The sequence below is a fragment of the Lucilia sericata genome, unplaced genomic scaffold (genome assembly GCF_015586225.1).
Source record: "Lucilia sericata isolate MDLA Ls3-8-SP2 unplaced genomic scaffold, ASM1558622v1 Contig000840F_arrow, whole genome shotgun sequence".
NCBI lineage: Eukaryota > Metazoa > Arthropoda > Insecta > Diptera > Calliphoridae > Lucilia > Lucilia sericata.
The window spans coordinates 1-212,687 of record NW_023994832.1 but is presented as its reverse complement, the minus strand read 5'-3'; the positions used below and the strand labels follow the sequence as shown (position 1 = coordinate 212,687).

Sequence of the window (212,687 nt, the reverse complement as noted above, 5' to 3'; positions counted from 1 at the left end):
TGGAGCTTTCAGGGTTCGTTTTTAGGTTTGCTGTTGTATTTTTCTGAGATCACCATGTAACTGTTTTAAAAGTGATCGAGAACAAAACAAAGCTGTTGGTCTTAACATTGATTCTACTCACTGGGCAACATTCCAGAACCCTGAAAACTACAGCATCAAAGTTATAGGTGAATGTATCTATCTTCGCACCCCAAATCTAAGTTAGTCTGGATAAATGAGTTTTGCGAACTAAGCGTTCGATTTTGTCTCTCGACGAACTAAACCAAATAGTAGTATAACCTGTACTATTATATGAAATATAATCCTTGGGCGTGAATGAATCGGATCTGACATTTTTGCGAGAAAATATACTCAGCAAGATATATGGACCTAAAGTCGGAGAGTATAGTCGTCATATGAACCATGTTCTATATGAGCTTTATGTGGTTGAACATATTGATATACAGCGATTGCGTTGGCCAGACCATATTTTGCACGAAATGTGGTCCAAAAGGAACTCTGTGAAGGGCGCAAAAGATAGCGATCTAAACTTCGTTGGAAGAACCAGGTAAAAGGATTTAACTCGTTAGGAAACATTCCATAACGCTGATAACTACAATATTACAGTTATGAAGTGAATGTTTCGCACGAAAGATGGTCAAAAATGAAGTGTGTGGACAGCGTAAAAGAGAGCGATTTAAAATCCTTTGGAAGAACCAGGTCTCTCGACGAACTAAACCAAATATTAGTTTAACCTCTACTGTTTATGAAATAGAATCATTGGGGTGTATGAATCGGATCTGACATTTTTCGAGAAAAAAACTCAGCAAAATATATGGACCTAAAATCGTTAACGCAGAGTATAGTCGTCATATGAACCATGTTCTATATGAGCTGTATATCGATATTGACGTGGTTGAGCGTATTGAAATACAGCGATTGCGTTGGCCAGACCATGTTTTGCACGAAATGTGGTCCAAAAAGGAACTCTGTGAAGGGCGCAAAAGATAGCGATCTAAACTTCGATGGAAGAACCAGATAAAACGATTTAACTCGTTGGGAAACATTCCATAACGCTGATAACTACAATATTACAGTTATTAAGTGAATGGTTCGCACGAAAGATGGTCAAAAATGAAGTCTATGGATACCGCAAAAGAGAGCGATCTAAACTTTGTTGGAGGGACCAGGTTATATTTGATTGTTATAGCCATCTTAGTAGGTAACAATGATATTGGAATGATCCCATTCACACAAACCAATGACTGTCAAGTTAGTGAAAACTCCTTTAGCATTTCTTTAACTTTCTTTTAACGTCGCACTCCAAACTACTTATGTACGGTCTTCTAGTACTTTTAAATGCAACTCATTTCAACACTTAACAAAAGTAGCGTATTTTAAGTTTCCAACTTAACCTTAGTTTAACCTGTACACATATTTAGTTTAGTTTTGCTTAAAGCATTTATAAATCTAGAGTATGTGGTGTTGTGTCAAACAAAATATACTGTTACTTTCAACAGCAGCGTCATTTTTTGTTTGTTTCTATTTTATTTATCCATTTTGTTTTGTTTACCGTTTGCGTGTAAGAGTCCTTTTATTTGTTCATTTGTGGTTTAATTGAGGTTATTTTTACTTTATTAAAATGGGGCTTTGAGAATATTTCACTAAAATAACAACAAGAGGAAAAAAACGTAGTACAAAGAATTACAACAAACTAACCAAACATTTCCATTTAAATCATTTTTAAATAACACAACTATGGCACAATACTCTCATTTTTTAACATTCTTTTTTTTTTTTTTTTTTTGTTTAGAGATGAACTTTAGTGCAAAACTGACACGGTTATTTTTTTAATATGTGAAAAAATACATGGAGTGCAGAAGATTTAGGTATTATTTTTGGCAACATAACGGAAATGTTTAAAAGATTTTATAATTGTACTTTAGGAATTTTTTATTTAGGTAGAAAAACAAACAGTTGGAGGATATTTTAACTAACTTTTATATGGTTATTTTCAGAAAGTATGTTATCTGAGAGAGGCTTAAAGCAAAATACAAGACTCTAGTAAAGTCAGTACACTTTAGAACTTTTAGAAGCCACTACTGAATTGTCAATTTGTTCAAGATTTAAATCTCATTTACTAAAGCGTTAAAGACTCTTGGTTTTTTATTTGTTAAGCTCTCAACATTCCAAAAATATTCACTCATTAGTTAAAAAAAAAACTGTTCCTTTAAACTCCAGCACACCTGCAAAAGCCAACTATGCAAGCATGTACTATTTCCCATAAAAATAATTTTTCCGTCATAAAACATCCTAGTATTTCCCTGTTGTATGAATAAATTTTATATACAGAGACAGAATAATGCCAAAATGCTGCTGATGCTGGTGAACATGTTAATTTTTTGAGTGCTTGCCAAAATGTAAACAATAGAATGAATGTGACCCAGCCAGTGGGTTCCAAATAGTTTTCATTTCGTTTTATTTTCTCTGACAAAACTGAATGTTATTCCATTGTCAAGATATTTTAGAATGCAAGGAAAGGACAATATATATTCTGTAATTAATTTAGAGGAGGGAAAAATAGGTGATATAAAATAATAACAAGGATTACTTCCATGTGTTTTAAGGCATTTTTAGAAAGAAAATTCAAAAACATATGTATGTCCCATACGTTTAAGCAAATATAAATATATACAAGTTTATTAGCTTCATTAAGAATATGTATCCCATGATCGTCATGTGATATGGATATGATCGTGAAATTGACATTATAGAACAAAAAACAATATGAACGCATCTTCTTTTCGTTTCTTTGTATCCAAAACACCAGCAACGCTTTACACGTCTAAGCAAATATACTGAAGTTTATTAGCTTCATCCAGAAGTTTGGATTTTGTATTCCACAGGAAGTAAATCACAGATTCATGGTACCCAACTCATATTGTCAATTCTAATTCTAATGGATTAGTCTATAGTTTAGTGTACAGTCTGGTCTATAGGATATAGCCTATATAGATAGCCTATAGAACTATATACTATAGTATATAGTTTAGCTATAGGTTAGTCTACAGTCTATAGTCTAGTCTATAGTCTAGTCTATAGTCTAATCTATAGTTCTAGTCTATAGTCCTAGTCTATAGCCTAGTCTAATAGTCCTAGTCTAGTCTATAGTCTAGTCTATAGTCTAGTCTATAGTCTAGTCTATAGTCTAGTCTATAGTCTAGTCTATAGTCTAGTCTATAGTCTAGTCTATAGTCTAGTCCTATAGTCTAGTCTATAGTCTAGTCTATAGTCTCTAGTCTATAGTCTAGTCTATAGTCTAGTCTATAGTCTAGTCTATAGTCTAGTCTATAGTCTAGTCCTATAGTCTAGTCTATAGCCTAGTCTAGCCTAGTAGTCTAGTCTATAGCCTAGTCTATAGCCTAGTCTATGTCTAGTCTATAGCCTAGTCTATAGCCTAGTTATAGTCTAGTCTATAGTCTAGTCTAGTAGCCTAGTCATAGTCTAGTCTAGTCATAGTCTAGTAGGTCTAGTCTATAGTCCTAGTCTATAGTCTGGTCTATAGTCTAGTCTATAGTCTAGTCTATAGTCTAGTCTATAGTCTAGTCTACAGTCTAGTCTATAGTCTAGTCTATAGTCTAGTCTATAGTCTAGTCTATAGTCAATATTAAGAACTAATTTTGACCCTATCTAGTGCAACATTTAACTGAAATTAGATCATGTTTTAGTCTATAGTCTAGTCTATAGTCTAGTCTATAGTCTAGTCTATAGTCTAGTCTATAGCCTAGTCTATAGCCTAGACTATAGACTAGACTATAGCCTAGTCTATAGTCTAGTCTATAGTCTAGTCTATAGTCTAGTCTATAGTCTAGTCTATAGTCTAGTCTATAGTCTAGTCTATAGTCTAGTCTATAGTCTATAGTCTAGTCTATAGTCTAGTCTATAGTCTAGTCTATAGTCTAGTCTATAGTCTAGTCTATAGTCTAGTCTATAGTCTAGTCTATAGTCTAGTCTATAGTCTAGTCTATAGTCTAGTCTATAGTCTAGTCTATAGTCTAGTCTATAGTCTAGTCTATAGTCTAGTCTATAGTCTAGTCTATAGTCTAGTCTATAGTCTAGTCTATAGTCTAGTCTATAGTCTAGTCTATAGTCTAGTCTATAGTCTAGTCTATAGTCTAGTCTATAGTCTAGTCTATAGTCTAGTCTATAGTCAATATTAAGAACTAATTTTGACCCTATCTAGTGCAGCATTTAACTGAAATTAGATCATGTTTTAACCCAATAAACACTGTGCCACAAACTATTGGGTCATCATCGTTGTCCTCCACATATGCCAATCAAAACTTAAGCCATTAAAGCAACCACTAATGTAGGACACCTAACAATTCTACGCGTGCAAAACGGAATAGTAAAACACTTTTACTTTTAAATATTTCCAATAACACTTTAAAGCATAATGTAATAATATTGCTGATATTATTATGCACTCTGTAGTATGAATATTGAACGAGGAAAAAAATGAATTTTTGCATTAAAACGCAATTTAGATAATCAACCCAATTTTACTATGAAAACAAAACACTTGTGCATGACGTTTCATGCAACGACTAGTACAATGTATTTTTCACAGCTCTATTGTTATGAATTTTTTTACACATTTTTAAAAGTTTTGCTTTCTTTTACAGAAATTTACAAATAACAATTGATTGGCACAATTTAAAAAAACAACAAGAGCCTCTCCTTGTTACAGCAGAACAAAAAAAAATAATGATAAAAAATCAACAATATTCCAAGAAAATTACGAGTATTTGTTCTAAATAACGGAAAAAAAAACGACACACTTAGGGATTGATAATGAAAAGCAATAGTGTTTGATATGGTGTTTGGTTGGCGCTGATGGTTTGAAGTGGTTTATGGGTTATTATGATTATTATGTTGCTTAAAATAACAGGCCACATATTTATACTGGAGGGAGGCCACCAGTGACTGTTAGTAGGTTCGATAAACAGACATTGTATGTAGTATTTGTTGTAATTTATTTATTTATTTTTGGACTTACCTTTATTTTCATTACGTAATTGGAGGGTACAAAACCAATATTACCCTTCATGCTGACCACTTGCCACCAGTTACGTTGACGTGCTGAGGTCTGATATAAAATAAAATATTCACCCTCATCAAAACTGATGGTTTTTGGATAGACGGCTTGAAAATCATATAAAGCTTTAAGCATTTCGATGTTATCTAGAAAATATTAAAAAAAATACAAAAAAACACACACACTCTTAGTAGATCCTTTAGAAAATTGATTTGTTAAAGTAGTTCATTTAATTAGTATTTGTATTAATTTGTTAAATGTTTAAAAGTTAACACAAATTTCAAGGATATATTTCTTCCACTTTTCCAATATTATATTTAAGCACAATTTTAAAATGTAAAACAATTATTTAAATTGAAAAATCCAACTTTACTGTGTGATAGAAAAACTGCAACTACTAAAGGATTTTAGAGAAACAGATGAACAAACGAACTAAAAAAAAAAACCCAGGGAGAGGTGGTGACAATTGTCAAAAACAAAAATCACTTGACTAGTGGTGGGGAGGGAGATACAACAACAACATGAATAAATAATTGTTGGTTGGCAAGGCAACGAGGATAATCATGTGTAAAAAAATAAGGAAATAAAACAAAAACAAACATGAAAACGACGACGCATACACTCACATCACGCTCCTAAACAAATAGTCCAACACATTCACATGATGAAAATAAATAGTAGTGAAAAAACATAACAACAAAAGGAAAATATGCAAATTAAACATAGTCTCAAAAAACCGCTACATTTAGCTAAAATTCTAGTTCTCTTTCTCACTCTCTTTTGACTTTTTTTCATAAATACTCTCGCACAGGTACGGCTATGTTCCGTTATTCGTGTAAGAAATGCTGCCAGATTTGAAAGTTTAGCGATAATTTGTAGATTATTTTTAGATAATTTTGCAGATTATATTTAAAAATCTCGTTGTTGAGTAAATTAAACCCTTTTATGCGTTTTAGTTATTTTCTAGATTCTAAAATCGAGTGCATTTTGACACTCACCATATTAAATAATAATTGTACATATATCATATAAAAGGGATGGTCTATGTACTATCCTATTGCTTAGTCCATTATCCATGGACTAATGTATTGAGTAATCTATTATCTAATAGTTTAGTTTATTGACTACTCTATAAACTGAACTATTGGCTTATACAGTGGCGGCCATGAGGTTAGCACATTTGGTATCTGTTAAATATAAAATCAAATATTTCCTATAGTTCTTAACTTTTTTAACAAATTCTTTTTTATGCGTAACACATGTCCTTCGAGGATCACGACACATTACATTTTGTTCCACTACTTTGTTGCATATAGATTTTTTTCTTTCCAAAGTACATCTACCCCCAAAAAAATCTGGACATAAGTTTAGCACAAAATAAAAAAATCATTAAAAAATTAAAAATAAAGCAAAGAAACCGGATAAATTTATGTAATTTCACTTAAAATTTTATATTTTGTAGAATAGTTGCACATTTTGATAATATAATTTCTTCTCCTGGACATAATCTTCATCAGAACTCATTAGAAATTTCATGACATAAATTTTAACTTTCAGCCCATAATTAGGCAAAATTCTTAGGAATTTGTGTTTTATTTGTTGCACCATTTCGTTTAATATGTTCCTTATTGGATTGGGATCTAGAAATTATTCTGGGCGCTGCAAACATGTCAATCTCGCTCGCTTCCAAGAAGCTCCTCTCTATACTTTTAACATATTTTGGGTCATTGTCGACCAAAAAACGCCATTTAACTGAACTTTTGTCCACTAATTTTTTTACTAAAATATTTAAGAGTCTATTTTGATAGTCATACTGATCCATTTGTGCATCCACCTTGCGTATAGAACCTCCACTACGTCCGGAAAACGCCTCCGAATTCGTCATATTTCACCCATTGTGTTTTATGGTTTTAAATGTACACTTTGGTTGTTGCTGCATGTTTGGAGTACAGCATAATTACATTTTTCCATCAAATTTGATCCTATTAATCTTCAACTAGTATCCTCCAATCATGCAGATAAAGCTAAAGTGTTCCAGAGAAATCATATATCACAATGGGGGGAAATTTCATGGTATTCATTGCATTTTCTTGGCGTGCTGTTGGTCCTATATTGATGTTGGATGCAGAAATGGATCCGTATGACTATCAAAATAGGATTTTAATTACTTTATTAAAAATATCGGAGGACAAAGATGGCGTTTTTTGGTCGACATCGACCGTAAATATGCTAAAAGTGTTGATATGAGCTGCTTGGAAGCGAGCGGGATTGTCATGTTTGCAGTGCCCAGTATATTTTCTCGATTCCAATTCAATAGAGAACATATAACATGATATGGACCAACAAATAAAAGCAGAAATCACCAAGAATTTTTCCAATTTATGGGCTGAAAGTTAATATTTATGTCATGAAATTTCTAGAGGGTTCTGGTGAAGATTATGTCCAGGAGGAAGAATGATATTATCAAAATCTGCAACTATTCCACAAAATATAAAATTTTAAATGCAATAAGATAAATATAGCCGGTTGTTTTGTTTTATTTTTAATTTTTTAATGATTTTTTAATTTTGTGCTAAACTTATGTCCAGATTTTTTTGGGGGTAGATGTACTTTGGAAAGAAAAAAATCTATATGCAACAAAGTAGTGGAACAAAATGTAATGTGTCGTGATCCTCGAAGGACATGTTTTACGCATAAAAAAGAATTTGTTAAAAAAGTTAAGAACTATAGGAAATATTTCATGTTATAGGCAACATATACCAAGTGTGCTAAAATCGTAGCCACCACTGTATATGGACTAATTTAATTTATTATCAATATACTAGTTTACTGACTAGTTGGTTGTCTATTCATTGACTATTCAATGAACTAGTCGATTGGCTATTCAATGGACTAGTCTATTGACTATTTATTCAATGGAATATTCAATGGGCTAGTCGATTCACTTGAATATGGACTAGACTATTGGCTAGTGTATAGAACAGTATATAAACGGATCTATTGAGCAGTTCAGGTCTATATTTTGAACAAGTTTAGTTTATTGACTACTCTATAAACTGAACTATTGGCTTATATATGGACTAATTTACTGTATTATCAATATACTAGTTTACTGACTAGTTGGTTGTCTATTCATTGACTATTCAATGAACTAGTCGATTGGCTATTCAATGGACTAGTCTATTGACTATTTATTCAATGGAATATTCAATGGGCTAGTCGATTCACTAGAATATGGACTAGACTATTGGCTAGTGTATAGAACAGTATATAAACGGACCTATGGAGCAGTTCAGGTCTATACTTTGAACAACTCTATTGACTACTTTATTGACTACTCCATGTACTAGTCCATTGACTAGCATCTGGACTATTCTATAGAGAAGTTTATTCGCTACTCAATGGACTAATCTACTGACTACCCTATTAGTCGACTATGCGATGGATTAGTAAATGGACTATTCAATGGACAAGTCTATGGATTAGTCAATAAACTAATCGACTGAAATGTCCAAAAAGTTCTTGACGAAAGATTATACTCCAAAATCTCATTCCTTTCTTAATTATTTCTTTTTCTTTAAATGTCATAGTCCACTTGTAAGAATTGGTAGCAGCGAAGAGAACCTGAATGGCTAACTAGGAGATTACTTATTATCAGCTTCCCTACAGTGTTACGACATGGATCGGGACCTAAATATAGAAACCAATACAAAAGATTGCTAAGAATGCTGCCAATGGTACCCTCGCGAGCGTGACGAAGAAGATCTAGTCAAACGTATTTTATAATCTTACTATGTAAGAAATAGGCAGAAACCTATGATCAAGAAAGTCCCGGAAGGAAAAAAAGCCGCTCAAGAAGTACGACTAACGATATGGTGAAAAATCAGCTACTCATGGCAATCTAGAAAGAAGTTGTCATTAGCTCTGTAATAACAGAATGAGTTGCCAAGAGTTCATTTGGAATTTGTGCTTTCCTGGAAATAAGGACAGTAGCATCTAATTTTGACTCCAATGTGTTTCATCGATGATACAGAATATCTTAGCAAATTCTCAAAGGAATCAAGAACCTTCGAGTTAGAGAAGACGGTTGTTAGGTTGTTCTTCAGAGTGAGGGACGCCAAAGTAAAAGTGTTCCGGCAGACGAAAAACTCAAAGTGATGAGGTAGATAAGGTTAGAGCGGAAAGTTCACTAGTATAAAAGTAAAAAAAACCGCTGGAAAACTCAGACTGCGAATTAATTTTAACGGGGCCACAGGTTTCAGCATGAATTCTGGAATAACTGAAACCCTAACATAGGTATAGGGGGGTGTGATGTACTTCGCATGAAATCAAAACACGCGAAGTTGTCATGTGGTTGTTGTTTTTTATAACAACAATGCTGTGGTAAAATCGCGAGGGGTTCGGTTTTTGGCGAAGTACATCACACCCCCCATAATATATCGAGGGACTATATTCAATAGTCTCTATCTAAAATAATACAAGTTTTCAGGAGAGCAAAAAAACTGTTTATTTGTGAAGATTTTTAATTTTTTTCTTTCACAATATATTTCTACGACTATATTCTAAACCATTATATAAAAAGAATTTTAATTTTTGCATTATTTACAAAATTATTCACAAATTTATATCAGATAGAGCTTATTTTTCTACGAAAATGTTCATTCAACCAACAGAAAGAGAGTTTTTCATGGAAATTTTTATTTGAACTAAAATCAATAAATATTATATTTTATACAATTTAATGGAGGAAAAGAAACCAAATTGTTGAAAAAGCAACAAATTATAATGTTTTGGTCCAAAATCAATGTTATATGGTTAAACACGACAATAAAATTGATTTAATTAGTATCATAATGAGCGACATATCAAAAACTATTAGACCGATTTTAAATATTTTGACGGATTTGTGTTCAGCATGTCCAAATTATTAAGAAGTCTTGTTTTGCAACCGAAAATTATCCAAAGGGATAGAGTTTGAAGCAATTTTTGGATAAGATAGAGAGTTTTGCATTCAGAATTTTTCTTTTTTAAGATAGAGAAATTTAAAAAAAGCTATAAAATTGCCAAAAAATATTTTTTTTTCTTTGAAATTTATATCACTGATGCGGGATAGTTTGCTGAATATTTTGGCATCAAAATCTCATTTTCATGAAAATGACAGATAGCGACTATTGAATATAGTCCCTCGATATGTACTATATTGCCGAAGCTAGAGTATTAAAATTTCAACAAAATTTCGATGCTCAAATAACGAAAAGTTCCTAAACGATAGAACAATGAAATTTTCAAACCTTTATAGTACTAAAATCAGCAAAATCAGTCGAAACTTAAAAGCAAAACTTCGACCGAAATTAAAAATTTGTTTGTGTTGAAAAAATAAACAAAACATTTTTACATAATCTGGCAGCTCTGCTTAATAGCTACTAAAAACTGTCAACGAATTGTATTAATTTAGTTTCCTTCTATTACAAATTTTATTATTGTTGTTATATGCATTTAACGTTGAATTAAAATTTACATTTCCGTTTCTTTTATTTTTCTTTTTTTTTGTTAATAAGAATGCACTTGTTAAGGTGGAAATAGTATGCATGTGTGTACTTACCCATTTTGTATGTCAACGTGCAATAAACTACAACAACAAAAAATTTATGTTTATGTGATGAGTATTTTTTATGTACAAAAAGAGAAGAGGTGTACGAACGAACAACAATAGTTGGCAAAAAAAAAAAGAATGAATGAATTTTTTAACACTAGACAAGGACGTGTTAATTAAGCTTTTATTTCAGTTTAGTTGTTGTTGTTTTCCGTTTTGTTAGCAATTTTATTTTGTTGTTTGTTTTTATTGGCAAATTCGCGTTGCTTATGTTTTTCACTTGTTTATTTTTTATTTTTTTGTGTAGGAAGTTCTTTTTTGGTTAATTTTATTCCCCAAAAACAACAACAAGAAATGTTACATTCCCTCCTTTTTTACACAACAACAAACAAACACACAAATTTCTATATATACACGATTTTTATTTTCTTCTTATTTAGGGCGGAGGCTGTTTTCTTGGCTGGGGACACTTTTTTTGTAGTTAGTTTTGCATGTGCGTTTTTTAGCTTTTATTTTGGATTTCTTCTAACTATTGCATCAAATTCTATTTATAACTTTTTAATTTTTATCTTACTTGTTGCTACTTTTTCCAAAAAAAACTTCAATTTTAAATTAACAAATACACTTGTAATTTTGGCATTAAATGCTTAACTTTTTGTTTGCAATTTTTTTTTTCTTCTATCTCTTTTAGCTCTTCAACACACTTCCTTTCTCTGGAGTTGGCACTATATAAATACAGGATATTATTTGTATAACGGTATTATATTCGTTTCTTAAGCTGATTTCCTCGTTTGCGTTGCTTTTTTATTTATTTTATTATTTTACTGAAGGAATTTGTCAAATTGGACGACAATCAACTTGTCATTTTTTGCAGATTTGAGCAGCTGTTTAGGAACAGTGTGGCCAAGGGTGCGAGTTTTTATAAAATAAAAATGTAACGGTAAATTTTGTATTATGCTAAAACACATTTTTGGTGTTTAAAAAACAGCAAGTAATTAATGATATAAATAAAAATTATTAACTTACAAAAGAGTGTTAAATATAAATAAAAAAAGCAAACAAAATAAATATTATGGTTTTTCTCTTACTACTTTTTTGTTTACATTCTTGGCGTTTTTTAGAGCAGTTTTTTGAGCTTACTCAACACAGCCGATGAAAAGCAACCCTGCACAATGTTTACATTTTATTTTTCGTGACAATTACAAAGAATTTCACAAGAAGCCGGCTTTTTACAAACGTTTATTCAGAAAAAATGCCTAAAATCGTGGAATTAAGACAAGATCGTAGTTTAATACGTTCCAATTTTGATGGCTATAAGCTGTCCTTGGATGCTGTGCCCTTATTAAGGCAAGAATTAACTTCCGCTCCCCTAAAAGCAGAAGTCAATGATGACCAATATTCTTTACTGCATGCTGAATTGTTTTCCATGCAAAATCTGCTTACAGTAGATCCCTGGACAAGAACACATTCCTATTTCATAAATCGCCAGGGTGAAATTGTCCGCTGTGCTTATGATGAAAACAAAGGACGTCCGGACCAACAGCAAGTGGTTTATCGTTTATTTCAAGATATATACGCCGATGGTCGTAAGCAGAAGGGAGATTATAACTACAGTTTGAGGTTTTTATCGGAGAAATTTTGCTTAATCTGTGATGGTGTTAAAACTATATTACTATTGGAAACTGGAGATCGTTTAAAGGGTGGAGAATGGAAATTGGTGGCCTCAGCACGAGTGGAAGGAGAAGGCCTTGCACCGGAAGAGAAAAATTATCTTATTTATGATGCCCGTTTGGATATCATACAAGAACAAAAACAAATTTCTATTATTTTGGGTCATGTGCAGCGTGTAGAGTCCTTAAGGCCTGAGGAAGCAACTAGCCACTTTCTCTATTTGCATTGGAGCAAATGGTTACTGGAAGATCAATTATGGAAATTTCAAATTTTGGATACATTAGAAGGTAAAGGCTCAGTGTATTATTGCGCCTTTGAACCGCGAGCAGAATCTGTTGTAATAAGTTCCAATCATGAGTTTAAATGGAGATCTCAAAATTCGCAAGAAAATGGTGTAGACGTACCAAAAGAAGAGCAAGAGAAACCTCAGCTGCATGGAGAACCCGTTGATGATGATGCTAATCAAGTTTCAGGGTTTTCTTGGACTCAGACAGATGAAGATATAGTAATAAAATTTAAGGTAAAAGAAGGAAAAGGCAAAAACGATTACAACGTTAAGTGTGAACTTAACAAGATTACAGTGAAATGTAATGATGAAGTGTTATTGGACCAAGAGCTATTGGATAAAATTGATTTAGATTTAACCACATGGACAATAGTAAGTTAAAGGAAATCTATTTATTTAATCACAAATCTATTAAATTTTTCTCTCACAGGAAAATAACTACCTACAAATAACTTTAATAAAACAAACTTCAGGATTACTCTGGACCTCCCTATTGGCAAATAGTCTGGGACCCAAAGAAGATAACGATAAAAATAAAGAAAACTCTTTGCCCATGGAACAGCAGCCCATAGCAAACCTAGAAGCACCCATAGAAGATTGTGATTTTCCCATGGGCTCAGCTGAAGATGAGATAAATATTTGTAAGTAAAATAATATAAATAAAAAGAAAAGAATAAGGTCTAAGCAAGAACTATAAAAAAAAAACTTTTTTCCAGCTCGCTTTAATCTACCCACCAAAACCATCACTCACAACATTATAATGGGCTCCTCACCACCTCTCTTCGCCACCTCACTCAGGCCCGGTTTTCCCTTAGCTATAGCCACCCGACAAGATGTCGATTGCTGCCTATGGCTACAACAATACAATCCCTCAAAGCCCGACGAATGGTCCGTACGTCATGAGGGCAATCTACATGCATTTGGTTATGTACAGGCCTCGAAGCAACAAAATAAATTTATGGATTGTTCTCCTGATTTAGGTTATGCTATAATTGCTGAATCTTATCGTCATGTATTTTTATATAAAACTAAATACGATACTGCCAGTGGTCTAAGAAATCGTAATGGACCTCAAGTTAGTATAGGTAAACAGCATTTAATTACACTGGAAGATGCTGGTGAGGTTTTGGGCTTGACCACAGCGAATAGTGTGGCTACGTTGTTGACGGAAAAATGTGTGTTATTTTTACAAATGGAAAGTTAATAATAAATGTTATTTTAAATTAAAGAAATCTTAAATATGCAATTGTTTTTCTTTTTTGCTTTAAAGAAAGGACTGATCCCAAAAAATTTTCTTAGAATGATTTGTATATATAATTTCGTGAAGAATTTTATTCCGATTAAATAATTAAGTAAAGAGTTATTAATGATTCAGTGATTTTAAGAAGAAGACCGATCGGATAAAACTTTCACAGAATAATTTGCATATGGGTAACTTCTTGCCAAGTGACCCAACTTTTAAAATCGATGTCTTGCGATTTGGATGAAATTTGCGCCAATGTACTGTTGGATGGTAGGATAGACACAATTTTTCAGCTATATCGGTCAAGAACTGCCGGAGATACGGGGGTCATAGTTGGACATTTTGGTCATACAGGGTTTTATTGAAATGAGTGTAACGCTAGTTAGTTAGTTAGTTAGTTAGTTAGTTAGTTAGTTAGTTAGTTAGTTAGTTAGTTAGTTAGTTAGTTAGTTAGTTAGTTAGTTAGTTAGTTAGTTAGTTAGTTAGTTAGTTAGTAGTTAGTTAGTTAGTTAGTTAGTTAGTTAGTTAGTTAGTTAGTTAGTTAGTTAGTTAGTTAGTTAGTTAGTTAGTTAGTTAGTTAGTTAGTTAGTTAGTTAGTTAGTTAGTTAGTTAGTTAGTTAGTTAGTTAGTTTAGTTAGTTAGTAGTTAGTGTTAGTTAGTTAGTAGTTAGAGTTAGTTAGTTAGTTAGTTAGTAGTTAGTTAGTTAGTAGTTAGTAGTTAGTTAGTTAGTTAGTTAGTTAGTTAGTTAGAGTAGTAGTTAGTAGTTAGTTAGTTAGTTAGTTAGTTAGTAGTTAGTTAGTTAGTAGTTAGTTAGTTAGTAGTTAGTTAGTTAGTTAGTTAGTTAGTTAGTAGTTAGTTAGTTAGTTAGTTAGTTAGTTAGTTAGTTAGTTAGAGTTAGTTAGTTAGTTAGTTAGTTAGTTAGTTAGTTAGTAGTTAGTTAGTTAGTTAGTTAGTTAGTTAGTTAGTTAGTTAGTAGTAGTTAGTAGTTAGTTAGTAGTAGTTAGTAGTTAGTTAGTTAGTTAGTAGTTAGTTAGTTAGTTAGTTAGTTAGAGTTAGTTAGTTAGTTAGTTAGTTAGTTAGTTAGTAGTTAGTTAGTAGTTAGTTAGTTAGTTAGTTAGTAGTTAGTTAGTTAGTTAGTTAGTTAGTTAGTTAGTTAGTTAGTTAGTTAGTTAGTTAGTTAGTTAGTTAGTTAGTTAGTTAGTTAGTTAGTAGTTAGTTAGTTAGTTAGTTAGTTAGTTAGTTAGTAGTTAGTTAGTTAGTTAGTTAGTTAGTTAGTTAGTTAGTTAGTTAGTTAGTTAGTTAGTTAGTTAGTTAGTTAGTTAGTTAGTTAGTTAGTTAGTTAGTTAGTTAGTTAGTTAGTTAGTTAGTTAGTTAGTTAGTTAGTTAGTTAGTTAGTTAGTTAGTTAGTTAGTAGTAGTTAGTTAGTTATATGTATGAGTTCATTATTCATTACTTTCATGTAGAGTTTTGTAAGCAATGGCAACTCTTTAAAAATCGCTAGAATTTCCTTATTACGATGAAATTCATAATTTAATAACTCCATTACCAACACTTGTCCGCACACATGTTTTCTAAAAAAAACACATAAATACCGCAGAGAAGCAAGCAAAATGTTTCAGAATTTTTGGAGTGCGGTAACGTTTTAGAAGCACAATAAATCCGATTAGAAAAAAGTACACAAGACCAATATATAGAAAAATTATTAAACCGGTGGCTACTGAAAGTGAATTTAATTGTAAAAAGAATACAAATTATAACAAATACTCATACATTTGAAACGAAAAACGCAAAAAACACGCGGTGTGAGACAAATTAAGCAAGAAGTTTTGCATTAAAAGCGGAAAAAGGTGCTTAAAAACGAAATTTTATTAAAAAAAAATCAAATAAGAATAAATAAAACGAACTTATTGCAAGTGGAATTTGTTAGTAGAAAGAAAAAAGTTCACGTAATTAATGATTTAATTTACATTTTGTGTTGTGGTCATTTTTCTGACTAGAAAATATAATAGAGAATTTTTTTTCATTTACATATACAAAAGTGTAACGAACAACAAGAACATTTTAGAAAAAAAGTACCTTGTAAAAATAAGGAAAAAAAGAACGAACAAAACCATAAAGAGTACCTAACAAATATAAACATAAGCATTCCTCTAGAGAAAAGAACCTTTTAAAGGAGATTTTAAACTTACCCGAAAGAATTTTGTTTTTTACCAGTTAACACTAGGGTGAGGTCATCATTAGACCATTTAAGTTTTTACTTAAGAATTAGTTTAAAATTCTATTTTACTTTCAACACTATTCGCACATTTTTTTGTTTTAGTTAATTAGAGTGTGTTTGTTTTTTTATTTTTTTAATTTGATTTGAAGTGAAGAAAAAAAACTTGAATAGATAAAATTTGTTTGTCAATTTTTTACTTAATCACGATGACAATTAAAAAAATAGCAATTTATTTGATTTAATATATTTAACAAAATATTGTGAAATTCTTTTTTTAGTGTTTTTGTAACAAATTCCAATACAATAACTCTTAATTGTTTTAACTACAACTACTCGATTGCACGTTTATTGTTTTGGTACAATTTTTCCTTTTGTTGTTGTCGTTGCCAAAATAAAGTAAAAAAAAAAACAAAACAAACCAGCAGGCAATTACAATAACAACAAACAATTTGTTCCCTTTTTTCTTCTTTGCAGACGAAAAATTTGTCAAAGAAAAGTTTAAAAACAAAAAAGAAAATAGTGCAATTTAACAGGGTGCCTAAAGGAAATCAATAGTGAAACGAATTTCACAAGTTTTTTTTTTGGAAATTTTCAACGTTTGTTTTTTTAATAGAAAAAAGGTAAGTGAAATAAAGATGAAAAAGAATATTTCTCTTTTTTTGCAGAACCGATTACTAGTCTGTAAGTTTTGAAAGAACTTCCGGTTGCCCGGATTGGAATCTGGGGTATACTCAGCCACTCTAGGTCCGACAGATTTAGTTCCATTGGCAACTTTTCATAATTAGTTTTAGTTACATTAAACTTCCATAGAATAGTCTATATAATAGTCAAACGATAAGTTCATAGAACAATCAAAAGTAAACTTGTCAATAGACTTGTCTAGCACTATTATAGTGCTATACTAGTCCGCAAATTGGTCAATAGACATATTCATAGACCAGGTAATAGACTTGTTACTAGCCTAGTGCTAGACTAGAGAGTAGTCTATAGGCTTGTTAATAGATTAAACCATGGACAAGTTCACAGACTTGTCTACTCTATAGATTGGTCAGTAAAGTAATCAAAATAAAAGAAACAAAATAGTAATTTAGTATTTTAATGTATAAAAGTTATATTTTCAAGTCCATTTAGCTTCGATTTTTAATTAGTGAATCCTATGCTATACAGTTCTCCCCCCCCCTTAATAATTGGCTTAAATCCAATTTATTTCATTATTTATATCTTTCATTCTACATTTTAAGTTTTTATTCTTTAAAATGTATATTAGTAGAGAAAAATCTCAACGTAAACTTAAAGCTCATTGTATATTAACTTAACCTAGGTCGGTATTATTATGCTTTCTTGATCAAACAAACGTTTATAAAACTTAAATAAAAAAATTAAATTATGATCCGGTCCCTCTAAATGTCAATGAACATGTTCTTTAATATTTTATAATGAAAACAACAAACAAATTCTATAATTCTGTTTGTTTGTAACAACAAACAAATTCTATAATTCTGTTGTTGTTTTCAAGATAAAATAAGAATGAAATGTTCGTTCACATTTAGAGGAACAGGTCCTATAAAATTTTTTCAAAAACTTGTTGAAAAGTAATGAAAAAAACACCATATAATAATTATTTCCTTAAAATTGCTTAATTTTTTATCTGAGGGTTTTTAGAAATTCTGAAAGAAATGCAATAACAACAACTTTTTAATATAATATTCTTGTTCTCGAGAAATTTGTTCTATAAATTTAAACAAAATTTTGCTGACTAATCGACCTATTTGTTTATATTGCATGATTTGCAATAATGTATTTTCTACAACTAGTGTATGCTTAGTCATTTAACTGAATCCTGTGTATGGTGAAATAAAATAAGAGATTCTAGTTAAGTATTTACTTAACATTTTAAAGATCTTTTTATGAATATTATACCCTTCTTTAAGTGCAAATGATCATTACAATGATTCATTAGTTTCTACATACATATGTACATGATTAGCTTATCAACAAATGATTTATTGATTGAAGATAAAATTTGTTTAGCACGGAAAGCACGTAATCAAATGACTTCAATAAAAGTAAAGATTATAATAAAAAAAGTAATAAATTTGAACAGATTCCAAACCCCTAAACATAGTTCTATTTTACCCTTATTAAAGTTTTGAAAAGAAAGTTTTTTGTCTTTACTTTAACTTTAGATTCGTGATCATATGGAAGGATCATTTTCAAAATAATCTGAGTTTTTTAAGTTTGTTAAGAATATGATTCATTAAAGCGGGGGAATTACAAATTACTTCTTTTATTTCTTAAAAGTTTATGAATAAATGAAAATAACAGCTGTTGGGAAAAAACATTACCCTCTATTCTTTAAATACAAATTTTATTCAATCTTTATGATTCTATAATATTATTTTACAATAAAATTATTAATTAAAAAACATCAGGAAACAAAAGAAACTTGTGTTATGGTTTTTTGTCATTAAAATAATGATTTTTTTTATTTAAATCAGTTATAATAAATCATTTGCTATGACTAAATAAGTATTATATTTTGTAGAAAGTATCATTTCCTTCGTTTATATGGAGACTACTCTTCTTAGTTGAATTTTAGTAGGAACCATAGATTACTATTGCAACAATTATACCAAAATATTAGTTATATAGTTTAGGACTTAGACCTGTCTGCTATGCAGACGATGACGTAATGCTTTTAAAGGGAAAGGAGCCAAATTACTTGTGTAGAAGAGCTGAGGAGGCTCAGAATAGGGCCTTGAGCAATGCTCTGGCCAAAAGCGGTTATAGGATACGTCATCAATGTATACTGGACATATTGGTAGGTTATACAAAATCATCGGACTTGCCTAATCGCGTACCAGACACAGAATATGTCGTAAACTTTGAAACGATGATCCCAGATAGAATGTCGTGGAACATTAGAGCAAATACCAGTAGAAATCTGTTGTTATAAGGATGGAACTAAATTGGGTGACAAAGTGGGCCAGGGGTTGTATGTTGAAGACCCTGAAACAGAGAAATACCACCGTTTACCTAATCATAACACAAGCTTCCAGGCGGAAGTCCGAGCAATAACGGAATGTGTAAATACCGACAGCCAGATAGTCTATAGTCTAGTCTATAGTCTAGTCTATAGTCTAGTCTATAGTCTAGTCTATAGTCTAGTCTATAGTCTAGTCTATAGTCTAGTCTATAGTCTAGTCTAGTCTAGTCTATAGTCTAGTCTATAGTCTAGTCTATAGTCTAGTCTATAGTCTAGTCTATAGTCTAGTCTATAGTCTAGTCTATAGTCTAGTCTATAGTCTAGTCTATAGTCTAGTCTATAGTCTAGTCTATAGTCTAGTCTATAGTCTAGTCTATAGTCTAGTCTATAGTCTAGTCTATAGTCTAGTCTATAGTCTAGTCTATAGTCTAGTCTATAGTCTAGTATCGTCTATAGTCTAGTCTATAGTCTAGTCTATAGTCTAGTCTATAGTCTAGTCTATAGTCTAGTCTATAGTCTAGTCTATAGTCTAGTCTATAGTCTAGTCTATAGTCTAGTCTATAGTCTAGTCTATAGTCTAGTCTATAGTCTAGTCTATAGTCTAGTCTATAGTCTAGTCTATAGTCTAGTCTATAGTCTAGTCTATAGTCTAGTCTATAGTCTAGTCTATAGTCTAGTCTATAGTCTAGTCTATAGTCTAGTCTATAGTCTAGTCTATAGTCTAGTCTAGTCTATAGTCTAGTCTATAGTCTAGTCTATAGTCTAGTCTATAGTCTAGTCTATAGTCTAGTCTATAGTCTAGTCTATAGTCTAGTCTATAGTCTAGTCTATAGTCTAGTCTATAGTCTAGTCTAGTCTATAGTCTAGTCTATAGTCTAGTCTATAGTCTAGTCTATAGTCTAGTCTATAGTCTAGTCTATAGTCTAGTCTATAGTCTAGTCTATAGTCTAGTCTATAGTCTAGTCTATAGTCTAGTCTATAGTCTATAGTCTAGTCTATAGTCTAGTCTATAGTCTAGTCTATAGTCTAGTCTATAGTCTAGTCTATAGTCTAGTCTATAGTCTAGTCTATAGTCTAGTCTATAGTCTAGTCTATAGTCTAGTCTAGTCTATAGTCTAGTCTATAGTCTAGTCTATAGTCTAGTCTATAGTCTAGTCTATAGTCTAGTCTATAGTCTAGTCTATAGTCTAGTCTATAGTCTAGTCTATAGTCTAGTCTAGTCTATAGTCTAGTATATAGTCTAGTCTATAGTCTAGTCTATAGTCTAGTCTTTAGTCTAGTCTTTAGTCTAGTCTATAGTCTAGTCTATAGTCTAGTCTATAGTCTAGTCTATAGTCTAGTCTATAGTCTAGTCTATAGTCTAGTCTATAGTCTAGTCTATAGTCTAGTCTATAGTCTAGTCTATAGTCTAGTCAATAGTCTAGTCAATAGTCTAGTCAATAGTCTAGTCTATAGTCTAGTCTATAGTCTAGTCTATAGTCTACATCTTATGGGTACCAGGACACTCGGGAATAGTCGGCAACGAAAGGGCGAATGTAGTAGCTTGAAGGTAAAGGAGCTCGAGGTATTTAACCTGAAATCTACTCAAAATGTGCAAGTTTGAAGTTAGTATGAGTGGACACATAGGATTACGAGCACATCTATACCAAGTTGGACGTGCGGATACAAACGAATGTAGAGCATGTGGAGAGGACAGTGAAACTCTGTAGCACTTTCTTTGTCACTGTCATTCATTCGTCGAGATTAGATCCAAGTATCTTGAAAGTGATGTTATTCCGGAAATAACATTCCTGACTAACACTGGACAGCTTTTCCAGATATCTTAGAGAAACGGTTACAACAATATCTGCTATACTTAAAGCAGCGATGGCCAAAGCTAAAATTAGAATTTGTATTGGTGAGCGAGAGTAAATTGTACTGACAGAAATGTCTAAAAAAAATGTTTATCTCTTTATATATATTTAATATTTATATATCAGACACCAGAATTGGTTCATAACTGACAGGCATGTCTTGTTGAGATTTCTACTCAGACCCGACAATATTTTATGAAGATATATATGTTCTATTAAAGGATCACTTTTTAATAATCCGAAGCTGTTCTGAAAAGTATCTGGATCTCTCTATATGGTGTCTAAACGATCTGTTTTGTTTGGGAATAGCGATCAATTCTTAATAGGAAGACTAATAGTTCAAACCTTGAAATGCATCGGTGATTCAAACATGCCCCCTCAACAATTATGTATAACAATTTTCCCAACATTAAGGTTTATATGGTTACTATTTAATTCCTGTAGTTTGCTAGGCAATGGACTTTTATCAGAGAGAATAACGAATAAGACATTTTTGATTTCGATTGTAATAACTGAATACCCTGATGAATTTCTACAGCTATTTTAGAAATTTAACAAGTATACATTAAATTGAAATCTTAGCAAACCCCCTTAACATTACTTAAAGTATATGAAATTACCGTTAAAAGTAAAACGCATTAACCACAAAACTAACAATGACTAAATTTCCAGTTTAGAATATATATCTATTAAATAATACTTCAATTTAGAAAAAAACTTGATTTATTAATAATACAATAAAAAAATAGCTAATATCTTGTGGTTTTGAATAAACCAACAAAAAAAAACAACAACTAGAACAAAGTCTAATAATTAAATTTTATGTCAAACGTTTTAATACAAATCGATGTTAATGAACTCTATACACGTTTATATAAAAAATTTATATTTATAAAAAAATATACATACATAAATGTATGTATGTATGTGTTATGCGTTAAGAAGAATAGATAATTGAGTTCAAATTTTAAATATAAAAAATGAGTTAAATGCATTTATGAACCTGAAAAGTGAGTTTGATAATATTTTCGGAAAAATAAAGGAGAAAATTTAGAAGAAAAGTCATGACATGTTTTTAAAAAGAAAAAAAAAATGTACAATTATTTTGTTTTTTTAATAACCAGAAAAATTTTCTCTACATGTTCAAATATACTTGACTTTTCCTTAATTACAAAGTTATTTGTAACTTAAAAAAACAACAAAGCAATTAATCATATTTTATTTTTCTAATATATTTTTATTAATAAAAATATTTCATAATGACAATTATTAACTTTAATTAAGTTTTTTAATATTTTTTTGAAGTCACGTATTTGTTATTTAATAGATAATGTTTTTTAATACTTTCCAAATTGCTATTACATTTGCCTTTTTAACAAAATGATAACATTATATTTATTTATTTTAATTTTAATTGTTATCTAATTTTACAGAAAAACAATAATTTGACACTATCTCTAAAATTTATATAATATATATTAAACAATTTGTTTAGGTGCCACTTAACACTTGAATTATTTTTTCCTTATTTAAATGTTAATGACTTTGTTGCTTTGATTTTACACCTGATCACTTTATCATCGTTGTCGTAGAGCGGTAATTTAAAAAAAAGTGTCATTTTACATTTTAATACGACGTATATTAAAATTTGATATGCTTGTTCTCAATAGTAATTACAATACAAATATTTAAAGGAAATTTAGATATAAATATTTTTTTTTTGTTTGCCAATTCAAGTGTAATGCACCTGAAGGTGATGATGGAATCAAAGAGATTGAGGGTTTGTTTTAATAGGGAAATTTGAGAGGATCTAGAAATAGCTATATTGATCAAAATTACAAGGATACTTTTAGTTGTATCGAATATTTGTGAATTTAACTACATTTTGTATTGCTGGATGGACGTATGAACAGACGGACATAGCTTAGATCTTCTGTTGTCTCTTCGGCTACCTGACAACTGTGCGGTCTTTCAGGCAGAGACATAGTATGCCATCGATACAGCCAGGAGAAGAAAATCGGAACTGAACCTCGAAATATCTACTTGGACAGCCTTGCATCAATAATGGCTCTAAACTCCAACGTTATTCGAAGTCAAAATGTCTTCTCAATTGTATCCGCAACTGACAAAACATCACGTTGATATGGGTCATAGGACATGAGGCCATCCGGGAAAATTAAATATCTGTTGAATGCGTGAGACGGAACTCAGGACTGCTGTTTTTCCGTTCTGACTAAGGACGGGACTAGGACTTCCTTTGTCTTTTAGTAAGAACTCCATTAAGGCACTGAATGATTGGACATTGTATCCACAACTGACACAACATCCGGTTGAGTTTTTATGGGTCCAAGGACATGAGGGCATCCGAGGAAATGAAATATCTGATGAATACGCAACCAAAGACTCATCTCTAGACTTAACTCTTGTTCAAAGGTATATCCCTAGCGAACTTATCGACATTGATAGATTGCTGAGCATTGAGTGAGACGGAACACAGGGCTGCTCGGGAGCGCTCTGACTAAGGATAGGACTAGAACTCTCTTGTCTTTTAGTAAGAAGGGCACTGAATGATTGGACATTGTATTCACAACTGACACTACATCGCGTTGCGGTGATATGGGTGCCAGGACAGGAGGGCATCCGGGAAAATTAAATATCTAATGAATTCACACTTCCCTAGTGACCTTATCGAAACTGATAGATGACTGAGCATTGAGTGAGACGGAACACAGGGCCGTTCCGGCCCACTCTGACTAAGGATAGGACTCTCTTGTCTTTTAGTAAGAACTCGATTAGGCTTCTCACGAATATAATTACTGGTCACTGAATGATTTGACTTATGGGCTACCCATGTTATAGCTATTGTAGAAGTTGTTTGGATGAGGAAGAAAAGGAATCGGTACAACACCTTCTATGTGACTACCCAGCCTTACAGGAGCACCTACTACTTTATCTTTGTATAGCTCTTTTCCATGATCTGCATTGTCTAAAAGATACGTCACTAGTAAATATGAATTTATTTCACGGGGGCATCAGGAACCACATACATAGAGGTGGAAAGCCGGTATAAAAGTACCTAAATTGATACAATCCGTTGTCAAAAGTGAGCTTATCACGTTTGTTAATATTTACACAACGGATGTGTATACAATTTAAATAACACCCAGTTATCATTTTGAAAACCACCGTTTTTATTTTGAAAACGCATCGTTGTCATTGCAACGACGCGTTGTTGTTATTTCGATTATGCATTGTGTCATTTCGGTAGTACATTGCTGTGATTTCGACAACAAATCGTTGTCATTTCGACAACGCAACGTTCTTTTTGCAAACATAACGTTGTCACTTTGGTAGCACATTATTATTTTTGTTGATTTGTTAACGTCAAGTATTTTTAAATTTTTTTTTGTTGGTTTGACAACTATCCGTACATACTTTGACAACGGACGTTATTGAAAAATTATAAACACTTTGGTGTCAATTTGGATGTTATTGAAAAATAATAAACACTTAGAGAGTGAAACCATTTTTCTTTATGTATAAACTCTCAATATAAGGGAATGGTAATACTTAGGGTACCACAACTCACTTAACCTAACCTAACTTAATTGACTTAGAAAGTGATTCTGAGCCGATTAGTAAGTACACTTTATTTTTGAGTGTTCCAAACATCAACACGCTCACGACTATAGTCTTACAGGTTAAAAATATTAATAAACAGAAACAACTGATTCTCTAATCTGAAAAATATTTAAAAAGAAAACTTTTAAATTTTATGATTAAAATACTCAAGGTTATTTCTGTTCTCATATTTTAATAAGTGAATAATCATATTTTGCACCTTCCACAGAAATTCCGTTTAAATACATTTGAACGTGTCATTTTTCTAACATTTATTAATTTTTGATTTTAGGAATAATTGACGTTTAATTAATTGAGATTTTTTATTTGTTAGTAACCTTAGAAATGAAATCATTCCATTGTTACATTAGAAAACAATTTCACAACTTCAAAACTTTTGTTTAGAAAACTTCAATACTTTTTCGTAGTTTGGGAAGTTTCGTTCTATCCTTATTTCGCACCAATTTGGACTTTTAAAGGTGACATACATATAAAGGTAGTTTAGTCACTATTTTTGATTATGGCTTTACTAACTTATAGTCTACATTTTTATAGTCTTTTACTTTCCACCAATTATTTTAATTTATAACCAACGGAAACTCCACAGTTGCCCTAAACCTAAATCAAAATTGGAACAAAATTTAAAACGCAATATTAAACTTAAACAAAAATTAAAGGGGGAAAGGAACACCATACTTTAATTAGGAGAGGTGGACATTTAGGTTTCGACAGGAAATGGAGTGCTATAGAAGGTTCCAAGGGAACGTGTACTTACCTCCTCTTGTATATACAGTATTGTTCGAAACCTAAGCAACTTTTTTTGGCATTGTATACAAAGTGCTATATTTTCTATTTTAATTGATTTATTCAAAATTATATAATTGATAATAATAATATTATGTGTCTACATTATAATAACAACAACAAAATTTTAATTCCATTTCGATGTGAGTTACAAGAAAATAATAACTGAATTAACTCCATAAATAGCTGTTCGAAACTGAAGCAACTTTTTGATCTTCATATGAAAATCTTTGATCCTTTTGAGTTCCAAACTCATTTATGGAATAGATTAGTTACTAGTGTAGTTCGTAATGAATCCCAATCGGATTTTATGCCACTCGCCAGCTGTAATGTTTTCTAAAACCGCGAGTTTCGACCCAGCGCTTCAGAATGCCGAACAGCATCTCTAAGGGGCTTGAGTCAGGAGATTTTGATGGACAATCAAAGAATTTGGGTCCCATTATACGATAACTACTCTTAGATCAACTTTGCTAAAGGATTTGGTTCGTTATCATGCTGAAAATCGCAACAAAGTAATTTGTTCTGTTCAATGTACTTAATCCTTTGGTTTATTTTGTTGGCCAAAAATGTCCCAGAAAGTAAAACAATCCAATTTTATTTGTATTTCAACATCAGGACTTACTCTACTCACTAAAAATCTTGCCCATAACCTTAATTGTGTGACCTCCATGCTTTTTTAAGTCTTTAATGTACGATGATGTAACCGCATATGAATCCCGCAGTGACATGGCACAGAGTTTACTTAAAGAAATTCGATTTTTTCAAAAATTTTGTACAATTTTGGGTAGAATATTGAAATAGATTACGCAAGACTAATAAAAACAGTTTTATTTACAAACGGGTCCACATTTTCCGTCTTAAATTCAAACAGAGTATGCGAGGCTCAGAGGCTGAAGGAAATATTACAATATACCCTTTTAGTAAAGGCCCAATAATGAATAGAGAGCAAAATTTTAGGGTGTGGCTATGTTTTTTAAAGAGAAGAGTTAGTCCTGATGTTGAAACACAAACAAAGTTGGATTGTTTTTCCTTTTGGGAAGTTTTTCGCCAACAAAATGAATCATATGATTGAGTACATCGAACAGATCAACTTACTTTATTGCGATTTTCAGCATGATAATGAACCAAAACCTTTGGCAAAGTTGATCTAAGAGTTGTTATCGGGTAATAGGACCCAAACTCTTTGATTGCTCATCAAAATTTCCTGACTCAAATCCCTTAGAGATGCTGTTCGGCGTTTTGAAGTGCTGTTTCGGAACTCGCGGTTTTAGAAAACATTACAGCTGGCGAGTGGCATAAAATCCGATTGGGATTCATTACGAACTACACTAGTAACTAATCTATTCCATAAATGAGTTTGGAACTCAAAAGGATCAAAGATTTTCATATGAAGATCAAAAAGTTGCTTCAGTTTCGAACAGCTATTTATGGAGTTAATTCAGTTATTATTTTCTTGTAACTCACATCGAAATGGAATTAAAATTTTGTTGTTGTTATTATAATGTAGACACATAATATTATTATTATCAATTATATAATTTTGAATAAATCAATTAAAATAGAAAATATAGCACTTTGTATACAATGCCAAAAAAAGTTGCTTAGGATTCGAACAATACTGTAATTATCAATCATTCATTTTTAAGGGGTGTGTTGTTTTTTTTGTTAGAAAAAACAAAGCACGTTCATAAACAAATACTTGGAAATAAGTGCTTAGAAATGTCATAGACTATATTATTATTATTATTGTATAATGTTTGTTGTAATCAGTTGCAGAGATGGGAATTGCATGAAGTTAACAAATGTGGTAAGCTCAAAATGCGTTGCCAATAGTGAGCTAACCACGTTTGTTAACATTTAGACAACGGATGTGCATAAAGTTTAGATTGCGACAACGAATTGTTGCAATGTTGATAAAGTTGCGTGGTTAACATTACATGTTGTTGTATATGTGTACGTATATACTTGGATGTTATTGAAAAATTTGGTGTTAATTTGGTACCAGGCATGTATATTTATTTTTACCTCTGTGTACTCTCTTAAAACCCCATCCCTGTTTGTTCAACTAATCGTAACTTGATTCAACAAATATTTTTTTATTTAACCGTTTCTTCTAACAATGCACATTAAAATGCACTAAAAATAACGACGTAATTTTATTTTATTTTTTGTTCTACAAACAACGTAAGTAATGTTGATATTAATAATACACTATCTTAAGTAATTAAAAAATATTTTTATTGCTCTTAACTTTATAAAGATTAGTTAACAATTATTTAATTGGCGCCATTAAAAACAAAATGATTTTACTGTTTTATTTTTTACGTAGTGAAATCATTTACATACAAACTTCAAGTTGTAGGAAATGTTATGAGAAGGTCTTGGAAAAAGGGAGAGATATATTATTAAATTAAACTAGATTCTTATTTAAAAACACGTGACCAAATAAAAATTTTTAAATAAATAATTTGTTTTTATTTAATTTATAGAATTTATTAAAATTGAGTAAAATAAAAATTCAGTTTAAATTTATTGTTAAGTTTGTCACAGGTTTAACTTTTTATTTGGATTTGATTTCAATGATCCCTCTATAAGAGAGGTTTAGTCTTCTTTTTTACTCTCCTATTGATCACCTATAATCTTGCAATACCCTTTGGGCCGTTCTTCATTAAAGTCCGATTAATTCGATGCAAAAAATCCTTTGATATAAAAGATCATGTGAGAACATTTTCTAGCCGCCATAACTAAGTAGCGGGAGAGACAAAATCCAAACAAGATCGTGTAAATTCACTTTTTATCAGTAAGGACTAGGCAGTGGTAGAGACGATCTCTCCTCTCCCTCTTCTTTCTCTTTATGATGACAGATTTTTTCAAAAGTCCGATGCAAAAATCTTTTAATATAAAAGATCAGGTGAGATCATTTTCTAGTCGTCAAAACCACCCACACAGACAAAATCCAAAAGATCATGTAAATTCACTTTTTATTAGTCAGGACTAGGCAATGGTGAGACGCTCTCTCCTCTCCCTATACTTCCTCTATATTATGACAGATTTTTCAGAAGTCATTTTAACAATATTAAGTGCAACTTCTACTTCAATATCGGGTTCTATTCCAATATCGGGAAATAATTAATTAGTTCGTCATAAACAGAGTCATCCATATGTCTCAGAAGATCTTTTAATTACATAAAAGATCTTGCAATCGTCCTCAATATTCTATCAGTCAATAAGGGACAGTTGTGGAAAATCACCGACCTCTAATTACTTGTTATGATAATTTTTCAAAAGATATTCCGATCAAACAATGATCAGAAATCTTTTTTGATATTCGAATTGTACAAATCGTCCCACGGGAATTGATGACTTAATGAATCTTCCTGATCTTGGTGTGATTGTAATCCGGTGGAAAAGAGGTGCTACCAGTAGCTCTAGTCTGTCCAGACTATAAACTGGTATGATTGGACCTGGTTCTAACCAGAGAAACTATCATATCTAGTACTACGGGAACTGGTAGCCCATAAGGCAAGGTGGACTTTGTTCCTTTTTTGGGGAGCTACCTTTGGGAGCTACGTTTTCGAGGGTTTTAATGTAGATCTTATTATGCTATTATATCTCCCAGTTTAGTGTCATCTGTATAACAACAGATTCGCGCAGACGTTCGTTTTTAATGTTCCACTGTACCACGATTTTATATCGACGACCAATGTCTTAAAGTTCTCGAGAGTTTCTGAGTCCGGTATGCGATCAGCCTCGTTTGGTTTTTGATATCTCTTTCGAAATCATTTGTTGTTTTTAAGGAGATGTCTAGTGTTTAAGAAAACGGTAGTTTGTTTGGTTTTTCCGGAATTTCAATGTAGATCCCCATACCTGTTATGTCGATCAGTTTAACAACAGATTCCCGCAAGAAGTTTGTTTTGATCCCATCCTTTAAGACCCCCTTAAGAGCCTTTATTGCTTCTATCCTTTATGTGGTATATCCATTTTAGTTTCCGATCAAGCATTATCCTATGGGTCACCGATATCCTCTTGTCCATGAACCGAGATTTAGTATAGGCATAATTTTTCGGCTTTCTTTGTGAACAGGCAGATTTTCTTCATAGATGGATTGACATTCAGCCCTTTTGGTTGAGCCTAGCAGAAATACTTTGGATCTTGACCTTAGAAATATTAACACTTCAATGCAGCAGTAGACTCTTCTAAATTCTTTATCGCTTTAGAGCCTTGGACTCAATTGAGCTCTGGCAGCTTATCCACCTATTCCTTAGTAAGTGGTTGATGCAGTAATGAGCGCTTGATCAACCTAGAAATGGTCTAAAGATTGAAAACAACTTCGATGTTAATGCAGTTTCCACAAATATAAGCTTTCCGGATTCAGGTTTTGTTCGATATTTTGCATTTAACCATGCTAATGACTAGTCGTTCTAAGGTTTAAAGAAAAGTTAAGACTTGAGTGTCGCTTTTGCGAATACTACAGGGTATTTTGTATTCGTTTTAACCTTATCATACATCCATTTTACCACACTCATGTTTTGTGTGTTTTGCGAAACCGCCAACATTTGTCATGTCCGTCTTCTTTATCAATTCTTATCTAATGATTGATATATCAAATATGTAGATATAATGTTTGAATACTTAATCATTTAGTTGCGTATATAAAGCGACATTTTCACTATTTGAATGCATAAATTATAAATGCTCTTCGATCATACAATAATTCTCTACTATAAACAAATAAAACTTTAGTGCTGACTCACGATTATTGGTTCAATTCTTTTCGTTAAGTGTTATTTTTGTGTGCGCATACCCATTAACAAACAAATAAATTCAAATGAAAAATTATATATTTGTTTAATTTTAGCAATGCATAAATACAATACTGAAAAAAAAAATATATTAGCAAATTTAAATAAATAAACATAATTCTGAAGGCAAAATATACAATTTGTTTTTCTTCAATAGCGGCTAGTTTGCGCATGTTTTTTCGGAAACTAAAATAATAATATTACAAATTAAACAAATGAAGGCCTTGAATTTAAACTTTGAATTTGAAATTTTAATTGTTATTAATAATAGGGGCTTTTTTTAATCACTGGATTTATTTTGGATTTATTTTATTTCAAGAAAAAAACTATCTTTGGAGGCTGAAATTTAGTTTTGGTCATCATAATCTGAAAATACACTGTATATGCTAATAGAAGGTCAAAGAAAAATTAATTTTAGTGCAACAATGGCGGTTCTGCAGCTAAAAGAAGTAAATCCAACTTGGATTTATTAAATCCAAAAAAATAGTTGGATTTAGCTAATTTCAATATGGCAATGCTTTGTATTCATAGAATAAAACCAAAATAATTTAAAAATGATTTAATTTGTTTTATTTTGCTATTCACCAATAGATGGCAAATATTTTTTAAAATGTATAAAAATAGGAAAATAAACAAAATTCATGTAACTTAAATATTTCAAACATGATATTTCAGTGCAAATACCAATTTTTGCAACAAATTGTTACAAATTTTATGGAAAATTTACAAATTTAATATTAAATTTTGAAATAACTCCATCTGTCGGCCGCTGCTGACATTGTGATTTGAAATTTGTTTAGCCTCGATTAAAACCTTTTGCTTTATCCACCTGGCGTACAGAGGGAGAACTAAATTTTGGATTTAATAAATCCAATTGTTTAAAAAATGCTGCTAATATTACTTATTACCATTTAAAATTAATTAGTTTTAAAATGTTTAGAATAGCTTTCCAACAAAATTTTGGATCTAATTATAACTATTTTAAAAAAATTAATTCAAACATTGTTGCTATTTAGTTCAGATATTTAAATAAAAATAGAACTTATTAATTTATGTATATTTTTAATATTAAAAAAATCTGGCGCGACATTTTCTATTTTCAAATATTTTTTTCTTTACTCGCTCACGTTTAAATAAAACAAATATTAAACCCACACATTTGATTTCTAGGGCAGTGGGTATACATACTATATATTCATATTTAATTAATTAAAGTGGGAAAATATTCAAATTGTACAAAATGTTAATGGAAATTTTTGTTTTATAATTTTTATTTTCTTTTGAAATTTAAGTAATTTCTAGTTATTTAACTAATATTAGTTACATATGCATATTATTTCAAACCTCCACCTCCTTCCCTACTAACCACTAACTATTTAAATATGCCTATCAACAATACACGTGTCCTTATAAAAACAGGTTACATTTGTCTATAAAATATACAAAAAAGTACTATTTATTACATACATGTTTTTCTAATTTTTTTATAACAAAAGTCCACTTTTTTTATCTTCTTCTTTTTTGTGAAACACTTTTTAAGTAGGACACCCGGCAATAGGCGTCACTCTAGCAAGAATAAACAACCACATTTTCAAACTGTTTTTTTTTATTAGACAAAGTTGTTTCATATACATTTTATTTGGCTATTTTATTAATATATTATTTTCTAACAAAAAAATGCTTTAGTATCGCGTGCTACACATGCTTGGTGCCAAAACAACAACTAAAACAAATATTTTTTTTTAAAAATAATATAGAAAATTAATTGTTTTTTTACTTCTAATTACTTTTAAACGTTTTAATGTTCTAAAACGACTTGTTAATAACCCTAATGGATTTGTTTCAATGTTAGTTTACAAGGGGTTTCCGGAAATAACATTCCTGACTAACACTGATTGGAAGATTCTTAGGAATTACGTTCAGGAAACTGAGTTTCTGAACACTGAAAAATAATTCTTTCAGTTTTTTTTTCATGATAAGGAGCGCACGACAGGCCCGATAGTGGCCTAGGTGTATTTCTTCGGATTTGATATAGTATACATCCTCCTATCGACCTACCTACCTACCCTACCTACAAAGGGTTTGTTTTACATGGGCTATAGCCTATAGTCTGCTCTGCACTTCAGTCTATATTGTACTACAGTCTAGTCTATAGTGTGGAGTACTGTCTATCCTATGGCCTAGCCAACAGTATAGACTACAGTCTAATCAATATTCTTTACTAGTTAAGCATGGACTTCAGACTAGTGTATAGCCTTGTCTATAGTCTACACTGTAGACTAGTCTACAGTCTAGTCTAATCTATGGTCCAGTCTATAGTCTATTCTATGGTCCAGTCTATAGACTAGTCTATTCTATGGTCTAGTCTAGTCTAGTCTAGTCTAGTCTAGTCTAGTCTAGTCTAGTCTATAGTCTAGTCTATAGTCTAGTCTATAGTCTAGTCTATAGTCTAGTCTATAGTCTAGTCTATAGTCTAGTCTATAGTCTATCTAGTCTAGTCTATAGTCTAGTCTATAGTCTAGTCTATAGTCTAGTCTATAGTCTAGTCATATCTAGTCTATAGTCTATAGTCTAATCTATAGTCTAGTCTATAGTCTAGTCTATAGTCTAGTCTATAGTCCAGTCTATAGTCTAGTCTATAGTCTAGTCTATAGTCTAGTCTATAGTCTAGTCTATAGTCTAGTCTATAGTCCAGTCTATAGTCTAGTCTATAGTCTAGTCTATAGTCTAGTCTATAGTCCAGTCTATAGTCTAGTCTATAGTCTAGTCTATCTAGTCTGTAGTCTAGTCTATAGTCTAGTCTATAGTCTAGTCTAGTCTATAGTCTAGTCTATAGTCTAGTCTATAGTCTAGTCTAGTCTATAGTCTAGTCTATAGTCTAGTCTATAGTCTAGTCTATAGTCTATAGTCTAGTCTATAGTCTAGTCTATAGTCTAGTCTTATAGTCTAGTCCTATAGTCTAGTCTATAGTCTAGTCTATAGTCTAGTCTATAGTCTAGTCTATAGTCTAGTCTATAGTCTTAGTCCTATAGTCTAGTCTATAGTCTAGTCTATAGTCTAGTCTATAGTCTAGTCTATAGTCTAGTCTATAGTCTAGTCTAGTCTATAGTCTAGTCTATAGTCTAGTCTATAGTCTAGTCTATAGTCTAGTCTATAGTCTAGTCTATAGTCTAGTCTATAGTCTAGTCTATAGTCTAGTCTATAGTCTAGTCTATAGTCTAGTCTATAGTCTAGTCTATAGTCCTAGTCTATAGTCTAGTCTATAGTCTAGTCTATAGTCTAGTCTATAGTCTAGTCTATAGTCTAGTCTATAGTCTAGTCTATAGTCTAGTCTATAGTCTAGTCTATAGTCTAGTCTATAGTCTAGTCTATAGTCTAGTCTATAGTCTAGTCTATAGTCTAGTCTATAGTCTAGTCTATAGTCTAGTCTATAGTCTAGTCTATAGTCTAGTCTATAGTCTAGTCTATAGTCTAGTCTATAGTCTAGTCTATAGTCTAGTCTATAGTCTAGTCTATAGTCTAGTCTATAGTCTAGTCTATAGTCTAGTCTATAGTCTAGTCTACAGTCTAGTCTATAGTCAAGTCTATAGTCTAGTCTATTGTCTAGTCTATAGTCTAGTCTATAGTCTAGTCTATAGTCCAGTCCAGCGGTTCCCACCGTTTTTTACTTCGCGGACCCCTTGAGGAATTTATTTAATTTCACGGACCCCCATACATATTTTGATATCTTATTGTTATAAATAATTGTTCATCCGAAAATTGTTTTAGTCCTGGTCCATAAACCCTATAAAATATTCCCGTTCATTGAGAATATTTAGTATTTCGGAAATGTTTTCAATTGCATGGTTTTAAATATAGAATGACTCTAACACGATGTTTAATTTTATGATCGTGAGAGCTTTCATGTTCATTTCTCGTCAAGGTAGCGAAAAGGTTTCTTTATCAAGTATTGCCGACATGTGCTTAAAGAGTCATGTTTCAAAATTTTTTTGCGATTGCATAGGAGTGAGTTGAGTATGTAAGCTAAGTTTTCGGGAAAATATGTGAAAGTTAGACTTCTTCGATGTTGTTGCGGAATGCGTAAAATATGACCTGAACTCTTTGCGAATGTACTGTGAATTTGGATCTTAAATTTGAATTTTAAAATACCTACGAATTATTTCACTGCGTGGTTTTGACTATTTACGCAAAACGCAATGAATTTTCTGATGTTGATTTAATAATATTGGACAACAAAATGAAGTTAAAATCTGTGTATCACGTCGGAATGGAATATTTATATTTAAAATTAACTAGATTAACACTTTTGCTTACAATTTAAAAAAAAAATATTATGAAAAGGTCACATTTCTTCATATTCCGGGATACCAGTATCAGTATTTAATTCTAAGGCAAATCATTATCCGTCTGATATAAAAACCAGAGACAGTAATTGTTATTATTTTTATTTAAAAAAATTAAAATTACAAATTTTATTTGGTTTGTATTTCATTTCTCAGAAAATACAAATTGCTTTTGATTTGAATTTCTTATATTTTCCGTAAAAATTACTGAGAACTTTTTCAAATAAAAATCAATAATAAAAAACACAAATAATTTTTAAACCATAAGGCACAAATAAAAATCAGGCAATGATTTTTATTTTTTGAAATTAATTATAAAACTCATTATGCGATATTTACCTTTAAAACACATTAAAAATGATCGGGTTTAAACAGAGATTAATAGAAAATTGGTAAAATTTCTTTACCACTGATATCATCAACCAAATTTGCAGAAATTAGATTCGAAAATTGGAAAATTAATATTTTTTAGGTGATTTTTATTCTTTGCTTTGAAAATTAAAAATCATTGATTGATTTCTATTTTTTGTTTGAATAAATAAAAATTACTGAATGAGTATTATTAAAAACAACATAAATATTTTTTTATTGAAACAAATAGAATAAAAATTAAAAATAATATTTATTTTCAATTTTTATTATAAAAATCAAGAAAAAAAGTTTATTGAAGAAATCGATTAAAAAAGGTCTGGGAAATATTTTGGTACATTCAAAACATTTCTAGGACGATTCTTTCATACTGATTTTTTTAAGCAAAAATTTCATAGATAATAATTATTTTCTGTCTCTGATAAAAACATTTATTTCGATACATATACATTTATAAAAATAACAAATTACGTAATACTTTACTTTATAAAAGTAAAACAATAAATTTTTAGGGCCTAGCTTCATCCTGATAAACGACCGAAACAATAAAATTCAAAAAGTCACCAACAAATCTGGGATTATTGAATAAAAATTGTGTATTTTAGTATTTACGAAAAAATTGGAGATATTTTTAATATTTTCTAACATATAGAGAATATTTTTTATTCATGATTTTTTTCGTTCGTCTTCGCGGACCCCCTAGGATTTTGCTACGGACCACTAGGGGTCCGCGGACCCCCTTTTGGGAACCGTTGGTCTAGTCTATAGTCTAGTCTATAGTCTAGTCTATAGTCTAGTCTATAGTCTAGTCTATAGTCTAGTCTATAGTCTAGTCTATAGTCTAGTCTATAGTCTAGTCTATAGTGAAGTCTATAGTCTAGTCTATAGTCTAGTCTATAGTCTAGTCTATAGTCTAGTCTATAGTCTAGTCTATAGTCTAGTCTATAGTCTAGTCTATAGTGTAGTCTATAGTCTAGTCTATAGTCTAGTCTAGTCTATAGTCTAGTCTAGTCTATAGTCTAGTCTAGTCTAGTCTAGTCTAGTCTAGTCTAGTCTAGTCTAGTCTAGTCTAGTCTAGTCTAGTCTAGTCTATAGTCTAGTCTAGTCTAGTCTAGTGGCCCCTTTCTTTAGTATGCTTTGCTTATATCATAGGCCCTTCATTTTCAAGGAATGCATTTCTTAGTTTCATTAAAAACGTTCATCGCATAAATTTATAAATTCATACATGTTTTTCTTAAAAAAAGAAATGTGAACTAAATATTTTTTGATTGAAGTCTTTCATCAGACAAATTTTCATAAATTTATGCATTCATGTTCTTTCTAAGAAAAAGAAATGTGAATAAAATAATTGAAAAAAAAATTCAATTACCGCTAACATGCAAAATAGCATGCAGAGAATATAGTTGACCGTTTGTTAGCCTGTTCTAAGATTTTTCGGTAATGATAGAATATTTTATAATGTGCTGAAACTATTTCAGTTTTTTTTTTTCATTTAATGGTCTAATGCAATTTGAAAATATAATATAATAACATCAGTAAAATTCCTAAATGAATTTAGAACTAAAAATATTATTTTTTAAATTATACGAATAAAAAAAGAAAATCTATAAAAAGTTTTAAATTTTAGCATCAAAGGATCGAAAAATGGTTAGAACATATAAAGACAATTGAAAGAGAGTTTAAATAATTTGACCTAGATTTTATCCTAAAGTATATAAAGAACGTTTAAACTTAAATTGAACCGGTTCGTAACTTGTAGAACATATCATTTAATACTTCGTAAATTAAATTTGAAAAAAATACTATGAGTTATAATGATTCCCTTTATAACGTTTCGAAAATGACCCACACGAGACATCATTATAAGTTATAAATAACAAAAAAAAGTGCAATGACTGACCATGAGTATTTAGTTTAATAATAGAAAAAACTGTTAAAAACAAACCCTCTGCAAATAAGTAATTTAATAACCAAATATAAGAACTAGTTAATCATTAGTTTTATAATAGAAAATATAGACATTAAAATTTATAACTTTATACGAAATCAACACATTTTAATAGCCCTGGAAAACTACAAAAAAAACTAGATTTGAATCAGTCAAGTTGTTGTTATATTTTCTAGACATTTTTGCTATTGTTGTTGTTTATATAAAATTAAACATTTGTTTTATTTTTTAGTTTTTCATATAATACGGAATACATCAATATTTCATTTTAGTATTTGCTTTTGTTTATAATCTTTTAACACTTTGTTTATTATTTTTGTTGTTACTATTATATGTATATTATATAGACATTTTTCTATAATTGTATGGATTTTTGTAAAAACATATGAACATCGCAAAATAATAACCACTTGATTATTTTTGCTGGATTATAGGAATACATGTTTAAATGTGTTGTCATTACTTTATACATATACAACTACAAGTTGTTGCTTGTATTATCGTTTTATTTTTTTGTTGAAATAAAATATTATCATGATTTCCTGTAATCGCATTTCTCTTCTTTTCCTACTTCCCCAATACAATTCGTAATAATTATGCACGCAAGAGTATTTCTCTTCAATCGATTTGACATTTAAAACATATGCATTTCAAAATGTTCGACCGAAATGCTGTATTTTTCATACAACATTTTAAGGGAGAGGGGATGAAAAGTTTAAGGAATAATTTAAAGGAATTGATTCAATAAAAGTTATAGAAAGTACAGACGGTAAACTATAGCCAAGACTAAATACTATAATATAGTTCGATCTATAGTCTAGGTTTTAAAGTAGACCATAGTCCAGACTGTGGATAAGATTATAGAACGAAATATAGAATAGACAAGAGACCATACTATAGACAAGGCTATAACCCAGACTATAGATTAGCCTACAGTCCAGACTAGACTATACAACAGACCATAGACCAAACCTACGACTAGACTATACACAAGACTATAGACCAGACCATGGACTAGACTATAGTCAAGACTATTGACCACACTATAGATAAGACTGTTGACTAGACAATAGACCAGACTATAAACTAGACTAAAGAATATAGACTAGACTGTAGTCAAAGTATATACCAGACTATAGTCAAGAGTATATACTAGACTATAGTCAAGACTATATATTAGACTATAGTCAAGACTATATCCTAGACTAAAGTCAAGACTATATACTAGACTATAGTCAAGACTATATACTAGACTATAGTCCAAACGATAGATTGGACTATAGTCCAAACTTAAGACTACACTATAGTCCAGACTATAGACTAGACTATAGTACAGACTATACACTAGACTATAGTCCAGACTATATACTAGACTATAGTCCAGACTATAAACTAGACTATAGTCCAGACTAGAAACTAGACTATAGTCCAGACTATATACTAGACTATAGTGCAGACTACAGACTAGACTATAGTACAGACCATAGACTAGACTATAGTCCAAACTATAGGCTAGACTATAGTTCAGACTATAGGCTAGACAATAGTCCAGACTATAGACTAGACTATAGTCCAGACTATTGACCACACTATAGATAAGACTGTTGACTAGACAATAGACCAGACTATAAACTAGACTAAAGACTATAGACTAGACTGTAGTCAAGAGTATCTACGAGACTATAGTCAAGAGTATATACTACACTATAGTCAAGACTATATATTAGACTATATCCTAGACTAAAGTCAAGACTATATACTAGACTATAGTCAAGACTATAGTCAAGACTACAGTCAAGACTATAGACTAGACTATAGTCAAGACTATAGACTAGACTATAGTCAAGACTATATACTAGACTATAGTCCAAACTATAGACTGCACTATAGTCCAAACTAAAGACTAGTCTATAGTCCAGACTATAGACTAGACTATAGTCCAGACTATAGACTAGACTATAGTCCAGACTAGAAACTAGACTATAGTCCAGACTATATACTAGACTATAGTCCAGACTATAAACTGGACTATAGTCCAGACAAGAAACTAGACTATAGTCCAGACTATATACTAGACTTTAGTGCAGACTACAGACTAGACTATAGTACAGACCATAAACTAGACTATAGTCAAAACTATAGGCTAGACTATAGTTCAGACTATAGGCTACTATAGACTAGACTAAAGTCCAAACTATAGATTAGACTATAGTCCAGACTATAGAGTAGACTATATTCCAGACTATAGTTCACACTATAGATTAGACTATAGTTCATACTATAGATTAGACTATAGCCCAGACTATAGACTAGACTATTGTCCAGACTATAGACTAGACTATTGTCCAGACTATAGACTAGACTATATTCCAGACTATAGACTAGATTATAGTCCAGACTATAAACTAGATTATAGTCCAGACTATAAACTAGACTATAGTCCAGACTATAGACTAGACTATAGTCCAGACTATAGACTAGACTATAGTCCAGACTATAGACTAGACTATAGTCCAGACAATAGACTAGACTATAGTCCAGACAATAGACTAGACTATAGTCCAGACAATAGACTAGACTATAGTCCAGACTATAGACTAGACTATAGTCCAGACTATAGACTAGACTATAGTCCAGACTATAGACTAGACTATAGTCCAGACTATAGACTAGACTATAGTCCAGACTATAGACTAGACTATAGTCCAGACTATAGACTAGACTATAGTCCAGACTATAGACTAGACTATAGTCCAGACTATAGACTAGACTATAGTCCAGACTATATACTAGACTATAGTCCAGACTATAGACTAGACTATAGTCCAGACTATAGACTAGACTATAGTCCAGACTATAGACTAGACTATAGTCCAGACTTTAGACTAGACTATAGTCCAGACTTTAGTCTAGTCGATAGTCCAGAATAGACTTAGTTTAGTCTATAGTCTGGACCTATAGTCCCATACCTGAAGTCCATTCAAAGTCTAAATAATTTATAATTGAATCAATACGTTCACATAACTGTGTGAAAGTTTACATGTGTAAAAAGAGAGCATGGGAGAGAAAAACCAACTGAAACTAATGAGAATGAGATCTGTTAAAGTACAAGTAGTTATATACAATTTACTTTATGACCATTTATTATATGTTTGTTGTTTTTATTACTGTTCCGTAACCTTGACATTCGTTTCAGTTTTCTACTTGTATATTTTGTTGTTGCTACCAAAACCCGGCAGTTTTGGGGGACACGGAGAATAAAAGAAATCTGTAGCTCCTCAGATTACTGAGAATGTAATCACGTTGACAAAGCTGGAAGAATTTTGTGAAAAGAATAACGACTTCCGGAAATGAAATATGAAACAAATATTCAAGTAACTACTCTTTTGATTACATAGGAAGACTAAGGAGATAAATGACTACATGTTGGATTACTTGTAATGTATAAAGTAAACAAATTAGTTACATAAATGTGAATTAAAGGAAGTAATTGTCTGAAATGAATACTCTTGTCACTGGGAAACTGTGGGGCATATACCTCTACACTTCTTAAAGAACTGGGTGTGAATGAGTGTCTAGGCAAATAAGTATTTATATACAATTCGATTTTTTATGAAAACGATTGGATTTTTTTTATAATTTTTTCAAGTTTTCTTGTTTTTTGCTTTTCCATTTTATTTGTTAAAATCTTGTGTGTGTGTGTGTGTGTGTTTGCAATAAACTCGAAAAAAGAAATCAGCGAAAAATATAAGACTTACACAGGGTATTAAACGAAACCAACCGCAAATAAGCTTATAATTATTGGCGAGGGTAAAATGTAATTTCTGTTAACATAATTTTTAAAATTTTTATTATTTTACTTTTAACTAATATTTACTTTTTATTATTATTTTTTTAGGTATTTAACACGTCCCTGAATTTAAGATTATTTTATATATAGTGAGTATGTGTTATTTGTAATTACTTCTTATGACTTGGCTTGTTGTCTAGATATTGATTGATATGTTTCAGTGATTTCTTGTGTTTCAAATGTTTAAGTATTTATTTATGTTTGCTGGGGATTATATGTCTCTTATAATTGGTTTCAGTTCCTTTATTTAATATTTAGAATGTCATTGTTAATGTCTTGTTGCTCTTGAAAATTATATTGAATAGAAATGTAAAATATAAATATTAATACCATGACCTTTAAATAATACAATTTTTTTTTTTATTATTTATTTAAAAAATGATTGGCAATTGACAGAATAAATACAATTTAATTTTATTCTAAAACAACAGAGGATACTTCAAATCCTCTGGAATCCAAAATATATCAGAAAACCTGTAATAGAGGAAATTGAAATGCTTGATTCGTGAAATTCCTCAGTTCCCGATCAATATCTTGCCGGAAATAAACATATGTGTAAAAAAACGCAGTACTTTATTGCTTATAATTCTAATTTACAACAAAAATACTGAAACACCTGTTAATTTTATAATTAAAACTCTAATTATAACTTTACACTAATTTCCTTGGAAAAAAGAAATACTACTAACGGTTTCTCTTTATGGATATTATTTTCGTTGGCTATTTTAAAACACTCATGTTAATATAATTACAATGAATTTTATAAATCGCAGTTGAAATTAATAGTGCACTTATCAAACTTAAAAATAGTTAAAACTTTGAAAATGTGTTGATGGATTTAATTGTTCTTGTTATTATATTCTTCCTTGCACCTAGTGATTCCTTGTTTAATCGTTCACTTATCCACTTCAATTGCTGATTTTGAGGAGATATTAGTTTTAGTATAACTTTATTATCTAAAATTGGAGAAGAAACAACGACTTTCGAAAACATACCTAACTGAGTGTGACAAGAACTGTGTTTGCTTAGACTATAAATAGGGGTCTTTGTCAACTATAGTCCGCAACATATTTTTCTTTAAAAACTTCTATTTGCATTAATTTTAACTTCATCTTTCCCTTTTAATTGTCCAGTTCTAAGTATTGAAATGAGAGAAAGCTGTTTGAACGATATTTAGTACAGAACATTTAGTTTTGATGTTGAACTAAATGCTCGGATATGGATTGACGTCTGTTCTCGTTCCAGCGTTCAATCTTCTAAACCAATTCTCATATTTTGACATTTTATACGTGTCTGAATAAGGAACTCTCCGTCGCCCGAACTGAAACTTATTAAATTCTCTGATCAAAGTTTTTTAGAATAGTCTAGCACCTTTTCGTTTAATTAGCCTATAATTCTGAACATCTTTTACCATTTGAAACTATCGATAGCTTTTTAAGGAATTATTCTCCTTATTTAGGGCCTTATCTATCTAAAAATTCTAGGACCAATTTCAAAACTAAAGCTCCGTCTAGGTTGGTTAATTATATTAAACCCTTACCCACTGAAATCTTTGCGTCAATTGATCTTTACTGTTTTATACTAGAACCTGTTGCAGAACTTTACCTCCGGTAAGGCTAGTTTCAAAACTTTAAGTATCTGTCCAGTTAATGAAATAGTTTTCACTTTAGTATGTTTTTTTAAGACCTGATCATCTATCTATCTATCCATCTATCTATCTATCTATCTATCTATCTATCTATCTATCTATCTATCTATCTATCTATCTATCTATCTATCTATCTATCTATCTATCTATCTATCTATCTATCTATCTATCTATCTATCTATCTATCTATCTATCTATCTATCTATCTATCTATCTATCTATCTATCTATCTATCTATCTATCTATCTATCTATCTATCTATCTATCTATCTATCTATCTATCTATCTATCTATCTATCTATCTATCTATCTATCTATCTATCTATCTATCTATCTATCTATCTATCTATCTATCTATCTATCTATCTATCTATCTATCTATCTATCTATCTATCTATCTATCTATCTATCTATCTATCTATCTATCTATCTATCTATCTATCTATCTATCTATCTATCTATCTATCTATCTATCTATCTATCTATCTACTATCTATCTATCTATCTATCTATCTATCTATCTATCTATCTATCTATCTATCTATCTATCTATCTATCTATCTATCTATCTATCTATCTATCTATCTATCTATCTATCTCTATCTATCTATCTATCTATCTATCTATCTATCTATCTATCTATCTATCTATCTATCTATCTATCTATCTATCTATCTATCTATCTATCTATCTATCTATCTATCTATCTAATCTATCTATCTATCTATCTATCTATCTATCTATCTATCTATCTATCTATCTATCTCTATCTATCTATCTATCTATCTATCTATCTATCTATCTATCTATCTATCTATCTATCTATCTATCTATCTATCTATCTATCTATCTATCTATCTATCTATCTATCTATCTATCTATCTATCTATCTATCTATCTATCTATCTCTCTATCTATCTATCTATCTATCTATCTATCTATCTATCTATCTATCTACTATCTATCTATCTATCTATCTATCTACTATCTATCTATCTATCTATCTATAACCTTATTATTCTTCCAGTATATGTATCCATTCTTATCATTCTGGTAAAGATCTTTGTCTGAATATAAGTTTAGTTGGAAATAAAGCCTGGATAGTCCTAGACTTAGTATAACAATTTTAACCAACAGATTCTTACGTCGTCGTCCTTAATACAAGGAACAGACTAGGGTACGACATTTCGATGGTTACCGATTTGGGACATATATTTTAAGAATTATACCTGCTGGTCCAAGTCTCTAACTAGAGGTAACAACTTCTCCTAGGGATTTAATTTAAAACAAAAAAATGTTGACTTTGATAACCTAATGTTACGAGTAATTAGTTTATTTTAGATTAACGTTTTTTTATTTATTTTGTTTTTTGTTACGTTTTACCCACCTTGAACTATTTTTAAAATTTCCACTAGAGTTGTTTGTTTTAATTGCAAAATTATATATAGATCAAGAAAATGAAATTATTTGCTTAGCACACAAAGAGGGAAGAAAGTTTATGGGTTTTCTGGGATCCTAATACTAAAGAAAGCAACAAGTATTAACAACAATTAAAGAAAGCTCATTTGATTAAATAAAAAAAACAGTTGTTTATAAATTGCAAAGAAATTTCATAAAAAACAACTCTTATCTAAATAATAAACTAGATGTTATTTAATTGAAAATAATAAATAAAAACTGAAACGTGCTTATCAAATGCTGCTGATGATGTCTTATAATTTTTTTATGACAAATTCAATTGTATATAAAGATTACTAAGAAACGGAGGGAACAAACAGAAGGAGTAGTAGGAGTAGGGGGAAAAGAAGTAGAATAGTAGGTCTATCTGACTGGCTGACTGGTGTTTATGATTATTTTTTTAAAACATGTAGTTTTCCATGCTCTATATAGTTAAAACAAGATTGATTCCTTATGTTTTTCTTACAAACAAAAGTTACAACGTTTTTATATATTTGAATAAAATTACAAATTTTTCTTTTTTTTCCCTTATGATTACATTGGAATAAAGAAAAATAATAAAGTTAAATTTATTTAATGATAATATTTTACAAGTTTATTTGCATGATTATAAACTAATGTGATTTGTTATTATTATTTTTTTTTTTCATTATAAAGCTGATGAAATATTCTTTAAATTGCAAAATAGTATTACGAAGTTTTTCATAATTCATTAAATGTGGAAAACTTATACAAACTTTGTAAAGAATATTAATTAAATTTTGGACCATATGGTCCACATTTACTGAAAAATTTAGCTGTATTGACAAAAAACAATGTCTTATGAAATATATGGCTTCCTAATGAAATAGACTTCAGGGGGATTTCTGACAATTTGGCAAAAAATTGTAAAACAGGTCGACACAATTCAGACCTATAAACAGATTTCTAACTACGTACAAACTTACATCTAGGTAGTACAGAGGCATTTCAGGGACTAATGTATACTAGGAAATGTTTTCTTTTCGCTATAATTCAAATATAAAGAACCAAGATGAGTTTAAACTTTTTACCAGAGTGCTTCTTTAAACTTTTATTAATTATGTTCATAAATTATTAAGACTTTATTTTATCTTTATTTTTTTTCTTAAATCACATTCAAATAAATAAATTTTATTTCAAAAAAAGTAAATAAACGTCAAGTGTTTTTTTTTTAACTCTTGGTCTTTTTTATGATTTATAAGACCCATTCATCTATCTAGCGCCAAAGGTGGTTTTTGTAGACATTGTTATCAGCACGTTTATTTTTTAATAATACAACTTTATTCAATTTTGGGGGGTATTTAGAAAAAAAAAAAACTAAATTACATATTTGTATAATTCGCTAAGTTTATTTGTTCAAATGTGAGAAATAATTGTTGGACTAAAGTTCTTTATATAATTAAACTTTTGTATAGAAATTTGTCTAAATGAAAAGTTGCAAAAACCATATTGTTATCAGTTTTTTTTTTTTTTTAATTTTTATATATTTTTTTATAAATTATATTTAAAATGTGTATGTGTGTATATTATTCTATACAGACACATATAATTGAAAGACATTTGGGGTAGTCACAGATAGATAGATAGATAGATAGATAGATAGATAGATAGATAGATAGATAGATAGATAGATAGATAGATAGATAGATAGATAGATAGATAGATAGATAGATAGATAGATAGATAGATAGATAGATAGATAGATAGATAGATAGATAGATAGATAGATAGGTAGATAGATAGATAGATAGATAGATAGATCGCTCGATCGCTCGCTCGCTCTCTCGATGCTCGCTCGCTCGCTGCTCCTCGCTCGCTCGCTCGCTCGCTCGCTAGCGCTCTCGCTCTCTCGCTCGCTCGTGCTCGCTCGCTCGCTCGCTCGCTCGCTCGCTCGCTGCTCTCTCGCTCGCTCGCTCGCTCGCTCGCTCGCTCGCTCGCTCTCTCGCTCGCTCGCTCGCTCGCTCGCTCGCTCGCTCGCTCCTCGCTCGCTCGCTCGCTCGCTCGCTCGCTGCTGCTCGCTCGCTCGCTCTCGCTCGCTCGCTCGCTCGCTCGCTCGCTCGCTCGCTCGCTCTCGCTCGATCGCTCGTGCTCTCTGGCTCTCGCTCGCTGCCTCGCTCGCTCGCTGCTCGCTCGTCGCTCGCTCTCTCGCTCCTCGCTCGCTCTGCTCGCTCGCTCGCTCGCTCGCTCGCTCGCTCGCTCGTTTCGTTCCGTTCTCGTTCGCTTCTCGTTCCGTTCTCGTTCCGTTCTCGTTCCGTTCTCGTTCTAGTTCAGTTCTAGTTCAGTTCTAGTTCAGTTCTAGTTCAGTTCTAGTTCAGTTTCTAGTTCAGTTCTAGTTCAGTTCTCGTTCAGTTCTAGTTCATTTCTACATCATTTCTAGTTCATTCTAGTTGACTTCTAGTTTCAGTTCTAGTTCAGTTCTAGTTCAGTTCTAGTTCAGTTTCTAGTTCAGTTCTAGTTCAGTTCTAGTTCAGTTCTAGTTCAGTTCTAGTTCAGTTCTAGTTCAGTTCTAGTTCAGTTCTAGTTCAGTTCTATTTCAGTTCTAGTTCAGTTTCTAGTTCAGTTCTATTTCAGTTCTAGTTCAGTTCTACTTCAGTTCTAGTTCAGTTCTAGTTCAGTTCTAGTTCAGTTCTAGTTCAGTTCTATTTCAGTTCTAGTTCAGTTCTAGTTCAGTTCTAGTTCAGTTCTAGTTCAGTTCTAGTTCTAGTTCAGTTCTAGTTCAGTTCTAGTCAGTTCTAGTTCAGTTCTAGTTCAGTTCTAGTTCAGTTCTAGTTTAGTTCTAGTTCAGTTCTAGTTCAGTTCTAGTTCAGTTCTAGTTCAGTTCTAGTTCAGTTCTAGTTCAGTTCTAGTTCAGTTCTAGTTCAGTTCTAATTCAGTTCTAGTTCAGTTCTAGTTCAGTTCTAGTTCTAGTTCAGTTCTGTTCTGGTTCAGTTCTAGTTCAGGTCAATTCATATATGTAGATATGTATATAGTTATGGAAAGTTTAAATATCATTTTTTGAATCCTTTTAAACTTCTGTTGTTAGCACTAAAATTGTATAAAATGTGCTTAAATACACATTTATATTTTTTTTATTTATATTATAAAATAAATAAATATTTAATTATTATTTTTTTACGTTGCACACGTTTTTTAATTTACACATTTTTTCGGCATATTTCGACTTTGTATTATCATAAATTGTTGTGTTTTAAAAAGCTTTATTTTTGATTAATCATATTGTCAATTTAATTTAAAATAATATTTAATAAAATAATTGACAATGCTTATGCAATTAAATGATGCCGAACGATATTTAGCATAATTGAATGATAAGAAAATATTAACCACAGATGTGGAATTTTGGCCCCAAACTTAGAATTGTCGGCCTGTTATAGATCGTTTTTGGGGAAATAATCTCAGAAATATTTTAATACATTTCTTTGAGTTTTATACATTTAAATAATAAATGCATTTCATTAATAAGAAAAATTATTTACTGCATATATTTGTATTATTTAATTCATTTTCTTTTAATTTATTATAAAAATTATCAAATTGTTTGTTATGATTCATATTTTTTTTGTCGTCTGTATCTGATTATGACGTTTAAGTTCAAGGTTAATTGCGTTTTATTTTTACACAAAAATTTAAGTCTTTGTATAACCAAATCTGTAAATGGTCTACTTAAAGATGAAAAAAATATAAATAAATTAAAGCCATGCAATGCAATTCATTGGCAAATGTTCAAATTTAAGTAAAAAAAATCGAAAAAATCACAGATAAATAACAATTGTGTCAAAAAAATTTATAAAATTTAAACAAAAATACAAATTGGCAGTCAGTGAAAAAAAATGAGACAACTAACAGCAAATGTTTGTCTGAGGGATTAAGAATATAGAGAAAAAATTAAAAAAAAAAAAATAAGTCGATAATTATTTTTTATTATTAATAATTTGTTAATGATTTCGCTTTAAATTTAACACTTTTGATTTTTATTAACATGCATATTTAATATGTATTTATATTAAAAATCAAAAGTATTTTGAAAAGCTACTATCGGCAATGAGCTCTCACTCTCATTCTCAGTTACTTTTACGCGTACCCAAGCTCTGTTCTCTTTCTCTGCGGATACCTGTTTTAACTGAAACGAATTCTTATTAGAAAGACTATTTCCGTTTAATAAAAACGAATTCAATAGAAAGTTTTTAATTCTTAAAATTTTTATTTTAAGAATTCTTCAAAGATACACTCAATTTTTACCATAAATTGTAGTTTTAAAAAATAAGTTCAAAATTCTAATTTACAATAACTTTCGCTGTCAATCTCGTAATATCTAAATTATACGAAATGAAGTCAACTGAAAATTAAATTGATACAATAAAATGATTATTGTATTGTAGTAATTTATCTAAATATTGCTTAATTAAAATTCTTCATGAATTTGTAATCGTACAATATAAAATTCTTTGGGGTATTCACAGTTTGTAGTATTAGAAGAGAATTTTTCTTTCAACAATCATCGGTAATCAATTCAAGTTCAGTTCTGGTTCAGTTCTAGTTCAGCTCTAGTTTAGTTCTAGTTCAGTTCTAGGTCAGTTCTACTTCAGTTCTAGTTCAGTTCTAGTTCAGTTCTAGTTCAGTTCTAGTTCAGTTCTAGTTCAGTTCCAGTTCAGTTCTAGTTCAGTTCTAGTTCAGTTCTAGTTCAGTTCTAGTTGAGTTCTAGTTAAGTTCTAGTTCAGTTCTAGTTCAGTTCTAGTTCAGTTCTAGTTCAGTTCTAGTTCAGTTCTAGTTTAGTTCTAGTTCAGTTCTAGTTCAGTTCTAGTTCAGTTCTAGTTCAGTTCTAGTAGTCTAGTTCAGTTCTCTAGTTCAGTTCTAGTTCAGTTCTAGTTCAGTTCTAGTTCAGTTCTAGTTCAGTTCTAGTTCAGTTCTAGTTCAGTTCTAGTTCAGTTCAGTTCTAGTTCAGTTCAGTTCTAGTTCAGTTCAGTTCTAGTCTAGTTCAGTTCTAGTTCAGTTCTAGTTCAGCTCTAGTTCAGTTCTAGTTCAGTTCTAGTTCAGTTCTAGTTCAGTTCTAGTTCAGTTCTAGTTCAGTTCTAGTTCAGTTCTAGTTCAGTTCTAGTTCAATTCTAGTTCAGTTCTAGTTCAGTTCTAGTTCAGTTCTAGTTCAGTTCTAGTTCAGTTCTAGCTCAGTTCTAGTTCAGTTCTAGTTCAGTTCTAGTTCAGTTCTAGCTCAGTTCTAGCTCAGTTCTAGCTCAGTTCTAGCTCAGTTCTAGTTCAGTTCTAATTCAGTTCTAATTCAGTTCTAGTTCAGTTCTAGTTCAGTTCTATTTCAGTTCTGGTTCAGTCCTAGTTCAGTTCTAGTTCAGTTCTAGTTCAGTTCTAGTTTAGTTCTAGTTCAGTTCTAGTTCAGTTCTAGTTCAGTTCTAGTTCAGTTCTGGTTCAGTTCTAGTTCAGTTCTAGTTCAGTTCTAGTTCAGTTCTGGTTCAGATCTAGTTCAGTTCTAGTTCTAGTTCAGTTCTAGTTCAGTTCTAGTTCAGTTCTAGTTCAGTTCTAGTTCTAGTTCAGTTCGAGTTCAGTTCTAGTTCAGTTCTAGTTCAGTTCTAGTTCAGTTCTAGTTCAGTTCTAGTTCAGTTCTAGTTCAGTTCTAGTTCAGTTCTAGTTCAGTTCTAGTTCAGTTCTAGTTCAGTTCTAGTTCGGTTAAAGTTAAATTCTACTTCAGTTCTAGTTCGGTTGTAGTTCAATTCTACTTCAGCTCTAGTTCAGTTCTCGTTCATCTTTAGTTCAGCTCTAGTTCAGTTATAGTTGTGTTATAGATCAATTCTTGTTCAGTTCTAGTTCTAATTTACTGTGATTATCGCTATTTTTTCATTCTAAACTAAGTTCAAATATAATTTATCTCCATTTCCCATCTTTACTCAAGCATGTATAAATTTCTAAATTTATTTTTTCAAACTACAATAAATAATTTTAAAATAATTACATTTGTAACTATTTAAATGTTACATGTAAATTGCATTTTCTATATATGTACGTATATATGTATATTTTTTTGTATTTAGACTTTATTGAATCAATTAGTTTTATTTACCAGCATTCCAACAAATTGTACATTAGAAAACAATAGTTTTTAAAAATGTTAGAATTTAGTTGCATTTTGTTCATTAGTTGGCGAGGAAGTTTTTATTTTAACATTTAATTCAATTGTCTTTATTTGTAAAAAAATAAAAAGATAAAAATCACGAATTGTTGGCAAACATATAGAAATTTAAATGAACTAAGTTGAGTGAGTAGTGAGTACGTAAATATAAAACGCAATTCCGTAAAAATTTAATTATACAAATACAGCAAACAATACAATACAAACATATAAAAAAAAACATGATAACTTTTAGTTTTCATTACAAAGTGTAAACTGTCTGTGTTTTTTATTGTCGGGGGAAGAGCAAAGGAATTGATTGTTTTTCAGTTTCTAACTGAACTTTATTGTTTGTAAATTTTCAAACATATTCTGAGAAATTTACTTAAAAGGTTCGATAAACTGTTTTTTATTTTAATTGTTTGTCTTTTTATTTATCTCTAGTGCAGTTCTTGTTTAGTTCAAGTTTGCCTCCAGTACAGTTCTACTTCAGTTCTAGTTTAGTTCTAAGTTTTTTAATATATCTGTAAAAAAATCTAACTTAATTTTTCTTTAAATCTTTATTTTTAGTCATGGGTCTCTTAAGTGAAGGCAGCCCCTTGTCGTGGGAAGAAACAAAAGCACATGCTGAGCATGTGCGAGAACATGGCGTAACACAGTTTATAAATCTCTATCACAGACTAAAAGATCGTCAGGGTGATGTCCTCAAATGGGGTGATGAGGTGGAATATATTATTGTTAAATTCGATGATAATAAAAAACAGGCCAAAGTCTCGCTCAAGGCTCAAGAGTTGTTGGCTAAATTGAATGAAAAAGAAATGGCTGATCCACAGGGTGTTAAATCTCTGTGGCGTCCAGAATATGGTGCCTATATGATTGAGGGTACCCCCGGCAAACCATTTGGTGGTCTAATGGCACATTTCAATGTGGTAGAGGCTAATATGCGCTACAGGCGTGAAGAAGTCACGGAGCTATTGGAAAAGGACGAATGTGTAATGTCCATTACAAATTTCCCCCGTTTAGGTTGTAAGGAATTCACACATCCCATTTATAATCCCCAGCCAGAGGATCCAACCAGTTCGGCAAAATCTCTATATTTCCCCGATGAGGCCATATATCCAGGTCACCCACGTTTCAAGACCCTGACACGCAATATACGCATGCGCCGCGGCGAAAAGGTGGCCATAAAGCTAAAAGTATTTAAGGATGAAAATACCAAACTACCAGTAGAAGGTAGTCCTCCTATGGAACCAGATGTAGTATTACTCGATGCCATGGGTTTTGGCATGGGCTGCTGTTGTCTACAATTAACATTCCAAGCCTGTAATATAACAGAGGCTCGTACCTTGTACGATCAATTGGCCCCGTTGTGTCCCATAATGTTGGCCCTCACAGCAGCTTCACCCATTTACCGAGGCTATTTAACAGAATCTGATTGTCGTTGGAATGTCATTAGTTCCTCGGTAGATTGTCGTACTCAGGAAGAAAGAGGCCTTAAACCCTTAAAGGAAAATAAATTCCGTATAGCTAAATCTCGTTATGATTCTATAGATTCTTATCTCTCACCAGAGGGTGAGGAATACAATGATGTTCCTCTAACCTATGACGAGAAGGTCTATAAACGTTTGCGTGAGGGAGGCATTGACCATTTGTTGGCTCAACATGTGGCTCATTTATTTATACGTGATACAGTTTCTCTATTCAGTGAGAAAGTTCATCAAAACGATGAGGAGGATACCGATCATTTTGAGAACATACAATCCACCAATTGGCAAACCATGCGCTTTAAACCACCACCACCCAACTCGCCCATAGGTTGGCGTGTTGAATTCCGACCTTGTGAGGCTCAAATAAGTGATTTTGAAAATGCTGCTCTAGTATGTTTTGTGGTTCTTCTTACTAGGGTGATACTATCGTATCAATTGAATTTCCTAACACCCATTTCAAAGGTCGATGAAAATATGCAAACAGCTCAAAAGCGTGATGCTTGCCGCAAGGAAAAGTTTTGGTTCCGCAAAAATGTACGCAAAACTCATCGTTTATCGAATGGTTATGCTAATGGTACTCTACACAATGGCAACATTAATGGAAGTGCAAATGGTACTGCTGCTACCAATGGCTCTACGAATGGTACCGCAACTAATGGTTTGAATGGTAGTGACACCACTAATGGTTATCATCATCAAACGCAGAGCGATTATGATGATGATTTTGAATTAATGTCGATTGGTGAAATTTTCAATGGAAAGGTGAGACATGAAGATAGAAAATGTTCAATATTGGTTTTCTAGTTCAGTTCTAAGTACTAGTTCAGTTTTAGCTCAGTTCTAAGTTCTAGTTCAGTTTTAGTTCAGTTCTAGTTCAGTTCTAGTTCTAGTTCAGTTCTAGTTCAGTTCTAGTTCAGTTCTAGTTCAGTTCTAGTTCAGTTCTAGTTCAGTTCTAGTTCAGTTCTAGTTCAGTTCTAGTTCAGCTCTAATTCAGATCTAGTTCAGTTCTAGTTCAGTTCTAGTTCAGTTCTAGTTCAGTTCTAGTTCAGTTCTAGTTCAGTTCTAGTTCAGTTCTAGTTCAGTTCTAGTTCAGTTCTAGTTCAGTTCTAGTTCAGTTCTAGTTCATTTCTAGTTCAGTTCTAGTTCAGTTCTAGTTCAGTTCTAGTTCAGTTCTAGTTCAGTTCTAGTTCAGTTCTAGTTCAGTTCTAGTTCAGTTCTAGTTCAGTTCTAGTTCAGTTCAGTTCAGTTCTAGTTCAGTTCTAGTTCAGTTCTAGTTCAGTTCTAGTTCAGTTCTAGTTCAGTTCAGTTCTAGTTCAGTTCAGTTCTAGTTCAGTTCTAGTTCAGTTCTAGTTCAGTTCTAGTTCAGTTCTAGTTCAGTTCTAGTTCAGTTCTAGTTCAGTTCTAGTTCAGTTCTAGTTCAGTTCTAGCTCAGTTCTAGTTCAGTTCTAGTTCAGTTCTAGTTCAGTTCTAGTTCAGTTCTAGTTCAGTTCTAGTTCAGTTCTAGTTCAGTTCTAGCTCAGTTCTAGTTCAGTTCTAGTTCAGTTCTAGTTCAGTTCTAGTTCAGTTCTAGTTCAGTTCTAGTTCAGTTCTAGTACAGTTCTAGTTCAGTTCTAGTTCAGTTCTAGTTCAGTTCTAGTTCAGTTCTAGTTCAGTTCTAGTTCAGTTCGAGTTCAGTTCTAGTTCAGTTTTAGTTCAGTTCAGTTCTAGTTCAGTTCTATTTCAGTTCTTGTTCTGCTCTAGTTTAGTTGTAGTTCAGTTCTAGTTCAGTTTTATTTCAGTTCTTCTTTATAGATTGCTTTGTAGAAAAAGTAGATGTAATTTTATTTTTCTTATTTTCCAGCCTGATTCATTTCCTGGCTTAGTACCACTCATACGCAGCTACTTGCAGTCAATGGAAGTTGATACCGATACTCATTGCACCATCGAACAATACTTGAGATTTATACAAAAGAGAGCTTCAGGAGAATTAATTACAACAGCTACCTGGATGAGAGAGCAGGTCTTAAATCATCCAGATTACAAGTAAGTTTTTTTTTTATAAACAAGTTCATGGCCAAAGATCTTATTTAATTCACATTTTTTTTCTTGTTATTTCTTATAGGAAAGATTCCGTTGTTAGTGATCGTATTAACTATGATATGTTAAAGAAAATACAAGATATACAAAATGGTAAATTAATCGAACCTGCTCTGCTGGGACAGGGTAATCATACAAAAACGAAAGATTTCATACCACCAGCTATACAAAAACATTTGAATGGTTGTTGTGAAAGTAAATGACCATTTCAATGGGATGAACAAAATAATGGTGACGACAATAGTGATAATGAACAGCAACAACAGCAACCAGTAGAAGATATAGACAAAAAGTAACATTGCCAAAATTGAAACAAACTAGACCACAACAACAAAAATGAAAAAAACATTAACCAAAAGTAACAACAATATTGACTACATATACAAAAAAGGAGAAGACATGCCTAGACCGCTAGCAAATAAACGGCATTCAGTGTGTTTTAACTTGTTAAGGAAGTAAACCACTTTATTGTGAATTTTTTTTTCTTTATGAAAAAAAAATTAACGTTTGTTTTAAAGAATGTTTTTGATATTTTTATTTAGTTACTTTTTTAAAATTCCAAAATAAACTATAAACAAACGCTAAATAAAAAGCAATTTAACAAAAAGTTGGCAAAGCTTTTGATAAACGAAATTCCTTAAAACCAAATATATGAACAAAATAAAAACAGAGTGTAGAAGCAACAACAACATTTAAAATGCTGTTTTCTAAACTTGAATGAATTTTCTCAAATTTACTTAAACACATCAACCTAAAATAAAGAGAAATATATTTTAACGTTTAACGAATTTTTTCTCTTTAAGGGATTTTTTTTTACAATTATTTTCAAAGAAATGTTTTTAAGAAATTTTTGGAAAATAAAATTAAAAATGGAAGCAAGGACTATGTTATTTATACTATATACATTATTATATAAATATATTTTTTATTATTTGTTAAATTATTTACTTAAAATGCATACAAATAGTTAATAATAACAATTTAAAACAAAACAAAAAAACATATAAACCATAAGTGTTTATTTATTTACTTAAAGAAAATATAATAAAAATATAAAAAACATTTTAATAATAAATAAAAAAAAATCGATATAAATATAATACTTAAGAAAATTTGTTTGGTTTAATTAAAAACAAAATTTCAAAAAAAAATCTACTTCATAAAGAGATTTTTTATCTTATGATCAAAATTGTTTAAGATTTAAAATTTTAGACATGATTTTTAAAAATGTCTAAAACTGTTTTCTATATCCAAAAAGTCTGTTATTAAAACTGAAAATATTAAAAAAAATAATAATAAAATTTTCTTTATTTTTCTTTTAAACAAAAAATTAAGTTACCAACAAGATCAGATTTCTGTTAGTTCGGAAAATTAAATAGAGCACTAATTGTTGGTTTTATAGAAAAGAGCATTTTCAGTTATCTGCTTTATATTGCCCGATTTTACATATTAATTTCAAAATAATTTTTATTTTTCTAATTCTTCGCTTTGTACTATATAATAAACTATTTGTATTAGCATTTATTCTATATATTATTTTGTTTTAGAAAGTCTCTGTTATATTTTTTTTTAGTTTTATCTAAGCATTAAATACAAATTATTAATTAACTATTTTTATTTTTTAAATATAAAAAAACCAAGCATATTTAAGCATAAGTTTTTAAGTTTTAAACAAAATAAAATAATAATATTTACAAGTTATCCTTCTTAATTAAAAAAGGAACCTATTTATACTTGTGTTTAATTTAAAGTAAAAAATAAGAAAAATCTAAAATATAAACAAATTTTCTTTAATGAGAAAACTGATTTTTTCTATACAAATTATTATTTTACTTTAAATAAAGATAATTTTGTGAATTTAATACAAAATTGACTGACTTTATATAGACACTTTTGTTCTCAAAATCACGCATTTTCTCTCGAAAATTTCTATTCACCCCAATAAGACCAAATTTTCTAAAGAAAATGGTTTTAATCTCTGCATAAATAGGAAAATTTGATAATGATAAAACAGTGTATGCACGTTTATAACAATGTCGATGAAACAGTAAAACCATTTAATGATAAAACAGTACCTATTTAATTTCATTAAGTCGATAAAACCGTGTATAACCGTTTAAATTTAAATAATATTACTATATACAGTTCTATAAAGTATAATATTATCCCAATAAGCAAAAACCTTTGAAATGATGTAAATGTGTATTTGAAAACCTATTCAAATTTCATACATAGCCTTTGAGAACAAATTTGAAAATTTTTGTTTTCAAATGGAAAATTATAGCCTTCTCAAACAAAAAGGCAGTTAGAAATCAAACGTATTTTTCAAATGTATTTCAAATTTAAAAAAAGGCTAGAGGTAAGCTTGAAACTAAAAAAATTTTCAAACGTATTTCAAGTATTCTCTATTATTATTTTCATACATATTTCAAACCCTAATTATAATGCTAACTATTGCAAAATTCATATATTTTTTTACATCACCTGAAAATAAAACATTCATACATTTATTTTAGCATATTTTTCTTTTATATCTCCGATTATTTCTCCTATATTTAACGTTTTTTCGCTCCCTTGCTGTAGAAAAAATGTTCTGTTTTTATTTTTCTAAAATAATTTATTTTTTGAAAGAAACTTTTCTAAGTTCAATTAAAACAAAACTTTGAAAATTTTATAAATATCACACATTATATTTTTTTAAGCGTTTTTTGAAATTATCATGTTTATTTCAAAGGCTAAACTTTAAAATTTGAAAACAATTTGGAAAATACATTATTTAGTTAAGAAAATTTTCAAAAATATTCACAGGTTTGAATCGATGTTTATTGGGATAGCTCTATAGTACACATAAAGAATATAATATAAAACATAAAAAAATAAAATTTTCGAAAAAGTTTATAATAATGGGAAGATATAACAGTTAATACTCTCAAAACTGTCATAACTGAAAGTTTAATAACTGTAAATAAAAGCTTTCTAACAGATATGACTAGCAACTATGTAAATTGCAGAAATGTTATTTTAAAAGAGAACTAAACTGAACAAATCCCTAAACTAGAACTCATCTAAAACTGAATTATAACGACGAGTAGAGTGGTCCGGTCAAAACGGAGTCCCTTGGTCTTACTTGACTGTTCGCTGATGAGGAAATGAAATGGAACTGAAATACAACTTAACAGGACTAGAACTGAAATAAAATTTAACTGAATTAGAATTGAACTAGAACTGAAATATAACTTAACTAAAGCTGAACTAGAAATGCATTAGAACTGAAATAGAACTGAACTATAACTGAACTAGAACTGAACTAGAACTGAACTAGAACTGAACTAGAACTGAACTAGAACTGAACTAGAACACAACTAGAACTGAACTAGAACTGAACTAGAATTGAACTAGAAATAAACTAGAACTGAACTAAAACTGAACTTGAACTGAAGTAGAATTGAACTGGAACTGGACTAGAACTGAACTAGAAATAGAACTGAACTAGAAATAGATCTGAACAAGAACTAGAACAGATCAAAAATTGGACTAGAACTGACCTAGAACTGAACCGGAACTTCATTAGTACTAAACTAGAGAAGTACTAGAGCTGAACTAAAACTGAAGTAGAACTGAACTAGATCTGAACAAGATGTGAACTAGAACTGAACTAGAACTGAATTAGAACTAAACTCGAACTGAACTAGTACTGAACTAGAAGTGAACTAGAACTGAACTAAACTAGAACTAAACTCGAACTGAACTAGAACTGAACTAGAACTGAACTAGAACTGAACTAGAACTGAACTAGAACTGAACTAGAACTGAACTAGAACTGAACTAGAACTAAACTAGAACTCAACTAGAACTGAACTAGAACTGAACTAGAACTGAACTAGAACTGAACTAGAACTGAACTAGAACTGAACTAGAACTGAACTAGAACTGAACTAGAACTGAATTAGAACTGAACTAGAACTGAACTAGAACTGAACTAGACCTGAACTAGAACTGAACTGGAACAGAATAAGAATTGGACAAGAACTGAACCGGACCTTCATTAGAGCTGAATTAGGACTAGAATTGAACTAGAATTGACTTAAAAATGAACTTGAACTGAACTATAACTGAACTAGAACTAATCTAGAACTTAACTAGAACTGAACCGGAACTTCATTAGAACTGAGCTAGAGAAGAACTAGATCTTAACTAGAATTGAACTAGGACTTAACTTGAATTGAACTAGAACTGAACTAAAAATGAACTAGAATTGAACTAGAACTAAACTAGAACTGAACTAGAACTGAACTAGAACTGAACTAGAACTGAACTAGAACTGAACTAGAACTGAACTAGAACTGAACTAGAACTGAACTAGAACTGAACTAGAACTGAACTAGAACTGAACTAGAACTGAACTAGAACTGAACTAGAACTGAACTAGAACTGAACTAGAACTGAACTAGAACTGAACTAGAACTAGAACTGAACTAGAACTGAACTAGAACTGAACTAGAACTGAACTAGAACTGAACTAGAACTGAACTGAACTAGAACTGAACTAGAACTGAACTAGAACTGAACTAGAACTAGAACTGAACTAGAACTGAACTAGAAATGAACTGGAACTGAACTAGAACTGAACTAGAACTGAACTAGAACTGAACTAGAACTGAACTAGAACTGAACTAGAACTGAACTAGAACTGAACAAGAACTGAACTAGAACTTAACTAGAATTTAACTAAAACTGAACTAGAATTGAACTAGAACTGAACTAAAAATTAACTAGAACTGAATTAGAACTCAACTAGAACTGAACTAGACTGATGTAGAACTGAACTAAAATAGAACTGAACCAGAACGCAACCGGAACTGCACTAGAACTCGAACTAAACTGGAACTAAAGTGTAGTTGAATTGAACCAGAACTGAACAAAAACTGTACTGTAACTGAATTCTAAATGAACTATAACTAACTAGAAGTAAACTCGAACCGAACAAGAACTTAATAAGAAATGAACTAGATCTTTTTGATTAGATTTTAAAAAATCTAAAAAGTTCAATTAGTCCATAACCAAATAAAACACTTGTTTAACAATAAAATTACTTTTGAATTATTTATATTTTTATTAAAATGAATTTGAAATTTTCTGTTTTTTTTTCTTAATAAATTTATTTTAATATTAACATACAATATCTGCAATATTCATTTTTCAATCTCTCTTTAATATTAATGTCTAAATTTAAATATTTAGTTAACCATTCATATTTTGAAATTTTATGTTCGGTAATTTTTTTTTAATTTTTCTGTTAATTTTACTAAAATATTTTTATCTGTTTGTATAAGTATGTATATCTTAGGGATTTTGTTTTTCTGAAAAAAATTACATCGAATACATAAATTTGTTTTTCTCCTTTAATATTGCTATAATTTTATTTTTGTTTTTTTTTACTTTGACTATTTTAATAAAATTTTACACAATTTCGGTTGGTCTACATGCTAAGTTTTTAATTCAATATTTTTAAATATGTTTTTTTTTTTAATAATTTATCAATTAATACCTTTTATGAAGTTATTGCAAAAAGTTTTCTTTTTCATATTTTTCTTTTAGAGGGGAAAATTTCATACTAATAGTATAAATTATAACAAAATGTTTTATTTTAATTTATTTTTTTTTCTTTTATGACTAATTTGCTTAATTTTAATAATATTCGGTTTGTAATTTTTATGTCTAGAAAAAACATTTAAGGCTAATAAGAACAACACTTACTAAAAAAAATTTTATTAGTTTTTATGTCTGTCTTTGTATTACGTTTTATCTGGGGGCTTTGATTGTTCATACGTTTATTTATTTAGTTTGTTTATGTAGTTTAATTAAAACACAATATTTAAAACAGTTTTCGATAAATTCCTTGAGTTGAACAATCAGTTTGGGCTTAAACCATTGTCCTTTTAATTTAGTTCGAAAAGTCTGCCTTAAGAGAGAAATAAGATCATTTATGGAGGAACATGGAACTAAACTAGAACTGAACAAGAACTGAACTAGAAGTGATCTACAACTGAACTAGAACTGAACTAGAACTGAACTAGAACTGAACTAGAACTGAACTAGAACTGAACTAGAACTGAACTAGAACTGAACTAGAACTGAACTAGAACTGAACTAGAACTGAACTAGAACTGAACTAGAACTGAACTAGTACTGAACTAGATCTGAACTAGAATTGAACTAGAACTTAACTAGAATTTAACTAGAACTAAACTAGAGTTGAACTAAAAATGAACTAGAACTGAATTAGAACTCAACTAGAACTGAACTAGAACATAATTAGAGCTGAATTAAAACTGAATTAAAACTGAACTAGAACTGGACTAGAAGTAAACTAGAACTAAACTAGAACTGAACTAGAACTGAACTAGAACTAGAACTGAACTAGAACTGAACTAGAACTGAACTAGAACTGAATTAGAACTGAACTAGAACTGAACTAGAACTGAACTAGAACTGAACTAGAACTGAACTAGAGCTGAAGTAGAACTGATCTACAACTGAACTAGAACTGAAGTAGAACTGATCTACAACTGAACTATAACTGAACTATAACTGAACTATAACTGAACTATAACTGAACTAGAACATAACTAGAACTGAAATAGAACTGAACTAGAACTGAACTAGAACTGAAGTAGAACTGAACTAGAACTGAACTAAACTGAACTGAACTAGAACTGAACTAGAACTGAACTAGAACTGAACTAGAACTGAACTAGAACTGAACTAGAACTGAACTAGAACTGAACTAGAACTGAACTAGAACTGAACTAGAACTGAACTAGAACTGAGCTAGAACTGAACTAGAACTGAGCTAGAACTGAACTAGAACTGAACTAGAACTGAACTAGAACTGAACTAGAACTGAACTAGAACTGAACTAGAACTGAACTAGAACTGAACTAGAACTGAACTAGAACTGAACTAGAACTGAACTAGAACTGAACTAGAACTGAACTAGAACTGAACTAGAACTGAACTAGAACTGAACTAGAACTGAACTAGAACTGAACTAGAACTGAACTGGAACTGAACTAGAACTGAACTAGAACTGAACTAGAACTGAACTAGAACTGAACTAGAACTGAACTAGAACTGAACTAGAACTGAACTAGAACTGAACTAGAACTGAACTAGAACTGAACTAGAACTGAACTAGAACTGAACTAGAATTGAACTGAACTGAACTAGAACTAAACTAGAACTGAACTAGAACTGAATTAGAACTGAACTAGAACTGAATTAGAACTGAACTAGTACTGAACTAGAACTAAACTAGGACTAAACTAGAACTAGAACTGAACTAGAACTGAACTAGAACTGAACTAGAACTGAACTAGAACTAGAACTGAACTAGAAATGAACTAGAATTGAACTAGAACTGAATTAGAATTGAACTTGAACTGAACTAGAACTAAACTAGAATTGAACTAAAACTGAACTAGACCTGAAATAGAACTGAACTAGAACTGAGCTCTAGAACTAGAACTGAACTCTAGAACTAGAACTGAACTAGAATTGAACTAGAGCTGTACTAGAACTGAGCTAAAACTGAACTAGAATTGAACTAGAACTGAACGAAAACAGAACTAGAATTGAACTAGTACTGAAGTAGAACAGAATTAGAACTAAATTAGAACTGAACTGGAACTTAACTAAATTTATACTAGAACTGAACTTGGATTTAATAAAGTAAGAGTACCCCATTTTGTTATAGTCGTAAAATGTTGAGCTTCAAAACCTATTTAATAGTTAAAATGAAACCAAAACGGTATTTTTTTCCAAAACACCTACTTTTTAAATGTAAACCTGTAAAATAAGCTCTCGTTTAAATAATATTCACCTGTTTTAAATATTTGTTTTGAATTTACTAACAATTTTCAGTTATACATAGTTTTATTTATTATTTAATCGATTAAAGTTTAATAATATTTTATGACGAATAATTTTCAATAATAAATAAAAATACACAAAAGAAACGCTATAATTATTAAACATTTTACTACGATATTAAATTAATAATAAATAAAACTATGCCTGTATTATTTGTTTAAATTATAATTGTTAGTTTATTTCTGCTATCTTTTATATCGGTTTAACAATTATAATTCAATTGTCATTTTTATTGGAAATGTTTAAAAACTTATATTGTTTTTTTTGTTTCTATTTATATTATTATATAATATATTTAATTTTTTTTTGCAAATTTATTAAATTGTCGTCCAGCGACTGTTTCATATTTTTTTAAGATTAAAATTTCTAAAATATAATGTTTTATTTTTATAGTTTGTATAAATATGTTTGTGGTTATAATATAAATTTTACAAACGATATTGTAATGTAATTAAATATTGATGTAATTAACCTGATAGTAATGTTTTACTCTTGCTAATAATAATAATGCAATTTAATACCGTATTTAAATAATAATAATGAAATTAGGAATATGTAATTGAGCTAAAACAAGACATGGAAAAATATAAATAAATTAAATTATACTTATTAGTGGCATGTGGTCTATAATTTAAAATTAAAAATATTAATAAAGGATTGGCAGAAATGTTAATTTGTAATATTAATGGGTTATTACACTTTTAAGAGGTTAATGGTAAAAAAATTACGTATGAATACTAGAACTAAACTTGAACTGAACTAGAACTGAACTAGAACTGAACTAGAACTAGAATTGAACTAGAACTGAACTAGAACTGAACTAGAACTGAACTAACTGAACTAGAACTGAACTAGAACTGAACTAGAACTGAACTACAACTGAACTAGAACTGAACTAGAACTGAACTAGAACTGAACTAGAACTGAACTAGAACTGAACTAGAACTGAAATAGAACTGAACTAGAACTGGACTAGAACTGAACTAGAATTGAACTAGAACTGAACTAGAACTGAAATAGAACTGATCTAGAACTGAACTAGAACTGAACTAGAACTGAACTAGAACTGAACTAGAACTGATCTAGAACTGATCTAGCAACTGAACTAGAACTGAACTAGAACTGAACTAGAACTGATTGGAACTGAATTAGAACTGAATTAGAACTGAACTAGAACTGAACTAGAACTGAACTAGAACTGAACTAGAACTGAACTAGAACTGAACTAGAACTGAACTAGAACTGAACTAGAAACTGAACTAGAACTGACTAGAACTGAACTAGAACTGAACTAGAACTGAACTAGAACTGAACTAGAACTGAACTAGAACTGAACTAGAACTGAACTAGAACTGAACTAGAACTGAACTAGAACTGAACTAGAACTGAACTAGAACTGAACTAGAACTGAACTAGAACTGAACTAGAACTGAACTAGAACTGAACTAGAACTGAACTAGAACTGAACTAGAACTGAAGTAGAACTGAACTAGAACTGAACTAGAACTGAACTAGAACTAAACTAGAACTAAACTAGAACTGAACTAGAACTGAACTAGAACTGAACTAGAACTGAACTAGAACTGAACTAGAACTGAACTAGAACTGAACTAGAACTGAACTAGAACTGAACTAGAACTGAAGTAGAACTGAACTAGAACTGAACTAGAACTGAACTGAACTAAACTAGAACTAAACTAAAACTGAACTAGAACTGAACTAGAACTGAACTAGAACTGAACTAGAACTGAACTAGAACTGAGCTAGAACTGAACTAGAACTGAACTAGAACTGAACTAGAACTGAACTAGAACTGAACTAGAACTGAACTAGAACTGAACTAGAACTGAACTAGAACTGAACTAGAACTGAACTAGAACTGAACTAGAACTGAACTAGAACTGAACTAGAACTGAACTAGAACTGAACTAGAACTGAACTGAACTGAACTAGAACTGAACTAGAACTAAACAGAACTGAATAGAACTGAACTAGAACTGAACTAGAACTGAACTAGAACTGAACTAGAACTGAACTAGAACTGAACTAGAACTGAACTAGAACTGAACTAGAACTGAACTAGAACTGAACTAGAACTGAACTAGAATGAACTAGAACTGAACTAGAACTGAACTAGAACTGAACTAGAACTGAACTAGAACTGAACTAGAACTGAACTAGAACTGAACTAGAACTGAACTAGAACTGAACTAGAACTGAACTAGAACTGAACTAGAACTGAACTAGAACTGAACTAGAACTGAACTAGAACTGAACTAGAACTGAACTAGAACTGAACTAGAACTGAACTAGAACTGAACTAGAACTGAACTAGAACTGAACTAGAACTAACTAGAAACTGAACTAGAACTAGAACTGAACTAGACTAACTAGAACTGACTAGAACTGAACTAGAACTGAACTAGAACTGAACTAGAACTGAACTAAACTGAAACTAGAACTGAACTAGAACTGAACTAGAACTGACTAGAACTGAACTAGAACTGAACTAGAACTGAACTAGAAACTGAACTAGAACTGAACTAGAACTGAACTAGAACTGAACTGAACTAGAACTGAAACTAAAACCAGAACATACTGAACTAGAACTAAACTGGACTGGAAATGAACTAAAACTGAACTGAGTTTGAACTAGAACGGAGGAAAACTGTAAAGTTGACAGAAATAGTAGATTATATAGCGGTCGAGCAGAAAATTTTGCGGATTAACATACATAAAAATACAATTATATAGCTGAACTTTTTACTCCCAGATAACATAAATTCAATATTGATTCTTGGGTATATTATCTGATGATCTTGGGCTCTTTATATCACTCAGATTACCCAACAGTTAGGTACTTTTTTTTTTATGTAGAATTAGGTGATCTCTTTACGAGGGGCGCTTTATAAAATTATAGTTTAAAATATTGTAGGATTTAAGGGATATAAAAAAATGATGGATTTAGTACTTAATTGTAATGATGCTGAAGCATCATTAGCAGATTACTACTGGCCAAAGAAATCAGATCTATGTTAATGTTGAGGATCGAACGATGTTTATAGACCTTCTCGTAGTTGCATGAATAATCAGTAGAGAGTATCGAAAATAGATCACTAAAGAGTCGATTATAATTCTCCTGGAGTGAAGGAGAGTTTCACTGTAGATCTCTTAAGAAGAACGATAAATTTCGTGTGTAAAAGTTTCACTTTCTAAGTGTTATATTCTGTTATACGAACAGTTGCTTATGATTTTAGAGTAGTCAATAGACTAGTCATTCTATTAGACTAGGTAACATACTAGATAATTGACTAGCCAGCAGACGATGGAATAAACTATTAAATAAACTAGTCCATAAACAAGTCCATATATATAGTAGTATATACACAGGTTACTAGATAGGTGAATGAACTAGACTATTGCCAAGTTCATTGACCTATCAAGTAGTCCATTTTTAAATCAATAGGCTAGTTCCTAGATGAGTCTATAAGCTAGTTTATAGTCTAGTCAGTACGCTAATTTGTAGAATAGTCAATAAACTAACACATAGACTAGCACATAGACAAGTCATTGTCTCAGACGAGTCAATAGGCTAGTTCAAAGACTAGTCATTAGACAGCTTCAGAAAAAAACGCAGCTGTTGGTAGCATGCAACAAAATTATTTGCTGGGAAACAAAAAGCCTCTCTTTACTCTCTCTATTTACACTTCATTTATCCTTTAAGTACCATAAACCACTTAAATGTGTAATTTTTGTTTATTTTCCTCAATTTTTTTTTTTTTTGTAAAATAAAATTTAATTAAAACTTTATTAAAAACTCCATTTAACTTAAAATATACAAATTTTTTTTCCCATAGCATATTCAATTATCAAAATTTTGCTTGACTTGACTTAAGAATTAATTTTAGACTGTAACGCCATAATTTAAGTACTTTCTCGCCTTAAATGAACTTAAAACGCTCAAAGTACTGCTAACGTTAAACATACAATAATTAATTAAATTTAATAAAAATTTAATTAAAAGAAAAAGTTATTTGCTTTTTAATTTTAATAATAGTTGTTATCTGTTTTTAGGTGGTGTGTGATGTACATATGTGTGAGGATGTGTGTGTTTGTTTATGTATGTATATAATTTAATTTATTTTATATCAAGTGCATTTTTTTTTGTTGAGTTTGAAAATAGTTTGTATTTTCTTTATATGAATTTTATTTTTATTTTTCAATTATATTTTATTGCATTAAGCTTGTTGTTGTTGTTTTTATTTTTTAATTACAATTATAGATTGGAAAAAGGTACGTGGTACATCTCAAGGGCCAAGAATTTATTTATAAAACCCATTTAAGTAAACATGTCAAAGGCTTATTCTTTTAATTTATCTTTTTTTTCTTTGCTTTACAATACAGTTTAGTTTATTTTCTATTTCTATAGTTTATTTTAATATAATTTACAATTATTTATGTTTTTAGTGTAATAAAATAAAAAAATATTGCAGAAGTTTATGGCAGCAAAATATATTGATGAAATGGAAGCAGTTTTGTAAGGAAGCAACAATACTTTAGAAACCTTTTCGAGACAATCACTTCTTAATAAAGCTTATTTCACTGCTTCTTTATAAGCTTGCTGCTGACTTGCCAGCAGTGCTTCCAACTGCTTCCAATTCCTTAACATTTGTTTGCTCGCTTCACTTCTGCTTTAAACTTTATTCTCAATAAAAATACATTCACTGTTTTGTGCTTATTTTCTTTAAATTTCAATTTTATAAATTTTTTTTTTCGTGTGCGTGTGTATATTTCTGTATCACACATTTACAATACTTTGATTTAGTTTATATTATTCTGCTCTGGGTTATTAGTGGGAGTTGCTACATTACACATCATTATATTTTTCACATTTATTGATTCTATGTTATTTTGTTTTTGTTTTTTTTTTCGTTTCATTATTTTGTATTGGAAAATATACAATCATTTGCAATCATTTTAACCTGAGGGATTCGAAGTCAGAGTGAAATGTGAAGGCGAATGATTGTCACGGGGGGGATTTTTTTTCTTGAGCTTAATAAGGTGATGATGTGTGGATCAAGTGAAACTAAAGAGATGAAATGAGAGGTACGATAGCATATGTATTTGTCTATGTTCAAAGTTCTTTTACTCCAATTAAAGTGAAGCAGAAGTTTAGATTAAGATCAGCGATACACAAAGAACTTTCTAACTACCGCAAGCTCACAACAAACACCAGTCAAAGAGCTAATATCTTACTCTCTGCCTATCGCTGGTCTTAATGAAGCAGCTTAATAAAATGATGTTTACATCCTCTCACTGCCATAATCGTACATGAGTGAGTAGTACTATAAAAGAGAGACAAGCAATAGATACAAGATCACACAATTTTAAACGGGTATTGGCACAAATAATCTCTTATTGATTGTATTGGTTTGTCATATATGTAAAAGCTTCTTTATATGTAAAACGGGAGAAGAGTGGAAGCTCTATGCCGTTAACTACCAAAAACTCTATAGTACCTTTCATGAGTTATGTACGAGAGCAATTGCTTTTGAAATAGCTCAATAAACCAATTTTAACACTCTCTCGCTCAAAGTACTCAGATAACAAGAAATAGTTGTAAGACAAGTAAAGAAAGCAAGAGTAAGTAAGCTCATAGAAAGCTCTTTGTCATAAACTAAGTTGGAAATCAACTAAAAATCTTAATTCTTCTGGTACTACATACTTAAATCCCTGAATTCTAATGATTATAATACTCTCTCGCTCTATTCATCGCTATAATGTTTCTCTTTAAGATCTTAGTAATAATATGTGAATTTTGTTAAATACTCTTTACATTGACTTTCCTATTTCAGTACACATCATACTAAAACGCACGTGTTTATGTTTTCAAATTGTTTATTACTCTCGGCGTTACATATTAATTTGTGTTTATGGTTCTTTGAACATAAAAACAGAACGCCATCAGCCATAGATGTATGGATGTTGTACTAGCTTGTGTCACGATTCCCGACAATGCGGGAAAGAAGGAAACATGTTGTACATGCATGTCCTATACATGTATGGAAGAATACGTAGATAAAAGTAATGTTGAAGGAAACCAATGACTTAAGAAGAAATATTATGAAAACTGAAAAAGAGATATTTTCGAAAAAATTTTATATAATAAAGAGAAAAATTTGGAATTTTTGTACAAAAAGAGAAAAGTTTGGAAAATTTCTATAAACATGATAACATTCCAAAAAATTCTATTAAAAAAGAAAATGTTCGAAATTTTTTTTATTAAAAAAAAAAAATAAATTTTAGAAATTTTTTTATTAAAAAAGAAATAAGAAATTTTCTATAAAAAAGAAAAATTTTTATAAAAAAAGAGAAATTTTCAAAACGTTTTCTATAAAAAAAGAGACATTTTTCAAAATTTTCTATAAAAAGAAAAAATTTTCGAAAATTTTCTATAAAAAGAAGAAATTTTCGAATATTTTCTACAAAAAGAAGTAATTTTCGAATAATTTCTACAAAAAGGAGAAATTTTCAAATATTTTGTATAAAAAGAAGAAATTTTCGGAAATTTTGTATAAAAAGAAGAAATTTTCGAATATTTTCTACAAAAAGGAGAAATTTTCGGAAATTTTCTATAAAAAGAAGAAATTTTTGAAACTTTTCTATAATAAAGATACATTTTTGAAAATTTTTTATAAGAAAGAGAAAATTTTGAAATTTTTCTATAAGAAAGAGAAATTAATGGAAATTTTCTAAAAGAGAAATTTTTTGTAAGAAAGAGAAATTTTTGTAAATTTTCTATAAGAAAGAGAAATTTTCAAATATTTTTTGGAAATTTTCTATTAGAGAAATTTTTAGAAATTTTCTGTAAGAAACATTTTTGGAAATTTTCTAAAAGAAAATTTTTTGCAAATTTTTTATAAGAAAGATAAATTTTTTAAAATAAAAAAGAGGGACATTCGTAAATTTTCTAAAAAAATAGAAATTTTTAATAAATGTCTATAAAAGAGAAAAACTTTCGAAAATTCTCTACAAGAAAGAACAATTTTTAGAAATTTTCTATAAGAAAGAGAGAAATTTTTGGAAAATTTCTATTTCTTATCCAAAATTTTCTATAAGAAAGAGAAATTTTTAGAAATTTTCTATAAGAAAGAGAAATTTTTGGAAGTTTTCTATAAGAAAATTTTTTGGAAATTTTTTATAAAAAAGAGAAATTTTTGTAAATTTTCTATTAGAGACATTTTCGAGAATTTTCTATAACAAAGAAAAATGTTTGAACATTTTCTATAAGAAAGAGATTTTTAAAATTTTCTATGAGAAAAATAAATTTCTATTATTTCTTCTATAAGAAAGATAAATTTTTCAAAATTTTCTATAAGAAAAAGAAATTATTAGAAATTTTCTATAAGAAAGAGAAACTTTTGAAAATTTTCTATAAAAAAATTTTTGAAGAATTTTTATTTCTTATCCAAAATTTTCTATAAGAAGGAGACATTTTTGTAATTTTCTATTAGAGAAATTTTCGAAAATGTTCTATAAGAAATTTTTGAAAATTTTCTATATATTTTATTTTAAAAAAAGAGAAATTTTGGATGATTGTTTATAAAAGAGAAAAACTTTCGAAAATTTTTTGGAAATTTTCTATAAGAAAGAGAAATTTTTGGAAATTTTCTATAAAAGAAATTTTTGAAAATTTTCGAAAATTTTCTATAGGAAAGTTAAACTTTCTATAAAAAAGAGAAATTTTGAAAATTTTCTATAGAAGAAATTTTTGGAAATTTTTTATAAGAGGAATTTTCGAAATTTTTCTTTAAAAAAGAGGAATTTTCGCAAATTTTTTATAAAAAAGAGAAATTTTGAATAATAAATTTTCGAAAATTTTCTATAAAATAAATCTTTGGAAATTTTATATAAGAAAGAGACATTTTCGAAAATTTTCTAAGATTGAGAACTTCTTAAAACATTTTCTTTAAGAAAGTGAAATTTTCGAATAATAAAGAGAAAGTTCGAAACATTTTCAATAAGAAATGGACATTTTCGAAAAATTTTCTATAAGAAAGGAATATTTTCGAAACATTTTCTTTTTTTCTTTTCTTTTTGCAGTTTTGTATATGAAGGGAAATTTACGAAAGTAATTTTCGGCAACAAAGAGAAATTTTAGAAGATTTTATGAAAATTTCGAATGTATCTATAAAAAATTCCCACAAATGGAAATTTTCGAAAATTTTTTATAAGAAAGCGAAATTTTCGAAAAATTTCTATAAGAAATAGAAATTTTTGAAAAAATTCAATAAGAAAGAGGAATTTTCGAAAAATTTCTATAAGATTTTTCTATAAAAAAAAAAAATTTTTTATAAATTTTAAACAATTTTCTTTAAATACATTTTATATACGAAGGAGACATCTTTGAACATTTTCTACAAAATTGAGATGTTTTTTTTAGAATTTATATAAAATGAGAAATTGTAAAATAAATTCTTTTCGAAAGTTATCTTAAATGGAATTGTTATGTTGGCTTTAACTCAAATTGTATTTGTATATTTGTGAAGTGACATAACACCCTGTATTTATTAAATGTTCTATATATTTACTTAAAACAGTTTCCAAGTTTATTATTTACGTATTTATTTGAAATTGTTATTATTTCATTCATTTTCTCCCATCGCCATAAGAATGATTGCTGCCATTTGGGATTTATAGTTATTATTGTTGTATTTGTGATAAATATAAATATGTTTTGTAATGTTTGTTTGTAGTATTGTAAGTTGTTGTTGTTGTTGTATTAAACATAAGTACTATGTTCTTCTACATACAATTTATTAAACATTTATTAGTATATGTATATTGAATTTATTCGATATATTTCGATTTAATTTAATTTATTTTGAAATCTAAGTTTTATTTATAACAATTAAATACTATTTTTTTTTTGCTTTTGGTTTTAAATTTAGTTTTTAAGTACTAACATAAGATTTTAATTTATTTCATAATTGTTTTATAAAGGTTACGCAAAATGTTCTTAAATTTAAATTTCAAAATGGGAAAAAACTTTTTGTTTTTAGTTTGCTTAAGTTTTATTGCTCTACTTAAATAATTTAATTTGTATTTTAATTTTATATTTTTTATTATATTTAATACCTTTTACCTTTTTTTCTTTATTTTGAATAAAAATTATTTTTTTTAATAAAAATATAACGATTTTTTGGTTTTGTTTTGTGTTATTAAGTAAAATAAATAAATAATTAATTACATATAAATATATTTATATAAAATATAATTTTTAGCAAATATTATATCAATTCCTGAAAAATTTTATGAAATTTTTTTTTTATAAAAAACAAATTTTAAATTTAATAAATAAAAATATTTGGTGGTTTTGAGCTGTAAAGATATAGAAATATAAATAGATTTTATGAAATGTTTAAGTAATTTATATAGATAGAGAATTTTTTATAAAAAACTAAATTAAAAAAAAAAAATTTTCCAAACAATTATATAAAAACAAATTTCATATAAAACTAGCTATACCCAGTATGCTTTGCTACCCTAAGAGCAATATAAATAAAAACCCACTTAACGATTTTGAAGATTCTAACTACAATACTATTCCAGATTTACAATATGTTACATATGAAGGATGCCAAGAAAATTATTGCACGTCCGCCAATTTCTATCTATCTATGAAAAATTTGAATAATCTGACAGTTTTCAAGATATACGAAATTTTGTATTTAATTCATATGTATATGTGGTGCCAAGCCCTTCTTCAAGTAAAATTTGAAGATTTTAGCTCTAATAGTTTCTCAGATATACGAATTTTTCTACTTTATTCATATGGGGGATCCAAGCCCCCCAAATGAAAGTCCGCTCTTGTTCCTCCAAAATGTTCAGATGAACATTAAAGTTCTTCGTGCAAAATTTTAAGAATTTAGTTCCATTAGCTTCCCAGATAAACGAATTTTTGTATTTAATTCATATGAGAGGTGCCAAGACCCCCCATCGAAAGTCCGCCCGTTATACTCTAAATGTTCGCATCAATGTCAAAGTTCTTCAAGTAAAATTTGAAGATTCTAGCTCTAATAGTTTCTCAAATATACGCATTTTTCTACTTTATTCATATGGGGGCTCTAAGCCCCCCAGATGAAAGTCCGCTCTTATTCCTCCAAAATGTTCAGATGAATATTAAAGTTCTTCGTGCAAAATTTTAAGAATTTAGTTCCATTAGTTTCCCAGATAAACGAAATTTTGTGTTTAATTCATATGGGAGGTACCAAGTCTCCCATTGAAAGTCCGCCCGTTATTTCATAATTTTTTTAGACCGATTTTGGTTTATATAAAACATATTTACAACGAATATCAGTTCCCGACACTTTCCGTATTAAATTCGTTCCTATAATAGTTTCTTATTAGGTTTTGGCTCGTAAGAAACTTACTTATGTCAAATTTCATCTCTACACTCGTACTTTTAAGCCAGTAATGGACGTTATAGTAATTATCTGGAGGGGACCTTATATGGGGGTAGGGTCAATTATGGACCGATCCACATAAAATTTGCTACAGAGAATTTTGCTCGTAAGCAAATTTCATTGCTTTACTCGTATTTTTAAGCCGGTAATGAGCGTTAAAGACGTTTTTTGAACTAGATTTTATATGGGGGGTAGGGTCAATTATGGACCGATCAACATAAAATTTGATAGAGACACTTTCTGTAACTCACATGGAACTTATGGGTGTCCAATTTTATCGCTATACTCGTATTTATTAGCGTTAAAGTCATTTTCTGAAGGGGATCTTAAATGGGGAGTGGGGTCAATTATTGACCGGTATTGGTATAGAGATTTTGGCTCATCAGGGACTAACTTATGCCAAATTTCATTGCTATACTCGTATTTTTAAGCCAGTAATGAGCGTTATAATGATTTTCCGAAGGGAACCTTATATGGGGGGTAGGGTCAATTATGGACCGATTCTCATAAAATTTCGTAGGGAGATTTTGGCTTGTATGAAACTTATTTATGTCGAATTTGCTACACTTGTACTTTTAAAACAGATATGCCCGTTAAAGCTGTTTTTCGGGGGTCCACTTGTATGGGAGCTATCCGAAAACGTGGACCGATATTGTCTATTTTCAATAACAAACAAACCTTATCTGTAGAGAATATTTGTGGAAAGTTTCAATCCCATAGCTCATTCTGTTCGGACTCTATCGTGCTTTCAACAGACAGACGGACGGACATGGCTATATTGTCTTAGAATTTAATAAGGACCCAGAATATATACTTTTGTGGGTCTTTGACCAATATTTCGATGTGTTAAAAACGGAATGACAAAATCAATCATTTTGTTTCATAAAGAAATTTTTAAAAATTTCTCTTTATTATAGAGAAATTTCTTTTTATTATATAACATTTTCTAAAATTTATCTTAATTATAGAAAATCTTCGAATTTTTTTTATTATAGACATTTTTTCTTTATTCATAAAAACTTTCAAAAAATTTTCTTTATTATAGAACATATTTTAAAATTTCTCTTTATTATAGAAATTTTTTTAAAATCTCTCTTTATTAAGAACATTTTTTTAAAATTCCCTTTATTAAGAATATTTTCGAAAAATTTCTCTTTATTATAGAAAATGTTCTCTTTATTATAGAAAAATTTCGAAAATTTCTTTTTATTATAGAAAATATTCGAAAATTTCTTTTTATTATAGAAAATATTCGAAATTTTTTCTTTATTATAGAAAATTTTCTCTCTGTTATAGAAAATTTTCGAAAAGTTTTCTTTATTATAGAAAATTTTGAAAATTTTCTCTTTATTATAAAAAATTTTCGAAGAATTTCTCTTTATTATAAAAAAAAATTCGAAGAATTTCTCTTTACTATAGAAAAATTTTGAAAAATTTCTCTTTGTTATAGAACACTTTTATTATAAAACATTATAGAACATTTTCGTATATTTTACAGAAAGTTTTCTATATTTTTTTGATAAAAAATTTTTTAAATTTCTCTTTTTTCATAGAATATTTTCATAAATTTCACTTTTTATAGAATATTTTCGAACATATCTTTAAAGAGAACATTTTCAAAAATTTCTTTTTTTTATTGAAAATTTTCGAAAATTTCAAAAATTACTTTTTCAATAAAACACTTTTTAGAATTCTTCTTTTTATAAAAAAAAAAAAATCGAAGTTCTCTCTTTTTTATAGAAATTTTTATTTACTGAAATAGAAAATTTCTAATGTTTCCATTTAAATGATTTTTTTTCGGAAGTAATTTATAAATCAGATACGTAGTAAGAAAGAGAGAGACAACGCATACATCTTGATCTACCATTTTCCCTTGCGACTTCACACCCTCTTATTTCTATTAAAATCCCATTGACTACATCTGTTGATTTCTAGGGGAATAATTAAATACGTGTTAAAAGTATTCGTATCGAAAACTTTAGTTTATCCTCTAAACAAATTTTACAAACTAATATTTTCAGTATAAAAATATAATTTTCCATTTTTATTTACTACTTTTTGACACTCTGCTCAACTAATTTTGAGTGAACATATTTCACAGCCAGCTGTGACAGTTTGATTGACAGCTCACATAACGTGTTGGCTGTCAATGTCGCACATTTTTGCATAATTTACTGGAATAAAGTTAAAAGAGAGAGAGTGAAAAAAAAAAATGAATTTACCAATTAAAATGACAGTAGTTAGATTGGCAAACGTTTTATAATATGATGAGTATCAGTCAATTGACAATTAGAAAGAAGTTAATTGAATTTTTCAGTAAGTTTGGGGGAAATGCATAAATGTGTAAAAAGTAAAAAAAGTATTTATTTAGATTTTTAATTAAGGAAATGTTAGAGATAAAATTTGTCCATGAGTTTTTTTAGTAAAAAAATAATAAAACTAAAAGTTAGATTGACAGTTTTAACCTAGAAAGCAGTTTAATAGCAAATATTTTTTAATTGATTTAAATTTTTAAGCTGAAATTAACAACAGGATATTTAACGACATGTCTATCATACAAATTTAACAAATTGCTATAAAATATTCTTGTTTTCTGGGCTCCACCTGTAGTCTTAATGCTTTCGAATAAAAAAAAAAAATGTTTTTTCAAACATTATTGCACCCATAGTGTGTTTCAATGTAATGTACACATACATTACTTTTGACATTCCTGTTTATGTATTAGAGATAAAAGACAACATAAGTGTATATATAATAAAATAATGACAAGGTCAAGGACATTACAAATTACAAGCTTAAACATCAAATACATTAGTACAAGGATAACGAACATGTGAGGACAATGAATGTCATATGACAGTGTTGTAACAGGAAAATCTTTCTAGAGGATAAACATTAAACATAAAGATTGTTTTTCAACTATAGAGTAGACTATTGACTAGACTATAGACTAGACTATAGACAGGACTATAGCCTAGACTATAGACTGGACTATAGCCTAGACTAGACTAGACTATAGACTAGACTATAGACTAAACTATAGACTAGCTATAGACTAGACTATAGACTAGACTATAGACTAGACTATAGACTAGACTATAGACTAGACTATAGACTAGACTATAGACTAGACTATAGACTAGACTATAGACTAGACTATAGACTAGACTATAGACTAGACTATAGACTAGACTATAGACTAGACTATAGACTAGACTATAGACTAGACTATAGACTAGACTATAGACTAGACTATAGACTATAGACTATACTATAGACTAGACTATAGACTAGACTATAGACTAGACTATAGACTAGACTATAGACTATAGGGGGACTAAGACTATAGACTAGACTATAGACTAGAACTATAGACATAGACTATAGACTAGACTATAGACTAGACTATAGACTAGACTATAGACTAGACTATAGACTAGACTATAGACTAGACTATAGACTAGACTATAGACTAGACTATAGACTAGACTATAGACTAGACTATAGACTAGACTTAGACTAGACTATAGGACTAGACTAGATAGACTAGACTATAGACTAGACTATAGACTAGACTATAGAGACTAGACTATAGACTAGACTATAGACTAGACTATAGAACTAGACTATAGACTAGACTATAGACTAGACTATAGACGAGACTATAGACTAGACTATAGACTAGACTATAGACTAGACTATAGACTAGACTATAGACTAGACTATAGACTAGACTATAGAACTAACTATAGACTAGACTATAGACTAGACTATAGACTAGACTATAGACTAGACTATAGACTAGACTATAGACTAGACTATAGACTAGACTATAGACTAGACTATAGACTAGACTATAGACTAGACTATAGACTAGACTATAGACTAGACTATAGACTAGACTATAGACTAGACTATAGACTAGACTATAGACTAGACTATAGACTAGACTATAGACTAGACTATAGACTAGACTATAGACTAGACTATAGACTAGACTATAGACTAGACTATAGACTAGACTATAGACTAGACTATAGACTAGACTATAGACTAGACTATAGACTAGACTATAGACTAGACTATAGACTAGACTATAGACTAGACTATAGACTAGACTATAGACTAGACTATAGACTAGACTATAGACTAGACTATAGACTAGACTATAGACTAGACTATAGACTAGACATAGACTAGACTAAACTAGACTATAGATTATAGCATTGTACATTAATGCGAGAAAACCTTGACTTTTTGTAAAATCCTTGACTTTTTGTAAAAATCCTTTCAAATACATTTCCTAAACTAAGCGCCCACAGGCTTTTAAACTACACACTGATGCTACACAAATCAGAGAACCTGCCATGTATTTTGATATGAACAAAAATTAAACTAAATGCATTTTAAAAGAGAAACTAACTAAAATACAAAAAAAAATTGAATTAAAAAACTAAATTGTTAAAAGGTAAATGAAAATTTACTTACCACTTCCGTTTCGAAAAATATTAAAATGTCCATAATTAATGTTGAACATCAGAGAGAGAAAGAGAGACTTCTGAGCATAATACACGTACACACAGCAGGCGACAAAGATACAGAGGATAGTAAGCTTGATAAAGACAATTATTTTCCGCTTCCGTTTGAATAAATTAAATGTTTAAGTAAAAATGGAAATGGATTTAAAATGCATAATAATGTTTTAAATATTCGTTAAAATTTTCGTGTGGTTTTTCAATTTTTATTTTTTTTTGGCACAAACTTATCGAAGCACTACATAAAACTTAGTTTTAAATTAAAAAATTGTTGTTTATTTTTTCTTTTAGTTTTTGCAATAAAAATATTATGAAAGTATTTTTAAACACATTAAAGTTTCATATTGATTTGTTGGTTTATTTTTGCACAAACTGTTGATTCATTTACGAGCTCAGAGCCACAGTTGCTTTGTTATTCAGCCGTTTGGTTTTTACACATTTCTATTTTTTCTCTTTATTGTTCTAAATTAAATTGTAAAAAAAATGTATAAAATAAAATCGAAAGTAGTATATTTAACTATACAAATAAACGAACAAAAAAAAAAATCCAACAAAAATTACAAAAAATCCATGTTACATAAAAGTAATTTATGTTTGAACGGGTACATTGCTTTCGGTTTCTTTCAGTATGGGTGCCTGCCAAACGCCACTGCCAGAACGTGTTTTACGAGCTTGTGCAATGCCATCCATTATGTCCAGTTGTAAATTATGTATGCTACCTCGATGCTCAGTTAGTGGTGGTCCTTGTATGCCACTACCACGACGACTGCCACTGCAAAATGGTGCAGCATGATAGAAAAAGAGTACAAGATAAACAACAATAAAACTCAGTTAAAAAACTACTATTTAAGATGTAACAATTTAAAAAGTAGAGAAAAATTTATTTATCATTACTATCGATGGTAAAAGTTTAAAACCATGTAACTAACATGTTTCTACAATTCAGGCCACAATTGGCATTGGCAAAACATGCCAATCTAGATTGAGATCTAGGTCAGTTCCAGTTGGGTGCTAGTTAGGTGCTAGTTGAGTTCAAATTGAGTTCTAGATGAGTTCTAGTTTAGTTCTATTTGAGTTCTAGTTCAGTTCCAGAACAGTTCTAGTTTAGTTCTAGTTTATTTCTATTTCAGTTCCATTTCAGTACTAGTTCAGTTCTAGTTCAGTTCTAGTTCAGTTCTAGTTCAGTTCTAGTTCAGTTCTAGTTCAGTTCTAGTTCAGTTCTAGTTCAGTTCTAGTTCAGTTCTAGTTCTGTTCTAGTTCAGTTCTAGTTCAGTTCTAGTTCAGTTCTAGTTCAGTTCTAGTTCAGTTCTAGTTCAGTTCTAGTTCAGTTCTATTTCAGTACTAGTTCAGTTCTAGTTCAGTTCTAGTTCAGTTCTAGTTCAGTTTAAGTTCAGTTCTAGTTCAGTTCTAGTTCAGTTCTAGTTCAGTTCTAGTTCAGTTCTAGTTCTGTTCTAGTTCAGTTCTAGTTCAGTTCTAGTTCAGTTTTAGTTCAGTTCTAGTTCAGTTCTAGTTCAGTTCTAGTTCAGTTCTATTTCAGTACTAGTTCAGTTCTAGTTCAGTTCTAGTTCAGTTCTAGTTCAGTTCTAGTTCAGTTCTAGTTCAGTTTTAGTTCAGTTTTAGTTCAGTTCTAGTTCAGTTCTAGTTCAGTTCTAGTTCAGTTTTAGTTCAGTTCTAGTTCAGTTCTAGGTCAGTTCTAGTTCAGTTCTAGTTCAGTTCTAGTACAGTTCTAGTTCAGTTCTAGTTCAGTTCTAGTTCAGTTCTAGTTCAGTTCTAGTTCAGTTCTAGTTCAGTTCTAGTTCAGTTCTAGTTCAGTTCTAGTTCAGTTCTAGTTCAGTTCTAGTTCAGTTCTAGTTCAGTTCTAGTTCAGTTCTAGTTCAGTTCTAGTTCAGTTCTAGTTCAGTTCTAGTTCAGTTCTAGTTCAGTTCTAGTTCAGTTCTAGTTCAGTTCTAGTTCAGTTCTAGTTCAGTTCTAGTTCAGTTCTAGTTCAGTTCTAGTTCAGTTCTAGTTCAGTTCTAGTTCAGTTCTAGTTCAGTTCTAGTTCAGTTCTAGTTCAGTTCTAGTTCAGTTCTAGTTCAGTTCTAGTTCAGTTCTAGTTCAGTTCTAGTTTAGTTCTAGTTCAGTTCTAGTTCAGTTCTAGTTCAGTTCTAGTTCAGTTCTAGTTCAGTTCTAGTTCAGTTCTAGTTCAGTTCTAGTTCAGTTCTAGTTCAGTTCTAGTTCAGTTCTAGTTCAGTTCTAGTTCAGTTCTAGTTCAGTTCTAGTTCAGTTCTAGTTCAGTTCTAGTTCAGTTCTAGTTCAGTTCTAGTTCAGTTCTAGTTTAGTTCTAGTTCAGTTCTAGTTCAGTTCTAGTTCAGTTCTAGTTCAGTTCTAGTTCAGTTCTAGTTCAGTTCTAGTTCAGTTCTAGTTCAGTTCTAGTTCAGTTCTAGTTCAGTTCTAGTTCAGTTCTAGTTCAGTTCTAGTTCAGTTCTAGTTCAGTTCTAGTTCAGTTCTAGTTCAGTTCTAGTTCAGTTCTAGTTCAGTTCTAGTTCAGTTCTAGTTCAGTTCTAGTTCAGTTCTAGTTCAGTTCTAGTTCAGTTCTAGTTCAGTTCTAGTTCAGTTCTAGTTTACTTCCCGATATATGTATCATTAACATCACGATTGGTCTAAACTCTATATCTTTATTATACCTGCTGCCCTATGATTTCCAGCTATGGTATGTCTTCCAGTAGTCGAAAAGTTGTGCTAAGTATTTATATAATAAGAAAAACCTATTACTCTTTCTCTTTTGCTACAAATATAAATGACCAATTAGAGTATCACTAAGTGACACTTTTCCCTTTTTAACAACACTTACATTCACTGCAATTATCTAAGCAGTTGCGCATCAAAGAACAAACACTGAAGAGGCAATAAGTACTTCATAAAGTGTTGCAACATTTTAAATTAAATTATCTTTTGTTTCAATTTTTGCCAGGTGACACTGCCAGCGCAAATACGAAGAACAATAAAATAAATGAAGTAAACTACTTAACTTCATTTAAAATTTGAAAAAAAAGGAAAATTTCAAATTCCATTATATATTGACCAAGAAATGTACAAACGAAGTGCATTTCAACTGTGTTTCTGTCATGTTAATTGCGAATAGATTCAGTCATTAAATTACTTCCGTTGCAATTCTAACTACAACCTTTTTTTTCGAGCAAACAGCAGAAAGGTGGGATATTTAACACATGGACAATAATAAAAAATAAAAAAATGTGTACTCACCTATACATTGCCCCCGATATAGATTCACGACGATTACGACCAAATAGTGTGGGTGGTACTGCCGATATTGTTACCACTGAATGCCTTCGGCCACCACCACCTGGATTGGTTTTCTGTGATAGTGTGGCCAAGAATTCCACTTCATGTGGACTCAAGCCTCCCGTTTCACCGCCCACTTCGGATAAGCGACGCACTTGACTGGCCGTTATACCCTCCGTTATTTGCAATGATGGCAATGAATGTTTGCGACGTTGTTGCATATCTGGTAGTGGACACAGAAGATATGGATTTTTTGGTGATTCTGGATCTGAGTCATCACTGTTTGTTCGTGCATAACCACCCTCGGCACCACCGCTGCCGACACCGCCAACCGCTCCCTGTACATCGTCACTATCATCTGTTGTTTGAGATTCTTCAACCACAATAAGTGGCTCTTGTGTGCTGATATTGAAAACTGGTGTAAATGATGAACGACGCATTGTGCTGCTGCTGTTGTTGTGTGGTTGTTATTTGGTTGGGTTTTCTGGTTGTTGCAATATATGTGTTAAACTGTTTCCAGTTCTTTTCGGAAAAGTGTTTTGCAAATATTTTTCTGTTTTTCTCTTATGGATGTTTTTGTTCTTCTTTTTTTTTTTTTTTTTTTTTTGATGGGAAATTGATACGATGTGGTAGGTTTGTGGTTTATTGTGCGTAGTTTTCTTCTCTTTTAGTAGTTAAATGATGAGTTTTGTTCCTTTTTTTGTATTTATAGAGAAATCTGTTGAATCTGAAATAAAATATATTGTGAATGTTTATTAAGGCATTGTTTTTTGAGGAAAATCTTGTAGACGAATAATTTAATGATTTAAAATATTTAAATTTTCGTTAGAATGAATTTTGGGTTTATAAATCTTCATGTGTGGTTGGAGGATAAATATTTAAAATCTTTGGAGTAGCATCAGCCTCCAAGGATTTTGAGGCGATAGAGTCGATCATCAAATGTGTCTAAAGACCTTAAATGCTGAGTCTAGTCTATAGTCTAGACTATAGTCTAGTCTATAGTCTAGTCTATAGTCTAGTCTATAGTCTAATCTATAGTCTAGTCTATAGTCTAGTCTATAGTCTAGTCTATAGTCTAGTCTATAGTCTAGTCTATGTCTAGTCTATAGTCTAGTCTATGTCTAGTCTATAGTCTAGTCTATAGTCTAGTCTATAGTCTAGTCTAGTCTAGTCTATAGTCTAGTCTATAGTCTAGTCTATAGTCTAGTCTATAGTCTAGTCTATAGTCTAGTCTATAGTCTAGTCTATAGTCTAGTCTATAGTCTAGTCTATAGTCTAGTCTATAGTCTAGTCTATAGTCTAGTCTATAGTCTAGTCTATAGTCTAGTCTATAGTCTAGTCTATAGTCTAGTCTATAGTCTAGTCTATAGTCTAGTCTATAGTCTAGTCTATAGTCTAGTCTATAGTCTAGTCTATAGTCTATCTATAGTCTAGTCTATAGTCTATCTATAGTCTAGTCTATAGTCTAGTCTATAGTCTAGTCTATAGTCTAGTCTATAGTCTAGTCTATAGTCTAGTCTATAGTCTAGTCTATAGTCTAGTCTATAGTCTAGTCTATAGTCTAGTCTATAGTCTAGTCTATAGTCTAGTCTATAGTCTAGTCTATAGTCTAGTCTATAGTCTAGTCTATAGTCTAGTCTATAGTCTAGTCTATAGTCTAGTCTATAGTCTAGTCTATAGTCTAGTCTATAGTCTAGTCTATAGTCTAGTCTATAGTCTAGTCTATAGTCTAGTCTATAGTCTAGTCTTATCTAGTCTAGTCTAGTCTATAGTCTAGTCTATAGTCTAGTCTATAGTCTAGTCTATAGTCTAGTCTATAGTCTAGTCTATAGTCTAGTCTATAGTCTAGTCTATAGTCTAGTCTATAGTCTAGTCTATAGTCTATAGACTACTAGTCTATAGTCTAGTCTATAGTCTATAGACTATAGACTAGTCTATAGTCTAGTCTATAGTCTAGTCTATAGTCTAGTCTATAGTCTAGTCTATAGTCTAGTCTATAGTCTAGTCTATAGTCTAGTCTATAGTCTAGTCTATAGTCTAGTCTATAGTCTAGTCTATAGTCTAGTCTAGTCTAGTCTATAGTCTAGTCTATAGTCTAGTCCAACGGTTCCCAAAAGGGGGTCCGCGGACCCCTAGTGGTCCGTAGCAAAATCCTAGGGGGTCCGCGAAGACGAACGAAAAAAATCATGAATAAAAAATATTCTCTATATGTTACAAAATATTAAAAATATCTCCAAATTTTTCATAAATACTAAAATACACAATTTTTATTCAATAATCCCAGATTTGTTGGTGACTCTTTGAATTTTATTGTTTTGGTCGTTTATCAGGATGAAGCTAGGCCCTACAAATTTATTGTTTCACTTTTATAAAGTAAAGTATTACGTGATTTGTAATTTTTATAAATATATATGTATCGAAATAAATGTTTTTATGCTATAGCAGACGGATAATGATTTGCCTTAGAATTAAATACTGATACTGGTATCCCGGAATATGAAGTTAGGTCACATTTCATAATATTTTTTTAAATTGTAAGCAAAAGTGTTAATCTAGTTAATTTTAAATATAAATATTCCATTCCAACGTGATACACAGATTTTAACTTCATTTTGTTGTCCAATATTATTAAATCAACATCAGAAAATTCATAGCGTTTTGCGTAAATAGTCAAAACCACGCAGTAAAATAATTCGTAGGTATTTTAAAATTCAAATTTAAGATCCAAATTCACAGTACATTCGCAAAGAGTCCAGGTCATATTTTATGTGGGTAACGCATTCCGCAACAACATCGAAGAAGTCTAACTTTCACATATTTTCCCGAAAACTTAGCTTACATACTCAGCTTACTCCTATGCAATCGCAAAAAAATTTAGAAACATGACTCTTTAAGCACATGTCGACAATACTTGTTAAAGAAACATTTTCTCTACCTTGACGAGAAATGAACATGAAAGCTCTCACGATCATAAAATTAAACATCATGGTAGAAGTCATTCTATATTTAAAACCATGAAATTGAAAACATCTCCGAAATACTAAATGTTCTCAATGTACGGGAATATTTTATAGGGTTTATGGACCAGGACTTAGACAATTTTCGGACGAACAATTACACAGTGATACAGCAAAAAAATGCAGGGGTTCTCATATACCAATTCCATTTCGTTATAGTCCATAGAGTAGGAATTTATTTTTAATTTTTCCCGATCACTTCGTTTAGTTCCTTTTTAAGAGCAAAAGTTGTGAAAAAGAGCTATTTTTGAAGTTTTAACTTAAAAAAAAATATATGTTTGGTAGTTTGCAACCGATTTTCAAATTGGATATTTAAAGATACGAGTGTTGTCTTTCAACCCAAAAAAATAAATCCAAAATTTATGATTAATGTCTTGGTTACGGCCATTTAAGTAAAAAAACTCACACTTTTTTCACAATTTTTAATTTTCATACTGCTCTACACAGAAAAAAAAATGCACAATTTTTTTCTTAACAATCGGTTGCTTAAATTTAATTTCTATTTTTATTAATATTTTTATTTGGGTTTATAACGAATTTGTTTGATGTTCACACAGAAGGAAAATATTTTCTAACAAACACTTTATTGAAATAAATTTAACTTTCAGTAAATATTTTTACTGATTCAATAAATGTTTTTGTTTGAGTTTTATTTTTATGTCAGCATATGGAATACAACAATAAAACCAGTTTTGGAATGTACTAAAACGAATTGATATAATTCTTATTTGGTTTATAACATTTAATGTATAAGTGTTTCAGTTTTCACAGTACAAAATAATAGTTTCTAGAATTAGAAACGTTTTCTTAAAAATGTTGTAAATATATATGTAATTTTTTTACTACTTTTAGTTTTAAATATTTTTTGTAAAATTTTTGTTAAAAATTAGTATATATTTTTTAACAAAATTTTTATAGATTCAATGAAAAATTTTCTTATTATTATTGCCAAAATACAATAAATAATTTAAATGTTTCAGATAACATATTTGCTTGAATTTCAGTACAAATACTAATAACTTGTGTTATTGTTTCAGTAAAATAATTGTTTGGAAATGTTGCGATTATTTATTAATGTTTTTCGTAAATAGTATATTATTTAAATAAGAAAAATCCTGAAATTTTTTCAATAAAGAATTTACGAATTTGAGTACTTGATTTTACGAATTTTGTGATAGGTCCTATTTTAGTAAAAAAAATACTTGGCTTTATGAATTTTTTGTTTGATTTTGAATTCCATTTTTTTCTGTGTACGTTGGCCATGAAGCAGTAACTTTAGCTTTTATTACATTTAAAAAAAGGCACATTAAGTTGGGTTTCCAATGATGGTCAATTTATGATAATCGATGAAAAAGGTTATGAGTTGTGCTAAGTTTTATAAAAATATAGCATATTTCTTCCATACAAAAACGTTCATGTTTCTGGTTTTCTTTGTAACAAGTTTAAAAAATGTTTATAAACATTTTTATACAAAAATTAATTTGTATGGAGAAAACCAAAAATTCGAGAAACATGCTATTAGAAAAATTGGCATAAATCATCCAGTTTTTCATAGATTTTTATGAAATAACAAGTTTTAGAAACCTTCCTTTATGTGATTCTTCAGGAAAGTAATAAAAGATGAACTCACTGCCTCATGGTCAAAGTAGAGCATGATGAAAATGAAAATTTTTTAAAAAAGTGTGAGTTTTTTTACTTAAACGACCGTAACTCAGACATTTTTTTTTTTGATTAAAAGACACTTGTATCATTAAAAAAAAATATCGGATTTGAAAATCGGATGAAAACTACTAAACTTATGATTTTTCAAATTTAAAACTTCAAAAATGGCTCTTTTTCGCATCTTTTGCTCTTAAAAAGTAAGTTAACGAAGTGATAGGGGAAAACTAAAAATATATTCGTACTCTATGGACTATAACGAAATAGATTTGGTATATGAGAACGCCTGCATTTTATTTTTCTTCACTTTTGTATCACAGTGTTATTTATAACAATAAGATATCAAAATATGTATGGGGGTCCGTGAAATTAAATAAATTCCTCAAGGGGTCCGCGAAGTAAAAAACGGTGGGAACCGCTGGTCTAGTCTATAGTCTAGTCTATAGTCTAGTCTATAGTCTAGTCTATAGTCTAGTCTAGTCTAGTCTATAGTCTAGTCTATAGTCTAGTCTATAGTCTAGTCTATAGTCTAGTCTATAGTCTAGTCTATAGTCTAGTCTATTCTAGTCTATAGTCTAGTCTATAGTCTAGTCTATAGTCTAGTCTATAGTCTAGTCTATAGTCTAGTCTATAGTCTAGTCTATAGTCTAGTCTATAGTCTAGTCTATAGTCTAGTCTATAGTTAGTCTATAGTCTAGTCTATAGTCTAGTCTATAGTCTAGTCTATAGTCTAGTCTATAGTCTAGTCTATAGTCTAGTCTATAGTCTAGTCTATAGTCTAGTCTATAGTCTAGTCTATAGTCTAGTCTATAGTCTAGTCTATAGTCTAGTCTATAGTCTAGTCTATAGTCTAGTCTATAGTCTAGTCTATAGTCTATAGTCTAGTCTATAGTCTAGTCTATAGTCTAGTCTATAGTCTAGTCTATAGTCTAGTCTATAGTCTAGTCTATAGTCTAGTCTATAGTCTAGTCTATAGTCTAGTCTATAGTCTAGTCTATAGTCTAGTCTATAGTCTAGTCTATAGTCTAGTCTATAGTCTAGTCTATAGTCTAGTCTATAGTCTAGTCTATAGTCTAGTCTATAGTCTAGTCTATAGTCTAGTCTATAGTCTAGTCTATAGTCTAGTCTATAGTCTAGTCTATAGTCTATAGTATAGCCTATAGTCTAGTCTAAAGTCTAGTCGATAGTCCGGTCTATAGTCTAGTCCATCATAGATCACATTGAATGCAGTTTCATTACTATTGATAGTGTATTCAAATATTAAATATATAGAAATTTCCGAAAAAACTTTAAATTTGAAACGTGTTTAACTGAAATTTTTAAAAAATATTATCTAAAAATTTAAATAATTTTTGACAAGATTAACAAATTAAATAGTTGTCATAAAGGCTACATTGTTTTTAACACAGAAATTGCATGATTTCCTCAGATCACAAAAATGTATAAGTGGTAAAAAAGTTAAAATAATTTATAAAAATCGATATATATTGTGCAGTTTTTACAAAACAATGTTAGAGGCTTTCAAAAACTTATTCGTTAACATCAGGCTATGAATATTTTAATTTTATTTGCTATATTAAGTGTTTTATTATTGATCACTGATCATGTGATAGCAACGGATAAGGTAATTTAATAAGAATTAAGAGGTTTTAAAAAGTTATGGACTTTTTTTAATTTTTCTTTTTAGAAAAATTGGATGTATGAATTGACCGAAGTTAATACCAAAAGTTCAAATCCCGATTTAATAAATGTAAGTCTAAATATTGAACGTATTCAACGTGGTGTGTATGCTTTGTCCGGAGAGTTCTATGTCAACATCGATATGACAGAAGGTGATGGAAATGATGTGAGTATCCATTTAAATTTAATTTAAACAATTTATGCATATAAATTTTATGACATATTTTATTTAGGTGGAACTTAAATCATTTCGCAGTCCCAATGGTGATGGTGTTTATAAAAGTATACCCTTGGAAATGTCACGACGTCATTTCTATGAAGCTCTTAATAGTCATTATAAAGATGTCGTTATGGATACATTTAAAGAATGTTCAGATTTGCCATATTTTGAAGATGAATTTTCACCACCTTTAGAGAAGAAAACCTATATCCTAAATAGATGTCAATTTTCTCAGGAGGGTATGCCAAATCATTTGGAGACGGGTGTTTATAAGATTATTTTAACAGGTTACGGTCAAGTGGATTGGGAAGTTGAGGTGATTTTTGAGGTTGAATCAAATGATGAATAAAATTTAATTAAAAAAAAAATATAAGTTCAAAGAGAATGATATTAAAATAAGGAATATACACCTTGTTGCTAAATGTAATTTGCAATATTACCCGAGTAAAGAAACTGATGGTTTTTGTTACAAAAAGTTTCTTAATATAAAGTTTTGCTTATAAAAAGTTTCTTTAGAGAAAGTTTAATTTAGAAATATTTTTTTCAAATAAGAGTTTTCTTTAGAAATTATTATAAAAAGTAATTTTATTTAGAAACGTTGTTTTTTTGAGATTTTTTTTTCCAGAAAATAGATTTCTTTTCACAAAAGTTTCTCTAAATTTAGTTTTCTTTAAAAAGAGGGTTTATTAAGAAAATATTCTATAAAAAGAGTTTTTTAGAAAATGTTCTTCAGAAAAAGTTTTCATCGGGGTGAGCTTTTACAGAAAAGTATTTCTAGAGAAAGTTTTCTTTAGATAAGTTTCTCTGGATAGAGTTTTCTTTAAAAAAGTTTATCTAGAAAGAGTTTTCTTTAGAAAAGTTTCTGTGGAGAGAGTTTTCTTCAGAAAAGTTTCTCTAGAGTGTTTTTTTTTTTTTTTAGAAAAGTTTCACTAGACAGAGTTTTCTGTAGAAAAGTTTCTCTGGAGAAAGATTTCTTTAGAAAAGTTCCTCTGGAGAGTTGCTCTAGAGAGAGTTTTGTTTAGAAAAGTTTCTCTAGACAGAGTTTTCTTTAAAAATGTTTCTCTAGACAGAGTTTTCAGTAGAAAAGTTTCTCTGGAGAGCTTTCTTTAAAAAAGTTTCTCTAGATAGAGTTTTTTTTCGAAACGTTTTTCTAGACAGCGTTTTCTTTAGAAAAGTTTCTCTAGACAGAATTTTCTTTAGAAAAGTTTCTCTAGACAGAATTTTTTTTTAGAAACGTTTTTCTAGACAGAGTTTTCTTTAGAAAAGTTTCTCCAGGCAGAATTTTCTTTAGAAAATTTTCTCTAGGCAGAATTTTCTTTAGAAAATTTTCTCTAGGCAGAATTTTCTTTAGGAAAGTTTCTCTAGAGAGAGTTTTCTTTAGAAAAGTTTCACTAGGCAGAGTTTTCTTTAGAAAACTTTCTCTAGATAAACCTTTCTAAAGAAATTTCTGACTAAACAGTGTTTTCTTTAGAAAAGTTTTTTCTAGGCAGAATTTTCTTTAGAAAAGTTTCTCTAGACTGAGTTTCCTTAGCAAAGTTTCTCTAGAGAGAGTTTTCTTTAGAAAAGATTCTCTAGAGAGAGTTTTCATAGAAAAGTTTCTCTAGTGAGAGTTTTACTTAAAAAAGTTTCTCTAGTGAGAGTTTTACTTATAAAAGTTTCTCTACAATATTCTTTCGATATTTCTTTAGAAATGTTCCATTATAAAAGTTTCTCTAGAGAGAGTTTTATTTAGAAAAGTTTCTCTAGAGAGAGTTTTCTTTAGAAAAGTTCTTTAGAAAAGTTTCTCCAGAGAGAGTTATCTAGAAATATTTTACTGTAAAACAATTCTACAGAAAGAGTTTTTCAACATTTTTCTTTAGGAAGAGATTTTTTAGAAAAGTTTATCTAGAAAGCTTTTTAGAAAAGATTCTCTACAATAAGAGTTCTTTATAAAAAAGTTTCTCTCGATAATGTTTTTAAAAAAGTTTTCTCGTGAAATTTCTCTTGAGAAGAAGAAAGCAGGACTCAAATATATTTTAATTTCTAAAAAAATACATTTGCAATAAAACGTGTTTAGCAGATGTTTATAGCAAATATAATATTTTTTATCTAAAAAATCAAAAAAAATTTTGTCAAGATAAACTTATTTAACAACCTCATTAATTAGTTATAATCAATTAGTTTAATAATCCATGTTTGATTATAAAAAAACGTATGTATATAAATCTATAAAAACTAAGGGATATTGAAAACTTTTCTCAATACAATTTTAGAGTTTCTGTAAAGTTAACGGCAGTAGTAGTCAGTGAGTTATGAATATTTCCATTTTATTTGAAATTTTAAGTTTTTTATTTATTGTCGATCTTGTGTCAGCTATTGTAAATAAGGTAAATCTATATATATATATATATTAGACTGCAAAATTTGTAAATTTAATGAAATTTTTTCTTAATCCTATTTTATGTTTTAAAAATATTTCAATTTTTCTTTAACTTTTCAGAATAGCTGGATTTATGAATTGAACGAAGTTAATGCCAAAAGTTCAAATCCAGATTTATTAAATTTCAACGTAAGTATAGAACGTATTAAACGTGGTGTTTTTGCTTTGTCTGGAGAATTTTATTTGAATATTGATATAACCGAGGGTGATGGAAATGATGTAAGTTTTCAAAGAAAACCTAATAGTTTGGAAAAATTTTAAACAATTTTTTTTGTTCAGGTGGAACTTAAATCATTTCGCAGTGCTAATGGTGATGGTAATTATAAAAGCATACCCTTCGACATGTCACGACGTCATTTCTATGAAGCTCTTAATAGTCATTATAAAAATGTGGTTATGGATACATTTAAGGATTGTTCAGATTTACCATATTTTGAGGATAAATTTTCACCACCTTTGGAAAAGAAAACCTATATTTTAGATAAATGTCAATTTTCTCAGGACGGTTTGCCGAATCATATGGAAAGGGGTTTATATAAGATTGTATTGACGGGTTATGGTCAAGTCGATTGGGAACTTGAGGTGATTTTTGAAATTGAATTAAATTTCGGTTAATATTTAATTTTAATGCAAATTCAGTTTTATCTTTAAGATGTTGAGTATTTTGTTCTTCACTTTACGTATACTTTATATTATATGTACATATTTCAATAAATGAATATTGTTCATACGCAAAGGTGTGCTAAAATATATAATTTCCATGAAGAGAGAATTTTTAGAAAAGTTTTTCTATATAAAATATTCTTCAGAAAATTCTCTCTTGAGAGATTTTTCTTTAAAAAAGTATCTCTAGTGAGAAATTTAGAAAAGTTTTTCTAGAGAGAAATTTCTTTAGAAATGTTTCTCTACAGAAAATTGTCTTTAGTTAAGTTTTTTTGGAGAAAGTTTTCTTTAGAAAAGTAGTTCTAGGGAGATTTTTTTTTTTTAAAAGGTTTTGTAGAGAGTGCTTTCTATAGAAATGTTTTTTCTTTAAAAAAGCTTCTCTAAAGAGTGTTTTCCTTAGAAAAGTTTCTCTAAAGATAGTATTCTTGAGCAAAGGTTTTCTAGAAGGAGCTTTCGTTAGAAGATTATTTTCGTTAGAAAAGTTTCTTTAGACAGATTTTTCTTTAGAAATTAAATCCTTAGCAAAGGTTTTCTAGAGAGAGAAAACTTTCTCCAGAGAGTGTTTTAGAAACGTTTCTCAATATAGAGCTTTTTAAAAATGTTCTTATAAAAATGTTTCTCTGGAGAGAATACTCTTTAGAAATGTTTTTCTAGAGATATTTTTTAGGAAAAATTTCTTTAGAGAGAGTTTTCTTTAATATAGAGAGTGTAAGATCTTTAACAAAATCTACCTATATAGATTTTTCTTTAGTGAAGTTTCTTTAGATAGAGTTTTTTGGGAATTTTTTTTGAGAAATTTGCTACAGAGAATTTTTTTAAGAAAAGTTTCCTAAAAAAGAGGGTTTTCCTAGAGTCAGTTAATTAGTTAGGTAGTTAGTTAGTTAATTAGTTAGTTAGTTAGTTAGGTAGTTAGTTAGTTAGTTAGTTAGTTAGTTAGTTAGTTAGTTAGTTAGTTAGTTAGTTAGTTAGTTAGTTAGTTAGTAAGTTAGTAAGTTAGTAAGTTAGTTAGTTAGTTAGTTAGTTAGTTAGTTAGTTAGTAGTTAGTTAGTTAGTTAGTTAGTTAGTTAGTTAGTTAGTTAGTTAGTTAGTTAGTTAGTTAGTTAGTTAGTTAGTAGTTAGTTAGTTAGTAGTAGTTAGTTAGTTAGTTAGTAGTTAGTAGTTAGTTAGTAGTTAGTAGTTAGTTAGTTAGTTAGTTAGTTAGTTAGTTAGTAGTTAGTTAGTTAGTTAGTTAGTTAGTTTGTTTGTTTGTTTGGTTGTTAGTTGTTAGTTTGTTAGTTTGTTAGTTTGTTAGTTAGTTAGTTAGTAGTTAGTTAGTTAGTTAGTTAGTTAGTGTTAGTAGTAGTTAGTTAGTAGTTAGTAGTTAGTTAGTTAGTTAGTTAGTTAGTTAGTTAGTTACTAGTTAGTTAGTTAGTTAGTTAGTAGTTAGTTAGTTAGTTAGTTAGTTAGTTAGTTAGTTAGTTAGTTAGTTAGTTAGTTAGTTAGTTGTTAGTTAGTTAGTAGTTAGTTAGTTAGTTAGTTAGTTAGTTAGTTAGTTAGTTAGTTAGTTAGTTAGTTAGTTAGTTAGTTAGTTAGTTAGTTAGTTAGTTAGTTAGTTAGTTAGTTAGTAGTTAGTTAGTTAGTAGTTAGTTAGTTAGTTAGTTAGTTAGTTAGTTAGTTAGTTAGTTAGTTAGTTAGTTAGTTAGTTAGTTAGTTAGTTAGTTAGTTAGTTAGTTAGTTAGTTAGTAGTTAGTTAGTTAGTTAGTTAGTTAGTTAGTTAGTTAGTAGTTTAGTTAGTTAGTTAGTTAGTTAGTAGTTAGTTAGTTAGTTAGTTAGTTAGTTAGTAGTTAGTTAGTTAGTTAGTTAGTTAGTTAGTTAGTTAGTTAGTTAGTTAGTTAGTAGTTAGTTAGTTAGTTAGTTAGTTAGTTAGTTAGTTAGTTAGTTAGTTAGTTAGTTAGTTAGTTAGTTAGTTAGTTAGTTAGTTAGTTAGTTAGTTAGTTAGTTAGTTAGTTAGTTAGTTAGTTAGGTAGTAGTTAGTTAGTTAGTTAGTTAGTTAGTTAGTTAGTTAGTAGTTAGTTAGTTAGTTAGTTAGTAGTTAGTTAGTTAGTTAGTTAGTTAGTAGTTAGTTAGTTAGTTAGTTAGTTAGTTAGTTAGTTAGTTAGTTAGTTAGTTAGTTAGTTAGTTAGTTAGTTAGTTAGTTAGTTAGTTAGTAGTTAGTTAGTTAGTAGTTAGTTAGTTAGTTAGTTAGTTAGTTAGTAGTTAGTTAGTTAGTTAGTTAGTTAGTAGTTAGTTAGTTAGTTAGTTAGTTAGGTAGTTAGTTAGTTAGTTAGTTAGTTAGTTAGTTAGTTAGTTAGTTAGTTAGTTAGTAGTTAGTTAGTTAGTTAGTTAGTTAGTTAGTTAGTTAGTTAGTTAGTTAGTTAGTAGTTAGTTAGTTAGTTAGTTAGTTAGTTAGTTAGTTAGTTAGTAGTTAGTTAGTTAGTTAGTTAGTTAGTTAGTTAGTTAGTTAGTTAGTTAGTTAGTTAGTTAGTTAGTTAGTTAGTTAGTTAGTTAGTTAGTTAGTTAGTAGTTAGTTAGTTAGTAGTAGTTAGTTAGTTAGTTAGTTAGTTAGTTAGTTAGTTAGTAGTTAGTTAGTTAGTTAGTTAGTAGTTAGTTAGTTAGTTAGTTAGTTAGTTAGTTAGTTAGTTAGTTAGTTAGTTAGTAGTTAGTTAGTTAGTTAGTTAGTTAGTTAGTTAGTTAGTTAGTTAGTTAGTTAGTTAGTTAGTTAGTTAGTTAGTTAGTTAGTTAGTTAGTTAGTTAGTTAGTAGTTAGTTAGTTAGTTAGTTAGTAGTTAGTTAGTTAGTAGTTAGTTAGTTAGTTAGTTAGTTAGTTAGTTAGTTAGTTAGTTAGTTAGTTAGTTAGTTAGTTAGTTAGTAGTTAGTTAGTTAGTTAGTTAGTTAGTTAGTTAGTTAGTTAGTTAGTAGTTAGTTAGTTAGTTAGTAGTTAGTTAGTTAGTTAGTTAGTTAGTTAGTTAGTTAGTTAGTTAGTTAGTTAGTTAGTTAGTTAGTTAGTTAGTTAGTTAGTTAGTAGTTAGTTAGTTAGTTAGTTAGTTAGTTAGTTAGTTAGTTAGTTAGTTAGTTAGTTAGTTAGTAGTTAGTTAGTTAGTTAGTTAGTTAGTTAGTTAGTTAGTTAGTTAGTTAGTAGTTAGTTAGTTAGTTAGTTAGTTAGTTAGTTAGTTAGTTAGTTAGTTAGTAGTTAGTTAGTTAGTTAGTTAGTTAGTAGTTAGTTAGTTAGTTAGTTAGTTAGTTAGTTAGTTAGTTAGTAGTTAGTTAGTTAGTTAGTTAGTAGTTAGTTAGTTAGTTAGTAGTTAGTTAGTTAGTTAGTTAGTTAGTTAGTTAGTTAGTAGTTAGTTAGTTAGTTAGTTAGTTAGTTAGTAGTTAGTTAGTTAGTTAGTTAGTTAGTTAGTAGTTAGTTAGTAGTTAGTTAGTTAGTTAGTTAGTTAGTTAGTTAGTTAGTTAGTTAGTTAGTAGTTAGTTAGTTAGTTAGTTAGTTAGTTAGTTAGTTAGTTACTTACTTACTTAAAATGTAATTCTTATCATTATGTTATGATTCAAAAAAATTTTGTTTATATTACTTTATAACAACATAATTAATTGGCTGTAGTAAAAGCTAAATTGTTGTTAACATGAAATGTTCATGTTTAATATTTGAAATTAATGAATTGGAAATTTGCACATAAATAACAATAAATCCTAACATTGTCTCAGTACTTTTTAAACATTAAACTACTGTATAACTTTAGAATTGAAATAAGTTTTATAATGAATAAATTAATTATCGGTGTTATATATCTATTCGGTTTTGTGGCAACATTTGATAAGGTAAATTACAAAAAGGATTAAAAACATTAAACAAAAGGACGTTTAAGCACTTCTTCTTAACTTATAGAGAAGCTGGATCTATGAATTGACCGAAGTTAATACCAAAAGTTCAAATCCCGATTTAATAAATATAAATTTAAGTATTGAACGCATTAAACGTGGTGTTTTTGCTTTATCCGGAGAATTTTACATGAATCTTGATATGACAGAGGGCGATGGAAATAATGTAAGTTTTTAAAATGCTACAACAAATGTAACCTACAAAGTTATCAAACTTATTGTTCCTTTATTAGGTGCAACTAAAATCATTTCGTAGTACCAATGGTGATGGTGATTACAGAAGTATACCCTTGCAAATGTCACAACGTCATTTCTACGAGGCATTTAATAGTCATTATAAAAGTGTGCTTATGGATACATTTAAGGATTGTTCAGATTTACCAGTTTTTGAAGATAAGTTTACACCACCTCTCGAAAAGAAAACCTATATTTTAGATAAATGTCAAATATCTCAGGACGGTATGCCTAATCATATGGAAGCAGGTGTATATAAGATTGTTTTATCGGGTACTGGTGATGTTGAGTGGGAAGTGGAGGTAATAGCTGAAGTCGAAGCTAATAATGTGTAGTATAAAAGTGAAATTAATGAGGTTTAAAAGTAAATAAATCATGAAAATGTGTTCAGTTTGTTCAATAAAATCTCCGTTATTTATGTAACGATTTTGCTGATTTTAAATACAAATCTTCTGTAGATCTCAAAGTCTTCAGAAATTTTACGGACAGAAAGGTAGATCGATAGATAGATAGATAGATAGATAGATAGACAGACAGACAGACAGACAGACAGACAGACAGACAGACAGACAGACAGACAGTCGGGCGGACGGATATACAAACGTAAAACGCTCAAACGGAAGAAAAACTTACACATCTTTTCAGCGAGAATACGTGGTATGGACTTTTGGCTTAAGTCTTTTGAAAAATATGTATTCCTATTTACTGGCATACGTATACTTTATATTTTATTTTAGTAAAAAAATATATTGCTCATACTCACAGGTATGCAGCAATATTTGTATTATTACATACAAATTGTTGCCTACTGTTAGGATTAACATTCAAAAATCAAACATATTCTCAAAAAGAAAGAGATTTTTCTTAAGAAAAGTTTCCATGCTGAAAGTTTTCTTTATAAAGCTTTCCCTAGAGACAGTTTTCTTTCGGAAAGTTTCTTTAGAGACAATATTTTTAGTAAAGCTTCTCTAGAAAAAGTTTTCTTAAGAAAAGTTTCTCTAAGGACAATCTTCATTAAGACAGACATTTAAGACAGTTTTCTCTAGAAATGTTTTTAATGGAGAGAGTTTTCTTAGCAGAGCTTTCTTCAAAAGAGTTGTTCTGTGTACAGTTCTCTTTATAATTTTTCTCTATAATGTTTTTATAAAGTTTTCTTTAGTATAGTTTCTCTAGAGACATTTTTTTCTGAAAACTTTTTCCAAAGCTAGTTTTCTTATAAAAAAGTTTCTCTAAAGTCAGTTTTCTGTATGAAAACGGAAATATCTCTCAGAGCTAGAGAAGTTTTTTAGAAAACCTTCTCTAGCGGCATTTCTCTTTAGAAATGTTTGCATTAGAAATGGAAAACTATAACTTAACAGACAGCTTTTCCTCCGTCGACAGTTTTCTTTGGAAACGTTTATCTAGTGAAAATTTTCTCTTGAAGTATTTCTATAGTAAATGCTTTTCTAATGATATTCCTCTAATGAGAGGTTTCATTAAAATAATTTCTCAAGTGAAAGTTTTCTTAAGAAAATGTTTCTCTACTAAAAGTTGTTTTAATGAATGTTTTCTCTGGAACAATTTTGTTTGACAAGTTTTTTAGGTGAAAGTTTTCTTTAGAAATATTACTTTAATAAAAGCTTTTTATAATTTTTTTTTGAGAAAGTATTTTTTTTTTTTTTAAATGGTAAAAACTTTTTTGTGGATATTTTTATTATTGAAAAAGTTTCCTACAAAGTTTTTCTTTAACAAAAGCTTAATTGGAAAAAGTTGGTTTAGTAAACTTTATCAAGAGAGAGAGAGAGAGAGAGAGTGAGAGAGAGTGAGAGAGATGTTTTCTAGCTTCTTAAAAAAAGTTGGTTTTTCTCCAAAGAAAAAAATGCATGGAAAGTTTTTTTAAGAAAATGTTCTTTACTAAAAGTTTTTTAATGAATGTTTTCGCTAGAAAAGCTTTATTAGATAAGTTTCTCAAGTGAACATTTTCTTTAGTAATATTTCTCTAATGAAAGCTTTTTTAGAAAGATTTCTTTTAAAAGTTTGCTGTGGAATTTTGAAAAGCTTTCTAGGAACTTTTTCTTTAAAAAAGTTTCTTTTGAAAAAGTTATTCAATAATAGTTTTATTTTCTCTTGTTTTTCTTCAAAGAAAATCTTTCTGTAAAAAAAGGCATCGAAAGTTTTTTTCAGAGAAATGTCTCTTAAAATGGCTTCCTGTAGAAACTTTGTTTAGTAAGCTTTCATCTGTGGGAAATGATAATTTTGGTTTGTCCTCTAGAAACTACTCTAGTTGTGAAATTTGTAATTTTTAGTTAACAGTTAGCCTGAATAGAGCTTTTTTGGATAATTTCCTCTAAACAGAAATGTAGGAAGAGTTTTCTTTAGTAGACTGTAAGGATGTGTTTAATATAGAATATTTTCTTTAGAAAGCTTTTCCTGTTAGTATTATGTTTATTTTAATTACATTGTCATGTGCTATTGGAACATATGTATGTTTGGAAACAAGTTTTCCACAAAAAAGTACCTTTAAATTAAAAGCTTGTGGAAATGTCATTTAATCAGACATTTTTAATCAATTTTCGTTAATTTCTACATAACAATTGCATGAGTTTTATTGACAATGTAGTCAAGAATACAGCAAAACAGAAATCATAAATTATAATTCAAACAATCGTAATAAATAGAAGTTATTTAGAAAAATTTAACTATAATTTAAATTTGACTTTGAACGTTGAACTAGAGCAATGCGGGAAATAATATGGAGTAAATTTTTAACAATTAATAGTTTAATTATATTAATAGCTTTCAGTGTGATAACGAAAGGACAGTTGCCCGCTAAGGTAGTAATGTGGTTAAAGTTTAAAATATCTATTAATTTCTAAAATTTTTATTTTTAAGAAAACCTGGTCGTATGAACTAAAATCTATAACATCAGAAACTTCAGATACCGAAAAGCTTAAAGTTCATTTAGAAATTCAAAGAATTTCACGTGGTGTCTTTGCTATATCCGGTACTGTTCTCTTTAACTATGACGTTGCTGAAGGTGATTCTAATATGGTAGCTATTAAATATGATTATAGATCTGGAATTGTAACTAATTTTGTTAAATTAGATTTCAGCTAAATCGTATCGCAGTGCCCAGGGTGATAATGACTATAAAGTTTTACCCTTTCAAATGCCTGCCACACACTTTTTTAAAGTTCTTAATACGCATTATAAAGATGTTATAATGGACACTTTAAAGGATTGTTCAGATTTCCCCGTTTTCGAGGATAAATTCGTGCCACCTTTGGAAAAGAAATTATATACATTAGATTCATGTCAATTCTCTCAGGATGGTTTGCCCAATCATTTACAAGATGGTTTCTATAAACTATTGATTATTGGCTCCGGTGATGCTGACTGGAAAGTTGAGATAATTGCTGAAGTAACACAGGAATTGTGAGGAATATGATTTACTGCAGCTACTAAAAACAATTTTATTTTCATTAAATCCCTTACTTAAGTCCTTGTTTTCTTTCCAAGCAAAAATATTCCTATTTAATACCTTCCAAATCTAATTTGTCAGTCATCGTTAAACAAAGTTTGTCAAATTTATTTTTAAAACATCACCGTGTTAAATTAATTTAATTAAATCCACTAAACTTTTTCTCATATATATTTTTTCACAGCTTTTTATTTCATTAACAATTTATTTGAAAAATATATTTTTTCTGTAACATTTCACAATGTAACGTACTACATCCTGTTGTAACAGCTGTTCTTTTTACTTTATTTTACAGCATTTTATTGTAAAATGTTGTTTAAATTTTTTATCATCAGGTTGTTTGTAAATATACAAAAAGTAACTGTCTACCAGGGACATTTCTTTTTCCAAACATAAATATATACTATTTATAGAACTTTTCATACATATATGTGTATGTTCGTATTTTTGTTTATCAGACATTTTGTCTAGTTGTATTTTCCCAATAAGCAAAAACCTTTGAAATGATGTAAATATGTATTTGAAAACCTATTCAAATTTCATACATAGCCTTTGAGAACAAATTTGAAAATTTTTGTTTTCAAATGGAAAATTATGGCCTTCTCAAACAAAAAGGCAGTTAGAAATCAAACGTATTTTTCAAATGTATTTCAAATTTAAAAAAAGGCTAGAGGTAAGCTTGAAACTAAAAAAATTTTCAAATGTATTTCAAGTATTCTTTATTATTATTTTCATACATATTTCAAACCCTAATTATAATGCTAAATATTGCAAAATTCATATATTTTTTTACATCACCTGAAAATAAAACATTCATACATTTATTTTAGCATATTTTTCTTTTATATCTCCGATTATTTCTCCTATTTTTAACGTTTTTTCGCTCCCTTGCCGTAGAAAAAATGTTCTGTTTTTATTTTTCTAAAATAATTTATTTTTTGAAAGAAACTTTTCTAAGTTCAATTAAAACAAAACTTTGAAAATTTTATAAATATCACACATTATATTTTTTAAACGTTTTTTGAAATTATCATGTTTATTTCAAAGGCTAAACTTTAAAATTTGAAAACAATTTGGAAAATACATTATTTAGTTAAGAAAATTTTCAAAAATATTCACAGGTTTGAATCGATGTTTATTGGGTTGTATCTGATTCCTTGAGCTAAAGTATGTTTTTTGTTTATTTTCTGTTGTTACTTTTCCATTTGTTTTATTCTTATTCTTAAACAGCCTTCATTTAAATGTCGTGAATGTTATTTTTGCTGTCGTTTGTTGCCAAAGTTGTGTTGTGCAGTTTTAATTTTTTGCAAGGAATAAGTTTGTCTCTGCTTTACGTTATTGTAGGAAAAATAATACCCGACTATTCTGATGTATATACATAAGTACCTTATAGCTGACGCTCTTTCAGTTCAGAGAGTTTTAGAAAAAAATTGGGAAGGAGAAAGTCTCTGTAGAGAAATTTCGGAGAAGAAGAGGGGCGGCAGAAAAGCGGGGCGGAAGAACGAAAACGAACGAACGAACGAAACGAACGAACGAAACGAACGAAACGAACGAACGAACGAACGAACGAAAAAAAAGAACGAACGAACGAACGAACGAACGAACGAACGAACGAACGAAGAAACGAAAACGAAAACGAACGAAACGAACGAACGAACGAAGAACGAACGAAACGAACGAAGAAACGAACGAACGAAGAACGAACGAAACGAACAAACGAACGAACGAACGAACGAACGAACGAACGAACGAAACGAAACGAACGAACGAAAGAACGAAAAACGAACGAACGAACGAACGAACGAAAAACGAACGAACAAGAACGAAAAAAACTAACAAAAAACACGAACGAACAACGAACGAACAACAAAAAAACGAACGAAAACTAACTAAAAACGAACTAACGAACTAACGAACTAACGAACGAACTAACTAACAACGAACGAACTAAAACGAACGAACTAACTAACTAACTAACTACTAACTAACTAACTACTAACTAACTAACTAACTAACTAACTAACTAACTAACTAACTAACTACTAACTAAACTAAACTAACTTATATAACTTTCTTTTAACAAACTAACTAAACTTTAAACTAACTAAGTAACTTTTCTTAAACTAATTAACTCCAACAGAAAACTAACTTTTTTAACTAAAACTAAATTCTAACTAACTAACTAACTAACTAACTAACTAACTAAAAACTTAACTAAACCTAATTCTAACTAACTAACTAACTAATAACTTAACTAACTAATTAACTGAGTTTCTTTTGGAAAAGCTTTGTAGAGAAGTCTAAAGAAAGTTTTTTCTTAAAATTTTCTCCACCACGAGATTTTTTTCGGAAAAGTTCTCTAAAAAGAACTGTTTTTAGGAAGCTTTTACAACCTAAGTTCTCTTAAGAAATGTTTACTTGAGAGAGTTTATTGGGAAAAGTTTCCCAAAAAAGAGTATTCTTTAGAAATATTTCTCTAGAAAATGTTTCTTAAAAGTTGAAGTCCATAATGAGTTTTGTTTACAAAAAATATATATTTTTTTTATTTTCAGGAAAAAGTGTTTCCTTTAGAAAAGTTCTACAAAAAGAATTTTCTTTAGAAAAGCATCTATAGCGAGACTTTTCTTAAGTAATGTTTGTCTTGAGAGAGTTTTCTTGGAAAAAGTATTCTTCAGAGAGTTTTTTTAGAAAAGCTTCAACAGCGAGAGGTTTTCAAGCAAGAGTTTTCTTAAGTAAAGTCACCAAAGAGAATTTTTTAAAAGTTTCATTTAAGAGATTTTTCTTAAAAAGAGTTTTCTTTGGCAATATTTCTGTAGAGAGAAGTTTCATTAGAAAAGTTTTTCTGGAAAAAGTTTTCGTAGAGATAGTTTTCTTTAGAGGAATTGTGCTACAGAAAGTAATTGTTTTCTAGAGAGAGTTTTCTTTAGAAACAGAAGAGAGTTTCATTTTTTAGTTTGTAGGAGAGTTTTTTTTAGAGATGTTTCTCTAAAAACAGTTTTCTTTGAAAAAGATTCTGTAACGAGAAGTTTCTTTAGAATAATTTATTTGAATAGAATTTTCTTTAGAAATGTTTTTTCTGGAAAGCGTTTTACAAAAATTTTTCCTGAAGTAGTTTTCTTTAGAGAAATTGTTCTACAGAACGTATTTTTTCTAGAAGGAGCTTTATTTAGAAAAGATTTTTTCAAAGACAGTTTTCCTTGGAAACAATTTCTGTAGAAAAGATTCTCTAGAAGCCTTTACCTTCATAAAGGTTTCTGTATAGACATGTTTTTTCTTTTGGAGAGACAGTTTTCTCTAGAATGATTTCTGTAGAGTCAGGTTTCTTTATGAAAGTTTCTTTAAGAACAATTTTCTTAAGAAAAGAAACCACTGTTTATACCACTACACCTTTGCATTAAATATTGTAACATTTAACAGTTACTAATAAACCTGTTTAAAAGCTACATCCTGTTGTTTTAGCAGCAACCGGAAGTACATCATTCACTTCATATTATACAGAAGAGGCGAAAAAGGACACTATACCCTGGTCAGTATGCTGAACTTTATAACTTTGAGTAAGTAACTTAATAAAATTTAATTAAACATAAAATATACAGAGATACATTTTATTGGAACTTTTTTTTTTTATTTTTAAAATTATCAGCAGTTACTTTGACACATGTGTTGCAGTTTTTTTTTTTTTTTTGTACATTACTCAGTTATCATATATTTTATGAAAAAGAAGGAAAAATATGACAAACTTTATTTAATTTCCGTTTAAAAATAAATTGTTTTAAATGGATAAAAAATGGACAACTTGAAAGGGGGGAGGGGGTTGTTGCAAGTTGGAAAATATATTATTGGTTTTTTTTTAAATAAGACGATTGCTGTTTGTTCTAGTAGTAAGAAAATGTTTAATACTTTTTAGTTGCATGTTCGTTATAAACCAAATAAATAATTTATATGTTTACTAATGAACATAAAATACACATACATATGTATTTGACTAATTAATTTGTCAGCACGTCATTTGAAACAATTGAACACAAATAATAATTTATACAAAAACTGTTTGATAACAATCATCAGATATTTAATGACGATTGTTAATTGTAAATGTTACAATTACAACTTTGATTTTGACAAATACACAATATGAAATTTGTAATTTTATTTCAAATTCAATCAAGAGTTTAGGGTGTCCCTTTAAAAATATTTTTTTATATTAAAATTGCTAAGAAAAAAGTTGGAATGTATTTAAAATTACAACTTATGTGTATAGATTCTTATTTAATTCTAAATTATCTTAAAATGTTTAAACAAAATTTGATTTTTTTATAAGACACCCTTACTTTATGCATTTGACATTACATGACATTTAAACAATTTGTGACAACTTGTGTCAATGAAAGTGTGTGTGTGTGAGTGTCTTGGCCCTTTTGTGTTTCTGTCTTAACAAGTGTGAAGTTACAAGACAAAAAAATATATTATATCTTTTGTTACAACAACCAACTGTTTGAAAGACAGGCAGGAAGGTGAACAGACAGACTGAAACACAATAACATATTGTTAAAACGTTTCAATGATAAAGTTACAATTAGCATAAATATAACAGATATATGTACATATGAAAATGTGTATGTGTTTGTATAACAGTTGAGTTCAAAAATTGTACAAGAAAACTTAAAAAAAACTTTTTATAATTTCTTACAAAAGCCCCATTTTCAGTTTAGTTCGTCACTGCAGTTATATTTTTATGTTCATTTTAATACATACATATAAAGTATGAATAAACATGTGCATATTTTTACAACAAACAGATTGTTGTATTTATTTGACAGCCGCTTTAAGTAATTTTTTATTATCTTTTTTCTTTCAAAACTTTCCTTAAGACAAAATTAAATTCTAAATAATATACATATTTTTCATAAATATGTATGCACTTCAGAATATAACATGACGATTTTTAAACTGATGCGATATAACAAAGTGAAAAGATACACTTAGGAAAGCAGGCATGGAAAATTCAGTATTTTAGTACTTTCTTCAGTTCCATTTGATATCGAAAAATACAGCGGTATCCCCACGATAGATAGATCACTAGATTATAGTCTAGTTTATAGTCTAGTCTATAGTCTAGTCTATAGTCTAGTCTATAGTCTAGTCTATAGTCTAGTCTATAGTCTAGTCTATAGTCTAGTCTATAGTCTAGTCTATAGTCTAGTCTATAGTCTAGTCTAGTCTATAGTCTAGTCTAGTCTAGTCTAGTCTATAGTCTAGTCTATAGTCTAGTCTATAGTCTAGTCTATAGTCTAGTCTATAGTCTAGTCTATAGTCTAGTCTATAGTCTAGTCTATAGTCTAGTCTATAGTCTAGTCTATAGTCTAGTCTATAGTCTAGTCTATAGTCTAGTCTATAGTCTAGTCTATAGTCTAGTCTATAGTCTAGTCTATAGTCTAGTCTATAGTCTAGTCTATAGTCTAGTCTATAGTCTAGTCTATAGTCTAGTCTATAGTCTAGTCTATAGTCTAGTCTATAGTCTAGTCTATAGTCTAGTCTATAGTCTAGTCTATAGTCTAGTCTATAGTAGTCTAGTCTATAGTCTATCTATAGTCTAGTCTAGTCTAGTCTATAGTCTAGTCTATAGTCTAGTCTATAGTCTAGTCTATAGTCTAGTCTATAGTCTAGTATATAGTCTAGTCTATAGTCTAGTCTATAGTCTAGTCTATAGTCTAGGTCTATAGTCTAGTCTATAGTCTAGGTCTATAGTCTAGTCTATATTCTAGTCTATAGTCTAGTCTATAGTCTAGTCTAGTCTAGTCTATAGTCTAGTCTATAGTCTAGTCTATAGTCTAGTCTATAGTCTAGTTTTTTTTTTTTTTTTTTTTTTTTTTTTTTTGTATAGTGGAGGAGGAAACCTTACATAGGTCCCATAAAGGGTATGTCGGATTCCTACCGACTAAAACCACCTCCATCGTCAACACCACACTCCGCGGAAACTGCCACCAGGTACTACTTCGCGGGGTGGTCAGCTTTGACGCTGAACTTCCTTAACTCTCAGAGTTCGTCTCCTAGGCCACGTTCTGGGCCTTGCGAATAATCTCTGCATCTCGCAGAGCTATATTTATTGAAGTTATGTACATGTTCACCAATGACCAGTTATGTTCTGATTTTAGAATTGCTTCTATTATATTGTCTGTCCTTATTTGTTCGCCAATGCACGATTCCAACCTGCTTCGTAGTCCAGAGAATTGTGGGCAATTAAAAACGACATGTTCTACTGTTTCATCTAGATCTGGGCATTTCGGGCATCTTGGTGAGTTGTCATGGCCAAACCGGTATAAATAGCTCCTATAGATACCATGTCCTGTAAGGAATTGCGTCAAATGGTAGTTCAGCTCACCATGGCGTCTATTTATCCATATATTGATGTCTGGGATTAGTTGAAAGGTCCATCGGCCCTTACTTGTACTTTCCCATCTCCTCTGCCATTCCCTCATAGTTTTCTCCCTTTCTATCCGGCTTATTTCCACCTTTGGGATATGTGGGTTTCTAGATTTCTCTTCGTAGACAGCCGATAGTTCTTTGGCTGCTAAGTCCACAGGTATTATGCCCGCTACTACATTTGCTGCTTCTGCAGAAATTGTTCTGTAACCACTACATACTCTTAGGCAGCTTCTTCTATGTATTGCAGAAATGTTTTTTCTAGATGCTTCAGATATTGCGCATTCCCAAATTGGTGCTCCATAAAGAATAACTGAGTTCGTTACCCTTGAAATTAAAATTCTTCTACTCTGTCGTGGGCCACCGATGTTTGGCATCATTCTTGCTAAGGCATTTGATACAGCTGTTGCTTTCTCACATGTATATTCTATGTGTTTCTTAAAGTTTAGGCGATCGTCAACCATTATACCTAAGTATTTCATAGATTCAGACGATTTGATTTCAGTTGTCCCCACAGTAAATGAAAGAGTCTCTCTCTTCCTCTTTCCGCTTATAAGCACTGCCTCCGTTTTATGCTCTGCAAGTTTCAGATTCATATCTTTCATCCAATTTCTAATAATTGCAATTGATTCGTTCGCATATAACTGGACTTCATTCAGGTGACGTGCTCTGACAAGGATTGCGACGTCGTCTGCGAATCCTACAACGGTCGCTTCTTCTGGGATTCTTAAGTCAAATATGCCATTGTACATAATATTCCACAGGAGTGGTCCTAGGACTGATCCTTGTGGGACACCTGATGTAATATTATACGATTCCGTACCATTGTCAGTTTCGAACCACAGTGTTCTGTTTGAGAAGTAATCCTTTATTATTGCAATAAGGTATTCGGGGACATTAAGAGATCTTAACGAGGAAATAATGTGTTTCCATCCCGCAGAATTAAAAGCATTTTTAACGTCTAGTGTAATTATGGCACAGTAATATCTATTCTTGCCTTTTCCATTGATTGCATTCTTAGCTGTTTCAGTTACGAAATTCACTGCATCAATTGTTGATCTAGCCTTTCTAAATCCATATTGCCTATCCGATAGCCCACAGGTTTCTTCTACTGCCTTTAACAGTCTCGTATAGACAATTCTTTCCAAGCATTTGCCTAAGGTGTCAAGTAGACAGATTGGTCGGTATGATTGTGGTTCACCTAATGTTTTTCCTGGTTTTGGTATCAGAATTAGTTTTTGTTTCTTCCAGATCTCGGGGAATTTCCCCTCTCTGAGACTTCTGCTGAACAGCCTGGTAAAAATCTCTGGTCTTGATTTTAGAGCGATCTTTAAAGCCCTATTCGGAATGAAGTCAAGGCCTGGTGCTTTGTTATCGCCAATCCTTGCACAGAGGTTTATTATTTCCTCCTCTGTCACTTCTATCTCGCCTTGTTGCACGATTGAATACGGCTCTGAGTACGGTTCTCCTTCCGGGAAAAGAACTGATACTATTTCTCTAATAAGGTTAGGGCATGTTATTTGGGCTGACCTCTTCCCCTTTAGCTTTGACATTACAACTCGATATGCGTTACCCCAGGGATTTGCATCGGCTTCGTTGCATAGTTCTTTAAAGCTCTCGGATTTACTACGTCTAATGGCTTCTTGTAGGCCTTTCCTGGCTTCGTGATATATTTCCCTTTTAGCTATGAAGTCTGGTCTGCCTCTGCTTCTTTGGTATTTTCTTCTACTTCTCAAGCATTCGCTTCTAAGGGCTGATATATTATCATTCCACCAGTAGTTTTCTTTCCTTCTATGGTTTGATCTCTTTCTTGGCATGGACGCATCACAAGCCATCTTTAGTGCTGCTAAGACTTTTTCTGCCATATCGGATACCGGGCCATTTTCAATTTGCTGGTATGAAAAGGTTTCGGTAAAGGCTTCTTCATCGATCTTATCTTTCGCCCATCCTTGAAATTTAAATTTGTCTGATACTATACTCAATGATGTATTAGGATTAATTGTGAAAATTACAGCCTGATGGTCACTGTGAGTATAGTGTTCGCTAACATACCAATCCATTTCTTTTGATAAACTAGAGCTCACGAAGGTTATGTCGACTACTGACCCATAACCAGCTCTCCGAAAAGTGTGTGCCTGTCCTTTGTTTGCTAGAATCACGTCAAGTCTAGAAAACGCGTCCAGAAGTATTTTGCCTCTTTTGTTTGTTCTTTGGCTACCCCAATCTATTGCCCATGCATTAAAATCACCTCCTATGACAATTGGATTATGCCTATTTGCGTCGTTCACTAGGTTGTCTATTATTTGCTCGAATTCATGTTGTGGTATATTAGGTGATATATAGCAGCTATATACGAATATTCCACCGATCTTAATTCTTACGAAGCCTTCTTGTAAATGGTGCATACCTTTCTCTATTGCTTTGTTGCCGCAGGCCCACACTGCTGCTTTACCTGTTGAATCACTTTCCCAAACATTTCTCTCAAGGTTTTTGTACTGCTCGCAAACAAGGGCGACGTCAATTTGTTGTTCACAGATGGTCTGTTTTAATAGCTCCTGCGCTGCACTACAATGGTTTATATTAAGCTGAATAAACTTCATTTGTGTCTGGAACTTAACGCCTTTCTAAATATAGGACATCTATAGCTACCAGCATTGTGCTTTAGATCCGTATTCCCTCCAGCTTTACATAGCATGCAGTTCGGCTCGGCCTGACAATCCCTCACTAAATACCCATCAAGTCCACACCTTAGACACCGATTCGATCTATCTACGTCAGATTTACAGAATCTTGAAATATGGCCAAATTCCAGACACCTAAAACACTTAGTGAGTGTAATGGTTTCTCTTATGCGACACATAGACCAACCAATTTTGATCTTTTTTAGCTTGAGTGCTTTCATTGCAGCTTCTGTTGGGAGGCTAATTTTAGCTGATTGAGTTCCTCCATAGGTCTTTCGGAGGGACTTAACAATATTTTCTCTTAGATCTGGTATACCTAGCGCTTTGGAAAAGGATTGACATATTTCTAACTTTGTAGTGATATCATCCATATCTTTACATTCAATAACAATCTCATCTATTCGTGTTTTTACATCCACTGATCCATCCAAAGATGTTTTAATTTTTTAATTAAATCTTTCTGCTAGGTTTTCGCTTCCAGACTTAAGTTCTAAAAGAAGGTCCCCTTTCTGGGTTCTTCGAATTTTGTTTACCTCATCACCTAGTTCTTTTAGTTCAGGGTCTGCCCTAATTTTCTTTAAAATATCAGCGTAAGAGATATCGTTTTTGGCAGATATTATCATAGTTTCTGGCCGAGGCTTGCGGGATCTCGTATTCTTTTTCTTCTTAACTATAGCCCATCCGGCTTCTAGGTTATCCGACTCTGGCTTTCTACTAGGGAGTTCTTCTAGTGGAGTTAGTGTTGTCCTATTTTGTGGAAGGCTTTGCTTCAGTCTTTTCGGCGTCGGCATTTTTGGAGCTGTTTTGTCTTCTAAATTTCTTTTCGATTCCCTTTTGGACGGCCATGCTATTGGTGATGTCTGCATGGACTGTTCCACTTCTTGTCGTGGTGATGTCTGCGTGGACTGTTCTACTTCTTGTCGGTATGTCATATTTATACCATTACGTAGTTCTTCTCTTGTTTTATTATACATAGCTCGGATTGCGGTCAATTGATCTTTAATGGCATTGTGTACGTTGTTTTTGGGTTTTACAAAGTCCATCAAATCAACAATTAAGTTCCCTAAAAGGCAGAATGACTCTGAAGGCTGTGCATTATCACTAATTGCCTCTTCTTGAGTCGTGTTTTCTTTGCTGCTAGTAGTTTGCGGTGGAGTTCTTTTTGTAGCCGCACTTCTTTGGAAAGGGTTTATTTGATTTTTCCCACCTTGATTTGTAGTACCACTGCGAGAAAAACTGCTTACTGGAGTAAAATAGTGTTCCTGTCCACCAATAGGTTGGTCGCTATTTTCTCCCCCTTTATTGCACTCCTTCTGGTGATTGTTGCTTGTAGCATTATCTGTTACCTTAGCCAAGCTTACCGGGGTAACATTGCAGGCGCTGGATTTCGACGACTGGTAGCCTGCTCGCGCACTACCCAAAGCCGCCGGTACTGGGGTCATTACTCCCTGCACCGTAATTGAATTTTCCTTATTAAACTTTTCCATGTTTGTTTTGTTATTCCGGGATCCTACCCGTAGCGTTTTTGACCTAACCGCCAGGATATTGATTCGCAGCCGCCCCTTACTTGGGAAACAGACGCTGACCAGAGAGCCGTTCAATATGAAACAGACGCTTCTGGGTTTAAATATGACTAGAGGAACCACGAAGACGTCACTCTTCTAATTACACCTCTCTAGAGGGTACCTCTTGTGGGGGATGCTTACTTACTGGCGGCATCTAATCGCCATGTCACAGAATCGTCATTAGGCTCATGTAACCTTTTTCTAGCACGCCCTCGAATTCTGCCGCTCATGGTCGGGGACTGCTTATCTATCGCAGCTGGCCTACATATTTGTAGGTCGTTCAGCTATCCGCCACCTGCTGACCCCGATAGTAGCCAGAGCCACGGCCCTATAGTCTAGTCTATAGTCTAGTCTATAGTCTAGTCTATAGTCTAGTCTATAGTCTAGTCTATAGTCTAGTCTATAGTCTAGTCTATAGTCTAGTCTATAGTCTAGTCTATAGTCTAGTCTATAGTCTAGTCTATAGTCTAGTCTATAGTCTAGTCTATAGTCTAGTCTATAGTCTAGTCTATAGTCTAGTCTATAGTCTAGTCTATAGTCTAGTCTATAGTCTAGTCTATAGTCTAGTCTATAGTCTAGTCTATAGTCTAGTCTATAGTCTAGTCTATAGTCTATTCTATAGTCTAGTCTATAGTCTAGTCTATAGTCTAGTCTATAGTCTAGTCTAGTCTATAGTCTAGTCTATAGTCTAGTCTATAGTCTAGTCTATAGTCTAGTCTATAGTCTAGTCTATAGTCTAGTCTATAGTCTAGTCTATAGTCTAGTCTATAGTCTAGTCTATAGTCTAGTCTATAGTCTAGTCTATAGTCTAGTCTATAGTCTTGTCTATAGTCTAGTCTAGTCTAGTCTAGTCTAGTCTATAGTCTAGTTTATAGTCGAGTCTATAGTCTAGTCTATAGGCTAGTTTCTGTAGAGAGAGTTTTGTTTAGAAATACGTTTTTGAGAGAGTGTTATTTATAAAGTTGATAAAGTTTTCTTTCGAAAAATTTTATAGAGAGAGTTTGCTTACAAAATTTTTTTTGAGAATGTTTCTCCAGAGAGACTTTTCATTACAGAAGATGAGTTTGTTTTCATTTCTTCAGATAATTGCCTTAAGAAATTGTTCTCTATGGAAAGTTGTTTTTATAGAAGTTTTTCTTTAGAAAAAAGATTCTCTTGAAAAAGTTTTCTTTAAAACAGTTTATTATGAAAATTTTCTTTAAGGAAGTTTCTCTACTGTTAGTTTTATTTAAAAGAGTTTCTCAATTTTCTTCAGAAAAGTTCCTCTGGAGAGAATCTTCTATTGAAATTTCTTTCGAAATTCTCTCTAGACAGAACTTTTTTTTTACAAAATCATCTTTCAAAAAGTTTATCTTGAAAGAGTTTTTTCTACAACTGTTTTAATACTTTAATTACTTAATAGTCTTCTAAAGAAAATCCTTGTGGAAAATTAAAAGTTAAGTGCATCATGCTAAAGTTTCTCTAACTTTGGAATTCAATATCAAATATCATTTAACTAAGTGTAGCCTAAAAGGCTTTTTAGTATCTCATTTATGGATTTAGAAAATTAATAGAATAGCCCGTTAAACATGCTTATCAGACGATGACATACATATGTAATTCCAAGTTAATGCAATAGAAATTACTTGTTGATGCCAGAGATTAATATACGAAATATTATTTTACAAATACAAAACATAAATTATGAGGTAATAAGGCTTAAAATGTTTCATTTGCAAAATAATAATAATGAGTGATATTTCATGGAAAATTATTTATATGGCAGTAAAATGGTTTTTCGTGGTAATACAGACGCACGTGTTAAAGTACATAAGGTTGAATATACTCTCTTGTTTACAAAAATTATGCAACAAATGTATATTTCTGACTATCTGTAACTATCTTATGATTTCTTAAAATAAGTCATTTGCCATCATAAGTACTTTCTATGTATTGGATTTCTTTCTATAAATGCTCTCTAAAATTGTTTCGTAATAAAGCTTTCTCTCTCTCTGAAATCTTATTAATGAATTTAAATTTGTAAAACAATTTAATTTTATTTGTAATTCTAAGGCCTTAAATAAAATTTCAATTCATTTAGAAATAAACTAAATGCACGTGTATCCTTTAATTAATTTATATATGTATGTGTGTATATTCAAAAAATTTAATGTAACATTATTTATGGGGATGAGTATTTATGTATGTATTAGACTGGCACTCATTAAAAAACAAAATGAGAGAATCTTCTCTCGAATAAGTTTTCTTTATAAAATTTTCTCTAGAGCGAGTTTTTGTTCATAATTTTATATCAAAAAGTTCCTTTATTAAGATTTTTCTGTAGGAAAATTTCTTAAGAATAGTTTTTCAAAATAAAGTCTTTGGTTTCTCTATAAACAATTTTCTTTAGAAAATATTCCCTACAGATAGAAGAAAATATATTCTAAAGAAGATTTTACTTAGATAACCCTCTCCAGAGATAATTTTCATTACAAAAGCTCGTTTAGAAAAGTTTCTCTCTTTTCCATAAAAAGTTTCCTTTAGAAAAGTTTCTCTATAACTAATTTTCTTAAAGAAAGTATCTCTAGAGTTTTCTTTAAAAATGTTTCTCCAGAAATATATTTCATTAAAAAAGTTTCTCTAAAGAGAGTTTTCTTTAGAAAAATTTCTCTAGAGAGAATTTTCATTAGAAAAGTTTATCTAGAGAGAGTTTTCTTTAGAAAAATTTCTTTAAAGAAACTTTTTTTAGAAAAGTTTATCTAGACAGAGAGATGGTTCTTTAGAGAGAGCTTTTTTAAAAAAAGTTTGTCTTGAGAGAGTCTTCTTTAGAAAAGTTTCTCTAGACAGAGTTATCTTAAGAAAAGTTTAGAAAACTTTCTTAAGAAAACTTTTTCGGGAGAGAGTTTTCTTTAAAAAAGTTTCTCTACAGAAAATTTTCTTTAGAAAAGTTTCTCTAGAGAGAGTTTCCTTTAGAAAGGTTTCTCTGGAGAGAGTTTTCTTAAGGATAGTTTCTCTGGAGTGTTTTCTTTCGAAAATTTTCTCTAAACAGAGAGTAAGAACATTTTCTGTAGAGAAAGTATTCTTTACAAAAGTTTCTCTAGAGAGAGTTTTCTTTAGAACAGTTTCTACATAGAGAATTTTCTTTAGAAAAGTTTTCTTCAGAAAAGTTTCTCTAGAGAGAGTTTTCTTTCGAAAAGTTTCTTTAAACAGAGAGTTTTTTTTTTAAATTTCTCTATAGAGAGTTCTCTTTAGAACATTTTCTGTAGAGAAAGTATTCTTTACAAAAGTTTCCTTAGAGAGAGTTTTCTTTAGAATAGTTTCTATATAAAGAATTTTCATTAAAAATGTTTTCCTCAGAAAAGTTCCTCTAGAGAAAGTTTCCTTTAGAATAGTTTCTCTATACAGAATTTTCTTTAAAAAGTTTCTCTAGGGAGAGAGAGTTATTTTTAGAAAAGTAACTTTATAGAGAGTTTTTTTTTAGAAAATTTTCCGTAGAGTAAGTATTCTTTACAAAAGTTTCTATAGAGAGAGTTTTCTTTAGAAAAGTTTTTATATAAAGAATTTTATTTAAAAAAGTTTTCTTTAAAACGTTTCTCTAGAGAGAGATTTATCTTTAGAAAAGTTACTTTATAAAGAGTTTTCTTTAGAAAATGTTCCGTATAGAAAGTATTATTTACAAAAGGTTCTCTAGAAAGAATTTTCTTTAGAAAAGCTTCTCTAAAGAGAATTTTCTTTACACCATTTATTTTGGATATAATTACTTTTAACTGGCTTCTCTAAGCAGAGCTTTCTTTAAAAAAGTTTATCAGTTTTCTCTCAAAAAGTTTTTTCTTAGAAAATTGTTGCTATAGAGAGAGAATTAATATGTAAAGTTTCTCCAGAAAAAAGTTTTTATTAGAAGACTTTATCTTTAGAAAGTTTTCTTTAGCTGATAAGTTTCTATTGAGAGAGTTTATTTAAAAAAATTTCTCCATTGAAAAGCGTTTTTCAAGTTACAAAATTTTTTAAAATATTTCTCTTGTTTGAGATAGATTTCTCGTTCAGTTTTATTCACAATATGTTTCTCTATAAAATAATCGTTTTAAAAAGCTTTCACTCTAGGACCACTCTATTGCCAATAAAAGTTAATGTATTTTTGGTTGTATTTCGAAAGTCTAAGTTTAAATGTAAATTTACCACAAAACAATAAAAACCTCAACAACATTTTACAATGTCTGTGTGTGTCTGTGTCTGGCAACCAATACATTTGTACGTTTTACATACAGACATACATACATACATATACTTTATTAATAATCCACTTTAGGCTTTTAAGGATTTGTTTGCAATATTAAGGCTTTTTACCTTATTCTTCTCATTCTTCTGAAAAAAGCACTTGTAATCAGAACCAATTTAAATGTGTATTGAAAATGCTTACATATTTACAAGCAAATACATACACATGTTTAAAATACAACAGATATAACAAGATTGTAATGCAATGATCTTACCACAAACATATTTATGTAGACAAGTTCGTTCGACAATTACTACACTAAAATCTTACAATCAAAATCTATAAATAACCTAGAAGTTTGGGCTGACTGTCAAAGCAGTTAACATATAGAAATACAGTTGCTGCCCTGATGAGAAAGGAACTAAAATGAAACTGATGACGCAGGATACAGCATTCAGATTAAAACTAAATATGCAAAAGTTTTTTTTTTCAAAATTTAAAAGATTTGTAAATAAAGATTTACATACTCAGGTTGCATACAATGAAAACAAATGTATTTATATATGTATGTTTGGTACCCATGCGGTTGACTCTACTGAGAATCATTAGCAGTATACGTCTGCAGGTATTTACATATGTATAAGTATATTTTTAGTCTCCCTCACTTTGAAATGTTTATGTATTGTTGTATGCAAATATTACCATTGAGAAAATTTATCTTATTTTCCTCTTTTTCCTTATACACTTTCTTATTATTTTTCCCCACACATACGCACATACATATGTAATAAATTTCCAATATACTTAAACAAATTTTCTTTTTCCCATTTTTCTTGAGAAAAAAATATTTCCCACTGTTTCTTGGCACAATTTCAATAGTTCGATTGTTATTAAAAAAATTGTATTGTTGTTACAAAAGCCATTGAAAAATAATTTAATTTAAGCGTTAATACTCTTCAGCTGGGAAAGATGGCGACAGAGCAACATTAAAAAAATAAATTGAATTAAATTGATGTCTTTTTATATCCTTACAGGAGAGCATAAAGTTTTAAGGTGTTTGGTAGTGTTTAACTGTTTAATGGATTCGATAATGGAAATGTGTGAAAATAAATAATAAATCTGAGAAAAAACTGTATTATATTAAAGATATAAGAATTTCTTAAAGTAACTCGAAAAGTTTTTATAAATAGAGTTCTTTATTTAAAATCTAGTTCAGTTCTTGTTCAGTTCTAGTTCAGTTCTAGTTCAGTTCTAGTTCAGTTTTAGTTCAGCTCTAGTTCAGTTCTAGTTCAGTTCTAGTTCAGTTCTAGTTCAGTTCTAGTTCAGTTCTAGTTCAGTTCTAGTTCAGTTCTAGTTCAGTTCTAGTTCAGTTCTAGTTCAGTTCTAGTTCAGTTCTAGTTCAGTTCTAGTTCAGTTCTAGTTCAGTTCAGTTCTAGTTCTGTTCTAGTTCATTTCTAGTTCAATTCTAGTTCAGTTCTAGTTCAGTTCTAGTTCAGTTCTAGTTCAGTTCTAGTTCAGTTCTAGTTCAGTTCTAGTTCAGTTCTAGTTCAGTTCTAGTTCAGTTCTAGTTCAGTTCTAGTTCAGTTCTAGTTCAGTTCTAGTTCAGTTCTAGTTCAGTTCTAGTTCAGTTCTAGTTCAGTTCTAGTTCAGTTCTAGTTCAGTTCTAGTTCAGTTCTAGTTCAGTTCTTCTAGTTCAGTTCTAGTTCAGTTCTAGTTCAGTTCTAGTTCAGTTCTAGTTCAGTTCTAGTTCAAGTTCTAGTTCAGTTCTAGTTCAGTTCTAGTTCAGTTCTAGTTCAGTTCTAGTTCAGTTCTAGTTCAGTTCTAGTTCAGTTCTAGTTCAGTTCTAGTTCAGTTCTAGTTCAGTTCTAGTTCAGTTCTAGTTCAGTTCTAGTTCAGTTCTAGTTCAGTTCTAGTTCAGTTCTAGTTCAGTTCTAGTTCAGTTCTAGTTCAGTTCTAGTTCAGTTCTAGTTCAGTTCTAGTTCAGTTCTAGTTCAGTTCTAGTTCAGTTCTAGTTCAGTTCTAGTTCAGTTCTAGTTCAGTTCTAGTTCAGTTCTAGTTCAGTTCTAGTTCAGTTCTAGTCAGTTCTAGTTCAGTTCTAGTTCAGTTAGTTCAGTTCTAGTTCAGTTCTAGTTCAGTTCTAGTTCAGTTCTAGTTCAGTTCTAGTTCAGTTCTAGTCAGTTCTAGTTCAGTTCTAGTTCATTCTAAGTTCAGTTCTAGTTCATTCTAGTTCAGTTCAGTTAGTTCTAGTTCAGTTCAGTTCATTCTAGTTCAGTCATTAGTTTGTTCATTTAAGTTTAGGTTAGATCGTTTCTTTAAAGATAAGAAAATGTTTCGCTTATATTTATATAATTTTGTAGAAATTTTTCATATTTTAGCATGAATTATTGTTCGTAGTAACGTATACTTAATATATAACTATTTAAATAAAAATATTACTCATACGACCAAGAGTACATAAAGTAACTCCGGACAGAAGAGTTTTCCAGTTCTGCTTTACAAAAGTCAAACAATTGAACACCATGTTTTAATTTACGAAGCTTTAGTTCGACTTGTGCCCAAGTCAAATAATTCATTACAACTTGTCTGCATTTTTGCTAAAAATTTCCAATTAATATTTGGTAACGAAATTCAATACTCAATTACAAGTGTCTATAGACAGTATACTGAAACAACAGGTCCTAAGCCTTAAATAAATACCAAAAAAACATGTCTAAGATGAAAACATTAAATCCATTATGATCACACAAAAATGTTTCTACTAAAAAGACACTTTCACTGCTAGTCTGTTTTCTGTCCTACGTTCAATGGCTCTTTATAGCCACTGGTTAAGATAAAGAAAAAGTGCCAAAAATACTTAAGAAAACATTAAGATGTGGCGACGCAACAAACCAAAACAACAGCACTAAAATAGCATTTGAATCAATAGAATAAAGTTAAGATGAATAATGTGTTGGAGAGACAAATTTTATTCATTCAATCATTTATTTTTTATTTATTTGTACAAGGCAAGACAGACAAACAAACAAACAGATACATTAATATAGTTGGAAATAATCTTAAGACAAGACTTATTGCTGCTTTAAGTGAAAATAAAAGCCAAAATGAAAAATAATATTTATTTCCGTCTTCTTGGTCTTTATGATTCGTGTCGGTTTCTCTATACTCATATTCTATGGTTGTTGTGGATCTTCTATGTTTTTGTCAAAATAATTTGCACACTTCAAAATGAATGTGTGTTATAGCCAATATAAACAAAATACTTAATATCAAACATCTGTTGGTGGGAATAAAAACAGATACTATATTTTTTGTATTTTTTTACTGTGGGTCAATAAATGATTACTCAGTTCAATAATATAGGAGGAATACCACTAAAAAGACAAAAAAAGGGACAGAGGTGAAACAAATGTGTGTCTAGCTTTAGGCTTTTTATGTAGTTTATTGATCAAAGGGATCCTTACATAGCCAGCATATAAATTGTCTGTACCAAATCATTGCCCCACTGTACATTTGACTACATAAATAGGGGAAGTTTATTTATCTTCACAGACAAAATATGTTTTGCTTCCAGCACGTACATACACAACTGCTTCGTGTCTTTTTCTTTTTGGAAAATTTTCGGGTAATGGTATTTATTTCCCCCAGAAAAACAACTCAAGGTGTTTTCGAGTAGAAAATGATGGTAAATAGATTTGTGTGTATTTTTGTGTATTTCAATATACTTGAATGTGTGTGTATGTGTGTAACAACAAAGTAAGTTTATTTATACATTTGTTGCTGTCTTAGCATCTTTACTACCAACTTTATTACTACTATCTGTTGTAAATATTTGCTGAGGTCAGTGAAATGTCAATAATTCAATCGTATTTTAGCTTTTTCTTGTTATTATTGTTGTTATAGGAATTATCATTATTTCCCAATCAAATTATGTATATTGAAGTAATAATAAAAACATAGCAAAAGAGCATCAATAAGAACTAAACTGTTGAGATAAGCATTTAATATATAAAAACTCTCCACATAGTACGAGCATGATTTAAAAAATAATATTTTCTAAACATTTTAACCAAAAATTGTTTTATAATGCTTTCTTTTCAAACTAAATGGATGGGCTTTCTAGAAGGCTTAGATTTTTGTCTTTACTTTAAATGGCCTAATAATATATTTATGAGACAACTATTATAGTAATAAATTGGGAAACCAAAATATGCAAATGCATGTTTTTTTGTGGTGCGCCATATGGACTCATGGATAAGATATTTACACGTTTCAGACCAATTTAAGAATTTTGGCATCGATTTGATAGAGCATATTTTACCCATAAAGGCATATATATGCATGATTGGACTTTTGAAGCATATTTTAGGCAAATTTTCGATTTTTTAGAGCATATTTTACTCTTTTAGTGCATATTTTAAAGTTTTTCGCTTTTTTTCATTTTGGTACATTTTTATTTTATTTTTTTTAATTTTTTTTTCTTAAATTTTTTAGCCTATTTTACAATTTTGAAAAAAAATTATTTTCGTTTGTAGAACTTGAAAACTACAAAAAATACATTAATCTCACGAAAACCAATGTTATAGTTTTTTACTCAATAAAACATTAAATTGTAAATCGAACATAAAACCGATTACTTTGGATTTCATGAGAAAACCCATTTTAATCGTTTAATAAACTAGTATTGATAACATTGTAAGTATGCCAAAAAGACACAGAAAACCCCCGAGACACCTAAACTTAATTTTTGGTCGTAGAATCTAGTGGCTTACTCGGTTATCGTAAATTAGTGTTAAATATTAATCATACGCATTTACGAAAAGTGATTTGTCCTAGAACTGAACTAGAACTGAACTAGAACTGAACTAGAACTGAACTAGAACTGAACTAGGACTGACTAGGACTGAACTAGAACTGAACTGAACTAGAACTGAACTAGAACTGAACTAGAACTGAACTAGAACTGAACTAGAACTGAACTAGAACTGAACTAGAACTGAACTAGAACTGAACTAGAACTGAACTAGAACTGACTGAACTAGAACTGAACTAGAACTGAACTAGAACTGAACTAGAACTGAACTAGAACGAACTAGAACTGAACTAGAATGAACTAGAACTGAACTAGAACTGAACTAGAACTGAACTAGAACTGAACTAGAACTGAACTAGAACTGAACTAGAACTGAACTAGAACTGAACTAGAACTGAACTAGAACTGAACTAGAACTGAACTAGAACTGAACTAGAACTGAACTAGAACTGAACTAGAACTGAACTAGAACTGAACTAGAACTGAACTAGAACTGAACTAGAACTGAACTAGAACTGAACTAGAACTGAACTAGAACTGAACTAGAACTAACTGAACTGAACTAGAACTGAACTAGAACTAAACTAGAACTGAATTAGAACTGAACTAGGACTGAACTAGAACTGAACTAGAACTGAACTAGAACTGAACTAGAACTGAACTAGAACTGAACTAGAACTGTACTAGAGCTACTAAATATTGAAGCAGCAAAAAGCACGAAATGTGATAATAAATTACAGAAATGAATAATAGTCTTAATAAGACCTTTTTGGATGTTTTTTACCTTTAACATAATAAGATACAGTGGGATTAACTAAGAGGTAAGTAAAAATACTTAAATGTAAATAAACTTCAAAATATAATCAAAAAAAATATCAAAAAGAGAAAAAAAATTATTTTCTTATAAAAGGTCTCTAAAACGTCAACCTAACATGAGATTGAAAAAGCGTTTGATTTACTACTGTGCGGCAATAACTACAAAAACATACATTAATAATTGTTATAAAATAAAGAAGTGTATTAGTATTTCCCTTATTTTGGTTTGTGTTTTAAAATCGAACACAAAATTTAAATTTTTTTTATTTGATGTAATATTGATCCTGGGGAGGTTTTTTTGTTACTGACATAAATTACTTTGTTAATGATATTTTTGCAGTATTTTTCTTTGAACATTTTTATTTTTTTTTTGCTTCAATTTCTATTGTTTCACATTACAAGTTTTGAAAGGCAATAAATTCAAGTCCCAAATGATAAAGGCTTTTTAGAAACGAATACCTGAGCAATGACATAATATATATTTTTTTAGTTTTTGTTTTAATGCACATACTGTAGCTATGCACAATGGGATTAAAATTCATATTTAATCAAATGACACATAAGATTACAAGAATTTACATAAAAAGGGTTGATAAATGTTATCCTATTGTACTTTTATACTTCATATCAGCATTTTTTAGCCAATGTCTGAAATTGTTAAAATTCCACTAGTTTAAAATTAACCTCAAGTATGTTTAAAGTAAATGAAAAAAAAATTAAATTAAATATAAATTTATAATGTAAATGAAGCCATTAAATTTGCAAAGAGAAGAAAAAGTACACAGAAATGTAATAATGGCCGAAAGTTAAAAAATGAAGGAATAGAAAAAAAATAAACGTTCTATAGATTGAAACATATTTTTGACCAAAGCACAGTGGTATAGGAAAAAAAAAAAGAGGGAAATAATTCGGTAACTTCTAAACGGTTAATCCGATTTTAATGAAATTTGGTATGCACAAAGAGGAGGTGTTGTCGTGTTTAGGTTTTGAATTTGGACCTTATAGGCCAACCAGGGGCCCGGCGGGGGGTCCTCAAATTAGGACACCTCGGCTATGTTAAATTTTTAAAACGATCCTATTTCTTCATTTGAGTTCCGATTTAAAAAAAATTTCGTATATAGAATCTCCTCATCGAGCACTATAAAAAATGTCGTCGTAGCAGTAAATTATCTCTTATAGTTTAGGAGATATTCGCATTTGAATATTAAAATTTTAAAATTTTTACCGTCCTTACTTTAGTTTTTTTGATAATAGCAGGTCCAAATATTTCCGATTTTCGCCATTTTTTTTATTTGCTTAACAACAAGTTTATATACCAAGCAGTGAAAGAATTATGTAAAAATCATGACTGAGTCCAAAGTTATAGGCATTTAAATTTAAAAAATTAAAAAAAGGCGATTTTTTGTCATTTTTTTGGGAAAAAAGTATCTTTTTCTTTTTAAGTTATCTAAAAAGTTTCTAAGAAGATGTATATAGAATTTATACTTTTTGGAAAGCTGACTTTACATAAAATACGATAAATGAAACAAAACCTAAAAATTTTTGATACCGAGGGGACCAGGTCCATCCAAAAAAACCCTATTTTTTATGGAAAATTAAATTTTGAGCAAAATTCTCAAATCGCATAGTCGATATCAAATTATAGTGACCTGTTTTATATGACCCAATAAGTTCTTAATCATTTTGTAACGGGTTTCGATAACCCCGCCCCTGGTATGGATATAATAGGCAAAAAACCAAAAAATCCCATTTTTGGGATTTTTTAAAACTTTTTTGGGAATTCCGGGATTTCTAATAAGAAAATTCGAAATTTTTATTTAATTTTGGATTTTGAGTAAAAAAATCTACCTAACTGTAAAATTTCATCAAAAAATATTCATAAATAAAATTTTTATTGCAATTTGAAAAATTTGTATCTTCGCAAAAACTGAATAAAAAACATTTTTTAATTTTTTTTAAAAAAAGTATTCCGCGAATTTTTTAATTTTCAAAAATTATATACAGTTTTGAAAAATAGACAAAATTACCTTTCCATTGATATATAACATGCCTACCTAATGTTTTTTAAGTGACAAATTAATTAGGGAAAACTCAACATCTTTTAGAAAATTTACCTAGCACTATTATTTTCATCCATATATGTAACAAATTTAAGAGTTAACCTTATGGATGAAAATAATAGTGCTAGGCAAATTTTTCCCAAAAAAGTTTTAAAAAATCCCAAAAATGGGATTTTTTGGTTTTTTGCCTATTATATCCATACCAGGGGCGGGGTTATCGAAACCCGTTACAAAATGATTAAGAACTTATTGGGTCATATAAAACAGGTCACTATAATTTGATATCGACTATGCGATTTGAGAATTTTTGCTCAAAATTTAATTTTCCATAAAAAATAGGGTTTTTTTGGATGGACCTGGTCCCCTCGGTATCAAAAATTTTTAGGTTTTGTTTCATTTATCGTATTTTATGTAAAGTCAGCTTTCCAAAAAGTATAAATTCTATATACATCTTCTTAGAAACTTTTTAGATAACTTAAAAAGAAAAGATACTTTTTTCCCAAAAAAATGACAAAAAATCGCCTTTTTTTAATTTTTTAAATTTAAATGCCTATAACTTTGGACTCAGTCATGATTTTTACATAATTCTTTCACTGCTTGGTATATAAACTTGTTGTTAAGCAAATAAAAAAAAATGGCGAAAATCGGAAATATTTGGACCTGCTATTATCAAAAAAACTAAAGTAAGGACGGTTAAAATTTTAAAATTTTAATATTCAAATGCGAATATCTCCTAAACTATAAGAGATAATTTACTGCTACGACGATATTTTTTATAGTGCTCGATGAGGAGATTCTATATACGAAATTTTTTTTAAATCGGAACTCAAATGAAGAAATAGGATCGTTTTAAAAATTTAACATAGCCGAGGTGTCCTAATTTGAGGACCCCCCGCCGGGCCCCTGGTTGGCCTATAAGGTCCAAATTCAAAACCTAAACTCGACAACACCTCCTCTTTGTGCATACCAAATTTCATTAAAATCGGATTAACCGTTTAGAAGTTACCGAATTATTTCCCTCTTTTTTTTTTCCTATACCACTGTGCAAAGTGGCGACGTGATAAAAATATTGAAAAAAAAAAAATTAATTGGAAACTGAAATTGGTAAAGGCAGGATTGGAATGAAGAAATAAGTGTGTAATTTCCATGAATTTATGACGAACGTCTTTGAAGAAATAATTCAATTATATTGGACACTGTGACAAAATTTGAAAAAAAAATTTTATAATTTTCGGTCAACTGAGCTTTGGGATCCATTAAATTTTAGATTGTTTAAATTTTAAACTTTAAAAGAAAATACGTTTCAAATTTAAACACTTATTCCACTTTAAACATTATTACAATCAGTATACTTAGCGATATTTTTACTCTTCTTCCTCTTATTCTTAGTTCAGTTCTAGTTCAGTTCTAGTTCAGTTCTAGTTCAGTTCTAGTTCAGTTCTAGTTCAGTTCTAGATCAGTTCTAGTTCAGTTCTAGTTCAGTTCTAGTTCAGTTCTAGTTCAGTTCTAGTTCAGTTCTAGTTCAGTTCTAGTTCATTCTAGTTCAGTCTAGTTCAGTTCTAGTTCAGTTCTAGTTCAGTTCTAGTTCAGTTCTAGTTCAGTTCTAGTTCAGTTCTAGTTCAGTTCTAGTTCAGTTCTAGTTCAGTTCTAGTTCAGTTCTAGTTCAGTTCTAGATCAGTTCTAGTTCAGTTCTAGTTCAGTTCTAGTCAGTTCTAGTTCAGTTCTAGTTCAGTTCTAGTTCAGTTCTAGTTCAGTTCTAGTTCAGTTCTAGTTCAGTTCTAGTTCAGTTCTAGTTCAGTTCTAGTTCAGTTCTAGTTCAGTCTAGTTCAGTTCTAGTTCAGTTCTAGTTCAGTTCTAGTTCAGTTCTAGTTCAGTTCTAGTTCAGTTCTAGTTCAGTTCTAGTTCAGTTCTAGTTCAGTTCTAGTTCAGTTCTAGTTCAGTTCTAGTTCAGTTCTAGTTCAAGTTCTAGTTCAGTTCTAGTTCAGTTCTAGTTCAGTTCTAGTTCAGTTCTAGTTCAGTTCTAGTTCAGTTCTAGTTCAGTTCTAGTTCAGTTCTAGTTCAGTTCTAGTTCAGTTCTAGTTCAGTTCTAGTTCAGTTCTAGTTCAGTTCTAGTTCAGTTCTAGTTCAGTTCTAGTTCAGTTCTAGTTCAGTTCTAGTTCAGTTCTAGTTCAGTTCTAGTTCAGTTCTAGTTCAGTCCTAGTTCAGTTCTAGTTCAGTTCTAGTTCAGTTCTAGTTCAGTTCTAGTTCAGTTCTAGTTCAGTTCTATTTCAGTTCTAGTTCAGTTCTAGTTCAGTTCTAGTTCAGTTCTAGTTCAGTTCTAGTTCAGTTCTAGTTCAGTTCTAGTTCAGTTCTAGTTCAGTTCTAGTTCAGTTCTAGTTCAGTTCTAGTTCAGTTCTAGTTCAGTTCTAGTTCAGTTCTAGTTCAGTTCTAGTTCAGTTCTAGTTCAGTTCTAGTTCAGTTTTAGTTCAGTTCTAGTTCAGTTCTAGTTCAGTTCTAGTTCAGTTCTAGTTCAGTTCTAGTTCAGTTCTAGTTCAGTTCTAGTTCAGTTCTAGTTCAGTTCTAGTTCAGTTCTAGTTCAGTTCAGTTCTAGTTTAGTTTAGTTCAGTTCTAGTTCAGTTCTAGTTCTAGTTCTAGTTCAGTTCTAGTTCAGTTCTAGTTCAGTTCAGTTCTAGTTTAGTTTAGTTCAGTTCTAGTTCTAGTTCAGTTCTAGTTCAGTTCTAGTTCAGTTCTAGTTCAGTTCTAGTTCAGTTCTAGTTCAGTTCTAGTTCAGTTCTAGTTCAGTTCTAGTTCAGTTCTAGTTCAGTTCTAGTTCAGTTCTAGTTCAGTTCTAGTTCAGTTCTAGTTCAGTTCTAGTTCAGTTCTAGTTCAGTTCTAGTTCAGTTCTAGTTCAGTTCTCGTTCAGTTCTAGTTCAGTTCTAGTTCAGTTCTAGTTCAGTTCTAGTTCAGTTCTAGTTCAGTTCTAGTTCAGTTCTAGTTCAGTTCTAGTTCAGTTCTAGTTCAGTTCTAGTTCAGTTCTAGTTCAGTTCTAGTTCAGTTCTAGTTCAGTTCTAGTTCAGTTCTAGTTCAGTTCTAGTTCAGTTCTAGTTCAGTTCTAGTTCAGTTCTAGTTCAGTTCTAGTTCAGTTCTAGTTCAGTTCTAGTTCAGTTCTAGTTCAGTTCTAGTTCAGTTCTAGTTCAGTTCTAGTTCAGTTCTAGTTCAGTTCTAGTCAGTTCTAGTTCAGTTCTAGTTCAGTTCTAGTTCAGTTCTAGTTCAGTTCTAGTTCAGTTCTAGTTCAGTTCTAGTTCAGTTCTAGTTCAGTTCTAGTTCAGTTCTAGTCAGTCTAGTTCAGTTCTAGTTCAGTTCTAGTTCAGTTCTAGTTCAGTTCTAGTTCAGTTATAGTTCAGTTCTAGTTCAGTTCTAGTTCAGTTCTAGTTCAGTTCTAGTTCAGTTTAGTTCAGTTATAGTTCAGTTCTAGTTTAGTTTTAGTTCAGTTCTAGTTCAGTTCTAGTTCAGTTCTAGTTCAGTTCTAGTTCAGCTCTAGTTCAGTTCTGGTTCAGTTCTAGTCCAGTTCTAGTTCAGTTCTAGTTCATTTTATTTTTGATATACCTTTTTATAAGTCGATTGACTTGAAATTATAATAATGAACTTAGCACCTTTTATCTCTAAACTTACAATACTTACTTATGTATATGTATGTAAGTTAAGCTCATTGATATATTTACTTAAATATGTACTCATATAGTATTTATGTTATTTGTAAGCAGTTTTTCTTGAAGTAAATTCTCTAGAAAAATATTTTATTTATATACGATATAAAAACATACATATAGTACATATTTTATACTAACAATAAAATACACGCACGTTTTTTATGTTTGAGAAGGAAAAAAAAAGTTGTTCAATTTTTCAATTTCCTTACAATGACCTAAGGCATTTTTTTTTCTTCAAGAAAATTTCTACATACAGACATACATATATGTATATAAAAAGTTGTATTACGGTTGAATAATACTTGAAAATCATTGACTTTCAATTATCAAACATATTCACTTTAACATGTTATTATAGACAGACTATGTTTGATACAGAAGTTGGCCAATTTAATGCGTGTAATAGATATATTTATGAATTAAAATGACTTCACAACTTTGTTATTATAAGAATGTTTGATTTAAAATATATGTTATCTGATTTTAGAAAAAAATAAGTTGTTTAACAAGTATCTGTTACAATTTAAGTGTCTTTTGCCTGTTTTTTTTATTAAAATTTTTTGAACTTTTTTTTTTTTTTTTGTAATAAAAACAAATTGCAAGTTCGTGTTAGAGAAAAAATATAGAAAATAAAGTTAAATAGGAAAAAAGTTGACTTTAAGTATTTTCTTAGTTTTCCTTTTAACTACTAATTCAATTTAAAAACAAATTTCGTTTTATTCTTAAGAAGAAATTGCAGTACAAATTTGTTTTAGAATATTGAGTTAAAATAAATAAATAGTTTTAGATAAAAGAATAAACAGTAAAAGCAACATAATACTTTTTTAAGATCAACAAAACGATTCGACCTCACCGAGCACCATTATTGGAAAACCCCAAATACTATATATAAATCAAATATTTTAAAATTATTGTTCACAATGCAAAACATTTCATGTCAGTTTTTTTTATGAAACAGTATTTAATTCAAAGGTTTTTAGTGACATTTCTTTTAACTCTCAACTCACTAGTTTTTACTAATTTATTTCTATATCGATTTTTTTCTTTATGTTCAAGTTTATTGTCCGTTTCAGTTGTAAATGATAAGAATTGTAGTTAAAAACTAAAAGTAATCAAGAAAAATATAAAATGTTCGCAGTGAATAAGTTTATAAATCAAGAACAATTAATAGATTCTAGAGAAAAAGAGTATTTGTTTAACTCTTTGGTTTTTGTAATTAAACTTTATATTTTGCGGTCGGTTTCTTATTTAAAGTAGTCCCACTATTAGTTAGGGGGAAAAGTCTCACATTAACAATATTACAAAGTAATTGTTTTAAAATAATTATTAAGTATAATGTTGCTTTTTTGAGGAATTTCTTCTTCTGTAGCAACGTTTCATTAACTAATACAATTTTCTTTAAAAAAATATAGAAAACAAATATCTATAAAAAACATTCTTAAAGGGAAATATTTTTCTATCAAAAAGTAAGACTTTAAAAAAAGAGACTTTTGCTATAGAAAATTTTTCTATATTATTACAGAAAAAGTTTCCGTACATTAGAGAAAATACAAAAAATTGTTCTTAAAATATAAACTTTTTCTACAGAAGGAAACCGGAGATATTTATGCAGAAATGGCATCATTAACGAAATGAGTTATTATACGGAAAAAGTTTTCCCAATAAAGAATCTCTTTCTATAGAAAAAAGTTCATAAATTAAGGTATAAATTTAACTGAAGTAGTCTCACCAACTGTGAACAATCCATTTAAACTAATATTTATTTATTTTATTAAATAAACATATATTTCAGCTTGAAAAGAATAAAGAGAAACACATGCTCTAAATTGACAATATATAGAAACAACAACACATTTAGCTATTTATTGTTTTATTTTCACAACGGGAAACGGATGTTTAAGTAGACACAGGCACACAATTTGAATTACTAACACATGTGTGTTACTAAATTTGTTGAGACTCTACAGGCTGTAATCACACATCATAAATATTAGTTGCAATAACTAAACAAACAGTTGTAGGGTTTTCTTGGATGAACAATTTTGAAGGGTGAAACTAGAACTGAACTAGAACTGATCTAGAACTGAACTAGAACTGAACTGGAACTGAACTAGAACTGAACTAGAACTGAACTAGAACTGAACTAGAACTGAACTAGAACTGGACTATAACTGAACTAGAACTGAACTAGAACTGAACTAGAACTGAACTAGAACTGAACTAGAACTGAACTAGAACTGAACTAGAACTGAACTAGAACTGAACTAGAACTGAACTAGAACTGAACTAGAACTGAACTAGAACTGAACTAGAACTGAACTAGAACTGAACTAGAACTGAACTAGAACTGAACTAGAACTGAACTAGAACTGAACTAGAACTGAACTAGAACTGAACTAGAACTGAACTAGAACTGAACTAGAACTGAACTAGAACTGAACTAGAACTGAACTAGAACTGAACTAGAACTGAACTAGAACTGAACTAGAACTGAACTAGAACTGAACTAGAACTGAACTAGAACTGAACTAGAACTGAACTAGAACTGAACTAGAACTGAACTAGAACTGAACTAGAACTGAACTAGAACTGAACTAGAAACTGAACTAGAACTGAACTAGAACTGAACTAGAACTGAACTAGAACTGAACTAGAACTGAACTAGAACTGAACTAGAACTGAACTAGAACTGAACTAGAACTGAACTAGAACTGAACTAGAACTGAACTAGAACTGAACTAGAACTGAACTAGAACTGAACTAGAACTGAACTAGAAGAACTAAACTGAACTAGAACTGAACTAGAACTGAACTAGAACTGAACTAGAACTGAACTAGAACTGAACTAGAAACTGAACTAGAACTGAACTAGAATGAACTAGAACTGAACGAACTGAACTAGAACTGAACTAGAACTGAACTAGAACTGAACTAGATCTGAACTAGAACTGAACTAGAACTGAACTAGAACTGAACTAGAACTGAACTAGAACTGAACTAGAACTGAACTAGAATGAACTAGAACTAAACTAGAACTGAACTAGAACTAAACTAGAACTGAACTAGAACTGAACTAGAACTGAACTAGAACTGAACTAGAACTGAACTAGAACTGAACTAGAACTGAACTAGAACTGAACTAGAACTGAACTAGAACTGAACTAGAACTGAACTAGAACTGAACTAGAACTGAACTAGAACTGAACTAGATCTGAACTAGAACTGAACTAGAACTGAACTAGAACTGAACTAGAACTGAACTAGAACTGAACTAGAACTGAAACTAGAACTGAACTAGAACTGAACTAGAACTGAACTAGAACTGAACTAGAACTGAACTAGAACTGAACTAGAACTGAACTAGAACTGAACTAGAACTGAACTAGAACTGAACTAGAACTGAACTAGAACTGAACTAGAACTGAACTAGAACTGAACTAGAACTGAACTAGAACTGAACTAGAACTGAACTAGAACTGAACTAGAACTGAACTAGAACTGAACTAGAACTGAACTAGAACTGAACTAGAACTGAAAACAACTAGAACTGAACTAGAACTGAACTAGAACTGAACTAGAACTGAACTAGAACTGAACTAGAACTGAACTAGAACTGAACTAGAACTGAACTAGAACTGAACTAGAACTGAACTAGAACTGAACTAGAATGAACTAGAACTGAACTAGAACTGAACTAGAACTGAACTAGAACTGAACTAGAACTGAACTAGAACTGAACTAGATCTGAACTAGAACTGAACTAGAACTGAACTAGAACTGAACTAGAACTGAACTAGAACTGAACTAGAACTGAACTAGAACTGAACTAGAACTGAACTAGAACTGAACTAGAACTGAACTAGAACTGAACTAGAACTAACTAGAACTGAACTAGAACTGAACTAGAACTAAACTAGAACTGAACTAGAACTGAACTAGAACTGAACTAGAACTGAACTAGAACTGAACTAGAACTGAACTAGAACTGAACTAGAAACTAGACTGAACTAGAACTGAACTAGAACTAGAACTAACTAGAACTGAACTAGAACTGAACTAGAACTGAACTAGAACTGAACTAGAACTGAACTAGAACTGAACTAGAACTGAACTAGAACTGAACTAGAACTGAACGAACTGAACTAGAACTGAACTAGAACTGAACTAGAACTGAACTAAACTTGAATTGAGTTCAGTTCTATCGCAAAGTGTTTCTGTATTTCAAGAAAATTTTTTCTCATTTTTTTTTTAAATTTTATAAAAATTCAATCAATATCTTATAATTTAATTCTGAAAACAAGATTTCATAAATTCTCTTTGAAAAAATAAATACTCACACCTACACTTCGAATGACCAACAACCAATTAAAATAAAAAATTGAAAAAAAAATATTAAATAAATTTATGAAAATATAAGCAATATAAACAAGATTCTGTCCTCTAGAACAAACACATACACTCAAACAAATGCATATGCATGAGTGAGTAAGTGTTTATTTGTACGTATGTATGTATATGAATGAGAATAAATCCATATGAATAAATAACAAACTCTTTATTAAAACAACAACAACAAACACAATTACAAACATTTCATATCATATGGATATAAAACTAGCAGTTACTTACATTTTTATACAATTATTATTTGCAATAAAATTTCCATAAAATGCTTTTAGCCAAAAATTTGCTACATGAAAATCTGTAAATAGTTGTATATAAAATAGAAAATTTTTATTAAAATTGGTTTTGTGGTCCAAGTCGATTGTATGTCTACGGTAATAAAATAAATGATAAATAAATTTATTTAATGTACGTGTTTGTTTTTCTTATTGTTTTTATAGGAATATTTGTTTTTTTCCTTTTCACACACACATATTTAAATACATTGACATTTAATGAGAATTTATGAATAAATGTTACATTTAAATTTGAAGTCATTTGTAAAATTTAATAAGAATAAATAACAGCAATAAGTTATAAATAAACTTTAATGAATATTGTGCACGCTATACTTAAGTTTTTGTTTTTACTATATGATTTTAGGACAAATGTGTCAGAATTTTTTGACATAATATTAATGTGTTTTTAATTGTAACTACTACATTTTTGGACAGTTTTTTCTTTTTTTATATAACTTATTATTATTATACCTTTTAACACGTTTGAAATATTCGGTTAGGTTGTGTCGTCAGAAGAACAAAAATGTTTAACAACTGCAAATATTAATGGGACTTTTTATACAAATTATTAAAATACTATATTTAAAGCAATTGTTTAACTAGTACGCTATTTGGAGAGATGTAGGTCTACTTTGTCTATCTTGTCTTTTTCTTATTAGTTTGTAATTCAAAACTGGTGCAACGGTGTATAATTCGACCTAATTGAATAAATATTAAGTATACGCAACAATTTTTTTGTTTAATATTAAGGAGTATATAGTAGACTTTTTTTTAGAAAATGTATAAATAAGCTTTTCAATAGAAGTCTAACAAATGAAGGAATTCCTACATCAAGAAGATATTTTCAGAAAAAAGAAACATTTCTAACTTCGAAAACATAGTCTAGTCTATAGTCTAGTCTATAGTCTAGTCTATAGTCTAGTCTATAGTCTAGTCTATAGTCTAGTCTATAGTCTAGTCTATAGTCTAGTCTATAGTCTAGTCTATAGTCAAGTCTATAGTCTAGTCTATAGTCTAGTCTATAGTCTAGTCTATAGTCTAGTCTATAGTCTAGTCTATAGTCTAGTCTATAGTCTAGTCTATAGTCTAGTCTATAGTCTAGTCTATAGTCTAGTCTATAGTCTAGTCTATAGTCTAGTCTATAGTCTAGTCTATAGTCTAGTCTATAGTCTAGTCTATAGTCTAGTCTATAGCCTAGTCTATAGTCTAGTCTATAGTCTAGTCTATAGTCTAGTCCTATAAGTCTATAGTGTAGTCTATAGTCTAGTCCTATAGTCTAGTCTATAGTCTAGTCTATAGTCTAGTCTATAGTCTAGTCTATAGTCTAGTCTATAGTCTAGTCCTATAGTCTAGTCCTATAGTCTAGTCTATAGTCTAGTCTATAGTCTAGTCTATAGTCTATAGTCTATAGTCTAGTCTATAGTCTAGTCTATAGTCTAGTCTATAGTTCTAGTCTATAGTCTAGTCTATAGTCTAGTCTATAGTCTAGTCTATTAGTCTAGTTAGTTAGTTAGTTAGTTAGTTAGTTAGTTAGTTAGTTAGTTAGTGAGTTAGTTAGTTAGTTAGTTAGTTAGTTAGTAGTTAGTTAGTTAGTTTAGTTAGTTAGTTAGTTAGTTAGTTAGTAGTTAGTTAGTGTAGTTAGTAGTAGTTAGTTAGTTAGTTAGTAGTTAGTTAGTTAGTTAGTTAGTTAGTTAGTTAGTTCGTTAGTTAGTTAGTTAGTTAGTAGTTAGTTAGTTAGTTAGTTAGTTAGTAGTTAGTAGTTAGTTAGTTAGTTAGTTTAGTTAGTTAGTTAGTTAGTTAGTTAGTTAGTTAGTTAGTTAGTTAGTTAGTTAGTTAGTTAGTTAGTTAGTTAGTTAGTTAGTAGTTAGTTAGTTAGTTAGTTAGTTAGTTAGTTAGTTAGTTAGTTAGTTAGTTAGTTAGTTAGTTAGTTAGTTAGTTAGTTAGTTAGTTAGTTAGTAGTAGTTAGTTAGTTAGTTAGTTAGTTAGGTAGTTAGTTAGTTAGTTAGTAGTTAGTTAGTTAGTTAGTTAGTAGTTAGTTAGTTAGTTAGTTAGTTAGTTAGTAGTTAGTTAGTTAGTTAGTTAGTTAGTTAGTTAGTTAGTTAGTTAGTTAGTAGTAGTTAGTTAGTTAGTTAGTATTAGTTAGTTAGTTAGTAGTTAGTTAGTTAGTTAGTTAGTTAGTTAGTTAGTTAGTTAGTTAGTTAGTAGTTAGTTAGTGTTAGTTAGTTAGTTAGTTAGTTAGTTAGTTAGTTAGTTAGTTAGTTAGTTAGTTAGTTAGTTAGTTAGTTAGTTAGTTAGTTAGTTAGTTAGTTAGTTGTTAGTTAGTTAGTTAGTTAGTAGTTAGTTAGTTAGTTAGTAGTTAGTTAGTTAGTTAGTAGTAGTTAGTAGTTAGTTAGTTAGTAGTTAGTTTAGTTAGTTAGTTAGTTAGTTAGTTAGTTAGTTAGTTAGTTAGTTAGTTAGTTAGTTAGTTAGTTAGTTAGTTAGTAGTTAGTTAGTTAGTTAGTTAGTTAGTTAGTTAGTTAGTAGTTAGTTAGTTAGTTAGTTAGTAGTTAGTTAGTTAGTTAGTTAGTTAGTTAGTTAGTTAGTTAGTTAGTTAGTTAGTTAGTTAGTTAGTTAGTTAGTAGTTAGTTAGTTAGTTAGTAGTTAGTAGTTAGTTATTAGTAGTTAGTTAGTTAGTTAGTTAGTAGTTAGTTAGTTAGTAGTAGTTAGTTGTACGTTAGTTAGTTAGTTAGTTAGTTTAGTTAGTTAGTTAGTTAGTTAGTTAGTAGTTAGTTAGTTAGTTAGTTAGTTAGTTAGTAGTTAGTTAGTAGTAGTTAGTTAGTTAGTTAGTTAGTTAGTTCGTTAATGAAAACCGTCTGAATAAATATTACTTATCCGGCATCATACATTATGAGTTAAGCCAAAAAGTATGCAGCGAATATATTCGGCCAATATGCGTAGCAAAACGAAACTACTTTTTTATAGTTAATTTAAAGAGAAAACATAAAAAAATTAAATAAAAAATACTCCTCCGTCGACTTCTTACTCTTAGCATACTTCCCTATTTTATAGTTTAATGCCTAATAAATTTCAAAGAAAAACACAGCTGTAAACAAAACAAATTCTAAACTTTCAAACTGTGTGGTGTGGTTCAATTATAGTTAGTTGCTACTGTTGTTTTTTTATTTTTATTATTTTGTTTATGTTTTTATTAATAACACTCTTGTGTTATATTGGCAAAGTTCAAGGACGTGTAATATTAATAGTCCACTAACTTTGGTATGAAAAGTTTGTTTTTCGGTTATTTTTGTTACACATCTGTATGATAATTATTTTGCAAGAAAAGTTTAAATGTATATTTTTTTTTGAACAAAGTTTGTTAAATGTAAGAGTAATTGTTACTTACTTAGCCATGGGCAAATTTGCTGATGGCTAGGGAGCATACAATGAGTTTTCTCCCAACATTAATTGTGCATATTTAATTTAATTAATTTGGTTTGTTTTTTAAGACAACAGAAACTTGATTTAAACATTGAAATTGTTTTTTATCGCTTTATTATTCTGTTAGCTAAAGCCTAGGTTAGACTTTAACAAATTAGCATATAAGCCTTTAAAAACCCAAATGATCAATAACGTTTTATAGCCCTTACAAATCTCTGTCTATTCATCTGTCTATATGTATTTTTTTGAACTCATATTTTATTAATATTGCAAAAAAAGGCTCTTCAAAAATGTATACAATTTTGTCCTTAAACATCACGGATTTCATTTTATTATATACTAGCTATACCCAGTGTGCTTCGCTACCCTCATCGTAATGGAATAAAATAAATATTATTGTAAATGTATATATATCTGCAATATCAAAAAGTCCCCTATTTAAATTTATGTTTATATATTCAATATTTTAGAAAACTCAAAAAGTACCAATGAAGTACGAAAAAGTAACAAAAGACCTCTTTTATTTAATTTCATGTTCCTAAGTTCAATATTATAGAAAATTAAAAAAGTACCAGTTGAAGAACGAAAAATTACCAAAGGGTCCCCTTTTATAGATTCTCATTAACTCCGGGCTCCACATGGTTAATTTCATGTTATAAAAAATACAAAAAGTACCTTTTGAAGAACGAAAAATTACCAAAAAGTCCTCTTTTATATGTTCTCACTTACTCCGGGCTCTACGTACTTAATTTCATGTTTCTAGGTTCAATATAATAGAAAATTCAAAAAGTACTTTTTGAAGAACGAAAAAGTGCCGAAAAGTCCCCTTTTATATTTCATGTTTCTAGGTTCAATATTATAGAAAATTCAAAAAGTACCTTTTGAAGAACGAAAAAGTACCAAAAAGTCCCCTCTTATAGATTCTCATTTACTCCAGGCTCTATATGCTTAATTTCATGCTTCTAGGATCAATATTATAGAAAATTCAAAAAGTACCTTTTGAAGGACGAAAAAGTACCAAAAAGTCCCCTATTATAGATTCTCATTTACTCTGGGCTCTACATGCTTAATTTCATGTTTCTAGGTTAAATTTTATAGAAAACTCAAAAAGTACCAGTCGAAGGACGAAAAAGTACCAAAAAGTCCCCTATTATAGATTCTCATTTACTCTGGGCTCTACATGCTTAAATTCATGTTTCTAGGTTAAATTTTATATAAAACTCAAAAAGTACCAGTCGAAAGACGAAAAAGTTCCAAAAAGTCCCCTTTTATAGATTCTCATTTACTCCGGGCTCTACATGCTTAATTTCATGTTTCTAGGTTAAATTTTATAGAAAACTCAAAAAATATCAGTCGAAAGACGAAAAAGTGCCAAAAAGTCCCCTTTTATAGATTCTCATTTACTAAGGGCTCTACATGCTTAATTTCATGTTTCTAGGTTAAATTTTATAGAAAACTCAAAAAGTACCAGTCGAAGGACGAAAAAGTACCAAAAAGTCCCCTTTTATAGATTCTCATTTACTAAGGGCTCTACATGCTTAATTTCATGTTTCTAGGTTAAATTTTATAGAAAACTCAAAAAGTACCAGTCGAAGGACGAAAAAGTACCAAATAGTCCCCTTTTATAGATTCTCATTTACTAAGGGCTCTACATGCTTAATTTTATGTTTCTAGGTTAAATTTTATAGAAAACTCAAAAAGTACCAGTCGAAGGACGAAAAAGTACCAAAAAGTCCCCTTTTATAGATTCTCATTAACTAAGGGGTCCGCATGCTTAATTTCATGTTTCTAGGTTAAATTTTATAGAAAACTCAAAAAGTACCAGTCGAAGGACGAAAAAGTACCAAAAAGTCCCCTTTTATAGATTCTCATTTACTCCGGTCTCTACATGTTTAATTTCATGTTTCTAGGTTCAATATTATAGAAAATTCAAAAAGTACCAGTCGAAGGACGAAAAAGTACCAAAAAGTCCCATTTTATAGATTCTCATTTACTCCGAGCTCTACATGCTTAATTTCATGTTTCTAGGTTTAATTTTAAAGAAAACTCAAAAAAGTACGTGTGTAGAACGAAAAAGTAGCGAAAAGTCCCTTTATTATTAATTTCATGTTTCTATTTCAATGTCATAGAAAACTCAAAAAGGACCAGTTGGAGAATGAAAAGTACCAAAAAATATCACTTGATACCGGGGTTCCAAATAACACCCCATTAGGATATTTAGTGTTTCTAAATTTAAAAATTTTATCTAAATTGGATCATTGTGGTTGAATAAAATCAAATTTCCCGTTTTTACCCCTTTTGGTACTTTTTTCCTCCCCATTAACGAAATAAAAATTCTATTCCAAAAAGTTGCAACATCGTAGTGGGAGCCCGTTATTATGTATTCATATGTATAAGTTAATAAACCAAAAACAATGTTTTATGAAAAAAGTACCAAAAATAGGTACAATTTTAACCCCTTAAACGTCCGAATATCCAAAAAGTACTAAATTCATATTTTTATTTTTTCGTTAAGTTATGAAGGAGTCAAAAATATTTTTTGAATGTGCACTGGTTTAAAAGATACATGGGGTGCGAAAAAAGTACCAAAATACAGTTTTTACCCGTTTATTCCCTAAAGGGGCCGAATTTTAAAAAAGTACCAGACACCTGTCCGTTTATTTTTTAAATGAACGGCGATAAGCTTTAAACTGTTTTTGTATCTTTTCTAGTTTAGGAGATATAAGGTTACCGAATTTACCCGTTTTTACCCTTTTTTACCCCCTAAACATTCGAATTTCCAAAAATCCCGTCTTAGTGGATCTATTTGGCGGGAGACCAACCTCCTGTCCAAATTTCAGCTCTTTAGCTTCAACCGTTTAGGCTGTGCGATGATGAATCAGTCAGTCAGTCAGTCAGTCAGTAACGTTAGAATTTTATATATATAGATTTTCTTTTTTATCCAAAATAAAATTTTGCTTATCGAAACAAAATTTGTTTTCTTTAACAATTTTCTTCTTCTGTATATAAAAATGTCTTTTTAAAAAGGCTTTAATGCTTAATAAAGATTGATAAAACGTGATTGGCATAATAAGTTGCAAAACAAAATCATGCCAACTTATAGCAGTAAACGACATTATTTGTTTATTTATACTTAGGTGATTTTTGCAAAAAATGTGAATTTAGACGGTTGAATGGGTTTTTTTTGCTGGGTTTTTGTTTGTCTTTTACAACTAAATATACGATTTCATGCGTAAAAATTTTTGCTATTAGGTTAATTTAAAGCATATTTGTTGTTATTGCTACTATAAGAGTTTATATTTGCCAAAAAAAAAGAAACGATACATTTTCAACTACCAACGCAAAATACGAATGGAATAGAATAAATGGCAGTAATTTTTGTCAAAAGCTATAAAGCAATAATTTTATTATTAGTTTTTTTACTATTTCTTTCACAGAACTGTTGTATGTCATTTTTTCTTTTGTCCCAGTATTTTTAATGTACATCATAACGTATGCGTAATTTTATTTGAACCCTTCATTAACATATTATTATGTATATACGCATATACATACAGTATATTGATACTCCTAAAAGTATGCAATTTTGTTTGCATTATATTCAAATTGTCATACGTGGCGTATGATTAATATTATTTAAAAAAGTTTTTCTAGACACAGTCTTCTTTAGAAATTCTATTTAAAGGTAGTTTTTGTTAGAAAACTTGGTCTGGAGAAATTCTTCTATGGAGTCAATTTTCTTTACAAAATTTTCTCCGGAGACAGTTTTTTTTTATAAAAAAGGATCTTTTCTTTAAAAAACTTCCTACCGAGAGTTTAATTGAGAAAAGCTTTTCTAGCAAAAGTTTTCCCTAACCAACTTTCTTGGGTGAAAGTTTTCTTTAGAAAAGTTCCTCCACAAAAAGTTTTCCTTAGACAAATTTCTCTAGGAAAGGTTTTCTTAGAAAATAGTTTCTACAGAGAGTTTTTTTTTAAAGAGAGAATAATTTCTATAGGGAGCGGTTTCCTTAAGAAGTAATGAAAGTTTTCATTGGAAAAGCTTATCCAGTAACGAGTTTCTCTAAAAAGTTTTCTTTAGAAAATATTTTCTACTGATAGTTTTTTTCTAAAGAGCTTTTACTTAAAAAGTTTCTTTCGAAAAGTTTTTCTTGTGAAAGCTTTTCTTGGAAAAGTTTATCTAGTGAAATCTATCGCTAAAAAAGATTCTCCAGTGAAAGTTTTCTTTAGAAAAGTTTCTAAATTAAAAGCTTTTCATAGAAGAGATTGTCGTCAGAAGTGGAGGTTTTAGTGGAAGTTTTTTTACAAAAGTTTTTCTCGAGAAAGTTTTTATTACAAAAGTTTATCAATTAAAAGTTTTTTCTTGGAAAAGTTTCTCTGGTAAAAGTTTTTGTTAGAAAAGTTTCTCTGGTGAAAGTTTTTATAATAAAAGTTTCTAATTAAAAGCTTTCCATAAAAAAGATTCTCTATTGGAAATTTTTCTTACAAGAGTTTCGCTCGTAAAAGTTTTTATTAGAATAGTTTCTCAATTAAAAGCTTTCCATAGAAAAGTTTATCTTGTAAAAGAAAAAGTTTTTCTTTAAAAAAGCTGTTCTAACTAATGTTTGTTTTAGAAAAGTTTAGCTAGAGACAGTTCCTTTAGTAGAATTTTTCTTTAGTTAAATTTCTCTAGTGAAAGTCTTCTATAGAAAAGTTTATCTAATAAAAGTTTTTTAGAAAAGTCTCTCCAGTGAATGTCTTCTTTAAAAAGTTTTCCTTAGAAACATTTCTGTAGTGAAAGTTTTCTATACAAAAGTTTATCTAGCGCAAGTTTTCTTTAGAAATATCATCTACAGAATGTTTTCTTTATATAAGTTTCTCTAGGGAGAGAAAAATGTCTACAGAGAGAGAGAGAGAGTTTTCCTTAAAAAGTTTCTCTTCTGAAAGTTTTCCTTAGAAAAGTTCATATAAGCTTTTATTATAAAAAAGATTCTCTATTCAAAATTTTCATTACAAAAATATCTTAATTAAAAGCTTTCAATTGAAGAGATGTTGTTGTGAATTTGTCTATACTCAAAGCTTTCCTTAGAAAATATTCTCTAGCAGATATTTTTATTAAGAAAGTTTCTATAGTAAAAATTTTCTTTAAAAAAGTTTTTCTAGTGAAAGTTTTCTGCAGAATCTTATACAGTGAAAGTTTTTATTACAAAAGATTCTATAGAGAAAGTTTATCCTGTGATAGTTTTCTTTAGAGAAGATTCTCTTATGAGTGTCTTTCTTACAAAAAGGTTTTCTAGTGAAAGCTTTCTTTCAGTGAAAGTTTTCTTCATAAAAATAGATTTTTAGTGAACGGTTTTTTTAAAAAAGTTTGTTCAATGAAAGTTTTTTTGAAAAGTTTCTCTAGTGAAAGTTTCTTTAGAAAAGTTTATCTAGAGACAGTTTCTCTAGTGGAAGTTTTTTAGGAAAGTTTTCTAATAAAAAGCATATCTAGTAAAAGCTTTCTTAAGAAAATTTATTTCGTAAAAGCTTTCTTTAAAAAAGATTCTCTAAAGAAAGTTTCTTGGGATACTTTCTCAAGTGAAAGTTTTCTATTGAAAAATTTCTCTAGTGAAAATTTTCTTTAAAAAATTTTCTGTAGTAAAAGCTTTTCTTACAAATAAAAGTTTTCTTTAGAAATGTTTCTCTAGTGAAAACTTTCTTTAGAATAGTTATTGAAGTAAAATGTTTTCATTAAAAAAATTCTTAGAGAAAGCTTTTTTAATGGACAATCCTAAGAAAAGCTTTTAACTATTGGAATAAACACAAAAAAACATAGTAAATGACAGTAATATTAACTTGAAAATTTACAATACGTATTTATAATGGCCCGCAAAGACCAAACCGGAACAAGGACAACAACACAAATAACAGCTAGCGCCAGTAACAAATTTAACATTATATTAATATGTATAAAAATAGAGGAATAAACCTGTAGAAGCTCAAGATAAATAACACTAACATGGCTTGTTTGGGTTAAATGCTTAAACTTAAAGCGTTTATGTATAATATTTTTGTACATGCGTAGCGTATAGCTTTCACACATAAACAAATCACTTTATGTGAAACAAAATTTATTGATTTTACATTTAGATCCTGTTGACTGACTTGGCTGTTGCTTTATAAATATTCAAATTATTTATAATTTATTTTTGTATTTTTATTTATTTATTATTTTTTTTGCTACTTTTATTTTCTTGTTTCTATTGGAAAGGAGGTGGTGGTGGTTTTGTCAACCACCTTCTTTTTCTGGATGTTCTAAATAAAAATAGAATAATATTGATTGATTTCTTTTGAAAAAAATTTATACAAAACATTTAACTTAAAGTTAAACATGTTTAGTGGTTTATGAATACAACAAAGAAAAAAGTTTTTTTTTTACGCAGATTTTCTTCATTCGAAGCACAAGTTTGAAAACTTTTTTAAAAATTCATTAGGTTTCATGATAATTATGGGTATAGAAAAATTAATTTTTAATAAATGAAAGTTTTTTAAGGAGAGTGTTTAGCTTTGAATATTGAACAGGCACAGTAGTGTAATTCAAGAAGAAACTTTTTAAAAAAATATCAATTGAGAACATTTTTTAGAGAAAACTGTCCTAAGAAAGAATTAGACTATAGACTAGACTATAGACTAGACTATAGACTAGACTATAGACTAGACTATAGACTAGACTATAGACTAGACTATAGACTAGACTATAGACTAGACTAGACTATAGACTAGACTATAGACTAGACTATAGACTAGACTATAGACTAGACTATAGACTAGACTATAGACTAGACTATAGACTAGACTATAGACTAGACTATAGACTAGACTATAGACTACACTATAAACTAGACTATAGACTAGACTATAGACTAGACTATAGACTACACTATAGACTAGACTATAGACTAGACTATAGACTACACTATAGACTAGACTATAGACTAGACTATAGACTAGACTAAGACTAGACTATAGACTAGACTATAGACTAGACTATAGACTAGACTATAGACTAGACTATAGACTAGACTATAGACTAGACTATAGACTAGACTATAGACTAGACTATAGACTAGACTATAGACTAGACTATAGACTAGACTATAGACTAGACTATAGACTAGACTATAGACTAGACTATAGACTAGACTATAGACTAGACTATAGACTAGACTATAGACTAGACTATAGACTAGACTATAGACTAGACTATAGACTAGACTATAGACTAGACTATAGACTAGACTATAGACTAGACTATAGACTAGACTATAGACTAGACTATAGACTAGACTATAGACTAGACTATAGACTAGACTATAGACTAGACTATAGACTAGACTATAGACTAGACTATAGACTAGACTATAGACTAGACTATAGACTAGACTATAGACTAGACTAAACTATAGACTAGACTATAGACTAGACTATAGACTAGACTATAGACTAGACTATAGACTAGACTAAACTATAGACTAGACTATAGACTAGACTATAGACTAGACTATAGACTAGACTATAGACTAGACTATAGACTAGACTATAGACTAGACTATAGACTAGACTATAGACTAGACTATAGACTAGACTATAGACTAGACTATAGACTAGACTATAGACTAGACTATAGACTAGACTATAGACTAGACTATAGACTAGACTATAGACTAGACTATAGACTAGACTATAGACTAGACTATAGACTAGACTATAGACTAGACTATAGACTAGACTATAGACTAGACTATAGACTAGACTATAGACTAGACTATAGACTAGACTATAGACTAGACTATAGACTAGACTATAGACTAGACTATAGACTAGACTATAGACTAGACTATAGACTAGACTATAGACTAGACTATAGACTAGACTATAGACTAGACTATAGACTAGACTATAGACTAGACTATAGACTAGACTATAGACTAGACTATAGACTAGACTATAGACTAGACTATAGACTAGACTATAGACTAGACTATAGACTAGACTATAGACTAGACTATAGACTAGACTATAGACTAGACTATAGACTATACTATAGACTAGACTATAGACTAGACTATAGACTAGACTATAGACTAGACTATAGACTAGACTATAGACTAGTCTATAGTCTAGACTATAGTCTAGACTATAGTCTAGTCTATAGACTAGACTATAGACTAGACTATAGACTAGACTATAGACTATAGACTAGACTATAGACTATAGACTAGACTATAGACTATAGACTAGACTATAGACTAGACTATAGACTAGACTATAGACTAGACTATAGACTAGACTATAGACTAGACTATAGACTAGACTATAGACTAGACTATAGACTAGACTATAGACTAGACTATAGACTAGACTATAGACTAGACTATAGACTAGACTATAGACTAGACTATAGACTAGACTATAGACTAGACTATAGACTAGACTATAGACTAGACTATAGACTAGACTATAGACTAGACTATAGACTAGACTATAGACTAGACTATAGACTAGACTATAGACTAGACTATAGACTAGACTATAGACTAGACTATAGACTAGACTATAGACTAGACTATAGACTAGACTATAGACTAGACTATAGACTAGACTATAGACTAGACTATAGACTAGACTATAGACTAGACTATAGACTAGACTATAGACTAGACTATAGACTAGACTATAGACTAGACTATAGACTAGACTATAGACTAGACTATAGACTAGACTATAGACTAGACTATAGACTAGACTATAGACTAGACTATAGACTAGACTATAGACTAGACTATAGACTAGACTATAGACTAGACTATAGACTAGACTATAGACTAGACTATAGACTAGACTATAGACTAGACTATAGACTAGACTATAGACTAGACTATAGACTAGACTATAGACTAGACTATAGACTAGACTAGACTAGACTATAGACTAGACTATAGACTAGACTATAGACTAGACTATAGACTAGACTATAGACTAGACTATAGACTAGACTATAGACTAGACTATAGACTAGACTATAGACTAGACTATAGACTAGACTAGACTACTACAGACTAGACTTTCCTTTTATAGGAAATTTTCGATAAATTTCCTTTTATAGGATATTTTCGATAAATTTCCCGTTTTATAGGATATTTTCGATAAATTTTCTCTTTATAGGAAATTTTAGATAGATTACCTGTCCATAGGAAATTTTCGATAAATTTCCTTTTTATAGGAAATTTTCGATAGATTTCCTTCACTATAGGAAATTTCCGATAAATTTCCTTCACTATAGGAAATTTTCGATAAATATCCTTTTTATAGGACACTTTCGATATATTTCATTTTTCCAAGTAATTGATTCTAGAAAAATTTCGTATTTTTTAAAAATAGTTATTTTTAAATCTTTAAAACGATTAAAAATATCCTCAAGGAATCGTTCAGGTTACTAAATACACTTTAAAGTTTCAAATTAAATCTGTGGCATTAGAGATCCCAACCAATTTAAGATAAAATTTATGAAAACTTTTCAAAATTCTTATACAAACAACACCCATTTCTTTCATTGTTAAGATGGTAAATAAAATTCTTTCAAGTGGAATGAAAAGTTTTGTTTCTTTTCTTTCTCATCTCATTTTTTTGTGATTTTCATTAACTTGACTTTAAACTTTTTCAACAACTTGTAGCATTCAAACATAAAAAAACCTCTGGGATTACAACATGATTTACTTTTTGGTAATTTTACTGCTATTTTTATTTGCCTTATTCTTTCCCTTTCTCGCATTGTTGCAAATTGAAAAAGAAAGTAAAGAGTAGAAAAGAAACCTGAGGTACACATAAAATGTTACAGTTTTATATATAATTTTTCTGAAATTTTCATTTAACTTTAAGGCTTTGCCAAATCATTTGGGAAACAAAAGTCTATATATTTTTAAAACGCTTCGTCTGTGCTTTTTTTCATTTTGCAGTAATTACCATAAATCGTTTAAAAAAACATTTTTCTTGTTTACTTTTTTTGTAAAGAAATGACAAGAAAGGGGAAATTTTATAAAATAAATATGAATTTTTAATAATTCTGATGAAGCAATAGTAGAAGGAGATAAATTAATGTACTTTTTAAAACTTTATAAAGTTGGATTAAATGACAAACATTTGTTTTTAGACCGTAAGCTTTATATTTAGAAAGAAAGTTAATTGTACAGTTAAAAATTTACAGTTAAATGTATGATTTTATCTTGTAATCTTGAGCGGAAATTTTGTGCAAAATTTTTAAATTTTAGGAAGTTTTTAATAGGTTTGTCAATTTATAGGATATTTTCGTTTTATCGAAATTTTGGCATAAATATGATTTTTATTGAAAATTGGCGATAAATTTCCTTTTTATAGGAAATTTTCCATAAATTTCCTTTTTATAGGAAATTTTCCATAAATTTCCTTTTTATAGGAAATTTTCCATAAATTTCCTTTTAATAGGAAATTTTCCATAAATTTCCCATTTATAGGAAATTTTCCATAAATTTCCTTTTTATAGGAAATTTTCCATAAATTTCCTTTTTATAGGAAATTTTCCATAAATTTCCTTTTTATAGGAAATTTTCCATAAATTTCCTTTTTATAGGAAATTTTCCATAAATTTCCTTTTTATAGGAAATTTTCCATAAATTTCCCTTTTATAGGAAATTTTCCATAAATTTCCTTTTTATAGCAAATTTTCCATAAATTTCCTTTTTATAGCAAATTTTCCATAAATTTCCTTTTTATAGGAAATTTTCGATAAATTTCCTTTCTATAGGAAATTTTCGATAAATTTCCTTTCTATAGGAAATTTCGATAAATTTCCTTTCTAAGGAAATTTTCGATAAATTTCCTTTCTATAGGAAATTTTCGATAAATTTCCTTTCTATAGGAAATTTTCGATAAATTTCCTTTCTATAGGAAATTTTCGATAAATTTCCTTTCTATAGGAAATTTTGATAAATTTCCTTTCTATAGGAAATTTTCGATAAATTTCCTTTCTATAGGAAATTTTCGATAAATTTCCTTTCTATAGGAAATTTTCGATAAATTTCCTTTCTATAGGAAATTTTCGATAAATTTCCTTTCTATAGGAAATTTTCGATAAATTTCCTTTCTATAGGAAATTTTCGATAAATTTCCTTTCTATAGGAAATTTTCGATAAATTTCCTTTCTATAGCAAATTTTCGATAAATTTCCTTTCTATAGGAAATTTTCGATAAATTTCCTTTCTATAGGAAATTTTCGATAAATTTCCTTTCTATAGGAAATTTTCGATAAATTTCCTTTCTATAGGAAATTTTCGATAAATTTCCTTTCTATAGGAAATTTTCGATAAATTTCCTTTCTATAGGAAATTTTCGATAAATTTCCTTTCTATAGGAAATTTTCGATAAATTTCCTTTCTATAAGAAATTTTCGATAAATTTCCTTTCTATAGGAAATTTTCGATAAATTTCCTTTTTATAGGAAATTTTCGATAAATTTCCTTTCTATAGGAAATTTTCGATAAATTTCCTTTCTATAGGAAATTTTCGATAAATTTCCTTTCTATAGGAAATTTTCGATAAATTTCCTTTCTATAGGAAATTTTCGATAAATTTCCTTTCTATAGGAAATTTTCGATAAATTTCCTTTCAATAGGAAATTTTCGATAAATTTCCTTTCAATAGGAAATTTTCGATAAATTTCCTTTCAATAGGAAATTTTCGATAAATTTCCTTTCAATAGGAAATTTTCGATAAATTTCCTTTCAATAGGAAATTTTCGATAAATTTCCTTTCAATAGGAAATTTTCGATAAATTTCCTTTCTATAGGAAATTTTTAATAAATTTCCTTTCTATAGAAAATTTTGATAAATTTCCTTTCTATAGGAAATTTTTGATAAATTTCCTTTCTATAGGAAATTTTTGATAAATTTCCTTTCTATAGGAAATTTTTGATAAATTTCCTTTCTATAGGAAATTTTTGATAAATTTCCTTTCTATAGGAAATTTTTGATAAATTTCCTTTCTATAGGAAATTTTTGATAAATTTCCTTTCTATAGGAAATTTTTGATAAATTTCCTTTCTATAGGAAATTTTTGATAAATTTCCTTTCTATAGGAAATTTTTGATAAATTTCCTTTCTATAGGAAATTTTTGATAAATTTCCTTTCTATAGGAAATTTTTGATAAATTTCCTTTCTATAGGAAATTTTTGATAAATTTCCTTTCTATAGGAAATTTTTGATAAATTTCCTTTCTATAGGAAATTTTTGATAAATTTCCTTTCTATAGGAAATTTTTGATAAATTTCCTTTTTATAGGAAATTTTCCATAAATTTCCTTTTTAGAGGAAATTTTCCATAAATTTCCTTTTTAGAGGAAATTTTCCATAAATTTCCTTTTTAGAGGAAATTTTCCATAAATTTCCTTTTTAGAGGAAATTTTCCATAAATTTCCTTTTTAGAGGAAATTTTCCATAAATTTCCTTTTTATAGAAAATTTTCCATAAATTTCCATTAAATTTCCTTCCATAAATTTCCTTTTTAGAGGAAATTTTCCATAAATTTCCTTTTTATAGGAAATTTTCCATAAATTTCCTTTTTATAGGAAATTTTCATAAATTTCCTTTTTACAGGAAATTTTCCATAAATTTCCTTTTTATAGCAAATTTTCCATAAATTTCCTTTTTATAGGAAATTTTCCATAAATTTCCTTTTTATAGGAAATTTTCCATAAATTTCCTTTTTATGGCAAATTTTCCATAAATTTCCTTTTTATAGCAAATTTTCCATAAATTTCCTTTTTATAGCATATTTTCCATAAATTTCCTTTTTATAGGATATTTTCAATAAATTTCCTTTTTATAGGATATTTTCCATAAATTTCCATTTTATAGGAAATTTTCCGTAAATTTCCTTTTTATAGGAAATTTTCCATAAATTTCCTTTTTATAGGAAATTTTCCATAAATTTCCTTTGTATAGGAAATTTTACATAAATTTCCTTTTTATAGGAAATTTTCGATAAATTTCCTTTCTATAGGAAATTTTCGATAAAATTCCTTTCTATAGGAAATTTTCCATAAATTTCCTTTTTATAGGATATTTTCCATAAATTTTCTTTTTATAGGATATTTGCAATAAATTTTCTTTTTATAGGATATTTTCCATAAATTTTTTTTTATAGGAAATTTTCCATAAATTTCCTTTTTATAGGAAATTTTCAAAAATTCTCTTTAAGAAAATTTTCCATTCATTGGAAAATATATTCTAGAGAGAGTTTCTTTGTAAAAGTCTTGTTTGGAAGATTTTCTATAGAGAGTTTCTTTACAAAAGCTTCTCCAGAGAGAGAGAGTTTTCTTTAGTAAAATATCTCGAGAAAGATTTTTTAACGTTCTCTAGTCTAGACAGTGTTTCTTAAGACTGGTTTCTCTAGAGAGAGTTTTCTTTGGACAATTTCCTTTACAATGCGTTATCTTTCGAATTAGTTTTTCTTTTCTCTACAAGAATTGCAAGTTTCCCTAGATCAAGCTTTCAGTAGAAAAGTCTACCTTTGGCGACGTTTCTCTATTGTAATATTTCTCTAGACAAGTTTCTCTAAAAGCTGTTTGTTTTAGAAGAATACATTTAAAGAGAGTTTTTTTCTAAGTTGTATAGAGATGTTTCTATATAAGAATTTCTCTGGAATATGTTTTTCTATAAACAAATTTGTTTAGAAACGTTACTATAGGCGATTTTCTTTAGAAAAGTTTCTCTAGAAGAAGTTTTTCTATACTAACTTCTTTAGAAAGTTTTTGTTAAAAGAGAATTTCTTTAAAGAGAATTTTCTTTAGAAGAGTTTCTCTTGAGAGAGTTGTCTGCAGAAAACTTAATACTGGATAGAGTTTTCTTTAAAAAGGTTTTTCTATAGGGAGATTTCTTTTTCTAATAAAATTTAGAAAAGTTTCTCTATAAACAGTTTTCTTTCTCTAAACACATTTTAATTTATTAAAGTTTATCTAGAGAAAGACTTCGTTAGAAGAGAGAAAGTATTCTTTAGAAGGTAGTTTTTTTAGAAAGGTTTTTTTAAATAGTTTTCTTTTGAAAAGTTTCCCTACAGAAAGTTTTTTCCCATTTCTTTTTCATTTCCAGTCCCATTGTGCTTTATAAAATAAAAGTTTTCAATTAAATTAACTTAACTAAAAAAAAAAAGAAATATGTATCAGTATGTAACACGTACCATCATTTTAATTCCTTAATACTTTTACTTAAAATACGAGAAACAAAGTTTATTGGTCTTTTTTTACTTTTTAGTCTTTTGGTATTTAAGGTTTTATTATTTGTCCACACATATACATACATACATACATTTGCAATAAAAGGGCTACAATAGTAGCTATAGAATATAGCAAACTATACAGTATAACAGTTGTGATTACTATAATCGGTTGTAACGCATCTGAGGTACCCTTTAGCTGTGTTTTCTTTTTGATAGCAGATTGTTAACTTGATTACTACTAAATATCTAAGGCCTAGGTACTACTGATTTAGAGACCTACAAAAATTCTGGACTTTGCTAAAGTAGTTTCAAACTTCTGACTCTATGTGCAAAGTTATGACAAAATTTGTACAAAGTTTTTTTTGGACTTTTTTGTTGCAAAGTCCATATAAATTAAATTAAAAGCACTCATACGTCTAGCTTTAACTAAAAGTTTTCTCTATTGCTATTTGTTCTTATTGTAAGTGTGTGTCTCTTGCAAAACTTTATTTAGAATTTTAAATCCTTTCTATTGGAGATAAAAAAAGTTTTAAGAGAAAAAAAAAAAAATAGGAAATTCAGGAAAGACAAATATCAAGAAAAGTTCTTTATTATAGGGGCTAGAATGGTAAACAAGTAACTTATTTGTGGAAAGGCTAACTAATCAAGATTTAAACTTAAGCAGCAGCAGACTAATAAAATAATCTTAAACAATCGAAAACAGCTCACAGTAAAAGCTTTCTATATATAAACCAGCTCAAGGCAAAAGATTTCTATAGAAAACTGCTTAAAGCAAAAGTTTGCTATAGAAAACTGCTTAAAGCAAAAAATTTCTATAGGAAACAGCTCAAACCAAAAGCTTTCTATATAAACCAGCAAAAGCAAAAGATTTCAATATAAAACAGCTCAAAGCAAAAGCTTTCTATATAAACCAGCTCAAAGCAAAAGCTTTCTGTATAAACCAGCTCAAAGCAAAAGCTTCCTATATAAACCAACACAAAGCAAAAGCTTTCTTTATAAACCAACTCAAAACAAAAGCTTTCTATATAAACCAGCTCAAAGCAAAAGATTTCTATATAAACCAGCTCAAGGCAAAAGCTTGCTATTTAAACCAGCTCAAAGCAAAAGCCTGCTATAGAAAACTGCTTAAAGCAAAAGATGTCTATATAAAACAGCTCAAACCAAAAGCTTTCTATATAAACCAGCTCAAAGCAAAAGCTTTCTATATAAACAAGCTCACAGCAAAAGATTTCTATAGAAAACAGCTTAAAGTAAAAGCTTTCTATATAAACCAGCTCAAAGCAAAAGCTTTCTATATAAACCAACTCAAAGCAAAAGCTTTCTATATAAACCAGCTCAAAGCAAAAGGTTTCTATAGAAAACAGCTCAAATCAAAAGCTTTCTATACAAACCAGCTCAAAAAAAAGCTTTCTATATAAACCAGCTTAAAGCAAAAGCTTTCTATATAAACCAGCTCAAAGCAAAAGCTTGCTATAAACAACTACTTAAAGCAAAAAATTTCTATAGAAAACAGCTCTAAGCAAAAGCTTCCTATATAAACCAGCTCAAAGCAAAAGCTTTCTATATAAACCAGCTCAAAGAAAAAGCTTTCTATATAAACCAACTCAAAGCAAAAGCTTTCTATATCAACTAGCTCAAAGCAAAAGCTTTCTATAGAAACAAACTCAAAGCAAAAGCTTTCTATATAAACCAGTTTAAAGCAAAATCTTTCAAGAAAAGTTCATCATTATAGGGGCTAGAATGGTAATTTAAAAGATAAAAAAGTAACATAAAGGCTAACTAATCAAGATTTAAACTCAAGCAGCAGAAAACTAATAAAATAATCTTAAACAATTTCCAAAAAAAAAACTCCTAAAAAATTAGCTTTAAATCCCCCAAAAAATTTCAAAATAAATATAAATTTATTCAATCTGTCAACAGTTTTGTATTCAACAAAAAAAAAAACTCTCAATTTTGAATTATTTTCATATAGATTTTCAATGTAAAAAAATTAATTTGCATTTCTATTCGAAAAGTACTTTCGTTTCCAATTTATTCCTTTTGGAGCTAAAAGAAGGCAGTAACAAAAAAAAAAAAAAAAAAAAGAACTGGAAAGCAATTGAAATTTTATCTGACTTGAGTATGACAACAAAAACAACAACAACAAAAAATATACGAAAAATTTACATACAAACAAAATAGCTAAACTAGACGCACTTAAAAAAACCAACCTACTTCCTCCTTCTATTACAATCAACAATATGATGATGACCTTAAAATGGAAAATAATACTGCATTTAAAAAATATTCTCAATTTCTTTTAACAGTCAGAAACTTAGTTTTGACAATGACAACGAAAACTGTATAAGAAAACAACCAAACTAAAAACAGCAGCAGCCAGTAGAAGAAAAAAAAGCTAAAATATTGACAAGTTTTTAAGTACAATATAAGTCAACAAAGTCAACAGTTTTACTTCCACTACATACATACTCTTCTCACGCCTGTTCTTACCCACTTATTCAAATATTTAATACTTGAAAAGCAAAAAAAAAAAAAACTAAATAATTTTTTTTTCAATTTTTTTTTCAAAATTTACTCAAGTGTAAACAAGTGCTAAAAGCTTGAAATATTAAAATTAGTTTTAAAATAATTTCCGTTGTGAAATATTTCCTTTTCCCTCTCTCTAAGCCTAAAAAATATTATAATGAATTTGTTTGTATTTTTCTTAAGTATACTCAAAAAATATTAAAACGTTATTGAAATCTCAATTTTACTGAAATGAAATTGCAAATTGCTGATTGTTTTTTGTCTCAATGTTTTTTTTTTTTTACTTGTCATTGTATATGTTGTCTTTTTGTTTAGTTTAAGGAGTCTTGATTTTTTAATATTTTTCAGGAAAAAACGGATATTGATACTATAACAAACAAAAACAAAATTAGCTTTATAAAGATTTTTAATCAAGATAAATTTAAAGCTAAATGTAAAAACAATGGCAAATTTGTGATAAATTTTGTATTTTAAAAAAATTTTGCTAAAGATTTGCTATTAATAGGAAACTTTCAATACATTTTATTAAAAAAAACGGACAACAAAAAAGCTTTCTATAGAAAACTGCTCAAAAAACTATTAGAAATTGTTCAAAGCAATTGCTTTCTATAGAACAAACCAGCTCAAAGCAAAAGCTTTCTATAGAAAACAGCTCAAACCAAAGGCTTTCTATATAAACCAACTCAAAGCAAAATCTTTCTACAGAAAAATGCTTAAAACAAAAGCAATTGCTTTCTATAGAACAAACCAGCTCAAAGCAAAAGCTTTCTATATAAAGCAGCTCAAAGCAAAAGCTTTCTTTATAAACCAGCTCAAAGCAAAAGCTTTCTTTATAAACCAGCTCGAAGCAAAATCTTTCTATAAAAACTGCTTCAAGCAAAAGCTTTCTATATAAACCAACTCAAAGCAAAAGCTTTCTATATAAACCAGCTCAAAGCAAAAGCTTTCTATATAAAACTGATTAAAGCAAAAACTTGCTATATAAACCAGATCAAAGCTAAATCTTTCTATAAAAACTGCTTAAAGCAAAAGCTTTCTTTATAAACCAGCTCGAAGCAAAAGCTTGCTATAGAAAACTGCTTAAAGCAAAATCTTTCTATAAAAACTGCTTCAAGCAAAAGCTTTCTATATAAACCAACTCAAAGCAAAAGCTTTCTACAGAAAAATACTTAAAACAAAAGCTTCCTATATAAACCAACTCAAAGCAAAAGCTTTCTATATAAACCAGCTCAAAGCAAAAGCTTGCTATATAAAACTGATTAAAGCAAAAACTTGCTATATAAACGAGATCAAAGCTAAATCTTTCTATAAAAACTGCTTAAAACAAAAGCTTTCTATATAAACCAGCTCAAAGCAAAAGCTTTCTATAGAAAAATGCTTAACACAAAAGCTTTCTATATAAACCAGCTCAAAGCAAGAGCTTTCTATATAAACCAGCTCAAATCAAAAGCTTGCTATAGAAAACTGCTTAAAACAAAAGCTTTCTATATAAACCAACTCAAAGCAAAACATTTCTATTAAAAACTGCCGAAATTTTCTACAGAAAACTGTTCAGAATAAAAGTGTTCTGAAGAAAAATGTTCAAAGGAGCCATAGAATAGTAATCAATGTCAAGTTTTCTACTGCTCAACGCAATAGCGTTCTATGGAAAAAAGGAAAATCTTTCTATAGAAAACTGATCGAAACAAAAGCATTCTACAGAAAACTGATGAAAATAAAAGTCTTACATAGAAAACTGTTCAACACAATGGTCCTCTAAAGAAAGCAGCTAAAAGAAAAAGCTTTCTATAGAAAACCGCTCAACGTAAGAGTTTTTTACAAAAAAAAAACAAAAAATAGCTCAGACTAAAAGCTTTCTCTAAAAAACTGCTCAATGCAAAAGTTTTCTACAAAAAACTCTTCATAGCTAAGAAGAAAATTACACAGGGTAAAAGTTTTCTATAATAAACTGCTCAAAGCGAAAGCTTTCTATAGAAAACTGCCCAACATTAAAGATTTATATTAAAAAAATTGCTCCAAGTAAAAGCTATTTACATAAAAAATTTCTATAAAATTCTATAAAAAATACTGCTCAAAATAAAAGCTTTATATATAAAACTATTCAAAGCAAAGGCTTTCTATAAAAAACTACTCAAAGTAAAAGCTTTCTATAGAAAACTGCTAACCGTAAAAGTATTATACAGAAAATTGTTCAGAGCAAAAACTTTATATAGAAAACTGTTAAACATAAACGTTTTCTACATAAAGCTCATTATAGCTTAGATGAAAACTGCTCAGTTTTTTACATAAAAAACTACTTAAAGAAAAAGCTATCTATATAAAACTGTTTAAAATAATAGTTGTATATATGAAAAATAAAGCTCATCATAGCTTAGAAGAAAACTGCTCAAAGCAAAAATTTTCCATAAAAAGTGCTTAAACTACTCAACGTGTTCATAGCTAAGAAAAAAATTTCTCAGATCAAAAGCTTTCTATGAAGAACTACTCAAATTAAATCTTTTTATAAAAAACTGTTCAAATCAAAAACTTTTGATAGAAAACTGCTCAAAATAAAAACTTTCTATAGAAAACTGTTTAACGTCAAAGTTTTATATAGAAAATTGCTCAGAGCAAAAACATTCTATAGAAAACGGCTAAACACTAACGTTTTCTACACAAAACACAAAAGCTTTCTATAGAAACCAGGAAAAGAATTTCTCAGATCAAAAGCATTCTATAGAGAAATACACAACCTAAAAGCTTTTTATAAAAAATATTCAAAGTAAAAGATTTTTTATAGAAAACTCAAAATAAAAGCTTTCTATAGAAAACTATTCATCGTCGAAGTTTTATAAAGAAAATTGCTCAGAGCAAAAGCGTTCTGTAGAAAAAGGCTAAACGCAAAAATTTTCTACGCAAAACACAAAAGCTTGCTAAAGAAACCAGGACAGAAATGGAAAAGTTTTTTAAAGAAACAGAATGGATGCTTTTCATAATACAAAGTTTTTTTTTAGAAAAGGTTTTCTTTGGAGAGTTTGCATAAGAAAAGTTTCTCTAGAGAATGTTTGCATTACTCAAATTTCTCTGGCGGAAGTTTGCTTTAGAAATTTCTCTAGAAAAGTATTTACAGACAAAGTTTTTTTGACAAAAGTTTTTCTAGAAAATTTTCTCTTTAGGAAGGTTTTTCTATTGGAATTTTTGTGTGTTTTAAATGTGAAACTAATTTTGTGGGTGGGAATATAAAAATTTACTATAGGCGGTTATAACACTCTAACAAGTTGTTTTAAAGTTTCTTTTCTAAAACTCCCACCAAATAATGGAAAAAACGTTGAAATTAACTGCAATAATAACTACTTTTATAAAACTTTATAATTTTGATACCAAAAAAAACAAGTAATAAAGTTTTATTTCACTAATAACTCATACGTACAGAGTAACAAATAATTTTAATAATTTGCGGTAAAACTACTCACAATTTCATTTTTCATTTAATAACTTTCCATAAGTCTAACTTTAAATTTACCTGTTTAAAGGATTCTTAAGGAATCCTTAAAAAATATGAATATAATATATTGATAACACCACTTTAGAGTAACTAAAAGAACAAACAAAGCAACCAATTAACCATTTCGCTTTTTTTCTGTTGTTACAAAATGAAAAGAATAGAAAAACTTAGCCTCATTAAGGGAAACAATAAGGTTCCATTATAATACTGTTGATAAAATGAGTTAAGCGAAAAAAAGTTTTTAGTAAAAACCTATAAAAAAAGGATATTTGGCTTTTGTTTTAAGAAGAAATTAACTAAGAAAACCTACACAAAAACGCAGCTTAAATAGAAGCACCATCACCATGAACAGCAGCTGGTTTCTTTGGGGTTTATTGTTTTTAGTCTAAATTACTTACTTATTATGTCTAATATTTATGGACCTTTTTTATCTTGCTTCATGCATTGCAGACATTGCAAAAAGGGTAAATAATGGTAAGGAAAAAAGCAAAAAGTTAGCATAATAATGCTTTTATAATTATTTTGTATTAGAAGCAGAATTGGAAGGCTTGAGCGAAAATAATTAAAAATCTAACAAAAGCTAAGCTGTTGCAAATTGATTAGTAGTAATCATTGCTTATAATGGAAATGTAAATGACCGAATAGTTGTGGAAATAATGTAATGGAAATAATTTCAGGTAACTAAGTAATAACTAAGTAACTAACTAACTAACTAAGTAACTAACTAACTAACTAACTAACTAACTAACTAACTAACTAACTAACTACTAACTACTAACTAACTACTAACTAACTAACTAACTAACTAACTAACTAACTAACTAACTAACTACTAACTACTAACTAACTAACTAACTAACTAACTACTAACTAACTAACTAACTAACTAACTAACTAACTAACTAACTAACTAACTACTAACTACTAACTAACTAACTAACTAACTAACTAACTAACTAACTAACTAACTAACTAACTAACTAACTACTAACTAACTAACTAACTAACTAACTAACTAACTAACTAACTAACTAACTAACTAACTAACTAACTAACTAACTAACTAACTAACTAACTAACTAACTAACTAACTAACTAACTAACTAACTAACTAACTAACTAACTAACTAACTAACTAACTAACTAACTAACTAACTAACTAACTACTAACTAACTAACTAACTAACTAACTAACTAACTAACTAACTAACTACTAACTAACTAACTAACTAACTAACTAACTAACTAACTAACTAACTAACTAACTAACTAACTAACTAACTAACTAACTAACTAACTAACTAACTAACTAACTAACTAACTAACTAACTAACTAACTAACTAACTAACTAACTAACTACTAACTACTAACTACTAACTAACTAACTAACTAACTAACTAACTAACTAACTAACTAACTACTAACTAACTAACTAACTAACTAACTAACTAACTAACTAACTAACTAACTAACTAACTAACTAACTAACTAACTAACTAACTAACTACTAACTAACTAACTACTAACTAACTAACTACTAACTAACTAACTAACTAACTAACTAACTAACTAACTAACTAACTAACTAACTAACTAACTAACTAACTAACTAACTAACTAACTAACTAACTAACTAACTACTAACTAACTAACTAACTAACTAACTAACTAACTAACTAACTACTAACTAACTAACTAACTAACTAACTAACTAACTAACTAACTAACTAACTAACTACTAACTAACTAACTAACTAACTAACTAACTAACTAACTAACTAACTAACTACTAACTAACTAACTAACTAACTACTAACTAACTAACTACTAACTAACTAACTAACTAACTAACTAACTAACTAACTAACTAACTAACTAACTAACTAACTAACTAACTAACTAACTAACTAACTAACTAACTAACTAACTAACTAACTAACTACTAACTAACTAACTAACTACTAACTAACTACTAACTAACTAACTAACTAACTAACTAACTAACTAACTAACTAACTAACTAACTACTAACTAACTAACTAACTACTAACTAACTAACTAACTAACTAACTAACTAACTACTAACTAACTAACTAACTAACTAACTAACTAACTAACTACTAACTAACTAACTAACTAACTAACTAACTAACTAACTAACTAACTAACTAACTAACTAACTAACTAACTAACTAACTAACTAACTAACTAACTAACTAACTAACTAACTAACTAACTAACTAACTAACTAACTACTAACTAACTAACTAACTAACTAACTAACTAACTAACTAACTAACTAACTAACTAACTAACTAACTAACTAACTAACTACTAACTAACTAACTAACTAACTAACTAACTACTAACTAACTACTAACTAACTAACTAACTAACTAACTAACTAACTACTAACTAACTAACTAACTAACTAACTAACTAACCAACTAACTAACTACTAACTAACTAACTAACTAGACTATAGACTAGACTATAGACTAGACTATAGACTAGACTATAGACTAGACTATAGACTAGACTATAGACTAGACTATAGACTAGACTATAGACTAGACTATATACTAGACTATAGACTAGACTATAGACTAGACTATAGACTAGACTATAGACTAGACTATAGACTAGACTATAGACTAGACTATAGACTAGACTATAGACTAGACTATAGACTAGACTATAGACTAGACTATAGACTAGACTATAGACTAGACTATAGACTAGACTATAGACTAGACTATAGACTAGACTATAGACTAGACTATAGACTAGACTATAGACTAGACTATAGACTAGACTATAGACTAGACTATAGACTAGACTATAGACTAGACTATAGACCAGACTATAGACTAGACTATAGACTAGACTATAGACTAGACTATAGACTAGACTATAGACTAGACTATAGACTAGACTATAGACTAGACTATAGACTAGACTATAGACTAGACTATAGACTAGACTATAGACTAGACTATAGACTAGACTATAGACTAGACTATAGACTAGACTATAGACTAGACTATAGACTAGACTATAGACTAGACTATAGACTAGACTATAGACTAGACTATAGACTAGACTATAGACTAGACTATAGACTAGACTATAGACTAGACTATAGACTAGACTATAGACTAGACTATAGACTAGACTATAGACTAGACTATAGACTATAACTAGACTATAGACTATAAACTAGACTATAGACTACTAGACTAGACTATAGACTAGAACTATATAGACTAGACTATAGACTAGACTATAGACTAGACTATAGACTAGACTATAGACTAGCACGATAGACTAGACTATAGACTATACTATAGACTGACTATAGACTAGACTATAGACTAGACTATAGACTAGACTATAGACTAGACTATAGACCTAGACTAATAGACTAGACTATAGACTAGACCTATAGACTAGACTATAGACTAGACCTATAGACTAGACTACTAGACTATACTATAGACCTAGACTATAGACTAGACTATAGACTTGACTATAGACTAGACTATAGACTAGACTATAGACTAGCCTATGACTAACTATAGACTAGACTAGAACTAGACTATAGACTAGACTATAGACTAGACTATAGACTAGACTATAGACTAGACTATAGACTAGACTATAGACTAGACTATAGACTAGACTATAGACTAGACTATAGACTAGACTATAGACTAGACTATAGACTAACTATAGACTAGACTATAGACTAGACTATAGACTAGACTATAGACTAGACTATAGACTAGACTATAGACAGACTATAGACTAGACTATAGACTAGACTATAGACTAGACTATAGACTAGACTATAGACTAGACTATAGACTAGACTATAGACTAGACTATACTAGACTATAGACTAGACTATAGACTAGACTATAGACTTGACTATAGACTAGACTATAGACTAGACTATAGACTAGACTATAGACTAGACTATAGACTAGACTATAGACTAGACTATAGACTAGACTATAGACTAGACTATAGACTAGACTATAGACTAGACTATAGACTAGACTATAGACTAGACTATAGACTAGACTATAGACTAGACTATAGACTAGACTATAGACTAGACTATAGACTAGACTATAGACTAGACTATAGACTAGACTATAGACTAGACTATAGACTAGACTATAGACTAGACTATAGACTAGACTATAGACTAGACTATAGACTAGACTATAGACTAGACTATAGACTAGACTATAGACTAGACTATAGACTAGACTATAGACTAGACTATAGACTAGACTATAGACTAGACTATAGACTAGACTATGACTAGACTATAGACTAGACTATAGATAGACTATAGACTAGACTATAGACTAGACTATAGACTAGACTATAGACTAGACTAGAGACTAGACTATAGACTAGACTATAGACTAGACTATAGACTAGACTATAGACTACTATAGACTAGACTATAGACTAGACTATAGACTAGACTATAACTAGACTATAGACTAGACTATAGACTAGACTATAGACTACTATAGACTAGACTATAGACTAGACTATAGACTAGACTATAGACTAGACTATAGACTAGACTATAGACTAGACTATAGACTAGACTAGACTAGACTATAGACTAGACTATAGACTAGACTATAGACTAGACTATAGACTAGACTATAGACTAGACTATAGACTAACTATAGACTAGACTATAGACTAGACTATAGACTAGACTATAGACTAGACTATAGACTAGACTATAGACTAGACTATAGACTAGACTATAGACTAGACTATAGACTAGACTATAGACTAGACTATAGACTAGACTATAGACTAGACTATAGACTAGACTATAGACTAGACTATAGACTAGACTATAGACTAGACTATAGACTAGACTATAGACTAGACTATAGACTAGACTATAGACTAGACTATAGACTAGACTATAGACTAGACTATAGACTAGACTATAGACTAGACTATAGACTAGACTATAGACTAGACTATAGACTAGACTATAGACTAGACTATAGACTAGACTATAGACTAGACTATAGACTAGACTATAGACTAGACTATAGACTAGACTATAGACTAGACTATAGACTAGACTATAGACTAGACTATAGACTAGACTATAGACTAGACTATAGACTAGACTATAGACTAGACTATAGACTAGACTATAGACTAGACTATAGACTAGACTATAGACTAGACTATAGACTAGACTATAGACTAGACTATAGACTAGACTATAGACTAGACTGACTAGACTATAGACTAGACTATAGACTAGACTATAGACTAGACTATAGACTAGACTATAGACTAGACTATAGACTAGACTATAGACTAGACTATAGACTAGACTATAGACTAGACTATAGACTAGACTATAGACTAGACTATAGACTAGACTATAGACTAGACTATAGACTAGACTAGACTATAACTAGACTATAGACTAGACTAGCTTTTTGAAGTTAGAAAGTTCTAAGAACTAAGTACTAAAGTGCTGAATTTTTCAAGCCAGGCTATGTTTCTAATTCTTTTAAGTTTAAACCTTTTCCTTTGACAACAATTAATGTTGTGTAATTTTTCTTAAAATTTACAATAATTTGCATAATTTTATTAAACAATTCAAAATAAATTTAAATTGCTGTTTTTAAAGACAACCAATTAAATATGATAATTTTATTTATTTCTCAACAAATCATTGTTGATTAATTGAATTTAATTCATTATTATTACCCTTGTTTGGCAGCCAAGCAAACAGAAAAATAAATATTTTTATTTGTTTTAACAATGTCTACCACAGCATCCCAATGAATTTGCAACTTAATTGAATTAGAAATCGTTTCACTCACATACACAACATCATAAATTTTGAATAAATATGATGTTTTACATTTCATGCAAAAAAGAAATTACACAGATTTTTGTTTTTCTTAACAAGCCAAGACAAACAACAAAATAAGTTACTTTTTAAGTTAAAATGTAGTAAAAATGCCATAGGCAGTTGTAAAATGTTAAACATTTTACAAGTTCTTTAAAATAAAAGGATTTCTTTTATTTTAGTAAAAAATGCTGAACTTTTTTTCGTACAACAAGGTCAACCAAGTTATTGTTGTAGTTTATCTCAGCGTAAGAGAGAATATTGAAGAAAAAAAAAAAAACAGGCAGATCTAACAAAACATAAAAGTTCTGTTGACGTTTTTTTTACAACCAACCAACCATCCAACGCTATAACCAACCCATTCCATGTTCCTAAAAAAAATAACGTTAAACAGGAGGACATCAACAAAACGAGGAACAAAATGTAAAAATTCAACTTAAATTAAGGGGAAAAGATTTATTGTAAATAAATCTCATAAAATATTCACTATAAATGAAAAACGATGTAAAAATCGACTAAAGAATGTTAATGTACATACTTGCAAACATTCATTCGAACTCACATACATACATACATGCACTCAATTCAGATCCTTTTAAACACACACATGTTAGGGAGACACATACATATGTATGTGTGCATGTGCTGTTAGTAAACATCAACTCAATGCCAAAAAAGGAAAAGACACTTTTTTTCAAAAATTTAAATATTTTGTATAAATTTGCATGTATAGGAGTATATAGGGAAGTGTGTGTGATTTACAAGGGATGATTATAAATGATTTTTTTTTTCTTGAAAGATAATTTTAAGTAAATTTACTGTGTAACAGATAAAGTCCTAAGGAAACGACAATAATTTAACAGTAAGTGACAAGACAAAGGAAACTTGTTGACATTTACACAACTCAATTTATTTGCGAAACATGATAAACGCAAAATTTACTATAGTAAATTATGAAAAAGGCAAAATTTACAATAGTAAATTATGTAAAAGGCAAAATTTACAATAGTAAATTATGATAAACGCAAAATTTACTATAGTAAATTATGATAAACGCAAAATTTACTATAGTAAATTATGATAAACGCAAAATTTACTATAGTAAATTATGATAAACGCAAAATTTACTATAGTAAATTATGATAAACGCAAAATTTACTATAGTAAATTGTGATAAACGCAAAATTTACTATAGTAAACTGTGATAAACGCAAAATTTACTATAGTAAATTGTGATAAACGCAAAATTTACTATAGTAAATTGTGATAAACGCAAAATTTACTATAGTAAATTGTGATAAACGTAAAATTTACTATAGTAAATCGTGATAAACGCAAAAGTTACTATAGTAAATCGTGATAAACGCAAAATTTACTATGGTAAATTGTGATAAACGCAAAATTTACTATAGTAAATTGTGATACACGCAAAATTTACTATAGTAAATTGTGATAAACGCAAAATTTACTATAGTAAATTGTGATAAACGCAAAATTTACCATAGTAAATTGTGATAAACGCAAAATTTACCATAGTAAATTGTGATGAACGCAAAATTTATTATAGTAAATTGTGATAAATGCAAAATTTACTAGAGTAAATTGTGATAAACGCAAAACTGACTAGAGTAAATTATGATAAACGCAAAATTTACTATAGTAAATTATGATAAACGCAAAATTTACTATAGTAAATTATGATAAACGCCAAATTTACTATAGTAAATTATGATAAACGCAAAATTTACTATAGTAAATTATGATAAACTCCAAATTTAATATAGTAAATTATGATAATCTCAAAATTTACTATGGCTACTTATGATAAACGCAAAATTTACTATAGTAAATTATGATAAACTCCAAATTTAATATAGTAAATTGTGATAATCTCAAAATTTACTATAGTAAATTATGATAAACGCAAAATTTACTATAGTAAATTATGATAAACGCAAAATTTACTATAGTAAATTATGATAAATGCAAAATTTACTGCAGTAAATTACGATAGTCGCAAAATTTACTATAGTAAATTACGGTAATCGCAAAATTTACTATAGTAAATTATGATCAATGCAATTTACAATAGTAAATTATGGTAAACGCAAAATTTACTATAGTAAATTATGGTAAACGCAAAATTTACTATAGTAAATTATGATAAACGCAAAATTTACTATAGTAAATTATGATAAACGCAAAATTTACTATAGTAAATTATGATAAACGCAAAATTTACTATAGTAAATTATGATAAACGCAAAATTTACTATAGTAAATTATGATAAACTCCAAATTTAATATAGTAAATTATGATAAATTCCAAATTTAATATAGTAAATTATGATAATCTCAAAATTTACTATAGTAAATTATGATACACGCAAAATTTACTATAGTAAATTATGGTAAACGCAAAATTTACTATAGTAAATTATGATAAACTCCAAATTTAATATAGTAAATTATGATAAACTCCAAATTTAATATAGTAAATTATGATAATCTCAAAATTTACTATAATAAATTATGATAAACGCAAAATTTACTATAGTAAATTATGATAAACGCAAAATTTACTATAGTAAATTATGATAAACGCAAAATTTACTATAGTAAATTATGATAAATGCAAAATTTACTGCAGTAAATTACGATAGTCGCAAAATTTACTATAGTAAATTACGGTAATCGCAAAATTTACTATAGTAAATTATGATCAATGCAATTTACAATAGTAAATTATGGTAAACGCAAAATTTACTATAGTAAATTATGGTAAACGCAAAATTTACTATAGTAAATTATGATAAACGCAAAATTTACTATAGTAAATTATGATAAACGCAAAATTTACTATAGTAAATTATGATAAACGCAAAATTTACTATAGTAAATTATGATAAACGCAAAATTTACTATAGTAAATTATGATAAACTCCAAATTTAATATAGTAAATTATGATAAATTCCAAATTTAATATAGTAAATTATGATAATCTCAAAATTTACTATAGTAAATTATGATACACGCAAAATTTACTATAGTAAATTATGGTAAACGCAAAATTTACTATAGTAAATTATGATAAACTCCAAATTTAATATAGTAAATTATGATAAACTCCAAATTTAATATAGTAAATTATGATAATCTCAAAATTTACTATAATAAATTATGATAAACGCAAAATTTACTATAGTAAATTATGATAAACGCAAAATTTACTATAGTTAATTATGATAAACGCAAAATTGTAAATTATTCTTATTAATTTACTTTTTCATCATTCACTGCTTGTAGCCCCAAAACAAAGAGCAAAATTTTAAAATGTAAACTTGCTTTTTGCTATTAAAGCCCACATGCCGATTTATGTGACCATTTGTTTCGATCTTTAAACGTTTGCTAACATTTTTTTGCCCATTATGACATTGTTACCCCAAAGAGGAAGTTAAAACATTACTTTAAAAAAGCAAAAAAAAAACATGTTATTTTTTGCCCTCCCATTAAGGATAACGATGATTTTTTTGGGGCTTTTCATCCATTCTCTCTGGTTATGTGTCCTTTAAGGGTAAATTCGCTTTTTTTCAGTCATTTCCTTTCCTATAGACATAGTATGTCAAGTATATGCATGCGTTTTGGGACTGTTCTTTATTGTTTAGCATGACAATATTAGGCTCATGATGACACTTTATGAAAATATTATGTCCTTGTAAATGTGTGTGTGTGTGTGTTTTTTTTTTTTTTTTTGCTCTAGCACATATACAGACATAATTGAAATTTTTCCTAGAAAAAATATTGTTTTTTTTATTTACAACAATAATAAAGTAATAGCTGTATAAAGGACTATTTTTGCGATAGATTTCCTTTTTTTCTGTAATTATGTGAGATTTTGGGGGAAAATGCTTGGAGCAGTACAAAATTAATTATGGAATTTTTGAGGAAAGGGAATGAAAAAGGATGACAGTTACAATATGGTCCATGTGTGGGAGAATTATAAAATAATAAATTGTTTAAATGTCTTTACTTTAAAATATGAAATCTAATAAAATTTACTATAGTGAATATGATAAACGAAAAATTTACTATAGTAAAATATGATAAACGAAAAATTTACTATGGTAAATTATGATAAACGAAAAATTTACTATAGTAAATTATGGTAAATGAAAAATTTACTATAATAAACAATTACAAACTATGATAAACGCATAACTTACTATAGTAAATTATGATAAACTCAAAATTTACTATAGTAAACTACTATAAGTGTAAAATTTACTATTGTAAACTATGATAGGTGCAAAATTTACTATAGTAAACCAATTTACTATAGTAAATTATGATAAACTCAAAATTAACTATAGTAAATTATAATAAACTCAAAATTAACTATAGTAAATTATGATAAACGCAAAATTTACTATAGTAAATTATGATAAACGCAAAATTTACTATAGTAAATTATGATAAACGCAAAATTTACTATAGTAAATTATGATAAACGCAAAATTTACTATAGTAAATTATGATAAACGCAAATTTACTATAGTAAATTATGATAAACGCAAATTTACTATAGTAAATTATGATAAACGCAAAATTTACTATAGTAAATTATGATAAACGCAAAATTTACTATAGTAAATTATGATAAACGCAAAATTTACTATAGTAAATTATGATAAACGCAAAATTTACTATAGTAAATTATGATAAACGCAAAATTTACTATAGTAAATTATGATAAACGCAAAATTTACTATAGTAAATTATGATAAACGCAAAATTTACTATAGTAAATTATGATAAACGCAAAATTTACTATAGTAAATTATGATAAACGCAAAATTTACCATAGTAAATTATGATAACGCAAAATTTACCTATAGTAAATTATGATAAACGCAAAATTTACTATAGTAAATTATGATAAACGCAAAATTTACTATAGTAAATTATGATAAACGCAAAATTTACTATAGTAAATTATGATAAACGCAAAATTTACTATAGTAAATTATGATAAACGCAAAATTTACTATAGTAAATTATGATAAACGAAAAATTTACTATAGTAAATTATGATGAACGCAAAATTTACTATAGTAAATTATGATAAAAGCAAAATTTACTATAGTAAATTATGATAAAAGCAAAATTTACTATAGTAAATTATGATAAACGAAACTTTACTATAGTAAATTATGATAAACGCAAATTTACTACAGTAAATTATGATAAACGCAAAATTTACTATAGTAAATCATGATAAACGAAAAATTTAATATAGTAAATTATGATAAACGCAAAATTTACTATAGTAAATTATGATGAACGCAAAATTTACTATAGTAAATTATGATAAAAGCAAAATTACTATAGTAAATTATGATAAAAGCAAAATTTACTATAGTAAATTATGATAAACGAAACTTTACTATAGTAAATTATGATAAACGCAAAATTTACTACAGTAAATTATGAAAAACGCAAAATTTACTATAGTAAATTATGATAAACGAAAAATTTAATATAGTAAATTATGATAAACGGAAAATTTACTATAGTAAATTATGAAAAACGCAAAATTTACTATAGTAAATTATGATAAACGCAAAATTTACTATAGTAAATTATGATAAACGCAAAATTTACTATAGTAAAGTATGATAAACGCAAAATTTACTATAGTAAATTTTACGTTTTTTACTATAGTAAATTTAGCTTTTATCATAATAGCTATAGCAAATTATAATACACTCAAATTGATTTACGTCTTTCAAATCACGTTTATTGTAGAATTGTAAATTTCCGCTGAAATTAAACAATTAATATTAATGCCAGCTGTGTCATTTTATTTCTAAAATCTAACAAATCATTTATCTCCCCATTAAACAATTGATTTAACATAGATTTGAGATTTATCAAACATTGTAACTTAATTATATAAAATTCAACAAAAACTTCCAAAGAAAACCATAAAAAAATGCTTAAAAAGGAAATATAGGTAGATAAAAAGCGGAAATAAAAAACACTTTGATAAACGTCTACACAACATTTACACAGAATTAAAGACGGAAATAAAACAAAACAGAAAAGGCAAACATTTATTTTAAGGTTTCTTGCAATGAGCACTTACAAAAGAAATTATATTTTATTTCATTTTATTTTTCAAAAGAATAAAAATAAATTGAATGCGAACACAAAAAATCAAGCAATTTAACACATTATAACATTTCCATTTAGAATGAACAAAAATAAAATAAAATGTTTCAAATTAAAAGGCTCTTATTAGTATCACAAATACTCTCACTTTAGAATCCTTAAATATGAAGAAGATAAAATAAATATAAAGAAAACAAGTCACTCAACATACATACATATGTATGTATGTACATATGTACGTATAAATGGCATTTTAAAATGAAGTCGTAGTAAATGAAGAAGGAAATTTGATTGAATGAATATAAACATTGCAAATGTTGTGTTTGTTGGCAAGTGTTTGTTTTAAGATTGAAACATTTTGCGTCATCATGATAACAACATTTGTATTTTATATGATGAAATATTTATTTTATTGTAACTACCTTAGGGAAGGGGAAGTTTTCCTAAAGCAAAGTTACTATATCATAATGTACTATAGTAAATTTTGCGATTATCATAATTTACTATAGTAAATTTTGCGATTATCATAATTTACTATAGTAAATTTTGCGATTATCATAATTTACTATAGTAAATTTTGCGATTATCATAATTTACTATAGTAAATTTTGCGATTATCACAATTTACTGTAGTAAATTTTGCGATTATCACAATTTACTGTAGTAAATTTTGCGATTATCACAATTTACTATAGTAAATTTTGCGATTATCACAGTTTACTATAATAAATTTTGCGATTATCACAGTTTACTATAGTAAATTTGCGATATCAATTACTATTGCGATTATCACAATTTACTATAGTAAATTTTGCGATTATCACAATTTACTATAGTAAATTTTGCGATTATCACAATTTACTATAGTAAATTTTGCGATTATCACAATTTACTATAGTAAATTTTGCGATTATCACAATTTACTATAGTAAGTTTTGCGATTACACAATTTACTATAGTAAGTTTGCGATTATCACAATTACTATAGTAAAATTTGCGATTATCACAATTTACTACAGTAAAATTTGCGATTATCATATTTACTATAGTAAATTTTGCTATAGTAAATTTTGCGTTTATCATAATTTACTATAGTAAATTTTGCGTTTATCATAATTTACTATAGTAAATTTGCGTTTATCATAATTTACTATAGTAAATTTTGCGTTTATCATAATTACTATAGTAAATTTTGCCGTTATCATAATTTACTATAGTAAATTTTGCTTTTATCATAATTTACTATAGTAAATTTTGCGTTTATCATAAATTTACTATAGTAAATTTTGCGTTTATCATAATTTACTATAGTAAATTTTGCCGTTTATCATAATTTACTATATTAAATTTTGCGTTTTTATCATAATTTACTCTAGTAAATTTTGCTTTTATCATAATGACTATAGTAATTTTGCGTTATAATACTTTACTATAGTAATTTTGCGTTTATCATAATACTATGTAAATTTTGCGTTTATCATAATTTACTATAGTTAAATTTTGCGTTTTATTCATAATTTTACTATAGTACCATTTTGCGTTTATCATAATTTACTATAGTAAATTTTGCGTTTATCATAATTAACTATAGTAAAATTTTTGCGTTATCATAATTTACTATAGTAAATTTTGCGTTTATCCTTCATTTACTATAGTAAATTTGCCGTTTATCATAATTTACTATAGTTAAATTTTGCGTTGTTTATCATAATTTACTATAGTAAATTTTTGCCGTTTATCCTAATTTACTATTAGTAAATTTTGCGTTTTAATCATAATTTACTATAGTAATTTTGCGTTTATCATAATTTTACTATAGTAAATTTTGCGTTTATCATAATTTACTATAGTAAATTTTGCGTTTATCATAATTTACTATAGTAATTTTGCGTTTATCATAATTTACTATAGTAAATTTTGCGTTTATCATAATTTACTATAGTAATTTTGCGTTTATCATAATTTACTATAGTAAATTTTGCGTTTATCATAATTTACTATAGTAAATTTTGCGTTTATCATAATTTACTATAGTAAATTTTGCGTTTATCATAATTTACTATAGTAAATTTTGCGTTTATCAATAAATGGTTTATCATAATTACATAGTAAATTTTGCGATTATCATAATTTACTATAGTAAATTTTGCTTTTATCATAATTTACTATAGTAAATTTTGCGTTTATCATAATCTACTATAGAAACTTTTACGTATATCATAATTTACTATAGTAAATTTTACGTTTATTATACTTTACTGTACTACAAGTTTCGTTAATCATTATTTACTATAGTAAGTTTTGCGTTTATCATAATTTACTGAGTATAGTTTAACTTCCCCTTTTAACTAAGTGCAAATATTATTCTATTTATGTATGTATCTGTTACACACTTGTCAACACGCTAGCGGAGTTAGCAACTGAATGAGTGGATGTAATTGTATATGTAAACTTTGCTTCTTCTTATGTTTTTATATTAAAACGGAAATAGGAAATGTGTTGAAATTACAACTATACAATAAGATTTGGAAAATTTGTACAGTGGTTAGGCAAATTTTAACGAACTACAATTTAAACAACCGTTTAACTAACGAGTAAGACAAAAACTGGTAACAAGAACCTTTTGCAAATGTAATGAAATATACTTCAGATAATTGTTGTTATTATTGTTTGTTCATTTCCACAGAATCTTTGCTAAATATGTTTACATTCATTATGTATAAAAGAGAGAAAATAAAACAGCTAAAAACTTGCTAATAATTACTTATCTCGCAAAAGACAACCGTTGCAAAGGATTACAAAGTATCTGAGAATATAAGAATGGTTTGTATTTCGTGCTTTTCATTCGAGCCTGTGTAACCTCTTCATAATGTTGTTTAAACATAAATTTATTTTCTGTTTTAAGAATTCTGCACATAATTTTCATTTCTGCTACTGCTGTGATTTTTAGCCACAAAAAAGATTTTTTGCTTAAATTTCCTCACTGTTAATTCTGACTGTTTAACTGCTAGACTTTCTCTCCATTTATTCTTAACTACAATATGATCCTAAAAAATTTCATTCATATTTCATTCATTATTACAATGATTTTGTATTTGCAAAGTAAAATTATAGAATACTAAGTACTTGGTTTTTTACTACACCAAATCTCATATTCAGAACAATACTCAAACATCCATTACTTAAAAAAAACAAACAGCTCAATATACAATCTCCTTGAATATTTTATTTATGTTTTTTATGATTGTTGCTAAAATATTTTAAATATTCTTATCAAAAGAAAAACTATAGGCCTTCGCATAAATTCCAAGTAAATTATTGTTAAATTAATATAAAATGTGGTTGTTTGAAATTTCTAGTCTGTGGAGAAATACTTTTGAAATTTATTAACTTGAAAATGTAAACTTAAATTAGAAGAATTATTAATTTTTATTATGATTCTTAAAGTAAAATAATATTTTATATAATTGCATTTGAGTGTACAGAAGCAAATCAAGCAATATCAAGTTTTGTCAAAAACTAAGCAAATTTTCCACTGAACTGAACTAGAACTGAACTAGAAACTGAACTAGAACTGAACTAGAACTGAACTAGAACTGAACTAGAACTGAACTAGAACTGAACTAGAACTGAACTAGAACTGAACTAGAACTGAACTAGAACTGAACTAGAACTGAACTAGAACTGAACTAGAACTGAACTAGAACTGAACTAGAACTGAACTAGAACTGAACTAGAACTGAACTAGAACTGAACTGAACTAGAACTGAACTAGAACTGAACTAGAACTGAACTAGAACTGAACTAGAACTGAACTAGAACTGAACTAGAACTGAACTAGAACTGAACTAGAACTGAACTAGAACTGAACTAGAACTGGAACTAGAACTGAACTAGAACTGAACTAGAACTGAACTAGAACTGAACTAGAAACTGAACTAGTACTACTGAACTGAAACTAGAACTGAACTAGAACTGAACTAGAACTGAACTAGACTGAACTAGAACTGAACTAGAAACTGACTAGAAACCTGAACTAGAACTGAACCTAGAACTGAACTAGAACTGAACTAGAACTGAACTAGAACTGAACTAGAACTGAACTAGAACTGAACTAGAACTGAAACTAGAACTGAACTAGAACTGAACTAGAACTGAACTAGAACGAACTAGAACTGAACTAGAACTGAACTAGTACTGAACTAGAACTGAACTAAAATTTTTAAATTAGAATTTGGATTTTTCCACAAATTTATTTATTTATTCCTAAAATAACTTTAATTACATCTGCTTTGCTACCGTTTTCAACTTTGTAAACTAATCTATTAAAAATATTTTCAATTAAATATATTTTTCTTTAAATACACTGTATCTCTGCTTAATCCTCTTTAAAATACACTTTTAAACAAAATTTTGACAAGATGTAAAACAAATACTTTTAAATTGTTTCTAAAGAAATTTTGTTAAAATAAGTATTAGTTACTAATACAATGTAACCTTAAAAATATGAACGTGTTAGTATTGCTTATGTAAAAGTATTTACGTAAATGTTTTTAAAACTACGTAATTTTTTTTTCTTTGCATCCTTGGCAAGGTATAGAAAAAAATGGAGTAAATAGAAGAAAATGAAGAAAAATGTGAAATGTAACTATTTTAATCTCTTGCTAAATACTACTCACTGAATCCATATAAAAATATGAAGCAATAAAAAGTAACGTGCTGCTCAACTATTGTGCACAGTTGTGCGAACATAACCACTTCTTTGTATAAAAAATAATAGTTTTTAAAAACTATGTAAAGATTAGGATAGTTTCTTTTTTAAAATATGTCATAAGGATTAGTTTGTATAATAAATATTTACTTTTCTTAAATTTATTGCTTTTACAGTCTACTTAAGACAGTGAATATCCCTATTATTATACTATATTTTACAGCATTAATCTCTTACTCGATTCACCTTAAGTGTGCATATTATTTTTACTTTGTTATTTCAATATTTAAGACTGTTCATATATAAAACATTTTAAATAAAAGAACTTCGTACTTTAAATCTTATAAATTGTGAATATATTTACATAGTCTAAGCTAATGATAAATCGTATGTTTACAACCAGTAGCTTGCACCCAGTATTCCGCGGATATTCGGAAAAGAAATAAGCGTATGATGAATTTTAAATATTCATTATTAATAAGTAAACTTAAGTGAATTTAAAACTTGTCCTTTATATAGATTAGTGTCAATTATGATCCGATTCTCTATTACTGAACTAGAACTGAACTAGAACCGAACTAGAACTGAACTAGAACTGAACAAGAACTGAACTAGAACTGAACTAGAACTGAACTTGAACTGAACTAGAACTGAACAAGAACTGAGCTGAACAAGAACTGAACTAGAACTGAACTAGAACTGAACTAGAAACTGAACTAGAACTGAACTAGAACTGAACTAGAACTGAACTAGAACTGAACTAGAACTGAACTGAACTGAACAAGAACTGAACTAGAACTGAACTAGAACTGACTAGAACTGAACTAGAACTGAACTAGAACTGAACTAGAACTGAACTAGAACTGAACTAGAACTGAACTAGAACTGAACTAGAACTGAACTAGAACTGAACTAGAAAAAGAATAGAACTGAACTAGATTAACTAGAACTAGAAAAGAATAGAACTGAACTAGAATTGAACTAGAACTGAACTAGAACTGAACTAGAACTGAACTAGAACTGAACTAGAACTGAACTAGAACTGAACTAGAACTGAACTAGAACTGAACTAGAACTGAACTAGAACTGAACTAGAACTGAACTAGAACTGAACTAGAACTGAACTAGAACTGAACTAGAACTGAACTAGAACTGAACTAGAACTGAACTAGAACTAACTAGAACTGAACTAGAACTTAACTAGAACTGAACTAGAACTAACTAGAACTAGAACTAGAACTGAACTAGAACTGAACTAGAACTGAACTAGAACTGAACTAGAAACTGAACTAGAACTGAACTAGAACAGAACTAGAACAGAACTAGAACTGAACTAGAATTGAACTAGAACTGAACTAGAACTGAACTAGAACTGAACTAGAACTGAACTAGAACTGAACTAGAACTGAACTAGAACTGATCTAGAACTGAACTAGAACTGAACTAGAACTGATCTAGAACTGAACTAGAACTGAACTAGTTCAAGTTAGTTAGAACCTAAAATGTATTGCCTTCACTGAGCGATCACAGAGGTGAAAAAAACCGGTAGAAAAGTACCGAGATTGATACAATCTGTTTTCAAAAGTGAGATTACCACTTTTGTTAACATTAAGACAACGGATGTGTATAAAATACTAATAATTCGGCAATGCATCGTTGTGATTTCGACAACGAATCGACTTACGAATATCCGTAAGTACATTGACAACGGATGTTATTTAAAATTATAAACTCTTTGGTGTCAATTTTGACCAGGAGTGTATAATTTTTACCTCTGAGATCTCGTTGAACGTAATCCAAGCAAAGGTATATACAAATTTAAACATCAAAAATCTGCATGTGTACAAAAACAAATTTTCTTTCGTATACTGTATGCAGGAGAGGAAATGTTTGTTTAAAAAAAAAAAACAAATATTAATAACCAATGATAAATGAGTTTTATACCGAAAATTTTTCACAATTACATTATTAATTTAGCACAAAATATTTTATCAAATATATACATACATACATACACACTACATTAAGATGGTGATTTTTTATCAGTTGGAAAGAAAAAGTCATATTTAATCTAAGACCCATCTAAGATTTACAAATTTGCATGATTGTAAATGAGTTTGTTGTACTATCCTAAGATTACACTCACTGAAAATTATATAAAAAATTTTGTGAAAACATTAATTATAAATATTTTGAAAATATGAAAATAATGAACAATTTACCAACATTTTGCTTTGGGTTTACACAAAATTACTAGAAGTGTATAAATTACAAATAAGAATTGCAAGTCAAAAAAATATCATCATCGTCACACAACTGAAAGCATGAATTTGTCTTTGATAAAGTTTTTCCTGTTTTTTCCCTTTCAGAATAAAAATAAATAATTTCACATTTTACTTCTTACGTTTTTACCTGTGTACGATATTTTTCTGTACTCTACTTTTACAGCAAATTTAATTTCATTTTTTGTTTTCTTTGTCCGTAACAAATGTGAACGACTAAAATCCAACGACTTAAATTTGTTTCCTGTGTGACGCTTGATAAATTAGTTAAAAAAGTTGTGTTTTTTGTAAAATTAAACTGTCAACGACATAAAATGATTACTTTGAATATAAATGCATATCTGAGTTAAATCAACAAAAAAAAAAAATAAGAAATGGGAATGAAAAAACAAATTTTCAGGAGTGTGAATTTAAACAATTTTTCGGTTGACATTTATATGTGAAAATATGGGGGTGGGGTTTCGTTGACGCTGTTCGAATTATTGATTGAACTAACTAACTACTAACTAACTAACTAACTAACTAACTAACTAACTAACTAACTAACTAACTAACTAACTAACTAACTAACTAACTAACTAACTAACTAACTACTAACTAACTAACTAACTAACTAACTAACTAACTAACTACTAACTAACTAACTACTAACTAACTAACTAACTAACTACTAACTAACTAACTAACTAACTAACTAACTACTAACTAACTAACTAACTAACTAACTACTAACTAACTAACTAACTAACTAACTAACTACTAACTAACTAACTAACTAACTAACTAACTAACTAACTACTAACTAACTAACTAACTAACTAACTAACTAACTAACTAACTACTAACTACTAACTAACTAACTAACTAACTAACTAACTAACTAACTAACTAACTAACTAACTAACTAACTAACTACTAACTAACTAACTAACTAACTAACTAACTAACTAACTAACTAACTACTACTACTAACTAACTAACTAACTAACTAACTAACTAACTAACTAACTAACTAACTAACTACTAACTAACTAACTAACTAACTAACTAACTAACTAACTACTAACTAACTAACTAACTAACTAACTAACTACTAACTAACTAACTAACTAACTAACTAACTACTACTAACTAACTAACTAACTAACTAACTAACTAACTAACTAACTAACTAACTACTACTAACTAACTAACTAACTACTACTAACTAACTAACTAACTAACTAACTAACTAACTAACTAACTACTAACTAACTAACTAACTAACTAACTAACTAACTAACTAACTAACTAACTAACTAACTAACTAACTACTAACTAACTAACTAACTAACTAACTACTACTAACTAACTAACTAACTAACTAACTAACTAACTAACTAACTAACTAACTAACTAACTAACTAACTAACTAACTACTACTAACTAACTAACTAACTAACTAACTAACTAACTACTAACTACTAACTAACTAACTAACTAACTAACTAACTAACTAACTAACTAACTAACTACTAACTAACTACCTAACTAACTAACTAACTAACTAACTAACTAACTAACTAACTAACTAACTAACTAACTAACTAACTAACTATAACTAACTACTAACTAACTAACTAACTAACTAACTAACTAACTAACTAACTAACTAACTAACTAACTAACTAACTAACTAACTAACTAACTACTAACTAACTAACTAACTAAACTAACTAACTAACTAACTAACTAACTAACTAACTAACTAACTAACTAACTAACTACTAACTAACTAACTAACTAACTAACTATAACATAACTAACTAACAATACTAACTAACTAACTAAACTAACTACTAACTAACTAACTAACTAACTACTAACTAACTACTACTAACTAACTAACTAACTAACTAACTAACTAACTACTAACTAACTACTAACTAACTAACTAACTAACTAAACTAACTAACTAACTAACTAACTAAAAAACTAACTACTAACTAACTAACTAACTAACTAACTAACTACTAACTAAAACTAACTACTAACTAACTAACTAACTAACTAACTAACTAACTAACTAACTAACTAACTAACTACTAACTAACTAACTAACTAACTAACTAACTAACTAACTAACTAACTAACTACTAACTAACTAACTAACTAACTAACTAACTAACTAACTAACTACTAACTAACTACTAACTAACTAACTAACAACTAACTAACTAACTAACTAACTAACTAACTAACTAACTAACTACTAACTAACTAACTAACTAACTAACTACTAACTAACTACTAACTAACTAACTACTAACTAACTAACTACTAACTAACTAACTAACTAACTAACTACTAACTAACTAACTAACTAACTAACTAACTAACTACTAACTAACTAACTACTACTAACTAACTAACTAACTAACTAACTACTAACTAACTAACTAACTAACTAAACTACTAACTAACTAACTAACTAACTAACTAACTAACTACTAACTAACTACTACTAACTAACTAACTAACTACCTAACTAACTAACTAACTACTAACTAACTACTACTAACTAACTAACTAACTAACTACTAACTAACTAACTAACTAACTAACTACTAACTACTAACTAACTAACTACTAACTAACTACTAACTAACTAACTAACTACTAACTAACTACTAACTACTAACTACTAACTACTACTAACTAACTAAACTACTACTAACTAACTACTAACTAACTAACTAACTAACTAACACTACTAACTAACTAACTAACTAACTAACTAACTAACTAACTAACTAACTAACTAACTAACTAACTACTACTACTAACTAACTAACTACCTACCTAACTAACTAACTAAGTAACTAACTATAACTAACTAACTACTAACTAACTACTAACTAACTAACTACTAACTAACTAACTAACTAACTAACTAACTACTAACTAACTAACTAACTAACTAACTAACTACTAACTAACTAAGTAACTAACTAACTAACTAACTACTAACTACCTAACTAACTAACTACTAACTACTCTAACTAACTACTAACTAACTAACTACCTAACTAACTACTAACTAACTAACTAACTAACTAACTAACTAACTAACTACCTACCTAACTAACTAACTAACTAACTAACTACTACTAACTAACTAACTAACTAACTAACTAACTACTAACTAACTAACTAACTAACTAACTAACTAACTACTAACTACTCTAACTAACTAACTAACTACATGGATCTTAAAACTTCTATAACACACACTCACTCATACAAAAGACAACATACCACAGTAGCACAGCAATTTAAAGAGGTATCTTCCGTTTTAAGTTTGACCCTAATTTTCTGTCTATTGTTATTTACTGTTGCTCATACTCCCCGCAGTTAACTCTCTGTTGATGATAAAATTTATTGTGGTGGAAATGTTGTATTGTTATATTTAGTTTTTTAAATATAACATAAAATATTAAAGTTACACAGTTTGCAGTTTGTAGTAACATTTAATGAAAAAATGGACAAAATTGTTAGAAGGAAAAATAAAAACATACATTTTCCGAATAAAAAAAGAGCAACGACTTAGAATTTGGGTAAAACACTTTAAGGACCATATGAGACTGTGACTACGAATGAACCTTTATTATACATAAATATTTTACTAAATATTTATAATAAAAAAGAAGAATAAATATAAATTCCTGTGGACAAACACCTTTACGCGACAAGAACTGATTTAATACAGATTTCGATGAAAAGAAAACCTTAACCAGTAAAATTATAATTTTACAAATATTGTTGCATGTATAATATCCGTAGCTACGTAGCATAAGGTAAATTATAAACATTCTTTTAACAACTTACTTGTAAGTTGTTCTTTTCAAACACAGGCACAAATTTCTTCCCGATTTTACTTCTAACGAATTATTAAAGCCACATCTCACCTTTTGTTTAGCTGCTTCTGTTATTGTTGAATTTAAAATATTTTGAAAACCCAAACATTGGTAGAAAGTTGTTTTGTTATTCTTACCACAAACAACAACAGCCAAAACAACAAAAATCCCTAGACTAGTCCTATAGTCTAGTCTATAGTCTAGTCTATAGTCTAGTCTATAGTCTAGTCTATAGTCTAGTCTATAGTCTAGTCTATAGTCTAGTCTATAGTCTAGTCTATAGTCTATTAGTCTATAGTCTAGTCTATAGTCTAGTCTATAGTCTAGTCTATAGTCTAGTCGAAGTCTAGTCTATAGTCCTAGTCTATAGTCTAGTTCTATAGTCTAGTCTATAGTCTAGTCTATAGTCGATGTCTAGTCTAGTCTATAGTCTATAGTCTAGTCTATAGTCTAGTCTATAGTCTAGTCTATAGTCTAGTCTATAGTCTAGTCTATAGTCTAGTCTATAGTCTAGTCTATAGTCTAGTCTATAGTCTAGTCTATAGTCTAGTCTATAGTCTAGTCTATAGTCTAGTCTATAGTCTAGTCTATAGTCTAGTCTATAGTCTAGTCTATAGTCTAGTCTCTATAGTCTCTAGTCTATAGTCTAGTCTATAGTCTAGTCTATAGTCTAGTCTATAGTCTAGTCTATTCTAGTCTATAGTCTGTCTATAGTCTAGTCTATAGTCAGTCTATAGTCTAGTCTTAGCTAGTCTTAGTCTAGTCTATAGTCTAGTCTATAGTTAGTCTATGGTCTAGTCTATAGTCTAGTCTATCAGTCAGTCTAGAGTCCTGTCTAGTCTGTAGTCTAGTCTATAGTCTAGTCTATAGTCTAGTCTATAGTCTAGTCTATAGTCTAGTCTCTAGTCTAGTCTATAGTCTAGTCTATAGTCTAGTCTATAGTCTAGTCTAGTATAGTCTATAGTCTAGTCTTAGTCTAGTCTATAGTCTAGTCTATAGTCTAGTCTATAGTCTAGTCTATAGTCTAGTCTATAGTCTAGTCTATAGTCTAGTCTATAGTCTAGTCTATAGTCTAGTCTATAGTCTAGTCTATAGTCTAGTCTATAGTCTAGTCTATAGTCTAGTCTATAGTCTAGTCTATAGTCTAGTCTATAGTCTAGTCTATAGTCTAGTCTATAGTCTAGTCTATAGTCTAGTCTATAGTCTAGTCTATAGTCTATCTATAGTCTAGTCTATAGTCTAGTCTATAGTCTAGTCTATAGTCTAGTCTATAGTCTAGTTATAGTCTAGTCTAGTCTAGTCTATAGTCTAGTCTATAGTCTAGTCTATAGTCTAGTCTATAGTCTAGTCTATAGTCTAGTCTATAGTCTAGTCTATAGTCTAGTCTATAGTCTAGTCTATAGTCTAGTCTATAGTCTAGTCTATAGTCTAGTCTATATCTAGTCTATAGTCTAGTCTATAGTCTAGTCTATAGTCTAGTCTATAGTCTAGTCTATAGTCTAGTCTATAGTCTAGTCTATAGTCTAGTCTATAGTCTAGTCTATAGTCTAGTCTATAGTCTAGTCTATAGTCTAGTCTATAGTCTAGTCTATAGTCTAGTCTATAGTCTAGTCTATAGTCTAGTCTATCGTCTAGTCTATAGTCTAGTCTATAGTCTAGTCTATGGTCTAGTCTATAGTCTAGTCTATGGTCTAGTCTATAGTCTAGTCTATGGTATAGTCTATAGTATAGTTTATAGTATAGTCTGTAGTCTAGTCAGAATAGTTAGTTTAGATAATTTTTTTCTACAAATTCTCTTTCTTCCCATTGTGCACAATCTCGTCGGTAGTGTTGACGTTGCTTTTTTGCTCTTTTTGTTTTGTTTTCTCTCATTTTAAAAATGTTTATTATCTGTACATGATTGCGGTTCAGATTTTATATTTGTTTTGGGCCTTTTTTGTTTCAAGCGACAAGAAAAAATTTAATTTTTGCCTTAAAAAGTTAAAAATATAATGGCAGTAAATTAAGTAAAAATTTATAAATTCATGCAATTAAAATTTGGTTTTATATGTTTATGAATTTTATTTTCACAATCAATTTTTATATTTTTCTAACAACAAGTCAAATGATTTTATTTTTGTTTCACAAGGTCAAAGGTCATCATTGAACTAGAGGCTATTTATAGAGAAGACAGTCTGCCAGAAAATTAAACATAAATGTAAATTCAACTAAAACTTGACTATGATGGAAACATTAGTTGATACGCAATTAGAGCTAAAATTAAGCTATAAATAGAATTGCTAAAGTGTTGCTACGAAAGAACATTTCTCAAACTGCGTAAATAAAAAATTTTAAACTACAATATTTACACAAAGACGACCTACATAATCGTTTCTAACAAAACTACCCCACCCTAGCATTCCCCTAATCACCTACTTCCGCCCGAAACGAAAAACTTTCTTGTAAAAACAAACTTTTGTTAGCAGCAAAAAAACCAAACTCTGCTAGTAATTTATAAGAAGATTATGCAAGAAAAAAAAAACAACGCATGTAAAATAATCCTTTTCCTTCAGCCTTTTATTTCACAACTCATATATATGGTAATTTTGGTTTCGATTCTTTTATTTTCTTTATTCTTAATTTAACTTTTACTTGAGTATACATTGTTTTAGTATGTGTGTTCATATTAATATTGTGGTATTCCGTTTAAAACCACACGGTGCTTCATACACACACCATTATACTCACACACCCTTGTCATACATACATACATCCGGTTTTTATTTATATATTCACAAAATTATGTTAATCATGACCAAAGGTTTTTATTTTTTATTTTTTTTTTTTTTTTTGGTTTTCTAAAACTAAAACTTATTTTAACTTATAATTTTAGAAAAAATTCAAAAACTCCCACATGTATGGAAATGTTCAAATAAAAACTTTATTAGCAAACCAATAAAAACAAAAATTTCATATTTATACAAAATATCCTTCATCCATTTGGTTTAATGTCATATTTAAAAAATCAAGCTTAAACAAGCGTAAAAAGGTTAAATTTGTATTTCTTTGTAATCAGACATGGATATTTAATATTTTTCTTTTTATAAAAAGGTATAATTTTTAGTTTTAAAAAATGGCCAGACATAAACTTTATGTTTTTATAATATAACAACAAGGATTAATATTTTGTTTTTTACTAATATTTTTGAAAACATATTTAATTTCTGTAGAAAAATTAAAAAAAAAAACTGAATATTATACTTTTTTAAAAGTTAAAATTATACATTTTGTTATAATTAAAAAAATAGACTAGACTATAACTAGACTATAGGCTATGCTACAGACTAGACTTTAGATCATAGAAAAGACTATAGCCTAGACTACAGAATAGACTATAGATTATAACTAGAATAGAATAGACTATAGACTAGACCATAGATTAGACTATAGACTAGACTATAGACTAGACTATAGACTAGACAATAGACTAGACTATAGACTAGATTATAGACTAGACTATAGACTAAACTATAGACTACTATAGACTAGACTATAGACTAGACTAGACTAGACTATAGACTAGACTATAGACTAGACTATAGACTAGACTATAGACTAAACTATAGACTAACTATAGACTAGACTATAGACTAGACTATAGACCAAACTATAGACTAGACTATAGACTAGACTATAGACTAGACTATAGACTAAACTATAGACTAGACTATAGACTAGACTATAGACTAGACTATAGACTAGACTATAGACTAGACTATAGACTAGACTATAGACTAGAATATAGACTAGACTATAGACTAGACTATAGACTAGACTATAGACTAGACTATAGACTAGACTATAGACTAGACTATAGACTAGACTATAGACTAGACTATAGACTAGACTATAGACTAGACTATAGACTAGACTATAGACTAGACTATAGACTAGACTATAGACTAGACTATAGACTAGACTATAGACTAGACTATAGACTAGACTATAGACTAGACTAGACTAGACTATAGACTAGACTATAGACTAGACTATAGACTAGACTATAGACTAGACTATAGACTAGACTATAGACTAGACTATAGACTAGACTATAGACTAGACTATGACTAGACTATAGACTAGACTATAGACTAGACTATAGACTAGACTATAGACTAGACTATAGACTAGACTATAGACTAGACTATAGACTAGACTATAGACTAGACTATAGACTACTAGACTATAGACTAGACTATAGACTAGACTATAGACTAGACTATAGACTAGACTATAGACTAGACTATAGACTAGACTATAGACTAGACTATAGACTAGACTATAGACTAGACTATAGACTAGACTATAGACTAGACTATAGACTAGACTATAGACTAGACTATAGACTAGACTATAGACTAGACTATAGACTAGACTATAGACTAGACTATAGACTAGACTATAGACTAGACTATAGACTAGACTATAGACTAGACTATAGACTAGACTATAGACTAGACTATAGACTAGACTATAGACTAGACTAGACTATAGACTAGATAGACTATATAGACTAGACTAGATGCTAGACTAGACTATAGATTATAGACCTAGACTAGACTATAGACTAGACTATAAGACTAGACTATAAGACCAGACTATAGATCGACTATAGACTAGACTATAGACCTAGACTATAGGACTAGACTATAGACTAGGACTATAGACTAGACTATAGACTAGACTATAGACTAGACTATAGACTAGGACTATAGACTAGCACTATATAGGACCTGAGACTATAGACTAGACTATACTAGACCTATACCTAGACTGATAGACCTAGACATAAGACTAGACTATAGGACTAGACATAGATGACTATAGACTAGGGAACTATAAGACTAGACTATAGAGCTAGACTATAGCTAGACTATAGACTAGACTAATAGACTAGACCTATAGACTAAGACTATAGACTAGACTATAGACTAGACTATAGACTAGGACTATAGACTAGACTAGACTATAGACTAGACTAGACTATAGACTAGACTATAGACTAGACTATAGACTAGGCCGATAGACTAGACTTCTTAGACTAGACTATAGACTAGACTATAGAATATACTATAGACTAGACTATAGACTAGACTATAGACTAGACTTTAGACTAGACTTTAGACTAGACTTTAGACTAGACTTTAGACTAGACTATGGACTAGACTATATACTAGACTATAGACTAGACTATAGACTAGACTATAGACTAGACTATAGACTAGACTATAGACTAGGCTATAGACTAGACTATAGACCTAGACTATAACTAGACTATAGACTAGACTGTAGACTAGACTATAGACTAGACTATAGACTAGACTATATGACTAGACTATAGACTAGACTTTAGACTAGACTATAGACTAGACTATAGACTAGACTATAGATTAGACTATAGACTAGACTATAGACTAGACTTTAGACTAGACTATAGACAAGACTATATACTAGACTATAAGACTAGACTATAGACTAGGTTATAGACTAGACTATAGACTAGGTTATAGACTAGACTTAGAAGACATAGACTAGACTATAGACTAGACTAACTAGACTAGACTATAGACTAGACTATAGACTAGACTATAGACTAGACTATAGACTAGACTATAGACTAGACTATAGACTAGACTATAGACTAGACTATAGACTAGACTATATACTAGACTATAGACTAGACTATAGACTAGACTATAGACTAGACTATAATCTAGACTATAGACTAGACTTTAGACTAGACTTTAGACTAGACTTTAGACTAGACTATAGACTAGACTATAGACTAGACTATAGACTGGGCTATAGACTAGACTATAGACTAGACTATAGACTAGACTATAGACTAGACTATAGACTAGACTATAGACTAGACTATAGACTAGATTATGGGCGGTTTCACGCCCATTTTTATCTTACAAACAAAATTTAAAACTCTATTTTTCTCAAAAGTTCATACTGATGTTAAAGTTGTCCATTTAAAAGTGGTTGGTCAGAGTCAAGAATTTATATAAACATGGAAAGGTCGGAAATAACCTTTGCATTTGTATCTTTTTTTAACACAATGAACTCTAGAGGCCTTCGAATGGAAGTATATTTTTCTTAATAAATAAACTTAATTTACTTTCTAGATTTTTATTTTTTTCCATAAAATATTTTTGTAAATTTAAAAAAAAATACTTACATTTGTTAAGTGTTAAAATTCACACCTAAAAGAAATAGAAAGAAAATAAAAATTAATAATTTTTATACAATTTGTATTATTAAAAAGATATTTTCCAACACTGTGTTTGTTTCATTCTCAAATGTATTTCTAACAATTTTCAAAAATAAGTTTTTTGTGACAATTTATTTTTTTTTTATTTCGAAAATTTTCTTTGAAAAACTATTTGAAAATTTTAAAGTTTTAGAAATCTTTAGCAATTTGTAACAAAATTGAAAATTAAAAATTTTTTGTAAACATTTTCCCCACAAAATGACTAATTGGTCTTCGAGAAAACGTTTTGATAGTAATCCTTATCCGTTGCACATGAAAAAGAGACGTAAGAAATTCTATAGTAATTCAGACCATCCAGCGGAAAACAAAGAAAATTTTATGAACTTTTTAAATCTAAAAACAAATCAAATGGATTTAAACTCCCAGTATTTATATGCAGATTCTTGGTTTATAAAACAGGCAAACGAGAAACAAGCTAACAGATTAGAAGGAGGTGGCGTAGGACCATGTGAGCAACAGGAAGTGTTTTACGATTGTGAAAGTGAGCTCGAACCTCAATTGCAAATATTTGAGATTATTAATGAAATAAAAAATCCCAGAGAATTTAAAAGTCTACTCAAACAAATGGCTTATACTTCGAATGTCTTGTATCGTACCTTTCGTCAGGCTTATAGTAAACTAGGAAATGTAATCAGAATTTAGGAGAAAGTCCTTTTAAGCAAATGGCTTGTGGTGATATGAATCCTTTGGAAGTTATTAACATCGCAATACCTCACAATAAGCAGAAGCATTTGGAAGAGGAAAGATATGATTCCTTTAAAAAAGTTAAACGCGAAAAGAAAAAGTCAGCAAGTTTAAGGAAATTTACAGAGGAGCAGCAAGGATTTGTATGCTCTAGCTGCCAGGATAAAGAAAATATGTGTGACTTATGTTTGAAAGCTGTACAGCCGGAAAATGCTATATGTTATGGCCAAAGTTCCCAGAAATCTTTGACAGCAAAGACAATGGAGGATTTGAAGGAAGTTGACAAACCAGAAGAAATTTCCAAAGGGATTATCAAACAGGAATGTGATTTCTCTAACTGGTTTCCGGAAAGTCCTGCTTGTTTAGTGGAGACTAATGTTTGTAAACAATATGAGAAAGATTTACAACACTTGGACTTTTGTGAAAGGTGTGCAGTGTTAAGAGGTGAAAAGCCTTGTCACTCTAATGTGCCGGCAGATGAAGAGGAAAGAGTCTGCGAGAAATCTTCACAAACTTGTCAGAAAGTAAAATGCTCAAAACCCTTAAGACAAGTCCAACAACCAGCTAAACAAGTTCTAAATTTAAATCCTGTTTGTGTCACCATACCCTTAAAATTGCAAATTGACTCACAAAATTGTCAATCACGTTTCATAGAAACGGAAATTATAATGGAGGCCTCTTCGGGACAACAAATTAAATCACAAAATGTACAGCAACCTATAAGACATCTAGTACCAATATTTCCGTCTACAAGTGCACCAGTATACCACCAAACTCCAGCCATAACTACCCACCAACCTCAGCAGAAAAATGGCAGTGATCTCTTTTACTCTTGCATTTCGAATTCCGGTATTATAAAACCCAATGAAACGCCCCCACTTGGTGGAGAAACTTCTTTAAATGAAGTTCTAGATATTATAAAGAAACGCATGCCAACTGCAGAAGAATTACCTCCCGCATTAACTAAAACCATAGGTACCCGAATGTCTCAACCAGCCAGTGTTATAGCCACTACAATGACCGAGTCAAAAGATCCTAACAGTAAAGTTGATTTTACACAAACTGAACAACCAACAGCACCAGTAACTACACAACCAGATCCGAAATTAAAAGCTCAAAAACTTAGAGCCGATCTTTTGGGAGAAGTCAGAGCTGCCCTAGAACAAACTACACCTATAGCGGCTCTTAAAGCTCTAATGGAAGGTAAACGTTTTTCATTACCCACCACCGATTTAAGGCCAAAAGAATCCTCTCAAATGAAAACACCAGCTAGACATAGTATGCCCAGTAACTATGCGGATCTAGCAACTACAAATGTACCCCTACAACCTTTACCAGCTTACCACCCTTTACAGCCTCTAACAGAAAACCCGCTCTTCCTTCCAAACCCTTAGAAACAACCAAACCCTTCAGCGTAGTAACCGAAACTGTACAAACAGATGCTTCTGCCATTAAAGCCTCTGGTCACTATAAACGTAATGAAATGCGCAATGAAATCCAAGAGGAATTGAAAGAACTTTTAGAACCCAATCCCTCAAAATCGAAAACAAAATATGCAGCCGAAGAAAAGAGATGAAATTTTACTTGACCTTTATAAACTCTTTCATCCTGATAGCGCTGGACGTTTGCCCAAACAAATTAGTCGGGAAAATGCCTTACAAGATATAAGCTATCTTGTTAAACCGGAAACAGTTTCAACGGATCCCAACTCACCTAAAACCTCCGACTCTCAAGAAAGTATTATACAAAGCATAAAGCATATACTGAATCCTAAAACCCAACAAAAATCAAAGAAAAAGAAGTATGACAAAGAGACTAAAGAGAAAATTTTGGAAGATCTACAAATTATCCTAACACCACGTCAAAAGAAACCGGAAATTAATCAGGAGATACGAACCAGTGTTTTACATGATTTACAATTTATGTTGGATACTGGCCGGGAAAGTACTTCGCCTCACAGACCTCCTAGGTTATCGCAGTTGCAGGCAACTGCTGCAGCTGATACCGGTCCCAGTTCCTCTCGTGGTCAGGAGTTAAAGCAACAACAAATGCCACAAAAACCTCCCAATGAGATAAGAGATAGTCTGATAGCTGATCTTAGGTATTTACTGGATACCACACATCCTCATCAACCTATTCAAAGTAATACTTTGGAAGAGAATGTGGCTTCAACGAGACCAGCAGTTAGAAAGCCCCCTGGTGTACCAGCAAAGCCCAAAAAATCGAATAGCATAACATCTTCCGAGGGTTCAATGCGCGACAAGGATAAACATAAGGTTAGTTAGGTTGTTGTTTTGAAATTCAATTTTTCGTATTATTCTAAGGTTAACATATAAACCACGCCCCTTTTAAGCCTACTTTTTATACCCTTCACCTTCGCGAGAAGGGTATATAATTTTGGATCCTTATAGATTACGGAGTCGATTAAGCCGTTTGTCCGTTTGTCTGTCTGGTCATTCACGATATTCTCAATACAAAATAGCGGAGTTGATTAAGGCATGCCCGTCTGTCTGTCTGTCTATCTGTCTAGTCATTCACGATATTCTCTATACAATATAGCGGTGTCGATTAAGCCATGTCCGTCTGTCTGTCCGTCTGTGTGTGTGTCTGTAGAAATCAATTTCTGAAGACCCCAGATATCTTCGAAATAAAAATATTCAAGAATTCTCTCAGATAGGTTTTCGAGAAGTTTCCTGTTTAAAAAATGTTTAGGATTTTATAGAAAACTGATTATTTACGATATTTTCTATACAAAATTTTTCCATCATAAAATTTGAAAATTTTTAAAATTGATCGATATTCTTCACAAATTTTTTCCAGTAGGTGGAGCCAACTAAATTGGATAAAAAATAAAAGTGACTACTAGTGCAAATAAAGATGTTAACATACCCACAACGAAATCATCTTCCTCCGATACATTTTTTTTGAAATGCAAGAACAATATCCAAGAAGTTCACAACAAAAGAACAGAAAAGAATAAGCATTTAAGGATCAATCTTTGCAAAATGTCTAACGCAAATTAATAAATGTTATATCAAAAATATTTTTTCTAAATCTCAATTAAATCAAGGTTTATAAGTATGTATTGATGTATGTCCATATCTGCTGAATATTTCACTAAACAATTGACAACACGACCATTTTTGAAGAACATGTAATATACATAGTAAGAAATTGCCATTACAATGTTAAGTCTCATTATTAATCTAGAACTGAATATATACAATACAATAAATACATTTATGAATAAAACTTGTAAAAGTGTTGCAAATAATAGCTTACCAAACACATTACAAACAGCACTTGACAGCATAAGGTCAGAAGATATCAACTCACAGCACTTTGTCCAACACAACACAATAAAAAATTACAGAAAAACCAAAAACAATCTGAACTATAAGAACCTCCTTAAAGTGCTGAATTTAAATTTTGTAACTGAACTTGTCACAACTAGTTTACGTTCAAGTTAAAAAAAAACAAATGAAATTTGCTAAAGACCAAAAACAACTCGGTATAAAAATGTAATAAAAAAGCAGAGAAAATATATAACAGAACTTTGCAAATAACGAAAAAGTGGCAGCCAGGAAAAAATGGACTAAAGTGTTGCAAGTTAAATTCTGCAAAATGAATTTTTTTTTTTGCACCTGAAAATTTGTGGCAGCAAAGGATGCAATAAAGAAAAATTATTGCAAGGCAACGGAAACTTGTTAGTTTTTAATTTAATTTTTTAAAAAATCAAAGGAAGGGCAAGAGCTAAATTGACTTTCTAACTACTAACTAACTAACTAACTAACTAACTAACTAACTAACTAACTAACTACTAACTAACTAACTACTACTAACTAACTAACTAACAACTACTAACTAACTAACTACTAACTAACTAACTAACTAACTAACTAACTAACTAACTAACTAACTAACTAACTAACTAACTACTACTAACTACTCTAACTAACTAACTACTAACTAACTAACTAACAACTATAACTACTAACTAAACTAACTAACTAACTAACTAACTACAACTAACTAACTAACTAACTAACTAACTAACTAACTAACTAACTAACTAACTAACTAACTAACTAACTAACTACTAACTAACTACTAACTAACTAACTAACTAACTAACTACTAACTAACTAACTAACTAACTAACGAACTAACTAACTAACTACTAACTAACTAACACTAACTAACTAACTAACTAACTAACTAACTAACTAACTAACTAACTAACTAACTAACTAACTAACTAACTACTAACTAACTAACTAACTAACTAACTAACTAACTAACTAACTAACTAACTACTAACTACTAACTAACTAACTAACTAACTAACTACTAACTAACTAACTAACTAACTAACTAACTAAACTAACTAACTAACTAACTAACTAACTAACTAAACTACTAACTACTAACTAACATAACTAACTAACTAACTAACTAACTAAAACTAACTAACTCTAACTAACTAACTAACTAACTAACTAACTTAACACTAAACTAACAACTAACTAACTAACTAACTAACTACCTAGAATAAATGTAAAGCTGGTTTTAAATCCGGAAAAGTCGGGTTAGCACATTTGTAACTAAGTATTTTTTGGTCATACCCGAACAAAAGTACTTACACTTTGCTCCAATATTACTTCCCTATTTACCGGATAAGTATATATTGTGCTGGTTTACATGGTTTACATTGACAGCGAGCCAGCGGGTCCGACGGAAGGATATGTCTTAATTTAAAGTTGTAGTTTCGCTTTTCTCAGTCCTCTTGTCTTTTCTTTTTTTTAGCTTTCACCAGTTTTTTTCGTTTAACGCGTTGATGAGACATGCAAAAGGTTTGACTCAAATGTACAACTCAAAAAAAGTTTAGTAGATATTATACTTTGGCTGTTTTGTAATTTTGTTTTTGTAACAAAACAACAAGCAAAATGAGAAAAACAATTTTTGTTACAGCATTAACAACGGCGATATATGTATAACTAAAAAAACCCTTTCGAAAGGTTGCAATGCGTAAACTACAAAACAACCGAAAGAACCGTTTAACTCACGTCACGGTAGTATTTACATTAGGAAGGCGTCGAATATAAGGAGATAAACAATTTTTATGAAATCGGATGGTAACCAAATCCTGTCTCCTCTACCTATATAATATGACATTTTTCCAGAACCGTCTGGGCCATTTTAATATTTATAAAGATGTAATTATCTTTGTTTTGTTTGTGTGTGATTATATGCAATTATCACAACTACATACAGCAACAAAAGCTAAACAGTTGTTTAGTATTAGACTACCTACTACAACTACCTTCGCAACATTTAAAATAAAAAATAGCACGCACTCATTCAGTCAGTCACTCACTTGCAAACATTTCATATCCCCAAAAAAAGAAGAAGAATGGAATTCACACAGAAAAAAATGTAACGGAAATTAATGTCATTCTGTAAACAATCTTTTGTAGTTACACAAGTAGGTATGTGTTAGAGTGAATTTTTGTGTGTTGCTGAAGTGTGTATTTATTGTGAACCGGAGAGTGAAAAAAAACTTCCATAAAAGAAACTTTTACAGTTATTTTCTTGTTTGTACGTTATGCCTGAGAATAAATACATACACTTACAAACTAACACAAACTCACAAACTAAAGCTGTGCCAATTTTTTGGTACCGTTTCGATGGCTTAACAGGACATTTTAAATTAAATAGACGAAGCAAAAAATAATCAAATAACATTTAAAAAAGTTGGTTCTTTTTATCAGATATAAATGTTTATCTCTAGTCTAGAACTACTTCGGGAAGAAAATGAACTGAACTTGCACTAAAGTAAAACTGAACTAGAACTGGACTAGAACTGAACTAGAACTGAATAAAACTGAACTAGAACTGGACTAGAACTGAACTAGAACTGAATAGAACTGAACTAGAACTGAACTAGAACTGAACTAGAACTGAACTAGAACTGAACTAGAACTGAACTAGAACTGAACTAGAACTGAACTAGAACTGAACTAGAACTGAACTAGAACTGAACTAGAACTGAACTAGAACTGAAACTAGAACTGAACTAGAACTGAACTAGAACTGAACTAGAACTGAACTAGAACTGAACTAGAACTGAACTAGAACTGAACTAGAACTGAAACCGAACTGAACTAGAACTGAACTAGAACTGAACTAGAACTGAACTAGAACTGAACTAGAACTGAACTAGAACCAGAACTGAACTAGAAGTAATCTTGACCCGAACTAGAACTGAACTAGACCTGAACTAGAACTGAACTAGAACTGAACTAGAACTGAACTAGAACTGAACTAGAACTGAACTAACTGAACTAGAACTGAACTAGAACTGAACTAGAACTGAACTAGAACTGAACTAGAACTGAACTAGAACTGAACTAGAACTGAACTAGAACTGAACTAGAACTGAACTAGAACTGAACTAGAACTGAAATAGAACTGAACTAGAACTGAACTAGAACTGAACTAGAACTGAACTAGAACTGAACTAGAACTGAACTAGAACTGAACTAGAACTGAACTAGAACTGAACTAGAACTGAACTAGAACTGAACTAGAACTGAACTAGAACTGAACTAGAACTGAACTAGAACTGAACTAGAACTGAACTAGAACTGAACTAGAACTGAACTAGAACTGAACTAGAACTGAACTAGAACTGAACTAGAACTGAACTAGAACTGAACTAGAAACTGAACTAGAACTGAACTAGAACTGAACTAGAACTGAACTAGAACTGAACTAGAACTGAACTAGAACTGAACTAGAACTGAACTAGAACTGAACTAGAACTGAACTAGAACTGAACTAGAACTGAACTAGAACTGAACTAGAACTGAACTAGAACTGAACTAGAACTGAACTAGAACTAGAACTGAACTAGAACTAGAACTAACTAGAACTGAACTAGAACTGAACTGAACTAGAACTGAACTAGAACTGAACTAGAACTGAACTAGAACTGAACTAGAACTGAACTAGAACTGAACTAGAACTGAACTAGAACTGAACTAGAACTGAACTAGAACTGAACTAGAACTGAACTAGAACTGAACTAGAACTGAACTAGAACTGAAACTAGAACTGAACTAGAACTGAAACTAGAACTGAACTAGAACTGAACCAGAACTGAACTAGAACTGAACTAGAACTGAACTACGAACGGAACTAGAACTAAACTAGAACTGAACTAGAACTGAACTAGAACTGAACTAGAACTGAACTAGAACTGAAACTAGAACTGAACTTGATTTGAATAGAATTGAACTAGAACTGAACTAGAATTGAACTAGAAGTGAACTAGAACGAAACTAGAACTGAACTAGAACGGAAAAAGAACTGAACTAGAACAATTTTCTATGGGATTTACACTTATTTAGAGCGTGTATGAAGTAAAAACGCAATATTAAGGAAATTCACAATAAATATCGAATTAAATTTAAACTATACGATTTTAAAATTTTTTAAAAGAAATAGTTTAAAATGGCTTTTAGAAACGCTATTTGTAAATGTGGTTTATTTTGACATGTTAGCAATTTTCTTATTATTTCCGCTTTTTAGATTTTTTCGCTTTAGTTAATTCCTGGGAAAATGTTAAATTATAGCTAAAAAATACAGCATTGCGATTATCTGGATTTCTGTGGAAGGAATGACAAAAACTAATACTTTTTGTAGCATACAAAAATTAAACAATTTGTTACTTGAAAGCAATACCCACACCTTAAAATGTTTCCAACATTTAAAGCTATTAGTTTTTAAGGTTTTCAAAATAAAATCAAGAAATCCTAAAGTCATTACGGTCACCTACTTTCTTAAGTAGTTTCTGTTAATTTTTCTTACATGCTTTGTGTTTTACAATTACCGAAGTCCTTAAAATGTTTTTTTTTTAGCTTTTGGTGTTTTAAAAATGCTTTGTTTTAAAATCTTGACTTTGGTTATTTTCACATTTCTTCTTGCCCCTTCCACCACATTCAGTTTTTATATCACTTTTAATATAAATGGCATGTTACGCCTAAGTGCTTTTAAAGTAATCACCATAGAAATTTTCATCTTAAAATGCTTTTAAAAAATATATGTATGTATTTTTTTCTCTGTGTCCTTATTTACTTTTCTTTATTTTGCCATTAAGTGTTGTTACTCATAGGTGCTAAAAACTTGCTAAGTACTTTTATTACCCAGTTAATATACTTAAAGAGTATTTAAAATTTATAATGAAATATGACGACAAAAAACATGATTTGTTGTACTTTAATGCAAAAGGTAAGTTGTTCCTGGAAACCGTTTAGCAGGATTTACTGTCCATGACTTACAATTAGGAATTAAGATATTACAAGGAATAACATTGCTCATTTCTTTAAACATTTTAATCACAGACTCCTAACAACACAGGTTGATAGAAATATTACATATAGAAAAGTTTTATGTCTAAAACTGATCTAAAACTAATCTAGAACTGAACTAGAACCTGAACTAGAAACTGAACTAGAACTGAACTAGAACTGAACTAGAACTGAACTAGAATGAACTAGAACTGAACTAGAACTGAACTAGAACTGAACTAGAACTGAACTAGAACTGAACTAGAACTGAACTAGAACTTAACTAGAACTGAACTAGAACTGAACTAGAACTGAACTAGAACTGAACTAGAACTGAACTAGAACTGAACTAGAACTGAACTAGAACTGAACTAGAACTGAACTAGAACTGAACTAGAACTGAACCAGAACTGAACTAGAACTGAACTGAACTAGAACTGAACTAGAACTGAACTAGAGCTGAACTATAACTGAACTAGAACTGAACTAGAACTGAACTAGAACTGAACTAGAACTGAACTAGAACTGAACTAGAACTGAACTAGAACTGAACTCGAACTGAACTAGAACTGAACTAGAACTGAACTAGAACTGAACTAGAACTGAACTAGAACTGTACTAGAACTGAACTAGAACTGAACTAGAACTGAACTAGAACTGAACTAGAACTGAACTAGAACTGAACTAGAACTGAACTAGAACTGAACTAGAACTGAACTAGAACTGAACTAGAACTGAACTAGAACTGAACTAGAACTGAACTAGAACTGAACTAGAACTGAACTAGAACTGAACTAGAACTGAACTAGAACTGAACTAGAACTGAACTAGAACTGAACTAGAACTGAACTAGAACTGAACTAGAACTGAACTAGAACTGAACTAGAACTGAACTAGAACTGAACTAGAACTGAACTAGAACTGAACTAGAACTGAACTAGAACTGAACTAGAACTGAACTAGAACTGAACTAGAACTGAGCTAGAACTGAACTAGAACTGAACTAGAACTGAACTAGAACTGAACTAGAACTGAACTAGAACTGAACTAGAACTGAACTAGAACTGAACTAGAACTGAACTAGAACTGAACTAGAACTGAACTAAACTAGAACTGAACTAAACTAGAACTGAACTAAACTAGAACTGAACCAGAACTGAACTAGAACTAAACTAGAACTGAACTAGAACTAGAACTGAACTAGAACTGAACTAGAACTGAACTAGAACTGAACTAGAACTGAACTAGAACTGAACTAGAACTGACTAGAACTGAACTAGAACTGAACTAGAACTGAACTAGAACTGAACGAGAACTGAACTAGAACGGAACTGACTAGTAGAACTAGAACTGAACGAGAGAACTGAACTAGAACTGACTAGAACTGAACTAGAACTGAACTAGAACTGAACTAGAACTGAACTAGAACTGAACTAGAACTGAACTAGAACTGAACTAGAACTGAACTAGAACTGAACTAGAACTGAACTAGAACTGAACTAGAACTGAACTAGACTGAAAACTATAGAACTGAACTAGAGACTGACTAGAACTGAACTAGAACTGAACTAGAACTGAACTAGAACTGAACTAGAACTGAACTAGAACTGAACTAGAATAGAAACTGAACTAGAACTGAACTAAGAACTGAACTAGAACCTAGAACTATAAACTGAACTAGAACTGAACTAGAACTGAACTAGAACTGAACTAGAACTGAACTAGAACTGAACTAGAACTGAACTAGAACTGAACTAGAACCGAACTAGAACTGAACTAGAACTGAACTAGAACTGAACTAGAACTGAACTAGAACTGAACTAGAACTGAACTAGAACTGAACTAGAACTGAACTAGAACTGAACTAGAACTGAACTAGAACTGAACTAGAACTGAAATAGAACTGAACTAGAACTGAACTAGAACTGAACTAGAACTGAACTAGAACTGAACTAGAACTGAACTAGAACTGAACTAGAACTGAACTAGAACTTAACTAGAACTGAACTAGAACTGAACTGGAACTGAACTAGAACTGAACTAGAATTGAACTAGAACTGAACTAGAACTGAACTAGAACTGAACTACAACCGAACTAGAACTGAACTAAAGCTGAACTACAACTGAACTAGAACTGAACTAAAGCTGAAACTAGATCTGTTGGTTAAAATCACCACTTAGGAACAGTCACCCCGAACTACTGGTTGACATAGCCAATAAAAAAGACTTCATAAAAGTACTTACACTAGAGTAACTATGAACATTTTTTATATTCTGTTTAATAAACTTTTAAATAAAATGTTTATTCCAATTTTTCACACTTATTTTGGCTTTATTCTTTGTCCTGTCCATAATTCAATTATAAATAAAGTTTTTGAACAGAAAAAAAAGTGTTTTAAACTTTTTTTGTCTACATCAGCAAACAAAAACTTGAATATAATGAAAATATTACAACAAAAGAAGTGTGACCATAATCGATAAATAGCTCACCAAATAAATGAAATACGAAAATAAGAGAAAATAAATGTTAATAAATTTATTGTTGTCGTTTATTTATGGTCAGCACAAATGACATTGTATTTTAATTGTTTATTACGAACAAATATGGTAACCGAATATAAGACATCATTATACACACCTCTTTCAAATAAACAAACAAATTCTGAAATGTTTACATTGTATTTCGAACACCCACCTACTTATAATTAAGATGTAAACATGAGAAAGTTTTAGGGCCTAAAAGAACAACTTGGGGCACGGAAATGTTTAGGAATTCAAATTTCCCCCATACACAAAATATGTACCTATATCTAATACAGAAAAGACCTGAATAGTTTTTTGACACTTTTTGGAAATATGTTTACAAATAGGAGATAATATATATAATTATACCTTTTATAATAAAATTATTGTTTTTCTGTGGTAAATTATTAAAAATCTTTTCTGTATGGCCCGTGTCTATAAACAACGTTGTCCAGCTATTGATTACTCTGCAAAGAGACACTCATCTAAATGCAAACACATCTGTCTAAACTTACACATGAGATGGCATTTGTTTATTTATGGTTTTCAACAGATACTTGTATTTATAAGAGGATCCTCTATAAAAGTGGCTAAATAGCAAATAGTACTACACATATACATCTACAACTACAAAACTACTTACACATCCCCTTACAAACAAATACATACATTAAACATATGTATTTTATACCCGTCATCCGTTTGTAACACATCGAAATCGACATGTGTGCAAATATTTTTAGATTCTAAAAACGATCTAGATTCTAGGACAATATGTAATCCATCCATCTGTCCGTCTAACTATAACTGAACTAAAACAGAACTAGAAGTAATCTTGACCCGAAACTAGAACTGAACTGGAACTGAGCTAGAATTGAACTAGAACTGAACTAGAACTGAACAAGAACTGAACTAGAACGAACTGAACTGAACTAAAACTAGAACTGAACTAGAACTGAACTAAACTGGAACTAGAACTAGAACTGAACTAGAACTGAACTAGAACTGCACCAGAAACTGAACTAGAACTGAACTAGGACTGAAACTAGAACTGAACTAGAACTGAACTAGAACTGAACTAGAACTGAACTAGGACTGAACTAGAACTGAACTAGAACTGAACTAGAACTGAACTAGAACTGAACTAGAACTGAACTAGAACTGAACTAGAACTGAACTAGAACTGAACTAGAACTGAACTAGAACTGAACTAGAACTGAACTAGAACTGAACTAGAACTGAACTAGAACTGAACTAGAACTGAACTAGAACTGAACTAGAACTGAACTAGAACTGAACTAGAACTGAACTAGAACTGAACTAGAACTGAACTAGAACTGAACTAGAACTGAACTAGAACTGAACTGGAACTGAACTGGAACTGAACTAGAACTGAACTAGAACTGAACTAGAACTGAACTAGAACTGAACTAGAACTGAACTAGAACTGAACTAGAACTGAACTAGAACTGAACTAGAACTGAACTAGAACTGAACTAGAACTGAACTAGAACTGAACTAGAACTGAACTAGAACTGAACTAGAACTGAACTAGAACTGAACTAGAACTGAACTAGAACTGAACTAGAACTGAACTAGAACTGAACTAGAACTGAACTAGAACTGAACTAGAACTGAACTAGAACTGAACTAGAACTGAACTAGAACTGAACTAGAACTGAACTAGAACTGAACTAGAACTGAACTAGAACTGAACTAGAACTGAACTAGAACTGAACTAGAACTGAACTAGAACTGAACTAGAACTGAACTAGAACTGAACTAGAACTGAACTAGAACTGAACTAGAACTGAACTAGAACTGAACTAGAACTGAACTAGAACTGAACTAGAACTGAACTAGAACTGAACTAGAACTGAACTAGAACTGAACTAGAACTGAACTAGAACTGAACTAGAACTGAACTAGAACTGAACTAGAACTGAACTAGAACTGAACTAGAACTGAACTAGAACTGAACTAGAACTGAACTAGAACTGAACTAGAACTGAACTAGAACTGAACTAGAACTGAACTAGAACTGAACTAGAACTGAACTAGAACTGAACTAGAACTGAACTAGAACTGAACTAGAACTGAACTAGAACTGAACTAGAACTGAACGAACTGAACTAGAACTGAACTAGAACTGAACTAGAACTGAACTAGAACTGAACTAGAACTGAACTAGAACTGAACTAAACTGAACTAGAACTGAACTAGAACTGAACTAGAACTGAACTAGAACTGAACTAGAACTGAACTAGAACTGAACTAGAACTGAACTAGAACTGAACTAGAACTGAACTAGAACTGAACTAGAACTGAACTAAACTGAACTAGAACTGAACTAGAACTGAACTAAAACTGAACTAGAACTGAACTAGAACTGAACTAGAACTGAACTAGAACTGAACTGAACTAGAACTGAACTAGAACTGAACTAGAACTGAACTAGAACTGAACTAGAACTGAACTAGAACTGAACTAGAACTGAACTAGAACTGAACTAGAACTGAACTAGAACTGAACTAGAACTGAACTAGAACTGAACTAGAACTGAACTAGAACTGAACTAGAACTGAACTAGAACTGAACTAGAACTGAACTAGAACTGAACTAGAACTGAACTAGAACTGAACTAGAACTGAACTAGAACTGAACTAGAACTGAACTAGAACTGAACTAGAACTGAACTAGAACTGAACTAGAACTGAACTAGAACTGAACTAGAACTGAACTAGAACTGAACTAGAACTGAACTAGAACTGAACTAGAACTGAACTAGAACTGCACTAGAACTGAACTGAACTAGAACTGAATTAGAACTGAACTAGAACTGAACTAGAACTGAACTAGAACTGAACTAGAACTGAACTAGAACTGAACTAGAACTGAACTAGAACTGAACTAGAACTGAACTAGAACTGAACTAGAACTGAACTAGAACTGAACTAGAACTGAACTAGAACTGAACTAGAACTGAACTAGAACTGAACTAGAACTGAACTAGAACTGAACTAGAACTGAACTAGAACTGAACTAGAACTGAACTAGAACTGAACTAGAACTGAACTAGAACTGAACTAGAACTGCACTAGAACTGAACTGAACTAGAACTGAATTAGAACTGAACTAGAACTGAACTAGAACTGAACTAGAACTGAACTAGAACTGAACTAGAACTGAACTAGAACTGAACTAGAACTGAACTAGAACTGAACTAGAACTGAACTAGAACTGAACTAGAACTGAACTAGACTGAACTAGAACTGAACTAGAACTGAACTAGAACTGAACTAGAACTGAACTAGAACTGAACTAGAACTGAACTGAACTAGAACTGAACTAGAACTGAACTAGAACTGAACTAGAACTGAACTAGAACTGAACTAGAACTGAACTAAACTGAACTAGAACTGAACTAGAACTGAAAGAACTGAACTAGAACTGAACTAGAACTGAACTAGAACTGAACTAGAACTGAACTAGAACTGAACTAGAACTGATCCAGAACTGAATTAGAACTAAATTCGAACCGAATTAGAACTGAACTAGAACATATTTTGATGTTGGGTATATAAGATCCTGTAACCGAATATAACACACTCTCATTTGTTCAATATTAATGTCTGCAAATACACTGACTACATGAGTTATTCTGAGGAGGTTTGTGTATGTATTTAGTATCTATGTGTTGATAACAACAGCAATTTTAGCAGACCTTACTACATATACGGGTATTTATTCATAGAAATTTCCACATATTAATGGTTATTGGAAAGAGATGGTGGTGATGGTGGTACCTTTTGTTTGCACAATGTTTTAAAAGGGCAAAAATAAATTCCTATTTTAAATATTGATTTTTTTTTTCCTCTATTTATTTTCCTACTTCTAGTACTTAATAAATACAATAATAATAATAACAACGAGAACAGCTATCTAGTTCTTGTGGTTTGAAAATGTATACAGGTGCTAGTGGTTTTGGGTGGGAGAATTGATTAATGTCCTGGTATATTGGGACTTGAACAATAACAAAAACAACTCAGTCATTATCATCAGCTAACAATGAAATTGATTGTAGTTTTCATTGTTGTCGTTGTTTTCTCTTTCTTTTTTTTGTTTTTTGCTGCAAAGTAGACATAATAACAAAAGCACAACACATTTGCAGTAATAGCAACAAAAAAGGTAATATAATTAATAAAAATGTATTGTTAAGATCATTAATTAAAAAATAAACAATGTGTACTAGTTAACATACAACGATGGTATGCGGCGAGCATCTGTGTATAAAATAAATCAATGGATACATTTTTTTCAGAAATCTATTTTTGCTAGTGCAAAATACGAAATATTATAATATAATAAATACGTTTTTTTGTTTATCTTATTAATCCATAGAAATATGTATTAATAAAATAGTAAACAAACGAAAGTAGATTAATTTAATAAACAAATATTGCTCATACTTTAAGGCACAAAATCATATAGAACTAGATTTATTTTACACTAGGGTCATTCTTGATATGCAAAGTGTCAAAACCAGGCAATTTTCTATATGAAAATTTTCTAGAAAGTTCAGACAGAGTTCTAGTTCTAGTTCAGTTCTATTTCAGTTCTAGTTCAGCTCTAGTTCAGTTCGTTAATTAGTTAGTTAGGTAGTTAGTTAGTTAGTTAGTTAGATAGTTAGTTAGTTAGTTAGTTAGTTAGTTAATTAGTTTTAGTTAGTTTTAGTTAGTTAGTTTGTTGTTAGTTAGTTAGTTAGTTAGTTAGTTAGTTAGTTAGTTTTTAGTTTAGTTAGTTCGTTCGTTAGTTAGTTAGTTCGTTAGTTCGTTAGTTAGTTCGTGTTCGTTCGTTCGTTCGTTAGTTCGTTCGTTAGTTCGTTCGTTTCGTTCGTTCGTTCGTTAGTTCGTTCGTTCGTTCGTTCGTTCGTTTCGTTCTTCGTTAGTTCGTTCGTTCGTGTTCGTTCGTTCGTTCGTTCGTTTCGTTCGTTCGTTTCGTTCGTTCGTTCGTTCGTTCGTTTCGTTAGTTCGTTCGTTCGTTCGTTCTTGTTCGTTTTCGTTCGTTTTTTCGTTCGTCTTCGTTTCGTTCGTTCGTCGTCGTTCGTTCTTTCGTTCGTTCGTTCGTTCGTTCGTTCGTTGTTCGTTCGTTCGTTCGTTCGTTCGTTCGTTCGTTCGTTCGTTCGTTGTTCGTTCGTTCGTTCGTTTCGTTCGTTCTTCGTTCGTTCGTTCGTTCGTTCGTTTCGTTCGTTCTTCGTTCGTTCTTCGTTCTTCGTTCGTTAGTTTCGTTCGTTCGTTCGTTCGTTTTCGTTTCGTTCGTTCGTTCGTTCGTTCGTCGTTCGTTTTCGTTCGTTCGTTCGTTCGTTTCGTTCGTTCTTCGTTTCGTTCGTTCGTTCTTTTCGTTCGTTCGTTCGTTCGTTCGTTCGTTCGTTCGTTCGTTTCGTTCGTTCGTTCGTCGTTCGTTCGTTCGTTTCGTTTTTCGTTCGTTCGTTCGTTCGTTCGTTCGTTTGTTCGTTCTTTCGTTCGTTCGTTCGTTCGTTCGTTCGTTCGTTCTCTTCGTTCGTTCGTTTCGTTCTTTCGTTCGTTCTTTCGTTCGTCGTTCTTTCGTTCGTTCGTTCGTTCGTTCTTCGTCGTTCGTTCGTTCGTTCGTTCGTTCGTTCGTTTTCGTTCGTTCGTTTCGTTTCGTTCGTTGTTCTTCGTTCGTTTAGTTCGTTCGTCGTTCGTTTCGTTCGTCGTTCGTTTTCGTTCGTTCGTTCGTTTCGTTTCGTTGTCGTTCGTTCGTTCGTTATTCTTCGTTCGTTCGTTCGTTCGTTCGTTGTTCGTTCGTTCGTTTCGTTCGTTCGTTCGTTCGTTCTTCGTTCTTCGTTTTCGTTTCCTTCGTTCTCTTCGTTCGTTCGTTCGTTCGTTCGTTCGTTTTCGTTCGTTCGTTCTTTCGTTCGTTCGTTCGTTTTCGTTCGTTCGTTCGTTCGTTCGTTCGTTTCGTTCGTCGTTCGTTCGTTTCGTTTCGTTCGTTCGTTCGTTCGTTCTTCGTTCGTTTCGTTCGTTCGTTCGTTCGTTCGTTTCGTTCGTTCGTTCGTTCGTTCGTTCGTTCGTTCGTTCGTTCGTTCGTTTTTCGTTCGTTCGTTCGTTCGTTTTCGTTCGTTCGTTCGTTCGTTCGTTCGTTCGTTCGTTCGTTCGTTCGTTCGTTCGTTCGTTCGTTTGTTCGTTTTCGTTCGTTTCGTTCGTTCGTTCGTTCGTTCGTTCGTTCTTCGTTCGTTCGTTCGTTCGTTCGTTCGTTCGTTTCGTTCGTTCGTTCGTTTTGTTCGTTCGTTTTCGTTCGTTCGTTCTTTTCGTTCGTTCGTTCGTTCGTTCGTTCGTTCGTTCGTTTCGTTCGTTCGTTCGTTCGTTCGTTCGTTCGTTCGTTCGTTCGTTCGTTCGTTCGTTCGTTTCGTTCGTTCGTTCGTCGTTCGTTGTTTCGTTCGTTCGTTCGTTCGTTCGTTGTTTCGTTCGTTCGTTCGTTTCGTTCGTTCGTTCGTTCGTTCGTTGTTCGTTCGTTCGTTCGTTCGTTCGTTCGTTTTCGTTCGTTCGTTCGTTCGTTCGTTCGTTCGTTTGTTCGTTCGTTCGTTCGTTCGTTCGTTCGTTCGTTCGTTTCGTTCGTTCGTTCGTTCGTTCGTTCGTTCGTTCGTTCGTTCGTTCGTTCGTTCGTTTCGTTTTCGTTCGTTCGTTCGTTTCGTTCGTTCGTTCGTTCGTTCGTTCGTTCGTTCGTTCGTTGTTCGTCGTTCGTTCGTTCGTTCTCGTTCGTTCGTTCGTTCTTCGTTCGTTCGTTCGTTCGTTCGTTCGTTCGTTCGTTCGTTCGTTCGTTCGTTTTCGTTCGTTCGTTCGTTCGTTCGTTCGTTCGTTCGTTCGTTCGTTCGTTCGTTCGTTCGTTCGTTCGTTTCGTTCGTTCGTTCGTTCTTCGTTCGTTCGTTCGTTCGTTCGTTGTTCGTCGTTCGTTCGTTCGTTTTCGTTCGTTAGTTCGTTCGTTCGTTTCGTTCGTTTCGTTCGTTCGTTCGTTCGTTCGTTTTCGTTCGTTCGTTTCGTTCGTTCGTTCGTTCGTTTCGTTCGTTCGTTCGTTCGTTCGTTCGTTCGTTCGTTCTTTCGTTGTTCGTTCGTTCTTCGTTCGTTCCTTTTGTCTTCGTTCCCTCCCCCTCCCCCTCCCCCTCTGGTCCCTGTCCCGTCCCCCTTGGCCCCCCCTCCCTCCCTCGTTTTTCTCCCTGTCCCTGCGGCCGCCTCTCCTCCCCAGCCTCCCCTCCCCTCCCTCTTCTTTCTTCCCCTGCTTTCCTCTTTTCCATGCTCTCCCGTCTCGCTGTTTTAATGTACATTAATTGTAATTTCATTCAAATATAAAATTAAATTGATAAACAGTATTTAAATGTCTTAAAATCTTTGTTGAAAATATATGGAAAAAATCCATAATAAATTGGTAGCATAATAGCCTATTGGAAATACTTAGATTGTAATGGAACTAAAAAATTTTCAGATTTTTAAAAAATGTTGGAAAATTCCCAAATATTGTCAATACATTGCAATTACTTGGTAAGAATTTTCATCACAATTCATTACATAAAAATATCACAAGTATTGCGTCTGTCATCTGCACTAATTTTTCCCATTGGGTTCAAACATTTTATAAATTTGTTTAAGCAAATCAGCATAAAGAGAGTTCAACGAATTGTCTGGAATCTAATATTATGTTACTAAGGCTGTTAACATGGCAGCTTTTAATTAAAATATCTAAAAATTCAAAAGAAATTAGTTCATGTAATAATCATTAGATGGATAAACGATAAATACATTAAAAGCAAATTTCAGCATTGAAAGCTTGTACTTAAAATTGATAAAAATAAAATTCCTAAATCAATAAATTTGATTACAGCAACTAATATTTCAATTCTTATTATTTCAAAAACGAGTTATTGTATGTCATGACCTTTAACCTCTGATATTTTTGGTATTTTTAAGAGAAGGTTTTTAAAGATGTCAGTTGTTTGAACCGCATTTTTCTGATGGTGTCGCCTGATCTTATATGTACATATATAAATGTACATTTACCCAATTATAATATTCAATCAAATTAATCATAATTTGTACAAATAAATACTTTTCTTCCTTATTTACAGCGAATTTTATTCGAATTACAAATAAGATTTCTTGTAGTTAACGCTTAATAAAATCAAAATGAATTTTAATTGTAAATGAAATTCGAAGAAAAATAATATTACAATACAGCTACATATTACCGCTAAGGAAGACATTTTTATTTTCTACCAATATATATTTACCAAAAACATGAAAATAAATTGAATAATTGAAATTCAACACAATCACTCAGAAAATTTTAATACTGCGTTGTCGTGAATACACATAAAGAAATGTTTTTAATTAATTTCATATTAAGGTAAGTATTATTTCTAGGAATAAAAATCAGCGCAAAAAAAACAACAACATATGAATAATAATCTTGTAGGATTTAATTACACTCACATGCCCATGTACATATCAATATTTACATACAGATATATTTGTTTAAATATTGAAATATACTGCCAATTATAGCATCTGGCGCACAAACCCTCAAACACTTTCCAATTTGGTGTATTTATGTATTTATTAAATTTTTTAATGAAAAATATAAAATACATCCTATATTTATGTACATTAATATTATTCATCCTTTGAACGAAATACATATGCATATGTATGCATATGTAATATTTGTATGCGTTGGCTTTTGTTTCAGATTTCGCTTTAAGCAATCGATAGCGAAAAAGAAATCCTTAAGCCTCTTTATATGTATGTATGTAAATTTTTATTTTAAAAATTATTTAGTACTATTTCGAGCCGAACATTTTCTTTCTTTACTCTGAGTAACCACTATGAATAACCTGTCTGCTACGCAGTCAAGTCAAAATTAATTGTACAGAATCGGGAAGGAGGCCCAGTATACGATCTTTCTAGACTATAGACTAGACTATAGACTAGACTATAGACTAGACTATAGACTAGACTATAGACTAGACTATAGACTAGACTATAGACTAGACTATAGACTAGACTATAGACTAGACTATAGACTAGACTATAGACTAGACTATAGACTAGACTATAGACTAGACTATAGACTATAGACTAGACTATAGACTAGACTATAGACTAGACTATAGACTGACTATAGATAGACTATAGACTAACTATAGACTAGACTATAGACTAGACTATAGACTAGACTATAGACTAGACTATAGACTAGACTATAGACTAGACTATAGACTAGACTATAGACTAGACTAATAGACTAGACCTATAGACTAGACTAGCTATAGACTAGACTATAGACTAGACTAGACTATGACTAGACTATAGACTAGACTAGACTAGCTACGAGACTATAGGACTAGACTATAAGACTAGACTATAGACTAGACTATAGGACTAGACTATAGACTAGACTATAGACTAGACTTAGACTAGATATGACTAGACTATAGACTAGACTATAGACTAGACTATAGACTAGACTATAGACTAGACTATAGACTAGACTATAGACTAGACTATAGACTAGACTATAGACTAGACTAGACTAGACATAGACTAGACTATAGACTAGACTATAGACTAGACTATAGACTAGACTATAGACTAGACTATAGACTAGACTATAGACTAGACTATAGACTAGACTATAGACTAGACTATAGACTAGACTATAGACTAGACTATAGACTAGACTATAGACTAGACTATAGACTAGACTATAGACTAGACTATAGACTAGACTATAGACTAGACTATAGACTAGACTATAGACTAGACTATAGACTAGACTATAGACTAGACTATAGACTAGACTATAGACTAGACTATAGACTAGACTATAGACTAGACTATAGACTAGACTATAGACTAGACTATAGACTAGACTATAGACTAGACTAGACTAGACTAGACTATAGACTAGACTAGACTATAGACTAGACTAGACTATAGACTAGATTATAGGCTAGACTATAGACTAGACTATAGACTAGGCTATAGACTAGACTATAGACTAGACTATAGACTAGACTATAGACTAGATTATAGAATAGACTATAGAATAGACTATAGACTAGACTATAGGCTAGACTATAGACTAGACTATAGACTAGACTATAGACTAGACTATAGTCTAGACTATAGACTAGACTGTAGACTAGACTATAGACTAGACTATAGACTAGACTAGACTAGACTAGACTAGACTAGACTAGACTAGACTAGACTAGACTAGACTAGACTAGACTAGACTAGACTAGACTAGACTAGACTAGACTAGACTAGACTAGACTAGACTAGACTATAGACTAGACTAGACTATAAACTAGACTAGACTATAGACTAGACTATAGACTAGACTATAGACTAGACTATAGACTAGACTATAGACTAGACTATAGACTAGACTATAGACTAGACTATAGACTAGACTATAGACTAGACTATAGACTATAGACTAGACTATAGAATAGACTATAGACTAGACTATAGACTAGACTATAGACTAGACTATAGACTAGACTATAGACTAGACTATAGACTAGACTATAGACTAGACTATAGACTAGACTATAGACTAGACTATAGACTAGACTATAGACTAGACTATAGACTAGACTAGACTAGACTATAGACTAGACTATAGACTAGACTCTAGACTATAGACTAGACTATAGAACTATAGACTAGACTATAGACTAGACTATAGACTAGACTATAGACTAGATATAGACTAGACTATAGACTAGGACTATAGATCTAGACTATAGACTAGACTATAGACTAGACTATAGACTTAGACTATAGACTAGGCTATAGAATAGACTATAGACTAGACTATAGACTAGACTATAGACTAGACTATAGATCTAGCACTATAAGACTAGACTATAGACTAGACTATAGACTAGACTATAGACTAGACTATAGACTAGACTATAGACTAGACTATAGACTAGACTATAGACTAGACTATAGACTAGACTATAGACTAGACTAAGACTAGACTATAGACTAGACTATAGACTAGACTATAGACTAGACTATAGACTAGACTATAGACTAGATATAGACAGACTATAGACTAGGACTATAGACTAGACTATAGACTAGACTATAGACTAGACTATAGACTAGACTAGACTATAGACTAGACTATAGACTAGACTATATGACTAGACTATAGACTAGACTATAGACTAGACTAGCTTCTAGACTAGACTAGACTATAGACTAGACTATAGACTAGACTACTAGACTAGACTATAGACTAGACTATAGTCTAGAATATAGACTAGACAATAGACTAGACTATTGACTAGACTATAGACTAGACTATAGACTATTCTATAGACTACATTACATACTTGACTAGGCTACGGCCTAGACTGGACTATATACCAAAATCTCTTCGAAAAGATAATAACCTCTCTCTCTCTAAGAGAGAGAATCTTCAACTTAAAGACTTGTATAGAAATGTTTTCCTTCCACTATCTTTCAAAAACCTAAACAAACAATCTCAATTTCTTTCTTTTTAGAAAAATAGACAAAAATACAAGAAAACACTCTAATTAAATATTGAGCACTTGTTATACATGACATAGAGCTCTGAACTTATCTGTATTTTATTATTATTTATTTGCGTTTTTCTTTTTTCCTTTCTTTAGTTTCAGATTTCAAAGTATCCACAACCCTCACCATTTACTTTTTTTTTTACCAGTAAGCAAGGTAAAAACGTCGAAAAGATAGACTACAGGTGTTTTTGAGACACAAATACCAATAAACGAAATGTTATTTTTGTATTTACAGGTGTCAGATGTTGGCGTTATTTTTTTTTTTTATTTTATGGATATTTAGCATAAGCTAAGGAAGATGTTTGATTCCATATTAATATCAATGAAAATATTCTTAGAATGTATTTGTGTATTAAAGATAATGAGGGCAAAGTGAAAAGTGTCGGATAAAAGTAAATAATTTCAAATAGTCTATATTTTGGACTTAAGCAAAGTTTTAGATATTTTAATTATATCCTTCGGTTTTGTGAGATGGGTATATATAAGTTTATAAATCAGTTTCTGGATGAATACAATAAAATTTTGCGACCCTATAGAGTATAAATGTGTATGTGTTCTACATCGTTATAGATACCGAAGTCTATAAATCTATGTCCGTCTGTCTGCGTGTCTGTCCGTCTGTGTGTTTGTTGAAATCAATTTTCTGAAGACCCCAGATATCTTCGGGATACAAATCTTAAAAATCTTCGGGATAATGAACTTAAACGTAATGGACCCTTTTTCAAGGATCCATCAAAAAAAATACGAAAGAGATTATTATTTATTTTACTTACTTTTTTGTTCTTGTTGTTGTTGTTTAAAAACAATATTGAATATTTTCACAATACTGCTATGATGGTGTATTTGTTGTTATTTTTAAAAATTCTCTATTATACATTCACATAAATGTGTATGTAAATATTTATGTATATAAACGCACAAACACATACAAATACTGTTGTCTATCAGGTATTTTTATAGAGTATTATATCTCTGGTATATATTTTTTTACATTACTTTGTTGTTGTTGTTGTTGCTGCTCTTGTTTTTGTTTATTCTTTATGATATTGGCAACGCAAATTTATTTATAACAAACTCACATTTACATACATACTAATACTCCAGCCTCCTGTTTGGATGTTGCACTCTAGTTTATAGAAGTATAATACACAGTGAAAGAGAATATTGAATATTGACACGCGCTAGTATGTGTTTGTAGTGTAAGTGTATTTGTTTGTTTTTGACGTATAAATTTAAATACAGCTCAATACACTTTTAATATGTTTGTGTCTATAGATGTATTCTGTCTCTATATAAGTTCACTTGTATGTTTGTCGTTTGGTTCGTTTCACTTCACTTCACCTTTGTGTGTTTATTTTAATTTTTATTCACTTGAAATATTTTTTTTTCACTTTTTTCTCTTTGTTTTCTTTATTACAGTTTTTTTTCTTTTATTTTTCACTTTTTGATGAGTTTCCTTTTCCCTTCAACTTTACTAGCAAAGTATTTGTTGTTATAATTTTTATTGTATTTCTTTTACTTTTAATTCTTCTTTTTTTTTCTCTACTTCTCTAAAATTTTATACGCCAAAGTTTTTATGTTTTATTACCTACTTTTAGGGGAATTTCGTTTTGTTTAAAAATTTTCCTTTGTAAATTTTTATGTTGAAACCAGGTTTTTAATTCTTCCACGGTATGTAGTCTTTTTTTAGTTTAGTTATCTGCAATAAAATTAAAAACAAGTAAGAATGTGAAAAAGTGGTATTTCTTGTTTAAATATTAAATTTTTCTGTACAAAGTACTGGTCACATTTTGGCTTGTTTTAATGGTCAATTTTATTATCTGTAACATTAAGTAAGTAATACATAAAAAAGAAAAGTTTGCTGATTTTTATAAAAAAAATCTCTTTGTAAAGGTCGTAAAATATACAATGTTTAAAAAAAATTTTTAGATTTGTTGTAAACTCCTCCAATAAGTTAAAAAAGTTCAAGTATTCTTAGGGCAAATTTTTAAAACTTATTCCTTTTCAAAATGGTGAAGTTAAATTATATATTTTAATTTTTTTCAATGTTTTCCAACACAAGCCAATAAAATCGTATAAAATATCTGCTATTTTAGTTGAAATTCGTAATATTATACAGTTTTTATTTTCTAATGTAAATTTATAAAGTATGAGTTATATTTATTTCTTATGAAGCACGAAATATTACTCATACGTAAAGATGTTAGTATTACAATGAAATCACATTTTTGATTATAAAATCATAATGAATCAATTCGGTTACTCAACAGATCTAGAACAAAAATATAACAGAACTAGAACAGAACTAGAACTGAACAGAACTAGAACAGAACTAGAACAGAACTAGAACAGAACTAGAACAGAACTAGAACAGAACTAGACAGAACTAGAACAGAACTAGAACAGAACTAGAACAGAACTAGAACAGAACTAGATCAGAACTAGAACAGAACTAGAACAGAACTAGAACAGAACTAGAACAGAACTAGAACAGAACTAGAAAGAACTAGAACAGAACTAGAACAGAACTAGAACAGAACTAGAACAGAACTAGAACAGAACTAGAACAGAACTAGAACAGAAACTAGAACAGAACTAGAACAGAACTAGAACAGAACTAGAACAGAACTAGAACAGAACTAGAACAGAACTAGAACAGAACTAGAACAGAACTAGAACAGAACTAGAACAGAACTAGAACAGAACTAGACAGAACTAGAACAGAACTAGAACAGAACTAGAACAGAACTAGAACAGAACTAGAACAGAACTAGAACAGAACTAGAACAGAACTAGAACAGAACTAGAACAGAACTAGAACAGAACTAGAACAGAACTAGAACAGAACTAGAACAGAACTAGAACAGAACTAGAACAGAACTAGAACAGAACTAGAACAGAACTAGAACAGAACTAGAACAGAACTAGAACAGAACTAGAACAGAACTAGAACAGAACTAGAACAGAACTAGACAGAACTAGAACAGAACTAGAACAGAACTAGAACAGAACTAGAACAGAACTAGAACAGAACTAGAACAGAACTAGAACAGAACTAGAACAGAACTAGAACAGAACTAGAACAGAACTAGAACAGAACTAGAACAGAACTAGAACAGAACTAGAACAGAACTAGAACAGAACTAGAACAGAACTAGAACAGAACTAGAACAGAACTAGAACAGAACTAGAACAGAACTAGAACAGAACTAGAACAGAACTAGAACAGAACTAGAACAGAACTAGAACAGAACTAGAACAGAACTAGAACAGAACTAGAACAGAACTAGAACAGAACTAGAACAGAACTAGAACAGAACTAGAACAGAACTAGAACAGAACTAGAACAGAACTAGAACAGAACTAGAACAGAACTAGAACAGAACTAGAACAGAACTAGAACAGAACTAGAACAGAACTAGAACAGAACTAGAACAGAACTAGAACAGAACTAGAACAGAACTAGAACAGAACTAGAACAGAACTAGAACAGAACTAGAACAGAACTAGAACAGAACTAGAACAGAACTAGAACAGAACTAAACAGAACTAGAACAGAACTAGAACAGAACTAGAACAGAACTAGAACAGAACTAGAACAGAACTAGAACAGAACTAGAACAGAACTAGAACAGAACTAGAACAGAACTAGAACAGAACTAGAACAGAACTAGAACAGAACTAGAACAGAACTAGAACAGAACTAGAACAGAACTAGAACAGAACTAGAACAGAACTAGAACAGAACTAGAACAGAACTAGAACAGAACTAGAACAGAACTAGAACAGAACTAGAACAGAACTAGAACAGAACTAGAACAGAACTAGAACAGAACTAGAACAGAACTAGAACAGAACTAGAACAGAACTAGAACAGAACTAGAACAGAACTAGAACAGAACTAGACAGAACTAGAACAGAACTAGAACAGAACTAGAACAGAACTAGAACAGAACTAGAACAGAACTAGAACAGAACTAGAACAGAACTAGAACAGAACTAGAACAGAACTAGAACAGAACTAGAACAGAACTAGAACAGAACTAGAACAGAACTAGAACAGAACTAGAACAGAACTGAACGAATTAGAACAGAACTAGAACAGAACTAGAACAGAACTAGAACAGAACTAGAACAGAACTAGAACAGAACTAGAACAGAACTAGAACAGAACTAGAACAGAACTAGAACAGAACTAGAACAGAACTAGAACAGAACTAGAACAGAACTAGAACAGAACTAGAACAGAACTAGAACAGAACTAGAACAGAACTAGAGAGAACTAGAACAGAACTAGAACAGAACTAGAACAGAACTAGAACAGAACTAGAACAGAACTAGAACAGAACTAGAACAGAACTAGAACAGAACTAGAACAGAACTAGAACAGAACTAGAACAGAACTAGAACAGAACTAGAACAGAACTAGAACAGAACTAGAACAGAACTAGAACAGAACTAGAACAGAACTAGAACATAACTAGAACAGAACTAGAACAGAACTAGAACAGAACTAGAACAGAACTAGAACAGAACTAGAACAGAACTAGAACAGAACAGAACTAGAACAGAACTAGAACAGAACTAGAACAGAACTAGAACAGAACTAGACAGAACTAGAACAGAACTAGAACAGAACTAGAACAGAACTAGAACAGAACTAGAACAGAACTAGAACAGAACTAGAACAGAACTAGAACAGAACTAGAACGAACTAGAACAGAACTAGAACTAGAACAGAACTAGAACAGAACTAGAACAGAACTAGAACAGAACTAGAACAGAACTAGAACAGAACTAGAACAGAACTAGAACAGAACTAGAACAGAACTAGAACAGAACTAGAACAGAACTAGAACAGAACTAGAACAGAACTAGAACAGAACTAGAACAGAACTAGAACAGAACTAGAACTGAACTAGAACTGAACTAGAACTGAACTAGAACTGAACTAGAACAGAACTAGAACAGAACAGAACTAGAAGAGATTTTGCTGAAACTCTTGCATAACTAGTCCTAACGATATGCCAAATTCAACATATTAGTGCTTTTTAAAGACTTTTTTCTTAAAATTTTCCAGTGAACCAAACACACTTATTTCTATTCTTCCCACTAAAGAACATCACACTTAAGACTTGCATGTTTTTCTTTAAATGCCTTTTGTCTAATTAACCATTTAATTCTACTGAATAGAACATAAACTAATCAGAATACAAAAATTTATTACGCATTTGAAATCTTTTTCCAAAGAATCCCATTGCAATCATTACAAATTCCAAATTATTTCCTTCAATTTAAACACACACAATGTCTACACAATTAATTTCTGAAATTAAAAAAACGAAAATGCAGTTAAATATTTAAGTGCAAAAATAAATAGCAAATAAATATCAAATTCTGAAAATAGAAAACATTGCTGTTAAATAGCAAATTTAAATTCATTCATGAATTCGAAATAATAAATAAAAATAAAACTATTTTCTATACACATCATCTCCTGTTTATTCTTTGGAAAAATAAATGCCAATAACAACAAACACTGTGGCAATGGGAAATTTTGCAAACGTTTATTGAATGAATAAATACTTGTACATATATTCTCTCATACATATGTATGTATGTAGATGAACAAATACATATTTATGTGTATGTGTGAGCACATACATACATAGATACCCATTCATGTACACCAGCTAATACCCATTTATTATAGAAAACTAATTGAATGTGAAACATTTAAATGATGATTTAACAACCACCATTATTTTGACTCGAAACTAAAACGTTTAAACATTTCGTTGCATATGTGCTAGGAGTGGATTGTGTAAAAGGCTTTTGTTTTGGGAATATGTGGATGTTTCCAGTAAAGTAAACAGAATTAAGAAAATAGGGACAAGAAGAGTAAAAGTGATGGGTCCTTCAAATTTATTTCATCCACAATGAGTGGACTGTTACCAAGTTTGAAAGAAAAAGCTTAATGCATGGAATGAGCTTTAGTCTTAGGGACTTATTTCCATAGGAAAAACCTTTTTCTTAAGAAAAGTTTTTATTACAGAAAACCTAGTTTGTTTTTAGTGAGAAACAAATCGATAAAACTTTATTCGTAGAATCACCATTTTTTATAGAAAAGTATATCCACAAAAAAGCTTTTTAGCTGAAAATGTTTTTGTTTCTTAAAAAAGCTTTTTTTGTATATTAAGTTTAATTATGAGAAAAATTGTTCATTTAAAAGAATTTTCCAATATAAAAAGCTTTTTTCATAGAAGAAGCTTCAAAAAGCTTTAGTTTCATAGGAAAAAGCTTTTTTTCATAAAAAATCTTTTCTCCCAAAAAAATCTGTTTTCACTAAAAAAATGTTTTTTCACTAAAAAAGCTTTTTTTATAAAAACTTTTCTTTATTGAAAAAGCTTTTTTCGAAAAAGCTGTTTCACAGAAGTTTTTCATGAGAAAAATTGTTCATTTAAAAGAATTTTCCGATATAAAAAGCTTTTTTCATAGAAGAGAAAAATTGTTCATTTAAAAGAATTTTCCGATATAAAAAGCTTTTTTCATAGAAGAAGCTTCAAAAAGCTTTAGTTTTATAGTTTTTTTATAGGAAAACGATTCTTTCTTAAAAAATTCTTTTCTCACTAAAAAATCTTTTTTCACCAATAAATGTTTTTTCACTAAAAAAGCTTTTTTATAGAAAAACTTTTTTTATAGAAACTTTTTTTTAATTGAAAAAGCTTTTTTCGAAAAAGTTGTTTCACAAAACATTTTTTCATAAAAAAGCTTTTTTGCGAGAAATTTTTTTTCTTAAAAAGTTTTTTTGGTAACAATTTTTTTTATTGATAATTTATTTCTCGATATAAAAATAAATTTTTTTTCACTACAAAGTTTTTTCACAAAAACAGTTTTTTTCACAAAAAAAAGTTTTTTTCACTAAAATAAGCTTTTCATAGAAAATTTTTTCATAAAAAAGCTTTTTTATGAGAACAGTTTTTTTTTCCTAAAAAAGCATGTATGTATATGAGATAAACTTTTTATAATAAAAATAGTTCATAGATAAAGCTTTTCCGATATAAAAAGCTTTTTTCATAGAAAAAGCTTAGGAAAGCTATAGTTTTATAGTTTTTTCATTAAAAACATAGTTCTTTTTATCGAAAAAGCTTTTTTTTATAGCAAAAGCAAAAGCATTTTTATAAAAAAAGCTTTTTTTCATAGGAAAAAGCTTTTTCATAAAAAATCTTTTTTTCAGCAAAAAAAATCGTTTTTCACTAAAAAAGCTTTTTTTTTTAAAAACTTTGTTCACTAAAAAAGCTTTTTTCATAAAAAACACTTTTTTATGGAAAAATCGGTTTTCATTGAAAAAATTTTTTTCATAGAAAAATTTTTTTTCATAAAAAGCCTTTTTTAGAAAAACAGTTTCTTCAGAAGAAAGAAAAGATTTCTTCCATGGAAAAATATATAATCGAATAAAGCTGTTTCTCATAGAACCACCCATATCAACATATGCCCTTTGTTACAACAAGTACATTATTACTGCTAACTATTATACAATGACTTCCACATATGTATCTTTATGTATGTGTGTCTTCCTCACTTACTTAAATTATATGAAAATGTTGTAACAATAGCACTCGAGGGAATATAAATTTTGCTACGTGATTATTGTTAGAATAGAAAACTAAAACTTAAAGAATCTTCTAAAAGTATTTTAGTGATCAAAGAACAACGAACAAAAAACAATCAACATTTCTAATCAAATTGTGAATTATATTGTTTTCTAATGGAAAACATGCACACACACACACATACACACCAAAAACGTATAACTTTTGAAATAATGATTTAATAACTGAGGAAAAAAAAGAAGATAGAATGATTACAAAACTTGCAATACTCGTTAAAATTAAACAAAAATTTAATTGAAATGTAATGCTGAGGAAAAATACTTTCAAAAGTTTTCGGCAAAACTTTTCTTGGGCCTTTGTAAAAGTTTTGTATATATTGTTGTTAAATACTTACAATTTACAAAATATTTCTTTTTTTACGTTATAATTTATAAAGAAAATATTTTTGTATATTTTTTTATTTTGTTTTTGTTCTTTATTTCAATGTTATAGCTTTATTTTTAATATGGTTACTTAATTTGTTTTTGCGCTTTGTTATATTTTTATTACAGCTTATGGCTGTCCGAAAATTTCCCTTTCTCTTTCACCAAAAGCTTACTTCCTTTTTGCTTTTGATTTGCCTAGTAAGGATATTTTTGGTTCGACATGTTTATCTGCATTTTTAGGCCTAATAATCATTATAACAGCGGGTTAGTGGGTAGGAAGAGCTAGCAAAAATAATCCTGAAAAAATACATATCCGTCAGTCAATGTTATATAACGCAACACTTATCGCAATTACTGATGCCTATTAATTTGCCATATCCGTTTCCGTTCAGCTTTGCGTAGTATAAAAACATTTCTGCTTTAATCATTGGAACAAAAAGCCACAGGAAATATTAGCGAAAATCCAACTAATAAAGCGTATAATAAAATGAGATAATATGGAAAATTTATTTTCAAATTACGGCCATTTCTTTCCAAATTTTGGGGGAGGATTGTTAAAGTAATGTCAAAGATTAATTTATATTAAAAATGATATTTAAAGTACGAATAAGGTAATAAAAAGGGGTT

The 212,687-nt window shown here is 29.9% G+C and overlaps 9 protein-coding genes across 17 annotated transcripts; 7 read left to right on the top strand and 2 right to left on the bottom strand.

Moving 5' to 3' along the window:
* Positions 1-5,038: 5,038 nt before the first annotated feature.
* On the bottom strand, positions 5,039-11,535 carry LOC119608469 (cytoplasmic protein NCK2; the record flags this gene model as incomplete). Its single annotated transcript, XM_037962903.1, has 2 exons — positions 10,680-11,535; positions 5,039-5,223 (listed from the first exon to the last, which is right to left on the bottom strand). Coding segments are annotated over exons 1-2 (189 nt in total), but the record flags the coding sequence as incomplete, so codon positions are not given.
* A 307-nt stretch (positions 11,536-11,842) lies between these two features.
* LOC119608476 (nudC domain-containing protein 1) lies at positions 11,843-13,866 on the top strand. The gene is made up of 3 exons (XM_037962918.1): positions 11,843-12,999; positions 13,058-13,268; positions 13,344-13,866. The coding sequence occupies exons 1-3, from the start codon at positions 11,923-11,925 to the stop codon at positions 13,829-13,831; spliced, it is 1,776 nt and encodes a 591-aa protein (XP_037818846.1). The 5' UTR covers positions 11,843-11,922; the 3' UTR covers positions 13,832-13,866.
* A 1,580-nt stretch (positions 13,867-15,446) lies between these two features.
* On the top strand, positions 15,447-53,840 carry LOC119608475 (glutamate--cysteine ligase). Of its 6 annotated transcripts, XM_037962915.1 has the most exons (6): positions 15,447-15,717; positions 16,563-16,708; positions 40,713-40,753; positions 50,474-52,152; positions 53,231-53,412; positions 53,492-53,840. In XM_037962915.1, the coding sequence occupies exons 4-6, from the start codon at positions 50,476-50,478 to the stop codon at positions 53,667-53,669; spliced, it is 2,037 nt and encodes a 678-aa protein (XP_037818843.1). In that variant the 5' UTR covers positions 15,447-15,717; positions 16,563-16,708; positions 40,713-40,753; positions 50,474-50,475; the 3' UTR covers positions 53,670-53,840. The 6 variants fall into 6 exon arrangements, with proteins under 6 accessions (XP_037818843.1, XP_037818840.1, XP_037818842.1 ...); XM_037962912.1 differs by lacking the exon at positions 40,713-40,753; XM_037962914.1 differs by lacking the exon at positions 40,713-40,753 and having other exon boundaries at positions 15,454-15,792.
* A 16,881-nt stretch (positions 53,841-70,721) lies between these two features.
* Positions 70,722-205,704, bottom strand: LOC119608470. 4 transcript variants are annotated; one of them, XR_005231825.1, is made up of 5 exons: positions 124,173-124,269; positions 79,643-80,408; positions 76,961-77,171; positions 76,353-76,861; positions 70,722-70,779 (listed from the first exon to the last, which is right to left on the bottom strand). XR_005231825.1 is itself a non-coding variant. In XM_037962906.1 (5 exons), exons 4-5 carry the CDS (start codon positions 80,119-80,121, stop codon positions 76,988-76,990), a joined length of 663 nt encoding a protein of 220 aa, XP_037818834.1. In that variant the 5' UTR covers positions 80,122-80,408; positions 127,795-127,867; positions 180,743-180,767; positions 204,796-205,704; the 3' UTR covers positions 76,888-76,987. The 4 variants fall into 4 exon arrangements, 3 of the variants coding, with proteins under 3 accessions (XP_037818834.1, XP_037818833.1, XP_037818832.1); XM_037962906.1 differs by lacking the exons at positions 70,722-70,779; positions 76,353-76,861; positions 124,173-124,269 and adding exons at positions 127,795-127,867; positions 180,743-180,767; positions 204,796-205,704 and having other exon boundaries at positions 76,888-77,171; XM_037962905.1 differs by lacking the exons at positions 70,722-70,779; positions 76,353-76,861; positions 124,173-124,269 and adding exons at positions 180,743-180,767; positions 204,796-205,704 and having other exon boundaries at positions 76,888-77,171.
* On the top strand, positions 85,868-86,695 carry LOC119608473. The gene is made up of 3 exons (XM_037962909.1): positions 85,868-85,981; positions 86,045-86,203; positions 86,271-86,695. The coding sequence occupies exons 1-3, from the start codon at positions 85,907-85,909 to the stop codon at positions 86,604-86,606; spliced, it is 570 nt and encodes a 189-aa protein (XP_037818837.1). The 5' UTR covers positions 85,868-85,906; the 3' UTR covers positions 86,607-86,695.
* LOC119608472 lies at positions 88,501-89,418 on the top strand. The gene is made up of 3 exons (XM_037962908.1): positions 88,501-88,623; positions 88,737-88,895; positions 88,956-89,418. The coding sequence occupies exons 1-3, from the start codon at positions 88,549-88,551 to the stop codon at positions 89,289-89,291; spliced, it is 570 nt and encodes a 189-aa protein (XP_037818836.1). The 5' UTR covers positions 88,501-88,548; the 3' UTR covers positions 89,292-89,418.
* On the top strand, positions 93,078-93,820 carry LOC119608474. Its single transcript, XM_037962911.1, has 3 exons — positions 93,078-93,172; positions 93,240-93,398; positions 93,466-93,820. Exons 1-3 carry the CDS (start codon positions 93,113-93,115, stop codon positions 93,799-93,801), a joined length of 555 nt encoding a protein of 184 aa, XP_037818839.1. The 5' UTR covers positions 93,078-93,112; the 3' UTR covers positions 93,802-93,820.
* Positions 96,134-97,097, top strand: LOC119608471. Its single transcript, XM_037962907.1, has 3 exons — positions 96,134-96,279; positions 96,338-96,496; positions 96,552-97,097. Exons 1-3 carry the CDS (start codon positions 96,184-96,186, stop codon positions 96,882-96,884), a joined length of 588 nt encoding a protein of 195 aa, XP_037818835.1. The 5' UTR covers positions 96,134-96,183; the 3' UTR covers positions 96,885-97,097.
* Positions 180,936-184,369, top strand: LOC119608477. Its single transcript, XM_037962919.1, is given in 5 exon segments — positions 180,936-181,471; positions 181,513-182,859; positions 182,862-183,089; positions 183,091-183,795; positions 184,340-184,369. Coding segments are annotated over 5 exon segments (2,721 nt in total). The 5' UTR covers positions 180,936-181,033; the 3' UTR covers positions 184,343-184,369.
* Positions 205,705-212,687: the final 6,983 nt, after the last annotated feature.

Excerpts from the sequence above, each read along its gene's own strand:
- LOC119608476 (XM_037962918.1), top strand. The coding sequence starts at position 11,923 with ATGCCTAAAATCGTGGAATTAAGACAAGATCGTAGTTTAATACGTTCC. Across the intron at positions 13,000-13,057 it reads ATTTAACCACATGGACAATA|GAAAATAACTACCTACAAAT; the intron begins GTAAGTTAAAGG and ends TTTCTCTCACAG. Across the intron at positions 13,269-13,343 it reads TGAAGATGAGATAAATATTT|CTCGCTTTAATCTACCCACC; the intron begins GTAAGTAAAATA and ends ACTTTTTTCCAG.
- LOC119608475 (XM_037962912.1), top strand. The coding sequence starts at position 50,476 with ATGGGTCTCTTAAGTGAAGGCAGCCCCTTGTCGTGGGAAGAAACAAAA. Across the intron at positions 52,153-53,230 it reads GTGAAATTTTCAATGGAAAG|CCTGATTCATTTCCTGGCTT; the intron begins GTGAGACATGAA and ends CTTATTTTCCAG. Across the intron at positions 53,413-53,491 it reads TTAAATCATCCAGATTACAA|GAAAGATTCCGTTGTTAGTG; the intron begins GTAAGTTTTTTT and ends TATTTCTTATAG.
- LOC119608470 (XM_037962906.1), bottom strand. The coding sequence starts at position 80,121 with ATGCGTCGTTCATCATTTACACCAGTTTTCAATATCAGCACACAAGAG. Across the intron at positions 77,172-79,642 it reads ATATCGGGGGCAATGTATAG|TGGCAGTCGTCGTGGTAGTG; the intron begins GTGAGTACACAT and ends ACCATTTTGCAG.
- LOC119608473 (XM_037962909.1), top strand. The coding sequence starts at position 85,907 with ATGAATATTTTAATTTTATTTGCTATATTAAGTGTTTTATTATTGATC. Across the intron at positions 85,982-86,044 it reads ATGTGATAGCAACGGATAAG|AAAAATTGGATGTATGAATT; the intron begins GTAATTTAATAA and ends TTTTCTTTTTAG. Across the intron at positions 86,204-86,270 it reads CAGAAGGTGATGGAAATGAT|GTGGAACTTAAATCATTTCG; the intron begins GTGAGTATCCAT and ends TATTTTATTTAG.
- LOC119608472 (XM_037962908.1), top strand. The coding sequence starts at position 88,549 with ATGAATATTTCCATTTTATTTGAAATTTTAAGTTTTTTATTTATTGTC. Across the intron at positions 88,624-88,736 it reads TGTCAGCTATTGTAAATAAG|AATAGCTGGATTTATGAATT; the intron begins GTAAATCTATAT and ends TTAACTTTTCAG. Across the intron at positions 88,896-88,955 it reads CCGAGGGTGATGGAAATGAT|GTGGAACTTAAATCATTTCG; the intron begins GTAAGTTTTCAA and ends TTTTTTGTTCAG.
- LOC119608474 (XM_037962911.1), top strand. The coding sequence starts at position 93,113 with ATGAATAAATTAATTATCGGTGTTATATATCTATTCGGTTTTGTGGCA. Across the intron at positions 93,173-93,239 it reads TTGTGGCAACATTTGATAAG|AGAAGCTGGATCTATGAATT; the intron begins GTAAATTACAAA and ends CTTAACTTATAG. Across the intron at positions 93,399-93,465 it reads CAGAGGGCGATGGAAATAAT|GTGCAACTAAAATCATTTCG; the intron begins GTAAGTTTTTAA and ends TTCCTTTATTAG.
- LOC119608471 (XM_037962907.1), top strand. The coding sequence starts at position 96,184 with ATGCGGGAAATAATATGGAGTAAATTTTTAACAATTAATAGTTTAATT. Across the intron at positions 96,280-96,337 it reads AAGGACAGTTGCCCGCTAAG|AAAACCTGGTCGTATGAACT; the intron begins GTAGTAATGTGG and ends TTTATTTTTAAG. Across the intron at positions 96,497-96,551 it reads CTGAAGGTGATTCTAATATG|ATTTCAGCTAAATCGTATCG; the intron begins GTAGCTATTAAA and ends TTGTTAAATTAG.